Source organism: Theropithecus gelada, chromosome 12 (assembly GCF_003255815.1).
Source record: "Theropithecus gelada isolate Dixy chromosome 12, Tgel_1.0, whole genome shotgun sequence".
Lineage (NCBI taxonomy): Eukaryota > Metazoa > Chordata > Mammalia > Primates > Cercopithecidae > Theropithecus > Theropithecus gelada.
The window spans coordinates 95986244-96229450 of NC_037680.1; the positions used below are offsets into that span (position 1 = coordinate 95986244).

At 53.6% G+C, this 243207-nt stretch overlaps 9 protein-coding genes across 31 annotated transcripts; 6 read left to right on the forward strand and 3 right to left on the reverse strand.

Moving 5' to 3' along the window:
- Window positions 1-35687: 35687 nt before the first annotated feature.
- On the reverse strand, window positions 35688-62390 carry DNPEP (aspartyl aminopeptidase). Of its 9 annotated transcripts, none has more exons than XM_025404952.1 (15): window positions 62222-62390; window positions 49882-49975; window positions 49704-49792; window positions 49476-49589; window positions 49103-49228; window positions 48790-48920; window positions 48454-48529; window positions 48259-48366; window positions 47196-47273; window positions 45539-45622; window positions 44204-44364; window positions 43781-43820; window positions 43570-43671; window positions 36489-36656; window positions 35688-35977 (listed from the first exon to the last, which is right to left on the reverse strand). In XM_025404952.1, exons 1-15 carry the CDS (start codon window positions 62279-62281, stop codon window positions 35927-35929), a joined length of 1482 nt encoding a protein of 493 aa, XP_025260737.1. In that variant the 5' UTR covers window positions 62282-62390; the 3' UTR covers window positions 35688-35926. The 9 variants fall into 9 exon arrangements, with proteins under 9 accessions (XP_025260737.1, XP_025260743.1, XP_025260738.1 ...); XM_025404958.1 differs by lacking the exon at window positions 62222-62390 and adding an exon at window positions 50569-50744 and having other exon boundaries at window positions 49704-49760; XM_025404953.1 differs by lacking the exon at window positions 62222-62390 and adding an exon at window positions 50569-50744.
- A 17718-nt stretch (window positions 62391-80108) lies between these two features.
- On the forward strand, window positions 80109-88307 carry DES (desmin). 2 transcript variants are annotated; one of them, XM_025405607.1, is made up of 9 exons: window positions 80109-80865; window positions 81920-81980; window positions 82076-82171; window positions 82320-82481; window positions 82653-82778; window positions 83178-83398; window positions 85306-85349; window positions 87226-87312; window positions 87512-88307. In XM_025405607.1, exons 1-9 carry the CDS (start codon window positions 80288-80290, stop codon window positions 87520-87522), a joined length of 1386 nt encoding a protein of 461 aa, XP_025261392.1. In that variant the 5' UTR covers window positions 80109-80287; the 3' UTR covers window positions 87523-88307. The 2 variants fall into 2 exon arrangements, with proteins under 2 accessions (XP_025261392.1, XP_025261391.1); XM_025405606.1 differs by having other exon boundaries at window positions 87226-87308.
- An 8902-nt stretch (window positions 88308-97209) lies between these two features.
- On the forward strand, window positions 97210-160958 carry SPEG (SPEG complex locus). Of its 6 annotated transcripts, XM_025405148.1 has the most exons (46): window positions 104188-104220; window positions 105219-105261; window positions 106742-106831; window positions 106914-107250; window positions 110065-111362; window positions 113260-113403; window positions 113750-113932; window positions 124318-124493; window positions 124735-124823; window positions 126858-127033; window positions 129518-129778; window positions 130904-131062; window positions 131184-131373; window positions 131481-131704; window positions 134185-134304; window positions 134551-134655; window positions 135219-135425; window positions 135832-135955; window positions 136056-136231; window positions 139194-139306; window positions 139617-139785; window positions 140034-140130; window positions 140240-140440; window positions 141477-141534; window positions 142116-142193; window positions 142294-142472; window positions 143003-143029; window positions 143635-143787; window positions 143974-144016; window positions 145047-145115; window positions 145361-147335; window positions 147611-147742; window positions 150458-150574; window positions 150758-150925; window positions 151038-151160; window positions 151304-151471; window positions 151585-152188; window positions 152658-152897; window positions 152982-153205; window positions 154059-154134; window positions 154370-154519; window positions 154853-155012; window positions 158619-158746; window positions 159073-159380; window positions 159981-160122; window positions 160312-160958. In XM_025405148.1, exons 1-46 carry the CDS (start codon window positions 104188-104190, stop codon window positions 160448-160450), a joined length of 10176 nt encoding a protein of 3391 aa, XP_025260933.1. In that variant the 3' UTR covers window positions 160451-160958. The 6 variants fall into 6 exon arrangements, with proteins under 6 accessions (XP_025260934.1, XP_025260933.1, XP_025260936.1 ...); XM_025405149.1 differs by lacking the exons at window positions 104188-104220; window positions 105219-105261; window positions 158619-158746; ... (1 more) ...; window positions 159981-160122; window positions 160312-160958 and adding an exon at window positions 97210-97597 and having other exon boundaries at window positions 154853-155889; XM_025405151.1 differs by lacking the exons at window positions 129518-129778; window positions 130904-131062; window positions 131184-131373; ... (31 more) ...; window positions 159981-160122; window positions 160312-160958 and adding exons at window positions 106135-106148; window positions 128399-129203 and having other exon boundaries at window positions 106914-107073.
- A 167-nt stretch (window positions 160959-161125) lies between these two features.
- Window positions 161126-169250, forward strand: GMPPA (GDP-mannose pyrophosphorylase A). 5 transcript variants are annotated; one of them, XM_025405164.1, is made up of 13 exons: window positions 161126-161199; window positions 162228-162287; window positions 162390-162487; window positions 163735-163838; window positions 164111-164297; window positions 164643-164702; window positions 166331-166461; window positions 167475-167609; window positions 167705-167802; window positions 167971-168017; window positions 168236-168328; window positions 168510-168678; window positions 168955-169250. In XM_025405164.1, exons 2-13 carry the CDS (start codon window positions 162248-162250, stop codon window positions 169053-169055), a joined length of 1263 nt encoding a protein of 420 aa, XP_025260949.1. In that variant the 5' UTR covers window positions 161126-161199; window positions 162228-162247; the 3' UTR covers window positions 169056-169250. The 5 variants fall into 5 exon arrangements, with proteins under 5 accessions (XP_025260949.1, XP_025260951.1, XP_025260952.1 ...); XM_025405166.1 differs by having other exon boundaries at window positions 161139-161199; window positions 162233-162287; XM_025405167.1 differs by having other exon boundaries at window positions 161143-161519.
- A 7284-nt stretch (window positions 169251-176534) lies between these two features.
- ASIC4 (acid sensing ion channel subunit family member 4) lies at window positions 176535-200833 on the forward strand. Its single transcript, XM_025405161.1, is given in 11 exon segments — window positions 176535-176597; window positions 176599-177501; window positions 193674-193818; window positions 193917-194044; window positions 194231-194393; window positions 194805-194861; window positions 197105-197258; window positions 199094-199185; window positions 199267-199346; window positions 199654-199758; window positions 199994-200833. Coding segments are annotated over 11 exon segments (2004 nt in total). The 3' UTR covers window positions 200108-200833.
- Window positions 200834-201006: 173 nt separating this feature from the next.
- CHPF (chondroitin polymerizing factor) lies at window positions 201007-206610 on the reverse strand. Of its 2 annotated transcripts, none has more exons than XM_025405158.1 (4): window positions 205313-206610; window positions 203681-204254; window positions 203012-203191; window positions 201007-202700 (listed from the first exon to the last, which is right to left on the reverse strand). In XM_025405158.1, exons 1-4 carry the CDS (start codon window positions 205624-205626, stop codon window positions 201441-201443), a joined length of 2328 nt encoding a protein of 775 aa, XP_025260943.1. In that variant the 5' UTR covers window positions 205627-206610; the 3' UTR covers window positions 201007-201440. The 2 variants fall into 2 exon arrangements, with proteins under 2 accessions (XP_025260943.1, XP_025260944.1); XM_025405159.1 differs by lacking the exon at window positions 205313-206610 and adding an exon at window positions 205000-205180.
- On the forward strand, window positions 205751-212670 carry TMEM198 (transmembrane protein 198). Of its 2 annotated transcripts, XM_025405163.1 has the most exons (6): window positions 205751-206099; window positions 206234-206465; window positions 206813-206982; window positions 209593-210168; window positions 211239-211441; window positions 211793-212670. In XM_025405163.1, exons 3-6 carry the CDS (start codon window positions 206817-206819, stop codon window positions 211928-211930), a joined length of 1083 nt encoding a protein of 360 aa, XP_025260948.1. In that variant the 5' UTR covers window positions 205751-206099; window positions 206234-206465; window positions 206813-206816; the 3' UTR covers window positions 211931-212670. The 2 variants fall into 2 exon arrangements, with proteins under 2 accessions (XP_025260948.1, XP_025260947.1); XM_025405162.1 differs by having other exon boundaries at window positions 206094-206465; window positions 206778-206982.
- A 132-nt stretch (window positions 212671-212802) lies between these two features.
- OBSL1 (obscurin like 1) lies at window positions 212803-235101 on the reverse strand. Of its 3 annotated transcripts, XM_025405155.1 has the most exons (21): window positions 233767-235101; window positions 231247-231516; window positions 230910-231161; window positions 230465-230767; window positions 230022-230318; window positions 228411-228683; window positions 226508-226780; window positions 225541-225813; window positions 222054-222326; window positions 221020-221295; window positions 220659-220946; window positions 220197-220472; window positions 218865-219134; window positions 218428-218700; window positions 216559-216825; window positions 215672-215784; window positions 214968-215124; window positions 214636-214797; window positions 214212-214316; window positions 213629-213898; window positions 212803-212934 (listed from the first exon to the last, which is right to left on the reverse strand). In XM_025405155.1, exons 1-21 carry the CDS (start codon window positions 234776-234778, stop codon window positions 212927-212929), a joined length of 5691 nt encoding a protein of 1896 aa, XP_025260940.1. In that variant the 5' UTR covers window positions 234779-235101; the 3' UTR covers window positions 212803-212926. The 3 variants fall into 3 exon arrangements, with proteins under 3 accessions (XP_025260940.1, XP_025260941.1, XP_025260942.1); XM_025405156.1 differs by lacking the exons at window positions 212803-212934; window positions 220197-220472 and having other exon boundaries at window positions 213316-213898; XM_025405157.1 differs by lacking the exons at window positions 212803-212934; window positions 213629-213898; window positions 214212-214316; ... (8 more) ...; window positions 221020-221295; window positions 222054-222326 and adding an exon at window positions 224856-225148.
- A 569-nt stretch (window positions 235102-235670) lies between these two features.
- On the forward strand, window positions 235671-239229 carry INHA (inhibin subunit alpha). The gene is made up of 2 exons (XM_025404895.1): window positions 235671-236137; window positions 238204-239229. Exons 1-2 carry the CDS (start codon window positions 235870-235872, stop codon window positions 239034-239036), a joined length of 1101 nt encoding a protein of 366 aa, XP_025260680.1. The 5' UTR covers window positions 235671-235869; the 3' UTR covers window positions 239037-239229.
- Window positions 239230-243207: the final 3978 nt, after the last annotated feature.

Here is a 243207-nt window from a genome sequence, read left to right on the forward strand (position 1 = left end):
GATATTTGACTTTCTCACTACGTTCCTTGAAATCTCACCCTGCACAAGTGCCATTTAGAAGATAGCTAAGGATTTGAGGGGAGTTGGTATGCAGATTTTGAGTTCCTCTCTCTGTAATCTACTCATTTTCTAAATTTCTTCCTCAATTTCAGCTGCTCTGGCATCTCTATACTCCAAAAGCTGCTTCCTCAGTTAGTAAGACTGCCACTTGCTGACAGAGCTGTTTCCCTGTGTACTGCAGTGAACTCTGAAGTATCTTCAGAGAAAAAGCCTATACATGTAGAAGTCACTTGGTGGACTTCCTTTTTTTGAGGATGATACTCCCTGTAGGTTTCTAACTCTTGATCAGTCTCCATGCTTTCATACAGTTATCTTTATTATTTTGCCTAGAGTATATATTCAATGTTAGTAGGAGGGTCTGACACAAGTTTCTGTCTTGTCATGCCAGAAGCTAGAGGTTTATCTGGTTATCACTGATTATGTACTGGACATATTATTTTAAAATAAATTTACAGCAATAATTTGAAGCCTAAGAACAAATGAATGTGAACCTGCTTTGTGAAGTATAATGCTCCTGGAAAAAGGGAAATATTGGTCTTTGGGTGGGCTGAACAAAGGTGAGTGTGCTCCTCTCAGTATTTTAAGATTTTATTTTATTTTATTATTTATTTATTTATTTATTTATTTTTGAGATGGAGTCTTGCTCTGTCGCCCAGGCTGGAGTGCAGTGGCCGGATCTCAGCTCACTGCAAGCTCCGCCTCCCAGGTTTACGCCATTCTCCTGCCTCAGCCTCCCGAGTAGCTGGGACTACAGGCGCCCGCCAAGTCGCCCGGCTAGTTTTTTGTATTTTTTAGTAGAGACGGGGTTTCACTGGGTTAGCCAGGATGGTCTCGATCTCCTGACTTTGTGATCCGCCCGTCTCGGCCTCCCAAAGTGCTGGGATTACAGGCTTGAGCCACCGCGCCCGGCCTGGGGCCCACTGTCTTACCTCCAGACAAGCCCGCTTAAAGAATTTTCATGAAAACCCACTTTAAAAAAATCCAGTAGCAAGTTGTCCTAGAACTGCCTCTCTGCAGGGTGATGGGGCTGGGAGAGGAGGAAGGCCTCCCAATCTGTGACAAAGTTTTGCTCAGAGAAGGAAACAGTTCAAAGAAGCTCTAAAATGGGAGGAAAATGAGATTTGGAATTTGTGTGTATATGTGCTAGGGGCTCCTCCTCCACCATATAAGTTCCCCTCACCCCACTATATAAGAGCCTCTAGTAGCAGTCTTGACTTGGGCAAGTCTTTAAGAACGGTGACTCAGCAACCACCTGACAGCTAGCTTCCCCTTGGCTCCAGTGTCACGATCTTCCCTCCCTCCCTGATTTTTTCCTTAGGTACAGAGCTAGTCAAGGACCCTGAGCCTGCAAAAGAAAGGCAGATTCTTGTTTGCATAATTAGTAGCACCATGGCAACCAGTTCTTATTGTGAGGATCAGTCATTTAGTGCTGATGATGCCACTCCAGCGACCAATCCAGGTAGGAGAAGTGTAGCTGCCATGGTGACAGGAGTCTAGAAGCAATTTCCTTGGAAGCATAAGGATCTAGAGCCCCCTGAGGTTCAGGCTGCCTGTGGGGGTAGTGCAGGGCCAGATGGAGGTGCTCAGCTCCACTGTGATTGCCTCGTCCAGGTCACCACAGTCCTTCTTGGACCAAGACAACACTTCCTAGCTGATCTATTGATTCCACTCTTTCCCCATCAATACATTCTCAAATAGCCTTTTAAAATTGTATATCACATCATTCTATTCCGTTCCTTAAAATCCCCAGTGATTTTTCCTCTGTACTTTGCATAAGATCTAGATGCTCTACTGTTGCCTACAAAGCTCTGTCTAGGCAGTTTTGGGCTTATTTCTCTAGTCCCATCTCCTGTCACTGGTTGTTCTGTTTGTTCTTCCAATGTGCCATTTGAGAAATGAAAAAATATAATAACCAAAATAAAAACTCACTGGATGAGCTCCAAGCAGGATAGAAATGACAGAAGAGTCAGTCAACTTGAAGATGGGTCAACAGAAATAATCCAATCAGAACAAGAGAGAGAAAAAACACTGGGAAAAAAAAAGTTAACAGAATTTCAGAGAGCTGTGGGACAATATCAAAAGTCCAAAATCAATGTCATTGGAATTCCAGATTGAGAGGAGAAAGTGTAGTACACACAAAAAATCTGAAGAAATAATGGCTGAAAAATTCCCAAATGTGTCAAAAGACATAAACCTAAAGATTCAAGAAGCTTAATGAATGCCAAATAGAATAAACTCAAAGAATTCTATATACTCTGACACATTATAATCAAAATTCTAAAAACTGAAACAAAGAAAAAATCTTAAACAACACACGACTAAAGAGCAATGGGATTCAGAAAACCGAATTTTTCATTATAAACCATGGGGGCCAGAAGGAAGTGAAATAGCATCTTTAAAGTTGTGAGGGAAATGAGCTGTCAACTAAGGATTCTATATCCAGTAAAAATATACTTTAAGAATGAAGGTGAAATAAGGATATTCTCAGATGAAGAAAAACTAAGATAATTAATTGCTAGTAGAAACATCAGGAATGAAGAAGAATAGAAATGACAAGTGTCTGAATAAATGTCATAGGCTATTCTTCCTCTTGTGAGTTATTTAAAATATATTTGGTTAAAAGCAAAAATTCCAGCCTGGGCAACATGGCAAAACCCTGACTCTCCAAAAAAAAAAAAAAAAAAAAAAAATTAGCCAACCATGGTGGCACACACCCATACTCCTACTTACTCAGGAGGCTGAGGAAGGAGGATTATCTGAGCCCGGGGAGTCAGGGCTGCAGTGAGCCATGATTGCACTACTACATTCCAGCCTAGGCAACAGAGTGAGACCCTGTCTTAATCAATCAATCAATCAATCAATCAATCAATCAAATAAGGTTGGGCACAGTGGCTCACACCTGTAATCCCAGTACTTTGAGAGGCTGAAGTAGGAGAATCACTTGAGCTCAGGAGTTAGAGACTAGCCTGGGTGACATAGCAAGACGTCGTCTCTACTAAAAATTAAAAAAATTCCAGCCTGGAAACATGGCGAAACCCTCTCTCTACAAAAAAATACAAAAATTAGCTGGGTGTGGTGGTGTGTGCCTGTAGTCCCAGCTACTTGGGAGGCTGAGGCAGGAGGATTGCTTGAGCCCGGGTGGTGGAGGTTGCAGTGAGCTGAGATCGTGCCATTGTACTCCAATGTGGGTGACAGCGTGAACTGCTCCCTCAAAAAAAAAAAAAAAATTCACTGGGTCTGGCTGGGTCTGATGGGACAGTATGCCTGTAGTCTTAGCTACCCAGAATGCTGAGGCACGAAGATCACTTGAGTTCAGGAGATAGAGATTGCAGTGAGCTATGATCACACTACTGCACTCCAGCCTGGGCACCCTGTCAAAAATAAAAAAGCAAAAATTATAACATTGATAGACTTTTCAATGTATGTAAATGTAATTGATTCTAATAGACAACTACAGCATAAATGTGGAAGGTAAAGAGATCTGTATCCTGGTAAGATTTCTATATTACACTTAAAATGGTAAAATAGTGATTAAAAGTAGACTTGGAAAAATTAAGTATGTATACTGTAATCCCCAAAGCATCCACTGAAAAAATTAAACAAAGAAATATAGTAAAAAATTACAACAGATACATTAAAATAGAATATTTAAAAGTGTTCCAATAATGTAAGGAAGGAATGGGGAGGAAAGGAACAACACAATGAAAAAAGAGGAAACAAGAAACAATAAAATGGTAGATGTAAATCCAAAGATACCAATAATTGTACATTGTCTAAACATGTAGATTAAAAGACAGAAATGACCAGAATGACTTTAAAAAATAACCCAACAACATGTTATCTACAAGAAACACACTTTAAATATAACTATGTAGATAGGTTAAAAGTAAACAAATGAGAAAAAGTATGATGAATCAAATAAAAACTGGAGTGGCTATATTAATATTAGATTAATTGACTTCAGCACAAAGAAAAATACCAGGGTAAAGAGGAACATTACATAATGATAAAAGGGTCAGGTCATCAAGAAGACATAGAACTCTTGATGTGTATGTACCTAACACCAGAGCCTCAAAATACATGATGCAAAAATGAACAATCCTAAAAGGAGAAATAGACAAATCAGTAATAATAATAATAATTATTATTATTATTATTCGAGACAGAGTCTCTCTGTCACTCAAGCTGGAGTACGGTGGCATGATCTCGGCTCACTGCAACCTCTACCTCCAAGGTTCAAGTGATTTTCATGCCTCAGCCTCCTGAGTAGCTGGGATTACAGGTGACTGCCACCATGCCCAGCTAATTTTTCCATTTTCAGTAGAGACGGGTTTTCGCCACGTTGGCCAGGCTGGCCTTGAACTCTTGACCTCAGATGATCCACCTACCTCGGCCTCCCAAAGTGCTGGGATTACAGGCACGAGCCATCTCACCTGTCCCAAATCCATAATTATATCTGGAGACTTCAACATTTCTCTCTCAGTAGTCAAGAGAACTAGTAGACACAAAAGCAGTAGGCTTACAAGAACTTAATCACACCACAAACCAGTTGATTCTAATTGACATTTACAGAACACTCCACTCAACAACAGCAGAGTACACATTCTGGATTTCTTTCTTTCTTTTTTTTTTTTAATCCTGCATATGTTTCTTTGGGATTTCTCTTTTTTTGAGACAGTAGAGTGGCGCAATCTCAGCTCACTGCAACCTCTGGCTCCCGGGTTCAAGAGATTCTCCTGCCCCAGTAGCTGGGATTACAGGTGACCGGCATAATGCCCGACTAATTTTTGTATTTTTAGTAGGACGGGTTTCGCCATGTTGGTCAGATTGGTTTCGAACTCCTGACCTCAGGTGATCCGCCCACCTCGGTCTCCCAAAGTGCTGGGATTACAGGCCTGAGGCACCGCACCTGGCCGGGAATTTTTACATTGAAGGCTTACATATGTTTTTGTAAAACTCTAAGCCATTAACGCTAAGTATTGTATCTCCCCATTCTGTCTCACCTCTCCTTTTCAGTCTTCAGTGAAGTGCGTGTTAAACATTATTGCTCTATCCTATACAGTTTGTTTGTTTGTTTGTTTGTTTGTTTGTTTTTGATACAGAGTCTTGCTCTGTGTCATCCAGGCTAGAGGGCAGTGGCACAGTCACAGCTCACAGCCTCAACCTCCTGGGCTCAAGTGATCCTCTCACTTCAGCCTCCTGAGTAGCTGGGATTACAGGCATGTGCCACCATACCTGGCTAATTTTTGTATTTTTTATAGAGGCAGGGTTTTGCCATGTTGCCCAGGCTGGTCTTGAACTCCTGGACTACAGTGACCCATCTACCTCGGCCTCCCAAAGTGCTGGGATTTCAGGCCTGAGCCACTGCTCCCAGTTCCTGTATAGTTCTTACCCTCACTTTTGTATTTTCAACAGCCTTTATTCAGTATTTTCTTCTTATTTGTACTCCAGTTTATGAATGAATTATCTATTCCACTGTTTTAATCTGTTATTAATCCTATCCCATGAATTTTTTAACTGGGGTAATATAAGTTTTTTTTTTTTTTTTTTGAGACGGAGTCTCACTGGGTCACCCAGCCTGGAGTGCAGTAGCGCGATCTCGGCTCACTGCAAGCTCCACCTCCTGAGTTCATGCCATTCTCCTGCCTCAGCCTCCCCCGAGTAGCTGGGACTACCGGCGCCTGCCACAATGCCTGGCTAATTTTTTGTATTTTTAGTGGAGACGAGGTTTCACCGTGTTAGCCAGGCTGGTCTCGATCTCCTGACCTCATGATCCGCCCACCTGGGCCTCTCAAAGTGCTGGGATTACAGGCGTAAGCCACTGCGCCCGGCCAGAAGATTACTTTTAAGACACAAGTTACAGTTATGCCAATAGCAATAATGGCACCCAAAAGATACTATACTGAATGGACAACCTAGAATTCTTTTTCTTTCTTTTCCTTTTTTTTTTTTTTTTTTTTTGAGTTGGAGTTTCACTCTTGTCGTCCAGGCTGGAGCGCAATGGTGCGTTCTCGGCTCACCACAACCTTTGCCTCTTGGGTTCAAACCATTCTTCTGCCTCAGCCTCCCAAGTAGCTGGGATTACAGGCGTCTGCCACCATGCCCAGCTAATTTTTTTGTATTTTTAGTAGAGACAGGGTTTCACCATGTTGGCCAGGCTGGTCTTGAACTCCTGACCTCAGGTGATCTGCCTGCCTCGGCCTCCCAAAGTGCTGGGATTACAGGCGTGAGCCACCGTGCCAGGACTAGAATTTTTAAATTCTAGAATTTTTCTTTGGTTCTTTTCCAAATTTGTTTTGAAATTTCTGATGGTTTTCAGTTCTGACAATATTTTCAAATTTGTCCTTTATTGCCATGAGCAGAGTAAGCCGTGATTTTTCATCTGTATCTGGCAACACTGTGGTACTATTTTTGTTTTCTATTATTTTTACTGCTTCTCACTCAAATTGTCTCATTTCCTCGTGTGACTCTTTATCTTTGATTGTGTGCTGGACACACCGTTTGACCAAAAACATAGCAAAGCAAAAAAAAAAAAAAAAAAAAAAAAAAAAAAGAAAGCAGAAATAATTTGAGACCTACCTGCACTAGCAATCTAAAATCACCTTAATCTAATTTTAGGATTCCTCGGATGAGTTGAAGCTTGACTGCTTTATGAACAAGAGCTAGTGTACCTCTGTTTCGCCCTTCTCGGGTGTAACTCTGCAGTCCTAAGGGAAAATGAAGGAGCTTTTTGTTCTTGTTGTTTTTTGTTTGTTTTAAACCGGAGACCTTACTCTTCACAGGCTGTGAATTTCCACATTTGATTCTCTAGTCCCACAAGGCTGGCTCAGCCTCTCAGCTGCTTTTACCCAGTTAGCAAGCTTTCTTATCCCTCTGGATTCTGTCCCTTGCTGGATGCTGTCTGGCCCCATTATTTTCTCATTATCTTGATAGTTCCTTGGTGCATTAAGAAGGTACGCTTTAGATCTCATCCGAAATTTTTAGTTGTATATTAGACACGGCTCGTGCTCCACCTCACATCCTCCCAGCCCACCTCTTTACTCTAACCATTGTTGTGGAAGCCAGATGGGAGCAGATGCAGCCTGAGAGCAACTTGTCTCGGCTGTGCAGTCAATGCCTAGCTTTCTGCCCTAACACTTATCTGTCCCTGCAGTGCGGGGTGCCTGCAAGAATCTACTCAGACATCCTAATGCATGAACAAACCTCCTCTATATACAGATTTCCTTGACTTGGGCTATTCTTGACTAATCAGGGACTGAAGCTGGTCAATAAGCACTGCCTTCCCCTCAGTCTTAGGCAAACAAATCACAGGCATATTCTCCTTGGCTCCTCAAGAGTCCCTGGTGAGCTTGAACCCTAATTGTCCACAGTGGTAAGTAGTTCAATTACACACTCTTAAATTGATTTTCCCTACTTTCCAGTTTTAATTTCTCACTTCCCCGACCAACGCCTGTTCTTTAGGATCATAGCCAAAAATAAGCTACCTGCATTTAAGCCCAATTCCTGAATTCTTAGGGGAAGTTGGGGGCTAAACACAAACTAAGACAAGGTGTCTTCAGTAAGATTGTTATAAATGATCAAGTCTACCATTGCCAGGAGCAGAAATCAAGTTTTCTGTTGTTCTTCTGTTTTTAATATAGGAGCTATTCCAGGATGTTTGTATGTGTATGGGAGCTGTCTAGAAATGAGGAGAAAATGATAGAGAAAAGAGAGGAGAGAATTTCTTCCTTCTTTTTTTTTTTTTTTTGTTTGAGACGGAGTCTTGCTCTGTCACCCAGGCTGGAGTGCAGTGGCGCGATCTCGGCTCACTGCAACCTCCGCCTCCCAGGTTCAAGCAATTCTCCTGCCTCAGCCTCCCGAGTAGCTGGGATTACAGGTGCCCGCCACCATGCCCGGCTAATTTTTGTATGTTTAGTAGAGACAGGGTTTCACTGTGTTGGTCAGGCTGGTCTCAAACTCCTGACTTCCGGTGATCTACCTGCCTTGGCCTCCGAAAGTGCTGGGATTACAGGCGTGAGCCACTGCACCTGGCCAAAAGACGAATTTCTAGAGTGATGATCGCGAATAGGCCTCTGGCTTGCCCCTCTCTCCCTCCCCCTGCCCCCTTCCCTCCCCTCCCCTTCCTTTCTCCTTTCTCCTTTCTCCCTTCCCTTCCCTCCCTCCCTCCCTCCCTCTCTCTCTCTCTCTTTCTTTCTCTTTCTTTTTCTTTCTTTCTTTCTTTTTCTTTCTTTCTTTCTCTTTCTTTCTTTCTTTCTTTCTTTCTTTCTTTCTTTCTTTCTCTCTCTCTCTCTCTCTCTCTTTCTTTCTTTCTTTCTTTCTTTCTTTCTTTCTTTCTTTCTTTCTTTCTTTCTTTCTTTCTTTCTTTCTTTCCTCTTTCTCATTCTTTCTTTCTTTCCTTCCTTCTTTCTTCTTTTTTCCCCTAGAGATAGGGTCCTGCTCTGTCACTCAGGCTGGAGTACAGTAGCATGATCATAGCTCACTATAATCTCGAACTCCTGACCTTGAGGGATTCTCCCACCTCAGTCTCCCAAGTAGCTGGGACTACAGGCAGGGGCTATCACACCTGGCTATTTAGAAATTCTTTTGTATATATGGGGATCTTACTATATTGTCTAGGCTGGTCTTGAATGCCTGGCCTCAGGCAATCCTTCTACTTTGGCTTCCTGAGTCACTGGGATGACTGGCATGAGCCACCGTGCCAGCCTCTGGCTTTAATTCTTAGGAGTAAAGCAAATTTCTCTCTCAAATCCTTCCTTCTCCAGTCACCCCTTTTTCTTTTCTTTTCTTTTTTTTTTTTTTTTTTTGAGACGGAGTCTCGCTCTGTCGCCGGGGCTGGAGTGCAGTGGCTGGATCTCAGCTCACTGCAAGCTCCGCCTCCTGGGTTTACACCATTCTCCTGCCTCAGCCTCCCGAGTAGCTGGGACTACAGGCACCCGCCACCTCGCCCGGCTAGATTTTTGTATTTTTTGGTAGAGACGGGGTTTCACCGTGTTAGCCAGGATGGTCTCGATCTCCTGACCTCGTGATCCACCCATCTCGGCCTCCCAAAGTGCTAGGATTACAGGCTTGAGCCACCGCGCCTGGCCCCAGTCACCCCTTTTTCTTAAGTAGCATGATTATTTTCCCAGGCAATAATTCTCTAAATTTAGGTGGCTTCTCTCTTTATCACTTCACTGAAACCCACATAGTTGCCAAGGCCTCTCAACTCACTCTTCAGCACAACTCTCAAAGGTGTCTCCTTTCCATTTGCTCCATCTCTGCCCAATTTCAGGCCCTTAGAGCACATGTACGTCATCGTATCACTGTTCTAATTGACTATCTCCTTCTCATATATTTCCCCCCTCTCTCACCTCCTGCATTCATCCTTCAAATATGTTGTTTCTTTGACTACAAAATATCAGTGTTCCCCATGGCCTCTTAAAAATGAGACCTATCTACTAAAAAATACAAAAAACTAGCCGGGCAAGGTGGCGGGCGCCTGTAGTCCCAGCTACTTGGGAGGCTGAGGCAGGAGAATGGCGTAAACCCGGGAGGCGGAGCTTGCAGTGAGCTGAGATCCGGCCACTGCACTCCAGCCTGGGCGACAGAGCAAGACTCCGTCTCAAAAAAAAAAAAAAAAAAAAATGAGACCTAAATTATAAAGCCTGGCCTTCCGTCATCAAGCCTAAACCTACTTTTCCAGACTTACCTCCAACTGTTCCAGAATTACTCGTTCACCCACTAATCTTTCTGCTTTCCAACTTCTTCATCTTCTGTGCTATTGTCCATACTTTATCACCTCCTACTGAAATCCACCCCAGAGCTCCAGGGCCAGCTCAAAAAGTTTCTTCCTTGTTGGGGCCTTTCCATATCACCCAGCTGCATGTACAATCAAGGGTCACAGACTGTCAGAGTGGAGAGGTCCATTTTTAAGGACAGAATTCAACACCAATTTCATGGATGGAGCAGTACAGTCTTCCAGCCGTAGCTCTTTTTCTCCACTATATTTATTTAACTCTACTCAATAAATATGTGTTGAGTACCTGTGCTGTACCTAGGTACTATGCTGGGTACTTATGACACAGAGATGAGTCAGTCATATACAGTGACCCCAAGGAAAAGCAAGGTATACCTACTTACAAGGTATAAAGTCAAACACTGAGTTTGCATGGAGAAGAGGGTGATGAAAAAATTGGAAGGTCAGAGAAGGCACAGTAGAGAAGGGGATATTAAGCTCATATTTTTAGGATAAGATGGATGAGGTGTGTTGGTGGGTACTTAGAGGTAGAGAGTACTGTGGGTATAAGGACTGAGCTGTGTAAACTAGCAAGGCCCAATTTGAGAAACACAAGGAGGGGCTGAATTGCTGAAGCACCCACACAGGCAGAAAGGAGAATGCCTTTAAATGAGACAAGAGAGGCTGGCAGAAGACTGAGGGCCATATGGACCATATAAGAAACCTGGACTTTTTCCTGTGGGTTATAGGGTCATTAAATAGCTCCAAGCTCATGGAAGCAAGGACTTTGTCTTGTTCACCACTGTATCCCTAGTGCCTAGGACTGAGCCCAAAACATAATAGATCATCTTAGTTTGGATTCACCCAAAAGGAAACTTGAAACGAAAATTGGGTGCAGGTGGTCTAGGTGGCAGGTCATCCCTGAAAGCACAAGTGAAGGAAGAGGAAAGTGAGAGAAGGAAAGAGAAAAGCCAATAAACAGAATGTTGGTGAGCAGGTTGTTGCTGTGGGCAATTGGAAATCGACCCTGCTGGGGACTCCTGAGGATCCCTGTGGAAGTTGTCTCAAATTTATCCCACCAAGGGGAGGATACATTGGAATATTTACCCACTAACTCAGCCTTTTTCTTTTCTTTTCTTTTCTTTTCTTTTCTTTTCTTTTCTTTTTTTTTTTTTTGAGACAGAGTCTTGCTTTGTTGCCCAGGCTGGAGTGCAGTGGTACAATCTTGGCTCACTGCATCCTCTGCCTCCCGGTTTCAAGGGATTCTCGTGCCTCAGCCTCCCAAGTAGCTGGGATTACAGGCTCCCGGCACCACGCCCAGATTATTTTCATATTTTTAGAGATGTTGGCCTGGCTGGTCTTCAACTCCTGACCTCAGGTGATCCACCTGCCTCGGCCTCCCAAAGTGCTGGGATTACGGGCGTGAGCCACCACGCCCAACTAACTCAGCTTTTAACGTGTTGATGATTGCCCCTGAGGGTGTTAAGTCCCAGGCACTTCAGGGCTCTCTGGTGCACAAGTATGCAAGTTCTCCTGGCATTCCAGAAAACCCACAAGACAAGAATCAGAGTGTTTCCAAGGTTCGAGGTGGGAAGCTGTCAGCACATCGACGTTGTCCACTTGCTGCTGCAGGTAACCTCAGAGATGGGCCATTGGATATGAGGCCTGGTCTGCTGCACAGGTGTTCAATATCTATTGCACAAGTACGTTGTATGTATGTCTTACTTTCCTGCCTAGCCTTCAATTGCCTTGAGGCAGGAAGCATGTATCGCAGAGGCCAGGCACAGTGAAGCACAAATCTTTACAAATGTGGGTTGAATAAAAGAAAGTAAAATGTTTGATGGGGAAAAGTAAAGTGTGTGGCAAGGGTCAATCTAGCTAATAAAAATAGGTATAAATAAATATGACTAGTTGAGCATTATATTTATCGATGTCCTTACAAGCAAAGCGACAGGGGAGAGGACATATATTGGTGGCATCATTGAGCCTATATACCAAAGGACTCTCTTGTAATTTCTCTGCATTCCATGGTGGAGGGGCTTGATATTTTCTCCTGTGCTCCCACTTATGAGGATTGAATGAGCTGACTACCCAATGAACACTGAAAATTAACAAAACAAAACAAAGTAAATGAGCTGAGTGTGCAGGTGCATTGAGAAACATAAAACTCGAGGCATAGGACCCGCTGGAGCTTGGTTGGGTTGAACATTGGTGGCTGGACTCCCCTTTCCCAGGGGAAAATTGACCATAGGTACCAAAAGTGAAATGTGCATAGCATTTGGCTGTGGAATTGTTTGTGGATTCTTGGGGTGGGGCTTGTATGACTGCTGTGTAGGGAACCCTAATGCTGAAAGGGTACCTTGGACCTCTGAAGGCAGAGCAGGGTCCCAGAACGGCTTGACCAGGAGTTTGGAGGGGGAGATTTCCTTCTGTCAGGGGAAGGAAGACCAGTAAGACGCATCTGAAGGCTGTGTGGGGATGGCTGCCTTGCCACCCTGCCTTTCACCTGCTTTCGAAATGACCCATGGAAGGAAAAAGGCATCTGAAATGAGGCCTTCGGACAACCAGGGGCTGGCTCTCTGCGCCCACTCCCCAGGCTTCCCTGCATTTGGCTCCCACCTCTCCCAGCTCTCACCTGGAAGGCTCTGGCTTGGTCCCCCAGCCCACCCATCCTGTCTTCAGACAAGTCTGCTGAGTTTTTTTGAAAATTGACTTTAATAATCCAGATTTGGTTCAGCCTGAAATTGTCCTTCCCGAGAGCATCAGGTAAAGTGTGAGGAATGGGAAGCTTCCCATGTGGCCTTAATCAGCTACGAGGTTGTGACTCAGAGTAGAGAATGGCTTAAAGACATCCTAAAATGGGAAGAAACAAGGGATTTTCAGTTAATGCACCCAGGCAGTGGTTGCCACTCCCCCCGCTCCCCTCCCCCACCAAGTGCAGAACCAATCTCAATAACAGTCTCAAGGCCCTTCCCTTGTTCCTCATCTCTAATCCCATCTTCTTCCTGGGATTTTCCATGAGACACATTAGGGATTTCTCAGGTTCCCTGAGCCTGAGGCATAGCAGCTCCTTGTTTGCATACTTGACAGAACCATGGCAACCAGTCCCCATCATGGGGTCAGTCACAGGACTAATGATGTGGCCCAGCAGCCAATCCAAGCAAAGGAGCCCAGCTGCCATGGTGATGGGCGGCGGGGACCACCAGTTTCCTTGAAGGGCTGAGGGGCTGAAGCACCTCTGAGGTACAAGTTGCCCTAATGGAACCCATCTAGAAGTTTTCCAGATCCACTGCCACGATCTTAGTTCCAGGTACCTAGGATCCCACCTGGACAACCTGGTTGTACCGAACAGGTCTAGCTGTTTCCACTCTTGTCCATTTCAAAATCCATTTTCCAACAGCATCAGTGTGTCTTTATAAAATGCTTATCATATTGTCCTACTCTCTTCCTTTAAAATCCTCCAATGCCTTCCCACTACACTTTGAATAACACCCAACCCCCTGTCTATGGACTACAAGCCCCAGGTAGTCCTGGGACTATTTTCCAAGCTCATCTGCTGTCACAGGCCTGTGTCTGTTCCCCCAACAAGCCCCGGAATCTCATCTAACAGCAGATGTATCTGAAAGCCTCTTTGCCTTGGGGACTTTTCCTCCAGATCTCCCCCTGGCTGCCTCCTTGTCATTTAGGTCTAAGTTTAAATGTGACCTCCTGAGGCCCTTCTTAGCCTAAGGTGTGTGAAACAACCCAACCTCTATGGGGGTCGCTGAGAGGAAGGGTAGGGGCTGTGCAGGGGGAAGGTGTGGAGTCAGGATATGGGGGCTAGTCCTGGCTCCACACTTGCCTAGCCTGAACCTGATCTTCTCATCTGTAAAGACGGCTGGAAGCACAAGATAGGTAGTTTTCCGTTTGAGCTCCAAAGGGCTCAGAGGTCCCAAGGAAATGTCTGAGAGCCTTGCCCAGGTGACTTAGTCAACACCACAGAGATGAACAAGGGGGTTGGGGGGCTGATGTGAGGGGCTCTGGGCCCTCCTCTCTCACTCAGGGAGAGAAGTGCCCCCCACATGCGTACATACACATGCACATATATGTGTATACAGTGTATGTATATGTAAGAATGGGTGAGGTTGGGATTGGGGTCATGGCACACTTGGAATTCTCAGAAAAACAGAGAGCCCATATGTTTTTGTTGGTGGGGGGGTTGTGTTTTCTGTTTTTTGAGACAGGGTCTCACTTTGTCACCCAGGCTGGGGTACAGTGGTGCAATCACAGCTCACTATAAACTTGAACTCAAGTTCAAGGTAATCTTGCCTCAGCCTCTTGCGTAGCTATGAATACAGGCATGTGCCACCACACTTAAATTTTTGTAGAGACGGGGATCTTGTTATATTACCCAGGCTGGTCTCGAACTCCCGGCCCTAAGTGATCCTCCCAATGTGCTGGGATTACAGGCATATAAACCACCACGACCAGCCCACAGAGAGCCTATATGTTTTTAAAAAACATTGAAAAACCTCTGAAGCAGATTTCTGTAGACCCTTCAATTTCTGTGCCCATGATTGATGGTATAGGACCAAGCCCTAGGAAGCCCCAGTCCCTGCTTCCTGAGTTGCAGCAATCTATGAAAAGGAGACTCTGAGAGACAGAGAAAGTGGGGCGCCCTCCAGTGGGGAAATGAAGAATTTTCCTTCCATCAAGAACTGCTGACTGGCCTTTATCATATTGCCTTTAATCCTCACAGCAGTCAGGGAGGGTGGCCGTTATGACCACTCCACTGATGTGGAAGGAGGGCTTGTAGAGCTTCAGTAAGGTCATGACTGGGAAGCAGCAGTGCCAGGACTGGCCTGGGTCTGTCTGTGTGGAAAGCTGTGTTCCTTCCCATCCATCAGGCCCATGCTTCCAGAAGATTCTCCATGAGGCTCTGCCTTAGTGAAGCCCTGTCAGTCCTCATGCTGCCAATGTCGATCCCCTCCATCACTCTGCCTCCCTCTTGAAATAGGCCTTGCTGGGCTCAGGCTTCCTGAACGACGCCAGGCCCTTACCTGCAGCGGGGCCTTGGTGTGGCTGGTCACCTCTTGGTTCAGGACCTCTGAAACCCTTCAGAGTTAAAGCATTGCTCCCTGCTCACTCTGGTCATGGGGCTCTGATGGGAGGGAAGCCAGGAGCCAAGAGTGAGGAGAAAATGGTGAACAGGCCCAGAGGAAAAGAGAAGGGGCCCAAGTGAAGGATTTCAAAATCTCTGAGGGAACCTCACCTTAGGAAAAAAGAGTCTCCTTGTGCTTGCCCCTAGAAAACAAAGATTAAGCAGGGATAACAAATGGGAACTGTACTTTCCAGCCCCTTCCCCGTGCAGACATCACTAATGGATTGTGGATTCCTTCTGGTGGAAATCAGATGGGAGCTCTTATTGTTCCATTCCCTGAGCTCCTGATGGCTCCTGCTTGCAGCCCTGATACTCATGCCCTTCCCAGCTCCTCTGTCTACCGGCAGGTGCAGCGCAGACCAACCATAGGCCCAACACATCTCAGACAGGCCTCTGGGGCATGGAGCCAGGGCATGTGCTCTGTCTGCTGGGTCCTCACACCTTGAGTGATGTCATCCTTCCAGAACAGTCCTGCAGAGTGAAAGGATGGGGTGAGTTGACACTTGGGGCACTCTGATTGGCCCATCCCGGAAACAAAAGTGTGATTAGAATTTTTCCTTTCTCCAAAATGCACAGGTACCACAATGTAGAGGGCCAGTGGAGGGGGGTCTGGAGGCTGACTGGGGTACAGGAGTTTGCCTTCTGCCCACCGCCGTGGCTTAAACCCTTGCTCTTGCTAGCTCTGTGGCCATGAGAAACAAACTTGCTGAGCTTATTTCTCGCTCATGAAGTGATGAACTTCATAGGATTGAGAGAATGAAAGGAGATAGTGCACACACATTTCCTAGCTTATTGCTTGGCAAGCAATAAGTGATCAAATAGGAACTGTATTTTATTTTCACTTTTAATTTTTTTTTTTTTTTTTTAGCTACACCTGTTAGAAAGGGACAAATAGGAATTTTTAAATGATGCTGCTGTGAGAATCAAATAAGGTTAAAGATACAAAGTGTGCTTTCAGGCCAGGCATGGTGGCTTATGCCTGTAATCCCAGCACTTTGGGAGGCTGAGGTGAGCAGATTGCTTGAGGTCAGGAGATCGAGACCAGCCTGGCCAACATGATGAAACCCCGTCTCTACTAAAAATACAAAAGTTATCCCGCCGTGATGGTGCATGCCTGTAGTCGTAGCTGCTTGGGAGACTGAGGTATGAGAATCGCTTGAACCCGGGAGGCGGAAGTTGCAGTGAGCCAAGATTGTGCCACTATGCTCCAGCCTGGGTGACAGAGTGAGACCCTGTCTCAAAAAAAAAAAAAAAAAAAAATCTAGAACCTTAGGACATTACACATTATACACTATGATTATTAGTAGTAATCTGAACTCAAAGCGGATCTCCCTTCTGAAGCCTGAAGTCACACACTCTGCTTTCAGAAAGCATCAGATACTTTTCCCCAGGAAAAATATCCTTCCACCCTCCACTCTGGCCTTTCATGTCTTCCACTTGTCATAGTCTCTGAACTGCCCACCTCCTTAATTCAGAGTCTGAAGTATGTGTGTGGGGGTGGGAGCGGGGGCTGGTTCTGGCTGAGGACTGCAAGATTCCTAGCTCTGGAGCCATCAGACAGTACCAGGGGTGGGGAGCCAGGCCCAGGGAGATGGATGCTGGCCTCTTCTGGGGACTTCCAGTGGCCTCTGCTCTGTTCCTCTAGAGTCCATGTGGGAACGAGTCCCTGGCTTAGTTGCACCATGATTCTGTCTTGCCCATCTCTAGCACAGACTGCTCGGGTAAGGCCCCAGAGACGGTATGATGCGAAAGTTTCAGGCAGGGAAGTTAAGGGAGGAGGTTTTAATGTCAAGCTGGAGATTCCCTCTATCCATATGTACCCCTGTATTTGACCAAACCCAGTCCCTCTCCTTCAGCCCTCCCAGGTCTCACCTTGAGGCACCGGCTGCCAGAGTACACCTTGCTAATATCGGAAGGCCACGTGGATGCTGTCTTGGAGGGGCGTGGCCTGCAGTACTCCCACCTGGGTCTGCCCCTCTAAGGGAACAAGAATGAAATGAGTAGGTAACTGGGCCAAAAACCTTCAAAAGGCAGCATCCTCTCCATTGTCACTCCCATATCCCCACGTCTCCATTCCTCTGCCTGTCCCCACTTCCCAGCTATCTATCCTGTCTCCCTCCCTGGCCACCCTCTTCATATTCTGGGTCTACACACTCTTTGTACAGACTTCCAGGTAAGAACAGAGTCTTCAGGCAAAGAGGCAGCCTGTGGAGGGAGAGTTGAACAGAGTCTCAGATGGCTACAAAAACTGAATGCACAGACAGGTGGGCAGGCTAGATAATGGGGGAAGTTCAGCTGCTTCCTGGGAGGAGTTCTGGAACCCTTGGAAGACTACAGTATGGAACCTAGCTTCAGACAGTTAGGGCTGGCGAGTCCAGATCCTTTTCCTGGAAGCCACGGTATACCCAACTCACTATGGGGGCATGACCTTTCTATGATACAGACCCTCCTCCTGGATACAGATCATCTCCATCCAGGTAGATGGGGTCAGGTGGAAGAGAAGTCAGGTTTTCCCATCCTAATTTTTCTTATCCTCCAGTTCACAAGCAGATCCTAACAATGATGCCAAAAAAGGCGAGGGCCCCACTAAAAAGACAAATAACCCAATTTAAAATCTGAACAGACATTCTCAAAAAGGATAAACAACTGGCCAATAAGCACATGAAAAGATGCTGAACTCCATGAGCCATCAGGGAAAGGCAGATCAAAACCACAATGAGGCTGGGCGTGGTGACTTATGCCTTTAATCCTAGCACTTTGGGAGGCCGAGGCAGGTGGGTCACTTGAGGTCAGGAGTTTGAGACCAGCCTGGCCAACATGGTGAAACGCCATCTCTACTAAAAACACAAAAATTAGCCAGGCATAGTGTTGTGTGCCTGTAATCCCAGCTACTCAGGAGGCTGAGGCAGGAGAATCACTAGAACCCAGGAAGTGGGTGAGATCACTAGAACCCAGGAGTGAGCCGAGATCGCACCACTGCAACCCAGCCTGGGTGAAAGAGCAAGTCTCCATCTCAAAACAAAACAAACAACCACAATGAGACACCACTTCACACACACTAAAGTGGCTACAATCAACAGGGCAGTTAATAACAAGCATTGGTGAGGATGTGCAGAAATTGGAATGTTTCCTTCCTTCCTTCCTTCCTTCCTTCCTTCCTTCCTTCCTTCCTTCTTTCTTTCCCTCCCTCCCTCCCTCCCTCTTCCTCCCTCCCTCCCTCCCTTCCTCCCTTCCCTCCTTCCTTCTTTCTTTCCTTCCTTCCTTCCTTCCTTCCTTTCTGACGGAGTTTCACTCTTGTTGCCCAGACTGGAGAGTCATGGCGCGATCTCAGCTACCTCCACCTCCTGGGTTCAAGCGATTCTCCTACCTCAGCCTCCCAAGTAGCTGGGATTACAGGCATGCACCACCATACCCGGCTAATTTTTTTTTTTTTTTTAGCAGAGACACGGTTTCTCCATCTTGGCCAGGCTGGTCTTGAACTCCTGACCTCAGGTGATCCCCCTGCCTTGGCCTCCCAAAGTGCTGGGATTACAGGCATGAGCTACCGTGCTGGGCCAGAAATTGGAATGTTTCTACACTGCTGCTGGGAATGTAAAGTGGTCCAGATGCTGTGGAAATAGTCTGGCAGTTTCTCAAAATGTTAAACAGGCTGGGCACAGTGGCTCATGCTTGTAGCCCCAGCCCCAACACTTTGGGAGGCTGAGGCAGGTGGATCATCTGAGGTCAGGAGTTCGAGACCAGCCTGGCCAACATGGTGAAGCTGTGTCTCTACTAAAAATACGAAAATTAGCTGGGCGTGGTGGTGCACACCTCTAGTCCTAGCTACTCGGGAGGCTGAGGCAGGAGAATCACTTGAATCTGAGAGGCGGTGGTTGCAGTGAGCTGAGATCGCACGATTGCACTCCAGCCTGAGCAACAGAGCCAGACTCCATCTCAAGAAAAAAAAAAAGTTAAATAATAGAGTGACCATATGACCCAGCAATTTCACTTCTAGATATATGCTTAAGAGAAATGAAAACAGATATCCACACAGAAACCTGTACATGAATTTCATAGCTATATTATTCATAATAGCTACAAAGTGGAAACAACTCATATGTTCATCAATTGATGAATGGAGAAATAAGATACAATGGGAATACTCTTCATCAATTACAGGAAAAGAAGTGCTGATACACGCTACAACATGAAAGAGCCCTGGAAATATTATGCTAAATGCAAGAAGCTAGTCACAAAAGGCCACATGTTGTATGACTCCATTTATAAGAAATGTGCAAAACAGGGAAACCCATAGAGGAAGTACATTGGTGGTTGCCTAGGGCTGAAGAGGGTGGTTGGAGGAGGGAATGGGAAGTGGCTGCTAATGGTCACAGTTTTCTTTTTGGGGTAATGAAAATGTTACAAAATCGATTGTGGTGATGGTCGTGCAACTCTGTGAATATACTAAAAGCCATTTTAAATGGGTGAATTATATGTCAATAACGTTGTTATTTAAAAATCACTAATAACTGGCCGGCCGCAGTGGCTCATGCCTGTAATCCCAGCACTTTGGGAGGCCGAGGGGGGCAGATCACCTAAGGTTGGGAGTTTGAGACAAGCCTGACCAACATGGAGAAACCCCGTCTCTTACTAAAAATACAAAATTAGCCGGGTGTGGTGGTGCATGCCTGTAATCCCAGCTAGTCGGGAAGCTGAGGCAGGAGAATCGCTTGAACCCAGGAAGTGGAGGTTGCAGTGAGCCGAGATGGCGCCATTGTGCTCCAGCCTGGGTAACAAGACCGAAACTCTGTCTCAAACAAACAGACAAACAACAACAACAAAAAAACACTAATAACTTTAACGAAATGGAAGCACAGCTTTCCCCAAACTTTAGTTATTTGAGGACCACCAACATGATTTTTGACTTATCTTTGTACCATTGTGCTATTACTGGCTTACTCTTCAAGTTGATGATTCATGCTTTTAATTTAAGTGAAATTATTTTAAATTTATTTATTTATTTAGAGACAGGGTCTTACTCTGTCGCCCAGGCTGGAGTGTAGTGTTGCAATCTCGGCTCACTGCAACCTCCGCTTCCCAGGTTCAAGCAATTCTCGTTCCTCAGTCTCTCGAGCAACTGGGATTACAGGTATGCACCACTAAGCCCAACTAATTTTTGTATTTTTAGTAGAGGTGGGATTTCACCGTGTTGGCCAGGCTGGTCTCGAACTCCTGACCTCAAGTGATCCACCCGCCTTGGCCTCCCAAACTGCTGGGATTACAGCTGTGAGCCACCGTGCCCAACCAAGTGAAATTGTTTTAAAGGGCAACTTTGCTACTGTAAATGGAAAAACCGGTGTTTCTTGGCATAAGTAGAAGCTAATTATAAAAAATAAACTCCAGAGAAAGAGAGAGAAGATAAAAACATATAGAGAGAGGCCCCAGCTCCCTACACGTGGGGAGGGACTTCAGGACTGAGGCAGCAGTCCCAGGACTGACAAGTAAAGGGTGACCTTGGGCGCCGCCCCTGCTGTCATCAGCGCTGACACCCTGGGCCGATGCAGCAGCGGGGTTTGGTTTGGAGGTGGCTCCCAAAGGCGAGGGCGGAGCGGGGGAAGTGAGAGCACCCAGGCATCCTCACAGGCGTGACCCTCTGCCCACCAGGCACCCTGCCCACACACCGCGCCGCAGGAAGCCGCGGGAAGCCCTCCGCGTTGGTGGCCAAGCTCGAGCACCAGGTGGAGGAACCCGTGGCCAGCGGGTGTGGGGTGTGGGGGGTAGGGGGTGCGGAGAAGCCTAGGATTCCTCCCAATCCTCTGCTGCGTCCTCCCCCAGACGCCTCCCTAGGTAGAGGGGAGGCCCCGGCCCGGGAGTGGGCTCTTCCGTCGGTGGAGACTGGATGTCCGCGGTCCGGGCTCCTTCTGCCGGAGATGCCAATCCCCCCAGCGCTGGGTACCTTGCCCGGACCCCTCGGCGCGTCTCGCATGACCCAGATCTCGGTCCCTTGGGCACTCCCTCCTGCCCAACTCCTAATTGGAGTCCTCCTAGTTCTTCTAGTTTCCACCCCATCTTCCGACGTTTAAGACCCTGCCTCCAAGACGCCCTCTGGCTTTCTCTTCCCATCCCTCACACTTTGCCGGCTTCTGAGCTGTGTGCGCGGCCAGTCGCGAGCCGGTCCCCAACCCCGGCTCTCCCCTGTCTTGACGTCGGAGTCCTGCTTTTTTTTTTTTTTTTTTTTGAGACGGAGTCTCGCTCTGTCCCCCAGGCTGGAGTGCAGTGGCCGGATCTCAGCTCACTGCAAGCTCCGCCTCCCGGGTTCACGCCATTCTCCTGACTCAGCCTCCCGAGTAGCTGTGACTACAGGCGCCTGCCACCTCGCCCGGCTAGTTTTTTTTGTATTTTTAGTAGAGTCGGGGTTTCACCATGTTGGCCAGGATGGTCTTGATCTCCTGACCTTGTGATCCGCCCGTCTCGGCCTCCCAAAGTGCTGGGATTACAGGCTTGAGCCACCGCGCCCGGCGGAGTCCTGCTTTTAAGAGTGGGGTGTTGCTTGAATATGGTCGACCTGTATCTAGAATCCCAACCCTCTACCCCACTACATACACACGCACACCATATTGCCTGCCCCTCACTCCCACTTCTTATCACCAGGGATTAACGATGGGGGTGGGGGTTTGATAAAATCCAGAATTGAATATTGGCAAATGACACTAGGTATCCTTCTTGAGAAGCAGTGTCCCTTACTTGTTAAAATAGTGTGCTGGGACCGGGTGCGGTGGCTCACGCCTGTAATTCCAGTACTTCGGGAGGCTGAGGTGGGAGGATCGATTGAGCCCAGGAGTTTGAGATCAGCCTGGGCAGCATAGTGAGACTCCGTCTCTAAAAAAAAAATTTAAAAATTAGCCGGGTATGGTGGCATGCACCTGTGGTCCCAGCTACTTGGGAGGCTGAGGTGGGAGGCTCATGTGAGTCGGGGAGGTCAAGGCGTCAGTGAGCCGTGATCCTGTACTCCAGCCTGGGTGACAGAGCAAGACCCTGTCTCTCTCTTCCTACCCCTCTCTCCGCAAAAAAGACAGTGTGCTGGAGCCAAATCCAAGTACCTGCAGGCAGTTTTTTGCTTCCTCTGTGCCCCAGTTCCCTCATCTGTAAAATGAGTTTGACAGTAACACCTAGCTTACAGTATTCTTAGAAGGATTAATAAATTTAGCACCTTTGAAGGATTTAGAAATATGATGGGACCGGCACATCATAAACATACATCATAAGCATTCAATTAGTGTTGGCTGTTACTGTTCTTTTTGATGCTCCTTCTCTGTCAGTGGCACCTCCTACGCATTGTTCAGGTTTCTCCCTGTAAAAATTTTCTCCTACAGTTTACATCTTTTCCCAGACCCAATGCCTTTGCCCTTGTTCAAACCACCATCATCTTTCTTTTTTTATTTTTTAAATGTTTATTAGAGACAAGATCTCGCTATGTTGCCTAGGCTGGTTTCAACCTCCTGTCTTACAAAGTGCTGGGATTACAGGCGTGTGCCACCATGCCCAGCCGGCCATCATCTTTCACCTGTTACTGAAATTGCATCTCATCTAGTTGCATGGAGTAACTAATGACTTGGGGTATGTTCTAGGAGCCTGGGATTGTGTCTGGTGTTCTATAGGTGCTCAATCATTCTTGCTGAATATTTGTTGTTCCACTCTTGCCTCCCTATAATCTCTTAAGCACCAGGAGAAGCGTTCTAAAATATAAATTAAAGCATGTTACTCCCCTGCTTAACACTGTCCAATGGATCACCTCCTTTACACTTTTGAATAAACATTAAATTCCCGACCACGGCCTATGAGTCCCAGCATGATTTAGCCTTGCCTTCCTCTCCAGCCTCATTTCTTTCTCTCGTCTTGCTCTCTCTGTTCCCAGCCTCCTTTCCATTCTTTGAACACCTGAGTCCTTCTCAAAGGCCATTTCTGCTTTTCCCCACCCTCCATTGTTAATCTCTTTGTTTTAGTATAATCCCCCCTCCTCAAGTAGTTTCTGGTCCCTAGGAATGATCGTCACTTCATTACCTTGATGACACTTACCACTGTTCATGACTTCTTCGTGTTTTTTTTTGTTGTTGTTGTTATTTTGTTTGTTTTGAGATGGAGTTTTTGCTCTGTTGCCCAGGTTGGAGCACAATGGCGATCTCGGCTCACTGCAACCTTTGCCTCTTGGGTTCAAGCAATTCTCCTGTCTCAGCCTCCCAAGTAGCTGGGATTATAGGCACCTGCCACTACATCTGGCTAATTTTTGTAGTTTTAGTAGAGAAGAGGTTTCACCATGTTGGCCAGGCTGGTCTTGAACTCTTGACCTCAGGTGATCCACCTGCCTTGGCCTCCCAAAGTTCTAGGATTATAGGTATGAGCCACCACGCCCAATGGACTTCTTCCTTTGTTTGCTTGTTTATTTGCATCTCCCCACTGGAATGTAAATTTCAAGAGGACAGAAGACATGTCTGTTTCATTTGCTGTCACACCCTCCGTGTCTGGCTCAGGACCTAGCTCAGCCTGGATGCTCAAAAATGAAACAGACTTTGGGTCCTGAGGCACAGATGAAACACCTCTGCCTCAGTGCTCTTATCAGATGGGCAGCTCATGAGGATGACTGGGAAAATGAAATGAGTTGACGGATATGAAGCAGCCTCGTGTTGCACAAATGCATTGTGAGTCGAATTCTAGTTCCTTTCAGCTTCAGCCTCCCTGGGATTTGTAGATCTTGGCCCATGCCCCAAGGTTTCAAGGTGAAAGACTTTGAAACCTAGAAGGGCAGAGAGGCCTGGTCTGGTAGAGAATCAGGAGCAGAATCCAGGAGACCTGCCTTACAGCTCACCAGGGGGAAGGTGTGAGACAGCCCAGCTGACCCCAGGGAACAAAGGCTGCCCATCTTGATAGGGAGAGGGTGAGGCCTGAGTCAACCTCATCACAACTGGGCTCGGTACTGGAGGCCGCTGAGGAGTTGCCTGTCTGTAGGTCATCTTGGCTGGGAGACAGTGAGGCACAGGCCGCCCGTGCCTGTGCCTCTTCTTGGATAGCCAGTGGGGATGGTGCTATCATCGCGTTGAGGTCTGCAAGAGCCAGGCCACCACCCTTTGTCAGGAAACAAGGTCTTCCCTCAAGGACAGGATCACCTCTGGTGGGAATCTCCTAGAGAAGGGGCAACTCCTCAGGGTGGGCACGGTGGCTCACACCTGTAATCCCAGCACTTTAGGAGGTCGAGGCAGGTAGATCACGAGGTCAGGAGTTTAAGACCAGCCTGGCCAACATGGTGAAACTCTGTCTCTAGTAAAAGTACAAAAATTAGCCGGGCATGGTGGCGTGTGCCTGTAGTCCCAGCTACTGCGGAGGCTGAGGCAGAAGAATTGCTCGAACCCAGGAGGCAGAGGTTGCAGTGAGCTGAGATTGCACTGCTGCATTCCAGTCTGGGCGACAGAGCAAAACTCCATCTCAAAAAAAAAAAAAAAAAAAAAAAAGAGAGAAGAGGCAGCTCCTCAGAGATGGGTCAGGGGTCAGAGCTCTGCGGGAGCCTCAGGTGGGCATCTAGATGGTGATGAGCCTGAAGACTCTAGAAGTGGGTTCTCAGGACTTGCTCATGTGTACATGTGTTTGTATGTGTGTACATGTAGAAGAAGCCACTCTTTTCCTCTTTCCATTTAGAATATGTGCGTGCATGTGTTTGTATGAATCAATGTGTACTGTATGCATGTGTGGTTGTGTGTGCGTATGTAGGTTTGTATGTAGGGGAGATGTATTTGTGTATGTAGATGGGATGTGTGTGTCAATGTGTATATGTGTACGTGTAGTGTACTTGTATTCATTATCTATTACTTTTTTTAAAACTCCAGTTTTAGCAAAGAATATCTATGGCTTATTGCTACATGACAAATTACCCCAAAGCTTAGTGGCTTAAACTACAAACATCTCTCTCACAGTTTCTGTGGACTGGGAATGTGAGAGAGGCTTAACTGGGTACTTTTGGTTCAGGGTCTTTCTTGAAGCTGCAGTGAAGATGTTACGCGGGGTTGGCTGTAGCTTCTGAAGGCTTGCATGGGGCTAGAGGATCTACTTTCAAGATGACTCACTCACCCTCCTGGCAAGACGATGCTGGCTGTTGGCAGGAGGTCTCAGTTCCCTACCACATCAGCCTGTCCATATGGCTGCTTGAGTGCCTCATGACATAGCAGCTGGCTTCCTCTGGAGTGACTGACCTGAGAGAGAGTGAACTGGGCAAGAGCCACAGTGTTTTTTAAAACCTAGCTTTGGAAGTCCCATGCCATCATTTCTGCCATATTATACCGGCCACAGAGACCAACCCTGATACACTGTGGGAGGGACTACACAAAAGCATGAATTCTAGGAGGTAAGGATCACTGGAGATCATCTTGTAGCATGGCTGTCACGAGCAGTACGTGCCTGTGGGTATGTGGGGTGTGTGTTTGTGGGTGTATATGTAAAGCTGTGTGTGTTTGTGTGTATATGTGTTTGTATGTTTTTGCATATGTATATATGGGTAAATAAATAGCAATATGTTTGTATGACATGTATCTATGTATTGTGTGCATATGTGTATGCTTGCATTTATGTATATGTGTCTGTGTATTGCACATGTGTGTGCTTTTTGTGCACACGAGTATGCATGCATGTATATATTATGCCTACATGCATGGGTCTGTGTTTGTATGTGTTGTGCATGTGTGCATATGTGTTTGTGTATGCCTTTTTGTACGTATTTGTAGTATGTGAATGAGCATATGTATGTGTGTGTGTGATGGGTCTGTATATGTATCCAGGTGTATATATGTGTGTCTATGCCTGTGGCTGTATATGTATGCACATTGTATGTGCATGTGCACCTGTGTTGTGTGTATGTATGCTTATGTGTATGTGTTTCCATATAAATGTCTATGTATAAGTCTGCATGTGTGTGTTTATGTGTGTGTAGGTATATATATGTTTATGTTTGTGTGTGAGGTGTATGTATGTAGGTTTGAGAATATGTATATGCATTACCATGTACATATTGCACTTGTATATATAAATGTGTGCTGGCACATGCATACAAGCTTAGTAGTGTCACCTGCTGTGGGAGGCAAGCCTGGAGTCAGGAGTGGGGAGACCCAGGGAGGAGTCCCTCTTATTCCTGGGGTAGCCCATGCGTGGAAGGCTCTGGAGCCCAGAGAGCAGGCTCTCCCTTGCATTTAGGGTATGTGGATCCATGATCCTCTGCATCTGGCTTTCCTTTGTTGAGGCTTTCTGTTGTTGTTCATTTTTATTTGAACATTTCAGTCTTTCCTAACCTGTCAAATAAAGCAGCAGAGAAAGGGCTGTCTCTATTGCCTGGAAGTTGAGAGTTCAGTGTAGACTAGCGCCCCTTTGGGGCTGGCCTGGGGAAAACAAGTGGATTTCCCTGGAGAGCCCAGCTGATGGTCTCTCTCATCTCTTCTCTGCTCAAGGCCACTCTGGGAGCTTCTGTGGTTTATTGGGCAAGAAGCGGGGCATTTCTTTACTTCTGATAATCCAGTCATCTCAGAAGCCACTCTTTTCCTCTTTCCATTTAGAATATTTCTGACACCAACTTTTGTGTTTAGAAGCTTTTATGTTTTTTTCTTTTATAAAAAAGTATTTTTACCTTTTGATTATGAAAGGTAATACACATGAACAGGAGTAGACAGAATGTAAAGATACAGCTCAACAGATTATTAGAGTGAATAGCCATTTATACTATCCAATGACAGGGTTCAGGACACGCCACCTGAAAACATGGCACACTGGCATGTTGAATATTTCAAGCTGGAGGGATCTGAGAAACAGCATGTGCAGGACAATCTCTCTGACCTCCCTGATCCTTCTCCCCTGAAGGGGGCCATGTGAAAAGTATCCTTCCTCCAAAGATGGGGACACAGAGAGGAATCTGAACACAAGGGCCTTACTAAGTCTCTTGGGTAAATAAAATTAGTTTTAAGATTGTTGGCAGGCTGGGTGCAGTGGCTCACACCCCTAATCCTGGTGTTTTGGGAGGCTGAGGCAGGAGCATTGGAGTTTGAAACCAGCTTGGACAATATACTGAGACTTGGTCTTTACAGAAAGTTAAAAAATTAGGCTGGGCTTAGGGGCTCACGCCTGTAATCCCAGTACTTTGGGAGGCCGAGGTGGGTGGATCACTTGAGGTCAGGAGTTCAAGACGAGCCTGGCCAACATGGTGAAACTCTGCTTCTATTAAAAATACAAAAAATTAAACCAGCATGGTGGCGGGCGCCTGTAATCCCAGCTACTAGGGAGGCTGAGGTGGGAGAATCACTTGAGCTCAGAAGTTCAAGGCTGCAGTGAGCTGTGTTCATACCACTGCAATCCAGTCTGGACAGCAGAGTGAGACCTTGTTTATATATATTAAAAAAAAAAAAATCCAGGCACAGTGGCTCACGCCTGTAATCTTAGCACTTTGGGAGGCTGAGGCAGGTTGATCACAAGGTCAGGAGTTCAAGACCAGCTTGACCAACATGGTGAAACTCCATCTCTACTAAAAATACAAAAATTAGGTGGGCGTGGTGGTACACGCCTGTAATCCCAGCTACTCAGGAGGCTGAGGCAGGAGAATCGCTTGCACTCAGGAGGCGGAGGTTGCAGTAAGCCGAGATGGCTCCATTCCATTGCACTCCAGCCTGGGAGACAGAGCCAGGCTCTGTTTAAAAAAAAAGATTGTTGATAAAATAAAAACAGAAATGTCTTCGGAGTTGTCAGCATTAGATAGAATGCAGACATACAGTTTTACTCTACCTGGGTTTACCGGTCAAACAGTGTTATATCAGCTAGATGTTTAAGGCTATAAAACTATAAATCCAAACGAAGAATAAAATATACAATAAAAATAAATTGCTTGATGCATATCAAGCACAGCAGTTTATTTTTAAAAAGACAGAGAAGAACCATATATTTAACTTTTTAGGTTTTTTGCTTCTGTGATTTTTTTTTTTTTAAACAGGGTTTAGCTTTGTTACCTAGGCTGGAGTACAATGGTGTGATTATGGCTCATTGCAGCCTCAGCCTCCCAGGCTCGAGCTATCCTTACCACCTCAGTCTCCCAAGTAGCTCAAACTTCAGGAGCATGCCACCATGGCCAGAGAATTTTTGTATAGACAGGGTTTGGCCATGTTGCCTAAGCTGGTCTTGAACTCCTGGACTCAAGGGATGGATCTGTCCACTTCGGCATGTCAAAGTGCTGGGATTACAGGTGTGAGCCACCGTGCCCGGCCATTTTGTACACTTACCTGATTTGTCAACAAATGTGTGTGTGTGTGTGTGTGTGTTGTATGTTTTGAGACACAGTCTTGCTCTGTCACTCAGGCTGGAGTGCAGTGGTGCGATCTCAGCTCACTGCAACCTCCACCTCCTGGGTTCAAGCGATTCTCCTGCCTCAGCCTCCCTAGTAGCTGGAATCACAGGCACGTGCCACCACACCCAGCTAATTTTTGTATTTTTAGTAGAGATGGGGTTTCACCATGTTGGCCAGGCTGGTCTCCAACTCCTGACCTCAGGTGATCTGCCCGCCTCGGCCTCCCAAAGTGCTGGGATTACAGGCGTGAGCCACTGTGCCCAGCCAGCTGTGGGTTTTTCATAGATGCCTTTATCAGGTTGAGCAAGCTCTTTTCTATTTCTGAGTGTCGAGTATTTTTATTATGAAAGGGTTTGGGATTGTACTAAATGCTTTTTCTGCATCAATAGAGATAATGTGGGTTTTGTTCTTTATAATATAATGTATTACATTAATTAATTTTCATATGTTGAAGTAAACCTGCATTCTTGGGATGTCCACTTTATCATGGTACACGACCAGCCTAGCCAACATGGCGAAACCCCATCTCTACTAAAAATGCAAAAATTAGCTGGGCATGGTGGCACATGCCTGTAGTCCCAGCTACTCAGGAGGCTGAGGCAGGAGAATCACTTGAACGCAGGAGGCAGAGCTTGCAGTGAGCCGAGATTGTGCCACTGCACTCCAGCCCGGGCAATGAGCGAAACTCCATCTCAAAAACAAAAACAAAACAAAACAAAACAAAATTGCCACTTTTGTCATAAATCAAGTATCAAATATTCATTTGTCTCTACTCTGTTCTATTGGTCAGTTTTATTCTTGAACCAAGAATATACTTTCTTAATTACTATAGCTTTCATAATAAGCTTTGACAACTAATAAGACAGTTGTCTTCTTCAAATCTTAAAAAAAAATTTTTTTTAAGATATTGGGTCTCACTATGTTGCTCAGACTGATCTCTAACTCCTGGGATCAAGCAATCATTCCAGCTCAGCCTCCCAAGTAGACAGGACTACAGGCACGCACCACTACACCCAGCTTAAATCTTGGCTATAAAAAAGTATCAGCTTGTCAACTCCCACACAAAAAGAAGAAAAGCAAGGAGGAGGAGAGAAACTGTTGACGTTTTTATTAGAATTGCACTGAATCTATATATCAGTTTGGAGGATAACATATTTTTACAATATTGAGTTTCACATCATGTATAAGAGATGTCTTCCAAATCGTTTGGACCTTCTTTCATTATTAAACTGTCTCTGTAGAGGTTGGGTGTGGTGGCTCACACCTGTGATCCCAGCACTTTTGGAGGCTGAGGCGGGCAGATCACCTGAGGTCAGGAGTTCAAGACCAGCCTGACCAACATGGTGAAATCCCATTTGTACTAAAAATACAAAATTAGCTGGGCATGGTGGCACATGCCTGTAATCCCAGCTATTTGGGAGGCTGAGGCGGGAGAATCGCTTGAACCCGGGAGGCGAGGGTTGCAGTGAGCCAAGATCACACCATTGCACTCCAGCCTGGGTGACAGAGCAAGACTCTGTCTCAAAACACACAACACACACACACACACACAGATTTTCTCTGTAGAGATCTTGCATAACTTTATATTTATTGACAGGTACTTGATTTTTATGCTTTGTAGAAGTAAACCTTTTTTAAAAATTTCATTTTCTACCCATTTTTTGTTGGTATGTAGAAATAAAATTGATATTTGTATGTTGATTTTTCAGTCAGCTGTATTGATAAACTGTCTTATTACAACCGGGTACAGTGGCTCACGCCTTTAATCCCAGCACTTTGGGAGGCCGAGGTGGGCCGATCACGAGGTCAGGAGATCAAGACCATCATGGCCAGCATGGTGAAACCCTGTCTCTACTAAAAATACAAAAATTAGCCGGGCATGGTGGTGCATGCCTGTATTCCCAGCTACTTGAGAGACTGAGGCAGGAGAATTGCTTGAACCCTGGAGGCAGAGGTTGAAGTGAGCCAAGATCACACCACTGTACTCCAGCCTGGGAGATAGAGTGAGTCTCGGTCTCAATAAATAAATAAATAAATAACTTTCTTATTAATTCAAACAGTGTAACTTCTGGATTTTCTACATCACAAATAATATAAAAAGAAAGTTTTTTTTCTCCCTTTCCACCTTTCTTTTATTCCTTTTCTTGTTTTAGTACATAGCTAAAGACCTGGAGTACAATGCTGAATCATAATAGAATAGCAGACATCCTTATCCAAAAATCTCAGAAGATTTCTAACTTAGTTTCAGTTATCCCAGAAGCAGACCCTGAAACAAGGATCTGTGTACAAGGAATTTATTGGGAGGTGAAGGAACACGTTGGTTAGGGAGTGGGGAAGTGAGACAAGGAAGGGGAGGTGGCCAATAGAGGCATGTGTTATCAGGCTTAACTCTGGAGCGAAATTCTGCTGGGGGGCCTCTGGGAGCCAGTGTAAACTACACGCCTCAGAGTTCTCTCACCCCAGGTGGGAGGGAGCTGCGGTATTCAGACACAAAGTCTTGCCAGTTATTGGTTAGAGCTGCTCTGGGATGGAGCTTGAATTCCCCAGCACTTCCAACTGCCATGGGAGTGGAAAACTGTAGTCAAGCAGCAAAAGAAAGCCCTTGGGAAAGCCCTCGGGCAAGAAGCGCAGATGCTGGCAGCTGAAAACGGTACTGTGTACACCGAAAAGGTAAAAGTGATGGATACAGGTAAGTTGCCAACAATGTCTTCTACAAAACCCTTCAACATTTTACTGCATTAACAAGTAACATTTGCAGTCCCAATAGGATAACGGCAGCTGCATAAGTCCAGCCTTTCTAGATACTCTCCTAAAATCATTTTGTCAATAAAGAGAGAAAGAAGGGGAAGAATACACATAATTGCTGGGCATGGTGGCTCACACCTGTAATACCAGGCCAAGGTGGGGGCATTGGTTGAGTCCAGGAGTTCAAGACCAGCCTGGGCAACATAGTGAGGCTGTGTCTCTACTAAAAACTAAAAAAATTAGCTGGGTGTGGGGGTGCATGCCTGTAGTCCCAGCTATTCAGGGGCACTGAGGCGGGAGGATCACTTGAGCCTGGGAAGTTGAGGCTGCGGTGAGCCAAGACTGCACCACTGCACTCCAGCCTGGGCAACAGACAAAGACACTGTCTCAAAACAAACAAACAAACAAACAAACAAAACACACACACAATCCATGCTTACAGCATAATTAGGAGACAGAAAACACCACAAACTATGACGGTAAAGTGTTGCCACCTGCCCACTGTTACTCTGAAGTCCTACTATCACCATTAACACCAGGGAGCTCAGTTCTCTGGTAGCATTCCCTACTGTGAACCCTACTGTGAACTGGCCTACAAAGGACAGCCACCTCTCAGTGAAAGTCTAGTAACTGTCATACTACAGCATGCAGGGTTTACCACCACCACACTTAGCATTAACAAACAAATAAGAATCCTGGTACTTAGAATAGAATAATACACAGAATAGACTAAGTTAAGGAAAAGAGGAGAATGGATAAATACAAGAGAAAGAAGGCGGAGGAGGAAAAAAAAAAGGAGAAAGAGGAAGAGAAGAAAAAAGGGGCTGGGCGTGGTGGCTCACGCCTATAATCCCAGCACTTTGAGAGGCTGAGGCGGGCACATCACCTGAGGTCAGGAGTTTGAGACCAGCCTGGCAAACATGATGAAACCCTGCCTCTACTAAAAAAAAAAAATATTAGCTGGGTGCGGTGGCGGGCACCTGTAATCCCCACTACTCAGGAGGCTGAGGCAGGAGAATGGCTTGAACCCGGGAGGCAGAGGTTGCAGTGAGCCGAGATGGTGTCACTGCACTCCAGCCTGGGTGACAGAATGAGACTCCATCTCCAAAAAAAAAAAAAAAAAAAAAGAAGAAGAAAATAAAAGAAAATTCTAGAAAGGGTAAACTAATCTATAGCGACAGAAAAGAGATCAATGGTTACTTGGATGTCAGGAGTGGAGAGAGAGATTGATTGATTGCAAAGGGGTACAAGAGGATGATGGAAAGGTTTTATATCTTGATTGTGGTGGTGGTGTCCCAGGTGTATATGGTATATCTGTCAAAATGCATAGAATTTTACACTTTAACTGTATAATTTATTATATTGAAATTATACCCCAATAATTTTTTTTTTTGAGATGGAGTTTCGCTCTTGTTGCCCAGGCTGCAGTGCAATGGCGTGATCTCGGCTTACCACAACCTCTGCCTCCCCGGTGCAAGTGATTCTCCTGCCTCAGCCTCCCGAGTAGCTGGGATTACAGGCATGTGCCACCATGCCCGGCTAATTTTGTATTTTTAGTAGAGACAGGGTTCCTCTGTGTTGGTATGGCTGGTCTTGAACTCCAGACCTCAAGTGATCCGCCCACCTCGGCCTCCCAAAGTGCTGGGATTACAGGCGTAAGCCACTGCGCCCAGCCTTCATGTATAACTTTTAACTCTCCGTAAACTTAATTACTGTTGACTGGAAGCTTTACTGATAACATAAACAGTAGATTATCACATATGATGTATGTTCTATGTATTATACACTGTATTCTTACAATAAAATAAGCTAGAGAAAAGAAAATGTTATGCCTGTAATCCCAGCACTTTGGGATGCTGAGGCAGGAGGAATGCTTAGGACAGGCGTTCAAGACCATCCTGGGAAATGTAGTGAGAATCCGTCTCTACAAAACATTTAAAAAATAGCTGGGTTCAGGAGGCTGAAGTGGGAGGATCGCTTGAGCCTGGGAGGTGAAGGTTGCACTGAGCCAAGATCTTGCTACTGCACTCCAGCCTGGGCAACAGAGCAAGACACTGTCTTTAAAAAAAAAAAAAAGCGGAGGAGAGAGAGTATATTTACTATTCATGAAGTGGAAGTGGAAATGGCTCATCATAAAGTCTTCATCTTCATCGTCTTCATGTTGAGTAGGCCAAGGAGGAGGAAAAGAGGGGTTGGTTGGAGCATTAGTGGGAGAAGAGGCGGAGGAGGTAGAATAGGGGGTTGTGGGGCCGGGGGTTCAGAAAAGCCAGGCATACTTGGTATAACTTTTTTTTTTTTTTTTTTTTTTCCGAGATGGAGTCTTGCTCTGTTGCCCAGGCTGGAGTGCAGTGGTGTGATCTCGGCTCACTGCAACTTTCACCTCCCAGGTTCAAGCGATTCTCCTGCCTCAGCCTCCCGAGTAGCTGGGATTACAGGTGCCCACCACCACAACCGGCTAATTTTTGTATTTTTAGTAGAGATGGGGTTTCACCATGTTAGCCAGGCTGGTCTCGAACTCCTTTCCTCATGATCCGCCCACCTCAGCTTCCCAACCAAACTCTCTCTTAATCCCTTTTGCAACCAAACTCTCTCTTAATCCTTGACATTCGAGCAACCACTGGTCTGCTGTCACTATAGTTCAGCTGGCATTTTCTAGAATTTATCCCATGGGAAAAACTTAGGCAAATGTACAATAATATATGTTTATTTATCTCAGCGTTGTTTAGACTTGTCAACTGGAGAAAAAAATTAAATGACCATTATTAACAGACTGAATAATGACCATCTATACAATAAAATACCGTACGCCAATTGTAAGAGTAAATATAGTGCTAAGGTAAAATTTTTTATGTAAGTAATACATGGTACATTCTGTTATACAAAAGGAAACCATTACAAAAAGGGTAAGGCTCTTTTGTCACTCCCAACCCAGAAAATCACTGTAAAAGTTTGATGTGCATTTTTCTAGGCTTTTTCTATGCATGTATACATCTACATGCATATTTATACACACATAAAAATATATATTAATTTTTTTTGAGACAGTCTTGCTCTATTGCCCAGACTGGAGTACAGTGGCACGATCTTGGCTCACTGCAACCTCCGCCTCCCCGGCTCAAGCTATTCTCCTGCCTCAGCCTCTCAAGTAGCTGGGATTACAGGCACCCGCCACCACGCATGGCTAATTTTTTTGTATTTTTAGTAGAGACAGGTTTTCACCATATTGGCCAGGCTGGTTTTGAACTCCTGATCTCAAGTGATCTGCCCACCTCAGCCTCCCAAAGTGCTAGCATTACAGGCATAAGCCACCATGCCCGGCCATATAATAATATTTTGAAGGTACATGGGTTTTGCACAAATTCCTTATCCTATGTCCAGTTCTGCAACCTGCCTTTTCTACTCAACAATGTCTTTGTAATCTCTTCATGTTAGTACATACAATATACAATTTACCTTTTTCTCAATAGCTACCTATAACAGACATTTCATAGTGTATTTGGCCTTGCCTTTACTGAGAAATCTTTAGATGAATTCTAACTTTTTGCCATTGCTAAATTGAATTTATATGTATTGATATAGAAATATCTCTATATTATATTTTTAGAAAGCTGAAGTGGAATATTTATATAGACATAAACTTTTATATAGATATCAGAAAGATTGGAAGGACACCAGTTTGTACAATTATTTTAGTGGAAGGAAGGAGATTGGTTTATAAACGGACTTTGACTTTTTCTTCTCTTTTTTTTTTTTTAAAGACAGTTTCACTCTTGTTGCCCAGGTTACAGTGCAATGGCACAATCTTGGCTCACTGCAACCTCCACCTCCTGGGTTCAAGTGATTCTCCTGCCTCAGCCTCCCAAGTAGCTGATATTACAGCATGTGCGACCACGCCCGGCTAATTTTGTATTTTTAGTAGAGATAGGGTTTCTCCATGTTGGTCAGGCTGGTCTGGAACTCCTGACCTCAGGTGATCCACCCGCCTCAGCCTCCTAAAGTGCTGGGATTACAGGCATGAGCCATCGTGCCCGGCCTTTTTTCTTTGAAACAGAGTCTTGCTCTGTTGCCCAGGCTGGAGTGCAGTGGCACCATCTCAGCTCACTGCAACCTGGGTTCAAGCTATCCTCCTGCCTCAGCCTCCCGAGAAGCTGAGATTACAAGTGTGCGCCACCATGCCTGGCTAATTTTTTTGTATTTTTTCACCATGTTGGCAAGGCTGGTCTTGAACTCTGACCTCAAGCGATCCACCTGCCTTGGCCTCCCAAAGTGCTGGGAATACAGGTGTGAGTCATGGCACCCAGCCAGACTGACTTTTCCAATTTTTTCAGTGATAATCTTTTTTCCTGATAATATGTTCACAACCAAGTAATACCAGGGACTGCTGAGAAGTGGATGATGAAGGGTGATAAGGTATAGACTGTGCCCTTCTCTTTGCAGCTCCTGAGAGGGGTTGGGGAGGGACTGGGGGAGGTGGGAAACAGCTCTGGCTGCCCAGAGCAGCTCTGAAGGGGGCCCAATGCTGAACAGGATATCTGAGGGCAGAGCGGGACACCTATTCTGGGGATGGAAGGAGGAAAGACCGTTGAGGCCACTTCCTAGGAGGAGGACTAGGGGTGGGAGAAGAGACCTTCCGCTTAAGGATCCAGCCCACCCTTCACCCACTTCAGGTAGGGACTTGAGACAGAGAAGAGATTTAAAATCAGATTTAAAACCATCATCTCCCAGGAGTGTGGCCTCCTCCACCTGCTCCCCAACTGTTCTGGTTCCAAAGGTTCAAGCCAGGTTCAACTCCCACTCCTCTAGTCTCCAAATAAGCATAGCACGGAGAGTCTGAGTGAAAATCCACTTTAATAATCCAGCTTCAGCTCAGCTAAGAACTTCCCCTCTCAGGTGCAAAGGGATAGCAGGGAAGTCTTTCCAAGAGGGCTCAATCCACTAAGAGATTATGGCTCAGAGAAGGGAACAGCTCAAAGAAGCCCTATAATGGGAGGCAACATGGAATTTGAAATTAGTGAGTGACCAGATGGAGATGTCCTACCACCCACCTCACACCAACATTATGTTCCAGCAGGAGAAGCACCGAGGTTTCATCTGTTCTTGACAGCCACCCCAGTCTTCTCAGCCCTGATCCCCTCTTCCCATCCCTTCATTTTCCATTTCTTTGGGTCAGGGCCCCTGAGCCTTGAGAAGAATATGTACCGTTGTTTTATCTCTTTTTTCTCTTTTGTAGAGACATGGTCTTGCCATGTTGCTCAGGCGGGTCTCAAACTCCTGGCCTAAGCAATCATCCCACCTTCCAAAGTGTTGACATTACAGCATGAGCCATTGTGGTTGGCCAGGACCCTTGTTTTCCTACATGGCCCCAGTAAGACAACCAGCCCCCACTACTCAGGCCAGTCACTTTGTGATGGCAATGCTGTCCCAGCAACCAATCCAGGCACTAGAGGGGAAGAGCCCAGCTGCCATTGAGAGGGTCTGGGGTGGGTTACCTTGAAGAGGGTGAGGGTCTGGAGGACTCCTGTAGTGCAGGCCATCTCCCGGATAGAGTGCATGGCCAGTTGGGGGCTGCCTAAATCTAGCACCCGCAGCCCCAGCCGAGAAGCCAAGATAGGTCCAATGGTGGTTCCACAAGGGGAGTCATTCCGGACCATGAGATCCTAGGGGGAGAAGGAGACTCATGAGCAATATGCAGTGTGTGCTCATCAGAGCCAAGGAGGACGCCATCTTAGAACTGCAGGGCGGGAAGGGGCTTGGGAGACGGTCCATTCGGAGCAAAAATCAAAGCCAATGCTAAATGGCAGACCCCAAAGGACAATATATTCTGAATTGGTCCCATTCGCTCTCCATCACCACCACCCTAGTTCCAATCCATTCTCCACACAGCAGGAAGGGGGATTTTAAAAAGTATCCATCCTTGTCACCCTCTTGCTTAATATCCACACCCAGAGAAAAAGAACACTCAGTGATATTAATGTCTTTAAAAATATTGCTACTGACATTTTGAAATGATTTTCTTTATATTATGGTAAAAGAGTCAATAAGAAAATGAAAATACGATGCTAGATATCAAGGTTTTCAGTGTAAGAGGAAACAGAATTACAAAATCAAATTGGTAATAACTATTTAACTAACCAAGAATAATTTTATGAATAAGAATTACGGTATTAACTCATGATTTTTATTTAAACATTTTTATTTTATTTTATTTATTTTGAGATGTAGTCTCCCTGCGATGCCCAGGCTGGAGCGCAGTGGCACGACCTCAGCTCACTGCAACCTCTGCCTCCTGGGTTCAAGTGATTCTCCTGCCTCAGCCTCCCGAGCAGCTGGGATTACAGGCACCCACCACCACGCCCAGCTAATTATTATGTTTTTAGTAGAGATGGGGTTTCACCATATTGGCCAGGCTGTTCTCAAACTCCTGACCTCAACTGATCCATCCATCTCGGCCTCTCCAAGTGCTGGGATTACAGGCCTGAGCTACTGCACCTGGCTTCATGATTTTTAAAATATGTACTTTTTTCTTGCTGTGTCCATGGAAATGTTCCCAAAGTACCATCCCCTCCCCAAAGAACAATGAACACTTGCAGTGCCAGACCATGGTCTCTAATACCATTGCTCATCAAAAGCTACTGAGTCTGGGGGGTGAAATGAACAAGACACGCCTGCAATTTTTGTTGTTCCAAAGAGCAAGGAGACTTCCAAGAGTCAAAGGCCACAGGGGTTATGCTGAAGGGGCTCCCATTGGTCAAAGCCATGACAATTCACACATCAAATATAATAATTATAGTGGACACTGAATAAATGAAATTCCATGATCTATGATAGTCAGAAAGGGAAAAGCAGGCCAGGTGTGCTGGCTCACACCTGTAATCCCAGGACTTTGGGAGGCCAAGGCGGGCAGATCACATAATGCCAGGAGTTCGAGACCAGCCTGGTCAACATGGTGAAACCCTGTCTCTATTAAAAATACAAGAAACAGGCTGGGTGCGGTGGCTCACGCCTATAATCCCAGCATTTTGGGAGGCCGAGGTGGGCGGATCACGAGGTCAGGAGATCAACACCATCCTGGCTAACAGGGTGAAACCCTGTCTCTACTAAAAATACAAAAAAATTAGCCGGGCCTGGTGGTGGGCACCTGTAGTCCCAGTTACTCGGGAGGCTGAGGGCAGGAGAATGGCGTGAACCCAGCAGGTGGAGCTTGAAGTAAGCCGAGATCACGCCACTGCACTTCAGCCTGGGCGACAGAGCAAGATTCTAACTCAAAGGAAAAAGAAAAAAAAAATACAAGAAACAGCCAGGCATGGCGGCTCATGCCTGTAATCCTAGCACTTTGGGAGGCCCAGACGGGCGGATCACGAGGCCAGGTGATCGAGACCATCCTGGCTAACACGGTGAAACCCCATCTCTACTAAAAATATAAAAAAATTAGCCGGGCGTGGTGGTGGGCGCCTGTAGTCCCAGCTACTCAGGAGGCTGAGGGCAGGAGAATGGTGTGAACCCAGGAGGCGGAGCTTGAAGCGAGCCAAGATCACGCCACTGCACTTCAGCCTGGGCGACAGAGCAAGATTCCAACTCAAAGAAAAAAGGAAAAAAAAAAAAAAAAAATACAAGAAACAGCCAGGCATGGTGGTGCACGCCTGTAATCCCAGCTACTCGGGTGGCTGAGGCATGAGAATCTCTTGAACCTGGGGGGAGGAGGTTGCAGTGAGCAGAGCCTGGGCGACAGAGCGAGACCCTGTCTTAAAAAAAAAAAAAGGAAAAAGGAAAAGGAAATATCCTTCTTTGTCACTATTTGAGATGACATTTCACCTTGAAAAGTGGATAACAGAAAGAATTAGCATTTATCCTGCTTTCCAATAGGAATGATATTCCATGATAACCAAAGAACCCTAGTTGATTGGAGGGAAGAAGTTCCACTTCACAGAAGAATGGAAGACTGAAAGAATTCAGGGGAAGCGGGCATTTTTCGGTAAATTCTAATGAAATTACTGATTTAGGCAAGGATTACTGTGTTAAAACCATTAGGTGTCTGGTTAATAGGGAACTCATCACTTATATGGGTCACTGTCAGGTCAATAGTGGGAAAACCACCATATAATGAAGGGGTAAGAGGCCATCACTGGTCCAGTGGTCAATCTTTGCAAGGCTAAGGGTGGCCCACCCAGATATCATGTGTGTGATGCCATATGAATACACCAGCCATGTCTTCTAGCCAAAAATGTTTAACTTGAGGCTGGGCACAGTGGCTTACGCCTGTAATCCTAGCACTTTCAGAGGCTGAGGTGGATGGATCACTTGAGGTCAGGAGTTCAAGACCAGTCTGGCCAACATGGTGAAACCCTGTCTCTACTAAAAATACAAAAATTAGCTGGGCATCATGGTGCACACGTGTAATCCCAGCTACTTTGGAGGCTGAGACAGAAGGATCGCTTGAACTGGGGAGGTGGAGGTTGCAATGAGCCGAGATCACGCCATTAGACTCCAGCCTAGGCAACAGAGTGAGACTCTCACTCTGTCAAAAAAAAAAAAAAAAAAGTTTAACTTGAATGCATCAAGTCTTTAGAAATTCCAGTTGATAGGAAATACAGGGCTTACAGACAAGCAAAAGACACCATGGGGCAGCAAGGAGACATATCCAGAAGTTTCTTGAATAAGCCAATGTAAAAAGGGGTGGAAGGAACTGTGCTACGTTAGAAGACATTTAAGCAACATATTAGCCAAATATAACGCATGGTCCTGAGTTGGATACTAGGGTGGGTCAAATAACTGTAAAAAAAATATTTTGAGGATAACTGGGGAAAATGGAAAGTTATCTGTGCATTAGATGAGGTACAAGTTTACTGAAACAACAATTTCCTGAAATGGGGTTGAGACTGGTAGATCATGCCTGTAATCCCAGCAGTTTGGGAGGCCAAGATAGGAGGATTGCTTGAAGCCAGGAGTTCAAGACCAGCCTGGGCAACATAGCAAGAACCCCATTTTAACTAAAAATAGAAAATTAGCCAGCATGGTGGCATGCATCTGCAGTACCAGCTACTTGGGAGGTTGAGGCAGGAAGATCTCCTGAGCTCAGGAGTTTGAGGGTGCAGTGAGCTATGATCATGCCACTGCACTCCATCCTGGGAGACAAAGCAAGACCGTTTCTAATTTTAAAAAAACAATTTAAAAAAAACTGAAATAGAAAGGTGAAGATGACTGAGTGAAAAGAGGCAACAAAAATATATCCAATATAATATCATTTTTAAAAACTGTATATGAAGTTCATGCATAGAAAAAAATCTGGAAGACTACACCAAATTTCTGCAGATTAGTGTTTTACTTTCTCATCTCTATCTGTATTTTCTAATTTTCTAAAATACATGTGTCCTACTTCTGCCGTAAGTTATTAAAGAAAAATCTCCCAATGTCTTCTCACTGCCTTAGAATAAAATTGAAATGCCCTTCCATGGCCTAGGTATTCCTGCATGATCACTGAGCTGGACCTCTTCCCTGACCCCCTCCTGCTCTCATCCTGGCTCTACCATCCTGCCTTTCTCTCCTCCTAATAGAGAGCTCATTCCTGGTCCCCTTGGGGCCTTTCTACTTGTGCCCTCTGGCTGGGACGCTCCCATAACTGCTTGTTTCTCAGTGGTTAGGTCTCAGCTCCAATATCCAATATCAGAGAAGGCTTTCTGGGGCAGAACAATTCAGCTTTCTGAAAGGAAGAGCTAGCACTGTACAGCAGAAAGAGCCCTGGGCTGGGAGTCAGGATGCCGCGGTTCTACGCCTGACTATGCCAGAACTTGCCTGCTATGATTGTCACTGGACCACCCATGCCTGAGTCCCTGATATAGACAGGTAGATAGATATAGAAATAGACAGTCATGCACTACATAGTGACACTTCAGTCAAGGATAGACTACATGACAGTGGTCTCATAAGATTATAATGGAGCTAAAAAATTCCTGTCGCCTAGTGACATCACAGCTGTTGCAATGTTGTGGCACAATGCATGACTCACTTGTCTGTGATGACGCCGGTGTACATAAATCTACCGTGCTGCCAGTCATATAAAAGCATAACACATGCAATTATGTACAGCATGCAATACCTAAGAATGATAATAAATGACTATGTTATGGTTTATGTGTTTACTATATTATGCTTTTTATTGTTATTTATTTATTTTGAGACGGCGTTTCACTCGTTGCCCAGGCTGGAGTGCAATGGCGCCATCTTGGCTCCCTGCAACCTCTGCCTCCCAGGTTCAAGCGATTCTCCTGTCCCAGCCTCCTGAGAAGCTGGGATTACAGGTGTGCACCACTGCACCCAGCTAATTTTTGTATTTTCAGTAGAGACGGGGTTTCACCATGTTGGCCAACTGGTTTTGAACTCCTGACTTCAAGTGATCCGCCCGCCTCGGCCTCCCAAAGTGCTAGGATTACAGGCGTAAGCCACAATGCCTGGTCTATTGTTATTTTAGAATGTACTCCTACTTATTGGGGAAAAAAAAAAAGTTAACTGTAAAACAGCCTCAGGCAGGTTCTTTAGGAGCTGTGCCAGAAGGAGCTTTGCCAGAAGAAGGCATTGTTATCATAGCAGATAGCAGCTCCCTGAATGTCAATATCCCTGAAGACCTTCCAGTGGGACAAGATGTTGAGGTGGAAGACAGGGACATTGATAATCCTGATCCTGTATAGGCCTAGGCTAATGTGTATGTTTCTGTCTTGGTTTTTAACCAAAAAGTTAAAAAATTTTAAAAATAACTAAAAATTTTTAAAATAGAAAAAAGCTTATAGAATAAGGATACAAAAATTATTTTGAATAGCTGTACTATGTGCTTGTGTTTTAAGCCAAGTGTTATTACAAAGGAGTTAAAAATTTAAAAAATGGAAGTTTATAAAGCAAAAAAGTTGGCCGGGCGCAGTAGCTCACGCCTGTACTCCCAACACTTTCGGAGGCCGAGGCAGGCAGATCACAAGGTCAGGAGTTCGAGACCAGCCCGACCAACAGGGTGAAACCCCATCTCTACTAAAAATACAAAAATTAGCTGGGCGTGGTGGTGGGTGCCTGTAATCCCAGCTACTCAGGAGGCTGAGGCAGGAGAATTGCTTGAACCAGGGAGATGGAGGTTGCAGTGAGCCGAGATCGCGCCACTGCACTCCAGCCTGGGTGACAAAGCAAGACTCCATTTCAAAAATAAATAAATAAATAAATAAATAAATAAATAAATAAATAAATTACAGTAAGCTAATTTATTGTTGAAGAAATACAATTTTCAAAATAAATGTAGTGAAGCCTAAGTGTCCAGCATTGATAAAATCTGCACTAGTGTATAGTACTGTCCTAGGCCTTCACATTCACTCACCACTCAGGGCAACTTCGAGTGCCGTAAGCTCCATTCATAAGTGCCCTATACAGGTGGACCATTTTTAATCTTTTATAACATATGCTTGCTGTACCTTTTCTTTTTCTTTCTCTTTTTTTTTTTTGTTTTTTGTTTTTTGGAGACAGGGTCTCACTCTGTCACCCAGGCTGGTGTGCAATGGCAAGATCTCAGCTCACTGCAACCTCCACCTCCCGGGCTCAAGAGATCCTTCCCAAGTAGGGAAAGCCTCCCAAGTAGCTGGGACTACAGGCATGCACCACCATGCCTGGCTAATTTTTGTATTTTTTGGTAGGATGGGGTTTCACCATGTTGGCCAGGGTGGTTTTGAACTCCTGACCTCAAGTGATCTGCCTGTCTTAGCCTCCCAAAGTGCTGGGATTACAGGTGTGAGCCAACGTGCCTGGCCTCCTGTACCTTTTCTATGTTTAGATATACTTACCATTTTGTTACAATTACCTACAGTTTTCAGCATAGTAAGAAGCCGTACAGGTTTGCAGCCTAGGAGCAATGGGCTACACCACACAGCCTGGGTGCACAGCAGGCTGTCCGTCTAGGTTTGTGTATGTACACTCCATGATGCTCACACAACAACCAAATTGCCTAATGATGCCATTTCCTAGAACATATCCCTATTGTTAAGCGATGCATGACAGTATATGTGTGTATATATGTGTATATACGATACTGTTACATACATATATGTATACAACATATATATGTACACAAACACACTGAGGAGAAAGGACCAGATGGCTGATTTCTCAGGCAAGAGAGAAAATGAGTAGCTGGGGTTCCATACTCCCCAGCCCTGAACTTTCCCTGTGGAAGCCCCTAGGGTGTGTACGAGACACAGGAAAGTGGGGGTGCTGCAGGGAAAGACAGGCCTACCGTGTGCCAGGAGCACACTGTACCTTCAGTCTTCATAGAAATCCAGCAAAGTAGGCATCACTATCACTATTCTACAGATGTGGAAACTGAGACTTAGAAAGGCTAGGAGACTAGTCCAAGGTCACACAGCTAGCACCGCAGCAGAGCCAGCATGGAATCCAGCTATATCCAAAATCCCTACTTTTCTCACTCTACTGGGACCCCCTCCACTGAAGGCCATCTACCAGGTTCCCCGTTCATGGAGGACTCATCTGTTTGTGTCCCCACCAAGCTCCCTCCATCACACCTTCCCAGGCAGGGCCCGCCCTCACCTGCAGGGGGACCTTGACTTTGTTGGCCACCTCTCGGATCAGGGCCTCTGACACTGCGTTTGAGGCATAGCGTTGCTTGCTGTTCACCTTGATCACGGGGCCCTGGGGAGAGCCAAGGGTGAGGCAGAGGTAATGACAGGCCCAAAGGGAATGAGTGGGGGCCCAGAACAGCCAGGCCTCCAAGTCCCCAGGGAGGAATGGCACATCTCACCTTGTGGAATAAGGGCCGGTGGTTCTCCTCATGCTTGTCCCTGTAAGAGACAGGTAAGGGCCAGGCATAGCAAACAGGAGGAGGCCTGTCAACACTCACCACCCTCCCATGGCAGACATCACTAATAGATCACCACTCTTTCCCGCCCAGCCCAGTGGGACTTTAGAGTCATTCCATACACAGGGTTCCTCTAGTAATAGATGAAAACAAGTTTGTAGACAAAGGCTATTCCACACACCTGGGTTAGGCATTGCATGACTTTGATCGAGTTGGTCTCGGAGTAGTGAAAAGGAAGTGCCCCTGAACCTCCCAGCAGAATGAAGAAGGGAGAAAGGAAGAGGCTGGGGCCAGGGCAGAGCCTTGAGGCAGGCTACACTTGGGTCCCCAGTTATGTGAAGACTGTGACTGGCACTAGAGACTCACAGGTAGTTGGGATGCACAGCATGGGCCATGTCTGCGCTGATCATGAAGGACTTGGGTATGGCTTCCTCAAAGGCCGTCGGGTGCTGGCACGAGGCTGAGATCCGCCGCAGCACCAGCTCTGTCAGTAGTGACTGTGCTCCCTGTGCACTCTCAGACCCCACCTGGCGACAGCAGAGTCCTGACTCTGGGAATCTGGGCTCAGGGGCCTGATCTTGGAAGCCAGTGAGAGGGGTCCACTGCCCAACTAGCCCAAAACCCCACTGAGTCACTGGGTGTTCTTAGCAACACCCCTAACCTGGGGTCATCACTGAACACTGGACAGTGGGCTGAGGCCAAACTAACTCGCAGTCTTAACAGTACTGATGGGTTTCCTGCACTACTCCCCTTCCTCCTCCTGTGACCCTCACATCACAGGATGACAGGGTCATCCTGTGACCCTCAGCAGAGGTGCCCCACCACACTGGTTAATTTTCTTTTATGCATATGACAGAGACTGCTAACTGTCCATGATATCTTTTATAACAGAACACCCAAGTTGTAGTTGAGCACTTAACTACCTAGCTAGAGATGACATTCCCAGGCTCCCCTGCAGCTAAGTTCTGTGGAACGTAAGCAGTGATGAATGTCATTTCTGGATTACACCCTTAAAGCCAGGGGGTGTCTACTGCCCCTTTTGTATTTTTAGTAGAGACGGGGTTTCACCGTGTTAGCCAGGATGGTCTCGATCTCCTGACCTCGTGATCCGCCTGTCTCAGTCTCCCAAAGTGCTAGGATTACAGGCGTGAGCCGCGCCCAGCCTTCTTTTCTTTTCTTTTCTTTTTTTTTTTGCCAAATTCAAATTGCCCTTCCTACTAACTCAGTGCAGACATGATGGCCAGAGCTGGAACGGCCACCCTGAATCCTGAAATGGAAGTCATGTGTTCAGGATGGCAGGGACCCCTACTAAACTGTTAACTCTGACCTGGGTTGTTACATGAGAGAGCACTATCTGTTCCAGCTCTCTTATGCAGCTGAGACTGCAGCCTCACACACACAGGCATCATGAGGACCTACTCTGTGCTGAGCCCTGGGGCTACGAGGATGGACTGGGTAGAGTCCCTGTCCTAAAGGAAGAAGCTCACCATGTGGCACAAAGAGAGATACAGGAAAGACGGTCACCCTCGAATAAGCAGATGTATGTTGAGTCAGAGGAGACACCAAGTGCTAAGAAGGCCCAGGTGGCATCTCCCCTGTCTTTGGGGCCCCCAGAAAAGCCCTGGCTCATGGTGGATGCCTGGCACAAGTTGGCTGTGGAAGACTCTGCAGAGGGGACCCTCCCCAGAACCCTCCACGTACCTCTTCGTTGTCATACAGTGTGATCATGCGCACATGAGGCTCCGTGGCCAGGGAGCCAGGGCCTGCACAGGAATCTATCAAGGCCTGGTTCAGGGAAGGAAATGAGAACATCATCTCCAACTTCCTTCTGCTGGAACTCAGTCCACCAGCACTTTGGGTGTGCACACTTCCCCGTCCACCAGCACCTTGGGTGTACACGTTCCCCTGTCTGCCTTCCGTGGCCATGGCTTTTATCAATTAGGGCACTGCCTGGCAGAGGGTGTGGTGGGGACCTTTCTTTTCTTTTTTTTTGTCGAGATAGAGTCTCGCTCTGTCGCCCAGGCTGGAGCGCGATGGTGCGATCTCGGCTCACTGCAAGCCCCGCCTCCAGGGTTCACGCCATTCTCCTGCCTCAGCCTCCCAAGTAGCTGGGACTATATGCGCCCGCCACCACACCAGGCTAATTTTTTTTTTGTATTTTTAGTAGAGATGGGGTTTCACCGTGTTAGCCAGGATGGTCTCAATCTCCTGACCTCGTGATCCGCCCGTCTCGGCCTCCCAAAGTGCTGGGATTACAGGCGTGAGCCACCGTGCCCAGCCTTCTTTTCTTTCCTTTTCCTTTTTTTTTTTTTTTGCCAAATCAATAGCTACATAGGTAGAAACCTTTAGGGTGTGGTAGGGACCGACTTCCTTCCTTCCTTCTTTCTTTCCTTCCTTCCTTCTTTCTTTCCTTCCTTCCTTCCTCCTTCCTTCCTTCCTTCCTCCTTCCTTCCTTCCTTCCCTCCCTCCCCCTTCACTCCTTCCTTTTCTTCCTCTTGTTGCCAAATCAATAGCTAGGTAGAAACCTTTTCAACTGGGACAGGAGGCACCATCCTTTGGGTGTTCTCTACCTTCCCATGCAAAAGCCAGTAGGAAGATGTGGAGGAAGAAGAGACGAAGAGCTGAGAGTCCTGGAAAGTCAAAAGGCTACACAGATCACATAAACTGATTGGCCTCAGGGAAAAGACTAACGTTCAAAGAGGTGACAGACTCCATCAAGGTGACATGACTGGCTGGCTGCCTGCAGAAGTGGATGCAGGTCCCAGGTCCGGCTCTGGTCTCAGTTACAGCTCAAAGCCTATCTCCAGCCACAGGATTATAGGGAAGGAAATGCAGAAAAAGGCAGAGGGAGATCAAGGGCAAGAGCAGAGAAAGAAAGGGAATTGACTAGGGTGGAGAGAAGGTGGGGAATAGCAAGGTGACTAGGAAGACAGGCTACCTGACTGAGATCCCAAGAAACAGGGAGAAGGCTGGGGCTTAAGCCTGAGGGGTGGAGTAGGAAGCAGAAGGAGGTGGATGATACTGCCTTGTGGGATGATAAGGCCTTTCCCTGAGGCAGAGGTTAACTTCAGGAGAAGCAGCAGGAGCAAGGCTAGGATAAGACACCGTGGTGCTCTAATCAACTTGTCAGCCTTCCTCTTGCCTCAACCCCCTGACAGTGCAAGGACAGAGTCCAAAGGTAGTGATGCTGAGGCTGCAGCATTTAGGGCCCCCTCCTGGTCCATCCAGCACCAGCAGACTGAGCAGGTAGACAATGGCCCTCTCTCACAACCTGCTGGGGCTTTAGGCAGCTCTTCCGACCCCAAACATGCCATCTCTGCTGGTGGTATGTACTGCCTAGGGTGCCCCAGCTCCTCACCTGCAGGGCACAGAAGCAACTGTGCAGATTGTCCAGCCGAGGAGCAAAGATGAACTCATCATAGGCACCACCCAAGACCTAGAGAGATAAGACAGTCAGCCCGACCTTCAACCCTCCACCCTCACTCACCTTTCTTTTGCTCCCAAGGGCCTCCTTGGTTTCTTGTGCAACCTCTCCCTGACCCCGGGCTTAGTGCACTATTTTCTTTTTTCTTTTTTTTGAGATGAAGGTTCGCTCTTGTTGCCCAGTCTGAAGTGCAATGGCTTGATCTCAGCTCACTGCAACTTCTGCCTCCTGGGTTCCAAGGATTCTCGTGCCTCAGCCTCCTGAGTAGCTGGGATTACAGGCACGCACCACCAGGCCCAGCTCATTTTTGTATTTTTATTAGAGACGGGGTTTCACCATGTCGGTCAGGCTAGTCTTGAACTCCTGACCTTATGTGATTCCTCCCGCCTCGGCCTCCCAAAGTGTTGGGATTCCTTGCTGGGCAGGACTGAGCAGAGACTGGAGAAGGGGGCTGGGCTGGCGCTGAGGAACAGAAGGGTGGAGGCCAATAGCTTTTGACCTCTTCCTGTGGGTCAAGAAGAGGAAGGGCTGAATTGTTACCAAAAAGCCCAAAGAAGTAAACAGAGGAAACCAGTCAAAAAACAGAAACAGAAACTCAGTACATGTTCAAGCAGTACAGAGCATCCAAAGATTTAGCAATCTCTGACCATCAGCAACAGCGAGACAGAGAACAGATGGCCACATCCAGACCTCTTTCCCTAAGCAGTTCAGTGTCAGTGTGGGTCAAAGCAGACAGGGCCCACCTATAGAAGAAACTCCTGTGGAATCTGTAAAAAGGGCCAATTCCAAGACAGTCCTAGCAGGCAGGTCTGGGGTGGAGAACTTGTCTTTTTGAGAATCACCACCTAGAAACAGTGAGGGATGTGTCTACTGGGAAGAATGGGGATGAGAGTCACTGAGGGCTTGGTGGAGGTGAAGGGTGCTTCAGCAAGACTGGCTATGGGTGGCTGGGATCCTGGAGGCCCTCCACCCACAGGTTCCTACAGCCAGTCCTCACCGCAGGCTGGGTGTCTGCAAGGCAGAGCTCCATCTCCACTATGTCCTTGGGGCTCAGCCCCAGATGGGCACAGAGCAGAGACATGAGGACCGAATGGTGCCGCTCCTCCTGCAGAGCAGAAAGACGCTGGGAAGAGTCCATTCCTCCTCTCCTCCCCTCTTCTCAGGGGACTCCCCATGATCAGGGGACTCTTACCGCAGCACTGAGAGGCCCTGGCTCAGGAGTCCCCTTCTCCAGCTCCTCCTGGATGGCTGTGGCAAGAATGGGGACTCTGTGGGGAGACGTGGGTTGGCGGGGGATTGTGAGGAGGGCACAGCAGAGTGGGGCATCTGGTAAGTTCAGGTGCCTCCTGATGGGCAACTGCCCCTGCCCTTCAATTCCCAGCCCACTCCCCAAATGGCAAGGCTGTGAGGACCCTTAGAAATTAACTGGGTCCCAAGAGTAAAATGTGACTGTGGCTACCATTAGGTAATAATCACCTGATATCATTCTCCACCCCTCCCAGCCACCGCAGCCCCACCCCAGTCTCACAGGTGCATCTCTGTGTTAGGCCCAAAGTTCTCGTTGACGTTTTGCTGCAGATGGATGGCCAGGTGTGGGATGCGAAGAATAGGCCGTTCCACATGCACCAGCCGCTGCTCCAGCCGACCTGAGGTAGGGCACTGTGGCCAGCCAGACCAAGTCAGCCCAGGGTGCCTCCTACCCCAGTGGTCAGTCTTCACTCAGACTAAGCAGGATGGTCCTCTGACCAGACTGCCTCCACCCCTCTTCCCCACGGGTACCCTGAGGAGTGTGGCAGTCAGTCTTCCAAGGAGGCTCTGCCATTCCCAACCTCGGTTCCCACCTTGACAATGACGCGTCCAGCCAGAGTCAGGTCACGGTCAAACCAGGTGCTCCAGATCCCGCCACCATAGGTCTCCACACCGACTTGCTGGAAGCCCACCTGGCTGCGGCGAGACCGACGTTTCACCTGAGTGTAAAGATGGGGAAGAAATCAGAGAAGGCTTCATGACGAGATGTGGAGATGAGACTTCAGCTACACAGACAGCGGATATTAGTGTCACATGAAAGACTCAAAGTGTGGAGAAAGAGGCCAAAAAGTTTACATTCTCCCTTACTCCAGGGGATAGAGGCTCCAGTTGGTACCTCCTGGTTCTCTTTTGCCCTGTACTCCCCCTGACATCTCCTCCCACCCCAACACCGTCCCATTTCCTTACCCGGAGGCAGGGGCTGTCCGTGTGGGCCCCGATGAGGCTGAAGCCATTGCCAGGAACATACTGGCCCCCTACAGCAAAAGCTATGATGGTAGAGGAGTTCCTAGTCATGAAGTACTGAGGAGAAGGCGAGGAAAGACAGGGGTGTGAGTTGCATTAGCCATCTGGCACACAGGGCTTTGAGACCCAGCCTAGGGACCCGCCTTTCCATCCCCATCCCACCCCCAGTACCTTGCTCTCCGGCTTAATATTCCATTTCTCAGTCTCCTTGAGTTCACTGAAGCCAGCCTGGAGAAGGCGGTTGCGGCATTCAGCCACAGCTGTGGGAAAAGCACCCTCTCACAGCGATGGAAGCTGGTGAGGGACACATCAGCCTCCACCCTTCTCCCTTGCCCTGGCCACCACTTACCGTGGAAAGGAGAGGGACTCCGGTTCACGAACTTGAGGAGTTCCTTGGCCGCAGTCTGCACCGCCTCTTGGCGGGCCTTACCGTTCATGGCCACCTAGGGGAGGGTGCGCTCAGACTTTTACGAGGTCTGGGACCCCTGACCTTTCACCCAGGTTCCGAGGATTCTCCCATCCCCACCCCCAGAAGTGACCACTCCAAGGCACAAACCTCTGCTTACGCCCGTCCCCACCGACAGACCCAAACCCAGGGCTGAAACTCTCCGTTGAAACCTTCAGCCCGCCGGCCCAGGATCACGACCCGGGCCCGCCCCTTAATCCGAACTTTAGCCCGACTCCCTAAGTCCCACCCCCATGTTCCTGCCCAGCTAGGAAATCCTGTTCTGCTCCCAAACTCCGGGATCCCAAGCGGGCCCTATACTCTGAGGCGGCCTGCATCACGTGCACGTCTCCAGCCCGGAGCCAAAGCCCTGTACTCCAAGGAACACCCTGACTCCTCCCCATCCACCTAGTCTCTCGCAGGACTCCCCCTTCCAGTCCCAGGAACGTCGTCAGGTCACCCTCCGCGAGGCTTTCGGTTTCGCTTTGGGTCGGGCGGCCCCACTGCAGCACCGCGCTAAGCTTGGGCCCGGGAGGGCGCCGGACCCGGTTTGGGATCGAAATTCAAGCGGGGCCGTCGGGAGCCACCTACTTGCATGGCTCCGCGCGTCGGGCCGTGTCCGCTCATCCGGCCTCCGGGCTCGGCCCGCCCCCACCGCGCCGCCTGCCCCGCCCCTCACCAGCCCTGCAAGTCCTCCGCGTGCACCTTCAGGCCGAGCCGCACGCGCAGGCCGTCATCAGGCTTCCCCGGCCGCCCAGCCCCGCCCCGCCCCAGGCCGGGCCGCCCCGCCCCTCGGCGGGCTTACCCTATGTGCTCCGCCCCTAACTGGGCCCCCACCACCTGCCTTGCACCCGCCCTTGCTCCGCCCCAAGCTTGGCCGCCCCGTCCGCCCCGCCCCTCGCCAGGCAGCACGGCCCGCCGTGCCCCTAGTCAAGCTTCCTCGTCCGCCCCGCCTCTCGCCAGGCTGCACCGCCCTCCCCGCTTTGCCCCGCCCCTCACCGGGTTTCCCCCCTCCGCTTCGGCCCTCGCTGTACCCCACCACTCGCCCTGCCCCCGCCCTTGCTCCGCCCCTAGTCTGGCCGCACAGCCCGCCCCGCCCTTCGTCAGGCCTCCCTGCGCGTCCCGCCCCTAGTCAGGCAGTGGCGCCCACTCCGCCCCGCTCCTCCCCAGGCTGCGCCACACGCCCCGCCCCTAGTCACGCTTCTTCGTCCGCCCCGCCCCCTCGCCGTACCGTCCGCCCCGCTTCCGCCCCATCCCTCTCCAGGCCGCGCCTCCGCCTTCGCCCCGCCCCCGTCTCCGCCCCTGCGGGGGCTGCCCGCCCCGCACCCCCCTCGCCCCCGCCGCGCGACCCGCAGCTGCCGCCAGGGCCCTCTGCCGCCGCGGAGGTGCTAGGACAGCCGCGGACGGCCCCCTTCCCCGTGCCCCGTGCAGCAAGGCCAATAAAAATCTCGCCCCTTCCAGCTCACCGGGTCCAAAGGGTACGGTACAAAGTGCTGTCTCTCGCCACAGCCGCCCTTGTGACAAAGCAATAAGGCTAATGTCCATGGGGAGCTCACGGTGAGCTTTAGCTTTATGATAAAGCTTGGCTTGTTACCTCGTTTAATCTTTACAACTGGCCCATCAACTATGTACTCTTACTGTCCCCAGTTTATGCATGGATAAGGAAAGCTGAGATACGGAGACGAGTGATCCATCGAGTAATAAACGGCACAGGTGGGGTTTGAGCTCCATCAATTTGATTGCAGAGGCTTTGAACAACCCTACAGGCTTCTCTCAGATCTTTTCTGGACCTTTTTCTATACACTTTGGTAAGTATTATGTTACATGGGAGGTCCACAAGGGACACAGAAGTTGACTTGCCCAAGATCACATAGCTGTTTGGGTGAATCTGTTTGGGTGAATTTGACTCTGATGTCTGTGCCCTTTCCATTTGTTAAAACAACAGAAAAAAAAATTCCATATTACTGGCATTTCCAGTATTCCCATGTCAGGAGTAGTGAGTAGCAGTTTTAAACCCTATGCACCTTCCTAGATGCAGGAACTGATCAGGACTCTTGGTGGCCTCTAGATCCCAAACAGGGCCCAGCTACTAGGGGTCCAATCAAAATTCCAGACATGACAGGTTTATGGAGCAACCTGCCGTCTATATACGTGGGGTCGGGAGTGACAGGGTGGGATAGGGAGAGGCTGGAAAGGTCCTGCAGCCCTCACTTCAAACTAGTAGATATGGCAGGGGAGTTTTCAAGAATTCACGCACTAGATGCTGGCTGAAATTCATGGCATTCCCTAACCGTTTGTTGAAATACCGTTATGGGTCTGGTGCAGTGGCTCACGCCTGTAATCCCAGCACTTTGGGAGGCCGAGGTGGGTAGATCACTTGAGGTCAGGAGTTCGTGACCAGTCTGGCCAGCATGGTGAAACCCTGTCTATACTAAAAATACAAAAATTAGACGGGCGTGGTGGCGCGTGCCTGTAATCCCAGCGGCTACCCGGGAGGCAGAGGCAAGAGAATCGCTTGAACCCAGGAGGCGGAGGTTGCAGTGAGCCAAGATCGTGCCACTGCACTCCAGCCTGGGCGACAGCGTGAGACTCTGTCTCTACATACATACGTACATACATACATACATACCATTATGTATTAAGCTCAATGCTGAGCAGGACATGGAGAGAACGTTCTTGTCCTCCACCTCCTGGGGAGGGGACACATTCAAGGAGGACAGTGAAAGGGCTGAAATAAGGCTACAATGTATAAGGGAAGGAGACAACCTGAATAAGGAACCACTTTTAATGTTCTTTCTGATCACAGAAAAGAGTACATGCTTGTGTAATAGATTCAAACATCACCAAAATGCATAACTTAGAAAGTGAGCCAGGCGCGGTGGTTCACGCCTGTAATCCCAGCACTTTGGGAGGCCGAGACGGGCGGATCACGAGGTCAGGAGATCGAGACCATCCTGGCTAACATGGTGAAACCCCGTTTCTACTAAAGATACAAAAAAAAAAAAAATTAGCCGGGTGTGGTGGTGGGCGCCTACAATCCCAGCTACTCGGGAGGCTGAGGCAGGAGAATGGTGTGAACCCGGAAGGCAAAGCTTGCAGTGAGCAGAGATTGCGCAGTTGCACTCTAGCCTGGGCGACAGAGCAAGACTGTCTCTGTCTGTAGGCGGAGACTGTAGGCGGAGGTTGCAGTGAGCCAACATCATGCCATTGCACTCCAGCCCAGGCGACAAGTGCAAGACTCCATCTCAAAAAATAAATAAAAATGAGATACCTTTCTTTTTATTTAGCAGATTAACAAAAATGGAAAAGATGGGTAATATCAAGTGTTGGAGAAGGCTTGGGGTAATGCAAGCGTTTTCTGGAGGCTAAAGCAACTCCATCTGGGAAGCTAATCTGCCATGTTGACTTTTCAACAACCTCTGTTCCAGGAATGACTCTAAGTTTTCTACTTTATCTACTATTACCATAAATCCTGCCATTAGGCAGATTCACATAGCATTCATGACTTTGCCTGAGGGATCAACTTCAATTATTCAACACACTCTTTCCCTATGGAGCCCTGGGTTTGCAGGGTAATCTACCATTTCATCTCTGAAAGTATGGCCTCTATTCATAAGTCCCTATGAAATGTTTCTTTCTGAGAGACTGGATATGTCAGCCTCTTTCTTCGACTTTTCAGCTTCCCTGAACTTTGGGGGTAGGTTTGCATAGACCTGCTCACCCCAGAAGACCTTTATACCCACATTTCTATGGTGTAAATGTTCCCCTTGGCCGATTTCAAGCTGTCGAGATGATGTCACTGAATGGAGTTGGGAAGAGCTGTGCAGAAGCATGCCATTATGTAGATTTCCACCATGCAGACACAATAGATAGACGGTAACATCAACAGCATAGATTTAAGAAGGCAGTAAAATGTTTGGAAAAGTGATGGATTTTTGGTTTTTATTATCTGTAATATAATGTATTTAATTGTAAGTGTATATAATTTAGTTTTTTTTTTTTTTTTTTTTTTAGACAGAGTCTTGCTCTGTTGCCCGGGCTGGAGTGCAGTGGCGCTATCTCAGCTCACTGCAAGCTCCGTCTCCAGGGTTCACGCCATTCTCCTGCCTCAGCCTCCCGAGTAGCTGGGACTACAGGCGCCCGCCACCTCGCCCGGCTAGTTTTTTGTATTTTTTAGTAGAGACGGGGTTTCACCGGGTTAGCCAGGATGGTCTCGATCTCCTGACCTCGTGATCCGCCCATCTCGGCCTCCCAAAGTGCTGGGATTACAGGCTTGAGCCACCGCGCCCGGCCTAGTTTTTTTTTTTAATGATTGCTGTGTTTAACAACAAACTCACCAAATTCCTGGAAATCTGACAATCAGTTCTCATGAGCTTGTCCAAGTTGGCCCCAGCACACTACTCCACTCATACTGTACATCTTTGCTACTAAATGTGTGATCTGTTGACCAGCAACATCGATAACATCTGGGAGCTTTTTAGAAATGCAGAACCTCAGGGCTTACCCCAGAGTTATTGAAGCAGCATCTGCATGTTAACAAGATTCCTAGATGATTTGAATGCTTGAGACACAGTATTTTAAAGTGCTGTGTAGCAGTTAATAAAAATTTCAAAAAAGGAGGTCAATCTTTAGGAACTGTTACAGAAAAGAATTCCAAATATACTGTTGAGTGAAAAAAAAAAGCAATTTCTAGAATGTAAGGTGAGGACATTTAGATAAAACTCACACAATGAGCTAAATTTATATTTCTAGACGTTATATAAATACATATGTAAATCGATAGAAACAGGTTTGGAAGGATAATGGTCACCTCTGGGTAAGGGAATGGTAATGGATTTGGAGTTCAGGTGGGAAAGTCATGGGATGACTAGAGATCAAGAAATAAAAAGTTTCTGAGAATCATTCTTGCCCTTGGCCTTCTGAGAAAATCTTCCCTGGCAGATCTTAGCTGATGTTTACAATGCTACCATTATTCATTCATCTTTTTGGTTTAACACATATTAAAGTGCAAATACTTTTGTGTGAACATAGCAGTCATTACATACACTTCATTGTGAGTTGATAGGATACATATGTCTTGTCTTGTCTTTTTTTTTTTTTTTTTTTGAGATGGAGACTCACTCTGTCGCCCAAGCTAGAGTGCAGTGGTGCCATCTCAGCTCACTGCAATCTCTGCCTCCTGGGTTCAAGTGATTCTCCTGCCTCAGCCTCCCAAGTAGCTGGGATTATAGGCACCCGCCACCACACCCAGTTAATTTTTTTTTTTTTTAAGATGGGGTCTCACTCTGTTGCCTAGGTTGGAGTGCAGTGGCGCCATTTTGGCTTACTGCAACCTCCATCTCCTGGGTTCCAGTGATTCTCTTGCTTCAGCCTCCTGAGTAGCTGGGATTACAAGCACGCATCACCATGCCTGGCTAATTTTTTGTATTTTTAGTAGAGACAGGGTTTCACTGTGTTGGCCAGGCTGGTCTTGAACTGGCCGCGAACAATAGCTAATTGGTCTAATAATAGCATTAACAATAACTGATGAGCTGAAAACATTTCAAAAATATCTCATAATGTTTTAAGAAAGTTTACAAATATGTGTTGGGCTGTATTCAAAGCTGTCCTGGGCTGCATGCGGTCCATGGGCGGTGGGTTGGACAAGCTTGCCCTTTTTTAAAAAAATTTATTTTTATTTTTATTTTTTATTTTTTGAGAAAGAGTATCACTCTGTTGCCCAGGCTGGAGTACAGTGGCATGATCTCAGCTCAGCGCAACCTCTGCCTCCTGGGTTCAAGTGATTCTCCTGCCTCAGCATCTCAAGCAGCTCACAAGCATGAGCCACCAAGCCAGGCTGATTTCTGTATTTTTAGTAGAGATGGGGTTTCACCATGTTGGCCAGGCTGGTCTTGAACTCCTGACCTCAAGTGATCTATCTGCCTTGGCCTCCCAAAGTGCTGGGATTACAGGTGTGAGCCACTGTACCCAGCCAGACAGGCTTGCTTTAAACTCAATCACTAACCTAAGTGTGTTCTTTGTACTGCCCAGAGGTCCTATTGCATCTCCTGGACCATTTGCTGCTTTGCTCTCCTGGAGGACAGTTTCATCCAGTGTCCTCCTCCATCCCTACCCTCAGCTGAGGACCATTGTTCCCATTTTACTGTGAAAATAGAAGCCTTCAAAAGAGAATTTCTGCAAGTTTTAAGCTGCCACGCCTAGGCTCCTACCAGCATCTGAGCTCCATATTCTGCTGTCCTCATTTCTGTGGGTGAACCATCTGTGCTCCTATCCAAGGCCACCCTCTCCACTTGTGCACAAGATTCCACCCGTCTTGCTTACGTAAGGGCACCATGTCAACAGTTCTTCCCTTTCTCCTGCATTATCAATCTCCACAGTTCTGGTGGGTCAAGCTGATTAACATATACATGTGCTATAATTTCTCCCATGAAAAAATAATCCTCTCTTAACCCCCAGTCTCCCTCCAGCAGTGGCCTCATTTTCCTTCTCCTCTTTATGTAAATCTCTTTTAAAAAGAGCTATCTAGACTGACTTTTTCCCGATTCCTCTTCTCTCTTTCTCTTGTAAACCCTCAAGAATGAGGTTTTACCACCATCATCCCACTACAACTTTTCTTGTCAAGGTCAAAAACAACCTCCACAATGCTGAACCCAATGGTCAATTTTCAGTCCTCATTGTCCTTGACCCATGGGTCCTATTTGACATAGCTGCTTGCTCTCCTGGGAGCACTCTCTTCACTTGGCCTCCTAGACACTTACTACCCTCACCACCACTCCTTTGGGTCTCTTCTGGCTCCTCCTCATCTTCCATCGCTAATGTTATTATTATTTTATTATTTTCATGTTTTTAAAATAGAGATGAGGTCTCACTATGTTGGCCAGGCTGGTCTCCAACTCCGACCTCAAGTGATACTCTTACCTGGGGCTCCCAAATTGCTGAGATTACAGGCATGAGCCACCGTGCCTGGCCTCATCTCCCATCTTTAAATGGAAGGCCTCAGGGCTCAGTGCTTAGAATTCTCTCTACCCTCACTCCCTTGCTAATCTCCAATCTCATGACTTTAAATAGCATCTATACCCTGACAATTGTCAAATTTGCATATCCCTAGCCCATATATCTCTTCTGAACTATATATATTCTCATATATCCAATTGTTTTTGCACAGTTTCCGTGTGTGCCTAATAGGAATCTCCAGTGTAATATGTCTTAATCTGAACTCCTTGTTCCCCAAACCTATTCCATCCACATTCTTCCCATCTCAGTGTTGTGCTGAACCCCTGTCCACTCCAATAGGGAAGGCCCCAGGTTCAAGAGGCCAAAGAAGAGACCCAGAGCCAGCAAACAAGACAAGATTTTTTTTGGAGAGGGCGTCTCACTCTGTCGCCCAGGCTGAAGTGCAGTGTTGCAATCTCGGCTCACTGCAACCTCCACCCCCTGGGTTCAAGCGATTCTCCTGCCTCAGCCTCCTCAGGATTACAGACATGCACAACCACGCCCAGCTAATTTTTATATTTTTAGTAGAGACGGGGTTTCGCTATGTTGGCCAGGCTGGTCTCAAACTCCTGACCTCAAGCAATCTGCCCGCCTCGGCCTCTCAAAGTGCTGGGATCACAGGGGTGAGCCACTGGGCCTGGCTGACATGGGGTCTATTGAGGAGAACTTACATATAAGATGGTCCAGTGGTGGTGAGCGGGACAGTAGAACCGCTGTCACCTGCAGAAAGCATGCATTTTCACTCAACACCCGCTCTATAACAACCTCCACCTGGCAACCTTCATTTAACCCAAAATAAAGGGCTTCGATCCCCTTGTTCCACAGGATGGGAAGGGGGCTCAGAGGTTCCTCATAGATGAGGATCTCTAGGCTGCCCACTCCAGGATTTCTCAGCTCAGAACTCCAAACACATATCAAGTATATCTGCCATTCAGCGTCATTCTCAGGGTGTGCTTCGGTTATTGCTGTCAGATGTGTCTGCCATACATTCAGTAAATGGCAACTCTGTCCTTCCAATTTCAGGTCATAACTCTTGGTGTTAGCCTTGGTGCATCTCTTTCTCTTGCACCCCATGTCAGATCCATCAGCAAACCCTGCCTCCCGAGCTCCTTCACAAAGCCTTCCCTAGCGTCTCCAGAGGGAAGTGCTCAGGGAGGCCAGTCCTCCCCTCCTAGCGCCGGTATCATCTCCTATCTTAGGATCCACAGGAAGAAGTCTCTGTCAACTGGAAGTAACCTGCTGGCCTGTGACGTGTAATCAATTTTACTTTGCTGCTGCAATCCTCAGTGCCTGGCAGGTAGTGGATATACAATAAACACTTACTGAATTAAAGAAATTTTGAAAAATAATTGTTCTTTGTGAAAAAGGACCCTCATGGGATAATACTCAGCAATAGAAAGGAACAAGTGGTTGCTAAATGCAATACCATGGCTGGATCTCAGGTGCCTTATGCTGAGTGAAAAAAATGACAAAATTATAGAGATGGAGAACAGATTAGTGGTTGCTCAGGGCTGGGGAGGATTCGGGGAGGGATGTGTGTGACTATGAAGGGGTGGCTCAGGAACATCTTAATGGTGATGGATAGTTATATGTCTTGATTATAGTGGTGGTTATGACTCTACCCGTGATAAAATTAGGGTTGCCAAATGAAATACAGAATGCCCAATGTATTTGAACTTAAGAAAAACAAGGGTCAGGCGTGGTGGCTTATGCCTGTAATCCCAGCACTTTGGGAGGCCAAGGCAGGTTGATCACTTGAGGTCAGGAGTTCGAGACCAGCCTGACCAACATGGTAAAACCCCATGTCTACTAAAAACACAAAAATTAGCCTGGTATGGTAGTGGGCACCTATGATCCCAGCTACTTGGGAGGCTGAGGCAGGAGAATCACATGAACCTGGGAGGTGGAGGTTGAAATGAGCTGAGATCGCGCCACTACACTCTAGCTTGGGCAACAGAGTGAGACTCCATCTCATAAAAAAAAAAAAAAAAAAAAAAAGGAATAATCTTTTCAGTATAAGTATGTCCCAAATATTGCGTAGGATATGCTTATACTAAAAACAAAATTTAACTGAGTTTCCTATATTTTCATTTGCTAAATCTGGCAAACCTGGAAAAAAATGGCATCAAACCCTATGCACACGCATTTTACCTATGTCACTTTCCTGAGTGTAATACTGTGCTGTGCTTATCTAAGATGTAACCATCTGGGCAAACTGAGTGGCGGGCACACAGACCTCTGTGTACAATTTCTGCAACCTCTTGGGAAGGTAAAATTATTTCCAAATAAAAAGGTTTTTAGAATGGCCCTCAAAGGAAAACCAACTGCTCCTGTTAGTGATGAAAACAAAGAGGTATAGGAAAGTGCTGGTTACTAACTCTGCATGCTTTATGGAATACTGTAAAACTGGCACTTCACAAAGGTCTTAAGATGTATCCCCCTTGAATGTCAATGCTCTTGTGTAGTTAGTGACAGTATAACAAAGCGGTTATGAGTGTGGGCTCGGGATCCACACACCTGGCTCACATCCTGGCTCCTGCATTTATTAGCTGTGGGTCGTGTTTGCCGTGTTGTGCCAGAGCCAGCCCCCCTCACCCCCCACCCCCATCTCTTTCCTGTTGCACATTCAGAGACATCAGGCAGGAAGCTTGAGACAGGCCTGCAAGTATTTACACTACTGAGATTGGCAAACACTACAAATCAGGCCATTTTTTTTCTTCCAGAGAGCTAGTTGGTTTTTTCTTTTCTTTTCCTTTTTTGAGACAGAGTTTCGCTCTGTTGCTCAGGCTGGAGTACAGTGGCGTGATCTTGGCTCACTGCAACTTCTGCCTTCTGGGTTCAAGTGATTCTCGTGCCTCAGCCTTCCAAGTAGTCTCCACATGATTAAGAATGTGGGTGGAATAGGTTTGGGGAACAAGGAGTTCAGATTAAGGCATTACACTGGAGATTCCTATTAGGCCCACACGGACACCGTGCAAAAACAACTGGATACGTGAGACTATATATAGTTTAGAAGGGATATCTGGGCTGGGGACATGTAAATTTGACAATTGTCAGGGTACAGATGCTATTTAAAGTCATGAGATTGGAGATTAGCAAGGGTTACAGGCATGTGCCACCATGCCTGGCTGATTTTTGTATTTTTAGTAGAGACAAGGTTTTGCCATGTTGGCCAGGCTGGTCTTAAACTCCTGACCTCAAGTGATTCCCCCGCCTTGGCCTCCCAAAGTACTGGGATTACAGGCGTGAGCCACTGTGGCTGGATACTTTTCTTTTTTTTAATTTTTAATTTTAGATGGAGTTTCACCATGTTGCCCACGCTGGTGGCAAACACCTGAACTCAAGCAGTCCTCCCATCTTGGCCGCCCAAAGTGTTAGGTTTACAGTTGTGAGCCATCACACCTGGCCCAGAGAGCTAGCTGTTAAACATCTACCATCACACCACAGACTTGGAGCCTTAGCATCCTCATCTGTAAATGAGAGGAAGATAATCATAACCTCGTAATGTTATGAGGAGTAAATGGGATAATGCATGTAGGGTGCTCATCACTGAGTTCTTCAAATAGTTAAGTGGACAGTACTTGTGAGCCAGTATTATCTCTCATTTTAAACTGTGAGCAACTTAAGCACAGGTCTATGCACCACTTCTTGATATCTTTAGTGCCTGGCCTGACATGTAGTAGGATCTCAATGAATGTTTACTAAATTAGTGAATAAATGGCAAATAATAGTAACTTGGGGCCGGGTGCGGTGGCTCATGCCTGTAATCCCAGCACTCTGGGAGGCCAAGGTGGGAGGATCACCTGAGGTCAGGGGTTCGAGGCCAGTCTGGCCAACATGTTGAAACCCTGTCTCTACTAAAAATACGAAAATGAGCTGGGTGTGGTGGTGCATGGCTGTAATCCTAGCTACTTAGGAGGATGAGGCAGGAGAATCGTTTGAACCCGGGAGGTGGAGGTTGCAGTGAGCCGAGATCGTACCACTGCACTCCAGCCTGGGCGACAGAGCAAGACTCCATCTCAAAAAAAAAAAAGTAACTTGGGGTAATATGCCTCTAGAAAACGTGGTCTTTTTCAGAAGACTTTTAGGACACACTTCTTAATCTTTAAACATGAGGGTTTTCAGGCCCTGTAGCAGGATGCCAGGGGGCCTGGGGTGCACTCCTAGCACCCGAGGGTAATGTCTGCCCTTGCAGGCCTGGCTCTGAGCCCCCAAGGAATACAGCTTCTGACGCACCCCCTCCAGGTGGCAGGCACAGGCCCTCGCCTTCCTCTCGGAGCCAAGATGGGGCATTTCTGGCTCTCAACCCGACTAGAGGTCATTTAATCCTCGCTGGATTTGTCCTGTTTATTTTAGTGAAGAGGGCTGTTTACTTTCAGTTCGTGTTTCTAGGGATGCTTACTCATTTTGCTTCCCGTTTGTTTACTCTTTGCAAGCACTTGAGTTTGAGTAAATATGTCTATAAAGTTCCAGGGACTGGGTGATTCTGCGTCTGCTATTTTAATGGCTTTTAAACAGTGTCTGCTCAGGTAGGCATTTTATAGATGGGTTGAAAAGATAGAAAATTCTGTTCTCAGTGGCCTTTGACTCCTTTCCAAACTGACAGCTGGCCACCAGCAGCTTAAGAATCATGGCTTTTCATCAGTAATAAAAATATCAAAGGCCAACAACCATCTCAAACAGAAACCGACCCACCCTGGTCCAGCAGACATGGGGCTTGGAAACTGACAGGTGTTTAAACTCTAAGGCAGTGTTTAGGGTGCGAATCCCCTGAGTGCTTTTTAAAATGCAGATTCATGAGCCCCATACCTGAAGATCCTGATTTGGAAGATTTGGGCTGAGGTCCAGGGATCTCCACTTTTAACAGGTGCTGCAAGTAATTCTGCCATCTTTAGATCACCCTGAGAAACACTCATCTAAATTCTCAAAAAACACTTGTGCCGATGGCTGGGTTGCCCTTGAACTCAGTTGTTGGGCAATGTGGAGCCAATAGGGCACCAGACAGGGTTGTTTGGAAAGATTAAGTCCTCCCAAGTTAGCCAAGATGATGATGAGTATTATTCTGTTAACCCACTTGCTGGAGGTCTAGTTTGTTAGCAGATTGAGAGCAGGGGACCCTATCTCATTCATCTCTTTATCCCCATAATGCCTAAGCCAGTGCGTGGCTCACGGAAGGCCGGTGCCCAGGAACATGTGTCTGCGCTGGCTGGGACACTCCTGCTGACCACAGAACTAGACAGGCCCCGGTTACCTTGTGGTAGCCACTGAGCCAGCTGTTGGGGACGAACATGGTGGAGAGGCTCCGAGCCATGGTGACCTATTCGCCTCCTCCCAAGGCCGGAGACTGGGTCTGAGTGGACAGGCCTGAACCGGGTGCCTTTGTTGCCAGATCATCCCCCTGCCTTGGGCCCCAACTTCCAGGGCTCTCCATCATCCCTAGAGCCCATTATGACATCATCAGTGCAATGTGAAGCAGTAACATCCTCAGGGAACCCCAAGCCTCAGGCTGACATACATGGTGGCCAATGTCTAAATGTTGGCACCTGACCTGGGGGCGGGATGTCTTGTATTCTGGGAGGCTAAGGATAGAGACTTTCTTCTTTCCTTGAAGAACTCCTCCCTCATTCTCCATTTTGGCCCCTTTGTTTGCTTCCTGCCAGCCAATGCTCTAATTATTTCACTAATACGTGTTTACTTTTTTATTGTCTGTCTCTCCCATCAGAATGTGAGCTCCAGGAGGACACGGCCCTCCCTGTTTCCTTGTTCCCTGCTGTGTCCCAGTATCAAGCACAGTGTCTGATGTAGTAAGTGCTCAATAAAGACTTTCTGGGGCATGAAGACATGAATGAGAGGCTTCACTGGCTCCGGTCATCCATTCATTTATTCATTCGAAATGCATGCCTTGTGCATCTGTTGTGGGCCAGGCTCTTGTCGACCTGAATAACTTCTATTTCTGCCCTGAGGAGCAGTCAACCTGGTGGCGGGCTGCTGGAGACACATCCTTTGTGTAATGCACTCTGACAGGGGCTATCTCTGAGCTCTAACAGAGATGGGGTTGCTTGGAGGAGCACGCTGTGGCAATGACAGGCTCTTAAACCAGAGAAATGGTATCTCGTCTAGCAGGATTTCCCGCGCCTGATTCAGGGAGCCCCATCTGCCCTGAGGCCTCTGCCTATGCTGACAACCACTGCTGCTTGTTTCTGCTAATATTGCAGCAGGGTGCTTCTATAGAAGCAATCTATAAAACACCATTTACAGCCATAACTGAACCACAAAAATCAATCCCCAACGCTCACTCCCATCAACAAACATGCTTTGAGGGCCTCCTGGGTGTGGCGCACAGTTTGATGGTGCCCTGGGAGACAGAGGGATGAGTAAAATGAGGACTCTGCCCCTGGGGGAGGATGGATTTCGAATCTCCCAAGGGAGACAGGCCACATGGGAATGGGATAATTACTGGACTCAGTGAAAGTGTGGATGCCAAGTAGAGAATGAATGCACTGGCTAGTACAGCAGCCACCAGCTACACAGGGCTCTTGAGCCCTTGACATGTGGCTACACCTTCAAGTACCTCTCACACTGAGAAGTGCTATACCTGTAAAACAATGTACACATTGGATTCTGTACAAAATGTATGAAATATCTCCATTTTAAGATATTGCTTACAGGTTAAAATGATAGTATTTTGGATACATTGTTAAATATACTATCATTGCTATATTAGTAACGTTAATTTCACCTGTTTTTATTACTTTTTTTTTGGATACAAAGTCTCGCTCTGTCACCCAGGCTGGAGTGCAGTGGCACCATCTTGGCTCACTGCAATCTTGCCCCCCCGGGTTCAAGCAATTCTCCTGCCTCAGCCTCCCAAGTAGCTGGGATTATAGGTGCCTGCCACCACTCCTGGCTAATTTTTGCATTTCTAGTAGAGATAAGGTTTCTTCAGGTTGGCCAGGCTCGTCTCGAACTCCTGACCTCAAATGATCCACCCGCCTCGGCCTCCCAAAGTGCTGGGGTTATAGGCGTGAGCCACCATGCCTAGCCTGTTTTTGTTACATTTTAAAATTGCAGCCACTAGAACATTCAAAATGACATACGTGGCTTCCACTGTATTTCTGTGAGACAGCACTGGTCTAGGAGTAGAGGATCCAGCAGGGGACCAATAGCCTGTGTGACTGCAGCTGCAAGAATTCTGAGGAAATGGGACAATGAGGAGCCTGCAAGGGGAAACCGAAGATGGGTGTGGGGAGGACATTTGAAAAGTCTGATCATGAAGGGAAGGAGGGAGGTGGCAGTTCCGGGAGGCCACCAGGGTCCCAGGGACAGTCAGTAATAGACACTCACCAGGTCTTCCTCTCCCTCCTGCCATCTTCCAGAAAGACAGACCCTGGGCACTTGCAGACATCCCCCCTGCCCCCTCGCACACCCCTGGCAATGCTCTAGAGTGAGGCTCCTTCATTTCAGTCCTTGGCAAGGGGGAGTGAGCCAGAGATGGCAATACGCTGCATGTGGCTGCTAAGTCACGGTAAGTAACAGCCTTGGCCAGGCCATCCATTGCAAGGTGGGTTAAAAACACACCTCTCCTCCCTGACTCCCGGCTCTGGGCCCTGGGTAAAGGGCAATGGTGGGGAAGGAGAGACCAGGGATACTGATATAGATGCAGCTGGGAGTTTGGTCAGTGTTTGAGATCAGGGAGGATTTCTCAGAGCAGCAGTGTGGCCCAGGAGGAGGAAGTCAGTTCCCTGACCTAGCCAGACAAAGCTCCCATTATGGATACGTTTCATCGGGGGAAATCAGGCAGCCTGGATCTGATGTTCACTTCTCTGCCCGTGCCACCCCCACCCTCTGCCCGCCCCCTCAGCCACACAGAGAAGCTGTAAACACTCGAATACAAGGATTAACTCTGCATGTGGTGTCTGGGACATTATGAACAACTCTTGGTGGCCGTGTTTGTGTCTGTGTTAAATTGATCTTTTTAACCCCCAGCACCTAGGACGTGAGGCTGCCAAGCTTGGTATTCAATAAATATTGATGGATGAAGGAACAATGGAAGAAAGGAGTGCATGAGTAAACAAATGACAAATATGTCAAAGCATGGATGCAGATTCTTAGAATGGGCTAATGCTGTTTTCTGCTAGATTTTTGGATGTAGGCAAGTGAGTTCTCTCATAATACAGATCCACAGTGTCTGGGTCAGAGGAGAAGTGATGCTTGGCATGGCATTTCACCATCCTGCCTGCCTGCCTGGGGCCCTGGGCCTACAGGCTTTGAGGACAGGGTATGGCCAAGCTGCAGCCTTCCTGGGCTAAAGCTCTGCCTTTTAGTCTCTTATCCTACTTTTTAGAAGCCCTTTAAGGTCTTTGTAAAATGAAATATAACGTGAAGAATTCCAGGAAAACTGGATAAGCCTGACTATGGGTGGGCGTGGCTGAATTATTTCCCGGGTTGGCTGAGGAAGGGCTCCCCTAAGTTCATCGGAAGCCTGCAGCTTCCCCTTATGGCCACTGGAGGGCACTTGGACCATGAAATACCAGATCGTCTCCGCGTGCCAGGTCTTTGGAGATGTGTGATTCAATTCAACAAACGTTTCAAAATCAACACCGTAATGATAGCGCTTTTGTGTTGAATATCCAATATGGCGCTAAACACTTTATATATATATGTGCGTGTATATATGAACTTGCTTAATATTCACTACAACTGTTGTGAGTTACTTAGGCTATTTAGGAAAAAAAATCAAGGCTTAAAGAAGTCAAAGTACTTACCCAAGATTGCTTACCTAAATAAAATTTGGGAGTAAGGACTTGAACTCAAGCCCTTGGGCACTAACCATAAATAATAAGTGCACACAAGGCTGAAATGAGGACTCTCTTATAAGCAGGAAGATGCACACACCACACAAATATTATTGTTCCTGAACAACTTACACATTCTGAAATTGGAAGATGACTTATAATTTGTACATTACATGGTAATGTTTCCTTTTTCCCTTGAAATGATGTTATTAAATAAATGAAGTGTCTCACAATTCATGGTGTCTTAACTTGGAGGAAATAAAGTCATAGTAATACAAGGCAGGGAAAGATAATTTTCATTTAACATTTAAATAGCACTTACTATGTCCCCAGAACGATTCAAAGCACTTTACATCAAGGAACTCAATGAATCCTCATAGGCACCCTCTGAGAAATGCGTTATCACCCTCATTTACAGAGGAGGAAATGGAGACACAAGGAGGAAGGCAACTTGCCCAAGGTCACACAGCGAGGAAGAGCTGGGATCAGGGTCTCTGGTAGTTTGGTTCCAGTCTGGGCTCCAAGCCACTCTGGACTCTGAGAAGAACTTGGGAAATGAGGCTGGAGCTGGCCATGAGAGGGAGATTGTAAGCATTGCACCAGAAGAAATGCCCTGTGGAGGTGAGGGTGTTCCAGGCAGAGGAAAAGCATGAGCAGGCTGGGCGCAGTGACTCACGCCTGTGATCCTAGCACTTTGGGGGGCAGAGGCAGGCGGATCATCCGAGGTCAGGAGTTTGAGACCAGCCTGGCCATCATGGCAAAACTCTGTTTCTACAAAAATATAAAAATTAGCTGGGTGTGGGTGGCAGGTGCCTGTAATCCCTACTACCAGGGAGCCTGAGGCAGGAGAATCACTTGAACCTGGGAGACAGAGGTTGCAGTGAGCTGAGATTGCGCCCCTGCACTCCAACCTGGGCAACAGAACAAGACTCCATCTCGGGGGGGAAAAAAAAGAAAGGAAAAAAAGAAATGCCCTGTGAAGGTGAGGGTGTTGCAAGCAGAGGAAAAGCGCGAGCAACCAAAGCCAGGAAGCAGGAAAGTACCAGGTGAGGACTTGGGCTGGGCTTGGAGATGGGAGCTCGGGCCTCGGGCCTGGGCTACTTAGAGGCTGGGACAGCAGAACAGAGGCTTGCAGAGCCAGAGGCCCTGGGGCCTCCTAGGGGTGGGGAAAAAGAGAGGAGTAGAATGTTGGGGCAGGAAGGTAGGGGGTGCTTCAGTCCAGGGAAGAGCTGAGGCCACCCTGCCCCGGCCACTCTCCAGGGAAGGGCCATTTGGGAAGTGCAGTGTGTGCTCAGGAAATGGCCGGATTGGGTTACCGGGAAGATTAAAGGAGCTAAATCGGGCCTGGGCCTGGGAGAGGTGTCCAAGAAGGGAACTGCAGAGGACCAGCAGCTAGAAGGCCAGGAGAAGCAGCCTGGGACCTAGGGGTGGGGGCAGGGATCCTAGTCCAGGCCTGAAGCCCTCTCAACACCAAAAAGCTAGAATGTGGGGTCACCAAATAAAGGCCTCCTCACTTAGACGGGGCTGGGGCTGGCGTGGAGTCCCAGAGGAGAAGAGGAGAGGTTGGGAGAAGTTGGAGCATAGATTCAGCCCCATTCTGAGCTGGTGCCTGGAGCTCCAAGCCCTGTTCTGGCTGGGGAGTGGGGGGGCACTATTGCTTGTAGGGTGTTGGTGGGAACTCACTGCACAGTACAGAGGATCTGCTGGAAACAGCCTGGAGCCCTCCAGCACCCTCTCAGTCCCAGCACCATCCTGCCCACTCCTCTCTGCCTGATCCCTCCCCCAGCCTGAGTGGCAGCACCGGCTGTGGCCCCTCCCAGCTCCAAGGGCAGGCGGTCAGTGGTCTATTCTGGTACCCAGGGTGGCTGGGGCACCTGGGAGAGGGCAGAGGGAGCACCTGCCCCATCTCTTTGAGGCTAGATGAGGTGGGGGCATTAGGAGGGCCCTTTGGGGCGGTTGGGGCATACCGTTCTGACTGCTGTGGGTAGGGAGAAAGAAGGCCAGCACTCTGTTTTCAGCAAATTGTAACTCTGGGGATCTTTAATTGGGAAGGGAAGTGGATCTGGGACATTCCTGATACACTCTGGGAGCATCTGGCACTCACGAGCTGGGGCAGTGGGAATCCCCAGGGGCTGGCAGTGGACCCCGGAATCTTTTCGGAAACTTGAGGCGGCAGATCGAGCCTGGACTTTGGTCTCAGTCCTCCTGGCAGCCTCTCCGGGACAGAGGTGTGGATGCTGCTACCCGAGGCTGCTCCCAGGCCGGTTGGGGGCAGTCTGGGGCCAAGGTGGACTGAGGGGAGCCTCTGTAGCCTGTGGGGAGCCCCGTGCCTGACTAGCCTGTGAGTGGCACAGGGCAGAGGGGCCCCCACTAGATTCTTTATCCCTCGGATGGGAAATTTCCAGTGTCCTCCCCACCCGCCTTTCCTGTGGGCTAAAGTTTGGACTCCTCTGTCAATGGGTCCTGACTCCCTGCCAACCTCCCCCTCCATGCCCAGACCCTCTCTGGAGGGCAAGGGTTTTGGAGAGAGGAGCAGAGCAGAATGTTAGGAGGGACTTGTCCAATACTGGACAAGGGACTTTTTCCTGGAGAGTCCCTGATGGGGCCTAGTTAAAAGGGGATGAACCTAGGGCTGTGTCTGCCGAATCAGTATGTGGTAAGGCCTTGGAGACCACACAGAGAAATAAGCAGGACTTCTAGGAGACTGACTAGGGTTAATCCAGGCTTTGTTTTTTACTTGCTGTGCAACCTTAGGAAACTTACCTAACCTCTCTGAGGCTAGTATCCACAGCTGTAAAATGGGGATAAGAGTTACTTCAGCGTTGTGAGGATTAGAGAGACAGTGATTCTATATGGCAGCTATCCATAATACTGTGCCTGGTATACAGTAGATGCTCAGTGAGTGGTAGCTGTGTTATTGTCAGAGGCACCACAGCCCATAGGAAGAGCTAGTGCTTTGGAGTCAGGCAGTCCTGGGTCTGAATGTTGGCCTTGACCTGCTGACCTGAAGCAAGGACTTGAGGAAGTCCTTGGCCCCCACTGAACCAGTTTCCTTATTGGTCAAAAGGGGATACAAAAAACACTCGTGATGCTGGGCACTTACTGAGCACTCGAAGTGTGCTGGGCACTGTGCTGAGTGCTTCGCAGACAAGTTTCTCATTGAATCTTCCCAACAACCCTATGCTGTAATTACCATTCACAGATGAGGAAACAGGCTCAGAGATGTGAGGAAACTAACCCAGGAGTGGGAGATCCAGGATCTGAACTCCGGCCATGGCCTATCAGATGCTTCTCAAATTCCTCCCCTTGCCCACACCTCTGTAGAGTCCAGTGGAATTGAGGTCATGGGCTGCCTATCTGGCAGGTGTGAGAAGACAGAAGGATGAAGGGCTGGGCTATAAGAACATACAACACTGAGGGCCCAAAAAAGGGCATTGTGTAGAACCCAACACTCATCTTCATTGTGTACTCGGATGGTTCGGAGAATAAAGCATCCCGCACAGCGGCAAGAACGGTTCAGGGTGCCATGGTGGACTGGGGTTTGGAGTGGCAGAGAAGGCCCTGGGGTCTGAGTGGACCCCAAGCTGATCGTGACTCAGCTGGTTGGAGGAAGAGGAGGATGATCCTATAAGGCTATAAATAGCAGCTGTGCATAGTGGCCCTGTGAGGTCATTGCCAGCTTGCTCAGGCCCTGTTTAAAGCCTCACAGCCTCAGAGGGATGTAGGAAACCTGGAAGGGGCCCAGGAGGGCAGGGATCTGACCAAACTGGAGGGGCTGAACCAAAAAAGCCTATGAGGCAAGATGAAAGGAATGGGGATGAATCAGGAAGAAGAGAGAATGCAGTGATGGCACCGAGATCCCAACAGAGAATTCCAAGGAAGGGGTGCAACTCCTTTTCTTCATCTAGGTTGAAATATAAGAAAGAAAGAAGGGGCCCAGGTGCAGTGGCTCATGCCTGTAATCCCAGCACTTTGGGAGGTCGAGGCAGGTGGATCATTTGAGGTCAGGAGTTCCAGACCAGCCTGGCCAACATGGTGAAACCCGGTCTCTACTAAAATATAAAAATTAGCCAGGCGTGGTGGGGGGCACCTATAATCCCAGCTACTCGGGAGGCTGAGGCAAGAGAATTGCTTGAACCTGGGAGGCGGAGGTTGCAGTGAGCAGAGATTGTATCATTGAATTCCAGCCTGGGCAACAAGAGTGAAACTTTGTCTCAGGAAAAAAAGAAAAAAAAAGAAAAAAGAAACAGATCTCTCACCCTCTCTTTGGGGCCAGAGTAGGGAGGTATGTCCAAGGATATTTCACGTTAAGCAAGGATAAACCGAGACCCAGAAAGGGGAGGTGACCAGTCCAATGTCACACAGCTTGTCTCAGAGCTGGTCCAGGACAGGCCCCCAGTTCAGCCACGTGCTCCCAATGCATCAGGAAGCCTCCCCTGGGGCGTTTTCTTTTTTTTTTCTTTTAGAGACAGGATCTTTCTCTGTCACTCAGGCTGGAGAGCAGTGGCTCAGTCATAGCTTGCTGCAGCCTCGACCTTCTGGGTTCAGGCAATCCTCCTGCCTCAGCCTCCCTTGTGCAGTAGACTGCAGGTATGCACCACCATACCTGGTTAATTGTTTTAAAAAAAATTTGTAGTGACAAGGAGGTCTCACTTTGTTGCCCAGGCTGATCTTGAACTCTTGGGCTCAAGCAATGTTCCTGCCTCAACCTCCCAAAGTGCTGGGATTACAGGCATGAGCCACTGTGCTGCCCTGGGACCTTTCTTAATGCTACCAAAGCCCCCTTCCCTTCCGTCCACCCTTCTGTCCCATCCTCTCCTCCCCGTCATCTCTTACTGGGCGAATAACACCTGAAATTTACATGGTACTGAGAGTCCACAAAGCCCTTTCATCTCTATCATCTCATGAGCTCTTCCCCCTTGAGGCCCAGCCTCCTTCTCCTCCTATCCTCCTTCCTGGGCTAAGCTGTCCTATTTGGTGGGAGAAGTTGGGGGCTGGGGAGGAGGTGAGATTAGCCCCAGACTTGTCCTACTTTGGCAGAAAGTCCACAGCACTCTGTGTCTGTAAAAGGAGCGTGGGGCAGGAGGGGGCAGGAGTCGGGGCTGTGGGGCCCTCCTTGGAGAAGGAGCAAGGTCGGGGTGTGGGGGTGATGAGGATGATGAAGGAGGGGTTGATGAGAATTGGGGTGGGGGTGCCTGTGAAGGAAGGGGCCCAGGAGAGGGTCTGGGGGCTGGAGGTGGAAAAAGTTAGGAGAGGGAGGATATGTCCTGAATGTCTTAAGCCAATGAGATGTGGAGCATGGCCGATAGGAGGGGGGTGGATTGCTGGCTGAGCCTGGGGAGGAGGCAGCGCACCAGGAGAGGGATGAGTTTCAGGGAGAATCCTGACGCCATCCCGGCTGGGCCCCCAACTCTCCAGCCTCCCCCCGGGTGATATCAGGCAGAAACAGCTGCCTCTGGACATTCCTTCCCTTTTACAGTCACTCCGGCTCCTCAGCAGCCTGTGGAGGTCAAGCAGCTGCTCCAGCTGGGGGAAGGTGAATGGAGGGGATGGGGATGCATGGGAGAGGGCTGCTGGAGGGAGGGGCTCTGGGCAGGGAGGCCAGGGGACATCAGACAGTAAGTCCCAAGAGAAAAACTCAGCTGAGACCACTCATTGTTCTCACCCCCTGCTAGGACCCAGAGTCTCAGGTTGTCAGAAGTTGAGGGAACCCCAGAGGTGACCTGGCCTGGTCCTCTCTCTCACACTGGGATCACAACAGGGCCGAGGCCAGGGACTTGGTAATCCAAGTCAGCTGGTAAACCCCCAGGATGTCCACCTATATCTTCGCCTCCAATTGACCACTCTACCCCCGACCCCTATGCTTGTGCCTCCTGCCACCACAGCCCCCTCACCCCCCTGCCAATGACCTAGTGCTACAGTTGATGAGGGCCTAGGCCCCCAGAGTTCATCCTTGCCATGCTCTCCCCAAGGCTCTCTCATGCAATGGCTGCCTCCTGGCCCAACCCAGCTCAGGGTGGAAGCACAAGGTCCCCAGCTGGGAAAAAAAGAGAGGAGGAGAGGGGCCCTGGAAGAAGGAGCAGAGGGCGCCCCTGTGGGTGGGTATTAGTCCATGGAGAGAGGGCGCACTGCAGGAGGCATTAACACTGCCTCACACCTGGAATCCCAGAGCAAATGACGCTCTCCCAGACAGGGTAAAGGGCCAGTTCTCTCCTTTTTGAGTTATTTCAGTTTTTTCTAATCCAAATGCCCTATGCCAGCCAAGCCACCTCAGCTATCCACCCATACTAGCCACCTGCCCTCCATCCATGCCATGCATGGAATCTGGGGGCTCCTAGGTAGAGCCAGGGCCCTCATCTTCCAGAGAACCCTCTGTGAGGTTCAGAGATCTGCTAGGGCATCCTGATGCCCTCCAGACATTGTGCTTGGGGGACAGCAGGGAACAGCAAAGGCCAAGGTCTGGAGGCTGGAGAGAGCTGGGCAGCCTCACCCAACAGAAAGGAGGCTGAAGCAAGGGGAGTCTGAAGGAGAGGTGAGTGAGCTGCAGTTGATAAGGTGGGCAGGCCCAGTCCTGTGGGGCCCTCAGAGGCCATGACAAGTTTAGGTCTTGCTGGTTCAGTTGGTCAGGGAAAGGAGAGAAGCTGGGAGTGACGAAACAGGCAGTGTTCCAAAAGGCATGAGCACTGCCCCCAAATATTTGCAGGGCAGATCTGTGAAACGGGGGTTCTTGCTCTGCTTGGCTCCCAGGTTAGAATATGTGGCATAGCAGAGACATATCATCTGGCTTTGAGTATAAGGAAATGTTTTCTTTCTTTCTTTTCTTTTCCTTCTTCTTTTTTTTTTTTTTTATTTTGAGACGGAGTTTCGCTATTTCACCCAGGATGGAGTGAAGTGGTATGATCTCGGCTCAATGCAACCTCCTTGCCCCCAGGATCAAGCGATTCTCCTGCCTCAGTCTCTTGAGTAGCTGGGATTACAGGCCCATGCCACTATATCTGGCTAATTTTTGTATTTTTAGCAGAGACGGGGTTTTGCCATGTTGGCCAGGCTGGTCTCAAACTCCTGACCTCAGGTGATCTGCCCTCCTCGGCCTCCCAAAGTGTCAGGTTTACAGGTATGAGCCACTGCACCCGGCAAAGGAAAGGTTTTCTAACAGCAGAGCTGCGGTGGAGACATGTTAGGCTACTCAGGGACTCTTCGGGAATGGAATGTGTGGCCCAGAGACAGTAAGTTCCCAGGGACTGGAAGGATTCAAGCTGATCAAGTGCTTGCTGGAGCCACAGTAAAGAAGACTTCTGACTTCAGCGAGAAGTGGGAGCATGAGACTAGTCAGCCTCATGACCTGCTGAGGTCCGACTGTAAGCTTCTAAAACTCTGAAGTTTGAATAATCTGGAAATATTTCAAACAGAGAGCAGGACTAACTTCTTTCCTTAATTCATTTAACAAAAGTTATTGTCAGTACCCACTGTGCAAGGCACCATCCCACATACACAAATTTATAAATTGTCCCCTTTTCTGGTAAATGCTGAATGAAATCGTTTGTCCTGGTGGACCTTTCCATTTCCAATGTCAATTAAGGAAGAGGCCTGACCACTAAATAATGTGACATTATGTTTTTTTAAAAAAAGTGGCCGGGCGTGGTGGCTCACGCCTATAATCCCAGCATTTTGGGAGCCCGAGGCGGGTGGATCACCTGAGGTCGGGAGTTCGAGACCAGCCTGACCAACATGGAGAAACCCCATCTCTACTAAAAATACAAAATTAGCTAGGCCTGATGGTGCATGCCTGTATTCCCAGCTACTCAGGAGGCTGAGGCAGGAGAATCGCTCGAACCTGGGAAGCGGAGGTTGCGGTAAGCTGAGGTTGCGGTAAGCTGAGGTTGCGGTAAGCTGAGGTTGCGGTAAGCCGAGATCACGCATTGCACTCCAGCCTCAGCAACAAGAGCAAAACTCTGTCTCAAAAAAAAAGTACCAAAATTTATGTTCAAAGGTGTCCTGAGGATGTTCACAGCAGCATTGCTTATAATAGCAAAAGACTGGAAACAACATAAATGTCTATCAATAGGGAACTGGCCAAATAAATTATACCAAGTCAATGCAGTGAAATACAAATAAAGATGTTAAGAAAAATGACTCAAAACCCCACAACAAAGAAAAGTGTAGGACCAGATGGCTTAACTGGTGAGTTCTAACAAACATTTAAAGAACTAACACCTGGCTGGGCATGGTGGCTCACACCTGTAATCCCTACTGTTTGAAAAGCCAAGGTGGGAGGATCACTTGAGCCCAAGAGTTTGAGATCAGCCTGGGGAAACATAGGGAGACTCCCTGTCTACAAAAAAATTAAAAAGTTTGCCAGGCATGGTGGACACGCCTGTGGTCCCAGCTAGTAGGGAGGCTGAGGTGGGAGGGTAAGAGGATTGCTTGAACCCCGGAGGTTGAGACTACAGTAAGCCATGATCACACCACTGCACTTCAGCCTGGGTGACAGAGTGAGACACTGTCTCAAAACAAACAAACAAACAAACAAACAAACCTAACACCAGTCCTCAAACTCTTCCAAAAATTAGAAGAGAAAGGAATACTTTCTAGCTCATTCTATTAGGCCAGCATCATCCTCATACCAAAGCCAGCCAGCCAAAGACACTACAAGAAAACTACAGATCAATATCCCTTGTACATATTGATGTAAAAATCACAACAAAATACTAACAAACCAAATTCAGCAGCAAATTTAAAGGACTACATACTATAATCAGGTGGGATTTATTCCTGGAATGCAAGGATAGTTCAACATATAAAAGTCAATCAGTGTCATACTTCATGTTGACAGAATGAAGAAAAACCCCACATGATCATCTCAATGATAAATTAAAACAACTGCACTTACAATAGCATCAAAAATAATAAAATACTTAGCAATAAACATAACTAATGAGGCACAAGACTTGTACACTGAAAATTATAAAATATTGCTGAAATAAATCAAAGAAGGCAAAAATCAAAGGAAAGACATCCCATGTTTGTGAACTGGAACACTTAATATTGTTGAGAATACCATTACTACCCAAAGTGATCTATAGATTCAGTATAATCCCTATCAAAATCCCACCAACACTTTTGCAGAAATAGAAAAATCCATCCTAAAATTTGTAAGGAATTTCAAGAGACCTCAAATCGCCACAAATTTTTGAAAAAGAACAAAGATGGAGAACTCACATTTTCTGAGCTCAAAATTTACTACAAAGGTACAGTTATCAAAACAGTGTGTGGTACCAGCATAAAGACAGACATACGGACCAATAGAATATAATAGAGAGCCCAGAAATAAACCCTCACACATGTGGTTAAATTATTTTCATCCCAGGTGCCCATACCATTCATTGGGGGAAAGGAGAGTCTTTTCAACAAATGGTGCTGAGAAACTGGATATCCACATGCAAAACAACAAAGCTGGACTCTTACCTTATACCATACATAGAAATTAACTCAAAATGGATAAAACAGCCAGGCGTGCATTGGCTCATGCCAGTGATCTCGGCACTTTGGGAGACCGAGGTGGAAAGATTGCTTGATCCCAGGAGTTTGAGGTTGTAGAGAGCTATGATGGCACCACTGTACTCCAGCCTGGGTAACAGAGCAAGACCCTGTTTCAACAACAACAACAACAACAACAACAACAACAAACAGACAAGATACCTAAACATAAGAGCTAAAATATAAAATTATTAGAAGAAAACAAAGAGGAAAAGCTTCAAAGACATTGAATTTGGCAATGATTTCTTCAATATGACACCAAAAGCACAGGCAATAAAAGAAAAAATAGATAAATAGGACTTGATCAAAATTACAAACTTTTGTGCATCAAAGGATATTAGCAGCAGAATGAAAAGGCAAACCACAGAATGGGAGAAAATATTTGCAAATCATATATCTGATAAGGGATTAATATCCAGAGTATATAAAGAACTCCTGCAACTCAACAACAAAAAAACCCCAAACAACCCAATTCAAAAATGGGCAAAGGATTTGAATAGACATTTTGCCAAAGAAGATATACGGATGACCAATAACCACATGAAAAGATGGTCAGCATCACTGATCATTAGGGAAATGCAAATCAAAACCACAATGAGTAGCCAGGTATGGTGGCTTGCTTCCATAATCCCAGCACTTTGGGAGACTGACGCAGGAAGATCGCTTGAGACCAGGAGTTTAAGTCCTCAGTGAGGTATGATCATGCCATTGCACTCCAGCCTGGGCAACAGAGTGAGACCCTATCTTTAAAAAACGAAATAAGGCTGGGTGTGGAGGCTTATACCTGTAATCCCAGCACTTTGAAAGGCCGAGGTGGAAGGATCACTTGACCCCAGGAATTTGAGATCAGCCTGGGCAACATAGGTTTGGAGACCCCATCTCTATGGAAAAGTAAAATAATTAGCCAGGTATGGTGGCTTGCACCTGTAGTCCCAGGTACTCGGGAGACTGAGGCAGGAGGATCGCTTGAGTCCAGGAATTTGAGGCTGCAGTGAGTGATGATCGTGCCATTGCACTCCAGCCTGGGTGACAGAGTGAGACCCTGTCTCTAAAAAACAAAACAAAACAAACAAACCATAATGAGGTTTACACCCATCAGGATGACTACTATTAATATTATAAAACAAACAAACAAATAGAAAATAGCAAGTGTTAGCCAGGATGTGGAGAAATTGGAACCCACGTGCATTGCTGGTAGCAATGTAAAACGGTGCAGCTGCTGTGGAAAACAGTATGGCAGTTCCTCAAAAATTTAGACATAGCATTACCATATAATATAGCAGTTCCACTTCTGAGTATCTACAGAAAAGAATTGAACGTAAGTATTTGAACAGATATTTGTACACCAAAGTTCATAGCAACATTATTTGCAATAACCAAAAGTTGGAAACAACCCAAATATTCATCAACGGATAAACAAAGTGTGGTATATACATACAATGGAATATTATTTAGCCTTAAAAAGGAAGGAAATTCTGACCCATGTCACAACATGGATGAACCTTGAAGATGTTATGCTAAGGGAAGGAAGCCAGTCACCAAAGGACAAATATGGTATGATTCCACTTGCATGAAGTACCTAGAGTCAAATTCGTAGAAACGGAAAGTAGAATGATGTTTACCAGGGGCTGGGAGGAGGGGAAGGTGGAGGGTTATTTTTAATACATATGCAGTTTCAGCTTGGGACAATGAAAAAGTTCTGCAGATGGATGGTGGGGATAGTTGTGCCACAGTGTGAATGTACTTCATGCCACTGAACTATATACTTAAAAAAATGGCTCAAATGGCGAATTTTATTTTATGTATATTTTATCACAACGTAAAAGTGACTTAGCTGTCAATGTACTAAAATGGAACCATCTCTAAGCTCTATGTCATTGAAAAAAGGTTGATTCGGAAGTGGGGGCTCCACATAAGCAAATGTGGTTGTGTGTACATGAAGTATCTCTGAAAGGAACTGACAACAACCAAAACCTGGTTGTCTCTGAAGCAGTGTTTGGGGTGGCTGGGCGTCAAAGTGGGAAGAAGACTTACTTTTCATTTTATGCCTTTTTGTACATCTTGAATTTTGTACCATGTACACTACCCATCCAAATAAATTGTCAGTGTTTTTAGTGTGTCCCATCCTGAGTGGTCCTCTTAGGAGGCTGAACTCTCCCTCCAGTGGTGCTGCCCAGCTCACAGAATGTTTTGGAGTGCTCCTCTTTCACCTGCCTTCCAAGCCTCGGGGTGTTGATTTGCAACCCTCCATGGTAGCAAATCCTTAGGGGTGGAACTGAATTTTGAAAACAGTCCCAAGTGGTTTGGGGCCAAGTCTGGTGGTTGTTGGTTTTGACTAGACAATAGATGGCATGATTTTTTTGTTTTCTGCCTCATTTCACCAAGGAACTGAGGCCTTGGGCTGGTCCAAAGGCCAATTTCCTTATGTGGTCTGGAGATCATTTACAGAGAAGAGCTCCAGAAATGTTGTCCCAGTAGCATCACAGAAATGGGTGTAGAGTCCCCTTCAGAAGATTAATCTGGTTCTTGGGGCTGTAAGTGATCAAAGCAATACCAAGTGCCTTAAATGAAAAAAAAAAAAAGGAAAGTTTGTTGGCCCAAGGCCAAGAAGGACAGTGGGGGAGCTCAACTCACAAAGTTGAGGGAAGCACTGCAGGAACCAGGGGGCTGGCCCACTCCTCCTCTCCAACATTCTTTGCTTCTTGCATATTGACCTCTTTCTTCCTACTCCCCCAGGGGGCAGGAAACATGGCTTCCACAGGTTCCAGTTAAAGAATCCCAGTTTCATCTATAAATTCCAGGGAAGGTCTCTGATTGGTCCTGCTCATTCCCAGGCCCATTCCTTGACCCAGTCACTGAAGTCAGGGGAATGCAGTAATAAGACTGGTTGGAATCAGGGTCTTTAGGGGTGGAGGGATGGGGAGGAGGCACAGCATGTCATCAAAATAAGGAAATGGAAAAAGAAAGCTTGCAGGCTACTTTGAATGACAATGAGAAAGATGGTGTTGCCTGAGTGTGTTAAGGATCCACACGGTCTCCAAAATCCTCCAGGAGCATACAGTCTGGGAGATGAGACACAAAAATAACGAGAACACAACAGCTTGCACTGACTCGAGGGCTGGATAAGAATATCTGGAACTCCCCCATCTATTTCAGAAGCTTGTCGCTTAGATGAAAATTAGACACTTAATGGGAAAGGGCTTTGAAAAGAGTTCAGTAACAAAGCCTCCTTTACAATTTACCTGGCACATTCACGCCCATCCTGGGGCCAAAGCACAGGCTGTGGGGTCAGACCGCCTTAGCCTCCTGAGCTATAAAATTGTAATTATGCTAGTCCCTACCTCCTAGGGTTGGAGAATTGGGGGTCATGGGTGTGAAGTGCTCAGCAGCTTGGCCCACTCTAGGTGATCAGTACCTGTAAGGTATTATTGTTGCTACATACATTAGTAGGGCCTGAGCCTCTTTAAACCCTTATAGGGTAGCACGGCAAGGCTAACCATTCTCACTTTATATCTGACAAGCTGGGGCTCAGAGAGGACGTGCCTGAGCTGTGGCTCAGACAAGGACATGCCTACTAGTAACCCCTCCAGCTGGTGATGGCAGGGCTGGGGTAGGACCAGTGACTGGCTCCTAATAGAGCGCTCTATTTCCAGGGTTTGCATTCCAAAAGGGTCAGGTCCAAGAGGGGCCTGGAGTGCCAGGTGGAGGTGTAGAGACACAGCCAGTGCCCATGGAGAATGGTGGATGTCCTTAGGGGTCAGCAAGTGCCCTGTACTAAGGAGGGGGCTTTGGAGGTTGGGCAGGCCCTCTGTGGGGCTCCATTTTTGTGGGCAGGGGGGGGGGCCTGGAGCATTATAGGGTGTGGGAAGTGATTGGGGCTGTCACCCTAGTCTTCCTTGATTATCTGACGCCCATCCATGCCTCCTCAGGTACCCCCTGCCCCCCACAGCTCCTCTCCTGTGCCTTGTTTCCCAGCGTTCTCCTCTATAAATACTCACTCTGGTATTTGGGGTTGGCAGCTGTTGCTGCCAGGGAGATGGTTGGGTTGACATGCAGCTCCTGACAAAACACAAACCCCTGGTGTGTGTGGGCGTGGGGGGTGTGAGTAGGGGGATGAATCAGGGAGGGGGTGGGGGACCCTGGGGGCAGGAGCCAGACAAAGTCTGTGCGGGGGTGGAAGTGGACATAGCAATTGGAAACTGAAAGCTCATCAGACCCTTTCTGGAAATCACCCTACTGTTTATAAACTTGAGGCCTCGCCATCCACAGTAGGGGGGAGGAAGAGGGCCTGTACCAGTCCAGAGGGAAACTGAGGCTCAGGGCCAGGTTGCCTGCAGACATACATGGCAGGCTTTGGCCAGGATCCCTCTGCCTGCCAGGCATCTCCCGGCCCTCCCTGCCTGCCTAGAGACCCCCACCCTCCAGCCTGGCTGGTCTTTGCCTGAGACCTCCCAAACCTCTTCAACTTCAAGACAATGTTTAGGAACAAGGTGGTTTGGGGCCTTTCCTGGAAGCAGGCCTTGACCCTTTAAGAAATGACCCAAAGTCTCTCCTTGACCAAAAAGGAGGCCCTCAAACTAAAGGGAAGCCTCTCTTCTGCTGTCTCCCCTGACCCCCTCCCCGGCCAGGACGAGGAGATAACCAGGGCTGAAAGAGGCCCGCCTGGGGACTGCAGGCATGCTTGCTGCCCTGGCGAAGGATTGGCAGGCCTGCCTGTCACAGGACCCCCACTGGCTGACTCAGGGGCGCAGGCCTCTTGCGGGGTAGCTGGCCTCCCCGCCCCCACGGCCAGGGGCCGCCCTTTCCTGGCAGGACAGCGGGATCCTGCAGCTGTCAGGGGAGGGGCAGCGGGGGCTGATGTCAGGAGGGATACAAATAGTGCAGACGGCTGGGGGCCCTGTCTTCCCTCGCCGCATCTACTCTCCGGCCGGCCGCCTGCCCGCCGCCTCCTCCGTGTGCCCGCCAGCCTCGCCCGCGCCGCCACCATGAGCCAGGCCTACTCGTCCAGCCAGCGCGTGTCCTCCTACCGCCGCACCTTCGGCGGGGCTCCGAGCTTCCCGCTCGGCTCCCCGCTGAGCTCGCCCGTGTTCCCGCGGGCGGGCTTCGGCTCTAAGGGCTCCTCCAGCTCGGTGACGTCCCGCGTGTACCAGGTGTCGCGCACGTCGGGCGGGGCCGGGGGCCTGGGGTCGCTGCGGGCCAGCCGGCTGGGGACCACTCGCGCGCCCTCCTCCTATGGCGCGGGCGAGCTGCTGGACTTCTCTCTGGCCGACGCGGTGAACCAGGAGTTTCTGACCACGCGCACCAACGAGAAGGTGGAGCTGCAGGAACTCAACGACCGCTTCGCCAACTACATCGAGAAGGTGCGCTTCCTGGAGCAGCAGAACGCGGCGCTCGCAGCCGAGGTGAACCGGCTCAAGGGCCGCGAGCCAACGCGAGTGGCCGAGCTCTACGAGGAGGAGCTGCGCGAGCTGCGGCGCCAGGTGGAGGTGCTCACTAACCAGCGCGCCCGCGTCGACGTCGAGCGCGACAACCTGCTCGACGACCTGCAGCGGCTCAAGGCCAAGTGAGGGCCCGGCGCCCCAGACTCCTCTTTCCGCGGGCGGGGCACAGGAGGCTAGGCCTGGGGGCTGGGGTCCCGCTGTCAGCACATGCCTTCTCCCGGGGTCCGGGACCCTCTCCTGCCCCACGCGGGGAAAGGGTCCTCCACCCGTGTGTTTCAAGGGGCCGTGACCTCCAGGTCTCTCCCCCTGCGATCCCATCTTGCATAGGAGTTTTCTTGGGGACATAGATCAGGGGGTGGATATGGGAGAATTTAGGGGACCCGGTGCCATTTGGGCAGCCCCCTTAAAAAGCATTTTAAGATGCTGGGGCGATGTTTATGGGGTCAGGTAGTTGATGGGCAGAGGAAGGGCTGCAGGAAGCCCAGAGGGCAGTGTAGCCAGAGGGAGAAGGGAAGCTGATAGGAGACAGGGAAAGCAGGGCAAGGGCCCAGAGTCCAAGCAACAGCTCTCAGCTCAGCTGTGATGAGGCCCTGGGGAGGCAGGGTGGAGTGGAGAGCTTGACCCTGGGGACTTGCTGAGACTGTGTGTTTTTACAAGGTGAATAGACAGGCTGGAGAAAAAGGGAGTAGGTGGGGGCCACAGCTCTCAGAGAGCTTGGGAGGACCTGACTGTAGGCCTCACCAGGCTCCTGAAACGAAAAGGGCAGCAAGTATAGCGTATCTGTTGGTCCCACTTCTGACAGGCCAAGTGAGCAGAGTCACCCTCCTGCCACCAAAGTCATAAATATTAATTGAGCAGTTATATTGGCCAGGCTGGAGCTGGGAACCAGCAACACAGAGGCGGATAAAATAGACACAGTTTCTAACCCCAGGGAGGTCACACAGTCTGGTGGGGACATAGACTTCAAGGGTGTGGCTCCTGGGCAGAGATTGGGCCACTTCCTGTGCCCTCCCTGGATGGGTGGGGCCTCTCCACTCCCTTTCTCTCCTGTCTCTACCCAGCAGCCAGGCCCTCCTGCTCTGTCCCGTACCTACTCCCTGGTCAGCACCCGGCCAGTCGTTTCCACTGCCAGCTTTATCGCCCACAACTGTCTGTCTGTCTGTCTGTCCCACCCAGGCTGCAGGAGGAGATTCAGTTGAAAGAAGAAGCAGAGAACAATTTGGCTGCCTTCCGAGCGGTGAGTGCCCTTCTTTTCCCCTCGCATGGCCTCTGGCCTTGCTCTACCCCACCTGGGTGGTGGTGACTATGTCCTTCTTGCTTGGCCTCTCCCAGGACGTGGATGCAGCTACTCTAGCTCGCATTGACCTGGAGCGCAGAATCGAATCTCTCAACGAGGAGATCGCGTTCCTTAAGAAAGTGCACGAAGAGGTATGCCTTGGCCCCTCTTCCTGGGGTCACTGGGCCATGGGGAAAGCAGCCGGAAAGTGGGGCTGGGGTGAGGCTCTGGCTGGGAATAGGGGTGTGAGGGTGCTGTGTGGGCCCTGAGAGGGGACTGAAGCCCAGCCATGCCCTACAGGAGATCCGTGAGTTGCAGGCTCAGCTTCAGGAACAGCAGGTCCAGGTGGAGATGGACATGTCTAAGCCAGACCTCACTGCCGCCCTCAGGGACATCCGGGCTCAGTATGAGACTATCGCGGCTAAGAACATTTCTGAAGCTGAGGAGTGGTACAAGTCGAAGGTGGGTGGCCTCACCCAGGGACTGGCATCTCTGTCACCCTGAGCCCCAGCTTGGATGTGCTGCCTGTGGCATCATCCATGGGAGGAGAGCCCAGAGGCTCCATGCTCCCTTGCTCATCCCTACCTGTGCCCTGCATCCTCCTCATTTTTGGGCTCCTTTCTCTGCCCTTAGGTGTCAGACCTGACCCAGGCAGCCAACAAGAACAACGATGCCCTGCGCCAGGCCAAGCAGGAGATGATGGAATACCGACACCAGATCCAGTCCTACACCTGCGAGATTGATGCCCTCAAGGGCACTGTGAGTCCCTACCCACCTGGCCAGGCCCTGCCCCTTCCTGTCTGTAGTTCACACCCTCACTTTGTGACCTTGGGCCCATCATAGACCCTCTCTGGGCCTTCATCTACTTAAATCTACAATAGGGATAAAACCAGACAAGTGGATTCCAGTTGGATGCTAAAGAATCAGGGGTTCCTGGGGCATCTGCCTGTGTGCGGACTCTGAGGCTGAATACAGATGTTCCTTTTTATCTATTTTATTCTGAGTGTCCACATATAGATTTCATTTGAGTTCAGGATTCAACATGTCCTGGGCCTGACCATCTGGAGTTGCCTGCCAGCCCCAAAGCTGTGTCTTTCCTCATTTTGGGCTCCCAGTGTCCTCTTCCCTTCCTTGACCTGGGTTCCCCCTCTCCTGCAGAACGATTCCCTGATGAGGCAGATGCGGGAACTGGAGGACCGATTTGCCAGTGAGGCCAGTGGCTACCAGGACAACATCGCGCGCCTGGAGGAGGAAATCCGTCACCTCAAGGACGAGATGGCCCGCCACCTGCGCGAGTACCAGGACCTGCTCAATGTGAAGATGGCCCTGGATGTGGAGATCGCCACCTACCGGAAGCTGCTGGAGGGAGAGGAGAGCCGGTGAGGGGCCAGGCAGGAGCCGGAGTGGGGAAGTGGGTGGTGCTGGGTGGCCCATTCCTGTCCCCAGGAGGCTACCTCAACAAGACATAGAAACAATTTTTTTTTTTTTTTTTGAGACGGAGTTTTGCTCTTGTTGCCCAGCCTGGAGTACAATGGCACCATCTCGGCTCACTGCAACCTCCACCTCCTGGGTTCGAGCAATTCTCCTGCCTCAGCCTCCTGAGTAGCTGGGATTATAGGCACCTATCACCATGCCTGGCTAATTTTTGAATTTTTAGTAGAGATGGGGTTTCACCATGTTGGCCAGGCTGATCTTGAACTACTGACCTCAGGTGATCCACCCGCTTCAGCCTCCCAAAGTGCTGGGATTACAGGCGTGAGCCACCGTACCCAGCCTGGAAACAATTTTATACAAGAGGCCACTGCTGTATTAATTGCAGAGAATTAACCAAGGCCACCTGGGTAAAAAGCAATTTAATTAACAGCGTTTATAAAAAGAGAAATATAAGTATTCCCTTATCCACCTTCAGAATTAAGAACCAGTAGCAAAAAACCATATTCAGCAACCAATAATAAAATATTACTGCCAGTCAAGGGAGAGATGAAAGCAGAATGGGGAGAGATGAGGAGGGAAACGGAGGGACCAGTTAGAGGCAAATAGAGAGAGGGAGGGAGAGAAGCCTTGCACAGGGATAGGCTAAGAGAAGGTAAAGAGATGCATACAGAAGGCATGAGTGTACACACACATGCACACACGTAAGCACACGCACATGCTCGGAGGAAAAGACATAGACTTCATGCTCAGAGCAACCCACCTCTAGACAGAAAACAATATACAACTGGAAAGGGACACCAGGGAACCTTGTGGGATAACAGAAATGTTCTATATCTTTTTTTTTTTTTTTCTTTTTGAGACAGAGTCTTGCTCTGTTGCACAGGCTGGAGTGCAAGTGGCGTGATCTTGGCTCACTGCAACCTCTGCCTCCCAGGCTCAAGTGATTCTCCTGTCTCAGCCCCCCTAGTAGCTGGGATTACAGGCGTGTGCCACCACGCTCAACTGACTTTTTGTATTTTTAGTAGAGATGAGGTTTCACCATGTTGGTCAGGCTGGTCTCTAACTCCTGACCTCAAGTAATTCGCCTGCCTTGACCTCCCAAAGTGCTGGGATTACAGGCATGAGCCACTGCACCTGGCCTAGAAATGTTCTATATCTTGATTTGGACTGGTAGTTACACAGACGTGGACATTGATCAAAACTCATTGAATTGTACATTAAAGATCTGTGCATTTCACTGTATGTAAATTTAACCTCAATTTAAAACAGATCAATTACTCCAAAAACTGGTACCCCCTGATACTCATAAAAATAATATCTGAAATATTTAAAAAACAGAAGACATGTTTAGATATAGGTATACACATAAAGAGAAACTTCAGATTTAGTAAAATGACGTCTTCATGTGATGGCCTTTGAAGGTAGCTAAAGGCATGTTACGTTTTCCCAGCATTAGGCCTAAATAGTAAGCTCTCAGAACTGGCCTGGCTGGAGGGTGGGCATGAGCAATGGATAGCACCCACAGCTGCTACTGATATGACCTTCAGTGGCAGAAGCAAGAAGGAAATCCTGGTGCTCTGGAGGGTGCAGTGGGGTTGCGCATCCTGGTGTCATGCCAGCAGGTCACAGTTGAAATGAATGATCCTTCCAGAAGAGACTATTCCTGGGACAGCTCTAGCTGACCTTTGACCCCATTCCTTGAGCAGTATGGGTGGCGGGAGTGCTGGGGTCCGTGGGACTGGGACAGCTGAGGATGGGGTTTAGAAAGGACCAGGGTGAGCCTTGATGGGCGGTCTCAGGGAATGATGGGAGGTTTCTTAACTCTTAGGAGGCTTGGTCTCTTCCCTTTTAGGATCAATCTCCCCATCCAAACCTTCTCTGCCCTCAACTTCCGAGGTGAGTGTCTGCTGGCAGGCGGAGGCTGGAGTTGCAGGGGCCAGGAGTCCAGCATGGGCACTGCCCGAGGCCAGCCAGGAGAGAGGATGGGACCCTGGGGCCAGGGAGGACAGACCTGGAGTCTGGGGAAGAAAAAGGGGGCCCCTGCGGGTAGGTGGGGGAGTTTAGGTAGAGGTGGATGAGGCACCTTATGACAGAGAGAGCTTTTTATGTGATTATATTGTATTGTATTTACCATGTCCCCTGCACCTTCTTGGAGTATTGGGCATCAGGAAGCAGCCTCTGTTCTGAATCCCAGACTCTGAAAGTAGCAGGAGTGTCCTTGGGGACCTGGCTTCAGGAAGATCTCATACCACCTGCCTTCTAAGGCACCCACGGCCCATTGTCTGGCACATTGCCAAGCGCCACCTTGGTTGCTTGTTGAACACCTCCAGTTTGCTGGAGCAAGATGTTGGATGCACGTTGGAAAAGAAAAGCCAAATCTTAGCAAAGCCAAACAATGAAAAGAATGAGCTCTTAGGGCATTCTGCCATTCTGACATTAGTAATATACAGATCGGGTGGCTTTCCAACCCCAGAGAGCAGAGAAACACACGATAATGATGCATTAGGAAAGCAAGTCGGAGTCCTTGGCAGCTTCTCCTTTCCTAGATCAAGCCTTTTCTATCTTCGATGTACATTTCCATCAGGAAAAAATACACGCTGTGCTCCACCGAGTCACAACGTTCATCACAGGCTAGTTGCTAGCTAAGGAAATTCATGAACACCAAACTCATAATACCAAGGACCTCCATTTGACCTTTCCTACACAACTCAGAGCCTCTCTTTTCAGTTAGTTGTTTATACGGACACCAAATATGAGTCTTGCATTTAAAACTTCATAGTACAAAAAAAACCCCAACCACATCGCACAGTGCTTTCCAAATCAATAGCTTTGTGGCCATCATAGGGCAAGTATGGTCAGCACCACTTCACTCTGCGTCCTCAGTGAGGAAACTGAGGCACAGAATGGCAAGTGACTGACCATCAGCACAATGAGTCAGTGACTGATTCCTGCTCCATCTCACTTTGATTAAGACATCAGGTTGCTCATCTGAAACTTTTTTTTTTTTTTTGAGACAGAGTTTTTTTGAGACAGAGTCTCACTCTGTCGCCCAGGCTGGAGTGCAGTGGCGCAATCTCGGCTCACTGCAACCTCCGCCTCCCTGGTTCAAGCAATTCTCCTGCCTCAGCCTCCTGAGTAGCTGGGATTACAGGCACAAGCCATCATGCCTGGCTAATTTTTGTCTTTTTAGTAGAGATGGGGTTTCACCATGTTGGTCAGGGTGGTCTCAAACTCCTGACCTCATGATCCACCTGCCTCGGCCTCCCAAACTGCTGGGATTACAGATATGAGCCACCCTACCCGGCCCTGAAATCTTAAAGGGAGATGGGTACTGTAAGGTCCTCTAAAGAGTGTCTTAAGACTGGGCTTTGGGGTTCAATCTTGAAGAAGGGGAGTCCCAGGATACAAATGTGTACAGGGCTCTCCTGGGGCCCGGGGGTGGAGAGGAACTAGGAGGTGTGGGGAATGTCAATGCTGTGCGGCCTGGGCCTCAGGGATCCCCTACCTTCCTGTACCGTCCTGCACATGGAGCAAATCTGTTGGCTCCTGAGACCCTCTAAACTATGGGACTGGCCCTGGGGACTGAAGAACAACCTGCTGGGTGCTAGGCTGAAGGACAGGTATTAAAGTCTTGAAGAAGTAACAAGCCTGTCTTGAGGGGGGTTGGGGTCTGCTAGGGCTCTGCCCAGTGTGGCCCCAGATGGACTCCCAGCCCCTGGTACAGCCCAGCCTGGACTTGGTCAGGCTGAGTGTGCGATGGACCCTGTTACAGAAACCAGCCCTGAGCAAAGGGGTTCTGAGGTTCATACCAAGAAGACAGTGATGATCAAGACCATCGAGACACGGGATGGGGAGGTGAGTGGTCTGTCTGGGCTCCTTACCCTTGGTGGGGGGTATGGATGTGTCTGGGGAGACTGTCTTCCACCCAGCTGTGCTGGTCTAGGTCCCTGGCTAGTGGGGCAAGAGAGATCCTGCGGCCCTGGGGTGGGGATGGCTCAGGGCTGAGGCTCTGTTCTCTGGCTAGCACATGGTTGGACTGGGCTTCTCTTCTTCCCCAGGTCGTCAGTGAGGCCACACAGCAGCAGCATGAAGTGCTCTAAAGACAGAGACCCTCTGCCACCAGAGACCGTCCTCACCCCTGTACTCACTGCTCCCTGAAGCCAGCCTTCTTCCATCCCAGGACACCACACCCAGCCTCAGTCCTCCCATCACAGCCTCTGACCCCTCCTCACTGGCCATCCCTCGTGGTCCCCAACAGGGACATAGCCCATCCCTGCCTGGTCACAGGGCATGCCCCGGCCACCTCTGCGGGCCCCAACCATGAGCCTTGGCTGTTGGCAGTGAGTGAGCCTGGCTCTTGTGCTGGATGGAGCCCAGGCTGGAGCAGTGGCCCTGTCCCTCCCACCTCTGTGACCTCAGGCACTAGCCTCTGGCTCTGGAGACAGCCCCAGAGCAGGGTGTTGGGATACTGCAGGGCCAGGACTGAGCCCCGCAGACCTCCCCAGCCCCCAGCCCCCAGCCCAGGAGAGAGAAAGCCAGGCAGGTAGCCAGGGGGACTAGCCCCTGTGGAGACTGGGGGGCTTGAAATTGTCCCTGTGGTCTCTTATTTTCCTTTCCCCAGCCCAGGGTGGACTTAGAAAGCAGGGGCTACAAGAGGGAATCCCCGAAGGTGCTAGAGGTGGGAGCAGGAGATTGAGAAGGAGAGAAAGTGGGTGAGATGCTGGAGAAGAGAGGAGAGGAGAGAGGCAGAGAGCGGTCTCAGGCTGGTGGGAGGGGCACCCACCTCCCCACACCCTCCCCTCCCCCGCTACAGGGGCTCTGAAGAGAAACAATAAAGAGATTCGCACACAAGCCGAGCTGGCCCCTGCTGTCTTGACTGCCAGGTCTCCTGTGGGGCCCCTGGGGCCCTGTGATGCCACCTGTCACCCTGAGATGGACTGTACTGACCTCCTGCCCAGCCAGACTTTCCCCAGGGCCTCGCACCCACTTCTGTTCCCAGAGCCTCCTGGCCTTGCTGTCTGTATGCAGCGTATGGGGCAGGGAGGGCTGGATAGGGGCTTTTGTTGGGGAACCACAAATACCTCTCATTAGGCCCTAATTCCAGGACTGCCCCACCTTGTGCTCCCTACTGCACCTTCAGGTCGGCCAGGCTGGGGGGACACCACCTGCTATTCTTTTTGAAGGATGTAGCTGCTCCCCACTGACTGGCTGTGAAGTAGGGCTCCCCCAGTCCCTTCTCCAAAGATGTCAACAGCCCCTTTTTTCTCTCTCTCTTTTTCTTTTTGAGACAGGGTCTTCCTGTGTCACCCAGGCTGGAGTGCAGCAGTATGCTCACAGCTCACTGCAGCCTGGACTTCCTGAGCTCAAGCGATCCTCCCACCTCAGCCTCCCAAGTAGCTGGGACCACAGGTTCACGCCACCATGACTGGCTAACTTTTTATTTTTTGTAGAAACAAGGTCTTTCTATGTTGCCGAGGCTGGTCTTGAATTTCTGGGTTCAATTGCTCCTCCTGCCACCTCAGCCTCCCAAAGTGTTGGGATTAAGATGTGAACCAATGGCCTCTTTCTATTAACTCTTTCCAATACCATTTTTATACACAGGAGCCAATTCAGGAAAAATAATGTTTGGAAAAATGGAAAGATCTATTCTGTGCTTCGATAAGAAGGTTCAATACTCTGAAGAAGTCAATTTGTTCTCCATTCATCTATAATTTCAATGCCATGCAATCTCAATTAAAATACCAAATAAAAATTTTAAGAGAATTAGAGAAGATGGGAGGGGAGTGTAGGACATATGAAAAAAATTAGAAATTAGAAGTGTAGGACATATGAAAAAAATTAGGCTGGGCACAGTGGCTCCACCTATAATCCTAGCATTTTGGGAGGCCGAGGCGGGAGGATCTCTTGAGCCCAGGAGTTTGAGACCAGCTTGGGCAATGTAAGAAGACCCTGACTCTACAAAAAATAAAAAATTAGCCTGGCATGGTGGTATAAGCCTATACTTCCAGCTACTTGGGAGGCTGTGGTGGGAAGATAGCTTGAGCCCAGGAGGTCGAGGCTTCAGTGAGCTGTGATTGTGCCACTGCACTCCAGCCTGGGTGACAGAGTGAGACTCTGTCTCAAAAAAAGAAAAAGGAAAAAAATTAGGAAATCATAGAATAAAACATCAAAATATATTATAAGGATATGATAATTAACAGATTAGTTAATGAAGAGGAAATATACAAATATTAATGAACAAAATAGAGTGTTTAGAACAAGACTCACATGCATGAGACATACATAAGTTAAAGGAGGCATTTTGAATGTGTGGGGAAACCTTAGTGACTCAGTATAGGGTTTGGAGCACTTGGATAGCTAAGAGGTGGGGTAGGGGGCAGAGTGAAGTCTGTCTCTCTTTTACTTCTTCTAAAAAATACATTCTAGGGGATCAAAGATGTAGGAAATGATGGATCCATGTAGGCCTCAGCCTTCAAGTTTCTCCTCTGAGATTTCAGGGATTATCCTTTAAAGGAGTCAAGAGGAGGGTAGAGATCACAAAGATAATAAGCTCAGACAGTTTGTATGTGAAATAAACCTCAGGAGGTTTTAGTCTTAAGGTCCTTAATCTGACCTTCCAAACTGACTTTTCCAGAAACTTCCAAAAGCCTTTCTGGTGTCTCTTTCTTCCCCTCCTTTAATGTGGCCCTGGCTCACAAGTCACCCCTCGCTCTAAGAAGGCCCCTTCTCTGTTGTATTCTTCAGCTTTGCCCTGGGAGGAGCTGGGGTGTAGCCCCGGGTCCCCTCCCTCTACCACTGGTGACTCATGGTCATTTCCTTCCCCCTAGTCCTCAAATAGGGTGAACCCTACAGGCCCCAGAACTACCCCAGTCAACCTGTAGAGAAACTCCACAATGACCCTCACAGGAAATAAAATTGAAAGTCTCATTTCCAATGTCTTTGTACTGGGATGGAGGAGGAGGGATGGGTAAGGGGCTTCTTATCCTTGAGCCTCTTGGGGCCCCTGAAGTCTGAGCCAGCTTCTCTGTGATGGAAACACCTGGACAGGGCTAGGCCCAGGTGGATTAGAGGGGGTGTGTATATCTGTGAGTAGTTTCTGGAATCCTTCTTTTCCCTGAATGAGTTATGTGCACTTATCTGTCCCACAAAAGATAAAGGGACACACGTGTTAGGGGAGGTTTTGGAGGCAGTTCCCCTCCCGCCCCCCACCTCACCAAATGCTTAGGTACAGACTAGTCACTAAGGTGGAAGGAATGTAGAATTCTCAGGCTCTCAGAGTCAGACCTCAGAAGTCTCCCAGGCAATTACCCTTGCGGTGCAGAAACCCCCTTTTCGACCCTGCCCCACATCCTTCATGAGCATTCCTTAAACTCTGCCTGAATGTCTCCAGAGCCAGAGAACTCTCCGCTTCTTTCGTGGCCCCTTCTAACTGGGGACAGTTCTGAAATAAAGCTCTTCCTCCTCAGCACACCTGTCTCCTGTGACTGCTACCCACTCGTCCCCAGAGAAGCAAGAAGGCCCAGAGCCACCCTCTATCCCCCAGTGCGGGGGAAGGATTCTTTGAGCACAGCCTATCTGGAACTAGAAATTCTGGTTCTAATCTTTACCTTTCTTCTTAAGAGCTGAGCAGTGACCAAAAGTATCCAGGGAATGGGCAAATACAAACCAAAAAAGATTTGGGTTTCAGCCGGCTGCAGTGGCTTCTATAATCCCAGCATTTTGGGAGGCCAAGGTGGGAGGATCACTTGAGCCCAGGAGTTTGAGACCAGTCTGGGAAATGGCAAGACCTGGTCTTTACAAAACAAAACAAAACAAAAACCCAACAACAGGGGCGGGGCGCAGTGGCTCACGCCTGTAATCCCAGCACTCTGGGAGGCCAGGGTGGGTGGATCACAAGGTCAGGAGTTCAAGACCCGCCTGGCTAACACAGTGAAACCCGGTCTCTACTAAAAATACAAAAAAAAAAAAAAAAAAAAAATTAGCCGGGCATGGTGGCAGGCGCCTGTAGTCCCAGCTACTTGGGAGGCTAAGGCAGGAGAATGGCATGAACCAGGGAGGTGGAGTTTGCACTCCAGCTTGGGTAACAGAGCGAGACTCTGTCTCAAACAACAACAACAACAACAACAAACCCCCAAAACAACAACAAAGCAAGCAGGGCTTGCTACAGGTGTGCACCTGTAGTCCCAGCTACTTGAGAGGCTAAGGCAGCTGGATCATTAGAGCCCAGGAGTTTGAGGTTGTGGTGAGGTATGATTGTGCCACTGCACTCCAGCCTGCACAACAGAGTGAGGCCTTGTCTCTTAAAAATAAAAAAAAATAAAATAAAATAAAGATTTGCGTCCTGTGTGGCCGTATACAGACAACCAGCTCTTCAGTGTGCCCCTCCCTAAAACATACCCACACATACCCCATCACCTCCACAGCAAAGCCTCTTCCTGCTCCTTGGCCTCTGGTGTTTTACCCTTCAAGACTCTGAACATGAAGAAGTAACAGGCTCATAGAATGCTGACTGGCTTCCCACTGGACGCCAGGGACCAGGCCCAGACCAGTTCTGATCCCAGTGGGCAGGATGGCACAGAAGGGATCGTGGAGGCAGATACCGTATGCCAGGACTGATGGCTCAGCAGATACTTTCCTGTCTGTCCGTCCACTCCAGGTACCTTTTCCCCCACTGTCCCTTGAGGCCCCTGTCCTATTCTACTCATTCACCCCTCTCTCCTTCCTCTCACCACAAGCTCCCCCAAGGCACATCTGCAAATGCATCAATAACGTTCAATTTAACACCTAAAATGTCAGGTACCTAAGGGTAGAGTTTTTATCCATTTTATTCACTACTGTATCCCAAGTGCCCAGAAGAATGCCCAGAAAAATAGTAGGTACTCATTAAATATTTAAATACTTAATGAATGAATACCTACTGCACACTTTTACTTACTTTTCTCTAAATTAAATATTCACCAGGAAGGGCTGATGACCCCCACTTTATTCACTGATTCAATGAACATTTACTGAGATTTTTCCCATGTGCCAGGCGTGTGGTACATCATTATGGCTTAAGAAGTGCCCGGTGGTACCTCCAGAGAGGTAGGGTGACCTGCCAAGGTCACACAGCAGTCTGTAGCAAAGGAGGATTGGGCCCCAGGCTCCTTGGCCTCTGGAGCTCAGGTCTCTTTCCATGACACCAGAGGCTTGTGATCGCAAGGCAGGGCAGACTGGCAGCACACACACCCAGCCAGGCGCCAGGCTGCAGGGCACTGTGGGGCCCACACTGAGAGACAGACCAGTGACTTGCAGCCAGCTGTCCCAAGTGCCTGACCTGGCCAGAGCCTGCCGGCTTCCAGCTGTCACAGCTAGTGTGGGCTCCTCCCAGAAGAGGGCACCAGTGACTCGCATGGACCTGTGCCCTCCCCACCCAGGCCCACAGACTCCTGCACACAAATCAACCAATGCCCCAATTACGGATCTAGGAAGGCAGAAGACAAGTCATGTTCCAGGCTGTGTGCCAGGCCCTTTTAAATAGTTAATATTCATTTGAATATTTAATATAATAATTTAATGCCATCACTACAGCGTAAGTCAGATCATGTAATTCTTCTGCTCAAAACCCTAAGATGACTTCTCATTTCACCAGGAACAAAAGTGCCATGGCCTGCAAAATTCTAGGCCATCTGGCACCTGCCGCCTGTCTGACCCATTTCCCTCCACCCCTTGCTCCCTCCAGCCTCTCTGGCCTTCTTCTTGGAGCCCACCAGGCATTTTCCCACCTCTGCCAGAAGCAGCCCTCCCCAGACATTTGCATCATCTGCTTTCTTACTCAAGATTGGCTCAAATGTTCCCAGCGGGGCCAACTCCAGCCACACCCTATTTGAAAGTGCAATCTCCCACCACACTTGACATTTGCCTTAAGCTTTGTCCACAGTATTTACCTCCTTGTAACAGTCTTTATAGGTCCTTTCCTTTCCTTTCCTTTCCTTTCCTTTCCTTTCCTTCCCTTCCCTTCCCTTCCCTTCCCTTCTCTCTTTGTCTCTCTCTCTCTCTTTCTTTCTATCTTTCTGTCTTTCTTATTGAGATGGAGTCTCACTCTGTTGCCCAGGTTGGAGTGCAGTGGTGCCATCTCGGCTCACTGCAACCTCCGCCACCCAGGTTCAGGCAATTCTCCTGCTTCAGCCTCCCGAGTAGCTGGGATTACAGGTGCGTGCCACCAGGCCTGGCTAATTTTTGTATTTTTAGTAGAGATGAGGTTTCACCAAGTTGCCCAGGCTGGTCTCGAACTCCGACCTCATGTGATCTGCCTGCCTCGGCCTCCCAAAGTGCTGGGATTACAGGTGTGAGCCACCATACCCAGCCTATTTCTTTGTATTTGTTGTTCGTCTCTCTTCTCAAGTAAAAGCACGGGAGCAGAAATCTTTGTCTGTTCACTGCTATATTCCTAGTCCCTAGCACAGTGCCAGTACATATTAGGAACTTAAAAATATTTATGGATGAATAAATAAAAAAATTATGGACAAATAAATAATTAAAACCCTGAGTTGTGCTACCTCCGTTCTATAGATGAGAAAACCGAGGCTTAGAGATGCTAGGTAACTTGCTTGAGATCCCAGGGTTCATTTATTGTTTTTGTTTGTTTGTTTGTCTGTCTGTTTGTTTTGAGACAGAGTCTCGCTCTGTGACCCAGGCTGAAGTGCAGTGGTGTGATCTCGGTTCACTGCAATCTCCGCCTCCCGGTTTCAAGCAATTCTCTGCCTCAGCCTCCTGAGTAGCTGGGACTACAGGCATGAGCCACTACACCAGGCTAATTTTTTGTATTTTTCGTAGAGGCGGGGTTTTACCGTGTTAGCCAGGATGATCTTGATCTCCTGACCTCGTGATCCACCTGCCTCAGCCTCCCAAAGAGCTGGGGTTACAAGCGTGAGCCACCACGCCCAGCCCACGTGGTTCATTTATTCAACCAACTAACCAGCCGACATTTACAGTCTAGCCACTGCATTCCACACACATTTAGAGGCAGAGTGTTGGGTGGCTTTGGTTATTTGTTTTTCAAAATAGTCTCTATTTCTTTTCTCTTGATGTACCATCACTTTGCAATGACTTCCCCCATATTTTCACCTTCTAGAATTCAATTTACACTTTAGAATTCGATTCATCATCAGTGGTTGCCAGAGATTGGTGGAGGGGATCTATGGTAGAGTCTATGATTCCAAACGGGATACATGAGCTAATATTTGGGGTGATGGAATTGCTCTGTATGGTCCTAGAGTGGCAGATACATGATTCTATGCATTTATCAAAGCCCAGAGAACTGCACCTCACAAAAAAATAAGCTTTAGGCCAGGTGTGGTGGCTCACACCTAAAATCTCAGTACTTTGGGAGGCTGAGGCAGGTGGATCACCTGAGGTTGGGAATTTGAGACCAGCCTGACCAAAATGGAGAAACCTCGTCTCTACTAAAAATACAAAATTAGCCAGGTGTGATGGTGCATGCCTGTAATCCCAGCTACTCGGGAGACTGAGGCAGCAGAATTGCTTGAACCCAGGAGGCAGAGGTTGCAGTGAGCTGAGATCGCACTATTGTATGCTAGCCTGGGAAACAAGAGTGAAACTCCGTCTCAAAAAAAAAAAAAAAAAAAAAAAAGCTTTAATGTATGCAAACTATAAAAAAAAATTATTCCTCAAGGTTCTTAATCTCTATGGATGTAATTCAGTGTTTAAATGGTTCCTCCTATACCTTTTACACACTCTCTCACGCGCTCTCTCTCTTTCTCTTTGACTTCAGTATCCCAGAATGAGGATGGGGAAGAGGAAGCAAGGGTAAGAGTAACATTCTCTGCCTCTGAATACTCATGGCTCCTCTCAGCCCTTCCTGGGCTTCATCCCTCGGGGCTAAAGATCAGGCCTGGGTCTCCTACTTGGACTTCTTAATTTTTACCTTGTGATAACTGTAGATTCACATGCAATTATAAGAAATAATGCAGAGAGATCCTGCATTACCTTCACTTGGTTTCCTTCTAGGGTAACATCTTGTATGACTATAGTACAGTATCACAACCAGGAAAGGGGGGTTGGTATAATCCACCTACCTTCTGCAAGTTTTACCAGTGTTACATGCACTTTTAGTGTTGCGTACAAATGCAAATGCACATTTAGCTCTATGCAATTTTATCACTTGTGTAGATCCACATGACCACCACCAACTACCACTGTCAAGATATAGAACTATTCTGTTTTTGCTTTTTTTTTTTTTAATTGTTGTTTGTTTGTTTGTTTTTTTTGAGACAGAATCTCACTCTGTTGCCTAGGCTGCAGTGCAGTGGTGCCATCTAGGCTCACCGCAACCTCCACCTCCCAGGTTCAAGCGATTCTCCTGCCTCAGCCTCCTGAGCAGCTGGGACTATAGGCATGAGCCACTACATCCGGCTAATTTTTTTGTATTTTTAGTAGAGACAGGTTTCACCATGTTGGCCAGGCTGGTCTTGAACTCCTGAGTTCAAGTGATCCACCCACCTCGGCCTCCCAAAGTGCTGGGATTACAGGCGTGAGCCACCATGCCCGGCCAAGATACAGAACTATTCTATCATAAAGGTCTCATCTGGACTCTTGATGTTTCTCAACGTGCAACACTTAGACACGACAGAATCAGTTGAGTTATTTGTTAAATGTGCAGATTCTTCCCAGCTCAGCTACTGAACCAGTGTGGGGCAAAGAGGCTGGGAATCTCGCCTTTACTTGAACTGGCCCCCATTTCTATGCATCCTCCACTTTGTGGCCTCCAAGAGGATCCCCCTAAGACACAGCTCCCACCTTTTTTTTTTCTGCCGCTTAAAGCTGTGTAGTGGCGCCCCCTGCTTTCAGGGTAGAGAAACCAAAACCTTAGCAACCAAAGCCTTCTCCAGGCCCCACCTCCCTTCTTCCACTCACCCCACCCACTGCGGTTCAATCCTCCAAACCTCTCTAATTCCCAGAACGCCTTTGTTTTCATCAGGCTCATTTTGTTCATGCCGTTCCCTCTGCCTGGAATGTCCTGCCCACTCTTTTCTGCCTATTGCAACCCTATTCCACCACCCATTCTTACAGATGAGGACTTGGAGGTTGAGAGAGGTTTGGTGTCACCCAGCAAGTAAGGGCAGGGCGCGCTGGGGGCCCCAATCCACCTGATTCCCAGGCTCCTGGTCTTGCTGTTCGCCAGCTGTAATGGAGGCGCCGGGGGAGGCCATGGTCACTTTTCGGAGCTGTCTGCTCACTTCTACTTGGGCCTGCCTCCCAAACCACCTCTCAGGCATCTCACCACGACCGTTCCTCTTCCTCCCCTCCCAGCCAAGTCCGGCAGCGATGAGGGGTCTGAGGGGAGGAAGGGAAATGGGATTAAGCCCAGGGATAACCTGACTCCCTGCAGTGGGTCATGGGGGGCCAGGCACACTACGGAGGAGAGAGCCTGGAACAAATACCCAGGGACTCCCTTAAGCCGGGCCGGCAATGGGGGCTCCTGGAGGGAGAGAAGGAGCCGAGTGAAGTCAAGTCCCTCCTCTGCTGCCCCCTCCCTCCACGGCTCCCTCGCAACCCGAGCCGGGGGGCCTAAAAATAGCCCCCAGGCGCAATCGCCGGCCGCCCCGGTGACCTTCTGGGTAGCACAGGCCGAAGGCGGGCGGGCAGCAGGAAGACAGGCCGCCGGCCCCCCAGAATCGTCTCCTAGGGCACCGTCCCGCGGGTGCCCCCGTGGCCGCCCAGTTCCGGCGTCCCCCCAGCCCAGCTCTCGGTGGTCATGCAGAAAGCCCGGGGCACGCGAGGGGAGGACGCGGGCACGAGGGCACCCCCCAGCCCCGGGGTGCCCCCGAAGAGGGCCAAGGTGGGGGCCGGCGGCGGGGCTCCCGCGGCCGTGGCCGAGGCGCCGGTCTTCCTGCGGCCCCTGAAGAACGCGGCGGTGTGCGCGGGCAGCGACGTGCGGCTGCGGGTGGTGGTGAGCGGGACGCCCCAACCCAGCCTCCAGTGGTTCCGGGATGGGCAACTCCTGCCCGCACCGGCCCCCGAGCCCAGCTGCCTGTGGCTGCGGCGCTGCGGGGCGCAGGACGCCGGCGTGTACAGCTGCACGGCCCAGAACGAGCGGGGTCGGGCCTCCTGTGAGGCGGTGCTCACAGTGCTGGAGGTCGGAGGTAATGGGCAGGTGGGGGCCGCGCCCGGCAGGGGCGGGGTGCTCAGAGGTAGAGAAGGGCTGCCCAGGCCACGTGGGTAAGGTACTAGATACTGGTTCCTCCGCCTTCTTCCCAGGTGCCCTGGCTTCTTGGCGGCCCGGGCCCAGAAGTGAGATGAAGAGCCAAGTGCAGGGAATGGGGTGTCAAGGTAGAGAGGCTCCCCACAGGAAGGTCAGAGGTCAAGGGGCAGCAAGCAGTTGGTAAGCCAAGCCTGAGACCCACTCCTGCCTCTCAGGTAATTCTAGGGTGGAAGTTCTCAACCTCCTGCAGAGAAAAGCCTCCTGGGGGAAAGGGTGCCCTTCAGCTCCATAATTTAAACATGAGATTGACACTCAGATCAGCCCCTTAACAAGGGAGTGCATGTCCGAAGGAGGGGGACAGCTCCTCTGGTCCAGGCTGCACTGCTGAAGGGATGGCTCAGAGCTTCCTGTAGGCCATTGCCGTGGCAGGGTTGATGTGGTCAGCTCTAGGCAGGGTGGAAGAGGCCTATGGGTGGCCACGTGTGAACAGGGTCCAGGGTCGGAAGAGGTGGAGCCAGGGCCAGGGCCCCATGGGCATGAATGGAGGTGAGTGCTTGAGAATCTACATGCAGGCGTCTGTGCCTGCTTAGGTGCTGTGGAGGGCTCTGGATTCTGTGTGGTGGTGCAAACAGGTGAGGTATGGGCACGTGGAGCTGGTATGGGAAGCTCGTGGACCATGTCCACCTGAGCTTCCAGGGTGGATGTTTCCAGAGCATGGAAGGGGCATGCTCTGGACCAGTACTTGACCCCCACCCATAGATTTCCAGGTGCAATGTGAAGAAAAAGCTGAGGGCCTAAGGCAGAAGGGGAGGGCAGGAGGCTGGGCCCAGTGCTCATGGTCCAGCTGGGGCTACCATGGAGGCCAGGCCAAGGCTGTTAGCCTTGGGTCCGTTTTGGGGCTTCCTTTTTGATTTCCTCAGCCCTTGAGTAAGCCAAGTAGTTCTTCTCTAGCCAAAGGCAGAGCCTTGGGCAGGCTGAGCCCTGAGAAACAGAATTCTGAGAAAGTAGGCTACAGCTGGGAGAGATGGAAAGGAGCTGGGAGTTCATTCCCCTGGACGTTTTTAAGAGGGACATGTCACTCCCCTGGGTGCTGTTGTGCAGGGGTAAATCCTTAGAGGCTGGGGAGGAGACACAGGGAGGAAAGCCCTCAGCAGCGGGAGGGCAAGAGGTCTCTAGGGCACAACCGAGTCAGGAGAGGAAGCCGGGGTGGCCTCTCTCCATCAGCATCTCCTCTCCCCCAGCCCTGCTCTGCCCACCTTCCTTGAGTCTCTGTGGCCAGGCCTGGGCCAGAGAGAACCATGGCTGGCTTCTCCTGGTTGGCCTAGCACCTGGACAGGTACAGGCTTCCCGAGCCTGGGATCAGGGGATGGGGTGCATTCTAGCAGACTTCGGGGCTGGGGAAGGCGTGGACTCCTTGGGGATCTCAGCTCTGGTCCCCCCAGGGGCAAAGGGGGCTGAAAATAGAACATAGATCAAAGGGTAAGATAGATGAGTTGATGACAATATGACTGGGGGAGAGATTAGCGAAGGGAAAGAAAGAGCTGAGGAGAGTAACGGTTATAATGTTATTTAAGATTGGAAAGGACCACAGAGAACTGCAGCTCCAAACACATCCTTTCACAGGCAAGGACACTGTGGGCCAAAAATCAGGGAGCTCTGCCTAAGACGTACTAGTCTAGTTAGAGACATAGCTAGTTATGGCCATCCCAGAGCTAAGAACCCAGTCCTCCTGGTTTTGGCTGTGGGGTCTTTGTACTCCTCAAGAAGTTCTGGAGAGAGAGGAGAGAGCGAGAGAGGGAGGGAGAGTGCTGGGAAGGTAGCTGCCATATGATTGGCCCAGGCCTGGCATTTCTCAAGATGGGTGCCTCCTGGCCTGACTTGGGTCCCTCAAAGTGGGAAGCGGTGATGAGGTGTGAGAGCCCCCAGCAGGGCTGTTTGCTTAGCCCCTCTGCAGTCTTGGTGGTGTGGTCAGCAGAGCTGAGCCTGGCTGGGCATACCTAGACAGAGGCCAGGCGGACAGTGGGCTGGGCTGCTCTGGTGGAACAGCAGGCTTGAGAGGCTTGGGGTGAGAAAAGGGCCCTGGATGCTGTGGGGCCGAATCAGGGCCCTTTGACATTCATATGAGAATAGGAAGAGGATTGGACTGCAGCAAATAACCTTTGAGAACATGTCCTGATTGTTTAGATAGAAGGTAGCAGAACAGTTGGAGGTCTCAGTCTGTCCCATTGCAAAGAACCATGTGTATAACTATTACACCTATCCCACATGCTTTGGAGGAGGGAGGGGCTTTGCTCTGGTGATGCTGGGGACTGACTGGGTGAATCTGGCTTCCTATCCCTTCTGTTGCCCACCTCTAGCAGCCCCTGCCCAGTGGTAGCTCCTGCCCCAGGGCAGCCGGGCAAGCAGCTCGGCATTGCTCAGACTTACTCATGGAAAACTTTCTTGGTTGGAAACAACAGCAGGAGGACTTCAGGGTACTCGAGGAAGCCAAGCAAGGACCTGGCTGCAGAGGGAAGGACACGCTTTCCTGGCTGGGATTGCTGGCTCAATAAGACAGAGTGATGCTAGGTTCCTGGCACTCCTGAAGCCGGATATGTTAGCTCAAGGATGGAAGGATTTGGGCATGGCTCTGGGAGGTTGAGGTCATGAGAAGGCGAGTGGGCTACAGCCTGGAGAGTTTGGAGGATGGGGTGGTGGTGCTGATATTTGGGGGATGTAGAAATGAGGAAAGAATAGGAAACAAAGGGGGTGAAGATGGCAGAAATGCAGGATACTTGTAGAATCCTTAACATGCATAAGTACCCTGTCTCATTTAATTATTTAATCTTCCAAACCCTAGGTTACTGTTATGACCATTATTCATATAGAGAAACTGGTGTTCAAAGAGGAAATTTACCCAAGTTCCCATGGCTAGTGAAGTGTCAGAGCCAGGTCTGAAAGTCAGGTATCTGAGTCTGGGTCCATACTGCCTGTCCATAGAAAGAGAAGTGTGAGAATACTGTCGAGGATTTGTCCTCATCACCATCTTTCTCCGTCAGTATCCCCAAATCCATCTCTGGCCTAGTCTCCAAGATAGGCAGGCATTCTTCTTTTTCAAAATATCAGGCTCCCACCTGCACAAGTGCTACCCTCAAAGCTGTGGGTGTGCGTGTGTGGCTAAAGGGCAGACCTACAGTAAAGGGCAGAGGGGAAGCAGGAGAAAGCACATTTGAGAGAAGAGGTGTACTGATGATGCTCACATGGTGTGTTAGTTGGAGCTTCATAGCCAGGGTCTGGAAGATTCTGGTGTTAATTAGAAGGGCCAGAGATCAATACATGGCAATGAACCATCCTGGGGATTTGAAGGCTTGGAGGGGAGAGCTTAGAGATAGGGAGAGAGGGCCAATTTAAGCAAGGAAAGGGTGGAGGAATGTACCAGAACCTGTGTTGAGGAATATTCTGCAGTTATTCTTTTTCACCTGGAATTTAGAATGTCTGGCTAGAGAAGCCAGGTGGAAAGTAGTATGGAGCTGGGAATGGGTATGGGGAGTGTCAACATCCATGTAGGCCAAGTGCCGACCAGTGAGTGGAGGAGAGGCCAGAGTGGGAGCAGAGAGGAGCTCTGGGACCCCCTCCAGGAGAATCCTGAGTGGAATGAGAGATGGTCACTCCTCTGGCTGAAGACCTCTTGGGAAAGAGTCTGGGTTAGGACAGAGAAGAGGGAAGGTTGGATGAATGGAAGCGGTTGCAGGAAGATTTACTGTCCCCATTCCCATCACTGCTTACCCTCTCCACCTGCAGCTCTGTCACCCCCTCCCATATTTATTGAGTGCCTACTATGTGCTTTCGATACACGAGTCAGGGGGTTGAGGGATACCAAAATGTATGTCCTCCAGGGGATAACTTTCTAGTGAGGGGAGACAGACAATATGCAATAAACATAGTAAATAGGTAAATTACATAGTATGTCAGAAATACAGAGCAGGGTGGTAAATGAGGGGAGAAGGGAGAAACTGAACTGAGTCAGGAAAGAGGAGACAAAAGGGAGATGGGGGGGAGCTTGTGGCATAGGATGAAGATTTGAATTTTCTCTGGTTAGAGGGAAATGCTAGCAGTGCAGAAATTGGAAGTCTGGGTTTGGGTGAGTGGCAGGAAGACACAGCTGCCCAGCTATGGGAGAAAAATGGGGCAACCTGGGACCAGCTGGGGAGGCCCACACGTAGAGTACGTTCCAGGCCAGCCCTAAAGAGTGAGCAGTGCCGACCCAGAGCAGGAACACAGAATCCTGCCGGCCCCTCCTGGGCCCAGCTGTCCCGTCACTCACGCCCGCTGCCCATTGGTTATTTTTGCCACGGAATGTGCCAGCCCCTCGGATTCTCCTGGGGAACAGGGGCTCAAGTTACCCCCTCTCCTCACTCAGCTCCCCATTTATGAGTGGGTGTGTTTAGGGGTGTACAGGGAAAGTGCCCATGGGTGTTCAGGGTCCTTTGGCTGCAACGAGTGTGGACACACATATGTGCCCTCTCAGCACATGTCCCTGTGCATGTGTCTGTACTTGTAATTTGCTTTGATGCTCTAGGAAACAAGAACACCTGTATGCACTCAGAATGCACAAAACATGACCTAAATTTTATAATAAAAAAGCAGCCAGGTACAGTGGCTCATGCCTATCATATCAGCATTTTGGGAAGCCGAGGCTGGAGAATAGCTTGAGCCCAGGCGTTCAAAACCAGCTTGTGTAACATAATGAGACTTCATCTCTATTTAATATTTTTTAAAAATTAGCTGCTCATGATGGCATGCAGCTGCAGTCTCAGGTACTCAGGAGGCTGAGGTGGAGGGAATCTCTTGGGCCCAGGAGATCGAGGTTGCAGTGAGCCATGATGGCACCGCTGCACTCTAGCTTGGACAACAGAGTGAGACCTAGTCTCTAAAACAGTAAAGAAATCTAAAATAAAATAAAGGGGCCACAAACTCAAATAACTGCAGGGGTCAAGGAGAAACTGATGATGAGGGAGGTGTGCTGAGCTCAGACATGATTGCTCCAGCCCAAACATTGTGCAGGCTGAATAAAACTCATCAGTCTCTCCCTATATTTTATTTATTTATTTATTTTGAAGCAGAGTCTTGCTCTGTCACCCAGGTTGGAGTGCAGTGGTGCGATCTCTGCTCACTACAACCGCCACCTCCTGGGCATAAGTGATGCATCTGCCTACGTTGGAATCCTGGCTCCCTCAATTTATTGACTGTGTGACCTTGGGCAAGCAACCGCTCCGTGTCTCAGTCTTCCTCTTTTCATGAGGATTAACTGAGCTCATTCACATAGAGTGCTTAGCACAATGCCTGGTACATACCAAATATGCAATAACTGTTAATAGTTACTCAGTAGTCACAACTCAGAAACCAGGATTGGCACTCCCTGTGCTCACTGGGATGATAATTCCCATCTCCAGGACACATGGAATCCCAGCACCTGTATGGCTTTGTCTAAGTGATAGGACTTCTCTGAGACTCAGTCACTTGTCCATTAAATGGGTATAGGATTATTGATTAGGGTTTCAAGCTCATGGAGTTTTTGTAAACGAAGTAACATTTGTAAAGTGCCTGGCACTTAGTAACCGCTGAAGAAACATAGCTATAATGGTCACAGGGAGGATAGAATTTTGTGTATGCCAAGTGTGCATAGTGCTGAACAGGGCAGGGGTCGGGTGGAACACACAAAAAATTTGGTGAGTGTGCTTCCCTGTGAGTGAGAATACTGGCCAACTTTGTGGATAAGGGGGTACCTCTGTGCACCTTTGCTTGTGTGTATAAATGTATGGGGGTAGGGGGCGCGCATGGGACAGTCCAGAGGTAAGGTAAGATAAAGCCCTCTCTGGCTTCCTTGAGAAGCCTGGGGGTTTTCACAGTCTGAGTCCATGTTAACACGCAGTCCACACCCGCCAGGACCCTTGCCCTGCGTTTGACCTAGGCGCCCCCACCCGGCGCTGTGCCCTTCGGCGAGTTCGGTTCTGCCTGGCACTGTGTGTGTGCGCGCATGTTTGTGGAATGAGCAAGTAGAGATGCTGCTGACCTTCCAGAGAGGCCCCGTGGGAGGAGGTGAGGGTGGGAGGAGGCTGCGCTGGGCTGCCAGAAAGTGGCCTGAGTTAGAGGCCATTGCACCCCTTTCTGTGCCTCAGTTTCCTCATGTGCCTAGGGCTCAGGAGGCAGATACAGGGTGGGGGTCCGCGGCTCTCGGCGTCAGGAGGTGACTGGTGGTCGTGTGGGGAGGCAGGTGAGGGCCGCCCCGGGGTAAGCAGGGGGACAGGACAAGGAAGGGGCCCCAGGTGGGGTGCAGGCTGGCGAGGGAGGGGCGGACTCCAGCGCCGCCGCCGCCGCTGCCGCTGCCGTCGCCGCCTTACCCCCACCCGGCTCCCGAGGCCCCGGGCTCCTTCCGCCACCCGCGCCGGCTCCCGCCCGCTCCCCAGCTCGCCCCCGGCCCCGCCTCCGACTCCGCCCCGCCCCCGCCCGTCCCCTCCTCGCCCGGCCGCCGGCCCGGCCCCCTCCCCCGCCATGAAGAAGCTGTGGGTGAAGAAGCGTTTCCAGGTGAGGGCTCCGGGGGCGGGAGGCGCCGGGAGGGGGCAGGGAGGCCTGGGCGCCCCGGAGGGAGGGCGGGTCACCGCAGCTGGGCCCGATGGAGGGGGCGCTGGAGCCGCGCCTGCCCCACCCGAGCCCCGCTGAAGGCGGCGGGCCGGGCGCGATCTAGGGGCTCCCGGGTTTGCGTCCTGGGCGCGCAGGCCCCTCCCCGCGCTGAAGGGCAGATCCCCCAGCTCCTCGATCGCCCGCAATCCCCGCGACCACCGGGGAAGACCCCCGCTGCAGCGTTCGGCGTGGGGCGCCCACTTGCTTCTTTGCCACCCCTTCTTCTCTCTCCTCTGTCCAACCTCAACCCCGGGCCCCGGCCCCCCGCCCGGCTTGCCCCAGCCCCCCACTCTGGAGCCTTCCATCTTCGGAGCTCCTGAATGCAACGCACACGGATCCGCGCTGAGCTCAACACATTCCCCAAGCCCTGCCCTGTCCTCCGCGCACCTGGGCCTCCTGCATTCGTGAGGCTCTGGCCCTCTGCCCCCAACATCCCTCCCCCACACCTACCCAGGTATCTGTCCTCCCCCAGCAGGAATCTGCGCCCTCGTTCCTTCATCTCCCAGTCACTCAAGCACCCTGCCCCCCGCATCTCCATCTTCTCCTTCTCCTCACTGAGCCTGACTACCTCGTCTTCTATCCTCTTTCTCTGGGGCTGTTGCCCTGGTCCCAGGCTGTGAGCCTCTGCCCAGTGGGACGTTCCAGCTTCCACCTGCAGCCTGCCGTTCTCTCCTTCCTCCCCCGCTCCTCGCAAGAGCCCAGCTGGGTACCCTGGAAGAAGGCAGGGGAGCCATTCCCTACCGGGGAAGCTGGTCACTCTGGGTCTCTGCCCACCTCCCCTCTCACACACACACTGGCCAGGGAATGAGTTTCTGCTTGATGTTGCAGTACTGGATGGGAGGCACAGGGACCTTAAGAACAAGCCTCCCCCTCAACTACTCATTCTGGCTTTTCTCTTTCAGAAAACCGGCCATTCCCGCCGGGCCTTTGGCCGACTCACCCATGGTGCGTGGACTGTGGGCGTCCTTGCTCTAGCCCATGCCTACTCCTCCTCTTGGTCCCTGTCCCTCTGTGAGGCATCAAGGCCCTTGAAGACAGCCCATGAGATGTGGGACCCTCCCACACACCCCACACTTATCTACCACCCACCCGACCAGGCCCCCTGTGCCCTACAGCTGAGAGACGACCCGGCAGCAGGGAGGGCGGCTCGCTAGCACACTGGGTGCCGTGTTCTCCATGTGAGGCCTAGTGGGAAGGAGTTCATTGCCATGCTTTGGCAACCAGTACGTGGCTCCTGCTTGTCATGGCAGCCAGAGGGAAACTGAGGCATAGAACCTGATAGAATCTGGGAAAGTTGAAAATACTCCCGGGAACCTTTGCTCCTAACCTAACCACTGGGCATTTTTGAGGACAATTCAACAGTAGAAGAGAGGGACCTTGAGGAAGGTGCCTGTCACATCATGATGCAGACAGATAAGGGGTTGGTTTGCAAGGAAGGGTCAAAGCACAATGCAAATATTGTAATAGAGGGTGGGCCTGACTCCTAATGGGAGGCCCAGGTCTGCGGCTGGACTGAACACAAGCAGGTGTGTGTGTGTGTGTGTGTGTGGCCAGTGGCGGCACCAGTAAGTGCCAAGGATACCAGAACCACTGGGGCAGCTGAAATAACCAGCCCAAGTATGGGGGTCCCCAGTGCTGGGCACATCCCAGGTATCTCCCTCCTCACCCATTGCCACAGGGCACCTCTGGGGACTGGGTACCTCATGCCCCTTCTGTCCTGACTGCCCTCCATGCCCTGCCCCACAAACGCTCTGATAACAGTCTGTCCCTGTCTCTCTCCTGCTGCTCCTATGGAAGCGAAGTTTTCCGCTCCTGCAGAAAGCAAAGTTACGGTAGGAAACTGGCTCCTGCTCTAGCCCCCCGCGTTCCCCCCTTTCCAACCCGGCCCCGGCCTCTCCTCACCCTGCCTCAGCTGCACTCGATGCCTTCCAGCTGGTTTGGGGTAGAGGACAGGCTGGCCCTGCGGTTGGTCGAGTGCCCTGGCGGTACGACTCTGAGGTGACTCCTCTTTGTTCCTGGGGTGCTTGAACCCAGACTTTAGAACCTTGGAACCTAGGACCTGATGATTTTGGGGGTGCACAGGAGCTTAAGCTTTCACTGACAATGGGAGGAGGGAGAAGGGAGGAGGCCCTGATAATCCATTAAGATATTGGCAGACGGGGAGGGGGTGGCAGTTTGGAGGGCCCTACGGAGGTAAACGTGAGTAACCAGGGGCCCAGAGATGGAGCCACGGCACTGTCATGGGAGGGGTTATCCTGAGCAGCCCAGGCTGGGCAGGAGATGTGGGGAGCAAAAGAGAGGAGGTGCTGGCAGCCCTGCCAGTGATAAGATGGAGCCTGCTGTTGGCAGGGAGGCAGAAGGCAACAGGGAAGAGTTGGAGGCAGAGGGAGGAGGGCCCTGCCCACACAGACCCCTTCTTCTCCAGACTCAGAGACGGCTGAGGATGACATCAGCGATGTGCAGGGGACCCAGCGCCTGGAGCTTCGGGATGACGGGGCCTTCAGCACCCCCACGGGTGAGCTCCTGGGGTGTACAAAGAGCAGGCAGGCGGGTTTCCCACAAGGGGTGCCTCAGTCTCATGGTGCTCCTTTCTCTAGGGGGCTCTGACACCCTGGTGGGCACCTCCCTGGACACACCCCCGACCTCCGTGACAGGCACCTCGGAAGAGCAAGTGAGCTGGTGGGGCAGCGGGCAGACGGTCCTGGAGCAGGAAGCGGGCAGTGGGGGTGGCACCCGCCGCCTCCCGGGCAGCCCAAGGCAAGCACAGGCAACCGGGGCCGGGCCACGGCACCTGGGGGTGGAGCCGCTGGTGCGGGCATCTCGAGCTAATCTGGTGGGCGCAAGCTGGGGGTCAGAGGATAGCCTTTCCGTGGCCAGTGACCTGTACGGCAGCGCATTCAGCCTGTACAGAGGACGGGCGCTCTCTATCCACGTGTAAGTAACGGCCTTACCTGGGCCCGAACTGCCCCATCTCACCATGCTGTCCTGCGCTGCCCTCACTGCTCCGTTAGCCTCCACCCATCACCCTGCCCCATCCATCTCTCTGTGCACTTCTTCACCCTCTGCTGCCACTCCATCTTCCCACACTGCTCCCTCCTCCTCCTGAGCCATCACCGCCCACATCCCCCTGCTCCCACCTGTCCTGGCTCACCATGCCATCTCCATGGTCTCCTGGACCCTTCTGTCCCTTCCTTGTCTCCTCCAAGATCTCCAGTTTCTCAGGGGTCCTCTTCTGCCTCACCCATTCAGGCTCCAGTTGTCCCCAGGATCCCTCCCCCCACCCAGGGGCCCCCTCCGTGCCTGCTGTCTCAGCAGCTGCTGCCTTTTCATCTCTCTGCACATTCCTGTTCCCATGTGGGCCTTTTTCTGGGAGGAACAGAACCTTTCCACACGGCAGCTCCCGGGAGAGCAGGAGAGAGCAGGGGAACAAGCCAGCAAGCAGGAGAGAGAAGAGAGTGAGGTGGCCAGGGGCAGATGGGGCAAGGGGCCTGTGAAAGCAGGAGGCCGTGGGCTGGGGGCGGCAGGGGGCTGCGAAAGGGAGGGGCTGGAAATGGGGCCAGGCTGGAGGGAGAGGGTGGGAGTGATGGTGACAGGGGGCTTGCAATTATTTCTCTCATGGGAAACCCCTAAGTCCCTGAGGGTGGGATTCAAGGTTGTCCTGGGAGGGAGTGTGAGGAGCGGAGGTGTTGGAGTGAGGCACTGGAGCCATTTTTGGAGATCTGGGGCTTGCAGATACATGAGGGAGCGCTATAGTGGAAGAGGGGAGTGGCTGATGATAGAGGTACTGGGGGCATTTGGGGAGCTGAGAGGGGCCTGGTTTGTGATGGGTATGGGTGTGGGGGCAGGCACCCTCATGCAGGAGAAAGAAGGGGCCTGGTGGGGGAGGCTGCTTTGAGGGTGATAGAGTGGCTAGTGGTGGGCAGGGGAGAGGGCCAGGGCTGGGCCATGGCCAGGGGGAGGCTCCCTTGGCTTATCTTCTTGGCCTTACCCGGTACTCCTGTGCCCTGGGCTTGCCTTTCCCTCTTGCCTTTCTTTACCAGGCCCCAGCCAGAGCCTGGAGTTGCTATGGCAACTTCGGAGGAACCCATTTCCTTAGTGATGTCTATGGTACAGAGACTGGCCTGGAGCTCAGAGCTGCCAGCAACAGGCCTCCTCTGCTGTCCTCAATTTCTCCCCAGGCCTCACCCAGTTCCCAGAGGCCCTTCCCTGGGGACTCTGCGGCCCTTCCCCCAGAGAAGACACTTCCTCCCTGCAGGTGGCTGGCTGGGGTTTCTGTCTCTCAGGGCACTCTGCATTGCCACCGCCCCCTTTAGCCCCAGTCAGAGGCGGGTCTGTCATGTGGGTGGCTGACCCAGGTAGGCTAAAATATCCTTAACTCGGGACCCCTAGAACTGCTTGTGACTGGCACCCTACTACTTGTCCTCCCTTCTGTGACCCTGGAAACCCAGACACTTTGGAGGGAATAAGGGCTCAGGATTCTGACTGCCTGGGTTTCAATCCTAGCACCAATCATTTCCCAGCTGTGTCACGTTGGTAAGGCACTTAACCTTTTTTATGCCTCAGTTTCTTCATCTGTAAATGGGGGTGATCACAGTCCTTACCTCACAGGGCTGTTGTGAGTATTAAATGACTCAATGCATTTTAAGCACTTGGTACAAGCCTGGCACTCAGGAAATATTCAATGAGCCATTTTACAGATTTTTATTAAGCTCTCTCTGATGTGTCAGGTATGATAATACATCTAATTCCTTTTTTTTTTTCTAATCTTCATAATTTTTATGTGTGATGTGCCCCCTCACCCGCCCCAGCCCCGGCAAGGGTCCAGATGGGGAAAACTGAGACCCAGCTCTCTTGGGCACCAAAGCTCTGTTAAGTGAAAGAGATACTCTGGGGTAACCGGCTCCTTCCCTCCTCCTTTTCGCCCACACTCCCTATTCAGGCCCACTTAGTAGCTATTTCCGAGCTGAGTTATTTCAGAGCATACCCCTGTGGGGGGCCTTCTATGCTTCTCAGGGGGGATTTCCAAGGACTCAAGATAGCTTTCCCAGGGGAAGCGCAAGTCAAAGGCCTATCCTGGGGGCAGACTGAGCAAGGGGAGTAGGAGCCTGGGCATTCCGTCGCCACCTGCTGTGTCCCATCAGTGCTGGTGGTGGCGGCAGGTATGGGCTCAGGTCTACACAGCAGCCAGGGAATCCTAGGGATGGGGCACTGCTCCCCAAAGGCTTGTGCCTGGTCCAGGAGGCTGTTGCTTGGCTTCCAGGGACCACTAGGAAGGGGTGTGCCCTGCTGATGATGGGCAGGGGTGTAGGGGCCAGCTGGGGGCTGGAATGAGTGGGCGGCTGCATTCCTGAGAGCGCCCCTCCTCACCCCACCTTCTTGTCTTCCCTCCCCACTTCATCCTTTGGGTCCTAAGTCTCATTCTTTTCTCTCCCTCATGCTCAGTTCTGTTTCCGCTGTTTCTCGGCTTCCAGGGCTGGGGGGAGGAGGCTGGCCCGAGTCCTAGGGCTGAGTCTGTACCAAGACCCAGCCATTAGCCCAATCTTGTGGTTCCAGAGCCGCCGGCCTCTCCCCAGCACCTGCTCTGGCTGTGCGCTCCTCGTGGGGGTGGGGGGTGGGGGGCAGGAGGATCTGGCCCATGTCACCCCCAAGCCTGCCCAGCATGCCCACCACCCAATTCCTGTTACAAGCTAAGGGTCTAGGAGAGGAGGCCCTCTGAATCCTCTACCCCTCTCCATCTTGGTTCTGCAGCAGCGTCCCTCAGAGCGGGTTGCGCAGGGAGGAGCCCGACCTTCAGCCTCAGCTGGCCAGCGAAGCCCCACGCCGCCCTGCTCAGCCGCCTCCCTCCAAATCCGCTCTGCTCCCCCCACCGTCCCCTCGGGTCGGGAAGCGGTCCCCGCCGGGACCCCAGGCCCAGCCCACGGCCACCCCCACGTCGCCCCACCGCCGCACTCAGGAGCCTGTGCTGCCCGAGGACACCACCACCGAAGAGAAGCGAGGGAAGAAGTCCAAGTCTTCCGGGCCGTCCCTGGCGGGCACTGCGGAATCCCGACCCCAGACGCCACTGAGCGAGGCCTCGGGTCGCCTGTCGGCGTTGGGCCGCTCGCCTAGGCTGGTGCGCGCCGGCTCCCGCATCCTGGACAAGCTGCAGTTCTTCGAGGAGCGACGGCGCAGCCTGGAGCGCAGCGACTCGCCACCGGCGCCCCTGCGGCCCTGGGTGCCCCTGCGCAAGGCCCGCTCTCTGGAGCAGCCCAAGTCGGAGCGCGGAGCGCCGTGGGGCACCCCCGGGGCCTCGCAGGAAGAACTGCGGGCGCCGGGCAGCGTGGCCGAGCGGCGCCGCCTGTTCCAGCAGAAAGCGGCCTCGCTGGACGAGCGCACGCGGCAGCGCAGCCCGGCCTCCGACCTCGAGCTGCGTTTCGCCCAGGAGCTGGGCCGCATCCGCCGCTCCACGTCGCGGGAGGAGCTGGTGCGCTCGCACGAGTCCCTACGCGCCACGCTGCAGCGCGCCCCATCCCCTCGAGAGCCCGGCGAGCCCCCGCTGTTCTCTCGACCCTCCACCCCCAAGACATCGCGGGCCGTGAGCCCCGCCGCCGCCCAGCCGCCCCCTCCGAGCAGCGCGGGAAAGCCGGGGGACGAGCCTGGGAGGCCCAGGAGCCGCGGGCCGGCAGGCAGGACAGAGCCGGGGGAAGGCCCGCAGCAGGAGGTTAGGCGTCGGGACCAATTCCCGCTGACCCGGAGCAGAGCCATCCAGGAGTGCAGGAGCCCTGTGCCGCCCCCCGCCGCCGATCCTCCCGAGGCCAGGACGAAAGCACCCCCCGGTCGGAAGCGGGAGCCCCCCGCGCAGGCCGTGCGCTTCCTGCCCTGGGCCACGCCGGGCCTGGAGGGCGCTGCTGTACCCCAGACCTTGGAGAAGAACAGGGCGGGGCCCGAGGCAGAGAAGAGGCTGCGCAGAGGGCCGGAGGAGGACGGTCCCTGGGGGCCCTGGGACCGTCGAGGGGCCCGCAGCCAGGGCAAAGGTCGCCGGGCCCGGCCTACCTCCCCTGAGCTCGGTAAGGCCTCAGGGAGGGCTGACAAGGTGCCTGGACCAGGTCGGTGGGGGGCGTTTGTGGAGAGCAAGACGGCTCAGCAGGAGCGGGGGTGGGGGGGAGCAGGGGGGGTGGCGTGGGGGGGTTTGGTCGGGGGGTTCGCCTGGGGCTGCTAGTCTGCTGCAAGGGTGGGTTTGCCAGAGAAGGCGCAGACACAGGCTCCACTTTGAGTGAAGGATTGTAAAAGTCCTTGTGCTCGGACTGCCACTGGTGAGGCGGAGCGTGAGTGTTGTGATGGAGGCTGGGTGAGGCTGTGAGCTAAGATTGGTGCCCAGATGCCCGCCATAGCTCCCCTGGGTCCAGTGGCCCGCTAGGCTGTTGGATCGATAACCACTACTGGGGGGGATGCACTGGTGGGAGCCTAAGGCTCCCCTTCATGCCCCCAATCCCTCTGTTGGGGAGAGATGGTAGATGGTCTGAAATAATTTGCAAATTCCTGTTACAGACACGCTTTATGCCACAAAACTCTACTCTGCCTCTCCCACTCGGGCACCATCCCCTGATCCATGTGTGGCCATTCAGCCTCCCCTTCTAGCCTCCTCACCCAGGCTTACACCCTGCATGGCTGAGCTGACTGTGGTCCCCACACAGTGACTGCCTGTGTGTTGTCTCCCAACCTTCCCATGGGTGGTGACCAACATCACCAACAGGAGAATGACTCTGCACCCCACCCCTCATCCTGCACATCAACTGGAGGCCCACTCCTGGAGAGAGGCGGCAGAAGGTGTCCTTGACCCACTTCCACTGCTCCTCCAGAATAGATGCCTCTACCTGCTGCTCCTGGGAGACCCTGCCAGGATCTCTTTCATTGCACTTACTAGTCTGTATTTTTCTTCATCAAAATTATTTTGCATTTAAGTATTACCACCTCAGAATCTTTAGAGATAATTAGGCCCCTGTCCATCATCCTCCTGGCCACCATTATTGCAAACACACAGCCATGTGCCAGCACTGTGTTAACTAGGCCCTTACAGATGTTATTTCACTTCAGCCTATATGTCAGTTTCAGAGAGTCTTATCCGCTCCATCTTACAGATAACAAAACTGAGGCTCAGAGAGGCAATCTAATTTGCCTAAGGTTTTGTAGCCGGAAAACAGCAGAATTGGGATTTTCACTGCTTTTTTGGCTACATACATCATCCTTTATCTAGCTTATGGAATGTCAGAGTTGGAGAATGCCCAGAGAGACCCATGACAGTGGAGTTTGTCATCTCTCTGTGTGTATGAGCTTCCTGTAAGCAGGGACCACATGGTCCTTCCTCTCGTGTTCTTGGTACCCGTACAGTACTCAGTATGCCGGTAGTACAGGGTCACTATTTGGTGAATGGATGAAATCAAATCTGATCTTCGTAGGCCTCTCAGACCGCCTACCATTCACTCTTGTGAATCTGATGGCTTCACACATTTGACAATTCACCTCGTGTTGCCCTGTGCCACCACTGTTATTACTTAAGTCTTGGGTTGCTGTTAGTTTGTGCTGTCTGTTTGAAAGCTTGTGCCCCTCCAAGTGCCTTGCATAGGGCGTGGTACGCCATACACGATGGCTGATGTATTAAAGACATATGCAGTGCCGTCCTGTCTTCCTCCAGAAGCCAGCGCTCTAACTGTGGATGAAGTTGAGGAACAGTCAGACTACCATGGAGACAAGGCTGCCCTGACCTGTTTGAGAATGCTCCTTCTGACTTCCTTTGTTCCCTACGGGCATTCAGGAGGCAGACCCTGTTCTCCCCCAGTCCCTGCTTTCTAGAGGCCTCTCTGTCTGGGTTTGACTTTCTAGGATGCAGGCCACCAGGACTCCCTCTCCTGCTGTCATCCCTGCAGGGATCATGGCCCCTTACCCCGTTACTCCTGTGTCCCACAGAGTCTTCGGATGACTCCTATGTGTCCGCTGGAGAAGAGCCCCTAGAGGCCCCCATGTTTGAGATCCCCCTGCAGAATGTGGTGGTGGCACCAGGGGCAGATGTGCTGCTCAAGTGTATCGTCACTGCCAACCCCCCGCCCCAAGGTGAGCTCCAGTACTGGGCCAAGGTGAGGTCAAGGTTGGGAGGGGGCGCGTGAGAAGGGAAGGGGAGGTTCCCCCCGACTCCTCCATGGGAGGGGTGGGAAGGAGGGGAATTATCCCCTCCATGGGGCTGCCCTGACTTCTGTGTGTGTTGAGGGACATTTCCCAGGACCCCTGAGAGAGGGGAGGGCAACCTGGGCTTCCTGAAATGAGGGTGGACTTTTCTGGATTTCCTGGGGGTGCTGAGAGGAGAGGTTTGGGCTCCTGTGTGGTGTGTGGGGTAGGAGTGAGAGATTCTCGGTGGGCGCCCGTGGGCCGTGGCGAGCCGGGTCCCCGTGCCTCCCCACAGTGTCCTGGCACAAGGATGGGTCAGCGCTGCGCAGCGAGGGCCGCCTCCTCCTCCGGGCTGAGGGTGAGCGGCACACCCTGCTGCTCAGGGAGGCCAGGGCAGCGGACGCCGGGAGCTATATGGCCACGGCCATCAACGAGCTGGGCCAGGCCACCTGTGCCGCCTCACTGACCGTGAGACCCGGTAGGGAGCCCATCAACCCTGGGACTGGGTGGGGGCAAACTGTGACTCTTCCCTGGCCCAGGCCCAATCCCCCTCCCTTCCCACTCTCAGCCTTGAGCTCCGGCTCCCCGCCAGCGTGCACAGTCCGTGCAGTCCCTTCTGGATGTCAGCAGCTCTGGTGAAAGCATTTTAAATGGCCCTGGCCTCAGGGCAGGGGCCAAATCCCCAAGGCACACACAAGGCTGGCCAATTCATGAAGTCAGTGAAATTTGTCTTTAGCGATCCTCTAAATGCCATCCTCCCATGGCATTTCCCTGAACAGGGTCCTGTGGGGAAAGCAAATTGTCCTTGAGTTTCCCAGAAAAAGAATCTCTCTGCTCACAGGGCTTAAGAGCCACCACGAGCCTTCTGAAGTCATTTCCCCTGTAAGACAGTCCCCCCTCCCAGTAAAAAGAGATGCTTTCGAGTGCCACAAGCCACTTCCCCCCTCCTTTTCTTGAACCCAAAGTCGTAAAAAGGGTACAGCGAAGAGCACTTCTCAGGGGCTGGCAGTGCCGAGACTGCCTTGTTTTCTATTTTTGTGAAAGCCCTTACTTGGTGTCAGACTACTTTCTTTGGGATTCAGCCCAGTTTCTTTCTGGTTCAGCTGGATCAGTGTCGGTGTACATGGCCAGTTCAGCTCATTCAGCTTGCTGGGCCTGACAATGCACTGACCCCGGGCCTGGGGTTCGGGGAGGTGAGGATGGTCAGGGGGCGTTACAGGAGGAAAACACACTCAACCCTCAAGGGGGTTCCCACTGGGTGACCAGACCTGGATCAGGGGACCTAGGTTGGGGGACAGTGTGGGGCAGATGAATCTAGTGCGGAGGACATCCGAGCAGTTGCTTAGTGTTCTGGGATGCCTGCGCTGAGAAACTTTGGCGCCCTGAAGGAGGCTGGGATTTAGACCGGCACGGGGAAGGCGGGACATGCCAAGATGGGGAACAGCACACGATGTTCTGTCCCTTTCTTCCACGAAGGGCTGCAGGAGACAAGATGGCAGAGCCTGTGTGCCCGTCCCAGGGCCTCAGCACCTGAGCAGTGAGGGAGTTCTTGATGCGTCTGAACACAGTCTCGTGCTCCAACAGAGCCTTTGGTTGCATAGTCTGGCTTGTGCCACTGCAGGTCTTCATCCTCCTTAGCTGCATATCCCTCCCAGGAGCCCATTTTCCAGGCTTTCTCCTCCTCCTACCCCTCCTACCCCGCTGAATCATGCCCATCCCTCCACCACATGCTTCTGTCCTTCCATCACCTCCGAGATCTGGCTTCTGACTCAGCTCCCAGCTCCCCTGAGGGGGCCCAGGCCTGGCTCCAAGACTCCAGTCAATACCTGGCTTGGGCTGAAATTTGGCGAGGGGTGGGATGCGGGGTGCCCCGATATTGGCTCAGGGCCATTTGGGAGCCTTTTAAGGTTGGAAAGGCAACTTGGGGCGAGGCAGCTGTCAGCCCTTGACTGGGAGTTCTGTATTTGCGGCATAGAACCTCTGGAGCTTCAGTTTCCTCATTTGTAAACCAGAGATAATGACACCATCCTCACGGATGAAAGCGAATGTGTGAACGAGCTTTATGAACTGTAAAACTGTAGACAAATGTTAGTTGTTAGCGTTATTAACGGGTGATGTTGTGTACAAGAGCTCAGGTTTCTACGAGGATCTGGGAAGTGCCTTATCTTTCTCTGTCCCTTTTTTCAGCCCTGTGAAACCCTGTGCCTTGGGGACTCCACCTCTCCCCTTGGAAGGCCATATCCTGCAGACCCTCCGTATTTCCCAGCCCCTGTATCCTCAGCTCATCACAGCATCTCTGCACCTCTGCCCTGGGGAGCCAGAAAGCCTTCATCACATTAGTCTGTTGCATCAGGCATTGCAGCAAGACAGCACCTCCTTAAGTCAGGCTGGCTTGGGGGCCCCAGGGCCTGGGGGGCAGGCTTGTGGGTCCAGACTTGGCTCTGGCTGTGTAGAGCAAGCTGACTTTCTTACCCTACAAGGCACTGTTTAGTCCAGAGTGACTGGATGGGGGCCAGTGGACTTGAGAGCAGCAAAAGTGGGTGGAACCTGGGGATGGCACAGACATCTGGCAAGGGGTGGTCCCAGGCCTGGAGTCTGCAGGGAGTGAGGGGTGGAATCAGGGGAGGGTGTCCAGCAGTTTGCCCGTGGGCCCACTGGGGAGTAGGTAGAGGGAGGCAGTGGGCAGTGTCTTGTGGGAAGAGGCCTGCGTGCAGCCACCGCCCTCTCTTGCTCCTGCCCCTCCCCTTCTTGCTCCTCACCCTCCCCCTGCCCAGTGCTATGGTAACCAGGGCTGGCTGCCCAGTCCCCTATTGGGGTCCACCCCAATAGGGCCTGCTTTTGAGGGTCTACAGATCTCAATTCCTGGTTGGGAGCCATGGGAACCAGGGAATGGATAACTAGAGAATGCGGCCCCACGGACTGTGGTTTAGGGGGCAGGGTCTGTGCGGGCAGGACCTGGTCCTTACCAGCTCCTCAGTTCCCTCCCATCCTTTCCACCCCACTGAATAATTCTGTTGAGACCACAGTCATTCTCCCAAAGCAGATGTGTGGATGGGGGCGGGTGGCTAGGGAGTGTGAAAAGTGTGCTTAACCAAAGCAAAGCATTCCGCACCGCTGCCCACATCCATCACACAAGTATTTATTGAGTGCCAACTAGGTGCCAAGTGCTACATCTCTCTAAACAGTTTCTTCTGTTTGGAGAGTATCATCGACTTTCTCAAGCTCTTTCACATCTCTTCCTGGCGATAACATTGTGCCATACATTTCCCTTGGAGGGACATGTGACAGGTGGTGACATTCCCATTTTACGGATGAGAAGACAAAAATGTGGATAGGAAAGTGAGGTAGAGCTAGTACCAGGCCAGCAGCCTTTATTTAGCACTTGCAATCTGCCTAGGGATGTTATCAGCAACAAGTGATTTAGGGTGATGGAAGTAACTGCCCATGAAGCAAATAAACTTAGTGTGGGGTGCAAATAAAAGTACATGGCCAGGCCGGGTGCGGTGGCTCACACCTGTAATCCCAGCATTTTGGGAGGCTGAGGCGGGTGGATACCTGAGGTCAGGAGTTCGAGACCAGCCTGGCCAACACGGCAAAACCTCATCTCTGCTAAAAATACAAAAATTAGCCAGGTGTGATGGCATACGCCTATAATCCCAGCTACTCTGGGGGCTGAAACAGGAAAGTCACTTGAACCCGGGAGGCGGAGGTTGCAATAAGCCAAGATTGTGCCACTGCACTCCAGCCTGGGTGATAAAGTGAGACTCTGTCTCAAAAAAATAATAAATAAATAAGTAAATAAATAAATAAATAATACATGACCAGTTAGCACTTACTGAGTGCTTCGTATATACCAGGCCCTGTGTTGATTGGATTATTTTGTTTAATCCAGCCTTATGAGGTAGGTTCTATTATTATGCCCACATTACGGATGAGGAAACTGAGACTTGGAAAACTTTAGCAAATTGCTATCTGGACACAGTGGCTGACACCTGTAATCCCAGCAGTTTTGTCTGGAGCAGCATTGATCAATAGACATTTCTGTGGTGATGGAGATGCTCTATATGTGCATGGTCCAGTATGGTAACCCTAGCCACACGTGGTTAGTGAGCACTTGAAATGCAGCTGCGGTGACTGAGGAACTGCATTTTAAATTTAATTTCATTTTAATAACTGCATTTAAATAGTCTCAGGTGGCTAGTGGCTGCCTTCTTGGGATGGTCAGCTGTAGGAGCTTAGGGCCAGCTAGAGGCTGGAGCTATGATTTGAAGCACTGTCTCAGTCTCTCAAGCCTGCATTCCTAACCATGACGCTATCCCACCCCCTTTCCTGTTGCTCTGAAGAAGTTTGAGGTTGAGGTGGAACTGAGCTCATGAGCTCACTGGGAGGGCACTGGTGATGCCCTCTGTGGGTGGGTCAGACTGGGGGCTTTCTCTCCTTCCTCTGTTGACTCCCCATCTCTGGCACAGCTGTGGTCCTTCTGTTTCCTTGCATGCCTGATGTGAGCACACCCAGCTTCCCCACTATGCGCCCTGAGAGGAGGTCCTCTGGGTGCTGGGCAGGAGGAAGCGGGAATATGGGAGGCCCCATGGGCCTGGGCCTCATCCTGCCACCTCCAGTCCTGCCCTCAACTACAGGTCTCCTATATTTGAGCCCAAGATTCTAGCATTTTCCAGCCAAGACCTTGGCTTCTTCATTGTACCTTAGCTTGTCATGGTTTGCTTGGCGGCAAAGTGAGGATCTTCATACCAGTCAGGCTACCTACTCGGTGAGATTCCTGAGGGTCTATGAGGAGGGCGAGTTGACTCAGGACATTTGGGACAGGGGATATAGCTCATCAAAGCACATTCCGGTCCCACTCATAGAATCAACATGACCACAGCAGAAAATAGGTTGTTTATTGGGGGCCATGAAAACAAAAACAAGGAAGAAAACCTTGGCATCCATGTCAGTCCCTGTCTTCTCTTATCCCTGGTCTCTGGCCACCTGTGGCATAGTTACAGATTCTCCCTTGTGATGGCGGTGGCTGCCAATGGGGAGGATGCCACATGGCCCCCATCGTCAGTCCTTGATGGGGGTTTGGACAACACCTGACAAAGCACTGTGGTGTGGTCCCCTTGCCCAGACTCAGCCCTTCCTCCACCCTCCTGTCTGCCAGAAATAGGTCTGCCTGACAGGTGGCTGCCCCGAGGCTGGTACCTAGAATGGAGGCCATCACTCACAGCCTGTCAGAAGTATGGAGAGCTCATTTACTGTTGTTGCAGCCACTTTTTCTCACCTGGAGCAAACTAACATAATCATATGTAAGAAATTAATCATGACCGGGCGCAGTGGCTCACGCCTGTAATCCCAGCACTTTGGGAGGCCAAGCCGGGTGGATCTCGAGGTCAGGAGTACAAGACCAGCCTGACCAACATAGTGAAACCCTATCTCTACAAAAAATACAAAAAATTAGCTGGATGTGGTGGCAGGCGCCTGTAATTCCAGCTACTCGGGAGGCTGAGACAAGAGAATCCCTTGAACCCAGGAGGTGGAGGTCGCAGTGAGCCAAGATCGCGCCATTGCACTCCAGCCTGGGCAACAGTGCAAAACTCTGTCTCAAAAACAAAAACAAAAAAAGAAAAAGAAAAATTAATCACTTCACTTCTGGGGCTAGGTCAGGCTGACCATGTGAAATGATCTGGCAGCTTGTACATTTTGAACTAAGACTGAAACATTCTCAGTCCAAGAGGAAATATTTATGTCAGCACCCTGTGGAAATGCCCACCTCCTGGCCAGCCATGTCCTGCCTTTCCCTGACTTTTCCACAGTGGGGTTACCACAGCAGACGTTTCAAGAACTGCCTGTGGAGGACCTACTGAAACAGCGCATGTGGAGGGCCAGCTGGGAAGGGTTAAGCCACAGGCAAATGCTGGCTATCCTGCAGCCTATCACTCCGTTCCTCAAGAATCATAAGGAGAAAAACTGTTTATGGACTGGGTCCATGGCTCACACCTGTAATCCTAGCACTTTGGGATGCCAAGGCAGGTGGATCACTTGAGGCCAGGAGTTTGAGACAAGTCTGGCCAACATAACAAAACCCTGTCTCTACTAAGAATACAAAAATTAGCCAGGTGTGGTGGTGGGAGCCTGTAATCCCAGCTACTGAGGGAGGCTGAGGCAGGAGAATCGCTTGAACTTCAGAGGTGGAGTTTGCAGTGAGCTGAGATTATGCCAGTGCACTCTAGCCTGGACGACAGAGTGAGACTGTCTCAAAACAAAAAACAGAAACAAAAACAAACCAAAAAAGAATTGTAAGGAGTCCACCTTGCCTGCAGAGTAAAGGCTGCACACCTTCGGGTGGCCTCTACTATCTGCACCCATAGGGCAAAAGGAGGCAGAGGCCTGAGGCTGGCCCTTGGGTGGCAGTAGGAGGCACGTGCTTGAACAGTGGATGCCCCACTCCTTACTTCTTTACCCAATTTATAGACAGACAGTTGAGCTATAGTCCTCTGCACACATGCCTTTTGCTTCAAACTTTTCTGCATGCACTTTCCTCTGCCTGTAATATTTTTCCCTTTTTCCTGCAAACTGCAATTTCAATACTGCCTCTTCCTTCAGTTCTCTCTTCCCTGAGCCAAAAGTCATCTCCTGCCTTCTGTACTCCCACGCCCCTTACCTGCTGCTCTCTTGCTACCTGATACTTCCTGCTTGCTCTTATAGTTGCATGTGTATCTGGCTTGTCTTCTCCACCACCCGGAAGGCTCCTGAGGACATGACTGTGTCTTTGCCACTCCTTAGCACTGGCAGCTGGGCCTGGGGGCCCTTCTGAACAGTTAGGGGCTGGGCTGTGTGGACTGCAGAGCTGCATGTGAGGTGGCAGTGAGTAGGCAGAGACCCCCATGACTTTTCAAGGCCTTGAACAACGTGGGTGACTCACAGAGGTGAGGCTGGACATGACACCCAGCCACAAGGGTCATGAGGCTCTGCCTATGAGGCGAGCTTGGGAAAAAGACCATGGAGCAGTGGTCCTCAGAGTGAGGCCCCCAGACCAGCAACATCAGCCTCACCTGAGTTTGTGTTAGAAATGCAGATTCTTTTTTTTTTTTTTTCCAATAAGCGTTTTGCACTCCTAAGAAATGCCAGGTTATTGGCCTCAGCCCCCACCTACTGAATCAGTAATTCCATGGGTGGAGCCCAGCACTCTGTGGTCTAAGGAGCCCTCCAGGTGATTCTGATAAACAGAAAACTTTGAAAACCACTGCCATAGAGTTAGAGATTGTGCCCAAGATGGAAGGCCAGGCCATGCCATGGGAAGCACACAGGCTGTGGAGCCAAACCTCCTAGGTTCAAAGCCCTGCTCTGAGGTTGAATGGCCCAGTGATGAGGGGCTCAGTGATGGCACCTCTTAGGGCTGTCCTCCTCCCATGTAGGTCAGCAGTGGTCCCTAAGGTTTCATGTACCTAAGAGTCACCTGGGGTGCTTTTTAAAATGCAGTTTCCTGACATCTCATTTCAGAAAATCTAATTCTGCAGGCTGGAGTAAGGTTGAAGAATCTATATTTTAAATGAACCCGAGGTGGTCCTGATGTGAGTAGGTCAAGTATCATTCTGAGAAGCCCTGAAGCAAAGGGCCGTGTGTGACACCTTTTATGTACTAGATAGTCGCAGTAGTGGCTGCAACTCTGTCTATTGTGAGAACACATCAGGGGACACTGAAACAGTTGGGGCCGGTGGATGTGCTGGTCTGAGGAGAGGGAGTTCCCTGTGTGCTTCCTAACGCCAGTATTTTCATCAAATGAGTTTGAGCTGAGAGTGATGTTGGAAGGGCAGACATGAGCATTGGGTCAGCGTGGGGGACTGGGAGCCAGGGTGAAGGGGCGGTACTTCCGTGGCAGGTTGTTCAGGGCCATTGAGTGTATGTGCCTCTTAGGTTTAGGGGGGCACCTGCCCCCTCCTTCCTGGCTGATATAACTGTATTTCCCACAGTGAGAGTTGGGTTTGTGGGTGGAGCAGGGCTGGGATGTCAGGGACTGGTTCCAAAGATGGTTTTAGCTATGGGGCCAGGGAAAAAACTAGGTGGCACCGGATTCTGGTGTGGAGCCTCAGGAATCCTTTTTTTTTTTTTTTTTGAGACAGAGTCTTGCTCTGTCACCCAGGCTGGGGTGCAGTGGCCGGATCTCAGCTCACTGCAAGCTCCGCCTCCCGGGTTTAGGCCATTCTCCTGCCTCAGCCTCCCAAGTAGCTGGGACTACAGGCGCCGGCCACCTCGCCCGGCTAGTTTTTTGTATTTTTTAGTAGAGATGGGGTTTCACCGTGTTAGCCAGGATGGTCTCGATCTCCTGACCTCGTGATCCGCCCATCTCGGCCTCCCAAAGTGCTGGGATTACAGGCTTGAGCCACCGCGCCCGGCCAAGGAATCCTTGATCAGCCTCCTTGGTCACTCACTTTTGGAGGTGTGGAGGGGCAGGGGCTACTGCCTTGTCTGGAAGAGGCCTGGGCTGCTCTGACAGTCTCTCTCTCCAAGGGGCTTGAGGATAGGAGCTCGCTTGGTGACTGGATGCCCTCCAGCAGGATGTTCCCCTGGCCACCACCAGGGGTCTCTGAGGCTCCCTGCAAACCTTGACCATCTGGTCTTCAGCTCTGCTTCCGCCCCTGGTCCCTGGGCCTGTGAGCCTCCTCAGTACTGTCCAGCCTGGAGGCGACCCTGGGGCAGGACTCCAGGCTCCACAGAGGGGTAGGACCGCCCACCTGCGGGGCCTTGCCTGTGATCTCAGCCATCAGCTGCCTTAAGCACCAAATGCCATTCTGACTTCCCTCCCCAACCCTATCTCAAGACAGCCCCCCTGAACAATGGACCCCTCCTCTGCCCAGCCCCCAGCCCTCCTTCCTCACTGGCCATGCTGGGAAACACAGGTCATGGCTTGGGAATGTGTCCCTGCGGGGGGTGAGGTGATAGGAAGAGGGAGAAGGACATGTGACCCCTCCTCAACAGCCCCTTTCTCTCAGGCTCCGTGTCCAAGCCCCTTCCCCAACCCAGATACAAATGGGTGCTGATGACGAGGGGCCATTTGGGGGAGGCAGCCCCCGCTGTCCTCCCTAGCGGGGCTGATGGGTGGTGGGCAAGTTGCCAACAGGTGCCCAGGGGAATGGGTAGGAAGGCTGGATGTGGGCTTAGTGCCCTGGGGTGGCTGCTGGCCAGAGCTTCCATGGCAGGGATGAAGGGGCAGAGGTGGGATTCTGGGCCCCCTCAGATTCTTCCGCCACCTCTGGGAAGGAGGGCAAAGGTCTTGACAGTTTTCTGATTTTCGGGGCCAAAGAAAACAGGTATGCCCTGGCTCTGCAGTATTTGAGACTCGTTAGCACATTCCCACATCAGGAATCTTGGTGGTTCCATCAGAGCAAGGGGCAACACAGGGAACATTTCCCACAGGCACCTCCTTTGGTGGATGTGTCAGAACAAATGGATCAGGGCAAGCGTCTCGATTGGCACATTGCAGTGCCACCCCTCCCCTGTCTTGCTCGGGGACGGAGGCTCCACACCTTGAGTCAAGGCGCTGCAGAGCGGGCTTTGCTCTTGTCAGGGTCCGAAGCTGTAAGGAGAGGAAAGACAGATCCCAGGGCCTGGGAGTGAGCAGAGTGGCTAAATCCAGACGGCCACACTCCGCCCTCCCCTCTCCCCTCTCCTCCCCCTCCACACCAGGGCCCAGGCTGCTTGTGGTCTCGGCAGGCACCAGCTTCCCAGCCAGCTGCCTGCCGGCCTGCCACCCAACCTCCTCCTTCCCCTCCTCAGGCGCCTTCCCCTCCCCCAGGGCCTTCTCCGTGTAGGGCCTCAGCTGGGTCAGCCGAGTGAGTGGGGCTGGGCAGGCTGGACAGGCTGGGCTCCTGCTCCCTGGAGAGACAGGCTGGGGTGGGCAGTGGGCAGGCAGCAGAAGGGCCTGGTGCCAGGGCAGAGCCTTCAGGACAGGCACAGGCTGGGCGTCTGTGTGCAGAGCCTCGGGGTGAGTTGGGGTACAGCCCTGCTGAGGGCTTGGGGTGGGGGGACCTGGGGGAGAAGCCAGGGGGCTGTGGCAGTTTCATGTCTGTATTTGGCAGTCGGATAGGAGCCAGTTCAGCGAGACTGGGCCCCTGGCCAGTTGCAGGGGAGGGCGTCAGGGCCCTGGGGACACCCCTCCCACAAGGCTGACTCTGGTGCCCCCCTCCTCTTCCCCAGGCTGAGCTGCCCTTTTCTGTGGATGACTCCAGCTCTGTTTTTATATCCCTCGAGCGTTTGGGGGTGCAGGCTGTAGGGCTGTGGCCAATAGGTGCCCCCGGGGTTTGCACGGCAGGAAGCTGAGCAGGGAAAGGGGGAGGGGCAGGCTAGATGGTGCCACCTCATTGGCCCTGGACCGAGGTCAGGGTGTGTCTTGTCTGTGGTGTGTGTTCCTCTGCACCAGGCCCAGCTTGCCCAAGAAATGGGCATCCTAGCCATGCTGCTCCAGGGTTCCATAGACCTGCACCCCCTGCTTTCAGAGCCTGCAGTTGGTAGTTTAGGCCACTAGTCCATGTCAGGAATGTGGGTTCCCTGCTCCAGTGGAATTCTCCCGCCAGGCTCAGGAGTGGCCCCTCTGCTGCCCGAACCCATTGTCCCAGGCCTTTCCCTATAGTGTCCCCTCCCGGGAGGATCAGCAGGGTCAGTGTTGGCAGAGCCAGTGGCAAACAAGGTTCCAGGGGCTCAGGGAAGGGAAGCAGCTGGGCGAGGTCACAGGAGCCTGGGAGTGAAGTCCGGGCAGGGCTGGCCTGTGGGGAGCTGCCGCAACTCCTGGTCTCTGGGCGACATTCCAGCCAGCTCTCCCAGGCTCTCTGCGAGCCTTCCTCCCTGGCAGCTATCTTTGTCTCTCTCCAGGTGGATCTGCATCCCCTTTCAGCAGCCCCATCACCTCCGACGAGGAGTACCTGAGCCCTCCAGAGGAGTTTCCAGAGCCTGGGGAGACCTGGCCTCGAGCCCCCACCATGAAGACCAGTCCCAGCCAGAACCGCCGTTCTTCTGACACTGGCTCCAAGGCACCCCCCACCTTCAAGGTCAGACCCCTGAGGCTGGGGCCCAGCCTCCTGTGTGTCCCCGATCCTTTGGGTGACCCCTTGTTCTTGGGGCCATGCTTAGGCACCAAGACCTGGAACTTGGCTCTCATTTAAACGCTCTTACCCAGAGCCAGTCTCAGTCTGGCTGTGGAAGAGGCCTCCGTCTCAGATTCCACAGCCCCCAGGACCCAAGGCTCTGCCCTGACTGTCTCTCCCTGACACTTTGGGGTACCCGCTTCAGGTCTCACTTATGGACCAGTCAGTAAGAGAAGGCCAAGATGTCATCATGAGCATCCGTGTGCAGGGGGAACCCAAGCCTGTGGTCTCTTGGTGAGTAGCCGCACTTCCCACCACCCACCAGCGACTCTATGCTAGGCTTGGCTCTGGGAGGTCTGGCTTTGGGTGGAAGAAGATGGAACCTTGGTGGGCTTCCCCATAATCTGCCTCGGGGGCCTCATCTTAGGGACAGCAGTGTACTCCCCCCGGCACCCTGTCCCTTGCCCCACGTTCCAGGCTTATTTAGGGCTTCCCCTTCTGGGGAGGGGTTTGGGTCTCATGTCTGTCCATTTGGGATAAATGACTGGGCATGGTGGCTGAAGTCTATAATCCCAGCATTTTGAGAGGTAAGGCGAGTGGATCACTTGAGGCCAGGAGTTTGAGACCAGCCTGGCCAACATGGCGAAACCCTGTTTCTACTAAAAATACAAAAAAATTAGCCAAATGTGGTGGTGCATGGCTGTAATCCCAGCTACTTGGGAGGCTGAGGCGAGAGGATCACTTGACCCTGGGAGGTGGAAGCTGTAGTGAGCTGAGATCACATCACTGCACTCAAGCCTGGGTGACAGAGTGAGACCCTGTCTCAAAAACAAAAACACCCTCCTCCCCAAATTGGCAAGAAGCAAGACATTTCAGAGGCTAAGGAAGGAGGATTGCTTGAGCCAAGGAGTTCAAGACCAGCCTGGGCAACATAGTGAGACTGTCTCTACAAAAAATTGTTTAAAAATTAGCTGGATATGGTAGTACATGCCTGTAGACCCAGCTACTTGTGAGGGTGAGGAGGATCACTGGAGCCCAGGAGTTTGAGGTTGCAGTGAGCTATGATCATGCCATTGCATTCCAGCCTGGACAATATAGCGAGATCCTGTTGCTGAAAAAAAAAAAGAAAAAGCACACAATAATTTGTTGCTGAGCTGCCAGCAGCCCAGAGTTCAATGTAGATCTAAGCAGAGGGGCCTTGCTCATCCCAGGTGCCTGGAACATGGATTCTTCAGTTTACTAATTTTTTATTGGTTTGAGTTCTGTTTTTCATTTTTAATTGATTGTCTGGTCCCCACTGTGAGTTTTTTTTTTGTTTTTTTGTTTTTTTTAAGATGGAGTTTCACTCTTGTTGCCCAGGCTGGAGTGCAGTGGCGTGATCTGGGCTCAATGCAACCTCCACCTCCTGGGTTCAAGGGATTCTCCTGTTTCAGCCTCCTGAGTAGCTGGGTGCCACCACACCCAGCTAATTTTGTATTTTTTGTAGAGGCAAGGTTTCTGGTCAGGCTGGTCTCTAACTCCTGACCTCAGGTGATCCACCCACCTTGGCCTCCCAAAGTGCTGGGATTACAGGCATGAGCCACCGTGCCCAGACCCCACTGTTTTGTTTTGTTTTTTTTTTTAAACATTGTAAGTTTTTTCATATCCCTTTTGGGAAGTGGGAAAGCTATCTATCCATTATAAATAAATAAAAATAAGAAATGGGGAAGTTTAAGAATTATTAAGAGCTAAATAGGGCCAGGCATAAGGGCTCAATGCCTGTAATCCCAGCACTTTGGGAAGTCAAGAGAGGAGGATCATTTGAGCCCAGGAGTTCAAGACCAGTGTGGGCAACATGATGAAACCCTGTATCTACAAAAAATACAAAAATTAGGGGGGCATGGTGGTGGTGCCTGTAGTCCCAGCTACTCAGGAGGCTGAGGTGGGGGAATCGCTTGAACCTGGGGAGGTAGAAGTTGCAGTGAGCTGTGATCGTGCCACTGTACTCCAGCCTGGGTGACAGAGCAAAACCCTGTTTAAAAAAAGAAAGAAAGAAAAGAAAAAAGAGCTAAATAGCACGGCTCCACTCTTGAGTGCAGCAGGGTTCTGAGAAGGGAGAGCTCCAGGCAGTTAGAAGTGACCTGGAAGCTCCTAGAGGTGGGTGGGATGGCAGAGGGGGGGTTAAAACCTAGCCCTGGAAACCAGGGATGCCTACGTTCGGTGGGACAGATCTGGGGACTGGGCAAACTGCACAGGGAAGGAGAGGCCTACACAGTGCTGCAGCCCCAGTTCCTGTGCACGCACATCAGGCCCCTGGGTCCTGGGACTGAGTTCTCGCCCCTCTGACAGGCTGAGAAACCGCCAGCCCGTGCGCCCAGACCAGCGACGCTTTGCGGAGGAGGCTGAGGGTGGGCTGTGCCGGCTGCGGATCCTGGCTGCAGAACGTGGCGATGCTGGCTTCTACACTTGCAAAGCGGTCAATGAGTATGGCGCTCGGCAATGTGAGGCCCGCTTGGAGGTCCGAGGTGAGTACCTTATTTCTCCATGAAAGCCCACCTGGCCCTGGTCCCTTCCTGCCCCCACGGTCCGCTCTCACGCAGCCTCAGTTAGAGGATGCCACCAGTCCCCTAGTCCAGCTGCTTATATTATTGTTGAGTGAACCAAAGCCCAGAGACAGGAAGTGACCTGCCCAAAGCTGCACAGCACATTATTTTGTGCTCAGCTTACTACACAACACCACCTTCCCTGTTGCTCCATCACGGAGCCCTGGTGGCAGCCAGAGACCCTGCACCTGCCACTGGCCAAGCGCTCTCTACACTCTTCTGAGCCTTTGTCACCCTGCTCTGCCCAGGACCCTCCCTCATCCCCCTCCCCCTCTCCTCTCACCCCTTTGCCCACCCTCCCATCCCATTGCTGTGCAGAAGTTACTGTGAGGTAGCGGTGGGGAGAGTCTGGTGGCTGGACCCGTTCGGAGGGGCCCTTGGGGTGGCTTAGGCTTGGAGCATCACAGGGACCCTAGGGTGCCAGGGTGAGCACAGCTGTGACGTGTGAAGAGGCCTAGGCCCCCAGAGCCTGGGGCATTATGTGAAGGGGCTGTCTCAGGCAGCAGGAATGACAGGCCCTGGCTAGGGGGCCCTCGAGGGCCATGGGTTTTCCTCCTGGAAGGCCACAGCCATTTGTCTTGCCTTCCACCTCACCCTTTGCCTCAATGGCGTCTTGCTTCCTCTCCTCGATTCTCACTCAGCCCCCAGCCCCTGACCTTCCCCAAGACTCAGAGCTCGGACCCTGACAGTCGTGGTCCCTCTGCTGGCCCCCTTGCCTCAGTTCCCCTCCTCTGTGCCCGCCGTTCCTGTAGTTGCCACTTCCTTGGTCTCCAGATTCTTCAGCCTTCCTCCTCGGCCTGCTTCCTCTCCAGGGCCTGGCTCTGCCTCGCTTCTCTGTATTAACCCATGTCTCGGTGCTTCTTTCTCTTGGGGATTCCTTCCAACACCCCCAGGCTTCGGGATGCTCCTGATCCCATGAATGCCTGGTTGCCCGGGGTCTCTGCCTGCCCAGGAACCCTGAGGAACCAGTCTCTGACTAGCTGCCGGGCCCTCCCAGCCCAGAGCTGACCTTGGGGGAACCAAGAGTGGCAGTGCTGCCCTGGCAGTGTGAGAGGCAGCCCTCTATGCAGAAGGGCCCTAGCCAGGTCTGCGTGACTGTGCGTGCATGTGTGCGTGTGCATGTGCATACATGCGTGTGTGTGCATGTGTGCGTATGCATGTGTGTGTGCATAGGTGTGTGCGTGTGCGTGTGCGTGCATGTGTGCGTGCATGCGTGTGTGTGTGTGCGCGTGCGCGTATGCTGCACTAACCTGCCGCTTGCTGACTGAGGTTTTTGTCTGTACACAGGCGAGTGAGCTCAGGGGGCCACCTGCGCTCCCCCCGCTACCCTCCGAGCCGCGCCCCTGTCTCAGGCACCTCTCGGACCTCGCTGTGTTTCACTGCCTCCTGCCCACAGACCCAGGCCCGCCGGCCCGGACCCGTCCCAGCCTCCCCTCCCCACCCCATGCAGCCCCCAGGGGGATAGCCCATGGGCCCCTGTGGATCCTCCCTCCCCAAGTGGACACATGGCTGTGCAGGCCAGGAGGCCCACAGATGGACTGAGTGCTGGGAAGGGGCGGCTATGAGGGGTATCATCCCCCTGAGTCTCTCCCTGAAGGGGAGCACCGGGCGAGTGCATGTGCTACTGCTGCTACAGGCCTGTCTATCTGTTTGTCTGTCTGTGTGTCTGTGACAGTCAGGGAAGGATGCCTCTGAGCTGAGGTGGGGTGAGACAGAATGGGAGAGATTAGGGCATGGCGTGGAGGGGCCCAAGGAGCAGGGGCTGTTGACAAGGGCCTTACCAGGAGGGATTAGGACACTGACCATTCTAGAAATGGGTTTCAAATGGCACAACACTTTCTATTCCACAAAAGACCAAAAGCCAGAGGCCCCAGGCTCTGTGCTGATGAACAGCCTGGCTGAGCCCTGGCCCTGGCAGGTTGAGGGACCATTTGGGGCTCCCTCCTTCCCTGTCAGGGCTGGGGATGCTCTGTCTGGGAATGAGGGAGTTAACCAGGTTTGGTGCAGGAGCAGGGGCAAGGGGCCACTGTAGTGAGTGTGGAGAGATTTGGAAACACCTATTTCTTAACACAAATAAAGTCCAGTTTGTACCCAGCTGGTGTGTTGTGTTTTTTTTTTTCCCCGCCGCTGTCTCTGCCACCACGTGGCCCTCTCGGTTTCCCCTCCCTCAGTTCCCTCTTGCCTCCATGAGTTACCCTCCCTGGCCTAGCTTGGATTGACATCTTGAAGCCAGGTCTGGGCATGCCTTGCTGTCCTGGCCAGGTGGGTGGGCTTTCCCCATCTCCAGAGAACAAAATGCATCTCTCTCTCTGTGTCTGTCTGTCTCTCTGTGCGTGCGTATGTGTGTCTCCCTCACCCTGTGTGTCTCTGCTCTGTGCGTGGCCCCCGTGGCTGCTTTCCCCTCAGCACACCCTGAAAGCCGGTCCCTGGCCGTGCTGGCCCCCCTGCAGGACGTGGACGTGGGGGCCGGGGAGATGGCGCTGTTTGAGTGCCTGGTGGCGGGGCCCACTGATGTGGAGGTGGATTGGCTGTGCCGTGGCCGCCTGCTGCAGCCTGCACTGCTCAAATGCAAGATGCATTTCGATGGCCGCAAATGCAAGCTGCTGCTTACATCTGTACATGAGGACGACAGTGGCGTCTACACCTGCAAGCTCAGCACAGCCAAAGGTAACTCCCCACTCAGGCCTTAGGGCTGCCGTGGGTGCCCAAGAGATGGAGGGAGGGGACTGGAGGTGCAGAATAAGATGCCCGGGAAACAGAGCTCCAACCCCTAGGGGAAGTGTGGGGGGTGGGAGCTAGTACAGTGCCCTGGCCTCAGTAAAATGAGCACTTAGAATAGTGCGTAGCACAAAGGAAAGGCCGCAACACGGTTAACTGTTCCTAGGAGGGAATGTGTCTGCTGAGGTGAATGTGGGTTCCAACGCCTGCCCTGCAAGTCACCAGCCACATAACTTTGAACAAGTCACTTCATCTCTCTGAGCTTTAGCCTGTTCATCTGTAGAACAGGGATGGTGATCATGCCTCCTTTGTAGAAGGATTGGTAGGATTAATGAGATAGTGTATGTAAAGAACGAAGCACAGGGCCTGTCAAAGGGCCTTTCCAGGAGAGGGTTGGGCACCGACCATTCCAGAAATGGGTTTCAAATGGCACACCTGCTTAATAAATGCCAGCCATTGTTACCACTGATGCTATCTCTGACCTGGGCCTGCCCTCATGGAAGGGCAGAGATGATGGTACCTGCCTCGCCACGTTGTGGATGATGAAGACCTAAGCAGAAGCTGGAGGGGCTTTCGAAGCAGGAGGGTGCATCGGGTCAGCATAAGGGACCCTTATCTCTTCCAGAAGCTTCTTTGGAGTTTGGTAGAGTGGGGCCAAGGGGCATCTGCTCTGGGTCTGGGGCAGGTGGCTAGGAGCATGGGCATGATCCCGGCACGGAGGAGAATTCTGAGATGGAGATGGAGGAGGGCTGGGCTGGGCTTCTAGGACCCTGTCAGAGCTGGGCTGGGCTTCATCCAGGGTGGGCAGGGTGAGGGGAAGAGGAGAGAGCTGGGGCCAGGCCCTGGGCTCCTATGGAGTCCCCAGCCCACATGGCAGCCTGAGCCCACCCTTGCTGACTTCCACCCTCTCGAGAAGGTCTGGTCTCTGGATCTGTGCCTACTGCCTCCCCTGGGTACCCAGAGCCTTTGCTGGGCTCTGCCCAGGCTCTAGCTTCAGCCTTAGGTCAGGAGTGGCGGGTTGGGATGCCTGGGCCTCCTTGGCCTGCCCTCTTTGAGCTGCCCCCTGACCCCCAGATGAGCTGACCTGCAGTGCCCGGCTGACCGTGCGGCCCTCATTGGCACCCCTGTTCACACGGCTGCTGGAAGATGTGGAGGTGTTGGAGGGCCGAGCTGCCCGCTTCGACTGCAAGATCAGCGGCACCCCACCCCCTGTTGTTACCTGGACTCATTTTGGTACGGCCCCTATGCTGCAGGTGTTGAGGGCCCCCCAAGGGCCCAGGCGGGGATGGGGTACACCCAGAGGGCAGGGCCTGTCACTGTGCCTGCTCCGCATTCCCACCCCTCCCTCCTGCAGGCCGCCCCATGGAGGAGAGTGAGAACTTGCGGCTACGGCAGGATGGAGGTCTGCACTCACTCCACATTGCCCATGTGGGCAGCGAGGACGAGGGGCTCTATGCGGTCAGTGCCGTTAACACCCATGGCCAGGCCCACTGCTCAGCCCAGCTGTATGTAGAAGAGCCCCGGACAGCCGCCTCAGGCCCCAGGTACCACCGGGGCCCCACATGATGCCGGGGCTGCCTGTGAGGGGCCAGCCCAGCCCTGGGGTGGGAGGCATGGCCCTGGGCCTCTGGGCAGCCGTATGGTCTTGCAGCTCGAAGCTGGAGAAGATGCCATCCATTCCCGAGGAGCCAGAGCAGGGTGAGCTGGAGCGGCTGTCCATTCCCGACTTCCTGCGGCCACTGCAGGACCTGGAGGTGGGACTGGCCAAGGAGGCCATGCTAGAGTGCCAGGTGACCGGCCTGCCCTACCCCACCATCAGCTGGTTCCACAATGGCCACCGCATCCAGAGCAGCGACGACCGGCGCATGACACAGTGTACGTGTCTGGGAAGGACCCTGGGAGTGTCCCCTGCAGCATCCTCTTGGTTTGCAATGCCCTGCCCCTCTCCCCAGCTTTCCCCAGGCCTTCCCTCTGTAGCCTGACCAGGGACAGGGCACCTGGGGGAAGGGAACCCAGAGGGACTGTGAGGTCATTGCCTCCCCTGCAAGCCCGCATAGCACACACTCATCTGCTGAGTCACCCCTCGGTGCCTGTTAGCACTGACTGGGCAGGTAGTACAGCCTGCTGCTAACCTGCATCGGCCCATGAGCAAGTTACAGAAGCCCTCTGTGCCTCAGTTTCTCATCTGTAATTGGGTTGTTATGAGACTAAATCAGTTAATACATATAAGCCCTAGAGCAGGGCCTGACACCTGGCAAGCAGTCGGGAGGTGTGACGTCTCACTGTTCCTGTTTTAGTAGCCATTATCATCAGCGGTGGTACTTCCTGGAGACATTGCAATGAAAAAGCAGGTGCGGGCAGTGTCTGGCATGGAAAGGGTGCTCTGCCCAGGGTTGTTAACAAATAACAAATAAAGAAGAAGGGGCCAGGGGAGACACAGAGGAACGTATTTGGGTTGGTGTCCTCTAAGCCTGGGACATTTTCTCATGGGAGCATCTCAGTTCCATCCTTGAAGGAATCTGAGTCTTGTGTGAGAAGGTCTGCCCACCTCCCATAAGACAGTGCCCACTCTTTGACCCATGACGGTTTCCTCTTACGGCTGCAACATGACAGAGATCACCTTCATTAAGTGCTTTCTAAGTGCCAGGCCCTGAGAGCTAAAGGTATGACAAGGACCATCTTACCTTGCCACAGGCCTATAAGGCGGGTACTGTTAGCCCCATTTACAGATGAGGAAACTGAGGCTTAAAGAGATACAGGAAGCTGCCCAGAGGCAAGAAAGGACTGTCTGACCCTGGTGCCCAGCTCCTAACCAGGATGTCCCTGTCACCCATGCTACATTCTCCCTGCCCACCCGCCCATCTCCAGTGATGCCACCCCTGCTCCCATCCCTGCCCACAGCCTCCCATGACTGTCATTCTCAGCAGCAGGCCTCCCTGTCTCCCAGTCTGCTCTGAGGTCCTGGGTGAGTGTCTGTCTCAGGATCTGAGCTGGCGTCTCTGCTTCTGCCTGTATCTAGGGTCACTGGCAGCCCTTGGCTTCTCTTCTCTTATAAATAGTGTCAGCATAGATAAATGAATGGGTAACTGTTCTATGCGGAGATAACTGCAAAGAGAAGGGAGGGGTGTCTGGGGACAGCCCTGACACAAAGGAGGACAGTGCAGGCCTCCTCTCTGTGTCCTCGCCAGAGACAGCTTCCTTATCATCCAGGGAGCAGGGAGTAGGGAAAGAGCTTTGGAATCACATGGAACCAAGGTCAAGCCCTCATTTATTAGCCGTGTGACCTTGACCAAGTCAATATCTCCGACCTCATTGGTAAAATGGGGATAATTTTGTAGAGTTGTTGTGAGGATTCCAGGTGGGGAAAGCATGTCAGGTACCTGGTACAGGCTGGGCACAGAGCAGGCAACTCTTGTAATATATCATAGAATGTATTTGGCACTTACTGTGTGTGAGGTTCTGGGTCTGGTGGGACAAGCAGATCTGACAAAGTCAGCCCTGTCTTTAAGGAGCTTGCAGGCCAGGTCAGGAGCTACAGCTTATGCAAGAGGAAGAGCCCCCACCCGTGAAAAGCAGTGTGGGCCAGTGCCCATCGATGTGCAAGCGAGAGGGTTGGGGTCCTGGGAGGAGTCCGAGGATGAGGGGTAGAGAGCAGGCCAGGGGCAGGAGGGCTTCATGGGCTGCACCCACTTGAACTATGTCTTGAAGGACAAGGAAGCCTCAGGTAAGAGGAGAGCATTCCACAAGGGAGGAATGTTATGAGCAATGACCTGGAGATGGAACTCAGCGGCTCGTTCAGGGGCCTGATGGTTTGCCAGTATCAAGATGCAGAGGAGCAGCAGAGACGTGGCTGGCAGGGAGTTCGGGTTGAGGGCTTTGCTGCCCTCCTGGAGGGCTTCCCTGCAGCTGCGCTGGAGACAGAATGGCAGTGGCCTGGGGATGGAGAAGAAGGGCTTAGGGGAGGGGCCTTGGGAACAAAACCTTGTTCGAGTTTTGACATAGAGGTTGTGACCCTGCAGAGGTGGGGAGACGAGGGGCCAGTCAACAGGGGCAGGGACCCTAGAGGGTGCCCAGTGTAGGAGGAAGCAAAGATGATAAGTTGCCTGGCCTGACACACTGGAGAAACAGACCAGAGGGGTCAGGGCAGATGTAGACTTGGAAGCCAGCTCGGGCCGGGACCCGGAGTTTGCTGTGGATGCACTTCCTGCTGTCTGCCCCATCCTTGCCCCATCCTTCCCCATTCGCCTCCTCCCTACAGTGGATGGGGATGAGGGACCAGGCCCGGGATGGCATAGGCCTACCCCTCAAGGTATCCTCCAGGCTCAGGCCCAGTGTCACTGTCCCTCCCCCACCAGACAGGGATGTCCATCGCTTGGTGTTCCCTGCCGTGGGGCCTCAGCACGCTGGTGTCTACAAGAGTGTCATCGCCAACAAGCTGGGCAAAGCTGCCTGCTATGCCCACCTGTATGTCACAGGTGAGGCAGGCACCCTCGTGGTCAGCTGCATGCACAGCCTGGCCTCTGGCACTACCTAGGGTCTCAGGGAAAGGGGCCTCCACATCAGCTCCCTTCCCCTCCATCCCCTGGGGACCCCCCCATCTTGCCCTTGCCCCTGCCCCTGCGGCTGAGACCCCAGGCCCTAGACTCCTGCCCTGAGGCTTGGTGATCCTGTGGGGCTGTTGGGCCCTTGGACCCAGCAGACATTTGACCTGTGGCTTTCAGATGTGGTCCCAGGCCCTCCAGATGGTGCCCCGCAGGTGGTGGCTGTGACGGGGAGGATGGTCACACTCACATGGAACCCCCCCAGGAGTCTGGACATGGCCATCGGTGGGTCAGGGCTGCACAGGGCCGTGGGTGGGGAAGGGGTGTGGACAGCGCAGGCTCAGGCAGGGCACCATGGGGGCCAGACCCCAGAAGCAGATGGGCAGGGGCAGGAGCTGATGGAATGCTGGCAGGAACAGCTTTGCCCGTCTTCTCTCCACGGTGCATCGTGCTCTCGCTCTGGGTCAGGAGAGGAGGCACGGGGCACTGCCACATTCCCTTCCTATTCTCAGAGGGACTGGGTGCCTGGGTCGGGACTTGCAAATGCCCTCTCCTCCTCTTGTCCAGGATCTCCTTCCACTCTGCCTCAGTTTCCCTGCCTCAGGTATCAAGGAATTAAGAGTTCAATTCCAGCCCCATCTGTACCTGTAACTGGTATCTTGTTGGCTCTAAACCTCCAGGGAAGTGGCTGGGCAAGAGCACATGGGGGGACAGGCAGGAAGCAACAGCAGGGACTGAGGCATGTCCTCAGAGCAGACTAATGATGAGTTCCAGGGTCCCAGTCCAGCTGGATGGGGAGGGGGTGCTGCTCGTGTAACACCAGCCTCTAGTAGCTCCTCTCCCGCCAGACCCGGACTCCCTAACGTACACAGTGCAGCACCAGGTGCTGGGCTCGGACCAGTGGACGGCACTGGTCACAGGCCTGCGGGAGCCAGGGTGGGCAGCCACGGGGCTGCGTAAGGGGGTCCAGCACATCTTCCGGGTCCTCAGCACCACTGTCAAGAGCAGCAGCAAGCCCTCGCCCCCTTCTGAGCCTGTACAGCTGCTGGAGCACGGTGAGCCTGGGTGCTCCTGTTGGGTAGGGGTGGGAGATGCTGGGATGGGGAACAGGGCCCTGTGGTGGAGGCTGAAGGGCTGGCCTACACATGGTATCTGGCAGGAGCAACCAGGCTGGGCAGGACCTTGGCCCATCTATACACTTCCTTCTCCCTCCTGAAAGCAGCAGGGCACAGTGGCCGAAGCTCAGGCTTTGGGATTGGGCCTGCTGGAGTCCAACCCCACAACCCCAGCTTTGCCACTCCCTGGCTGTGTTCCCTGGACAAATCGCTAAAGCTCTCTGAGCTTCAGCTTCCCCATCTATAAAAACGGAGCTCAAGTGTTGATGAGGGGTGTTAAAGGAGTGGTGTGTGCTGAGGACCTGGCGTCAAGCCCAGCACAGAGCCTGCGCTCTCCTCCTCCCAGGCCCACCCCTGGAGGAGGCCCCTGCCGTGCTGGACAAACCGGACATCGTGTATGTGGTGGAGGGACAGCCTGCCAGTGTCACCGTCACATTCAACCATGTGGAGGCCCAGGTCGTCTGGAGGAGGTGAGCCCCTTTCCTACATGTGGCTGCTCAGGTCTGGCCCAGCCTGGCCAGAATTTCCTGGGGCAAGATCTGGGTGACCTCCCTGTCATGTGTCCCTTAGCTGCCGAGGGGCCCTCCTAGAGGCACGGGCAGGTGTGTACGAGCTGAGCCAGCCAGATGATGACCAGTACTGTCTTCGGATCTGCCGGGTGAGCCGCCGGGACATGGGGGCCCTCACCTGCACTGCCCGAAACCGTCACGGCACGCAGACCTGCTCGGTCACATTGGAGCTGGCAGGTGGGTGACAGCGGGTCCTTCTTCCTAGTCTCCCTCAAAGGCCCAAAGCTCTCTCCTCACACCCCCAGGTACACAACCCGCCTGACACTGCTGCAGATCCAAACCCATGTCCTCCAGTCAGGCCTGTCCATGTCATGGTTATACAAATACCATACTAGTAATAATGACAACAATCATACTAATAAGATTTATTGGCCAGGCGCGGTGGCTTACGCCTGTAATCTCAGCACTTTGGGAGTCCAACATGGGTGGATTACCTGAGGTCAGGAGTTTGTGACCAGCCTCACCAACATGGTGAAACCCCGTCTCTACTAAAAATACAAAAATTAGCTGGGCATGGTGGTGGGCCCCAGTAGTCCCAGCTACTTGGGAGGCTGAGGCAGGAGAATCACTTGAACCTGGGAAGCAGAGGTTGCAGTGAGCTGAGATCGTGCCATTGCACTCCAGCCTGGGCAACAAGAGCAAAACTCAGTCTCAAAAAAAAAAAAAAAAAGATGTATTGAGCCTAGTGTGTGCCAGTCTCAGTACTCAGCACTTTATGTGTATTGCCTCATTTAATGTTTACATCAGCCTTGTGAGATGGGGTAGTTATTATCCCCATTTTACAGATGAGGAGACTGAGGCTGAGGCTAAGAGTAACTGGCCCAAGTTCACAGAACCTAATAAGTACAGGACTGGGTTCAAGTGTGGCTGCCTGACTCCTAGCTCCTGTGTTAAACATAATAGGAAATAGTATCTCAGATATAACAAACATGAGAAGACCAAGTTGGTTTTTAAAGAAACCTGTGAGCACATCTTATCACCAGACTGCCAGCCCTGAGGATCCTGGCGGCCCTTTGGCACAAGCCTGTTTGACAGAGCCTCCCAATGTTTGCAGCAAGAATTCTTTTCTCTTTTTTTGAGACAGTCGTCTCACTCTGTCACCCACACCATCTCGGCTCACTGCAACCTCCACCTCCCCGGTTCGAGTGATTCTTGTGCCTCAGGCTGCCAAGTAGCTGGGACTACAAGCATGCACAACCACACCCAGCTAATTTTTTGTATTTTTAGTAGAGATGGGGTTTTGCTATGTTGGCCAGGCGGGTTTTGAACTCCTGGCCTCGAACTCCTGGCCTCAAGTAATCCGTCCACCTCGGCTTCCCAAAGTGCTGAGATTATAGGTGTGAGCCACCGCACCGGGCCTTACGATTCTTTTTATAATTTCTCCTTTAAAGATGTAGTCTCTCAAACTAGTTGCTATCTAATGCATTAGGTAGTAACTGTTTGGTTTTCTAATTTGTTAATTAACTCTAGACATATGTAACTGCCACTCAGAACTCTTGATCAACATGGGCTAAGCAGGGTTACCTGCTGAGTAAATACAATTCCAACCAGAAGCAAAGAAAGAGATATTTTACTTAGAACAGGCAATCTTATCATGGGTAAATGGACATTTTCTGGTGCTTTCAAAAGACCATTGAAGCTCACTTGAAACTTTCAGGTGCTTTGACCTTCACAGACTGCGCCCACCACCTCCCAGCCCATGGGGGACAGGATTCCTAGAGGGGAGGGGAGGCATCTGTGAAGTGGAAGAGAAGTGGCAATAGGGTGTGTAACGAGGAGACAGGGAACCCTTCCAGCCCTGCTGTGAAGATGGTGGGATGGCTGGGTGCTCTTTTAAGTGTCTCCCTCCTTGCCTGTCCTGTCCCTAGCACTCTCCACTCAGTCACCACTTTACTCCTTGACAGTTCATCTTCAGGACTCACCTTTCTTCCCAGATATAGGAGGAACCCTGAAGTTTGGGGGGCCCCTGGCCCTCAGAACCCTGCAGCACAGCCTAGCTGGAACAGTGACTGATGGACCCCCATTTGAGCCCAGCCAGCCAGGGCTCAGATGGAGCTGGGGCTTGCACTGACACTCCTATTCCACTAGACCCCACCCTGCCACACCCAGACAGGGCAAGTGGAGCGGTGGCCCCCCTTCCTCCATGTCAACCTCACTGCAGTGTCTTCCCCATCCCCAGGATGGCCTCCCCTGTTGTCTGTGTGCCTGTGAAGGGTGGGGGTCCACACCTGGCCACCCTGCCTTCCCAAGTACCTGACTCATCCTGCTTCTCCTCAAGCTGAGATGCTCAAACATGCTGGGGTTGGGGGTAGGGGCTGGCGGAGGACACCTGGAAGTCACAGCCTCCTTTGCAAAGCACATTGCAATATGTATTTAATTTCATCATGAGAATTAGAAGCTGCTTTACCAGGAAATCATATGACCACATGATATGTATGGAGAATGAAATCACAATCTCATGTGGAAGATAGAATCCATTTCTAGACGGTTTGGTATTTGGGGGTTACTTGTTCATCTTGCCATCTCCCAGGTGCTATTAACAGAAGCCCCTCTAAACATTTTTCAACGATTCAGAGAAAAAAACTCCAAGATAGAGGCAATGCCATCCATGAGCTTAATTCAGGGTCACAGGCTGAGCCACCTGCAGGGGGCCAATTTCAGGTAGTCAGAAGCCAGGGGGTGGCCCTGTGAAGAAGGGCGGCCACCCACAGGGGGCAGCATTGAGCCGCGCCTCGCCCGCGGATTCATGCAGTGACGGGAGCGACACAGGATGGCCAGTCCTGATTTTTCAAGAGAGGCAGGAAATCCAGATTTCTTTTGTGTGTGAAAATCTCCTAATTTCAAAGCTGCCAAATTAATACTGAAGGTCGAACAAAGCAAGCCTGCACCTTGTGCCAGGTTTCCTGAGATTTGGAGAACATCACGTTTGGATTTACGGGGGCGGGGGCGCTTGGTCCAGGCGGGGAACTCTGTTGTCCCAGTTGGTGGGGGGGTGGGGAACTGTGGCTTGCTGGGAGGCGGGGGTCTAGCGTTCTGCCTGAGCCAGTCGCTGATGGGGGCTCTAGGGAGGGGCTGAGGAGGCAGGGTAAGGCCGATCCTCTGCCCCCTCTCTTCCCACTCCTATCCCCATGTGTTTCAGAGGCCCCTCGGTTTGAGTCCATCATGGAGGACGTGGAGGTGGGGGCTGGGGAAACTGCTCGCTTTGCCGTGGTGGTTGAGGGAAAACCACTGCCGGACATCATGTGGTACAAGGTCAGAGTGTGCTGCTGGCTGATCCTGGGAGGGAGAGGAGGGGCTCTCTGGGGGCGTGGGAGGGTCCTGGGAGGCTTAGGAGGGCGGAGCCCGGGCGGAGGCGTGGTTAGGAGGAGGAAAGGGGATGCAGAGGACTGACTAGCTGAGGGGCGCAGGGCTTTCTGTGAAAGATAAGGGAGGAGCTGATTCTGGGTCCTGGGAAGAGATGCGCTGCCCAGAGTAGATGAGGGCGGGGTCTGGAACATCGGCTCCTGGCCCCAAGGCAGAGGTGAGGCCAGGCCCAGGCTGAAGGTGAGACCCAACTCTGCAGGACGAAGTGCTGCTGACCGAGAGCAGCCATGTGAGCTTCGTGTACGAGGAGAATGAGTGCTCCCTGGTGGTGCTCAGCACGGGGGCCCAGGATGGAGGCGTCTACACCTGCACCGCCCGGAACCTGGCGGGCGAGGTCTCCTGCAAAGCAGAGTTGGCTGTGCATTCAGGTGGGCAGGTGTTCCGGAGAAAGGTAAAGCGCCCACCTCCTGGAATCTGATGTGACACCCCCGCCATGCTCTGCCCAGGAAGCAGCCAGCCCTGGACTCCCAGCCACCACACCCCCAGCCCAGCCCTCCACCTTGAGCCCCCAACATTCTTGCACCTCTTCTGTCTCCTTCCTCTGTCCACCTGTCCCAGTCTCTGTCCTGCTTGCTTTCTTCCCCTCCCACCTAACACCATGACATCTCTGCCCCAGCTCAGACAGCTATGGAGGTCGAGGGAGTCGGGGAGGATGAGGACCATCGAGGAAGGAGACTCAGCGACTTTTATGACATCCACCAGGAGATCGGCAGGTGTGGGGCTAGGAGGGAAGCCAGTGGAGGCTGCTGGGTCTGAGGGCTGGGAGGCGTGGAGAGGGCCACAGTGATGGCTGATCCCTGACCCCCTCCCTGTGTCAACCAGGGGTGCCTTCTCCTACCTGCGGCGTGTGGTGGAGCGTAGCTCCGGCCTGGAGTTTGCGGCCAAGTTCATCCCCAGCCAGGCCAAGCCAAAGGCATCAGCGCGTCGGGAGGCCCGGCTGCTGGCCAGGCTCCAGCACGACTGTGTCCTCTACTTCCATGAGGCCTTCGAGAGGCGCCGAGGACTGGTCATTGTCACTGAGCTGTATCCTGGGACAGGCTGGTGGCTGGGGGGATCCATGCCTAAATGACTGGTCCTTATAACATCCAATAGGCAACATGTTTTACAGTTTACAAAGTAGTCCCATTGACAATTGGGAAGGATACATCTGGAGACTGCTATGAAAACCAACAGTTTTAAGCCCATTGTTAGCTTCAATTTACATAGCATTTCATGTATGCCTGGCAGTGTTCTAAGAGTCTTACAAATATTAACCTATTTAATCCTCATATATTCCTATCTCCTGGAATTTTATCATTAACTTGTATTATCCCCATTTTACAGATGAAGATACAGGCATGGAGAGGTTAAATAACTTGCCCAAGGTCACACAGCTAGCACGTGGCCTATGCTTTTCATCATGAAATGCAGTACAATGCATCTGCATATTTGAAGTGACCCCATTTCAGATCAATACTTGGCTTTATTTGGAGGCTGTTTTCATAAGGAACAGATTTTACCCTTTCATAAAGGCTGTGGTTAAGCAAAGGCACATTGAGGTAAGGATGCTGGGTGATCAGCTCATCACCCCAGTAGCAGGGTGACCGTAACCTGCTCATGAGCCTCCTGCCTGCACTGTTTGAATTCAAACCTCAGCAAAATGACAAATTATTCCATGTCATGGACCTTCTAGGTCATTCTCAAATAGAGTCAAGAAGTCCCATCCACAGTCAACAGAATTCTGCTGTAATTTGATCCCTATAAATGCTTTACAGGGTGGGCAGGAGAGGAAATTTCATTCCCGTCTTACTCCTGGGAGAACCTAGGCTCAGAGAGGTGAAGTGACTTGTCTGAGATCCCATAGAAAGTGGGAGTTCAAGCAGGGATGTCCCACCTGTGCCCTCAGAAGACAGGAGGTGGGGAGGGGGTACATGTGGAGGAGGGGAGAGATAGTCTCTGACTAGTATCAGGTCTTCTGTAAGGGAATGGAGAACCTCATGCTGAGCTGGGACCCGCCCTGAGCTCTGGGGTGGGCTGGGAAGTTGGCACTGGGCACTGTTCTCCTTGATCTGAGACGTAGCTGCACAGAGGAGCTGCTGGAGCGAATGGCCAGGAAACCGACCGTGTGTGAGTCTGAGGTGAGGGCAGTGGGTGGCAGGGGCCAGGTTGGGCACCGGCCTTCCCCCACCTGAGCTTTGAGAATCAACAAATGGGTCCTGAGCATGCCATCTGTGTCCACAGGAAGCCAGGGGTGGAGGCAGAGAGCACTGTTAGGCAGGCAGCAGAGTCCCCATCCAATGATACCAGACCCCTGTCTATTTGGGACTTGCGCTATTCTCTCTAAATCTCAGCAAACCCAGCCCAGTTCCTAACTGTTGTTTCCCACTCCATCACCTAAGCATCCCCCAAACATTTCTCCTGGAAGGAGCCCCACCTAGATTTTATTGATCTCGCTGCAGTCCTGCCATGTCAGGCTGTACATATTGTGCACTGCACAATTCTACTTATTACCATGCGATGGCTCCTCCCTATAATTGTGTTGTACCCTCCGGTGCACATGGTAGCCTTGGATCTTTGCAACCCCAAACCTGTGTTTCAGCCCCTTCCATGAGCCATCTGAAGGCTACTCCACAGGCACAGCCTGACCGCTTGCCGCCCTGGAGGTAATCAGACACATACCACCCTACCCCCACAGACTCTGGGCCCCCTGTTTCCACAGATCCGGGCCTATATGCGGCAGGTTCTAGAGGGAATACACTACCTGCACCAGAGCCACGTGCTGCACCTCGATGTCAAGGTGAGGTGGGGACTGGAGAGCAGACAGGCCCTGTGGGAGCCAGGAGTGGACTGTCCTTCCTTGTTCATTCGGCCCCCACACCTCACCTTGTGTCTTCCAGCCTGAGAACCTGCTGGTGTGGGATGGTGCCGAGGGTGAAGAGCAGGTGCGGATCTGTGACTTTGGGAATGCCCAGGAGCTGACTCCAGGAGAGCCCCAGTACTGCCAGTATGGCACACCTGAGTTTGTAGCACCCGAGATTGTCAATCAGAGCCCCGTGTCTGGAGTCACTGACATCTGGTAAGGCTGGCATGCTGGGCTGGGTGGGCCAGGGCAGCTGCCCTTGGGGCTGTGCCGGGGATGCGCTGACTGACAGGGAGATTTACCGAGCCTGGATTCCTTCTGACAGTGGGCTGGAGGCGTTGCTTGCAGGGTTTCCTGCCCATGTTACTCCTTGCCCGTCATGAGTCAGGGCTGCCCCATTCTCTCAAGGCCTTAGCCCTGTTAGTCCTTGACTCCTCGTCTCCCCTGGAAGCTGCGCCTTGCCCTCACCAGCCAGCATGCCTCCTCCAGTGAGGCAGGCATGGTTCCATTGGTCCCCAGACTTCCCTGGGCTTCCTGGGCCAGCCCTGCCATGACCCTGGACTTCTCCAGGCATATCTGGACCTGTGGGTTCAGGGTCCTCCCTGAAGAAGCCACTCCTGTGCCCATTGTCCATGGCAGTGTTCCCAGGGAGGTAACCGCTCACTCAGGTCAGCAGTAGCGAAGAACTGCTCCCTTCCAGTCAGAGGGGTGCAGTCCTCTTACCCATCACTCTCCTTTCCTCACAGGCCTGTGGGCGTTGTTGCCTTCCTCTGGTAAGGACCCCTCTGCAGTGTCCCAGCAGTCTCCTGGCAGGTCCACCCCTGACCTTTGCAGGGCTACAGCCCACCCCCTTCTCTTCCACACCCCCCACTCCTTCTTGTACTGCAAGAAGCCTCATGTGCATGAAGTTGGACGCCCTGGTCTGCATGCCCACACTCTGCCTGTCCCCACACCCCTCCGTAAGAGGTGGGCACCCTGGATGGAGAGAGCCCAGCGCAGGCTCAGGGCCATGGAAGCAGGGAACTCTTTGGCTCTGAGTGTCTAAAACTTGGACTCGAAGGGAGTGGAGCTCAGGATGGGCACATCCCCTTGGCACAGACTCTTCACTCATGGGGAGGCCACACTGGAGGATGGATGGAACAGGTCCTCTAAAGCACAGGCCACTAGGCCCCAAGGCAGCACCACCTTTCTGCCCATCAGGGGGCTGGGGAGGGGACAGGGGAGAAAAGAGTCTGCAGCCTCGCCTCTTACCCAGATTTGCCCAGCCTCTGTCATCCTAACAACCCCAGAGCCTCCACCTGTCCCCAGCCCTGTGCCCCCACTGGCATTCCCCTTTGTCCCCACCTGCCCCTCACGACACCCCTCTTCACCTCTGCAGTCTGACAGGAATCTCCCCGTTTGTTGGGGAAAATGACCGGACAACATTGATGAACATCCGAAACTACAACGTGGCCTTCGAGGAGACCACATTCCTGAGCCTGAGCAGGGAGGCCCGGGGCTTCCTCATCAAAGTGCTGGTGCAGGACCGCCTGTGAGTACAAGGCCCTGGGAGCCCCCACCTGCAGGGTCACCCTCATACCACCTGCCTGCTCCTCCCAGACTCCTGCCGCTCGACATGCAAGCCCCCAAGTCCTTAGGAGCCCTGTTTGCTCAAACAGTTATTGACTGACTGGATGACTGAATGATAAATCCCTTCTTAATCCTCATTCATTCGCAGGAGACCTACCGCAGAGGAGACCCTAGAACATCCTTGGTTCAAAGTGAGTCTGGTCTGCAAAGTGGTGGCACAAAAGGTGGAGGGAGGGAGAATGTTACTAACAGTTCTATTTATTGAGTACCTACTATGTGCAGTAACCACGTTAGGCATTGAATATGCATATGACCTATTAACCTCACAATAGCTTTGCAAAGGAAGACATTATTAGTCCCATTTTGTTGATAAGGAAACAGGCTCAAATCAGGGATGGAGTTGGGGGTATCCTGGACTCCAGGGCATACGTCTGGACCTCTCCATCCTGGGCATCCTCAGTGGAGTTCTCCCCCATGCTTGAGACCAGACCCTGGTCTTCCTGACTTCTGCCTTTCCATCTCTGTCCTGCACTGGTCCCACACACTAGCATTGGGGGTGACCAGGCAGGCTCAGCCCCTCGGTTATGAGCTTCATGTGGGCAGGTTCTCGGTTCTCACTCATTCATCTTCAAACCCCAGTGCCTCAGGGCACAGTGCCAGGCATTGATGGGGTCTTGGGGATTTGGGAGCGGATTTGAAGGCTGAGGTCGTTCTGGTGTCAGGAGTTGAATTAAGAGCCTCCTTTCTCAGACCGGAAATGAGCTCCGGAAGAGAGAGCCTGGGTGGGTAGCCGAGGGAAGCATCCATCTTGGTCTGGACCACCAAGGCTCCAGATGTCTGGGGTGTTGGCCCTACATGGAGACAGAGAGGAGCTGGGAGCCAGGGCCTAGGTAAGGGGCCTAAGAGCACAGGCCTCCCAGGGCAGCTGGTTTACCAGGACAGGGCCATGAGCCCTGGTGGAAGCTCAGAAGCCTACCTCTGGGAGCTACCAGTTTCCTGCCTTCCCCTTGGGGGCTTTAGGGGATTTGTCCCTAAGGACACCCTGGCTGTAGGCATTGTCCTGACAGACCCAAGGGAAATGGGACCCCAGGAGCCCAGACTCAGTGCTGCTCAATCCACTCTCTCCTGCCACCCCGCCCCATGGAGTTTGCCTCTCTGTTGCCAAACCTGGAGGGTCTAGGTTGACAGCTTTCCCTCAAGCCCTCTTTCCTGGGTTTGCAGACTCAGGCAAAGGGCGCAGAGATGAGCACGGATCACCTGAAGCTATTCCTCTCCCGGAGGAGGTGGCAGGTGAGTGTGGCAGGCCAGCCTCTATGCTTTCCACCTTCTCCTTCTCTCTAACACCGCCTTTCCCCTCCCATGGGTCTTCATCTCCTGCTCCTGTCTTCTCACTTTCACTGGCTCCATACCCAGTTTCCTGCCTGTTCCCTGACCCTCTGCATGCTCAGGCCTCTTCCCCAGGGCTGAGGTGGGCCTGGGGGGGACAATCCTGCCCCAGGGGTCCCTCAGGTCTGACTCCAGTAACCTGTCTCCAGCGCTCCCAGATCAGCTACAAATGCCACCTGGTGTTGCGCCCCATCCCGGAGCTGCTGCGGGCTCCCCCAGAGCGGGTGTGGGTGACCATGCCCAGAAGGCCACCCCCCAGTGGGGGGCTCTCATCCTCCTCGGATTCTGAAGAGGAAGAGCTGGAAGAGCTGCCCTCAGTGCCCCGCCCACTACAGCCCGAGTTCTCAGGTTCCCGGGTGTCCCTCACCGATATTCCCACTGAGGATGAGGCTCTGGGGACCCCAGAGACTGGGGCTGCCACCCCCATGGACTGGCAGGAGCAGGGAAGGGCTCCCTCTCAGGACCAGGAGGCTCCCAGCCCGGAGGCCCTCCCCTCCCTAGGCCAGGAGCCCGCAGCTGGGGCTAGCCCCAAGCGGGGAGAACTCCGTAGGGGCAGCTCGGCTGAGAGCGCCCTGCCCCGGGCCGGGCCGCGGGAGCCGGGCCGGGGCCTGCAGAAGGCGGCGTCTGTGGAACTGCCGCAGCGCCGGAGCCCCAGCCCGGGAGCCACCCGCCTGGCCCGGGGAGGCCTGGGTGAGGGCGAGTATGCCCAGAGGCTGCAGGCCCTGCGCCAGCGGCTGCTGCGGGGAGGCCCCGAGGATGGCAAGGTCAGCGGCCTCAGGGGTCCCCTGCTGGAGAGCCTGGGGGGCCGTGCCCGGGATCCCCGGATGGCACGAGCTGCCTCCAGCGAGGCAGCGCCCCACCACCAGCCCCCACTCGAGAACAGGGGCCTACAAAAGAGCAGCAGCTTCTCCCAGGGTGAGGCGGAGCCCCGGGGTCGGCACCGCCGAGCGGGGGCGCCCCTCGAGATCCCCGTGGCCAGGCTTGGAGCCCGTAGGCTACAGGAGTCTCCTTCCCTGTCTGCCCTCAGTGAGGCCCAGCCATCCAGCCCTGCACGGCCCAGCGTCCCCAAACCCAGTGCCCTTAAGTCTGCAGAACCTTCTGCCACCACACCTAGTGATGCCCCGCAGCCCCCTGCACCCCAGCCTGCCCAAGACAAGGCCCCAGAGCCCAGGCCAGAACCAGTCCGAGCCTCCAAGCCTACACCACGCCCTGAGGCCCTGCAAACCCTAGCGCTGCCCCTCACGCCCTATGCCCAGATCATTCAGTCCCTCCAGCTGTCAGGCCACGCCCAGGGACCCCCGCAGGGCCCTGCCGCGTCGCCTTCAGAGCTCAAGCCCCACGCAGCTGTCTTTGCCAGGGTGGCCTCCCCACCTCCGGGAGCCCCCGAGAAGCGTGTGCCCTCAGCCGGGGCTCCCCCGGTGCTAGCCGAGAAAGCTCGAGTTCCCACGGTGCCCCCCAGGCCAGGCAGCAGTCTCAGCAGCAGCATCGAAAACCTGGAGTCGGAGGCCGTGTTCGAGGCTAAGTTCAAGCGCAGCCGCGAATCGCCCCTGTCGCGGGGGTTGCGGCTGCTGAGCCGCTCCCGCTCCGAGGAGCGCGGCCCCTTCCGCGGGACCGAGGAGGAGGATGGCATATACCGTCCCAGCCCGGCGGGGACCCCGCTGGAGTTGGTGCGACGGCCTGAGCGCTCGCGCTCGGTGCAGGACCTCAGGGCAGTCGGGGAGCCGGGCCTTGTCCGCCGCCTCTCGCTCTCACTGTCCCAGCGGCTGCGGCGGACCCCTCCCGCGCAGCGCCACCCGGCCTGGGAGGCCCGCGGCGGGGACGGAGAGAGCTCGGAGGGCGGGAGCTCGGCGCGGGGCTCCCCGGTGCTGGCGATGCGCAGGCGGCTGAGCTCCACCCTCGAGCGGCTGTCGAGCCGGTTGCAGCGCAGCGGCAGCAGCGAGGACTCGGGGGGCGCGTCGGGCCGCAGCACACCGCTATTCGGACGGCTTCGCAGGGCCACGTCCGAGGGCGAGAGTCTGCGGCGCCTCGGCCTTCCGCACAATCAGTTGGCCACCCAGGCCGGCGCCACCACGCCTTCCGCCGAGTCCCTGGGCTCCGAGGCCAGCGCCACGTCGGGCTCCTCAGGTGAGGAGGGGCAGGGGTAGGGCAGCAGGTGCAGAGGAGGCTGGGGTGCGCTGGAGAGAGGCCGTGGGAGGAGCAGAGGGGCTGGGGACACCCAAGAGGGGCAGGCTGAGGCCCCGAGGGTGGAATCGGCAGGACTGGAGGGGAGGAAAGCAGGAGTGGCAGCAGGGCAGGGTGGGGCTAGGTGTTCCTTCTGGTTCTCTGGGCTGAGGGCTGCAGAGAGGTGTGAACTTGCTGGTACCGACTGAGCAAATGCTAACGGGCCTGGGCCTTCACAGCCCCAGGGGAAAGCCGAAGCCGGCTCCGCTGGGGCTTCTCTCGGCAGCGGAAGGACAAGGGGTTATCGCAACCAAACCTCTCTGCCAGCATCCAAGAGGAGTTGGGTCACCAGTACGTGCGCAGTGAGTCAGGTAATAGAGGCCTGCTGGGTGAGGACCCTCCTCCCCTCCTGCTATCCCCTACCCATATCAGGGAGCTGTCATGGCTGGTGAGAGGTGGGCCACCCTGACGAGCCTAGTGGAAGGGGTCTGCTCAGACAACTGTAACAATAGCAGTAGCTGTCATTCATTAGAGAAGCTAAGTGTTCTATTAAACACTTTACAAGCGCTGCCTTATTCAATCCTGCAGCATTGCTTGGGAAATATTAGTATCATTGTCTCCATTGTACAGGTGAGGAAACCGGCTTAGTGATGCTAAGGATCTGTCCAAGTCGCAGGGCTAGTAAGTGGAGCAGCTGAAGTTGAACTGTGTGACCTTCTGCAGCCAGGTCTGGGAAGGGGCTTCAGGACACCATACTTATGTCTGTCAGGGGCTGGCCTCCTGTCTCCTGGGAGACCCTAGAAGGTTTCTGTAACTAGCTGCACTTTTCAAGGAGCTCAAGATATAGGGCCCTCCTGTCCCCACAGTTCTCCTTTAGATGTGTGTGTGCTTGGGTGTGTACCCAAAGACACTCACTTTCTCTCCAGCCTAGAGGACCACGACCTGTATTGTGCCCCCTAAGTCTCCATTGCCCTGCAGCTCCGAACACCTGACTGCCCCTCCCTGACCCTTCTGTACAGAAAAGCAGCCTTCAGAGCTCTTTGCCAGCTCTTTGCCCTCTTCTGTTTCTCTGCCTGAGTGTCCTGGAGCTCCAGATAGGGAGGCATTCCCCACGTGGGGTCACCCCATCCCGCCTGAAAAAGGCGCATTACTCAAGGATGACAAGCAAAGGCTTCAGGAGGTTGGGTTTTCCAGAGCAGCATGCAGGAAAGGAGAGAGTCCGTCGTGAAGCCAGGCTATGTGCAGGATCTTGACAAGCCACTAGTCCTGTTCTTCCCCCATTTCCTGGTAAAACTCAGAATGGAGTTGCTGTCGAGTCTTGCCTCAGCTGGGCTTGTAGGGATTGTGTCCAGCCTTGGCCAGGGCAAAGGGGGCTGCAGTGAGAGAAAAAGAGGGAGGGAAGGGCCGCTGGTGGGGAAGGGAGGGTGGAAAATGAGGGGGAAAGAAAGCGATCAGCCAGCAGAGAGGCCTGGGGACAGCTGATCCCTTCCCACCTGGGGCCTCCTCCCGGCCCAGTTTTGCTTATGCAGCTGATTTCCTGCCTAGGCAGTGTCCCCTTACCTTATCCCCTCCCTGTTCTCTGCAGAAACAAGGCTGTCCCAGTCCACTTTAACAACCAGGGCTGGCCCCTGGGAATGGGGGTGGGGCTGGCGGGGCTGGCAGGGCTGGGCCTGGGTCACTTTCACCTCTGAGAGAGGTGGCCTCTCTCTCTCTCTCCCTGCTACCCAGTACCCTCACTTGGCCTGGAGGCAGCCATTGAGAAACTGTGTTCACATTGCCTTGTTGGAGCCTCAGTGTGGGACCCCTCCTTGGGGAGCAGTGGGGTACAGCGGGAAGGGGGCACACTGCCATCCTGATCACCACTCCTGCTGAGTACTCCTCTCCTGCCTGGCTCATCCCCACTCCCAGTCCCCCACAATTCTTCAGACAGGCAGCAGCTGGGGCTCCCAAGGCTCCTCAGCTTTCTCTGCCCAGGTGAATAAAATCCACCCCCAAGTCCTCCCCTATCCCCACCCTTCACCCACCACCCCCATGGCCGAACTGGGATTCTTCTAAAGGGATATTCCCAGGGATCATGCACTCAAATCCTCAGGGCACTAAGGAGTCACAGGCTGGCTACATTGGAGGAAGGAAAACTGGTCTCATCCCTAGCCCTACCATGTGCACAGCCACCAGCTGGCTGTGAGGGCAATTTCTCTGCTTTGCTGAAACAGCCTTTCTCTGGGCGTCTGCTCCAGGCTTCTCTGCTGGCCATATTATTGAGATAATGCTAGCAACAAGAAAAGTTAGTATTTATAATCAGTTACTGTATGGCAGACACTTGACATGCCTTGTAATTGTCACAGCAAGAATCCTGTGGGCGCGGTATTATTTTCCTTGATTTACAGATTAGAAATGGAGCTTCTGAGAGAGTAAATGACTTGCCCAAGGTCAGGCAGATACTGTCTCTTGCCCCTTCAAAAGCTCTCACCACTTAATTGACCTGAAGGAGTATATAGGAGACCTACGACCCTGTCCCTGGATGGGAGGTGGGAAGAGGGGCCTGGAGGCCGACACACTTCCAGGATCTGCCCACATTTTCCTAGACTGCAACTCTTTTGAGACTGCATGTTCTGAAAGAACATTCCTCATTCGGTCCCATCGCAGCTCAGGTCACTAACTCACCTCATTTCTTTTCTCACTTGCCCTGTTGTGCCCCAGAGAGGGTGGGTCTTGCAGGATCTTAACCATTATAATTTTTCAATATTTGTTTGCTTTTATTTTATTTAACAAATGCTTATAGACCGCTTAATTAGTGCCAGGCCCTGCTGTCAGTGATTTACAAACCCATGACATAAGTAGCATCGTCAATAGTCAGTGCAAGGAAAAGGCAGTCCAGCACAGTGAGGGCCTGGGGAAAGTGATGCTCGCCCCAAAGAAAATTCTTGAAGGCATGGCCTGGGGTTCCACTTTCCACATCTGCCTGGGAAGAGACAAGGTTTCACGCTGCTTCCTGATGGCTGTTTGCAGGCCTTCTCCACCCCTCCCTCAGCGGTAAGTGGGTCAGGGCCCCCACAGACAGATGGCTGTCTCTGCTTTTCCTCCAGACTTCCCCCCAGTCTTCCACATCAAACTCAAGGACCAGGTGCTGCTGGAGGGGGAGGCAGCCACCCTGCTCTGCCTGCCAGCAGCCTGCCCTGCACCGCACATCTCCTGGATGAAAGGTAAGGAAACTGCCTCCCACAGAGAGGGAGGCCAGCAAGTGGCCCTGAGCCCAGGGGATGGGAGGGGCTAGGCCAGGGTGGGGGCTGAGCATGGTTGTGGGGATGTTGGAGTAGGGAGTGAGTGAGGGGCCTGGACATGTGCTAGCTCACCCAGCAGCTCCTCCTGCTTCTCCCTGTCCCCAGACAAGAAGTCATTGAGGTCAGAGCCCTCAGTGATCATCGTGTCCTGCAAAGATGGGCGGCAGCTGCTCAGCATCCCTCGGGTGGGCAAGCGGCACGCCGGGCTCTATGAGTGCTCCGCCACCAACGTCCTGGGCAGCATCACCAGCTCCTGTACCGTGGCTGTGGCCCGTGAGCCTGGGGCAGGGCCCCAGGGGGGTAGTGAGGGGGATGGCGGGGCAGCGCTTGAGGGGCTCTTAGCTAGGGTGTAGGGGCTCACTGGGACTCTTCTTTCTCTTGCCAGGAGTCCCAGGAAAGCTAGCTCCTCCAGAGGTGCCCCAGACCTACCAGGACACGGCGCTGGTGCTGTGGAAGCCGGGAGACAGCCGGGCACCTTGCACGTATACCCTGGAGCGGCGAGTGGATGGTGAGGATGGGGCAGCCGGAGGGTGGGGGGAGCGGCAGGGGGAGTCTGGGAAGGCCAGTGCCCTCCCGGGCTCCACAGATAGCACTGTGGGAGCTGGCGTCACCCCTTCTGTGACCTCAGCCCCTCCCCCATACTGCCTATAGGGGAGTCTGTGTGGCACCCTGTGAGCTCAGGCATCCCCGACTGTTACTACAATGTGAGCCACCTGCCAGTTGGCATGACTGTGAGGTTCCGTGTGGCCTGTGCCAACCGTGCTGGGCAGGGGCCCTTCAGCAACCCTTCTGAGAAGGTCTTTGTCAGGGGCACTCAAGGTCAGTGCAATGGTGTGGGGTGGGGGAAGAAGGGGGCCCTGAGCATAGGGTTCTTGGGGAGCACCATGGCCTTGCCCCAAGGCACCGTGGTGATGATTTTCTTTGTCTCTTAGATTCTTCAGCTGTGCCATCTGCTGCCCACCAAGAGGCCCCTGTCACCTCAGGGCCAGCCAGGGCCCCGCCTCCTGACTCTCCTACCTCACTGGCCCCACCCCCAGCTCCTGCTGCCCCCACCCCCCCGTCAGTCACTGTCAGCCCCTCATCTCCCCCCACAGCCCCCAGCCAGGCCTTGTCCTCGCTCAAGGCTGTGGGTCCGCCACCCCAGACCCCTCCACGAAGACACAGGGGCCTGCAGGCTGCCCGGCAAGCAGAGCCCACCCCACCCAGTACCCAGGTCACCCCAAGTGAGCCCAAGTCTTTCGTCCTTGACACTGGGACCCCGACCCCAGCCTCCACTCCTCAAGGGGTTAAACCAGCGTCTTCCTCTACTCCTGTGTATGTGGTGACTTCCTTCGTGTCTGCACCACCAGCCCCTGAGCCCCCAGCCCCTGAGCCCCCTCCTGAGCCTACCAAGGTGACTGTGCGGAGTCTCAGCCCAGCCAAGGAGGTGGTCAGCTCCCCTGGGAGCAGTCCCCGAAGCTCTCCCAGGCCTGAGGGTACCACTCTTCGACAGGGCCCCCCTCAGAAACCCTACACTTTCCTGGAGGAGAAAGCCAGGCAAGCAGGGCTGGGGAAGGGAAGAGGACATAGGGGAGTGGGTCAAATGTCTGGAGCGCATGGCTTTGGAGAGAAGACCAGATTGTACTGGCTGGGGTGAGGGGAGGTGCTGAGACCTGGGTTATTAGCATCATTGAGTTTAAATGTGCCAGACTACACTGCGGGCTTTAGCCATGTGATCTCATCGAATCTTCGCAACTCTGAGAGACACTGTGCTGTTAGCATCACCCATTTCACAGTTGGCAAAACTGAGGTTAGAGAAGTTCTGGGATTTACCTAAGGTACAGAGCCAGTGAGTGGCAAAGCTGGGACTAGAAGCCTGGTTTCTAGGATTGAACTCTGGAGCCCACACCGGAACTGCTGCATTCTTGCCCCTAGGGGTCCCTGCTCTCCTCCGTTAGCCTTCACTGTGAAGTGTTCCCCTCCTCTCCTCTGAGCCTGTGGTGACCCTCCCCCCCCCGACACACAGGGGCCGCTTTGGTGTTGTGCGAGCGTGCCGGGAGAACGCCACGGGGCGAACGTTCGTGGCCAAGATCGTGCCCTATGCTGCTGAGGGCAAGCGGCGGGTCCTGCAGGAGTACGAGGTGCTGCGGACCCTGCACCACGAGCGGATCATGTCCCTGCACGAGGCCTACATCACCCCTCGGTACCTCGTGCTCATTGCTGAGAGCTGCGGCAACCGGGAGCTCCTCTGTGGGCTCAGTGACAGGTAGCTGGGCATTCTGGGGGAGTAGGGAGGAAGAGGTAGGGGAGGCTGGGCCGGGTGTCATCCGCTCCACCCCTGCTCTCCCAGGTTCCGGTATTCTGAGGACGACGTGGCCACTTACGTGGCGCAGCTGCTACAAGGCCTGGACTACCTCCACGGCCGCCATGTGCTCCACCTAGACATCAAGCCAGACAACCTGCTGTTGGCCCCTGACAACGCCCTCAAGATTGTGGACTTCGGCAGTGCCCAGCCCTACAACCCCCAGGCCCTTCGGCCCCTTGGCCACCGCACGGGCACGCTGGAGTTCATGGGTGAGGGGACCAGCTGCCAGCCAGGGTGGGGACAGGGCACTGCCAGAGAGGCAGCAGCCAGGGCTCACCCCACTTCACTTACATATGTGCCACTTATTGAGTGATTACTGTATGCAAGCAATGAATGAAGTATGTGGATTTTTCTTCCAATTGATCTTTACAATAACCCTGGAGTGTGGCACAATATTAGCCCCCTTTTACAGATGAGGAAACTGAGGTGTACATCTGATGTTAAGGATTTGTGCAATCAGACAATTATAAATGCTAGAGACGGGATTCGCTAAAGCCAAAAAGACAGGAGAATCAATTATTATTTTATTTAAATAAGGAGAACCAGCTACCATTGAGTAACCTGCTAAGTGCTTGACGTTCATGATCGCTCTTCCTTAGTGTGGTTCTACAGGTCACACTTTACAGACGAGGCTATGGAGAGCCAGGCAGGTTTAGTAAATCGCCCAGGGTTCCATAGCTAGAAGGGGCAGGTCTAGGATTAGAACCAGCCAGGCTGATTTTGAAGGCTTTTAATCTTGGTGTCAGCCACACTCTTTGTGAATGGGAGCCATACCTTGGAGCTAATCCAAGGGAGCTTGTCACCCTGCTTCTCAGCCCCTCTGGAGTTCTGGGGACCCCCTCCATTTTGTGCCCAGGCTAATTCCTCAGGTGTCCCATATGTCTCTTGGGGTATGCCACCACCTCTGTCCTGCCTACTGGGCTTCAGGGCCTGCCACTTTGGTCATTCCTATGGTCTGGTGACCTGGGCATTGTCCTGCTGCTCAAGCACCCAGGGACCTCCCCCGCCCCCACTTCCCTGCCACCAGGGAGCTGGGTCAGCTTGGCCTCTGTCTCCTGTCAGCTCCGGAGATGGTGAAGGGAGAACCCATCGGCTCTGCCACGGACATCTGGGGAGCGGGTGTGCTCACTTACATTATGTGAGTGTCCCCTACCCGCCACAGCCCTCTCTGCCCACACAGTGAGCTCCTGGACTCACCTTCTGCCAACACCCTCTCCCCCATGCCCCACCTCCCCTGTACACACATCACACCGCACACTCACACTCAGGTACAGAGCAGCATGGCCCTGAGCACTGTGCACCCGACACTAATGTCCTTCCGGGCCTGGGTGTTGGCCTCTAGTCTGCCTATGTCAGTCAATCTTCCTCAACAGGCTCAGTGGACGCTCCCCGTTCTATGAGCCAGACCCCCAGGAAACGGAGGCTCGGATTGTGGGGGGCCGCTTTGATGCCTTCCAGCTATACCCCAACACATCCCAGAGCGCCACCCTCTTCTTGCGAAAGGTCCTCTCAGTACATCCTTGGTGAGTGAGCCCCACACCTGCCATCTCCCAGTGTCACCTGCCCCCGGCCCGGCCTGTGCCAGAGATTCCCCAGCTCCTCCCCTGCTCTTAGGAAGAAGTCTGCTGCTTCTACTAAATGGTCATACTACCTACCATTTAAAGCCTGAGACAACCCCATGCAAGGCAGAATCACTGCCCCCATTCCAGAGATTGGGGAACTGAGCTCTTGAGCTGCCCAAGATCACACATGTAGGGGTGGATCCAGGATTGGGACATGGGTCTGCAGGAGGACAGAGCCCTGGCAACTCCCAGAGCCATCCTTCCAGGCTCATTATCCCTGGCTCTGCCTGGCAGGAGCCGGCCCTCCCTGCAGGACTGCTTGGCCCACCCATGGTTGCAGGACGCCTACCTGATGAAACTGCGCCGCCAGACGCTCACCTTCACCACCAACCGGCTCAAGGAGTTCCTGGGTGAGCAGAGGCGGCGCCGGGCTGAGGCCGCCACCCGCCACAAGGTGCTGCTGCGCTCCTACCCTGGCGGCCCCTAGAGGCACGGACCACAGCCAGGCCTCGGGCTTCAACTGGGGTTCCCACCAATGCCACGGGACATTCCAGGGCCCGCGCTGAGCCAGGCGGGCCTGGGGCTTCGGTTACCACCAGCAGCAGCATCTGGCCGGGCTCTTACCTCATAGACCTGCAAGGACAGAGACCCCAGGGCCTCGACCTGATGCCACCCCAGGCCAAAGCCAGAGTGGGAGACCCGTTGGCCAGGCTGGGCAGGGTGGGAACAGGCAGAGGGACAAGAGGGGAATGGGGAAGTGGAGAGGAAAAGAAGTCGAGGGACAGGAAGGAGGAGGCTCTAGGAAGGTTCTGGGTTGGGGATCAGTGCATCTCAGGGAGAACCAAGGAAGATGGGCATGGCTGGAGAGGAGGAAGAGGAAGGAACCCAGGGTGTCAGGGCAGTAGGCTGGGAGTCAGTATGGCAAAGCAGGGGCAGGACACAGGTACAGTGGCAAGGGCCCAGGGCTGGGACGTGAGAGAAGGCAGCGAGGCGGTGGAGGGAGAAGAGAGGACTCAGGTGGAGGTGGGGTGGGCCAGCTGTCAGCATCCCTTAGAGGAGAAACATGGAGAGCCGGAGGCCAGCAGTCACTCAGCTTGCTGTATCCTCCTGTCCAGTGGATACAGCCCCGGGCGCTCTCTGTTGGCCCAAGGATGTCCCCAGCACCCCTCCATGGCCTTTGGCGTTCTTCCCATTCATATTTATTTATTTATTGACTTTTATGAAGTTTCCCCTTCCATCCGATCCCTACTGCCCATGTTGTCCTGACCATCCCTCCCAGCCATCCAGCTGTCTGTCTGTCTGTCACAAGGAAATAAAAATGGCAAGCAGCATAACCTGTGTGTCTGTTGGGAGGGATGGCTGGAGGGGAAGATTGCTGGGAAGGGTTGAGTCCGGGACAGGGGCATTTAGCCCTCTCTGGGCATTCCCCAACACACATTCCAGGATATACCAGCTAGCACTTTGGGTCCTTCCAACCCCCTCCTCGGACCCTCCTGGCCCCTCACCTCTCCTTATTCCTGGAGGGAGGGGAGACTGTGGTCTGCTTCTCCCCTTGCAGTTTCTGGAATGCTGGCAGATCCGCTGAACCCCTGCAACCAGGCTCTGGTAGCCGCCACCTCTTGTCACATGTTCCCTCATCACAACGTGGGGGATGCTGGGCTCTGAAATAGGCCAGCCCTCACCCCAATCCTGGCTCAGCCTCATTCACTCTGCCCAGAAGACAGGCAGCAGTTCTGGTCCTGACCCCTGGAGCAGAGTGGGTTTCATCCTGATGGTTGGCAAGAGTAGGTAGTGTGAGGAGCTGCAGAAGAAACCAGGACAAGGAGGTTAAGGTGGCTGGATCACTTGAGGTCAGGAGTTCAAGACCAGCCTGGCCAACATGGTGAAATCCCATCTCTACTAAAAATACAAAAATTAGTCAGGTGTGGTGGCGCATGCCTGTAGTCCCAACTACTCAGGAGGCTGAGGCAGGAGAATTGCTTGAACCTGGGAGGTGGAGGTTGCAATGAGCCAAGACTGCACGACTGCACTCCAGCCTGGGTGATAGAGCAAGACTCCATCTCAAAAAGAAACACTAGGACAGGCCCACGCCCCTCACCCTCCATGTCACAGCACAAATCAGAGCACATGGAGAGCACCAGATGGGAGTGCTCTAGTCTGCTGTGTCCAGCATTTTCCTAGGACTAAGGGACACACTAGCCTGGACCTTCTTGTCCGCATGGCAAGTTAGGAGGTCTGCTGGGTGCTAAAGCACCTCGATTCTAGCCACAACCTTGCAATGCCATAGAATGGTCACTGGGACCTAGGACTGAGCTGCCCTGCCCTGAGGTTGGGGATGAGGGGTTGGGGGGTTGGTGGGGACCCAGATCTCCTTGCCTCCAGAGGAAATGCTCCCCTCATCCCCACCTTCAAAATTCTGTTCTTGGCAAAGTAAAAGGAACAAAGCCTCTGACCAGGGTAGAGAGAGTTGACACCACTGTGTTGCTGACGGAGGTTGAGGGCCCCTTGACTCCAGCTCAGACAACCCTTTTGCCTAGCCCAGCCCAGCCTCTCTAGCTTCTCAGGACCCCAGGGAAGAGGCAATCCTCATCATCATAAAATAACAGGATGTTAAAGCCAGCTGGAAGGGACCAGAACAACGCCTTGCCTACCTGTCATTTTAGCGATGAAGATATACAGTTTGCCTGTGAGAATCTCCAATCCCCTACACACTGCAAGTGTTTTGTATAAAAATGAGGTGCCTGAACTCGTATCTTGATAAATGGTAAAATTTCTTTCCCGTCCCCCCTCTGATCTTGAGCTCCCTTCCCATCTCCATTGGAAATGGCATGTGAACTGCTTGTTCCAAACCCAGAGGAGCAAAGGTAATTTATGTCAGCAGAGATATGTCAAAATTGCTCTGATCAAAAGGTGACAGTGCCCCCACACTAGGGCGGGTAGTTCCAATGAATGGAAGCAATGCTTCTGCCAGGTGCCCAGCCTGGGCAGATTGGCCTCCAGGCAAGCCCCAGAGGGGTTAACTGAACCCCTTCACCCCAGGTGGTCTGATGCCCCGATGCACCAATTTATGCTCCCAAAAAGGACTTGGGCAGACCTAGGGTTGGAGCCACTAGTGGTGCTAATCTCCAAGGACAGTGCAGTCTAAACAGCCCCTACCATGTGACATCGAGGGGAGTGAGTGGGGATAGGGATGGCATGGAGGGGCTGCTATTCTCAAAAAATCTTTCCCGTCCCCTCCCGTTTTATCTCAGTTTACCACCAGGGGGCACAGTGTGGAAGTGACAACCCTGGACTCCTGGGGTTGGGGATAGGGTAAGAGCAAGGAGCTTCTGGATTGGTCTTGACAGCCACGTGGCCCTGTTGCCATTAGCTGTAGGGGCCCTGAGGCCCAAGCCCGTTGCTACTCTGGCTTTATTCAGGGACACCCCCAAAACACTCAAACCCCTTACCAACAGGGTGTGTTGTCTGACTATCCAGAGCCCATCCTGAGTGAAAAACTGCCCCAGTAGGAAGCTGGATCTCTTGTCAGCTAGGGGCTGAATCTGGTCCTCCTGGGAGTGGGATGGATACCCCCTGCCCTGGGAGGGGACAGGGCAGCATCCAGCTGTCCAGTTGTCCAGGTGCTGACACGAGGTGCACCCCAGAGCCGCTCGGGTTTCCCCCCACGGGCCTAGCCCAGCGGCTGAGCCAGCATCCCGGGCAGCCGCAGGCTAAATAAAGAGCCTGCTTGGGTCAGAGGGAGGGGGATGGGGTCCCGGGGGGCTTGGGGCAACCACGCCAAACAAGGCAAGGAGGGGAGCGATGTATAAAACCGAGCCCAGGGCTGAGCACCCTGCCTGCACCCCTACTGTGCCATCCAGAAGGACTCTGTGCTGCCTGCAATCCAGCCAGGCGACTCAAGTCCCTAGGTCAACCCCTCCACAGTAAGTCCTATCCTCAGAGAAGCCGCAGACACTCCCATTCTTCCACCCTCTTGAATGTTCTGACCATGGAGGAAAAGGGCTGAAGGTGGGACCCTCTGTCTCAACCTGGACCCCCGTACTTGTCGCCCACTCTCCAGATGTCTAAAGCAGCTCCTGCCAAAAAGTCAGTGGCTGCGGCCCCACCTCCTGGATGTACCCTGGACATCAATGACCCACAGGTCCAGAGTGCGGCCATTCGCATCCAGGCCTCTTACCGAGGCCACAGGTAAGAGGGAACCCCGGAGCTCTGTGGAGGAAGGGAGTTGCAGACAGCGCATTCTTGAATGGGCTTTGGGGAAGGGCTGAGGGGCTTCAGCAGCCTCTAGAATGACTGGTTTTAGGGGAGGGTCTTTACTGAGATGTGGAGGAGTGGCCGGCAGGAATGCATCATCCTATCAGGGCAGCAGTTCAGGAGCAGTCCTCTTCCCTACCAAGCCACACGTTTAGCGGTCTGGCGGGCCCAGGGGGCAGGCAGGAGATGGTGCACTCTCTGAAAGGGCTGCGGCCGGGCCTGTCTTGGGAGCTCTGGACCCTGACTCGGCCCGGGGGTAGGTCCCGGAAGGAGCTGCGCGAGAAGGGGCCGCCGCGGGTACTGGAGCCGCTGAAGGACGTGGTGCTGATTGAGGGCAGCGCAGCCAAGCTCACTTGCCGCATTTCGGCTTTCCCGGACCCATTCATCCGCTGGAGTAAGGACGGCAAGGAGCTACGTGACGGGCCCAAGTACCGCTACGTCTTTGAGGACCCTGACGTGGTGGCACTGGTGGTGCGCGACGGCGAGCTGGCAGACCTAGGCCAGTACAGCATCAACGTCACCAACCCCTTCGGCCAGTGCTCTGACTCGGCGCGCATCCTCGTGGAAGGTACGCGCGCCCCGGGCGCAGCGCCAGGGCGCAGACCAGCCAGAGCCCGCAGCCCGGTCCAGCTGCGCGTTTACCTCTGGGCCTAGCTATAGGGTCCCTGCCAGCCCAGCGCCGGGCACGGCCTGGGCACATCGCCGCCGCCAGCCAAGTGCGTCCTTCCCTACCTCGGGATCCAGCCCCACCAGGGCTAAGCAGTCCTCTGTGGGCTTCCATCACGCGGCTCCAGGTCCCCAAGGTCACACAGCACGTCAGAGGCAGAGCCAGGGTAGGACACGGGTCTTCCGACTCCCAACTCTGGGCAATTTTCACTACCCAGAGCGGTTTCTGAGGCGGTTCACACATCTCTGAGATGTGTGAACATTCCGGGGCTTTCGCCCGCCTTATCTCTTGATCCTCTATTCGACCCCGAGAAGTAGAAGAGGTAGGGATAAGTCCCTTTAATAGCCAAGGAGATGAAACCAGAGAGGCTAATGATTTGCTAAAAGTCACGCTGCGAGTTTAAATACGTCTGTATTTAGTGCCGGGTATTAGCTGGGGAAGTGATGCCCTGCCTCATCTCCAGGTCCTTTACGGGGTTTCGCTCCCCTTTCCTTCCGCTAGTCCCGGCGAAGATTCAAAAGGGACCCGACAACACTAAGGCGCGCAAAGGCGCCACCGTGACGCTGACTGCGGAGATCCTGGGAGAGCCTGCGCCCGACGTGGGCTGGACCAAGGACGGGGAGGACATCGAGGAGGATGACAGGCGAGGGCTGGGACCTGCGGCACGGGCAGGGCCTGGGGCTGGAACTTGGGTGGGACTGAGCCCAGAAATCTGACGGGAGTGACGGGGGCGGGGACTGGGCGGCGAGGAACAGAGTTGGCTAAGGAGCCCGGCCTAGTGCGCCCTTGTACTGACCGCGGCTCCGCCCTCCTCCCCGCTACCCCTCCGCAGGGTGTTCTTCGAGATCGGCAGCACCACCACGACGCTGACCATTCGCCGGGCCATACCCCAGGACAGCGGCAAGTACGAGGTGTACGTGGAGAACAGCCTGGGCATGGACCAGAGCTTCGCTCGCGTGGACGTAGCCTGAACGACACCCCCGGACCTTCCGCCCTGGCGCCGAGCCTGGGGGTGGTGGGACCCACAGCCTTCCTCTAGCTTGCTTAATAAAGCGGCTCTCTGACCCTCCGCGTCTGTTCTGCTCTTCCACGTCGCCATTCCCTCTCCCCTGCACCCGCGCCCACACGTATTCCACACCCCCACGCCAAGGTCACAGCCTGCTGGAGTCACAGGAAAGTCTGGAGAGCGCCCAGCGCCGTGCTGCATTTCAGACAGTCAACCTGATACAGTTGCCCTCACCGTCCAAGGTGCCCTCACTTCCCAGCGGGACCGGGGGCTGGGGCCGGGACCCCGCCTTCTCCTCCTTTGTGCGCCTCCAGCCCCAGCCCCTAGGGGCTGTTTGCCCCCGGCCCCGCCCCTTCCAGGGCTGGCCACACCCCCCTGCTGTCCTTAGTCCCATTTTCCTCTGGGACCCAGTTTCTCACTTCGGCTGCTGCCGCGGTGCCCATTCCCCGACAGCTCTGGTACCAGTCTTTAAGTTCCAGGCTGTGCTTCTCAGGCCCCACCCTTCTTCTCATTTAACCCCGCCCCTCGATACCTTGGCCACCGCCCCGGACTTCAGCACCGCTCTCCTCTCCCATTAAGTTTGAAAGCGGTGAAAAGTTCAGACTACAATTCCCGGCAGAACCTGCGAATGAGTTCTCGCGACTTGCGAGAAGACACGTGCGCGGAAGAAGCTTGCAGTAGCGGGCGGCAGAGCTGGAGTAAAGGGAGCTAGTGGTAAAGGGAGCTGGTGGAGGGGTGGCGGAAGGGGTAAGGGGCAGGGGACAGCCTCTAGACAGAGGGCGGGCTCCAAGGTCCTGGCTGGCCGTGGGTGCGCCCGCGCCTGTGTTGGTCCCACAATCCCTGGCCATGAGAGGCCAGGGTTTATTGGACAGAGTCAGTTGTGGGGTTCAGAGGGTCAGCAATCAAGCAGTCCTCCGAATCCAGAGATTTAGACCCAGCCAGTCATCCGTATTAGGACTGGAGGGGGGTCAATAGGTTCAGTGTTTGAAATGCCGAGGAAACCTGTCTTTTGATTTGGGGTTCAATATATAGAGGTTAGTTTTAGGATTCATGTTCAACATATAGAGGATTTTCCTGGGATTAGGGGTTCGCCAAATTCAGATCAGTGTTAGTTCAGTACTTGGGGGTTACGTTCAGGATTTAAATTAAATATCTGAGGCCCACTCGGGATTTGCTGTTCAATATTCAGGGTTCACTACTGGGATTCAGGGCTTAATATCTAGAATGAAGACACAACACTTTGGGAATCAGTGAGTTTGAGGCTTCAGTATTTTGAGGTTTGGGTCTGAGAAGGGGGTCTCTGCCAGGTTTCTGAATTTGCAGAATTTGTTCATGGCCAGAGCGAAGTCTTTTAGAGATCAAATTGTGGGGCGTGAATTTCAGAATTTGGGAGGAATCACTGTGAGGTTTGAAGGCCGACTGGAATCTGGGTTGGGATTTGAGATGTGTGGGATTTGTGAGGTTCTGTCCAGGCAGGGACTATATTGAGCTTTGGGTTTACATCTTGGGGGAGGGCTAAGTGCTGCTATTTGGGGTTTGGGGTTTGGTTGGGGTGTGAGATCTGAGCCTGATTTCTCCGCTGGGATTTGAGATGTGTGGGATTTGTGAGGTGTTGGGTCCAGGCAGAGACTATATTGAGCTTTGGGTTTACATCTTGGGAGAGGGTTAAGTGTTGCTATTTGGGTTTTGGGGCTTGGTTGGGGTATGAGATCTGAGCTTGATTTCTCTGTTGGGATTTGAAGTTTAGGTAGCAGGCACCATCATGCTCAAAGCGGTGATCCTGATTGGAGGCCCTCAAAAGGGTGAGGTGCCAGGGGAATCGGGGGAGGAGGTTGGGCTGGTGTGGTAGGCGGAATGGGGGCAGAGGAAGGCAGGAAGCCGAAACGTTCTCTCTCCTCTCCCAGGAACTCGCTTCAGACCTTTGTCTTTTGAGGTGCCCAAACCACTGTTTCCTGTGGCAGGGGTCCCTATGATCCAACATCATATTGAAGCCTGTGCCCAGGTAACCTCAGGGGCTCCCCTCTCTCCCCTCACTTCCTGCTCATCTTCATGCTATGTTTCCCCCTTTCCCAACCATAATCTCTTCCCACCAGGCATAACTCCAAGGACCATCATTCACAGATGACAATGTGAATGGCGCCCCCTCAAGTTATGCTGTGCAGCTGCCCTGCTGTCTTCCCCTAATCTAGTTTCTCATCTGGCCTCTTCCTGCTCAGATTTCACTCCTATTTTTAAAGTATGGAATGTGAGATCAGGCAAGGATCTTGGAGACAATGTAAAGCCGTAGCATGGAGACTCTTAATGATAACCAGGCACAAATTCATATCCTTGATCACCGTGATGCTCATTTCTTTATTGCTTTTCGTATTGAGACAGGCAAGGTTTTGGTTTGAATTCAGTCTCTGCCTGCTGTGAGGCCTGCAACAAATAACACACCCTCTCTGACACTCAGTTTCCTTATGTGTAAAATGGGGGAGATTAGACCTACTTTGTGGGGTGGTGAAGCTTAGAAATGACATTTGTAAAATGCCTAGTACAACACAGACCCTTGATACATGGTACCCTTACCTCATGCTGATCTCAAGCTTAGGCTGACAGATAATAAAAATGAGGGCGGGGGGCGGGGAATGGATTAATGCAGCTTGGTAGGCAAAGTCTTTCTTAGAGTGAGTCCCAGTTCTGGTTGGTGGGGGTAATAATAATTGATTGAAAGATCAGGCCTGGCATGGTAGCTCATGTCTGTAATCCCAACACTTTTTGAGGCCAAGTTGGGAGGATCGCTTGAGGCCAGGAGTTCTAGCCTAGCCTTGGCAACATCAAGAGACCCCTTCTCTACAAAAAGTTTAAAAATTAGCTAGATGTGGTGGCCTGGCTGTAGTCCTAGCTGCTCTAGAGGCTGAGGCAGGTGGTGACATGGCTGTAGTCCTCGAAACTCGAGAGGCTGAGGTGGGAGGATCGCTTGAGCTCAGGAGGTGGAGGCTGTAGTGAGCCAAAATCATGCCACTGCACTCCAGCCTGGGCAACAGAGCGAGACCTTTTTTCATAAAAACAAAACAAAAAAAGATCAGGCCTCCGACTTCCTCCAACTTCCTCATTGTCCAGAGGAGAAAATAGCCCAGAGTGGTGAGTGCCCTGGGACCCCACAGCTGAGACTAAAACTGGTTTCTGGACTTTGGGCCAGCCCTAAGGATTTCCCCAACATCACCTCCTGTTAGACATTCTTCCTCCCAGCCTTTCCCTTTTCCTCAGGTCCCTGGGATGCAGGAGATTCTGCTCATTGGCTTCTACCAACCTGATGAGCCCCTCACCCAGTTCCTAGAAGCCGCCCAGCAGGAGTTTAACCTTCCAGTCAGGTGTTTGTGCACACACTCATATATGGGGGTGGGGAGGATGCCCTAGGCCTCTGAATTCTTGGGAGTGGGTTGAGTCAGCATTTGCCAGAGTTCATCCTCACCTAGTAGAAGGATTCTTATTTGGACATCACTGAATCCCTGAATATATAGAGTTTCTCTGTGGGCCTTGGGCAGGAGTACTCCTGGGAGCAGGCGGTGGGGGTCAGGTGCCCTGGCTCATGGTATCTATTTCCTAAGATCCACTGAGCTGGCTCTTGGGTCCCTGGGGACAGGTACCTGCAGGAATTTGCCCCCCTAGGCACAGGGGGTGGTCTCTACCATTTTCGAGACCAGATCCTGGCTGGGAGCCCCGAGGCATTCTTCGTGCTTAATGCTGATGTCTGCTCCGACTTCCCCTTGAGTGCTATGTTGGAAGCCCACCGACGCCAGCGTCACCCTTTCTTACTCCTTGGCACTACGGTGAGGGGGTCAGGAGGACTGAAGGGTGTAGAGGAGGTGATCCCAAGAGCTTCCTGGAATTCAGGGTGTTGGGGAGGCAGGGGCGCCCTGGGCGTTGGTGTGGGAGCTGGTGTCAGGAGGGAGATGCGCTGCTCTGGCAGGCATGGAGGTGTTAGTGGAGACCCCGAGCCCTCTGGCTGTTTAGAAGTAGGGAGGGGGAGGGCAGCTGTCAGTTTCCACCCTTGCTGAAGGCCTGTCAGTGGCAGAGCTGCATGCCAGGTGCTGTAGGGGAGGGAAAGAAAGGAAAAACAGACGTGGCTGCCCTGGAGCAGGCAGGTCACTATCTCGGGTGTGTCTGTCTTTCAGGCTAACAGGACGCAGTCCCTCAACTACGGCTGCATCGTTGAGAATCCACAGACACATGAGGTGAGAGCAGAGAGGGGGCTGGGTGGGTGCCTACTCTGTGTCATCATCCCCTCTACCTCAGGCCTCTAGAGAATGCTGGCACAGTATGGGGTGGGCCCTAGTCTTGTCAGACAGGTGAGACGCTCCTGATTAATCATCTTACATCCCTTTAAGAGAGATTGACCAGGGGGAGGGGGGAGTGGTTCATTTTCCTGCAGGTGGTGCTGTAATAAATGTATGCACAGTGCATAATGGGAACACCAAGGCGGGGCCCAGCCCAGCCTTGCCAGGGTAGGAGTAGGGAGGGCTTCCTGGAGGAAGCAAAGTCTGAGCGGAGTCCCATTTGTCTACATGACAGAGACAGGAAGGTATTACAGGCGGAGGGGATGGCAGGTGTAAAGGCCTGGAGGTAGGAAATAACATACCGGAGGCAGGAACATGATAGGCAAGGCAGCAGGGCTCTCTCCTGGTTTGTGAAACTCCCTTCTCCTACTTTCACATAGCCCTCCTCCTTTATTTATTTGTTTATTTTTTGAGACAGCGTCTCACTTTGTCTTCCAGGCTGGAGTGCACGATCTTGGTGCGATCTTGGCTCGATCTTGGCTCACTGCATCCTCGACCTCCCAAGTTTAAGCCATTCTCCCACTTCAGCCCCTCAAGTAGCTGGAACTATAGGCGTGAGCCATCACGCCCAGCTAAATTTTTTTAGCCTGTTGCCCAGGCTGGAGTGCAGTGGTGTGACCTCGGCTCACTGAAGTCTCTGCCTCCTGGGTTCAAGCCATTCTCCTGCCTCAGCCTCCTGAGTAGCTGGGATTCAGGCATGTGCCACCATGCCTGGCTAATTTTTGTATTTTTAGTAGAGTCAGGGTTTCGTCACATTGCCCAGACTGGTCTCGAACTCCTGTGCTCAAGTGATGCACCCACTTCAGCCTCCCAAAGTGCTAGGATTATAGGCATGAGCCACCACCATACCTGGTCTCACATACCCCGTCTCACATACCCCTTTTATTTGTTCGTGCTTTAATATAAAACATACATATAAACACTCACACACACATGCATGTACACACATACACATAGATAGTTTTGTGCTAAGCACCAGGTAGGTGTGAGAGAAACAGAGCCAAATGGGTGCAGTCCCTGCCTCATGGGCACCATTAGTCTAATAGGAGTGACAGAATCAAAAGCCAACCTTTGCAAATGATACAATGCCAAGGGTGAGGCGTGGCCAGAGTTCAGGAGTGCCCAGGCATGAATAGCTAACTCTGGGGCCAGCAAGAGAGGATGCACAGAGGGAGTGACCGTGTCAACTGGGTTTGGAAAGGTGGGCTTTCCAGATGAAGAGATGAGAAAGGCCATTCCAGGCACAGGCATGCAGTCAGGTGGAAACGCGTCTGAGAGGTAGGCAGTGGGGAGGATCAGGCAGGGAAAGCCATGGACTTTGGACTTATCTGAAGTTGAATCAGGTGAAGGGCAGTCATCTCAGGGTTTAAAGCCAGGCAGCAGTAGGATGCGGACACGCACTGCATTTTAGCCAGGCCACCCTGGCAGCAGGAAGGAGAGGCAGGAAGGGCCTGGAAATCAGAGGGTCTTAGGGGACTGTGGCAGTAGTCCCTTCTTCTACTGAAGCCAGCCTGCTCTGTTCACAGGTATTGCACTATGTGGAGAAACCCAGCACATTTATCAGTGACATCATCAACTGTGGCATCTACCTCTTTTCTCCTGAAGCCCTGAAGCCTCTTCGGGATGTCTTCCAGCGTAATCAGCAGGATGGGCAATTGTGAGGCAGGCCCCATAGCCCTGTGACCCCAAGTACCCCCAGTCACGGACCCCAACACATACCAGTCTCTGCAGGCTCCATCTCAACTTGCTCACCTTCCTCCTCCCCTTTCCCTTCTCCACTTGCCATCTCCAGCAGAGCCTCCTGAGTCCCTCCCCTTCTAACCTCATTCTGTCCCTCTTCCTTATCCATCCCAGTTCCTCCTCTGTCACTGCCTGCCCACTCCCCTTCTGGTCCATTTCTGCCAAGCCCTGAGTGTCCCAGAGACGTCTTTCAGAACAGACGGCAACACACAGTTGGGCGCACACACGCTCGGGTGCAGACGTGTGCACGTGCACACACAGACAGACATGCACACTCTCAGGCTGAGGCTCCCCTTGGAACAGAGCACCTAGAGCCCTGCTCGCCAGTTCCAGGGTCTTCCCTCCTAGGGCTAGAAGCTGTTCCCTTCTAGGGATCCTTGCCTTACCCCCACATCGCCCCATGTAAGGCCTCCTCCCCTCATAGCCATTTCTCACTCCCACCCGTGTCTCTGCTTCCCTCTCCATCTCTCCTGGCCTCTCTGTCTCTGTCTCTGCTGAGCTGGCATCTCTACCATCTCTCTCTCCCTCTCTTTCTGTGACTGTCTCTGCCCTCACCAGCTGCCTTGCTCTGGGGTGAGTCTGTCTGTGTTTCATTCCATCCAATGAGTGGGAGGGGAACTTGGAGGGGGTAAAGGGCTGAATGGGGACGAGAATGTGAAAATGGGGGGAACTCCTTCTGGAAATGGGGCAGGGATGGGAAGCAGGCCTCTGCCTGGGGCTCCCTTGTGATAGCACCCACCCGAGCTGGGGCTGGGTGGGAGAGTTTCCTGGGATGAGAGCAGCCCTTTGGAGAGGACTGGACCAGACCTGAAGAGAGGGGCTTAGAGAGGTGGTGGGAATCCCTCCCACTCCTGTCCCCGGGAGACTGTGTTAGCCCCACAGCCGGGGCTCAGCTGGGGGACTGATGGCAGCATTCTTCCTCTCTGCCAGGGAGGACTCACCAGGCTTGTGGCCAGGGGCAGGTACCATCCGCCTAGAGCAGGATGTGTTTTCAGCCCTGGCAGGGCAGGGCCAGATATACGTGCATCTCACTGATGGTATCTGGAGCCAGATCAAGTCCGCCGGGTATGGAAGGCTGGGTCCCCTGGAGATTGAAACTTTGGGGTGGTGGGCACAGGCCCTGCTGACCCCTGAGCCTCTGCCCCCCTCGTGGCCCCCAGTTCAGCCCTCTACGCCTCCCGCCTCTACCTGAGCCGATACCAGGATACTCACCCAGAACGGCTGGCCAAGCACACCCCAGGGGGCCCACGGATCCGAGGTACCCAACCTGCCCCAATTCCTAACCTTTGGCTTCCACCCCAGCCCCTCTGCCCTCTGAACCAGGTTTCTTGATCTCGAGTCCAGAGTTGAAGCCTCAATCCCTGCCCCTCCCTGATCCAAATTCGGTTTGGGATATTTGCCCCCAGGGCCTCTCTTCTGCTTCTAGGGAATGTGTACATCCACCCAACTGCCAAGGTGGCCCCCTCGGCTGTGGTGAGTGCTGGGCCCAGCCCCAGGGAGGGGAGGGTGGTGGTCGGATGGATGGAGGGTGCCCACACTGCCTGAGTTCTGGGTGCTGGTTTCTCCACTTTGTCACAGCCTGTTGTATGGCCTCGAGCAGGTCGCTTCTGCCTTATCTGTTCTAGAAGGGAGTTGGATTTGGGGATCCTCCAAGTCCCTCCAGGGCTTATGGTGTGTGCTTCTCTCCACAGCTGGGCCCCAACGTCTCCATCGGGAAGGGGGTGACCGTGGGTGAGGGTGTGCGGCTCCGGGAGAGCATTGTCCTCCATGGAGCCACGTTACAGGTAGGCACCAGCAGACACAGCCGCATGTGACACCCCAAGAGCCTGCGGGGAGGGCCCAGCTATCCCCCCAAGAACAGAGAAGGGTGAACGCCATGGGCTCTGCATCTGGCCCCACCTCACACCTTCCGGTTCCTGCTGCCTCCTACCCCTTCCCCTTACTTTTCACCCTCCTCTTTGGCAGGAGCACACGTGTGTTCTGCATAGCATTGTGGGCTGGGGGAGCACCGTGGGACGCTGGGCCCGCGTGGAGGGTACCCCCAGTGACCCCAACCCCAATGATCCCCGAGCCCGCATGGACAGTGAGAGCCTCTTCAAGGATGGGAAGTTGCTGCCTGCCATCACCATCCTGGGTATGGCTTCCTGGGGGCCAGGGCTGGGGGAACCCCACAGCTGATGGCCAGTGACTCTGGGGAGCATTCATTCCTCTTGTGTGCACGCGTGTTTCTTCTTTGAGCAAACAGTTACCAGGGGCCTGCTGTGTGCCAGGCCCTGTGTGAGTCACCAGGGGCATGAGGCCAGGGGCACAGATGGGCAGGAGGGGTCCCTCCCTGCTGGCAGTGGCCCCTAGCTCCCTGCTCCTGTCTCCCCTCCCATGACCTCCCCTGATGCCCTCATCCACGCCGCAGGCTGCCGAGTCCGGATCCCTGCCGAGGTGCTCATCCTGAACTCGATTGTTCTGCCACACAAGGAGCTGAGCCGAAGCTTCACCAACCAGATCATCCTCTGAGTGGGGCTGCCAGAAGGCCTCCAGCTCCTACCCGCTCCCCTTGAGGCTGCCTCCTGCTTGGCCAGCCTCTGTCTAGAAAGGACCAGAGAAAGCCAGGCAGGATCGTCACACGCCGGGGAGCAATGTGGGTGGCCTGGGGACTCCTGGGCTTTCTCCCTCCCGACTCCCTAATAAACCCCATGAACCTTGGAGCCAGCACGGACTCTACTTATGTCTGGGCTGGGGGTGGGGGCGGAAGCGGGGCAGCTGAGTCAGGCCCCCCCACATTAGCATTTAAATTGGAGTCGTTGCTGCGGGCTCATGAATAATGAATCTGGAGCCCTGGTAAATCTCCCCCTCCCACTGCCTCAGCCTCGTGCGCTGCTCGGGAGGAAGGCCCTCAAGGCTCCCTAGCCTGCCTGGCCCCCGCCTTTGCCCCTGCCTTCCTGCCTCCCTGTTCCTCCCCACGGAGCCTGGCTCAGGCCCCCATGTGCAAGGATTCCGAAGGGAAGGGTGAAGGATTTCGGTTGGGCAGCGGGCACAGGAACTGGGGCCACAGGCCCAGAGGCTGATCCCCACAACCCGCTCTGCTCAGTTCCTGCCGAGCCCAGCCCTGGCCGGTTTTCCGCTTTGCCAGCTCCATCTGCTCCCAGCTTGGCTTTTGGCAGGGTGGGGGTTTCGCCTCTACCCGAGGCCTCATGTCTCTGTCTTCCACTCCCCTGGCAGGCTGGGTGGGCCTGAGCTGGTGCCATTCTCTTCGAAGCACAGTGGGAGGCACCCTGTTCTGGGAAGGCCCTCACCACCTCCTGTCCTCCTGGCCCTGCCCTTTGGGAGGCCTCAGCCCTCCTCTCCCAGCCATCTCTCATGTTTGCCCATGACCCCCATGTGCCCCTCTCGGTGCCCCCCTTCCCCAGCTGTGGGTGCAGAGCTGTGTTGCCAGATGAGCTGGTAATGATCGTAATCTGCTAATTGAGAGGAATCTAATTACCCGAAGAGAATGGGGGGTGCAGGGCGTGGGTGGGAGAAAGGAGGGGGTCCTGGCAGTAGGCAGGGGTGGCAGGCGGCAGGGTGCCGGGGCCTTGTTATCAGCACCAGGCTCCGGGACAGAGCCCAGGGTTTCATAGCTTCGTAGCCCAGCAGTTAGGAAGCTGCACTTTCTCAGGAGCTGGACTGAGGGTGACTTGGGGATTGGGCTAGATATGACCTCCCAGGTCCCTCAGGTCCCGTGGGCTATGTGCCAGTGTGTGGGGAATAATCTACATGGTGTAGCAGTCCTGACCTATAAGCTGTCCCTAGTTCCTCAGTTCCTCCTGTCCCGGCCTCCAGCCCAGACCTTCATTATCTCTCTTCGTGGGAGTGGGAGGGGCTGCAGGTCCCCACTCTGGGCTGGGGTCATCACCCCAAGGAAGGGGCTGGGAGAGGGTGGGCCCTAGGACCAGGAGCTAGGTCCCTTCCCTCTCCTCCCCCCAAGTCCTGACCCTTCTGTTCCGAGTGGTTGGCAGAGGCCATGGCAGCTCTATCATAAATATGATAATTTAATTATTTTCTCAGCAAAACACCGTGAAATCCAATAAGTCTGTGTCAGACCCTGGCCCCCGGGATCCCCCTCCTAGACCCAGTGGGGGGGGGGGGACACAGTGGGGAGAGGCACTGGAAGGGGAAAGGGTCAGTGTTTGAAGGGGGGGTGTCGCTAGTGAAGCTGAGGTCTTTGTAACATGCCCCCCAGGTTGAAGCAGTCACCGTTGTTGGGGGGCGTCTAAGAAGGACATGCGCCCCCACTCCTCCCCATCCCACTTCTGTGCTGGGAGGGGCCTACAGTCCCATCCATCTCTGAGAGACCCAAGATGGAGCACCTGCCCCTGGACGGGGTGCAGGGAGCCCCTTTGTCCACCGCTGCTGGGACCCTGTGCCCAACTGTCACTGGCCGTGTAGCGGTAGGAGGGCACCGGCCCGGGGAGGGTCTGGGAAGGGAGAAGCAAGAGGGAACTGGGGTGGGAAGTGGGGGATGAGCGGGGGAGGGATGCGGGGGAGGGGTGCGCTCCTGCCATTAGTGCTTTTTTCAGTTTCCATAAAAAGATTATTCTGTAAAATCAGCGAGGGGGAGCAAACTGGGGGCCGGGGAGGGGGGTGGGTCCCTGGCACCAAGCTGGATGGGGCGACAGGGGAGGAGAGCCGGGGACAGGGACAGAGTGTGGAGAGAAATTTGGATGGGCTTCAGGAGCAAGCCAAGGGGGAAAGGCTGAGCCAAGAACACAGACTTGGGGGAGGCTGGCCAGGACAGGGTGGGGTGGGGGCATCTCCCTCCCGTCCCCTCAGCCAAGCTGCCGGGGGACCCAGTCCCACCTCCATCTCAATCCCCTCCCCCTGGCACTTAGCAGCCATTATCGGGGGAGCAGATTGCAGCCCCCTCCCCCTCTCCGGGAAGCAGGCACAGCTGGGGCCCCGCCACATCTGCTGCATCCGCACGGAGCACAGCTGGGTGTGCCCAGAGCTGCACTCCCCAAAACACAAAGGGGGGAAAGGGGTGGGCGGGGGCCAAGGAGAACCCAAACCCCTGAGACAGACACACTGACACCTCTGCCAACAGACACATACTCCTTGAGGCGAAGCTACACCCACCGACACACGCTCCCTTGTGTGCAGAGACAGGAGAACTGGCAAACATGCAATTACCCGGCCCCGCCCGCCACCCCCGCTCCCCTCCCCCAGCCCTTCCTGCTCCCCTTCCTTCCCCAAGGCTCCCCTCTGCCGCCATGGCCACCTCTGAACTGCCCTGGGCTCTGGTCTGGAGGGAGTGGGGGGCCTCACCCACCCCAAGTACATCCTGGGAGGCTCAGAGAGCAGGAGGGCGGGGGGTGGTGAGGGGTGTTAGAGTTTGAGGCATGATCCCTAGGAAGCCATCTGCCCTCCTTCCAAGCCCACACCCCTCCCCATGAAGAAGCCCCCTCTGAAACTGATCTTTGCCACAGCCTGGGCACTACAAGGTTTCGGTGCCAGCACTGATCGCTGCAGCACCCTTGTGCTCCACTGGCCACCTCAAGGGGGTGCTGTGTGTTCTCAGTCTAGCCTTCAGCTCAGCTGCTAGGGTTGGCCCCTGTCACTGCCCTCACCCCAAAATCCACCCCCCGTTCTCGACCCTTGGTAGTGCGTCTCTCTGCTGCCCCGGACATGCATGGGGTGTAGTGGAGGAGGGGCTCCGTCAGTGGCAGAAAGGTCCCCTTCTCCCAAGACAGGGGAGAGAAGGATCAGGAATTCCTTCTCTCCTCTCCCCGTCGATGACTGCCTCTTGGCCCCTGATGAAACCCTGCCACCTTCACAGCCCTCACTTTTCCCACTTATCTCCTTGGCCCTAGTGTCTTGCCCTCAACCTTCTCCTCCCTGCCCCCCCATCCCACGCCGCTCCCCACATTCCCCTCTGAGCTCTAATCCCTCCTGCTGCTGTGCTGCCTTATCTGCTCCCAGCAGCTTTCACTGCTGCAAAGCCCTCTCCCCCTCCTTCCTGGATCTTCTCCCCCTCCTTCCTTGGCTCTCTCCGCTCTCTGACCAGCACCCCCTCCTGGCCAGCCTGTCTCTGCCACTCAGGCCCCTGCTGTGGCTACTGGCTGACACCGCCTCTCTACCCCATGCCCTTTGCTGTCAGCTGCACACCCACTCCCACGATGGCTGTGTCCATCCCAGCCCTCCCCTGCAGGCCCCACGGACTTTGTTAGTTTCTGGCCAGCCAGGATTTTTCATCTTCCTGCCCTCCCTTTCCTGGTGTCTTCCCCACTTCCTCCTGATGCCCCCATCTGGTCTTGGACCTGGTGTCCTTATAGTCCCAGGGACCCGTTGCCTCGGCTTGGGAGTACCTGAAAGGAGATGGGAAGTGTTGGTATGAGACTTGGGAGAAGGTGCTGGGCTGGGCTGACCCTAGGAAGATGGGGTGGGGGTGCAGGGAGTACTGGCGGACAGTGGGGGCAGGGCCTGGTGGCGGGACGCTAACCCTCTTCAGTCGCCTCAGATCACGTTCGGGCCTCCCCACCCCCCTTCGCTGGGACTCTCATTAACCGCTTCTCCTGCCTCGTCCACGGCATAAATAACCCAGATAAATCAGCCGCCGTCCGCCCCCCGCCCCTCGGCCCCCGCACAGCCCGTTTGTCACCGCTGTGTGCTCACCAGCCAGGCCTGGCCCAGCCCCGGCCCCAGCCCCCCATTCCTGGTCCCTTCCCGCCCACATCTGTCCCACACTGGCTCACCACTTGGTCCGCACCAGGGCCAGGTGTCTGGGCTGGGGAGGGTGTCCTCTGCGTGCAGGGGGAGGCTGGGCACCTTTAGGAGAATGCTGTCTAGGAATTCGGGGGGTCATAGCATTTATGAATGGGGCCAGCCAGGCAAGGAATCTGGGTATCAGTTTGGGGGTTCCTGTGCTTTGAGAAAGCGCCCTTGGAACCCCCCAAGTTGGATCCTGGGAGGTCTCTGGGTCTGCCTTTGGGGCATTTTGCCCAAACAAAATCTCCATGCTTCCTCCCAGGAACCTTGAGCCAGAAACCCAGTGCTCTCCCTGTCTCTCTCCCGCTCTGCACGCGCCCCCCACCTGGCCCCGTTACCAAACCTCATCCCAGTCCAACTACCACTCATTCTCACTGTCAGGAAGCTCATCCCCTGGGGGGCAGAGGCGGGTGAACTGGACTGGGAATAAATCTGAGGAATGGGGACAACCGGAGAGCAGAGGAACCTGGGATGAGGCTTCACATTCTGACCCCGCAACACCCAGCTCCCCCGCACTCCCAGTCCAGGGTCCCTAACAGCCCCGCCCCCTTTGCTCACACCCAGCTAAGGGCCTGGACAGCCACACTTGTCCCTGATGCCTCACTGCAAGGGGCAGCTGGTCCCCCGGGAGTGGGTGGGGGAAGCAGGGAGGGGTGGGGGAGCTTGGGCGCAGGGCTGGGGTGGGGGTGGGGAAGAAGCTGGGCCGGGCCCCAGGGACCAGCTGGGCAATGAGCCGGGGAAGCAGCCGGGAGGCTAAATGAGGGAGATTATCACCCAACTGCAGCCGGGCAGAGAGGGAGGCAGGCAGGGAAGCGGGGAGAGGGAGGAGAGAGGGGACGGGGCCAGAGGCGAAGGGGGTATAGAGAGACAGGGAGGGGGCCAGAGGGCCTGGTGAGAAGTAACGGGAAAGGTCAAGAGATGAGCTGGAAGGATGGGGGCACTCCCCCAGAACATCACCAGATTCCTGGAGATCTGGGAGACTGGAGCTGGGGGCTTGGGGACAATTGGAGACAGCTGGCTGTGGGGCAGTGGTGGGGGTGTGCATGCAGCTAATTGCTGCTCCACTTCCTGGCAGCCTGGAGCTCCCCTCACAGCACCCCCCACATGCCCCTTATACCCAGTTACCACCCGATTTATTTCCTTATAGAGGTTGAAGGCATCCTGCCATCCCTCAGGAGGAAGGAGGGTGTGATTTGTCTCATGGTGGAGGCCAGTATGTTGTCGGAGAAGTGTGACCCCAAGATCTCAATGGATGGTGGGGGAATTCAGAGACACGTATGCACTTCCGGGTGGTAACGAGTGCTGGGGAGAGTTTGGGGGGCAGTTCCCCGCTTTCTTGGCAGGGCCCCAGACTGAAGTAACCTTAAAAAGCAATTAAGTCACCTTTAAAAAAAAAACAGTAAAGAAAAATCAATATTAGGAGAAAGGGGAAGAGAGAGAAGGATGGGGAGGAACAGTGCGGGGGAGCTCTGGAAAGGTCTGGAAGTCTACCAGAAAGGGGAGAGCATAGGAGGGGGCTGCCTGGGCATGGGACAGAGAGAGGGGGCTGTCTGTGGTCACTTGGCCACTTTCAGTGCTAACTCAGCGGCTTCGTCCAATGCCAATCCCACTTTCCCTTCTGGGACACTATGTCCCAGCCAGATGCAGCACCCTGCCCCAGGGGTTTTATCTTCCCAGCTTGGGGAACCAGCTGACCCAGACTCATCGGAGGCTTGTGGGGAAGCCCAGCTGTGGGGTCCCTGGGGAAGCCACTTTGCCTAAAGGCTAGGGACAACCTAGGCAGGGCACCGTGCGTGGCCAGGGCTGGGTGTGTGGGCAGGCTCCATGCTGGGGTGACCCTGATGGGGCCTGACCTGGCCTTGCAGCCAGGGTGGGCAAAGTGGCTCCTGGCCGCCAAGGGAGCCATCCCTGGACCCCTCCCCTGGGGCCAGGCAGAGGCTGCAGGGCCAGGCCTGACGCAGGGGGCGGGGTGGCCGTTGGGCCGCGGGTGGACCTCGGGCTCTAATCCCCAGCAGCTGCCGTTTCCCTCAGATCGATTCCCTTCTCACTCTTTTTTCAGCTGCTGGTTCCGCGGCTTGGATCGATGGAGCCACCTCCCCCCGCCCGTCCATGCTTCCTCTCCCTGCTGCTCATTAGCGCCCGGATTAATCAGCCCCCCTTTCCTCCCCTGTGAGGGCACATGCTCTCACATGGGGACCCAGAGCACAAGCACTGATTCTTGCCACCCCCACCCTGGGGGCACGGATGCATCCCCTACTGGCCAGTCAACTGAGGCTCCCACCCCCGCCTATGATGATGGCCCACATGGCTGTTCCCCTCCACAAGAACACAGCAGACCCGTTAGGGCTCTCCTGCCCCACTCTGCCAGGCACCCCTCAAACCCGTTTACTTAGGAGAGAGCATTTGCTCCCATTGACACCCAGCACATCTTCCTGCTCCCTTCCATGGCCCCCCCGGGGCTCTTCCTCTCCCTTCATTGCATGCCCTGTCCCCCTACATATAGAGCACCCCCAAAACATACCTCCCCTTTGCTCCCTGGCTTGCTTACCCAACACCCCTCCCCTGAAGCCTGATTGTGTGTGTGTGGCAAGCGATTTGGGGAACATTTGGGGAAGCAAAGTGGCCACAGATATGCAAGCTGGCCAGGGTTCTCTCTGTCCCAGACATATAAATGACTGAGATTGGGGTTGGGGGCAAAATGAGGGTGAGGGTAGCCAGCTTCCCAGAAGGGGCAGGGCCTGGTGGGTGTTGAAATCAGGAGCAAAGCTCCAGGGAAGCTGAGAATCTTGGAGTCACAGTTGTCCCCTGGTCTGTCTAGCCTGCCCTCCTCTGCCCCCCTCCCCTCCCGCATTCAAACAAGTGGCTCTCTCAAGGAGTTTCTGGAAGCTGCTGTGAGTCGGGTAGTGGGATCAGGTGGTGACTGGGTGCTGGAGTCAGGAGTCTCGGAGGCCAGGAGGTGGGGGGATAGAGTTGGCTGACCCTTCATGGGGTGTGGGCCAGGAAAGTGGCAAAGAATGAGCTGAGGACCCTGGGCACGGCACCCTTCCCTGGGTGGCCAGGGAGTGGGGAGATCTGGGGACCCAGTGAGCGGCTAGGGTGCAGCAGGAGTTTGGGGGATAGCCCCAGTCTCGGGATCTCTGTCCTGGGCTGGGGACTACCCCCTCCCCTGGCCTGGCTCCTGACGCCCGTGCTGCCGGTGAAACGCTGTTGACATGTCCTGAATTATTAAGCACGGGGTGGGCTCCGGAGCACATGCTGAGTGGAGCGGCTGGGGCTGCGCGGCGTGGCGGAGCAGCGCTCGCTCCCTCGCTCACTCTCTCGCTCGCTCGCAGGGACACACGCAGGGGCTGACAGCTGTGCTGGTGCTGATAAGGGAAGCCACAAGGAGACGATCGAGGAGAGAGACAAGCGGCAGCAGAGGCAGCAGCGGCAGAGGCAGCACCAGGGCTGCGGAGCTGCTGGGAGTGGGAGTGACTCCCCTACCTCGGGCCCCCACCCTGTCCCTGTCCTCCTCCCGCTTGCCCTGAGTTTAGAAGAGCAGCCGCTGCCACTACTGCCACTCGGGAGGGCACCAGGGCTGCTGGCTAGGGAGGGACAGGGCAGGGAGGCTCTGGCCAGTCCCAGCAGCCGGGGACAGATGCCGATCGAGATTGTGTGCAAAATCAAATTTGCTGAGGAGGATGCGAAACCCAAGGAGAAGGAGGCAGGGGATGAGCAGAGCCTCCTCGGGGCTGCTCGGGGGGCAGCAGCCCCCCGGGACCTGGCCACCTTTGCCAGCACCAGCACCCTGCATGGACTGGGCCGGGCCTGTGGTCCAGGCCCCCACAGACTACGCAGAACCCTGTGGGCACTGGCCCTACTCACCTCGCTGGCTGCCTTCCTGTACCAGGCGGCTGGCCTGGCCCGGGGCTACCTGACCCGGCCTCACCTGGTGGCCATGGACCCCGCTGCCCCAGCCCCAGTGGCGGGCTTCCCGGCTGTCACCCTCTGCAATATCAACCGCTTCCGGCATTCGGCACTCAGCGATGCCGACATCTTCCACCTGGCCAATCTGACAGGGCTGCCCCCCAAAGACCGGGATGGGCACCGTGCCGCTGGCCTGCGCTACCCGGAGCCTGACATGGTAGACATCCTCAACCGCACTGGCCACCAGCTCGCCGACATGCTCAAGAGCTGCAACTTCAGTGGGCATCACTGCTCCGCCAGCAACTTCTCTGTGGTGAGTTCTGCCAGCTGGGCTGCCTGGCCTGGGGTGACTGGAGGCTGGGGAGCGGGAAGGAGTGGTGGCAGTGGTGTGCAGGGGCATCCTCAACAGGGCTTCCCTTCCTTCCACCACCAGAGGCTGGCCTCGTGTCTCTCCAAGCCTGGCATCTCCCTCTGGTTTCCCAGCCATGGAGCAGTGGCCGCTCATAGGGCTTACCCTGGGGCGCCTGCTGCTACTCTTCTTGTAGCACTCTTCTTGCTGCTGCTGCAGTGCCCAGGTCTGGGAGTTGGGGTGGGGGTTCCTGGGGTGGGCCCAGGTGTCCTGGAGCTGGCTGGCTTGCAGGGAAGGGACATACCATCCCAAGGCCAGACCAACTGACTCCCACTTTTCTCTTGCTCCCTTTTTCTTCCGAGGCTACTGGATTCTTCCCACCAAACGAAGGAGATGGGGAGGGGAGGTTTGGGGGGCTCCATCTAGGGAAGGACCCCAGGCGGCCTCCTGGGGAGCTGGCCTGGTGGGCAGGCTGCAGAGAGCCCGTCTTCAGGACACTAGGTGCCAGTGTCTCTTCTGAATCTCTGTGTCTCTCACATGCCCGCCTCACAGACTCCCTCACACATCCCTCTTTCATTCTGCCCTCCAGCCCTCCCGAGGGCCAGTCCCCCTCTGTCTCCTGTTATAGCGGCTCCCATGCCCAGATCTGGCTCTTACACTGGGAATCACTGGTTCACTCTTATGTGCAAAACTCACCCTCACTGCTGCCCCAGCATGGGTGCATGCACACATGCACGCACACACACACACACACACTGCTGGGGGACACAGTTTCCTGCACACTCCCTCGCTCCCACACACTCACTGTCCCTGTCACTACACTCACATGCACACCTGCACACCCACACCCAGAGAGCTACTCATCTCCATTTCTAGCTCCCAGCTCTCGCTTAGCTGCCAAGCACAGGGTCCCACTGTGGATGCCATCCCTTCTCATGACACCCCCCCCATCTATCCCAACTGCTGCTCCCCATTTGGAGACTGCTGGCGCCATCTCTCACCTATGTGTGAGCACAAACACACACACCCTCTCCAGGAGAGGGGTGTGAGCTTGGGCTGCTCTCCCATGCACGCCTCCCACAGTCAGGTATGTGAGGGGGGTGGGCGTGTCTTGTACGCCGCCTGTCTGTCAGGGCTCCATTCACCCATAGTCACAGGGTATCTAGTATTCATGGTGCTCGAGATGCTTGTCCCCAGTCCACAGTTTGCTCCCAGCGTTGTGTGTCTGTGTGCGTGTATGTTTCATCCTTGTTACCGCTGCCCAGTGCATATGCAAATGTTTGGCGTCAACATGGTGCCCACTCCGGCCCAGCCTCCAGCAGCCAGCCCCAGTGATAGGGACCCCCACCAGGTTCTCACTCACCCGCTGCCTCAGGATCGCCAGGAAACATGCTCCAGCCAACAAGGTTCCTGGCCCCCACCATGTCTGCAGTGTCTGGGGCCTCCTGCCATTGGGCAGGGGAGTTAGGTAGAAACCGAGGGACAGGAGGGGAAGCATTGTGCAGGGAGAAGAGGCAGGGGTATTGGCCTGTTGTCCGGCTGTACACCCCCTCTCCTAGGGAAAATCACTGCTCCCCAAAGCCAGGGTTGGTAGAGTCCCCGAGGAGGAGGATATGGGGTATGGAGGGTGAGTGTGGCCTTTGGGATCCACAGGACTCTGCTGTCCTCAATCCTCACCAGTCCGTACTGGGGGCTGGGCAGAGCTCAGGCTCAGCAGGTGCTGTTGGGGCAGAAATCAATGGGGTCTTTGTGTCCCTGAGCGGGAGCTGGGGGTGGGCAGGAAAGGGGAAGGGTGATGAGACCTCGGTGGGAGGAAAGGAGAGGAAGAGCTGGAGGGGGTGAGGAAGTAAGGGGAGGAAGGCAGAGGGTTCTGCTTGGTCTCCAGGCTAGGAGGCGGTGCCTGGAGGATACAGGAACAGGGATCCCCTGATCAAGGCTGGTGAGTCCCCGGAATCCTGGGGATGGCCCGGAGGAGTGTGGGTGGATTTCCCACAGGCCCTCTCGTGCCCTGGGGCTGGAGAGAGGAGGATGGTAGAAGTCTGTGGGCTGAGGTTCTGGCCCTGGTGCAGGACAGTGAGGGGTAGAGGGCATAGCAACCACTGGGGGACAGGAATTCCCCTTTGGGATTTCCATTTCCCCTGTCTCCAGCCCAGCCTCCTACCCTTCTGCACACACTGCATCCCCTGTCTACTGAGCGTAACTCTCTCTTGGGTCTGGCATTCAAGGGCTGAGTCTGCTGCAGATTCACCAGGGTCTGGAATTACAGGTTGGGCTGGGGGCCCATGATCCATGGCAGTGGGGAAGATGGGGTGTATTACAGGGGAAAGGCTGGAGAAGGGGGAAGGAGATGAAGATATGGGGTCTCCAAAAAGGACATGAGGTCCATAATCAGCTCTGTGGTGAGGACCTGGAGTCAATGATGGGGATTTGGGGTCTATGGTGGGGAGATGGCTATGTGAGCTGGTTGGTGGGGAGCCTGCCAGGGTATGAGTGGTGAGATGGTCAGAGACAGGGACAGGCTTCACCAAGGGGCTGTTATGTGTTTTCTGTTGCTTTCCCTGTTTCTTCCTTCCCACTCCCCACTCTGCTGTGACCTTTCCTCCGGAATCCAAGTTAATAAATGTCACATTTTCCAGCCTATTTTTACTCCGGGTAATGTGCCCTCCCCCAGTCCCCTCTGCTGCTGCTCTTGCTTCTGTTACCACTGCAATCGCTCTCCCCCCACGCTCCCTAATATCCCTTGATGCATTCCCAATCAGTCAGTCAATCAACATGGAGTTCTGCATGCCTACTATGTGTTCGACTCCCTGCTCAGAGCTGTGGAAGACAGCAAAGATGGGAAGCCCTGTCCCCAGTCCCTGTCCTCAAGCAGCCTATAGTCTCATGGTAGAGTGGGGACAGGGATACTCAGAAGCTTAAGCAACCATGCAAGAGTTAATCAGCCATGCAAGTGGTGTCATAAGGTGCCAGGATCAATTGCCAGACGAGGTGCATGGGTAGTAAGAGGCTGAGTTCAGAGAGGGAGAGGCCATTCTGGGTGGAGGAGAGCTGGGAAGACCTAGGGGATGAGGCAGGCTGGGCACAGTTTGGAGAGGAGAAGAGGGAAGAGGGGAGAGAGGAGAGGGCTCTGGGAGGCAGTGCTCTGCACCATGGCTAGCTCCAGCTAGTTACCTCTGCTCCTCTCTTCTTCTCCCTCCCCTCCTCACTCAGTCTCATACCATCTCACTCCTACCCATTCTACCACCTGTATGTCCCCCACCCCCAGCCTTGTAGACAGCTCTCCCTTCCTCCCTGATTCCTGCCGCCATCTGCTACCCACACCCCCTTCCTCCAAGCCCCAGTTCTACCTTCCCCACTGCGGCCTGCTCTCAGCCTGCCCTCTTACTAAAAGGCAGAAATCACTCTTTCTCCCGAGGCTTCATTTCTTGAGCTGTAAAATGCAAGGGTGGCTCTAAAATTCTGCATCTCCTCTCACCTGGGGACCACCAGGATTCGAACCTCGGCTCCACCCATTTAGCTGTGTGGCCGTGGGGAAGCCAAAAAGCTTCGTGAGCATCAGTTTGTGTATTCTTTAAATAGGATATTAGAACCTAAAAATTGGGGGTTGCTGTGAGGATTAAAGAGATGCTCCTAAAGAGCTTATAGCACACTACCTGGCACACACATCGTATACACTGTGTAAGCGTCAGCTGTTATAAATGCCGCCACCCCAACTCCCGGCTATCTTTAACCTGACTGTTCTCAGCACCACCTACTGGTTTCCGACCCATGTACTGGCATCTTCATTACTCTCCATTACCTAGTCATCCCCCCGCTTTTGACCCTGTGGCCCACACCCTCCTCTGCCCTGTTCTAGCATTCCCATTCTATTCAGCCCTCCAAAATATGCATGCACGTGTGCATAGGTGCAGAAGTGTGCACACACTGTCTAGATCAGTGCTGGCCAATAGAACATTCTGTGGTGATGGACGCGCTGTGCACCTGTGCTTGTACAACATGGTAGTCACTAGCCACATGTGGCCGTTGAGCACTTGAAATGTGATTAGTGCAACAGAGAAAATGAATTTTTAATTCAAAGAGCCACACGTGGCTATAGGCTGCCGCGCTGGACAGCACAGCTCTGAATGGCCCTAGGAATGAGACTGTCTGGTTAGGGCAGGGCTGGGATTACAACTGGGACCACAGAATATAGGGGGTAGCTGCCGGCTGTGATTTGAAGTCATGCCGTCTACTCTGTGGGCTGCGATCTCAGATGGAGCTGAGGATAGGGTCTGTGTCTGGGGGCTGGGGGCAGTGGGGTGTCTGGAAACACCATGTGAGCAAAGGTGCCTTTCTTCCCAGGTGCAGGACATGACCTTAGTCTTTTCCATGTTACTGTCTGGAAATTTGAGGCTGGGGGAGGTGGAGAAGCCCTGTGGAGGCATGGGTAGGAGCCAGCCCCTCTCCTCAGGGTCCTCAAGGGTCCAGGCAGCCCCTGGAGGGCTAGGAGCCCAGGGCCCTGTGGGTGCCTCACTATCTCCATCCCCTCTGGGCTCTCCGGTCTCCCTCCCCCTCCCGACCCTCCTTCCCCACACGCTGGTGACTGCCGTGACTATTAATCACTCGCCCTGTTCTCTTCCTCTCTACTAATCAGGCACAATTAGACAAGGCCTCTTCCAGCTGGGCAGTCCCCCTCCCTGCCCTCCTCTCTTCTCCCTGCCCCACCCAACCACCAGCCAGGACAGCTCTGAGGCACAGAACAGCATGAAAGCCCTCTCTCTCTCTCTCTCTCTCTCTCTCTCTCTCTCTCTCTCTCTCTCTGGCTGTCACAGGACCCAGTTTCGGGCTGCTCAGCATCCACTCCTTCTGTCTCAGCGACCTCCTTAGCCCCTTCTCCTCCCAGCGTGTGGTCAGGCCAATACTGACAGTCTCTGCCTTCCACCCCCTGCCCTTGGCCCTGGGAGGAGCTACTCCACACTCCATCCCAACTCCACACCTTTGCCACTGGGTTGGAGGTTCCAAGGGCTGCCCCTTGCCCCGTTGGCTGTGGAAGGGAGGGGGTGTCCACTGAGGTGGGTCCAAGCCTCTAATCTGCTGCACAGGCGTCCCTCTGACTCCCCCAGCCTGTCCAGCCCTCTATTCCCCGTGGTCCCAGCTTCTCCTGAAGCATAAGCCTTAAGCACATTTAGTTCAACATCTGGTTCAGGGCGGATGCTGCCCTCAGGAGCCAGGCAGGTCAGGTTGGGGTGGGGGAATACAGTAGGGAAGGGTGGGGTCTGAGGAGAACTGAAGACCACTTAGTCTTGAAGGACGCAGCTGCTCCTCAGCCCCAGCTAACTGTTGCCCTGTGTGAGGAGCCCAGGATGGCTGGGTCTTCCAGTGTGTCAAAAGCAGCTTCAAATCGTGATTATTTTAACAGAACAGTAACTGATTTAAAAAATACTGAGGGCTGCCAACCCCTCAGATTGCACCCACCCTCTCCACCTTCCACCCCACACCAGCTGCGGCTCAGACCCTCCTGGAGGGGTGCGGTCAGCCTGCCTGTTTGGGCAGTGGAGTGGTTGGAAGGGATGTAAGTGGTGTGGCCCGGCAGGGAAGGGCAGGGACTGTTACTGTCTCAGAGGGCTGGTCTTCAAGGGCAGTGGGAGGACCGTGAGGGACATGCCCCACCCAGCCCCACTCAGCAGCCCCGTGGCCTCTTCATTAATCAGGAATCAGCCCCGAGCTGGGCTCATTATCAGCTCAGCTTCTCAGACACTGCCGGAAGATGCTGATTAGCGTTTGAAGAAATGGCCCCACGTCCTGTCCCCCTCTGATCCTCCCTCTGTCTCCCCTGCCCCACTCCTTCCTGGACCCCCACCCCTGCCCTTCTGCTTCTTGGGAGGAATCTGCTCCCTCTTGTGGCTGGCGGCAGGGCTGCCTCTGCTAGGTCCAGGCAGGGGGCAGGAAGGATCAGGAATGGAGAGGCAGGGGCACCCAGGGAGCACTACAGGGAGCATTGGAATGTCAAGACCCAAGCCACTGAGTCCCTGAGTCAGTGGGTCCCATGGGGAGGTGGGAGGAAGTGAAGGTGGTGGAGCCTGAGGTGGTCCAGGAGACATGGATGGCCACTCTGGAGGAGGGAACAGAGGCCGGCCTCAGGCTGCTGAGTTGTAAGTGTTCCCTGCCCTTCCAGGCTGGCCCTGCAGCCCACCTCCTTTGAGCACCTGGGAAGAGGAGGTGGGAACAGCCAGCACTGGGGGCAGGAGGGCCAAGGAGAGAAGATCTGCCATGTTTGTTTGTTTTTTGATTTTTTGCAAATCATGGTGGAGACTTAGGGTCTTCAGAAGGATGAGTGAGGGTGGGAAGGCAGGAGGAGGACAGAGGGGCAGAGACCCTAAGAGTGGAGATGGGAAGGTTCAGTGGTGTGTTTTCCAGGAAGAGATGGGCAGGGGTCTGCACTTCTTCCCCTGGCTCCTAGCCTGGGGCTGGCAGCGCTGGAAATCCAACCCACCCCTCAGATGCTCACCATGCCCTTGGGACACCCGTGGGTGTTGGGTTGGAGGGGGAGCAGTTCCAGAGAGATAGGCACGGGCTGCAGCAGCCGAGGCGGCAGCAAGAGTTCAGAGAGGAGCCACGGGATGATTAAGGGGAAATGGAGGATTGATTTAGGAGGAAAGATTAAAGGAGCTAAATCCGTGGCGCTTGGCTCAGCGGTGACTAAGCGTGGACAGGATAATAGCTTACAAATGTGTGGAAGGTGTAAATACCAAACGGGGGGAGGGGAGGCGGCTCGGCGGGCTCAGGGGGCGAGGTGGGGGCTGGGCAGGCCCCCGGGAGAGCTGGGAACCCCTGGGCGACGGCCCCTCCCCAGTGGGGGCTCACGGGGGAAGGAAACGGGACGTTGGGGAGCCCCGGGTTCCCAGCAGGGGTTCCGTTTCTGGCCGCAGCCTCCCGGGCCTCGTGCCGATCTCCATGTCTCACTCCCTCCTGGCTGGGGATCTGAGGTCGCAGGTTCAAATCCCACCCGAGCACCCGAGTCCCTCAGTGCCCCTCGGCCCCGGGCCTTTCAGCCGCTTCAGGTCAGCCAGCCAGGCCCGGCTCCGCATCCATCTCCTAGGGACCCCGGCCCCTGTCGCCCCCTCTCCGGCCGCGGCGGGGGCGGGCGGCGGTGTCTCCCTCCGCGGTGGAAGCCTCTGGCGCTGCTGTGTGCGGAGGTCACTTTGCTGAGGAGCCGGGAGCCGGGGGAATGCAAATGAGGCAGACCCAGGGAGGAGAGCGAAGGAGCCCAGAGGAGATGGGAGGGAGGGCGCTCGGGCGCCGTGATGGATGCCTGCCCCGCGGGAGGGAGGCGGGGGGCGGCGAGGCGCGCGAGCCGGTGGGTGCGGCCCTCTGGGTGCGGGTGGGCCAGGCCTGGGCGGCCAGACTGTGTGTGCGGGAGAGGGCGGGGGGCCAGGGCTCCTGGCGGGCGCACACCCACCCACCCACCGTCCCCGCCGCCTCCTTCTGTCTTGTCTCCTGAACTCCCGCCTGGTTGTGGGTGTGTGCTCCACTGTGTAAGCAAAACTCTCGACGAGGAACTTTGCATCGAGGGGCGGGAATGTCAGGCAAGGACTTAGTTACCAATTCACCAATTAAAAATTGACTTTCTAGGGTGTAAGGCCTAAGCGGTCGCTGCCCGGGGAACGGTTTTGGCTGTTAACCTGGGTCCCGGAGGCCTTCATCCTCCCGTTCTCTCCCGTGGAAGCGCGGCGCCCGCCGGGGACCACAGCCTTCTTCCACAGCCCCAGCCCTCCCTGGCTCCTAGGGCTCCCCTGTCCCTTCCACCACAGCTCACACATTTACATTTGAACAAACACCGCGGCCATTGCCTCCTAGATCCACCGTAGGGAGGAAGCGGCCCTGAAAAGCTCATGGGTGGCAGTGGAGTGGAGGCGGGGAGGTGGGGGGCCCCTGTATGCACGTGTAGAACCAGGCCTGCTGAGGGCGGCTGTGTATTCCTCTTTCTTGAGTGTGGCCTGGTCTGATGCCCCTCCTGGGTGAGCCAGGTGGCTTGTTTAGAGAAGTTTTTTCCTGACCCTGCCAGCCAAATTGAGCTCCTGTTCCACCTTGGTGGCCTTGGCTAGGTCACCCCATCACAACAAGGATCACAACTAGTAATAATTTATCCATTTGTGTGACTGGTGGATTTGTGAACATGCCTGGTGCAGTTCACGGTGTTTATGTTGTAAGTGCCCCATAAGCACTTTGGTTTTTTTTTTGTTTTTTTGTTTTTCTTTTTTATTTTCGAGATAGGGTCACGCTCTGTTGCCCAGCTGGAGTGCAGTGGTGCCACCACGGGGGCTCCCTGCAGCCTCAACCTCCCGGGCTCAAGAGATCCTCCCACCTCAGCCTCCTGAGTAGCTGGGACTACATGTGTGAGCCACCATGCCTAGCTAATTTATTATTATTTGTAGAGATGAGGTCTTGCTATGCTGCCTAAGTTGGTCTCAAATTCTTCGGCTCAATCCATCCTCCCACCTTGGCCTCCTAAAGTGCTGGGATTACAAGTGTGAGCCACCGCGCCTGGCCCGTAAGTACTCTGAATGAATGAATGTCTCTGCAGCCAGACAGCAAACTCCTTGAGGGCAGAGGCTGTCTATTTTGTTCTCTGTTGTATGTCCAGTGCAAAGCACAGTGCCTGACACTGTTGAACACAGGCTCAATGAATAGTGTTGGACAAGTTTGGACAATAAGTGTTGTTTGAACACTCACCAGTTCTTGAGTGTCTACTATTTGTAGGTACTGTGTGCCAGGTGTATGTCACACGGTGGCTATGGGTGGACTCCAGGCCCAGACTGCCTGCCCTGTCAGTTTCCTTATCCTGTCTGTACCTCCGTTACCCTGTCTGTAAAATGAAAACCATAGGACTACCGCCAGTATAGGAGTTTTGTGAGGATTAAGGGGTTAATCAATATAAAGTACTTAGACCTGTGCCTGGCACAGAGGTAAGTACTAAGTAAATGTTAGTGGTTGCTATGATTTACGTGCATTCTGTCTTTCCTCATAACACCTCTGAAGGGCGCCTGTGGTTATTCCCATTTTACAGATGAAAAATGGAGGATCGGAGAGGGTAATCGATTGAATCTGAATCCCACAGACTTAACTAAGGGTAAGGCCTGGATGTAAACTAGGTTGGGCTTTCCATCCGGTAGGAGAGGCGTATCTCAGAGCCTGGGGATTTCGCTGTGACAGAGCTCCATCCTCTAAGCCACACCCAAATTGCAGAGAGAGCCTGCAAGGTGCTTGATGCCCTGTGAGGATGCGCCCAGTGGGGATCCAAGATGAAAATGACTGCACCATCCTGGCAGGAAGCTCCATTCCCCAAAGGGCCTCACCCCTCCCTTGAGCATCTGCCAGGAATCACTGAATTGATCTCTAATCCTCTCATCTAACTTTAGGAGGAGGAATTACCATTCCCCTTCTACAGATGAGCAAACCGAGGCTCAGCAAGGTTCAATCACACATCTGAGGTTGTTTGTCCAAAGTTGGTGGGAGAGGCTGGATTTGAACCCTGTTCTGTCAGGCTACAAAATATATGCCCCTTTCCCCATGTTATGAGCCTTCTGTGTATCCATTTCCAGCACCACATAGTGATCAGTCTCTGCCCTAGCTTGGTTCATGCTGGTCTCTACAAAACCCTTATTACTGGTATATGTATATGACTGCACTTCGCAAATGCCTTTCACATACTTCCACTATTTTGAGATGTACAACTAATCTGTGAAATAAGCAGGGATTTCTGTCTCTGCTTGACACATGAAGAAACTGAGGCCCAGAGAAGTTGATAAATCACTTTACTAACCTAAGTCACACAGGCTGTCAGTGGTGGAACTAGGGCTGAAACTAGGACCTGCCGACTCCCAGGGAGGTGATGTTGGCCTGTGAACCTGGGGTCTACTTCTGAATCTGCCCCTGTTTTCTGCATGCATGCCCTTGGATCTGAACCTTGCCATCTCTAGGCTTGTTTCTGCCTCTGTACAATGAGTGATTGGACTGAGTGACCTCGAAGTACTGAGTGATCTCGAAGTTCTGAGCAGTGCAGACACCCTAGGCATTTTGGTTGGTGCTATCTTCCTTTCTCTGCCCCTGGAAAGGATAGGGAAGGAAAAGGCTTTGAACCTGGATACTGTGCCACCCCTGAATAAAGCCAGGCCCTGGGAGCTGTTCCACCCCAGGGTGCTGGTCACAGTCCAGAGCAGATGAAGATGCACCCCCTTCCACTAGCCCACTCTGGACCCAGGGGCAGAAGAGTTCATTCTGGGAGTGCCTAAGTGAGAGGCATGGGGTGGACCCCATCAAGGGGAGAGCTGATAGAATTTGGGGGAAGGGACACCATGGAAGAATGTCAGGGCGGGGAGGTGCCGGGACCAGAGGCAGGATGCCCAGAAGGCAGTGGAGATAAAGCCCAGGCCGAAGATTAGCTCTGGGATTAGCCTGGCCTCGGCAGCTCCTGGCTGCTGCTTATCTCCTGGAGGCCCAGGGCCCTCTCCCCGCCATAGCTCTGAGCCCTGGCCCCGCTAATTGCCGGTTAACCCTGTGGGCTCTGCAAGGGAGGGAGGATGCGAGCAAGCCAGCCAGGGAGAGTTTACTGGAGAAATGGAAGCTGTGAATGGATGGAGCTCCGAGGGCTGAGAGAAGCCACCGCTCTCAGGAGGAGCAAGCTCTGGACAGCTCTCTCCCAACCCCTCATCACTGTCTCAGGCAGATCCTGAGAGAGAGGGGCTGGAGAAGGAGGCGGAGGGCACCTGGAGAGGGGTTCCTGACGTGTTGGGTCAGGGTAGGGAGCCTCAGGCCCAGGGAAAAGTCTAGTAGGAAGACAAGAGGCTGAGACTGTACAGCCAGACTAAGGGATGGATAGAGAAGAAGCAAATAGGATAGAGAATGCAGTGGGCAAGGGACAAAAAGGCCAGGGGGCATCCAGGCCAATGGGAGAGAAAGAGGCCAAGGGGAGGGGACAGGTCAACAGAGGGCAGGAGCAGAGAAACAGAGTCCGGGTGGATAACAAATCAGGGGCAGGGACAGACAGGCCAGGCGGATAGGGAAGGACTTGAGAGACAGACTGAGATCAGGAAACAGAGGCTAGCAAGGCAGACAGACCCGGGCCGGGGTTCAGGCCAACACTAAAGGGGAGGTGATCAGAGAAGGACAGGCAGGGGCTGGCCAGAAGGAAGGTGGGGGAGGGGACCCGAGGGTCTGTGTGCAGCACAGACATAGTCCTGTCTACGAGCTGTCAGCCAAGGCTGGGAGGGGCTTTGGGAAGCCACATGCACCCGCTAGGGCTAGCAGCGTGGGCCTGGAGCTAAGGCAGAGAGACAAGGAGGGCCAGACCAAAGGAGGAGGTGGGGGTCTGAGATGAGGACAGCGCCCAGAGACTGAGAGCTGGTGATCTGGAGATAGCCCCTCTGCCATCAGGACACTCCCTGGCCCACAACCTTCCCCTTTCTGTGACTGGACCCTGGACTCTTAACTCCTTTGCATACTGTGCCCCCCTTCCTGGGCCAGTCCATGGGGAGGGAGCAGTGGACAACCTGTGGGACCTTGTGGCAGAGCTGCCGTGCCGTCTCCATGGAAGAAGCTGTGGGCTGTGCTGCCACCAGAGGTCTGCCACTTAGAAGCTGATGGCTCCACCCGCCCCTGCCTGCCTGGCCCAGGGACTGTCTCCTGGGCAACACTGCGCTCTGACCAGCAGTCAGGACTGACCCAGGCTGTGCAAGTGTCCTCCTCCTGCCAGTCTGGCCGGTCTGTTCCCTGCAGAGTATCCCTGAGACCCAGACAACTTCCATCCATGTCCCTTTGTCACCCTGACTCTGCACAGCCACCTTGAGGGTTTGTGTGCCAAGGAACCACCACCCTCGCCAGCTAGGCATTCATTCTGCCCTGTGTGGGGTGGGCTCGGTGCCATGTAGCATATGTCTGTGTGTGTCTGTTGTAGGTACCAGGTAGGGACGCTGCCCCAGCCCCTCCGAGAGTCAGAAGCCTCCAAGAGTCATTCATTCACTGAACACCCACCAGGTGTTCTATAAGCACCTACTGTGCTTTGACACAGGGTTCAGTTCTGTATGAATCTCGGCTGTCATTTACTTGCTGTGTGCCCTTAGCCAAGTCACTTTCCTTCTCTGAGCTTCCGGTACCTAATCATTAAATGGGGACAACAATACTTAGCTCATATGGGTTTCTTGGAGACTCAAAAGAGAAAATAGATCAAAAGCACCTATCACAGGACTTGGTACAAAGTGGGGATGTTTGATAGTGTTTGCTTTCCTTCCTCCCATCTCACACCTCCTTCTGCAAATCTTGCTGGGCTCTGGGGATGCCAAGAGGGAAACAGGACTCCTGGTCACAAGGAGTTCATGGTCCCATGGGTGAGGCTGAGCTTCAGAGAGACCATAATGGTGCCTGACAGACAGGGCTCCGCCAAGGTGGTGCTGAACGCTGAGCGAAACGAGTGAGGAGCTCATAATATGGGTACCCCACGTCGACCATGCCTTCTTTAGCCTTTCAACTGAAGCGTATACGCAAAACTGGCTGTGTCAGCAAGAGCTGATTCCAGCATCTTCTTGGTTTGAATTAGGAAGAGGTTGAGTACTTTCAGATTTCTACAAATACTAATATATGCCTCCCATCTGCCTTTTCCACACCACTAGGAACCAGGAAGTTTTTCTTTTCTTTTTCTTTTTTTTTTTTTTTCTTTTTTTTTTTTGAGACAGAGTCTCGCTTTGTCACCCAGGCTGGAGTGCAGCAGTGCAATCTCAGCCATTTGCGAATCTCCTACCTCAGCCTCCTGAGTAGCTGGGACTACAGGCGCCCGCCACCACACCCGGCTGATTTTTGTATTTTTAGTAGAGATGGGAGTTTCACCATGTGGCCAGGCTAGTCTCAAACTCCTGACCTTGTGATCCACCCGCTTCAGCCTCCCAAAGTGTTGGGATTACAGGCATGAGCCCCAGGGCCTGGACTTTTTTTTTTTTTTGAGATAGAGTCTCACTCTGTTGTCCAGGCTAGAGTACAGTGTGATCTCAGCTCACTGCAACCTCCGCCTCCTGGGTTCAAGCAATTCTCCTACCTCAGCCTCCCGAGTAGCTGGGATTACAGGTGCCCACCATGATGCCCAGCTAATTTTTGTGTTTTTAGGAGAGATGTGGTTTCACCATGTTGGTCAGGCTGGTCTCGAATCCCTGACCTCAAGTGATCTGCCCTCCTCGGTCTCCCAAAGTGCTGGGATTACAGGTGTGAGCCACTGCACCTGGATGGGACAGAGGAATCTTGCACCCAGCCCACTTCAGGGTTCCTCCACCTCCAGTGACTTGTGATAAGAGCACAGGTCTAGAGTCGGGCTGTCTTGCTGGGTTCTCCCCTTCATCTAGTGCCTTTCTATTCACAGTGTGGTCCATGGACTTTCAGCCTTGTCCAACCCCCTCCCCACATCTGTTCTATCAGAATCTGCACTTTAAAAAGATCCCCCTGATTCATGTGCATAATAGCATTTGAGAAGCCCTGAGCTTGAACATCTTGGGAAACCAGCTGAATTCTCTGAGCCTCCATTTCTTTCTCTGCAGAATGGGGAGATAATAATACCCACCTCACAGGGTAGTTGTGAGGATTCATCCAGATAGACCATGTGAAGCGTTTAGCACACTGCATGGGGGCATACTGAGCGCTCCTGAGCTGTCCGTGACACCCACTCCTGCCCCACAGATGGACACATAATAGGGAGGAGGGCAGGGGTGATACCAATGGGGTCAAGAACTTGAACCTGGAAGCTGGTAAAGGTGTGTGTGGGGTGTTAGGAAAGGAGAAGACTCAGGGGACAGGTGAGGAATTGAAGGGAAGCCGATATGGAGAAGAAAGGGTGAGGAAGGTCAAGAGGAACGGTGCAGAAGCGAAAGGGGAATGGGAGAAGAGAAGGGGACGGGCCTGGGGCCCATTCCTGTTTCATCTACCTGGATGGGGCTGGGGCAGGAGCTGGGTCCTGAGGTAGGGTAGGCTTGGGGTGGGGGTACAAGCAATGGTTTGCGGGAGCAGCTGGAGCCTTGCCCCTGACCCCTGGATGAGGTGCACCTGTCCTTCTTCCCAGCTGTGTGACTTTGAATGTCACTTCACTTCTCTGAGCTGTGATGTCCTCATCTGCAGTAGTCGGGACAACTACACCTAGCTGGTACTGAGGGGATGTGGGCAGCGGTAGACAGCACCGTGTTCTGTAAACTCAGGGTGCTTTGTTTGTGGTGCACACGTTTTTGTTTCGGGAACGGGAGGCAGGGTGGTTGAGTGGTAGAAGAACTGTGGGAGAGAGAAGGATCCGGGCTGCAGCTCCCAGAGCACCGCAGCAGGGAGGTCTAGTTCTCAGGGATGGGGACCCCTAGGAGGTCTCGGGAGGACTCTCAGTTGGTTCGCTGCTCTCCACCCGGCCCCTCTTCCTTCTGCACTCCCCCTGTGAAACCAGGCATTCAGGATCTCTTTTTCCTTCCACACTGCTTCCTGCTATTTCTCCCAGCTTTTACCAGTGGAAAATGTTCCCAAGGAGAGGGGAGGGGGAGCGGGAGAGCGTGATTGAGTGCGCCGACCCCTTGCCCCCAGGGAAGGTGCTGCCTGTGATGGGTTTGACCCAGGGGCTCGGCTCTGTTGGGGAAGCCTGGCAGGGGGGAACTAGAACCCGCCTCTCCCTCAGCCTCTTCTCCACCCCTGCCGCTGCGCAGCTGCTGGCGGCAGCTAAATCCCCAGCAGGAGCCTGGGCTTCCATCTCCGGGGCGCCAGCGCCATCTGCTGTCCATGCAGGAGAACTGTCCGCAGAGGAAAAGGGAGCCTGGCTTCTGTGCTGCAGAGACAGCTTATTAAGTGTCCCTTGTGCCCCGCACTGGGCCGGAGGCTGGGGACACCAGACAGGCTCACTGCTTCTGTGCAGCATACACGCTCATTGAGGGAGATGGACAATGGACAGGAGACAAGTAGATGAACAAGATCATCTCAGGTCTTGATAAGTACTTTGGGCAAACCAACAGACATGTGGATGCAAGGACGGTGACACTGAACGTGTCTGTGTGATGTATGAGTGTGACATGCTGAGGCTTCAGCGATGGGCAGCTAGCCATACCAAGAGTGTGTGTGCAGTGGCATTCCAGGAGAGGGGACAACAACAACAAAAGCCTGAGGAGGAAAGGAGTCCGAGTGTCTGAACTTGTCAGATATGGGGGAGGTGGTGGAAAGGCAGGCAAGGGCCACATCACATGGGCACTTTTGGGTTAGGGAAGGAGCGTGACTTTGTTATGTGGGAAATGGGAAGCTATTGTTGGGTAAGTCAGTGAGTGGTTTCATTGGATCTGAGCACCGTGGACTGGGCACCATAGCTTCCAGTAGGGAGGGGCAAGGGTGGACCAAGGTGGGAGACCAGTTAGAAGGAGATGGCAAAATGGGGGTTGCTGGAGAAGGAAGGAAAGTGGATGGATTCTAAATATATTTCAGAAGTGGCCTGGAGGCTGGATGTGGTGGCTTATGCTTGTAATCCCAGCACTTTGGGAAGCCAAAAGCAGAAGGATTGCTTGGGCCTAAGAGTTCAAGACCAGCCTGGGCAACATGGCAAGACCCTGTCTCTACAAAAATAAAATAAAAAATAAAAAAACTTAGCTAGGCTTGGTGGCATATGCTTGCAATCCCAGCTGCTTGTCAGGCTGAAGCAGGAGGATGGCTTGAGCCTGGAAAGTTGAGGCTGCTGTGAGCCGAGATCGTGCCACTGCATACCAGCCTGGGCAACAGAGCAAGACCATATCTAAAAAAAAAAAAAAAGAAAGAAAAAGAAGCAGGGATGATGGATGGGGAGATTTTAGAAATTCCGACTTGAGAAACTGGATGGATATAGTGGGGTGGTTTACTAGGGAGGAGGAGGATGGTGTGGGGCAGGCAGCGTTTGGGAAGGTGTTGATGTGCTGATATGTTAAGTTGGAGATGCCTTTTAATCATCTAAGGGAGGCCATCAGTGGAAAAGTTGGCGCTCATTGGAGAGACTGGGCTATACATTGCTTGCTAGGATATGGGACTGGAGTGTCCAAGCAGATCTAGTGGCCCTCGGCGGGGAGCAGGGAACTTCGGAGTTGCCTTGGCCACTCCTTTCATCTCCCCTCCTGCTCTCTCACCCCACCTCCCAGGTCTATACTCGCTATGGGAAGTGTTACACCTTCAACGCGGACCCGCGGAGCTCGCTGCCCAGCCGGGCAGGGGGCATGGGCAGTGGCCTGGAGATCATGCTGGACATCCAGCAGGAGGAGTACCTACCCATCTGGAGGGAGACAAGTACGCAGGCCGGAAAGGGACAAGGGCCATCTTGGGGACTGGGGCCTGGGCCCTCTGCCTGGGATGGGTTTCCAAAGGTCCCCATCTCTGCTGTGCAGATGAGACGTCGTTTGAGGCAGGTATTCGGGTGCAGATCCACAGCCAGGAGGAGCCGCCCTACATCCACCAGCTGGGGTTCGGGGTGTCCCCAGGCTTCCAGACCTTTGTGTCCTGCCAGGAACAGCGGGTGAGCACCTCCTGCCAGGCCCTGGATTGGGCACAGGGCTCACCTTTGGGCTCAGAGGGGATGCAGAGCAAACCTGCCCTTTAGAAGCTCACAGCCTGCCAGCTGTATTGACTTTGCTGGGGCTGTGGGCACTGGAGGACCGGGTGGGATTCCTGAGCATGACCTCATCATAACCCACCTCTGCAGCTGACCTACCTGCCCCAGCCCTGGGGCAACTGCCGCGCGGAGAGTGAGCTCAGGGAGCCTGAGCTTCAGGGCTACTCGGCCTACAGTGTGTCTGCCTGCCGGCTGCGCTGTGAAAAGGAGGCTGTGCTTCAGCGCTGCCACTGCCGGATGGTGCACATGCCAGGTGGGCACCCCACCCCTAGCTAGCCCTCCATGCCACCCTGCTGGGCTCCAGAGCCTCCTGGGGCAAGGCACTGCTCATGTGCACAGGCAGGCGCATGTATACAACATATGTGTGTGTCTGTACCCGTGTGAGTGTGCATGTGTGTGTTTGGGACTTTTAAACATGGTTTCACATATGCCTGTGGGAATGCTGGCATGCAGATGCCTGTGTGCATGTTGATATGTATTTGTGTACATGTATGCTCATTTATATCCATGGTTGCATATTTATGGGGGTTGTGTGTGTGGTGTTCAAGCACATTTATGCAAATGTGTGCATATGTGTGTGCATGCATGTATGTGCTTACATTTGGGCGTGTAGGGGACAGGGGAAGTGATCGTAGATTCTAGGAATAATCTTCTCTCCTTTCAGGCAATGAGACCATCTGCCCACCAAATATCTACATCGAGTGTGCCGACCACACACTGGGTCCGTGCTGCCTACCCTTCCCTACCTCTCCATCAGCCTCTTCATGTCTCTGTCCACTCTTCTCCTCACTGTCTTGGCTCCTCCCCTCCCAGTCTCTTCCTGGAGGGTTCTTCCTGGGGGTTGAGCCTTAGCCCATACTTCAGTGGGGTCGGGGAGAGGTCTGCAGACCTCTGCAGGTACAGACACTTGGGTAAGTGGAGGCAGCAGGGTGGGGGGGTTACAGAGAAGCCAGGACTGGGAGTGAAGGGCTGGGCTTCTCATCTTGGTTCAACCAATGAGCTCACCCACTTTGAGAAAGTGAAATGACTTCTCTCTTGGTCTCAGGAAAAATGCATTGCTGGCTATCAGTGTGGGTAAGGCAAACCCCATCTGTCCACAGATCTTGCCTGATCTGCAGTTCATCCATCTATCCATCCATTCATCGATTCGTGCATTTTCCAGACCTTTACAGCCTGTGCTGGGTACTGGAGGTGAGAGTGGGGGCAACAGCCCTTCCCTTGGAGAGCTTATAGCCCGGCAGGGCTGTGGGCAGCCATTCCCACACAGCCCGTTAACTCCTGGATAGGGGAGCCTCGGGTGTGTGGCAAGGCCCCAAGGAGGGGTGTGCAGCCCTAGCCTGGGAAGGTAGGGAGGATTCCTAGAGGAAGGGACACATTAGCTGAGGCTTGATGGCTGTATAAGAGCCAGGTGCAAAGGGGGACATACACTAAAGACCTGTGGCCAGAAAGAGCATGCTGTGTCCAGGGCACTGAAAGATCTGTGTGGCCACAGGGCAGAGAACAGGGGAGGGAGTGGAAAGAGTGGAGGAGGGAGGCCAGGCACAGTGGCTCACACCTGTAGACCCAGCACTTTGGGAGGCCAGGCTGTGTGGATCACTTGAGCCCAGTAGTTCGAGACCAGCCTGGGTAACATGGTGAGACCCTGTCTCTGCAAAAAATAAAAAAGTGAGCTGGGTGTGGTGGTGCACACCTATAGTCCCACCTATTTGGGAGGCTAAGGCAAGAGGATAGGCTTGAGCCTGGGAGGTCCAGGCTGCAATGAGCTGGGATCACACCACTGCACTCTAATCTGAGCTATGGAGTTACCCTGTCTCAAAAAAAAAAAAAAAAATGGAGGAGGGAGGCTCTAGGAAGCCCACAAAGGCCTCTGGCAAGGCAGGAATGCCAGGTGAGTCCAATGAGGTGTGGACAATGGGTAGGAGGGGAGGAGACTCAAAGTCAGGGACTGGCCAAGCTGGCTGCAGTAATCCAGACACCTGGGGCCTTGGGGCTGGGTCTGAGACACTGGGCAGCCAGACACACATCCAGCCCCTCTCTGTCCCCCACACCACCTGCATCTGTCACAGGGGTGATTGGAGGTGTTTAGTGAAGGAACAGATGTGTGATCAGGAGTAAAGAAGCTGCAAGGCACAGCGGGAGATCACAGAGCTGGCAACATGGGGAGCCTTCATCCCCACCAGGCCTGCAGGAGGAGAGACCTGTGGCTGTCCGAGAGGGCTGACTGACAGCAGCATGGCTGGAGGAGCAGCACAGCCTCTGCCACCTACGGCCTGGCAGTGAGGAAGCCAGGCAGGAGAAATACCCTGGCATCTCTTCCCTCTCACCTTCTGTTTCTGCCAGGGCCTCCTGTTGGCCAAACTCAACCCAAAGCCAGAGGACAAGGGAGTTGAGGTGATGCATTTGGCAGAGATCAGCCTCGTAGGGTGCAGAGCAAGGTGGAAGAGTGGAGAGTGGAACTGAAGGGACAGGCAGAGAAAGCCCAGCGCATTGAGCCTGGGAAGCTTGTTGGTCCATTTGTTCTTCTGTTTACCCATCCATCAATCTGGCCATCTGCCATCCATCCATCCATCCATCCATCCATCCATCCATCCATCCACCCACCCACCCATCCATGCATCCCAGCATCCTCTCCACACCTCCTTGTGTGTCTGAGGCCTCACATAGTTGATTAGCTCTGGTGGATGGGCTCTGTTCTCCCTCTGGGCCATGAGGACCCCCCCAGTCCCGGGGGTTGGGAGGGTGCTGGGGGGTTCTGCTTACACCTGCTCTCCGGAGCAGTCTGAAGCTGGTTCAGGTGGGGACCTGCAGCCAGTCCCCTCTAGGAAGCACCGGGGCTGGCCAGTAAAGGCCCTTGGTGTGGGTGTGCCTGCTTCAGGACAGCCCCCGGGCCTCCTCTTTGCAGCTGGTGGGCCACTGGACCACCCTTCTCCAACTCCCACTGTAGCTGCTGCCTCTGTGTTGCAGATTCCCTGGGTGGGGGCCCCGAGGGCCCGTGCTTCTGCCCCACCCCGTGCAACCTGACGCGCTACGGGAAAGAGATCTCCATGGTCAGGATCCCCAACAGGGGCTCAGCCCGGTACCTGGCGAGGAAGTACAACCGCAATGAGACCTACATACGGTATGTGTGTCTGTGGGGGGTGGCTGTGTGACTCTGTGTGTGTGTACGTGTGTGTGAGCATATGTGTGTATGTGTGTGTCTGTGGGTGTGGGTGTGTATGTGTGTGGGGTATATGTGGGTGTGTACGTGTGTGCGCATGCATGTTTGTGTGTATCTGTGTGGGGCATGTGTATGTGTGTGTTTCCTGTGGGTGTGTATGTGAGTGTATGTGTATGTGAGTGTGTGGTATGTGTGTGTGCATGCACACTTTGTGTGTATCTGTGAATGGGTATGTGTGTGAGAGAATGTGTGTCTGTGTGTGTGTGTGTGTGTGTGTGTGTGTGGTGGAGGCTGCCCTCAATAGGCGCTGGGCATGGTGGAGGTGGGGAGTGGGCCGCATCTCTATGATAAGTCTTCTACCAGGAATGCCTTTCATAGCCCTTTACTACTACTACTACTGCTACTACTGCTGCTTCTTCTTCTTCTTCTTCTTCTTCTTCTTCTTCTTCTTCTTCTTCTTCTTCTTCTTCTTCTTCTTCTTCTTCTTCTTTCTTCTTCTTTTTTTTTTTTTTTTTTTGAGACAGAGTCTTGCTCTGTCACTCAGGCTGGAGTGCAGTGGCACAATCTTGGCTCACTGCATCCTCCACCTCCCAGGTTCAAGTGATTCTCCTCCCTCAGCCTCGCAAGTAGCCTGGATTATAGGCACCCACTACCACACCCAGCTATTTTTTTGTCTTTTTAGTAGAGATGAGGTTTCACCATGTTGGCCAGGCTGGTCTTGAACTCCTGACGTCAAGTGATCCACCATCCTTGGCCTCCCAAAGTGCTGAGATCATAGGTGTGAGCCACCGTGCCTGGCCACAGCCCTTTTCTTCTAAGCAGCCCCACTCATTGCTCAAGTCATGTTCAGTGTTTCCACCTCCAGGTCCAAACACCTTTCATCTGAGCTCCCAGCACCCGTACAGATCTCCATCATTACACATATGCCACGTTTCCGAGTGCTTTGCTTATGTGTCTTTCTCCCCTTCTCTAAGGGAGAGGGACAGGATGAGACCGGAGAGAAACACAGTACCCTGCAGGGGGAGGCAGGAGGGACTGCCCTGAGCCTTTGGTCTGGTCCCCTCCAGCCAGTCTACAGTTTCGGAGCATGGTCTGGGTGCCAAGCCCAGTGCTGAGTTCTGTGGGGACAGATGATTACGACACAAAATCCATGCCACAATTTGTCAATGAGCCCACGTTTGATAACGTAGGACTGATTCTCAGGCCTCAGTCAGGGAGGGAAGCCGGGGAGGCATGAGCTCACCTCTTAGGGCCCTGGGTTTGGGTCTGCGAGAGGAGGCGATGGAGAGGTGTCCAGTGAGAGGACGTTGGGCAGAGGGGTGGTGTGGCACGGGGCAGTGGTGTGGTATGGAGCCTGAGCCATAGGCAGCTGTGTGGAGGAAGGAGAAAAGACAGCGGCTGCGGAAGAAGGTGCCGGGGACAGGCCACCAGCTGCCCAGGACACCGAGAAGGGGCATTGTGGAGTAGACTGACAGGCAACAGGGGTCACTGAAGGGTCCACAGAGGCATAAGGAGGAGGCAAAGGCAACACCACTGGCTGTTTTAGAGGAGGGAGCAGGGTTTCCTTCAGGTCCAGGAGTTGTGTTTTGCTCTCCCAGGCCCTTTGCTACCCCTCAAAAGATGAAGCTGACACACATCCGGGACTGCCTCCCCTCACAGCCTTGGGGAGTCCAGGGGGTGGTCACTGACTTCCCCATGCAGAGGTCTCTGATCAAGATCTGCTGGATCCAGGATGCCCCTGCCAGCCTTCTCAGGAAGCGAGGCCCACACGGATACCCTGCTTCCTGTCTCCACAGGGAGAACTTCCTGGTCCTAGACGTCTTCTTTGAGGCCCTGACCTCTGAAGCCATAGAGCAGCGAGCAGCCTATGGCCTGTCAGCCCTGCTGGGTGAGACTGGTGTCCCCCTCAGCTTGTGTGTGGGTGGATCGACCTGGCCGCTCCCTCTGACACTGCTCTCCTGCTTCCCAGGAGACCTCGGGGGACAGATGGGCTTGTTCATTGGGGCCAGCATCCTCACGTTGGTGGAGATCCTTGACTACATCTATGAGGCAAGGGCCCCGGGAAGGCAGGGTGGGAGTGGCAGCCATGGGCAAAGCAGAAGGGGGCAGTGCGGGGTGCCTGGTGGAGCTGGCCTGGCTGGGAAGTCAGGTTCAGGGTTCTCTGCCAGGGTCCCCTGACTGGCTGGCAGGCCTGAGGGCTCAGAGTCAGGAGAAGGGGATAGGTGAGGAGGACAGGGTGTCCTACTGGGAGTTTGCTGTGGCAGTGAGTCCTGTGGGCAGCTGGGCATGGTAAGGCTCACGTTTCTCCTCAACCAATTTCCTGAGCCCACTGCTGTCCCCCACCCTGAACCCCAAGGTGTCCTGGGATCGACTGAAGCGGGTATGGAGGCGTCCCAAGACCCCCCTGCGGACCTCCACAGGGGGCATCTCCACTTTGGGGCTTCAGGAGCTGAAGGAACAGGTGAGGATGAGCTCTACAGAGCATGCAGCCACACCCCCCCAGGACTGACACCCCCATGGTTTCTGAACCAGCCTGTGGAGTGGGCCCTGGAGCCTCTGCCCAAGGTGACAAGGAAAGGCTGGTGGTGTGAGCCCTGGGGACAGCACTTGACCTCTCCCTGTCCCACTCTTTCTCGGCAGAGTCCCTGCCCCCACGAGTTCTCCCTAGCCCACTCCCTCTTTTCTTTCTCCTGCAGAGTCCCTGCCCGAGCCGGGGCCATGCCGAGGGTGGGGGGGCCAGCAGCCTGCTCCCCAACCATCACCACCCCCACGGTCCCCCAGGAGGTCTCTTTGAAGATTTCGCTTGCTAGGATGGTGCTGTGACTGAAAGGATCCAGGAGTCTGAGACCCCTCCTGGGATCCCCAGCACATTCTCCTCCTGCTCCTGGGAAAGGCCTGGGGGCGGTGCTCACTGGGAGGGCCAGGACTCAGTTCCTGCTCTTATCCTCCCCTGCCCTGATGTCAGCTGCTTTGCACAAAGGTCCTTCTTGTCCACACCCCCTTACCCCCAGGCTGGTGCCCCGGGAGGGCTGGAAACCAGGCCATGGGCCCTCATGGAGAGGAAGGGAAGGAAGGAGAGAGGGAGGGGAGGATAGAGCTCATCCCAGCCGGGGAGGGGGAGCCCTCTGTACATTTGTATATATTTAGGGAAAGCCGGGTGGGGGGATACAGATGTAGAAGGTGGGTAGGGCTACACGGGTGGGTGATTTAGGGACAGCCAGGGTCCCAGCCCTAATGTCAGCAGGAAAGGGAGAGCCCCAGGACTCAGGAGTGCTGGGCTGGTCCTGCTTCCTGCCCCTCTCCAGGCCCAGCTCCCCTCTTGGCAGGGGGAGAGGATGGCCCAGCAGGCCTGGCCCAGCTCCCAGTTCCCCCTGCACCAGCCCCACCCCTAGAGTCCCTTCTATAGGGAGGGGGCAGGAGACCTTCCAGACTTCGGCTGAGCTTGGAGGGTGGGAAGGGAGCCTTCTCAGGCCTCTCTCCCTCCAGTCTGATTTTGTAAAGTGCTGATGAGATTGGGAATAAAGAGGCATAAAGAATTCTCTGTGTGTATGTGTGACCAAGCACGCACTGGGGGCTGGGGTGAGGCTGGGCACATGCATGACTTGGTCCCGGGTGAAAGGAAAGGCAGGCCCCAGCAGGGGCAGGGGAGCCTGTGTGCTTAGCCAGTTCTCCCTCCCCCACACCCGTCTACCCTTTCAAAGCTTCTGAATCACGAGTCCACACTTGGCCAGTTTATTAAAGGCAGGGAGCTTCAGCAGGGTCCAAAAGGGAGAAGTTGGGAGATGCCCCTCCTCAGCTCCCTGCTTCCCTAACAACTCTTCTACAGCCCAGCCCCCAGGGCCCAGAGGCAGGGCTGGCGTCAGGCAGACTGTACTGCATAAATATGTGGAGGCCACAGCCCGAATCAGCAGCGTCAGGGGGCAAGGAAACTGGGTTTGGGGCAAGAAGTGGGTGGCTCTGGGGGCACCTCCCCCAGTGCTTGTCCAGAGCCCAGGGACCCACAAAGCCAGAGAGGGGACCAGCGGGCCAGCTTGGGGTCTGGCTATGGCCAGCCCTGCCCAGCGAGGCTGGCAGGTGGCTCTGGTTTTGGGGGAGGAGTGGGGTGGGGTGTGGCCATGCCATGGCCCACGGGGACAGGTGGGGTCAGGTGCTGTTGCCCTGCTCCTGCTCAAAGAGTAGCATGGCCAGCTGGGTTCGGGATCCGAGGCCCTCAAGCACACTCTGGCGGCAGCGGTGGTATAGGTCCTCACTGAGCCTCGCGCTGCATGTCTGGGCCCGGTAGCGCTGCAGCAGCGCCGGCTCCACTGCCCGCAGCACATGCAGACTGGAGAAGTGGAGGAACAGCTCGTACACGTCCAGGCTCTCCAGCAGCTCCTCTTCTTGTTCTGAGGCTGCCGCCAGGCGACCACGGGCTGCCACGTAGTCGGAGTTGTAGAAGCAGGCCTCGCTGGCTGCCTGGCGATCAAAGCGGCCAGTGTCACGGCCCAGCTCTGGGGGCCCAGGCCCTTGTGGTGGGGCCACAGCTGGGTGGAAGGCTTGGAAGTGCATGGGAAAGAAGGCCTGCCAGCCGGAGATGGCATGCATGCGGCAGCGGTTCAGGAAGTCAGGCGTGAGCACCGTGTCTGGCCCGGCCAGCAGGAACAGTGTGTCCAGTGGGTGCTTCTTGGAGAGTAGATCCATGAGGCGCAGTGGTGAGGGTGCGGCTGTCTGAACACTGAGCCATGGCACCCGGGCGCCGGGGAAACGCCGCTCCAGCTCTGCCACGTGGGCCTTGACAGGTGCGAAGACATCTGCGTGGGCTGCGCGCTGGGCCTGGCGCGGCTCATACAGTAGCAGCAGGGTCAGGGCTGCCGCAGCATCACCAGGCTCCAGTGCTGCAGTGGCAAAGGCCTCCAGGAAGCCAGGGGCCAGGTCACGCTCAGCCGCAGCTAGAGGCAGGAGCACAGTGAGACGTGAGGCCTCAGTGACATAGGGCACAGGCAAGATCTCCACGCGGCTCAGCGGCCGGAGCAGCTGTACTCGGCGAGTGAGGGGCCGGCGGCCTCCCTGGGGGGTCAGTGCCTCCAGTTGTAAGTCCAGTGTGTATTCCATACCCCGGGCTGGATCAAAGCGTCGGTAGCCATTCACCAGTTGCTGCTTCTGGAGCCGCAAGGCCGGGTGGTAGCGGCGGTTGAGCTCCTCTAGAGCTGTCCCCAGAACATCAGCCACATCAGCCCGATCAGCCCCACGCAGTGGGCAGCGGGGTGAGCCATCGGCGCAGGAGAAAGCGTGCTGCTCTGTGAAATAGTCCCAGCGCAGCACCTCAAAGCGGGAGGCCGGGCGGGATGGTGCTGGAATGCCCACAGGCCAGGCAGCTGCCCGGTCACCATCAATGGCCAGACGGCTGGTATTCTGGATCTCCCACTGGATCAGAGAAACAGGCCATGAGTAAGGGGCAGACCAGAGGAGCAGCACACAGCTGGGGGACTGGGTAGGCAGCAGGTGCCACTCAGGATGGGTCACTAGTCCCCTGCCCACCCAGGGTCCTTACCTATCATTTCCCCAGCATAGACAGCCTAAGAGCCTGGAGGCTCATCAGAGAACGTAGAAACAGGCAGGGGCTGGGAAGTAGTTTTGTTCTGTGATTCTAGTGCTAACTTTTCATTTCTCTGGGATCTCTGTGACCTCTCAGATCCTGTGCCCCTCACTCCGCCATCCCCAGACCTAGACCATACCTGTAACTCCTGGATCTCCTGGTACGTGCGTTCCAGTTCAGCTCGGGCGAAAGCCTTGTGCAGCTGGTACATGTGCACAGGGTCACGCACAGGGTGGGCTGTCAGGGCACTTCGGAAACGAAGGTCCCCCTCCTGCACTGGCTCCCCAGGGCTCAGCTCCAGATGGCTATAGTGCACCCCCTGGGGAGAGGAAGGGAGGGGATCTGTTATGAGCTGGCATTGTCTTCCATTGTCTCATAGTGAGTATCTCATCTCCTCAGTCTATGACCTGTTGTGGACTTACAGTCTGAGGGTTTAAGTCTACCTTGACCAGTTGTGAGTCTGTGTGACCTTCAGCATGCCTCTGCTAGCTCATCTGCGAAATGGGCATGCGTCCTGTCTCAGAGCTGTCCAAGGGCTAAAACAATAACTAACATCAAATGCCTATTATGTACAAGGCTCCCTTATTTTCCCTAATCCTTGTGACAACTCCGAGCAATAATTATTTCTATTGGCACAGAGGAAGCTACTGAAGCCCAGGATATTGAGTAATCTACCCGGGGTCACAGGGATAGAAAATAAATGTCCGAATTGGCATGGAAAACCAGGCCTGTAGCTCCACCACCCCTTTGCCTCTCAGAGGGATTTGAACATGACAGGAGGTATCGGCGGGATAGCTTATCATCCCACCTCATGGTCACCAGTGCAGCCCACCCCGGTGGCATCGAGAATGCAGCGACCCAGCCACTCGTCAGGGCGCGCACTGACGATGTCATTGCGGCAGCCTTCCAGGTGGGGGCGCAGCTGCTGCAGCAGCATGCGCGAGAGCAGCACCCCAAAGCCTCCGTGGCAGTAGCGGCCGGGGGTGGGCTCTCCGCCGATGAAGTCCTGGGGCCGGCCCAGGTACAGGTGGGCGGCGGAGGCCAGGCTGAGGTGGCCAGTTAGGCGGGCCAGGCCGTGCGCCTCGGTGTAGGTGGTGTCAGGCACCAGGAAGAACCAGTCAAAGTCGTCGCCGTGCTGCTCCAGCAGGTGGCGCAGCGCCAGGTGCAGGTGCCCGATGGGTCGCTCCTCGCCCAGCGTCACCACCGCCATGCCAGGTGGGGCCCGGCGGCCCCGTGCGCCCGTCAGGAACACCACACGCTCCAGCCGGTGCCCCAGCGTGCGGTTTACGGCCACGCCCAGGGTGGGCAGCGTGGCCTGAGAGGTCAGCACCGCCACCAGCAGCCTCTGCCTGATGCCCAGCTCCGTGCTGATGTAGCGGGTCCTAGGGGAGGAGATGGCACTAGGTTATCAAAAAGACAACGGGGTGGGGGGTGGAGGAGGGTGGAGGGGGTGGTCAGCACAAACTCCGGCAGGTCGCGTCTTCTCTGCATCTGTGTTCTCACCTATGAATAGGATAAGAATAAACCCTCTCTCCCAGGGGTCATGAGGATTTAAACGAAATGGTCTTACACAGGTAGTTCTTTGCATTTGTGAGATGGCAATACCCACCCAGATAGGAGAGAGATATTGTGGGTCTGACTCCAGGGTTCGCTACTTAGTAACTATGTCCTTAAGTGTGTTATTTAACCTGAGCCATCTGTAAAATGAGACTGATTATATCTGTTTAATTATATCTGATTATATCTGTCTGTCCAGCCAAATGCTGGACATACCATGTATCTACTCATTTCTATATAAATATGTCATTTTGCCACAAATGCCTCACATAAATTATATAAAGGAACGTTTGGAATAGGGGTGTACTAAGTGTTTTTGCAGGGAGGGGCAAACTGGACTCAGGGGCTCCAGGAACTTACCTTTGTTAAAGCAGAAGGTAAATTGCAGAACCAGCATTTGAACCCAATGTTACTTAGAAATTATTTCAACTCATCAGCAGATACATTAATGGGATGGGCGCTCCCTCCCCCAGCTCACCCTGAGGTGGCCCTTGTAACCCACTCAGGAACAAGAGATCCAGGTAAATCCTAGTTCTCGCCTTTCTCTTTCCCTGTTTCTATACACTCAACCCTATATACAAGTCATTTCTCTAACCCCAGTAGCCCAGCCAGGGAGCTAGTAGGATCTTTGGGGAGCCATCGGGTCGAGTCGGTTTAGGACACAGGCCAGCAAGTTCAGCCCAGGCCGGGATAGGGCCCAGAGAAAGCCTCGGACTGGCCCCATGGCTCTTGGGGAAGGCAGGGCCATCGGAAGTTATCGGGGCCCAAAGACTTCCTGGCTCGCCAGCCCCTTCCTTCCGGAGCCCGACCCGGGCCCGGGCTGCTTCCCAGCGCGCGTCCCAGCCGCTGCCCAGTGGGTGGAGCAGGCGCAGCCGATCACTACCTGACGGCCTTTTTGGCAGCCTGGCCGGGCTGTGCGGGATGGTAGGGCAAGACGCGCGGCTCCCAATTCTCCCCGGCGCCTGCGCCGGTCCCGGGCTTCTCGCGCTCCGCTCCGGGCTGCACTGAGTTGGGCCGTCGCGCCGCGTTGGTGTTGCCGCGCGGCGGCAGCTCAGAGTCTCCAGGTTGGGGCGGGCCTGGGCCGCACGGCTCCTCCACCCAGGTGACGCTGAGCAGGCTCAGGGTGAAGCCCAGGGAGATGCCCACGGCCACGGGCCCTGCGGGCCGCAGCACCGACAGCAGCAGCGATGCCCGCATGGCGCCCGGACCGCGGGTCCCCGGCCCTGGCGAAGCCCCAGAGCAGCCAGAGGAGGCTCCGAGGGGGCGGGACCGGGGAGGGGGCGGATCCAGAGGGCTCGGGTCCCGCGGGCGGGCCCGCTCCCTCCCCGCAGAGCAGAGCCAGCGACCCGAGTCGAATCCCCGGGGCCGCGCCTCGATTCCCCTCCAGCAGCTGCTCTAGGGTGCGCAGGGTTCTTGCGCTCGGCCCCAGAGCCTCAGCCGCGGCCGCAGCTGTCCGACGTGTCACTGCAAGGGCCCCGCCCCCGGGGTGGGGTCTCGAGCTCCCGCTACCGGAGAGGGAGGAGAAGGGGGAGGTTAAAGGGGAAGGGCCCCCGGAAGTGCCCCCACCTCGGTGCGGGAGAGGGAGACGCCGGGGGCGGAGTCCCCTGCCTCCCGCGGCGTGGTTGGTGCGTCCCGGGTGACGTCAGAAGCAGCCCGCCCCTGCCTGGATGGTGCGCCCTGAGTGACGTCAGGAGCAGAGGCCGGAGCTGTCCATCAGCACCAAAGGCCGCGGGCGGGCTCAGGGCATGGGGCCGCGGTTCTGGGGCGGCCCGAGCCCCGGCTCCTGCTCCTTCCCCTTCCCCAGGCCCAAACCGAGTTCCCGGACGCCGCGGGACTGGAGTGCCAGCCGGTGTTGGAGGTGGAGCGGCGCCGCCACCGCGCCGAGACCAGTCTCTGCGGCCCAGCAGCCCCCTTCCTCGCACGACGGACTTTCCCTGGACCCCAGTCAATTGGAGCCTGTGGCGCCCCGCAACCCCGGCCCCTCGGGCGTCTACACAGTCTCTTTCACTCAGAAGCTCAGGTCGCCTCCAGCCCAGGTAAATCTTGGACAATCCCATATTGAGCCGCCCACAGACGAATCTCTTGGCTGCCTTCTTCTCACTGGCAGCACACTCCCCTCATCCCCCCTGACTCCCGTCCCTCTTTTAACTTCATCCCAGTCTCCTCTAGCCAGGCACTTTTGTTTCCCTTTGTCTTTGCTCTCCACTCCAGAGATGCTTCCAGAGCTGCACAAATGTGGATACCACTCCTTTGTCCACTGTCCTTGCTGAGTTCTCCCAATCCCTCTCCTACCCCTATCCTGGTGGGGACCCAGGACTCCTCTGTGACCCCAACTTTCCCTCTGTCAGGTTAACTTGGGAGGGTGACTCCCTTCTATTCCCAGCATTATGCCGGGGACTGTGGCAACACTGCGGTTCCAGCTACTGCCTCCTGAGCCAGATGATGCCTTCTGGGGTGCCCCTTGTGAACAGCCCCTGGAGCGCAGGTACCAGGCACTGCCGGCCCTCGTCTGCATCATGTGCTGTTTGTTTGGAGTCGTCTACTGCTTCTTCGGTGAGATCCCCATCTCATCCCTCACCTGGGCTACCCAGTGTTTTCCCGAGTTCTTTTTCTGAGCCCCTCAAGTCTTCTCTGAATCCCTCTACCATCGTGAATAATTCTTCCTTTTCTTTCATCCCACACATTTATAGATTGTCTAGACTCTATATTATAGGAAACACAGGTTTTTGGATTAGGCACACCTGAGTTTGAATTTACTTAGCTTTGCAGTTACTAATTGTGATGTCTTGGGCACATTAATCTGTCTGCGCCTCAGTTTTCTCATCTGAACAATGATCACATTTATCTCATGTAGTGTTATAAGAATCAATAAGCATTCAATAGATAGTAGCTATTGTGGTGAGGATGTGTTTGGGTCACTGTGCTAGATAGGCACTGAAAACACTTAGCAGGGTCATTACACATGGTCCCTTACCATAGGGCATATCATCTGACAGGAAGCAGACTCCCTGGAGCATTTACACCTGGGATACATATTAGAGCGGGCTGGATGGTGGTCACACACATCCATCCAGCCTATAAGGCAGGCTCCGGTAATCAGAGCTGCTGTGAATACTTGTACAGGATGGGTACTAAATAAGGGAACTCAGCTGAGTGGGCAAGTGGGGGCTAAAGTCCAGCTCATGCTCTGCCTGACAAAATCTGGGCCTTGGTACAAAGCTGCTTTGCCTAGAGAAAGGCACACCTTTTTCTAATATGCATAAAGGTGCCATATGGGCTAGTGGCCCACTGTAATGGGAGTAAGTGACCAGTGGCTCTGCAGCAAGAGTTACAGAACTTCAGAGGGGAGAGTGAGCTCTGAAGCTGGGGGCCCAAAGAAAGCCTCCGGGAGGAGAATTATAGGTGAGTGGGACCTGTGGGGGGCAAATGAGGCTTGGGGGCTGGGGTTCCAGGTTGGGCAGAGGTAGTGCAAGACTTGTGTTCTGCAGCCTCCTCCTACAATGGGTGGGTAGACAGGGTTGGGAGCCAGATGGTCCCTCCCATTCCTCCCCCAAACTCTGGGCTGAACAACTGAAGAGTAGGCAGGAGGAAGTGCCCCCCGCAAGGGTTCAGGACACGTTCTGGGCCTCTGAGGATTCTGTATCACCTCACCCCCTCCATATCTGTACCCACTCCCTCTGCATGTTGCTCAATGTGGCCTCATATTCCCTCTCCTGGGCTTCCTGACATCCTACCCCTCTTGGATACCACTACTCCCAGGCTCATGGACTCTGAGCCCTTGTCCACGCCCTACTCTCTCTGCTCACAGAGCCTCCTGGACTCTCATACTTCCCCCTACTCCTGGAAGTGACTCTCCTCTATTATCTTTCTCTTTGGCTCTCCCTGACTCCTTGACCCCCACCTCTGATTTCCATCTTTCCAACTATTCAGAATCTCCACTTCCCTCACCCTTTCAGGTATCTCTAATGGGCCTAATGGCCCTATAACCTCCTTATTTCTGAAACTCCACAAACACTATTTCCTTCTCTTTGATTCTGTGTGACCTCATGTAAGCCTTAGTGACCTCCACCTCCCCTCACCTCCAGTTATGTCATTACCTTCCATCCCTCTGACCCCCTCTATTACTCCTAGCTTTGATCACTGGTTACTCCTCTCTAATCCCTATAACCTCATCATTTGATCACCCCTCCCCATACTGTGATCCCAGTAATTCCTTGTTTTGGTCTCAGTGTTCCTTTCTCTTGGAAATCATTTTATACTCTCAATGATTCTATTTCTGTCAATCTCCCTAACCTACAAATACCTCATTTTCCAGGACAACTCCCCAATAACTCTGCTTCTCTGTCCTCTTTGTAACCTTTCAGTGGTGCCATATCTCTGAAGCCCTGTGACCCTCAAAAACTCATCTTTCTGAACCTGTGTGACCCTCACCTCTCAACTTTTTTTTTTTTTTTGAGACAAAGTCTTGCTCTGTCACCCAGGCTGGAGTGCAATGGTGCGATCTTGGCTCACTGCAACCTCTGCCTCCTGGGTTCAAGTGATTCCCCTGCCTCAGCCTCCTGAGTAGCTGGGATTACGGGTGCGTGCCACCATGCCCGGCTAATTTTTTGTATTTTTAATAGAGACAGGGTTTCACCATGTTGATCAGGCTGGTCTTGAACTCCTGACCTTGTGATCCACCCGCCTCGGCCTCCCAAAGTGCTGCCACCACGCCCAGCCCTCGAGTTTATTATGATTTCCAAATACCTCATCTCTGTGAGCAATCCCTTCTCAAAGACCCCACTGACTCTTTTGCTGATCCTCTTGGGATCCCAATGACTTATCTCTCTGACTCCTATGATCCCAATGACAGCAATGCACGAAGTCACCCTTGACTCGAAAGATTTATCCTAACTCTTGTGATCCTCAAATATATCAACCCTCATGATCTCAATGGTTATGTTTGCTTTCCCATTGACTGCCAACAGCCCTATCTCTCTAACCTCCCTTGACCTCAATGGCCCCATCACTGATGCCCTCATGACCCCAGTGACCCTCAATTCTCTGATCTTAGTGTGTTTGTCTCTGGTTCCCCTGGGATCCCATGTCCTTGACCCCTCGGACCTGCTCCCTCCAGCCTGGTGCCCTCATCTTGGCCCCTCACTAGCCCCTGTTCCCCTCCAGGTTACCGCTGCTTCAAGGCAGTGCTCTTCCTCACTGGGTTGCTGTTTGGCTCGGTGGTCATCTTCCTCCTGTGCTACCGAGAGCGGGTGCTAGAGACACAGCTGAGTGCTGGGGCGAGCGCGGGCATCGCGCTGGGCATCGGGCTGCTCTGCGGGCTGGTGGCCATGCTCGTGCGCAGTGTGGGCCTCTTCCTGGTGGGGCTGCTGCTCGGCCTGCTGCTCGCAGCTGCCGCCCTGCTGGGCTCCGCACCCTACTACCAGCCAGGCTCCGTGTGGGGTCCACTGGGGCTGCTGCTGGGGGGCGGCCTGCTCTGTGCCCTGCTCACTCTGCGCTGGCCCCGCCCACTCACCACCCTGGCCACCGCCGTGACTGGTGCTGCGCTCATCGCCACTGCCGCTGACTACTTCGCCGAGCTGCTACTGCTGGGGCGCTACGTGGTGGAGCGACTCCGGGCCGCTCCTGTGCCCCCCCTCTGCTGGCGAAGCTGGGCCCTGCTGGCACTCTGGCCCCTGCTCAGCCTCATGGGCATTCTGGTGCAGTGGCGGGTGACAGCTGAGGGGGACTCCCACACGGAAGGTAAGGGGGCACAGGCCAAGGTGGACATGAGAGGAGTGGGTGGCCAGGGATGGGTGGGGGGCTGAGTGACTGAGGAGTAGGGGACAGCAGCAGAAGGCCTCGATGGCTGTAGAGAGCTGACTTGCTCAGGGTCTGGGAGGATAGGACCCAGGTGCCATCATTCATTCCACAACAACATATGGAGTGTTGGCTCTGCACCGACACCATTCCAGGCACCAGGGATACAGCAGAGATAACACAGACAAGGTTCCTGTCCTTATGGGTGTACATTCAGGGCAGGCAGGAGACAGATAACAGAGATGCAAACAAACCAGATGATTCCAGTTGTGTAGAGTGATATGACAGAGACATGCAGGGTAATGTGAAAGAGTGACCTATGGAAGCTATTAGAGTTAGGGTGGTCAGGGAAGGCTACTTGAAGGAGATGATATGTAAGCAGGCACTTGAAGGCTAAGGGGCCAGCCATGCAAAGAGCTAGAGAAGAGGAAACAGCAAGGGCGAGGGCCCTGAGAAGGAATGAGCTCAGCTTGTTTGAGGAAGTGGGGCAGGAGTATGGAAGGTGAGGTGTGGGAGCCAGGGTGATTGCGTGGACCCTGTGGGTCATAAGAAGCACTCCACATTTTGTTGGAAGGGCAATGAGATACCACTGGAGGGTTTAAAGTAGGGGAGGATAGAATCTAATTTAGTTTTTGGGATGCTCATTCTGCTGCTGAGTGTAGAAAGCATTAGAGGGAGCAAGTGTAGGGAAAACCAGTGAAGAAGCAGCTGTGATTGTCCAGTGGAAAGATGATGGTGGCTGGCCTAGGTGATTGGGAGAGGGATGACAGCCTGGAAGGGGGTACCTGGAAGCCTAGGAATCTTCCATAAAGACCTATGGAAGAAAACAACAACAGCGGGGAGTCCCCTCTGAGAGGCAGGAGACCAGGAAAGGAAGTGACAGGGTGGGAGTAAGGGGTTATGGACAAGAGGAATCTGGAAGCCTAGAGCCCCAGGTGGGAAGAGAGAGGGAGGGCTCAGGGGAAATAAGGCGCACAGTCCTCTGAGCTCCTTCTCTACCCATCCCACCACAGTGGTCATTAGCCGGCAGCGCCGACGCGTGCAACTGATGCGGATTCGGCAGCAGGAAGATCGCAAGGAGAAAAGGCGGAAAAAGAGACCTCCTCGGGCTCCCCCCAGAGGTCCCCGGGCTCCTCCCAGGCCTGGGCCCCCAGACCCTGCTTATCGGCGCAGGCCAGTGCCCATCAAACGCTTCAATGGAGACGTCCTCTCCCCGGTGAGCTCCCTGAGCCCATCCAGCCAGAATGAGAAGGAAGTGTGGAAACTCTGTCCAAACAGGACTGGGCTTTCCCCATGGACTGGTTGCTATCTAGAAGGCCTATTTGTCCATGCATCGGAGGCCACGCACCAGGGGCTTGGTGGGTCCAGCTGATGGCGGGATTGGGGGAAAGGTGCCCTCAGTATGGTTTTTAAGTGGGATATGGTTATGTGGTGGGGTCTCAGGGCTGTGGACTCTGGATCTATCGCAGTCTATAGGGGTGTCAGGCATGTAGGAATTCAGGAAGAGGTGGCTTTTAGGGCAGGATTCTGCGGTGGGACTCTCACACCTATGTTTGCTCCCCCACAGAGCTATATCCAGAGCTTCCGAGACCGGCAGACCGGGAGCTCCCTGAGCTCCTTCATGGCCTCACCCACAGATGCGGACTATGAGTATGGGTCCCGGGGGCCTCTGACAGCCTGCTCAGGCCCCCCGGTGCGGGTATAGCCATATCTGCCTGTCTAGACTCTGCAGTCACCAGCTCTGCCAGCTCGGGGAGGCCTGCTAGGCTGCCACTTAGCCCCCTGGCTTTGGCTGTCCCTCTCCCCAGCCTGGAGAGGGCTGGCCTGGTCACTAGAAGGGAGGATTGTCTCAGGCGAGTCTTGGCCTGAGAGGAAAGCCCCCTCCCAAGCTCCCAAGAGGCTCCTGAGGAACTCGGGGTGTGAACCCCATTGGGGTGTGCTCAGGGTTGTGAGTGTGTTGCCCGTGTGTCTGTGTGTATGTGTGCAGGGGTGGGCGGGCTTGGAGGGGACGCTGGGACCCTTGCCTTAGATTTCTGACTGGTAGGGTTTCTCCAGGCTCAACCCCACCTCCTCACCCCCTGCCGGGGTCCCATGGGCCACCTCCTGCATGTCTCCGCGGAGGGGCTACCTTCCTTCCCATCGCCCTGCCTCCCAGCCAGACTCATCTAAGGGTTCTTGTCCTTGTCTATGGGGCAAACTGTAGCACCCCTCACCCTGGTCCCCTGGCCTCTGCAAAGCCACCAGCCTGAGGGCAGTGGCAGGAGATGGGGGTGGGGGGTGCTGCTCTGGGCTGGGTTGGGAAGGGCGTTGGGGAGGGGCTGAAATGCACGGTGCATGTCTGGTGTCTGTCATGCCAACCTGGACACCTCATGCTTCTGTCTCCCCCACCCCACTCTGTTTTACATCTTTTATAAATGTGCCAAACTGCGTGGCCTCTGCCAGGAATGGTGGTCTTTGGTGGCTGGCACTTTCATGGGCCAGGTACAAGCACTACAGCCCTCGGTCCCCAGTGTCGCTCACTGCACAGAGGCTCCAGGCAAGGTCTGCCCTCCCACATCACTCAGAGAGGCAAGGAAATGAGCTGTAGCACTTTTATTGTCTCCTGACACCTCTGGTTTCCCTGTCTCTCTACCCCTCCCAGGGTAAGGGCGCACGCCTTCCAAGTTGTCCAAGGGCACCCGCCTGGCCTGGTTCGGTCCTCCTAGTTACCTGCAGAGGAATGACTCCACATGTGGCTGGGGAGAGAGTGGGTACCACCTTTCTCTCCCCTGGCAGAGCCTGGACACCAGTACAGGAAGAGCTGGGGCCCCAGGCTATGCCCTACCCTTTCTCCGTCTTGGTCAGGGCTGTCTTGGCAGCAGGAAGGTGGGGGTCAGCTACCTTCCTGCTGCCAAGGTAGGGGGCACAGGGCAGCACCTGAAGGGAATGCTGGGATTCGGGATAGAAGGTGGGATGTCTCCTACGTGGAAGAGGAAAGAAAGAGGCTTCTGCCGAGGCTGACATGGAACTTGCTGAGATGGGTAGAGGCAAGCTGGGCAGAGGGCAGGAGAGAGGAGGGACAGGCTGGAGGCAGGCAGTGTTGGGGAAGTGGGGAGGAAAGGAACTGGTAGAAACAGGGCTGTTCAAGAGAGACAAACATGGTCCAGTGGCAGGAGAGAGGAGAAGCCTGGCAGGAAGGGGCGTAGAAAGGTGGGAACAGCTGACCAGGAGCAGCTGATCTGAGCCAAGCGGTTCCAGGGCTTTCCAGCCCTAGGTGTGCTCTACCCTTCCCCTCCCCCATCCCCACCTCCGACGTATCCCAGGACCCGTTGCCACCCCAAGTCCTGGAAAGCCAGGTGTGGCTTAACCCATCAGCTCCCAGGCGCCCTCACCCTCCTGCCTCTGCCCAGTTGACTTTACTCACCCTCTACCAGCAGCCGTGTGTGGGCGCTGTCCTGGCCGGCCTGGCAGCAGTAGGTGCCCTGGTCCTCAGGTCGAACGTCATGGATGACCAGGCTGTGGGTGGGGCCGTGGCTGCGAATCTCATACTTATCTCCCGGGCACAGCTCGGCCCCCTCCCGCAACCAGCACACGTGGCCCCCCGAGCGGGACACAGTCACCTCCAGCACCGCCCGGCGGCCCACCAGAACGGTCTTCTCGCGAGGGGGGTGGCGGCACATCTGGAGAGGCAATGCTGGGGATAGGGGGCAGGAGCTTAAGTTAATAGGGACACGCATGGCCCCCAGGAGAAGAGATGCATCTTCCCTCCCTGCAGCCTCCACTCCTGGCCTTAGCCCTCTATGCCACCAGTCCGTTCCCTTGCACCTCAGACCCAAAGTCTCCTCTTCCCGGGGAAACGCGCTGCCCTCTGTGACCCGGCCCAGGACAGCCTCTCAGGGGGAGGGGAAGAGAGAGAGGCAGCGTTCTTGGGGCCAGCCCCAAGTCCGTCAGTCCCATGGCAGGAGACAGAGGATGTACTCTCTGTGGCTCCCGCCCCAGGTGCTTACCCTCCACTTCCAGTAGAGCCAAGGACTGGGCGGGCCCCGCCTGGAAGCGTACTTCACCGGCGTCTTCGGCCCGCAGCTCGCTAAGCACCAGAATGTGTTTCTTCCCTGGGGGTGAGGGGGTCGCTAGCGAGGCCGGAGCCACCTCTGAGGAGCGCTAGGGACGAAGGTGGGGGCGCAGCAGGCCCCTGGGTCGGTTCGGACACCGTTAGTGTACGCTAGGGTGGGCGGAACCGGGATACCGAGCGGGAAGACTAGCGGTCCGAGACTCGGGGCTGGGGGCGGGGGAAAGACTGGGGACGAGGCTCACAGGGCCGCGGGGCGGGGCCCGTCCGAGTCAGGGGCGGGGCTTGTCCCGGTGGGGCGGGATCTGTCCGAGTCTGGGCGGGGCAGCGAGGGGCCCGAGAGGGTAACCAGGAGGCCAGACCTTCCTGTCTGATGCGGACGCGGGCTCCGGGTCTCAGCGGGCGGCCTCCGAGCTCCCAGCGCCCTGTGGTCTCGACCTCCGATACGGTGCACTCGAACGTGGCGCCGTCGCCTTCACGGGCGCTCACCGACCGCAGCTCGGAGAGCACCGCCACCGTACGTTCTGGGGCGGAGCCCGGGGCGTGAGCGGGGCGGGGTGGAGGGCAGGTACCGGCCACGCCCCCTCCACGCCCCCTTTCTAGAAGCACGCGCGGTCAGCAGGGTCGGGGGAAGACCGCTTCGCAAGTCTCATGCCCAAAGCAGTACCCAGCCTCCGCATCACCCCATACCCACCGCGCACGGTCAGGCGGACCGGCCCGGCGCGGGTTGTCCCCACCGCGCAGCTGTAGGTCCCGGCGTCCGAGGGGCCGCAGCGCCGCAGCTGGAGAAGGCGGCGCGTGCCGAGGGCCTGGAGCCGGAGCCGCGGACTGGGAGTGAGCGCGTTCCCGTCCTAGGGGCGGGAGTTGCAGAGGGTCGGGGCGGGCCCGGCTGGGCACAGGCGACCCCGGCCCTGGCAGGCGGCAGCACCCTCTGTTAATGCCAAGCAGTCTCGAGGCGCGTTTATGCGTGTCTCGTGTTCCCAGGCTGGGGTCGGGCTGTCCCCACGCCTTTGGGGTCGTGCCAGGAGCCTCTCTGAAAAAGTGTCACTTTTTGGGGACCTTAGGGCCGCCAAGGTGCTCGGGAAGCCCAGAGCCAGGTATGGATCACAGGGGACATGGTCACGGATTCTGGAGTTAGGCAAACCTGGATTCAAATATGGGCTCTACCTTTTGTCTGCCCTTGGGTAGGTAATTTGTTCCACTGAGCATCAGTTTCCTCATAGGTACCACAGTGACAAGACCTACCTCCTAGAGTTGTCCTTGGAGTAAGGGATAAAATATAATGCAAATCTTAGCACAGTGCCAGGCACATCCGCTTAAGTATTAGTTGTTTCTGTCTGGGGCATTATTATTGTTGGTGTGATGTTGAAGTGGGCTGGGCTGGGGCTGGGATCTGACCTTCTCCCAGGTAACATCAGCCAAAGCTTGGGAAAGCTCGCACTCCAACGTCGCTGTGTCGCCCTCGGTCACCTCTAGGTCCTGTGGCCCCTGCACGATGGTCACTGGGACCTCTGGGAGTGGGAGAGGGAGGACAGTGCAGAGGGAGCAGGATGGGGACCAATCTTGTAGGGACAAGGAGGACATACACTTGGGCACAAGGTGTCAGTAGAGGACACTAGCGTGTGGGGGATGAGCTGGGACAAGTGGTCCAAGAAGGATCCGTCAGTGGTGGGGACGAGGGGTGGGGGGCGGTGGTGGGCAGGGCCACAGGGCCAATGGGTTAGGAGTGGCCAACCGGGAGTCACACTTTAAGGTGGTCAGTGGGGGAGAAGCTGGGGGCCAGAGGGCAATGGGGAAACAAGCAGAGATGCCAGTGGAGTGGTCAGTGGAAACATCCTGGGGCTGGAAGCAAACATGGGGACACTCAAGCAGAGTTGCTAGTGATGTCACCCTCAGGCAGTCAGTGGATTTGAGGGACTGGACAGGCAGAGGGAGCCATGGCAGGCAGTGTAGCCAGTAGGGTCACAGTTAAGAGTGGTCAGTGTGGTGGTGTGCAGGCGGGCAGACAGCAGTGACCACAATGGCATAGGCATGCTCACAGTAGCAGAGTCAGTGGTTGGCTGAGCCTGGGGCAGTCAGGGGCCACACTCAGGCAGAGGAGTCTCTGGGGCCACACACAGCCTAAGAGTCGGGGCGGGGGGTCACACTCTGGCAGGGATGTCAAGGAGGGCCACACTGAGACAGGCATGGTCAATGGGGGTCACACGAGTCGGGGGTCAGTATTCATGCCTGGGGTGAGTAGGGCCACACAGGTCAGCAGGCAGGCTGTGGTCCTGGAGCCACACCTCTCACAACGAGTCTGGCTGCGCAGCGCAGGGAATCCGCCGTGAAGGAGACGCAGCCTGAGTCAGCCAGGCCCAGGCCTTTGAGTACCAGTCGGTGACTGTGGCCCTCTGAGTGGATGTGACACTTGGGCCCTGGATGCAGCCGGACTCCACCCCGGGCCCACTCCCCGGTTACACCTTCCTGGGACAGCTCCAGCTGGAAGGTGGCGCTGCCTCCCTCACTGACGGTCACGTCCTCCAGAGGCCGCAGCACCCTCAGCTGCCTTGCTGGCCGGGGGAGATGGAGAAAGGGAGGATGAGGCCTCCAGCTCTGGGAAGGGACTGCAGTCGATCCTCATCCCTTGGCCCTGCCTACACCCCCCAACACCCAAGCTAAGGTCCTGACCAAAAAAGTTCAGAACCAGTGTGCAGGAAGAAAGGGGCACAGCGGACAGACTTGGCAGGGGGAGGGCTATATTAGGGTTAGGAGATGAGGGCACAGGAAGGGGGAGAAGTGTAGTTAGGGGGTCATGGAGTCTGGGTGAGGGGTACTGTGACACTTGAAGGAGCATGGAATTTGGCGTCAAGACACACTAGAATGGAACCTCGCTCTACCACATAGTTAGTGTGCTGTGTGATCTTTGGCAAATGGCCTGACCTCTCTGGGCCCCAGTTGCCCCAGCTGTACAAGGTGAATAACACTGGGACACAGGTTTATTGTGATGATTTCTTGAATGAAATAAGTTAGAACAGATGTGTCACCAATGACAACCATTCACCAATCTCTGTGTAAGAATTTTCATCTCAGTTAATGTTCCCAGAGACACTTGAGACGGGGATCAACCCCATTTTAAAAATTTGAGACAAGGCCGGGCGCGGTGGCTCAAGCTTGTAATCCCAGCACTTTGGGAGGCCGAGACGGGCGGATCACGAGGTCAGGAGATCGAGACCACCCTGGCTAACACGGTGAAACCCCGTCTCTACTAAAAAAATACAAAAAACTAGCCAGGCGAGGTGGCGGGCGCCTGTAGTCCCAGCTACTCCGGAGGCTGAGGCAGGAGAATGGCGTAAACCGGGAGGCGGAGCTTGCAGTGAGCTGAGATCCGGCCACTGCACTCCAGCCTGGGCGACAGAGCCAGACTCCGTCTCAAAAAAAAAAAAAAAAAAAAAAAAAAAAAAAAAAAAATTTGAGACAGGGTCTTGCTGTCATCCAGGCTGGAATGCCATGGCATGATCATAGCTCACTACAGCCTCAAACTCCTGAGTTCAAGCAATCATTCCACCTCAGCCTCCCTAGTAACTACCATGCCTGGCTAATTTTTATTTTTTTTGTAGAGACGGGTTCTTGCTATGTTGCCCAGGATGGCCTCAAACTACTGGCCTCAAGGGATCCTCCTGCCTTGGTCTCCCAAAGTGTTAGGATTACAGGCGTCAGCCACTGCACCTGGTCTCAGCCCCATTTTTAAGGAGACTTGGCTCAGAGAGGTTAACTTGCATGAGGTCACACAGGAAACAGAGGGCTCCAGCTTTGGGTAGGACGTGTGGGGTGCTGTTTGCCAGTCATCCCTGCTACTTAAGTGGGTATGTGTATCCCTAGAATACATGACTGAAGGATGCCCACGGCAGGTCTTTCTGGAGAATATTTGTGTTTATAGCAAAGCCAACTTGGAAATATGCAATGGAATGCAAAATCCACATGGACTTCTGAGGTAAATAAAAAATATTAGAAAAAGAAAAGTTTTGCTTTGGGCAGGCTGCTGCTGGGACGGCCATGGTTGACTTTTCTCAGCGGTGAGGGGCACTTTGGTGGGGGCCTGAGGGACTCCAGGACAGCCAGAAAAGGCTGTGCTGTGGGGTGGGTAATGCATTAAGAGAGGACAGGGCACTCACGCCTCACGCTGAGCCTGGCCAGTGTGCGATCGTGGTGACTCTCACAGCCGTAGGTGCCCTGGTCAGCTAGTATGACACCATGGATGTAGAGGCGGTGGATGTGCCCATCCTGGGCCATGGACAGGCGAGAGTCGTGGGGCAGGGGCTGCCCACCTCGTACCCAGCGCACGGCCCCCGCTGCACCCACTCGGCCTGTCTCCACTTCGAGACACACGTCCTGCCCTTCCTCTGCCCGCACGTCCTGCAACCGCCGTAGGAACAGCAGCTCTGTCTCTGGTGGGGAAGAAGGAGGAGGCCATGGAGCCTGGTGGGGTTGGAAGCTGGCCCCTTGCTCCATCCCACTGGTCTGTCCCTAGGTAGACAGGCAAGGCAGCTGGGGTCCGAGTTGGGAGTACAGGCACAGGACACAGAGCACCTCATCCTCACCAGGACCTAACCTCGAACATGGAGCCGGGCACTTGTGGTCGTGCTCCCTGCCCGCACAGTCACGGTCCCTGCATCACCCAGTTGGCAGCCTCGCAAGGTTAAGATGCGGCTTGAACCATTCTGGGCCATCTCCACCTGGGGCCCTGGAGTGACGACGGCCCCATTGCGCAGCCAGGTGACATCGGCATCTGGTGGGGAGACTTTACACCGGAACGTGGCATCATCGCCCTCGTGGACAGTGAGTGGTGTCAGCTCCGAGACCAGCTTCACTGGCAGTGGCTCTGAGGGGCACGGTCAGGCAGTGAGCTGGGCTGGGTCTTTTCTCCTCTCTCCTTTTCATCCCCTCCTCAGGGTACAGGCCCTCATCCCCAGTCATTTAACAAACCTTCCGTGAGGACCTACTATGTATCGACCACACGGGTGGCCCAAAGGACAAGATGCCAGCTCCCTGCCAATTCTTTTAGTCAGTTCCTCGCAATCCTAGCCTAGCACCCCACCTCAGTGATGCACTAATAATATCATTTACCAGGGACCCTATTTACAGCATTTACTTGTCACAACAGGTCTATAAGACAAGCACTATCCCCTCTTTTCAGAACTGGGGCTCACACAGGTTGAACAACTTTGCCAATGTCACACAGCTACTGGGGCACAAAATCCAGGCTGGAACCTGGGTGGGTGGACGCCAGAGCCTCTGCTTTTAACCACCAGTCTATGCTTTTTTTTTTTTTTTTTTTTTTTTTTTNCCCATCTCAGCCTCCCAAAGTGCTGGGATTACAGGTTTGAGCCACCGCGCCAGGCTTGTTTTTCTCTTTTTTATTTTTTATTTATTTATTTTTTATTTTTTTTTTTTTTTTTTTTTTTGAGAGGGAGTCTCGCTCTGTTGCCCAGGCTGGAGTGCAGTGGCCGGATCTCAGCTCACTGTAAGCTCCGCCTCCCAGGTTCACGCCATTCTCCTGCCTCAGCCTCCCGAGTAGCTGGGACTATAGGCGCCCACCACCTCGCCCGGCTAGTTTTTTGTATTTTTTAGTAGAGACGGGGTTTCACCATGTTAGCCAGGATGGTCTCGATCTCCTGACCTTGTGATCCGCCCGTCTCGGCCTCCCAAAGTGCTGGGATTACAGGCTTGAGCCACCGCGCCCAGCCCAGTCTATGCTTTTAACCCTCTCACATGAGGATTTCTGGAAAGGGGAGCCCTGAGCCCCTATCCAAGTGATGGTCATGCACACCCTGGTTGGAGCCAGAGGCAGCAAAGCAGGGATGGAGGGGTAAGGGGGCCCTAAAGTGTACCAGGTGGTCCTTGGGGTGCCAGAGCCCACAGGGTTTGAGGGGTACACTGTTACCTTCCACGCTGACAAGAAAGATGCGGCTGTCCTGGGGCGCGTCACACAGGTACTCCCCAGCGTCCCCACTTCGTGCCCCCTGCACCCGCAGCACCTGCCTGGCCCCGGCCTGCTCCAGCTGCACCCGCCCCTGGCTTGCCAGTCGCTCCCCGTCCTTGTACCAGCGCACAGGGCCCCCTGGCCCGGAGAGGTGCACCACCAGCTCTAGGTCCCCGCCTGGGGTGCTCCGAACCCTCGTCTGGGCTGCCTCAGGAGCTACCACCCGCACAGGGGGCTCTGTGGAGTCAGAGCTGGAGGTCACTGAGGGGGAGAGGCTCAGGGCTTTGAGGAGGGCAGGGGGAGGCATGATGGGGAGGGTACTAAGAGAAGCGGGGCCAGGGATGGGCAGGACATGTTGGAAAAGCAGGAATCCTCCAGGGTTTGGGGTGCCACTCTCAGGCTTAGTGCCGAGGCTGTACTCACCAGCCACCTGGACAGTGAAGCTGAGGCTCGGGGCTCCTGGGGCTGCTCCCGACTGGCAGGTGTAGAGCCCTGCATGGGCTAGGCCTGCAGCCTGGATGCAGAGGACTCGGCGGGGGCCCTCGGCATGGAGCTCTAAGCCCTCGCCCTCCTGCACAGGCCTCCCATTGTGGCTCCAGACCACGGGGGCGCCAGCCCGGGACAGTTCACAGCTCAGCACCACTGGCTCCCCCGGGGCCACACACAGCGGACTTGGGGTTGTCTCTGGAGCAAGGAACTGCACTGGGGGCTCTGGACAAGAGAGGAGGGTATCAGCGCATGCTTGCCCTTGCCTCCCTGCCCCAGGTTGGCCAGGAGCACTCACCAGCCAGGATGACATTGAAGGTGATGGCCTCATCCCGGGTCTCACACACATACTCCCCGGCGTCCTCAGGCTGGGCATGGGGCAGGGTCAGGGTGCGGGTGGGCCCCTCAGCACCCAGCTGCAGGGCATCTGATGCCTCCACTTCCAGCCCATCCTTGTACCAGCGCACCTGAGACCCAGCTGGGGCCACCTCACAGCGCAGCTCCACGCGCCCTGGAGCCCCAAAATGCAGATCCAGGGAGCGGGCTGCTGGGTGCACAATCCTCTCTGGTGGGGCTGGTGGGTGGTCAGAGAGAGGCGTACATGGGCTTGGCCAGCGGGCCTCTCCTCCATCACCCACCAGATCCTCAGCCCTCCCCACTGGCAGCCCAGCTCTTGAGAACGGTGCCAGCTGCAGTCCATGGAGCAGCTGCTGTGTGCCAGGCACTGTCCTAAGAACCCTGTGTTTTTCAGTCACTCTGACCACCCCCAAGAGGTGCACAGCTGCTGGCTGCACTTCACAGCTGAGGACCTGAGGCCTTTTTAGAAGAAACTGACTTGCCTAAGGTCACACAGACAGAAAGAGGCGGATCTAGACTCACACCCAGATCTACACAGCTCACTCCATACCCACCCCCACTTCCTATCCCCTTTCCCTGCCTTGCCTCTGATGCACTCGTTACCACCTGACAAACCATCCCTTATTTTTTGTCTGTTCATCCTCGCTAGAGTGTAAGCTCTGTGAAGACAGGAGGTTTAGTCTTATTGGTTCACTACTGTATCCCCAGCATCTAAAATAGTGCCAAGCACATAGTAGTTGCTCAATCAGTATTAAATGAATGGATGAATGAACAAATGGTTCTAATTGCTGGGCACCCTCCCACCAGGCCTCTGGTCCTGACCTGATGTGGCTAAGCAGGATTCTGATGGCCGAACACGAGGAAGGTGGATAAGGGGAAGGCTGGGGATGGGGTGGGGGAGGTGGGGCTAGGTGGGTGTCTGTCCCTTAGCCCCCTACCTCTCTACCTCCTCTGTGTGCTGCAGAGACTGCCCACCTGTGACAGTGACAGTGAAGAAGGCCGAGTCATCTCCAGCGTCGCATACAAACTCCCCCCCGTCCTTGGGCTGGGCAGCAGGTAGCACCAGGCGGCAGCGTGGCCCATCCCTCTCCAGCACCAGGGCCTCGCTCTCCTCCACTTCCAGTCCATCCTTGTACCAGCGCACAGGGGCATCCTCCCGAGACAGCTCACACATCAGCACCACACACTCCAAGGTCACGGCGATCAAGGTCACCTCATCGTGGGGATATATGATCCGTACTGGAGGTTCTGCAGGGTGGGGACAACCACAGCCTGTCACAAGCTCACCGTCAGCCTCTCTGGAGCCATTTGGCAGCATGAAGTCCCCATCACCCACATGATAATGAGAATAATAAGTAAAATAATAATAATAATAAGCAATAATGGGTCCACAGTTTGTTCTCTGAAATCCCTGGGGCCAGAGGTGTTACAGAATCCAGAATGCTTTGGATTCCAGAAATAATGCATTTCTCATCTATCACATATCTTCCTCAGCCCCCATGGGGGCCTCCCCCTTCATCAGTCACATTAACATGTCTATGGTGTAACACATATTACATTCACCCTAAGCAGGATATATTGAAAGATACAGAATCTTACAGATACAAGAATATATCTATAAGACACTCATATCTTATAGATACATAGCTAGAGCGATATTCACCCTTGGCACGATAATTAAAGCATAGAAATAGCTTCAGAGCAATGAAGCTCAGGTTTTACTGAAATGACTTGGAATACAAAACTTACAAAAAGCCTTTCGATTTTCAGAGTTTTGGAATTTTAGAACTATGGATAAGGGATGGTGGATCTGCAATAGCAAACATTGATATGATGCTTCCTAAGGTCCAGGAACAGTCCCAAGCACTTGAAACATTTAATTGTCACGGCAATCCTAAGAGAAAGGTAGTGTTTTATCCCCATTTTCCATATAAGGGACTGGGCACAGAGTGATTATACAACTTCCTTAAGGTCACACTGGCTGCACCCACTCTGGGGCAGGAGGAAGAAATACCCTCTGTTAAAGGGAGGCTCAGACCCCACAGGTAGTGGCAGGAATTCCAAGCCAAGGCTTGCAGGAACTCAATAATGCTTTTTGCATTCAACGTCTGTCTGAGAGTTCCCCAGGGGTGCTAAATGCTGATTCTGAGAGCTCATCTCCAAGTTCTGGTCACTCCTCTGCAGAAAGGGAACCATGTCAATATTAGAGGTGACCGCCGGGCGCGGTGGCTCAAGCCTGTAATCCCAGCACTTTGGGAGGCCGAGACGGGCGGATCACGAGGTCAGGAGATCGAGACCATCCTGGCTAACACGGTGAAACCCCGTCTCTATCAAGAAATACAAAAAACTAGCCGGGCGAGGTGGCGGGCGCCTGTAGTCCCAGCTACTCGGGAGGCTGAGGCAGGAGAATGGCGTGAACCCGGAAGGCGGAGCTTGCAGTGAGCTGAGATCCGGCCATTGCACTCCAGCCTGGGCGACAGAGCGAGACTCCGTCTCAAAAAAAAAAAAAAAAAAAAATTAGAGGTGACCAGTGCATGGAGCCCAGGCCTGCCCACACCCCCGCTGCCCCCAGGTTCCGCCAGAATCTTCAAGTTTCAGGGAGACTAGTGCTCCATTAGCCTCTAGCCCCCTGGTGGCTGGGCTGAGGAACTGCTAGCTTCCCAGCCGGAGGGGCCAGGGTTGGGGGGTGTTTTATAGGGGCACACATGGGCGGGGGTAACCACAAGCTCCCCACTCAGCACCCCTGCCTCCATGGAGATTCCTGCCTTGAGCCACACAACCCACCTCCCCCATGCGCTTCCTTGCTCTAAGGGTCTGGGGGATGTAGGCTGGTCCTCTGGGGCCAAGCAAGGCCAGGAGAGACCAGAATGCAGCTGCCTGAGGGGTGGGGAAGGTGATGAGGGCAGTGGAGTGAGGACAGGGATCAGTGAGGGGACCAGGGTGGCCACCCAGCCCCGGGACCTCAGCTTGGTGTCAGACTTTATTTGCTCTGGCCTAGAGCAGAGGTGGTGTTTGTGTGAACTTCCCTGTGAAGAGACTGATGTTTTGTGGGGAGCCTGAGTGTCGGCTGGAGTTTGTGTGTATGCGGCCATTATGTCTGGCCACGGCTGAGTGGGAGAGGGTGAAGGTGATTACTACAGGGCAGAATGTGTGCAGAAGGCCTCTTAGGCATTGTGGACTTGTGTGTGCAGGGTGCACTAGCTGGGGTGCAGGGAGTGGGGGGCCCTAAACAGCTCAGCATGGAGCATGACTTTCAGGGCAGGGCTGAGGGAGGACAGGACTATAGCCACAGTAGGATGGGGGCTCCAATGCAGCCAGTGGGGTTCTGTGCCACGCAGAGCTGCCTAGCCCTATGGACCCCCAACCCCAGACACACACACTGGGCTGGATGCTATGAGCCGTCGCCCGGAAGTCTCCAGCACTGAACCTCCGTCACTTCCAGTTGTCCTGTGCTTCTCCCGCTTTGAATATTCTCCCCCAACCTCTTGCCCACACCCCACCCCACTTAGCTCCAGTATCAGCTTTGAAAGCACTTGCTGTCGCCAGGCCAGGGTGGTGGCTCCCAGCCCAGGGACCCTCGACAACCCATGCTGTAAGATCCTGGAAGGCGTCTGGCTTTCCTGCCAGGCTGTGCACTCCTGGAGGGCAGCAGCTGTGTCTGCACGCTGTTGGCTCCTGTGTGTGGAAGGGCAACTTTCTCCGAGGCCCTCCCTGACCCTTCTGCTCTGCGCTCTTGAGCCCTCTGCCCTTGGCCCTCACAGTACTTATCACCAGGTGTCACTGTACATTTATTTGCATGTTTATTGGTTTAACACAGGGGTCGCAAACTCAAATGCCCACAGGGGCCAGGTTAGGTTAGTGGCTGAAGCAGTCTGGGGAAAGGCAAAAAGCAATGGCAGGGCGGTGGGACGGAGGAATGTGGGCCCCAAACTACGGGGGCAGCTGCTACTCAGTGCCAGCTGTTCGTCGCCATGGGGGGAAGCGGGACCAGAGCCGTCGGGCCTTCGGCTTTTTCAAGAGGACGCATAACTCCGGATTGTTATTTGAACTGTCCTGACTGTGGTAAGACTCTGCAGACCAAACAAAGCACATGTGTGGAATGCATGGGGCCCCAGGACTGCCCGTTTGCGACCCCTGGTAAACAGCTGTCACCTCACCTAGCCTGGCAGCTCTCTCAGAAAAGGGACAGTGTTTGCATGACTCACCTGCTACTCCCAGTGCCTGATCCAGGGAAAGTGCTCAGTAAATGAGCTGTGGAGCAGAGCTAGGCCTGGCCTTGGGCACCGGGGAGGGGCTCATTTCCTTGAATAGGGGCCCGGGCTCATCTCAGCAAGAACCTTGGCACATGCACCCGCAGCCCACACCTCCCTCCTCCCCAGGGTGCTAGCTGGGGCTATGTGGCCAGCTCCTCCAGGGCTCAGGGCTGTCTCTGCGACCCCAGGGAGCTGGGCTGGGCCCACACCTGTGACGGTGAGAGTGAAGGAGGCCGACTCATCGTCGATTTCACACAAGTACTCGCCGGAGTCCTCGAGCTGGACAGAAGGCAGCACCAGGCGGCGGACAGTGTCTTCTTTCTGCAGGAGCAGCGCGGGGCTCTCCACCACCTCCTCTCCATCCTTGGTCCAGCGCACCTCCGCCCAGGGCCGGCATAGCTCACAGGTCAGCACCACACGCTCCAGGCGCACCGCTGCCACGTACACCTTGCCGCTGGGATACACGATCCACGAAGACACGTCTGGAGGACAGGGACAGCCACTGCCGGGCATGAGGGGTGGGCCAGGTGTGCCCTGCCACCCTCCTTGATCCAGTTGTGTCCCCTACCCCTGGAAAGGAGGCCATGTGTTGAAGAGGGACCTCCCAGAGACTGCATCTCACAGCAGCTAACAGTTACTCACAGCTAGAGACACATGAATACAGCTGTCACAAAAGCACAGCAGACCTTGTGCTGCACAGGAGCCACACAGCGGGGACCACGGAGTCAGCCTCAGCTGTAGAAATACTCCACATTCTCTGCGTTGGGACGGGGATGGTATGAAGGGTGGAACTGAGGAAAGGAGGGTTGGGTCCCCAGATGGAGCTGGGGGTCTCCTCCTCCAAGAATTTTTGGCCCCTCTAGTGCCTGAGACCACCTGCCCTAGACTCTGCCCTACCCTGCAATAAACTCACTGTCCCCAAAGATTTCCCTTGGTACAGGTTTTTAGGAGAACAGAGAAAGCAGGGCTTCCTTAGCCAAGACCAATGTGCTTATGATAACACGTTTCCTGAGTGTGACTAGACCATAGATTGAGGAGAAAGGGAGGAGGTCTGATCTGCCAGCGGGAGGGCAGCAGGGGCGGGGAACAGTGGCCCAGGAGTGAAGGTGTGGCAGCTGCCCCAGCAGGAGCAGGGGCACCTTCCCCCGTGCCTCTGAGGCCCACCTGGCCCCCCACCTGTGATGGTGACGGTGAAGTAGGCACGCTCATCTCCAGCAACACACTGAAACTCGCCCCCGTCTGAGGGCTGGGTGGCGGGCAGCACCAGGCGGCGATGGGGCCCCTCGTTCTCCAGCACCACGAAGTCACTCTCCTCCACCTCCTGCCCGTCCTTGTACCAACACACAGGGGCGTCCTCTCGGTCCACCTCACAGGCCAGCATGACACACTCGGAGGTTATGGCATGCACGAACACATGCTCTCGGGGTTCCACGATGTGCACGGGGGGATCTGGGTGGGGAGCAGAGATGGCATCACACAGACACCCCCGCACAAGGAGTCCAAACTAGCTGTGTGGCCAGGAGACACTGTTTCTGCACAGGAGGACACTGGGGGAGGGCTAAGGCCCTGCTGTGTAGGAACTCAGGGACAATGACAAGGAACGCTGAGGGTATGGCAGGTGAGGCATGGCAGGAGATCATGTGGCACCAGAGTGCTCTGTGGGTCCCCAAAGGATCAGAGGTGGCGGAGTGAGTACATGGACAGAAGGAGGCACAGAGAGTTCACAGAGTGGCAGCCACCATTTGTCTAGGCTGAAGGGAGGTCACTGTCACAAGTCACATCAGGGCCATGCTTACTGCCTCTGTTACAAGACCCCAGGGCAGGCAGGAGGTGAAGGATGATCCAACAAGTGGCAACAGTGAGACAGCCACTCTCCAGGTAGTGGGTGCCCTGTCACTGGGTGCATTCGGGCAGGGCCCCAGTGTGGCCTCTGGCAATAGTGTGGAAAACAGGACTTCCACTCAGTGAGATGAGTGGGATCTGTGCTTCCCAAGTTGCTCTCTCAGAGAGTCTGCACTTGTTAAGAGAGGATCGTCAGGCTCCACCCTGCATACTGGGGCTCTGGACAGTCCAGGGATTTATAACCAGCTTCCAGGAGCTTCCTAAAGCAGCCAGTCTATGGACTGACTTGTGAGAACCACGGGGCGACTGCACTCAATACTTCTGTTTGACTCTATCTGAGGCAGCAGGAATAGAACAATCCTGTGTGTGTCTCCAAGCTATGGTGTGACAGAGGTCACAAAACCTCTTACAGCCGCTGTTTCTTTGCCTGTGAACTGGAGATATATTGCCCCTCATCCAGTTGTGAGGATTAAATGAAAGAGTGTATACTGAAAATACTTAGCATAATGCTTGGCTCAGAGTAAGCGCCCAAAAAGTGTTTGCTCCCATCTCTCCTCCCCTTAATTGCATTTTGTTCCGCCACCCAACCCAGCAGAGGCTATGTGGACAGCGAGGCAGTGTTAGTGTATCAGGGGTTTAGGGGGTAAAGGCATGCTGTGCATGGTGCACACCTATAATCCCAGCTGCTCAGGAGGCTAAGGAAGGAGGATCGTTTGAGCACAGGAGTTCAAGGCCAGCCTGGGCAACAGTGAGACCCTCATCTTAAAAAAAGCAAGCAAGCAAGCAAGCCAGGCATGGTGGCTCACACCTATAATCCCAGCATTTTGGGAGGCTGAGGTGAGCAGATCACTTCAGGTCAGGGGTTCGAGACCAGCCTAACCAACATAGTGAAACCCTGTGTCTACCGAATAACAAAAAAATTAGCTGGGTGTGGTGGCACGCACCTGTAGTCCCAGCTACTTGGAAGGCTGAGGGGAGAATCACTTTAACCCAGTAGGCAGAGGTTGCAATGAGCTGAGATCGCACCATTGCCCTCCAGCCAGGGCAACAGAGTGAGACCCTGTCTCAAAAGAAAAAAAAAAAAAAAAGCAGCAAGTGCAGAGTTATCTGAAACATGTCCCCTGGGCCACTGGGCTTTCCCTATAAAGGACTCCCCCAAGGAGGCAGCAGACCAGAGGGCATGGCTTATGCGGCCCCACAATTGGCGGGAGGAGCCCAGGCTGGCGTGGTTCCTGACCTTGGACAGTGACACCGAAGAAGGCCGAGACCCCTTCTGTCCTGCACTCAAACTCGCCACTGTCCTGGACTTTGGCCTCAGGCAGGATCAGACGGTGTTTGCGCCCATCTATCTTCACCACCAGCAACTCGCTCTCCTCCACCTTCTGCCCATCCTTGTACCAGGTCGCCGGGAAGTCTACCCTTGAGAGCTCACAGGTCAGCACCACCCGGTCTGAGGTTGTGAAGGTCAGTGATACCTTGTCCTGGGGGCTCAGGATATGCACCGGGCTCTCTGTGTGGGGAGAAGCACAGATCAGCACCCCTCCCTCCGGTGCATGGGCTCAGTGTTGGATGCATCAGAGGGAACCACTGCTGTTGTTGGGGTTTTTAAAAGTAGGCTTAGGCTTACACACCAAACTTTAAGAGCAGGGCTTTGGCTGTGGGTAAGAATTCCTAGGGAGTCTGCTAAAAATGCAGAATTCTTGGACTCTCAAGCATGCAGGGGCCAGGAAATCTGCATTATAAACCAGCCCTCCAGGTGGTTCTGATGTCAGTGAGCCGGGTGCCCATTTTGGAAATGCTGCTCTGGTTGCTGGTCAGGTCTCGCCTGGCCCTCCGCCTGCGACGCTGACAGCGAATCACCCCAAGACCCGGCGCATGGGTGCCAACAGATTCCTTGATTGGTCTTACAAACTCCAGCAATGGTGACATGGCACATGCTAGCGTGGTCCTTGAACTTTCAGCACCCCACCTCCAGCTGTCCTCCTCAGGGACGCCTTGTTCCCCTCCTTCCCCCTTTCAACTGGTAGCACCGTGTGATCAGGAGCCAGACTGCCTGGGTTCATAATTCAGCACCTGTGCTCATTAGCTCCATACTTCGAGCAAGTCGCTTAACCTCTCTGTGCTTGTTTCCCCAGCTATAAAACGGGAATGTCAAAAGAACCTATCTTAAGTTTGAGACAAGCCTGGCCAGCATGGTGAAACCCTGTCTCTACTAAAATACAAAAATAAGCCAGGCATGGTGGTAACACATCTGTAGTCCCAGCTACTCAGGAGGCTGAGGCAGGAGAATCGCTTGAACCCACAAGGTGGAAGGTGCAGTGAGCTGAGATAGCGCCATTGCACTCCAGCCTGGGCGACGGAGAGAGACTCCATCTCAAAACAAACAAACAAACACGAAACAAAACAAAACAAAAAACCCTATCTTACAGGACCATTGAGAAGATTGTGTTAATGTATGTAAGGTGATTAGGACTGTGCCTGGCAGGTAGAAAGTTGCAGTGACAGTGTCAGCAATTAGACAACTTGGCAGGAGGCAGTCAGGGACTAGCAGCCAGGGTCTGTGTCTTTCAAATGAGATGACAAATGCGATAGAATTCTGTAAACCACAAAGCACTCCAGAGAATTGGGATATGATGCTGACATATATCAAGATAACAATGCCCTGGATGTTGCATGTAAGTTGAAATTGGCCTTCCGGACCTCTGAGCCCTCAACCTGAGCCCATCACGGATGCTCCTTGCTCTCCTGGCCCCGATACAAGAAATGGGACCAACATCTGCCTCGTTTTGCCAACAGGACTTCTGTGTCTTGACTCTCTCTGCCCACTCAGGTCCCCACCGGCACCAACCTTGGATTGTGAGGGCAGCTGAGTCCTGCACGCCAGGGCAGCTGAAGCCAACCAGGGCACCACTGTCCTGGTGCTTGACGGCATGCAGGATGAGTCTGTGCTGCAGGCCCTTCTGCTCCATACGGTACCGCAGGGCCCCAGGTTCCACCTGGCCCTCTGGCTCATTACTCTTGAGCTCTTCCCCATTAAGGAACCAGGTACCCTGGATGATGGTGGAGAGATCGAGGGAGAAGACGGCATCTTCCCCGTCGTATACCTGCACATCCTCCAGACCTGCCACCAGGCGAGCTGTGGGCACTGCGACAGGGACAGAGTGCAGCTGTCAGAACTAGAAGGGGTGGCAGAGGGCAGAGGCTGGCAGATGGCAGGCCTGTGAGAGGACCAGCACTGAGGGCTGGGGAAGGGAGGAGAAGTGATGGGTGGGTCTGGCAGGACCAACTCACCAAGGTGAGCAGAACCATGGAACACCACGTGGGGACTACGGCCATGTCCGCTGACTGTGCAGATGCGGAAGCGGTAGTCACCCTCGGAGGGCACACAGTCGCCCGGCACCTCCACGGCCCCGGCTTTCTCAATGCTGAAGCACTGAATCCAGTCTTCAGAGCCCACCTCCTGCCGCTCCAGCCGGTAGATGAATGGGGTCTCAGGAGCTGGATTGGGAGGCTTCCAGGTCAGCAGGACCGTGTTCTTGTGGCCCTTGAACATCTCTGCTGATACAGGGGGTCCTGGAGGACTGTGCTTGACACCTGAGACCAAGGCAGGGATGTGTTCCGGCCTTGCTCGGGCCTCCACAGCCCTTCCACCTTAAATCTACTTCACCAACCCAACTGTGGCATCTGGCCAACCTTTTGCCCTGCCCTGCCTGTCCAGAGGCCTTCCTGCCCTCACATTTGACTCTGAGCAGCGTAGTGGTACGGGAGTTGCCCAGGCTAAAGGTAACCTCGCCAGCATCTTCTCGGGTGACCCCTGGAAGGACCAGGGCATGCATGTGGCCCGAGCTGCTCTGGCAGATGACCGGCAGCTCCTCCCCATCACGGCTCCAGCGTCCCTCAACTCCAGCCTCTAGAGTTTCCACCAGCAGCACCGCGTTCTCTCCTTCCAGGACGTCGAGCTTCCGGGGCAGGCGCTTCAGGATGGGCCCTGAGATGCGGACGGGAATCCATCAGCCTGGAATCTGAGCACCTGCCTGCCTCCGCCTCAGCCTCTTCCCCATGGGCCAGCTGACCTTTGACTGTGACGTTGGCCACGGTGCGCACCCGGCCCCGCATCTCACACAGGTAGACACCGTCATCGTCTGCCTTCAGCCTGTGGATGATGAGGCGCCGGACAGTGCCCTCTTCGATCTGCTCATACTTGCGGCAGGGCAGCAGCCGCTGGTCCTCACGGAACCAGGCCGTGGGGATGCGGGAGTTGGGTACTTTACACTCCAGCACGGCAATCCCGTGCTCACGGCCCTCCACATCCTGCAGGGGCCGTGTGAACCGGAGGCGGGGCTCTGTGGAGAGGGGAGAGACAAGAGAGGGCTCTGGAGAAGGGCCAGACTAGGTGTAGGACGCCTCAAATCGCATTAGCTCATGCCATGTGCTCTTTATGCAGAGCCAGCAGGCACTGTGGAATCATAGAAAACTACCAGAAGGGAAGTGGTGGTTCCTAAGATGACCTAAGTTCTCATCCAGCCCTGACACTAGCCACATCACCTTGAGCAAGTCCATTTCAACGCTTCTGGGCCTCAGTCTCCTTACTTGTAAAATGGGGAAAGGGACAAAAGGGGTTGGATCAGATTGATGATTTCCAAACTGTTCTCTGGGGTCCTCTAGGCCCTAGATTGGTGATTTTCAAATTGTTCCCTAGGCCCCCCGCCCCAGGCATTTCACATATTCCACAAGGGTCTGAGTAGAATTTAAAATATTTTAACGCTTTTCTTTTTTTCTTCTTCTTTTTTTTTTTTTTTTTTGAGATGGAGTCTCGCTCTGTTGCCCTGGCTAGAGTATAGTGGTGCAATCTTGGCTCACTGCAACCTCTACCTCCCTGGTTCAAGCAATTCTGGTGCCTCAGCCTCTCAAGTAGCTGGGATTACAGGCACGTGCCACCACGCCCAGCTAATTATTTTTATTTTTAGTAGAAAAAGGGTTTCGCCATGTTGGCCAGGCTGTTCTCGAACTCCTGACCTCAGGTGATCCTCCTGCCTCAGCCTCCCAAAGTGGTGAGATTACAGGAGTGAGCCACCTCGCCTGGCTATTTTAACCCCTTTCAAAAGTGTATTTCAAAAAAAAAAAAAGAAAGAAAGAAAAGAAAACAGGATGTTGGAAACTAGAGAATTAACTCGGGCTGCTGGAGAAGCAAGTTTCAGTGTGTGTGTATGCAACTCTGGGAAGCTCCTCCAGCCCTCCAGCCTTCCCTCGGGGCTTTTTTTTTTTTTTTTTTTTTGAGACGGAGTCTGGCACTGTCACCCAGGCTGGAGTGCAGTGGCCGGATCTCGGCTCACTGCAAGCTCTGCCTCCCGGGTTCACACCATTCTCCTGCCTCAGCCTCCCGAGTAGCTGGGACTACAGGCGCCCGCCACCTCGCCCGGCTAGTTTTTCGTATTTTTTAGTAGAGACGGGGTTTCATCGTGTTAGCCAGGATGGTCTCGATCTCCTGACCTCGTGATCCACCCGTCTCGGCCTCCCAAAGTGCTGGGATTACAGGCTTGAGCCACCGCGCCCGGCCCCCTTGGGGCTTTTCTTTCCTGATGGAGGTCCAGATCAGCACCAGCCTGACAAATCTGTGCGCATAGAACTGTACCAGTGAGGCCACCACCGCAGCCCAGGGGCCACATGCTTCACTGCATGCCAGGCAGGACTCAGGAGAATTTACCAACTTTTTTTTCCTCCAAGAGAAAAATCTGGACAATAACTAGTGAAGGTATAATCCTTTGCGTTGTGATGAAATCCTATTATGGGGAGCGTTACCTAATGGTGAGTTTGGGGTGTGCTTTTTTTTTCCCCTTTGAATTTTCTGTTTATGAGAATGTAAGCGTTTATTGGATATTGTTGGTGATTCAACATTGAAATATAAACCTTCTCTCCTTCACCTTCCTCTTCTTGCAAACGTGGGGAGTAGTTTAATCAAAGAACAGTAAAAACACGCAGGACATTTGTCCTCCCTTGTCTAGCTTTCTACCGAATCACTTGTTTCTCAAGGTGACAGACGCAGCCAGGCTGTTCCCACAGGGTTCAGAGCCTGGACTCACGAATGCAGTCTTCACTTCAAATGCCTGTATTCAATAAAATAGCCTCCTTATTCTCACTGATGCTTTAGAAGTACCTGTTATACACGCAGACTTAGCAATTTAGGCCCACAAAATACTCCTTTATCTGTCTCATATATTGGGACTCTGGTTGTGAATTCAGTTGGGGAAGGAGAAGTAAAATAACAAAGACATTGAAACCCACTAGGGGAGAAGAGTTCTACGGCCCTCTGGGTTTGTACATCAATCACTCCTTAGTGGTGTTCCACCATCTGCCTTGGAATCTTTTGGGGAGTTTGCTAAGAAGTTCCTGAGTACCCGGGAGACCTAGTAAATCCGAATCCCTGGAGAGCGGGAGGCGGGCGGGTTTGATATTTTAATATTGCCGCGGACCTCCTCTCCTCCAGTCTTCGGGGCAGCGCTGCGCACCGAGGAGAGCTGGTGTTCGAGGGCTGGTGTTCGGAGGGCCTCAGAGGACACGAGAGGCCCCTCCCCAGGCCCCGGGCGCCGCCGTACCTTTCACGTGCAGCTGCACCGCGCTGAGCGTCTGGCCCGCCGAGTTGCGCGCGGCGCAGACGTAGAGCCCACGGTCCTTGGCCTGGCAGTAGAGCACCTTGAGCACGAAGCCGCCGTCGCGGTCGCGGTACATGAGGCGGCGGCGGTCCGGGAGCAGCGGGCGGCTCTCCCAGTGCCATTCGATCTCGGGCTCGGGCTTGCCCATCACGTAGCAGCGGAACTTGGCGTGCTTGCCCTCATTTACCCAGAAAGTCTTAGGCGCGCACTTGAGCGGCTCCACCACGGGCGCGGGGGCCTCGTCGGGGTCCGAGGGCGGGCTCTCAGGGGGCTGGTGCACCTGGAGCAGCGCCCCCGCCTGCGCGTGGCCGTGCGCGTTGCGGGCGTGGCACACGTAGACGCCGGAGTCCGGCAGCCGAGCTGCCAGGATGCGCAGCGCCAGGCTCGCGCCGGGGCCCTCCTCGGCGCGGCCGGGCTCGAGCGCGAAGTGGCTGCTGTCCCACACTTCGTCCAGGGCCATCCCGTCCTTCTCCCAGTACAGCGTGGGCTCAGGGAGGCCCCCCGCCCGGCACGTCAGCACCACCTCCGCCCCCCGTAGCACCCACTGGGATCGGGGCCCCGTGAGGAAGACCGGGGCGCCCTCCCCGGACCCCGGCGGTGGCAGCGGGCGCTCGGCGGCCTGCGGCTCGGGCTCGGAGGCCGGTGGCTCCAGCACGGTGACAGCGGCCGCCGCGTAGGCCTCGCCTGCCGCGTTGCGGGCGCGGCACACGTAGACCCCGGCGTCGGTAGGCAGTGCGGTGCTCAGCAGCAGGCCGTGCTCCGCGCCGTCCGCCAGGAAACTCAAGCGTTCCGAGGCCGCCAGCTGCTGCCCGCCCTTCTCCCACACCACTACCGGTGGCGGCTCCCCCAGGACCACGCACTTGAGTTCCGCCTCGGCGCCACTTACCACCCGCACGGGCCGCGGGAAGCGCAGGAAGCACGGGGGGCTCCCCTGGTCCCCTGAGCTCGCCTTCATCGCGGCAGTCTCAGACCGCCTGCAGCGGCCGACTGGGAGGGTGGGCGGAGGGCGAGCCGAGGCCGGGGGCGGCGGGGCCGGGGCGCGGCTGGGGACCAGGCGCGGGGACCCGCGAAGCTCTCCCGGGCCTCCTGCTCCCGGCTCGCCTCCTTACCCTCGGCCCCAAGCTGCAGCTCTGCGGCGGCGGCGGCGGCGGCGATTCCGGGGCCGAAGCCTGGCGCTCAGGGGGCAGTCCTTCCTGTTTGCCTCTCCAGCGAGGGGCCCCGCAGCCTCTCCTGCCCGCTGCCTGGCTTCCTGCTCTTGGGAGCCTCTCTTCCCAGCCCCCTCCCACAGCTTGGGCCTCTTCCCCCTCCTCCCTCCCACCTCCAGCCGCCAGGTCCCTAGCCGCCCGCCAGGCTTGGGCCTGAGTGGCAGAGGCGCCTGCAGCTGCCAATCCCAAAAATATTCTCTGATGACACAGCTGGAGGACAAGAGCCCAGACTGGCTCCACTGGGCTAAGTATAGAGCAGGCAGGACCACCTGCCCCCGGCCCTAGCCCCGATTCTAGCCCCGGCTCCAGCCCTTCCCCCAAGGGCTCGCCGGCCCAGCAGCTGCTTATTGAAAGGGGCCCCAGAAGGTCTGAGGGGTGGTGCACTGTGTCTCCCTGACAAATGACACTTTCCGGGGCTGGCCAGCTGCAGCTCCCAGGCTCCTGTCCCACCTGATGTAGACCTCTGGATATGTGTGTGTGTGTGTGTGTGTATGTGTGTGTGTGTGTGTGTGTGTGTAGGAGAAGGGGTTGTAATGTTTGCTTGTATGAGTCAGGTCGCTTGGGGCGAAATCCTCCCCAGCCCCTCCCCCACATCCCTGGCGGGAGTGGGAGATAAGGCTCATGGCCACAGACATCTGCGTCAGAGATAGGAGGTCTCAATGCCACGGGCAGGGGCAACTCGGACTGTGGGGCGTGGAAAGGACTGGAGAAGACTGGGTGAGAAGGGTAGAAGAGGGTGGGTGTGGGATGGGGAGGGGAGAGTGGAGCTGCCCTGGGCAGACCCTGGCAGAAAGGGCACAGGGGAGGGTGTGGGTTCCCCGCTAGCAGGGCCAGGTGAGCTATGGTGCTGCCCCTACTGCTCTTCTTGCTGCTGGCCCCACAGGGTGGTCACAGCTGCCAAGGGCCGGAGCTGGCCCGGGAGCTTGTTCTGGCCAAGGTGAGGGCCCTGTTCCTGGATGCCTTGGGGTCCCCCGTGGTGACCAGGGAAGGTGGGGACCCTGGAGTCAGGCGGCTGCTCCGAAGACATGCCCTGGGGGGCTTCACACGCAGGGGCTCTGAGCCCGAGGAGGAGGAGGATGTCTCCCAGGCCATCCTTTTCCCAGCCACAGGTAACGAGGGTGGGGGAACTGGCAGGGTGACTTTGAGAAGCAGCAAGGCACAGCATGGGTTTGCGGGCCAGGTGGACCTGGGTTTGAATCCCAGCCCTACCACTCAGTGGCTTTGCAACAATAGGCCAGTTATTAAACCTCCTTATGCCTCTTGTCTCCCAATCTGTAAAATGCGTGGTAACGCCAACCTCTCAGGATTAAGTGAGAGGCTGTACCTAGAGTGCATGGCAGGTGGGAGGCATTTGGGAGGTATGCGCTGGGAGACCAGGGGTCTCTAGAGATGGAGATGTCTGGGCTTGGGCCCCTTCCTGCCACCTTTCCTCCTATCTCTGCCTCTGCTCGCTGCTCCAGACCCTGCTTCTTTACTCCCAGGTAGCTGAGACTGAGAAGCTATCAGAGATACAGGCAAAAGATTAGTTGGGAAACTTTTCTGGAAAACTAGTCTATCTTCTCTTGAGTTCCTGTCTCGACATATGTGCGTCCCCTTGTTCCACTGACTGGATGGATAAGCCCTCCTCCGGGTGGGCTTTCTTGTCATCTGGTCCACCTTTCTCTTAGAAAGGACCCCTGCCTCCCTCACTTCAGTCCGTTAGCAGCACAGTGGGGAGAAGGATGGCTTTGGGATCAGGCAAAATTCCAGTCTGGCCACTTAGTCGTTGAACGTCATTTCACCTCTGTAAGCCTCAATTTCCGTACCTGCAAAATGGACCAATTGTGACTAGATAATGAAAGGAGCCATGTAACAGTATAGTTCCACTTGCCAGTCCATCAGCGGGTGCTGCTCCAGGATGATTAGTATAGTCTATGAGTGTGTCAGTGTGAGGATGCCAACTACACATTCGTGAAAGGACTCCCCTCTGTTCTGAGTTACAGCCCTCCTCCTCTTCCCTCTCCTCCTTGTTCTCCATTTTCTTCCTTCCCACTCGCCTTTCCCTCCTCCTTCTTTTTTTTTTTTTTTTTTGGTGTAAACTTGTCTTTTAAAAATGGAATTATTTTAAAGAATTTATTATACAATATTCCTAACATGCCAAAGATATAAAGAGTAATATGGGCCGGGCGCGGTGGCTCACACCTGTAATCCCAGCACTTTGGGAGGCCAAGGCGGGAGGATCACAAGGTCAGGAGATCGAGACTATCCTGGCTAACATGGTGAAACCCCGTCTCTACTAAAAATACAAAAAATGAGCCAGGCATGGTGGCACCAGTTACTCGGGAGGCTGAGGCAGGAGAATTGCTTGAACCCGGGAGGCAGAGCAGGAGGCGGAGGTTGCAGTGAGCCGAGATGGTGCCACTGCACTCCAGCCTGGGCCACAGAGCTAGACTCCATCTCAAAAAAAATAAAAAAATAAAAAAAGTAATACGGCTGGGTGTGATAGCTCACACCTATAATCCCAGCATTTTGGAAGGCGAAGGCAGGCAGATTGCTTGAGCTCAGGAGTTTGAGATCAGCCTGGGCAACATAGTGAGATCCTGTCTCTACAAAAACCACAAAAGTTAGCTGGGTGTGGTGGCACACGTCTGTGGTCTCTTAGGAGGCTGAGGTGGGAGGATTGCTTGAGCCCAGGAGGTAGAGGCTGCAGTGAGCCGTGATCATGCCACTGCACTCCAGCCTGGGTGACAGAGTAAGACTCTCTCTCAAAAAAAAAGAAAAAAAAAAAAAAACAGTAACATAACAACCATCCATGTAGACACCACTCAGGATACTGTTTAACACTGTCTGGTGAGTAGGCATTGAAGTCTAATACCAATTCTTAGTGCTGGTGAAGTGGAGAGAGACAGGGCCTCTTACACACTGCTGATGGGCATGTTAATTGGTAAAACCACTTCAGAGAGAAGTTGGCAATGTCTTCTATTTTTTAAAGTCCTTTCATGATGAAATTTTAAAATGGGGAGCCTACAGAAGCTCTCCCAAAACTCAGGAGAGTCCCCACATCCTGGAGGGCATGGAGCAGAGTGCAGCCTATCATTGGCTCATGACTGGCGGCCACATCCCTTCTGCTGAAGAGGAGGGGTGCCAGGCCCTGCCAGTCAGGGCTGCCCTCTCCCTTTTCTTCTGTCTCCTGCAGGTGCCAGCTGTGAGGACAAGCCAACTGCCGGAGGGCTGGCCCAGGAGGCTGAGGAGGGCCTCTTTACATACATGTTCCGGCCATCCCAGCACACACGCAGCCGCCAAGTGACTTCAGCCCACCTGTGGTTCCACACTGGGCTGGACAGGCAGGGCACAGCAGCCTCCAATAGCTCTGAGCCCCTGCTAGGCCTGCTGGCACTGTCACCGGCAGGACCCGTGGCTGTGCCCATGTCTTTGGGCCATGCCCCCCCTCGCTGGGCCGTGCTGCACCTGGCCACCTCCGCTCTCTCACTGCTGACCCACCCCGTCCTGGTGCTGCTGCTGCGCTGTCCCCTCTGTACCTGCTCAGCCCAGCCTGAGGCCATGCCCTTCCTGGTGGCCCACACTCGGACCAGACCACCCAGTGGAGGGGAGAGAGCCCGACGCTCAACTCCCCCGATGTCCTGGCCTTGGTCTCCCTCTGCTCTGCGCCTGCTGCAGAGGCCTCCGGAGGAACCAGCTGCCCACGCCAACTGCCACAGAGTAGCACTGAACATCTCCTTCCAGGAGCTGGGCTGGGAACGGTGGATCGTGTACCCTCCCAGTTTTATCTTCCACTACTGCCATGGTGGTTGTGGGCTGCATATCCCACCAAACCTGCCCCTTCCAGTCCCTGGGGCTCCCCCTACCCCAGCCCAACCCCCTTCCTTGCTGCCAGGGGCCCAGCCCTGCTGTGCTGCTCTCCCAGGGACCATGAGGCCCCTACATGTCCGCACCACCTCGGATGGAGGATACTCTTTCAAGTATGAGACAGTGCCCAACCTTCTCACGCAACACTGTGCTTGTATCTAAGGGGTCTAAGGGGGGTGGGTCTTCCTTCTTAATCCCATGGCTGGTGGCTAAGCCCCCACCATCATCAGCTGGGAGGAAAGGCAGAGTTGGGAAATAGATGACTTCCACTCCTCCCTCCTTTCACTTCTCTGCCTATGGGTTACCCTCCCCATCCCACTTCTGTCTCAATAAAGAACACAGTGCATACAACTTGGCATACGTTCTCCAGCTTCTCCGACATGGAGTTGGGCCCCCAGGAGCATGGGACTGTGAGATCCCAGGTCACTCAGCCACACTTGACCCTGGAGACATGAAGTTCAAGAGCTATAACTGGATGTGTATCGGTCGGGAATCTACGATGCTTGGGGATGGCGCAATAGTGCTCCAAGCTCCTTGGAGAGCCACCCTGGAGACAGAGCTGGACTCGTGCAAGCTGAACCAGACATGTCAATCAGGGTGCCTTCCCTGCACACCTAAGGGAGACTGCTGCACTCACGTGCCCACATCCAAAGCAGCCATAAGTCCCATAAGTCCCCTCCCCTGCCATTCTTTGCCCCAGCTGATGGGCACTTAGCCCAAGGTCAGGTGATTTGTAGCCTGGTCAGAGATTGTGACCTTTGGAGCCACACTGAGACAATTGTCCAGAGTTGGCCAGATCTTGGAGTCACTTGGGAAGCTCGGGTGGGATGTAAGGGAGAGATATATGTGTTGGCAGCATCAGAAAGAAATTAACAAGGGCAAAGAGGTGGTGTTGTGTTAAGGTCAGATCACCTGACCAAAAGACCTGAGGATTTCGGTTTGCCAAGGGCCCTTCTTTGAATCCGCCACTGACTCTTGCTGCAGACTTCGTGAGGCCTCCTGCACTAGGATTCCAGTTCATGAACTCTTTGGCTCCCTTGACGTCCTCTGTACATCTTTATATAATCCCTTAACTCAGCCCTTAGCATCAGAAGAGTGGAAAGACTGAGACTATTGCCAGAAAATAGAAAAGCTTTTTTGTGAATTTGCGCGTGCAGGGCACGGTGCAAAACAGTACTTTTCTTTTTTCATTGCGTTTCCTATCAGTCCATTCTGTCTCCGGATTTGGGCATTGGGAAACCTCTCTCCTCTGGCCTTCCTCCCTGCTTTTTTCACTGTCCTCGTTATCCCCTGGGTCTTGTTATCCTTGTGCTCCACCCCAGGGTCCCTGCTCTGTCACTGGTTCCATCCAGTCTCCGTGTGTATGTGTGTGTGTGCGCGCGTGCTTAGGGGGAGGGCTGGGATGTTCGGGTCCATCAGACTGGAACTTGAGAACACTTTCTGATATTAACTGCACAACTACAGTGTGTATTTATCCAACCAGAGTCTTTTACTGGTCAAAGACTCCCTTCTACCAGGCTGGCTTGATGGGGTGGAAGGGTAAGCGCCTGCTCCAGTGAGCGGTATGGTGGGAAAGAATCCCATCCCGTCACAGTTACACCAACACCCCTCCCCCACTGGAGCTAACCTGAATAAGCCACTGTTCCCTGTAGCACAGAAGCCTTCAGAGCCATGTACATGCTCCTGTACACGCCCCAGTCTCTGTTGACACTGAGTCCCCCAGGAGGCTGTTCTGGAGGGGGAAACCTGCCTGTTTGCAGTCCCCAGTCTCTCCCAGGACCTTCATGTTGACCTAGCATTGGAAGCTCTGTGCTCAGGGCTCTGTGCATCCCTATTCAGGCAGTGGGCTGGGGAGAGAGCGGCTTGGGCTCTGCCAGTGGTGGGAAGGGGAGGTTTTTTCCAAGCCTGTCTATGTTCTACGTGCTGCCTGCCTGGCTTCTCTGGCTAGATCCTCCCTGTGCAAACAGTAAGGTCTTTCACTGGGATCTTCAATTTTCCTGCTAGGTTTCAGCTCTTCATTCTTCCTGCTGGGGCCCCCTAGAACCCTGTGTTATCCAGATGCTCCCTGTCCTGGGGATGAGGATGGGTGCTGAGGGCTGGGGGCAGATTACTGAGGGGCACAGGATTCTCCACGAGGCCAGTTAGCAGACTGGTATTGCAAGTGAAAAGCGTGCACATGTCTGAGACAAAATGAGAAAAGTGAGTATGAGTGAGTCTTTCACAAAGCCAAATATAGCCATTTTATAAGGGCTATCTTTCATTGCTACCTATTACCTTTTCTGCTTGTGGGTGTGTGACAGTGTTGGCTCTTCCACGATGTTATGAAGAGGGTAGAAGGCAGTGGTTTTGTTTGTTTGCGTTTTTACCCAACAAAATTTAAACTTGGCAATTCTAGTTTGGAATTTAAGATTTTTCTTTGGAATTCTGTTGCTCTGTGAAATCTGTGAGATCCCAACGTCTGACAGGCACTGTTTGGAGCCACCCCTTCTAAGGTCTCTAAGACCTAGATTCTGCCAATGTAGTGAATTAGGAAGGATGTTCACAGTTCCCTAAGAGGGGCTCGACAGTGGCTACAGACATCGTTTTGTCTTCTATCCTCATCATGACACCAACCCAAGAGCAGTGAATTTCAAAAATGCTCCCTGTTCCCAATGCTAATCGTTAGGGACGTACTGTGAATACCCTTTGTTTGGAGTCAGTTTAAACAGAAAATCCAGCTCAAACTGGATTAGATAAAAAAGTGGGTTTAAGCCAGGCACGCTGGCTCACGCCTGTAATCCCAGCACTTTGGGAGGCTGAGGTGGGTGGATTACCTGAGGTCAGGGGTTCGAGACCAGCCTGGTCAACATGGTGAAACTCCATCTCTACAGAAAATATGAAAATTAGCCAGGCATGGTGGCACTTGCCTATAATCCCAGCACTTGGGAGGATGAGGCAGGAGAATCACTGGAACTCAGGAGGCGGAGTTTGCAGTGAGCAGAGATCGTGCCATTGCACTCCAGCCTGGGTGACAGAGTGAGACTTCATCTCAAAAAAAAAAAAAAAAAAAGTTTTAAAAACTCACCAGCACTGGCTCATTGGCTCATGATAAATCCACAGGCACAGCTGGGTAAGGTATGGCTCAATTCTGGGCTCAAAAGATGCTACTACGATCCATCTATAGACTACTTTCCCTGGATCAGCTCCGTCCCGGGTCCATGGCAACTCCAGGCAGCACAGGCTCCCATCATTATGCAACTTGGTCCAGGAGGAGGGAGTTCACTTACAAAAGTCCTGGGACAAAGCCAGGCACAGTGGCTCATGCTTGTAATCCCAGCACTTTGGGGGGGCAAGGCAGAAGAATTGTATGAGGCCAGGAATTTAAGACCAGCCTGGGCAACAAAGCAAGACCCTGTCTGTATTTAAAACAATGCAAAACAAAACAAAAGTCCCAGGACAGGTCTTGATGGCCTGATTAGACTTATTAACGTCATGTGCTACTCCAGGAAAGTTGGCCTGCGTTAATGCCTTAGCCTAGGTCACTTGTCCTACCTATAGAGCCTCCAGCCTAAAGCACAAGGGCTAAAAGTGAAAAAAGGTGATGTCCCCAAAGCAGGAGACAGTTACCACAGAAAGGTGGGGTAGAAGCTGAGAGGCAAGTACTATTTGTTGCTCCTCCTAATTATCTTTCAAATCAACCCCTTTGTCTCTCCTATTTTGCAATTCTTGATTGGGCAATTTAGCAGCCTCCTAAACCAGTCACTCCCTGCCCTCCATCCACCCTCGACATGGCTGACACAGGATTTTTCTGATGTGATCATGTTACTTAGGGTGGCTTAAAAAATTGTCTACACAAAGTTCAACCTCCTTCATGTGGTCGGAAAGCCCTTGACAACCAATCCTAACCCTTTCCTTTCAGCCTGATCTACCCAGTCCTCCTTTCCTCTCCCCACCCAACCACAACACCCAAACTCTGGTAACACAAATTCCACATACATAATGTTCTTCTCAAGTGCTCATGTCTTTAGCAACACCTCCTTTTGTGTTGTTTTGTTTTGTTTCAAGACAGGGTCTGGCTCTGTTACCCAGGCTGGGATGCAGTGGCATGATCTTGGCTCACTGCAGCCCTGACCTCCTGGGACTCAAGCAATCTTCACACCTCGACTCTCGAAGTGCTGGGATTACAGGCGTGAGCAGCTGTGCCCTTACCTCAGTGCTTCCTTTAAGATCCAATTCTGATATCATCTTTTCTGTGACCCTCCCCTTCACTCCCAGGTGGCAAAGCTCTTTACCCATTCTTCACTACTTCCTGGTCACTTTGTTTTTTAATTTTTTTTTTTTTTTTTTTTTTTTG

Coding starts and splice junctions, on each gene's coding strand:
- TMEM198 (XM_025405163.1), top strand. CDS start 206,817: ATGCCGGGGACTGTGGCAACACTGCGGTTCCAGCTACTGCCTCCTGAG. Junction 210,169..211,238: donor GGGGGACTCCCACACGGAAG/GTAAGGGGGCAC, acceptor ATCCCACCACAG/TGGTCATTAGCCGGCAGCGC. Junction 211,442..211,792: donor ATGGAGACGTCCTCTCCCCG/GTGAGCTCCCTG, acceptor GCTCCCCCACAG/AGCTATATCCAGAGCTTCCG.
- OBSL1 (XM_025405155.1), bottom strand. CDS start 234,778: ATGAAGGCGAGCTCAGGGGACCAGGGGAGCCCCCCGTGCTTCCTGCGC. Junction 231,517..233,766: donor GGTGCAGCTGCACGTGAAAG/GTACGGCGGCGC, acceptor CCCTCTCCACAG/AGCCCCGCCTCCGGTTCACA. Junction 228,684..230,021: donor AGCTGCCCTCACAATCCAAG/GTTGGTGCCGGT, acceptor CTCCCCACACAG/AGAGCCCGGTGCATATCCTG.
- DNPEP (XM_025404952.1), bottom strand. CDS start 62,281: ATGGCTCGGAGCCTCTCCACCATGTTCGTCCCCAACAGCTGGCTCAGT. Junction 49,793..49,881: donor GAGTCCCTCTCCTTTCCACG/GTAAGTGGTGGC, acceptor CTTTTCCCACAG/CTGTGGCTGAATGCCGCAAC. Junction 35,978..36,488: donor AGACCCTCACCCTCTTCAAG/GTAACCCACCCC, acceptor CTCCCATTATAG/GGCTTCTTTGAGCTGTTCCC.
- DES (XM_025405606.1), top strand. CDS start 80,288: ATGAGCCAGGCCTACTCGTCCAGCCAGCGCGTGTCCTCCTACCGCCGC. Junction 81,981..82,075: donor ATTTGGCTGCCTTCCGAGCG/GTGAGTGCCCTT, acceptor GGCCTCTCCCAG/GACGTGGATGCAGCTACTCT. Junction 82,779..83,177: donor TTGATGCCCTCAAGGGCACT/GTGAGTCCCTAC, acceptor CCTCTCCTGCAG/AACGATTCCCTGATGAGGCA.
- GMPPA (XM_025405164.1), top strand. CDS start 162,248: ATGCTCAAAGCGGTGATCCTGATTGGAGGCCCTCAAAAGG. Junction 166,462..167,474: donor AATCAGCAGGATGGGCAATT/GTGAGGCAGGCC, acceptor CCTCTCTGCCAG/GGAGGACTCACCAGGCTTGT. Junction 167,610..167,704: donor AGCCAGATCAAGTCCGCCGG/GTATGGAAGGCT, acceptor CGTGGCCCCCAG/TTCAGCCCTCTACGCCTCCC.
- SPEG (XM_025405148.1), top strand. CDS start 104,188: ATGAAGAAGCTGTGGGTGAAGAAGCGTTTCCAG. Junction 143,788..143,973: donor GTGCTGGTGCAGGACCGCCT/GTGAGTACAAGG, acceptor ATTCATTCGCAG/GAGACCTACCGCAGAGGAGA. Junction 150,926..151,037: donor CTGTACCGTGGCTGTGGCCC/GTGAGCCTGGGG, acceptor TTCTCTTGCCAG/GAGTCCCAGGAAAGCTAGCT.
- CHPF (XM_025405158.1), bottom strand. CDS start 205,626: ATGCGGGCATCGCTGCTGCTGTCGGTGCTGCGGCCCGCAGGGCCCGTG. Junction 204,255..205,312: donor GCTGCCAAAAAGGCCGTCAG/GTAGTGATCGGC, acceptor CTCCTCCCCTAG/GACCCGCTACATCAGCACGG. Junction 202,701..203,011: donor AGGAGATCCAGGAGTTACAG/GTATGGTCTAGG, acceptor TCTCTGATCCAG/TGGGAGATCCAGAATACCAG.
- INHA (XM_025404895.1), top strand. CDS start 235,870: ATGGTGCTGCCCCTACTGCTCTTCTTGCTGCTGGCCCCACAGGGTGGT. Junction 236,138..238,203: donor CATCCTTTTCCCAGCCACAG/GTAACGAGGGTG, acceptor TGTCTCCTGCAG/GTGCCAGCTGTGAGGACAAG.